This window comes from Nymphalis io, chromosome 29, assembly GCF_905147045.1.
Source record: "Nymphalis io chromosome 29, ilAglIoxx1.1, whole genome shotgun sequence".
In the NCBI taxonomy this organism is placed as follows: domain Eukaryota; kingdom Metazoa; phylum Arthropoda; class Insecta; order Lepidoptera; family Nymphalidae; genus Nymphalis; species Nymphalis io.
The window spans coordinates 2084602-2315322 of NC_065916.1; the positions used below are offsets into that span (position 1 = coordinate 2084602).

The window sequence follows — 230721 nt, forward strand, 5'->3', positions numbered from 1 at the left end:
AATATGGCGGGATGTTGTATCTATTTAATTTTACTCGAACTAACACGCAAAGGTCCACTTTTTTACGGCTTAACTTGGTTTTGTGTAGATAATATTTAAGATTTTTTATTCAGTCGTTTAGTTTATATATATAGTTTATTTTTTTTTGTATTAAAAACGTCAAGGAAAAATATGTTTCTACAAATTTAAATCTTTGATAGATACATAATGATATTATTTTACCTATTTATATATTTTATATATTTCTTTTTTTTTAAAGCAAAAGTTAAAACAGAGAACAACAATTTTTTAAATGTTAATTCGATTTTTATGTAAAAAAAAATTCTTTATATTATTTTATATATGGTTTTAATCGTGGACTGATCGGATCTGCATTTGAATATTTCTCATATTTAATGACTACCACTTGATGGTACCACATCAGGTGACTAAATGGTCCACCTCATCTCACTATATGCCTGTCCTTTCGATTTAAAAGACTACGTTTAGTAGCTATGTCTAAACAAACGTGAATACAGTAGACTCTTTGGTCATAGTCATGTAATAAAGTAAAGTAGCCTGTGAATGTCCCATTGCTGGGCTAAGGCCTCTTCTCCTTTTTTGAGGAGAAAGTTTGAAGCGAATTCCACCGCGCTGCTCCAATGCGGGTTGGTGGAATACACATGTGGCTGAATTTCAGTGAAATTAGACACATTCAGGTTTCCTCACGATGTTTTCCTTCGTCGTCAAGCACGAGATGAATTATAAACACAAATTAAGCACATGAAAATTCAGTGGTACTTGCCCGGGCTTGAACTCAAGACCATCGGTTAAGAATCACGCGTTCTAACTACTAGGCCATTTCGGCTCTAGTTAAGTAATACTGCAACTTAAAACTACATGTTTCTATTTCTATTAGAAAGCAAAGGTTCAAAAACATACAGCTCAGTGACGTTTATTTTTTTTAATTTAAAACGCTATCAAAGTATATTGGATGTCGTAGACATAAAAAATAGAAAGACATTCTTTTTATAATAAATGTGTACATGTGTTGAAGTCTTATCTAAACGAACGCACACAACCACGAGACAGCGATAAAAAATACATCATAAAGTTCCTTATGACTGACCTTTATAATTTTAGTATATCCATCCCCATTACTCACACATACAAATATCAACGAATATAAAATGAACCTTATATCTTTACGTTAGAGTTGATAATCGAACTTTTTATTAATTTTTATGATTTTGTACAAGTTCGAAATTCAAAACCGTCCACACACGCGCCGGGCAATCGATTTTTGAAACGGCGCTGGCCCTCTCCCCGCGCCTTTTTTTATCGTCCGCCCAGACGATCGTCTTCAACTTCGCTTCTTTTTTAGAACTACATATTGACTTTAATATTATCGGTATGAAATATTTGAAATAGGAACGCGTTCTATTTTATATTCCATAACCGTTTAAATTAATATTATTAGATTTTATAAGTTAGTTGGCAGACTGGCGCATAGGCCATCTGATGGTAAGTGGTTACCACCACCCATAGACATTGGTACTGTAAAAATTGTTAAGTAACCCTTACATCGCCAATACGCCACCAACCTTGGGCTCCAAGATGTTATGCCTTGTGCCTGTACACTCACCCTTCAAACCGGAACACAACTATACTAAGCATTACTGTTTGGTGGTAGAATATCTGACCTTCACGATGCCTTACGTTACCACCAATGGAGGCTGATCACAAAGTTCTACCACCAACGGGGACTGAGCACAATATAATTAGACCATAGTCAATCGGATATTTACTAATTGCTGACTCATTACAGAATTAAAATGAACCGTGTAATGCACAGATACAAAATTACTAAATGTGTGTTTGTGTGTGTGCGTGTCAGTGTGGATGTGTGTGTTGTTTGTTATTTAACAACAGATAAGGTCTCCGGTTCTTTAATAATTTGAACTAAGTAATCAGTTTTAAAATGGAGTCTTACGTTTCGCAGCCGTCGTCACATAAGTATTTGTATATTATATTATATACTTATACAAATAAATAATTAAAGTGTCTGACTGTCAAAATAACTGCCGTTTTTAAGTATAACAAACATTACTTTTATATTCGTAAGTTTTTTTTTGTCCAGGTCATTAAAACGGTTTTCATTAAAAATTATAGAATGTATTCCAAGGTACCGTTTAGACTTTATTTCACCAAAATCGGTTGAGTCTATCAAAAGATCTAACAACATGAAGCTTATAATACAAAACCGTGGATAAAACCGCGTATTATAGCTAGTATATAAATAATATATAACTCGTTTCATGTCTGTGTTTATACATAAATTGTTAGTGATATTTAGCGATTGACTCCAGGTTTCCTGTCGACACGAAGACGTCCATTTCTGGACGAAGGTCTTCCCACGGATTTTCAAAATGGCGCGGGCGCTAACATCCAGCCGAGTTCCACGGCTGAAGTTGAAGAATAAAAAGATATTTATCGGATGCGTATTTAGTAAGAAAAATATTTAAACAAATTAAAATATTAACTGTTGCTTCTCAATACTGGTGGTAGGGCTTTGTGCAAGCTCGTCTGGGTAGGTACCACCCACTCATCAGATATTCTACCGCTAAACAGCAATATTTAGTATTTTTGTGTTGCGGTTTAAAAGGTGAGTGAGTCCGTGTAATTACAGACACAAGGGCCACCAATCTTGGGAACTAAAATGTTATGTACATTTTAGTTCCCAAGATTGGTGGCGCATTGGTGATGTAAGCGATGGTTAACATTTCTTACAATGCTCATGTCTACAAGCGTTCGTGACCACTTACCATCAGGTGGCCTATATGCTCGTCCGCCTACCTATTCCATAAAAAAAAGACACATGATGTAATGTTATGTATGTACGGAAAAATATTAATGATTTTGTGAGAAAATGTGATACTCATAACATTACCAAGGAAGAAACACAAGATAACTACTCCCATTACTCGACTGCATAGAGCCAGTAAAACTTTAGTGGGGCAATGTATACGGTTCTACAACAGGATCCCAGAAAGCGTTCAAAATGTCTCCTTTGCTAAATTAAAAAAAAAAAAAATTTAAAGGAACGCCTGTGAGCAAACTGTTATGCAATTAGTGTGTTTATGGATTTAAGCGATCGCCTCCTGGTTATATATTTGTTTGTATTATTTAAATTTGTAAACAATTAAAATATTTGACGTAAAAAAGTCCGCTAAGTTTCTTTCGCCGGTTTTAAATAAGCAACGGAACCGGTGATAGTGTCTTATTTGACAATATGTAAGTGTAACGCTACAATATATATAATAAAGCATTATATATAATAGTTTTAATAATAATAATAATAATAATAATAGTAATAATGGTAGCAAGAATGAAGAAGATGCCGAAAAATTTTTTTTATATTTTACTTCTATATTGTTAAAGATTGGTGATTTCATTTGGTTAGAATTGGTTGAAAGCTTAAGCGAACACTATATAAAAATGTATAAAACGATGCTATTTACTTATGAAACATAACTTGAATAACTTCGCATAATCTTAATTTCTAGAGTACATCTTACGCGTCATCCCTCGGCCCGCAGACGGGTTCCCAGGGGGTGGAAAAGGGGGGACCTGTATATAAAAAATTTTATAACACCGCGACTGCGTGGAGGGAGTAATTTTTTGAATCAATATCGTTCTCGACTTTTTTATGTACGTACAGATATTATATAAGGTGTATGCTTAGGTATATAACGTCAAAGTAAATATGTACTTCATACAAGAAGACTCTTATAGGTAATAAATAAAAAAGTAAGGATTTATGGGACATAACATATTAGTTCCCAAGTTCGCAAGGTTGGTGGCGCATTGTCAAAGTTTTTTTTTTCAGCTTTTTGCCGTCCACTACTATGACGGGCCGGTTGGCGTGGTTGGTATTTACTTGCCTTTCATTTTCCTTTGCCCATAGACATTGGCATTGTAAGAATTGTTAACTATCGCTTACATCGTCAATGCGCCACCAACCTTGGGAACTAAGATGTTATATCCCTTGTGTCTGTAATTACACTGGCTCACTCACTCTTCAAACCGGAACACAACAATACCAAGTGCTGCTGTTTTGCGGTAGAATATCTGATGAGTGGGTGGTTCGCTTTCTTCGCATACAATAATAATTTACATAAAACGTATGTATAACTCTATTGGTCTACGCGGAGCCAGTTAAGCCCCAGTTGTCATGACTTATTCCGACATCTTCATAGTTCAGTGAATTTTTACAAAACCTCCAATTAATTATACACCTAAGCATTTCTCATTAATTACTCCGTCCATTAGTAAAAACCGTATGAATTTTGGTTAATTTTGTATATCTTAAAATGACTTTTCATAAGTACATATAATATCTTATTGAAATAAAGTATAATTTTTTGATCTTCATATCGATTCGTGATAAGATACACAGAATCCGTTGCTGCTGGACCCGAACCGCGTTAAATCCACTTAAAACATTGCTAGTCGTAAAAAAATAAACATTAATATAAAAATTTTATACAAAATTCACGACTTTTTCGAGATAAATATACGTTATCAGTTAGATAAGTGAAGTCGTAATTGAAATTTGTCCCTGATAATTTCTGGGTCCCTGGTCATTCAACTGTATATAAATATACTAGTTACCGCCCGCGGCTTGATTCGCGTGGTTGAACAGGAGGTGCCTATGTTCTTCCTTGAAATTCAACCATTTCATAATTTTTCATTTTCATTAAATTACTTTCAGTGGTTTAGCCGTGAAAGCATGAAATTTTAGGATAGATTTGTTATATCAAACGACAAATTATTCTTATCTGTCAAACTGTATATCAATTTGTTGAAAGATTTCACTCAGAGTAATAGTAACAGCCTGTGAATGTCCCAGTGCGGGGCTAAAGCCTCTTCCTTAATAAGGAGAAAGTATGGAGGTTATTCCACCACGCTGCTCCAATGCGGGTTGGTAGAATACACATGTGGCAGAATTTCAATGAAATTAGACACATGCAGGTTTCCTCACGATGTTTTCCTTCACATAGCACGAGATGAATTATAATCACATATTAAGCACATGAAATTCAGTGTTGCTTGCCTGGGTTTCAACCCACGATCATCGGTTAAGATTCACATTTTCTTATCACTGGGCCATCTCCTCGTTTCTATAGAATAACTAGTCGCCTCCCGTTGTTTCTCGCGCATGAGATGTTAAGTAATCTATGTTATTTCATAACGATCGGTTGCTTAATACATGAACGCGTAACAAACAAACAAACTTTCGCATTCATATTTTTGAAGTAACTATTGTAACATAACAAAGTTCTAAAATTTAAGTCAAGTTATAAATATACATAACAGATTAACTAAGAAGTTCTATAAAACAAATAAAGCCGGTTGGCGTTCTGGCGATTCCCACCCAGGACAGACATTTTATCTATATAAGTATGTACTTACAAAAGAAAAGTAGTATATGTAGTATATCAGTTGTCTGGTTTCCACAGTACGAGCTTTGCTTAGTTCGGGATCAAATGGCCGTGTGTGAATAATGTCCTAGGATATTATTGTTATGTTTCATTCATTTAACATTATATTAAACACTTGAGTATTTGTTCTGACTGCCTCGTTGGTCTAGTAGCTAGTAAGGCCGCAGACCTGGAGGTCCTGGGTTCAATTCCCAGGTCAAACCAATAAAACGTTATTGGGTTTTTCTGTCAGAAAATTCGTAGTAGCAGCCTGGAGTCTGGAAGTTGGAAGTGTGTACACTCCCGTGCCTCGGAAAGCACGTAGGTACTGCGCCTGAACTCTTTCCGGTCGTGTCGGATAGCCGTCCCTTCGGGTTATGAGACCTAGGGAATAGAGGGTGCACCTGTGCTTGCGCACACACTTGTGAACTATAATATCTCCTGCGCAGTTGGCTAATCTCTCTTGAGATTGGCCGCCGTGGCCGAAAACGGTCTGGAGGACATTATTTGTTGTCATTTAGTTTTGTATTTAACAGGGTTCAAACCAAAAAGTTTCTCATCCATTATAGTTTTAAAGCTTTCGTATATATATTGTTTTATTTTCATGATTGACTGCCTTGGTCTGGAAGGCTATAGATCCCGAGTTCAAAGCCCAGAGTGGAAGGATATAACAATATTGGGATTTTTAATTTTGGGATACTGTGTAACCCGGAGTCTGGAAGTTGGAAGTATATAGTCTGGTGCCTCAGTGAAGCTGTTGGTCCTTCTCTTCATAAAAAGGAAAGTAGACGTTAGTCCAGCAGTGGGACATTCACATGCTGTTGCTTACTTAGGTTAGTTCATTCTGAGTAACCTCAAACCCTTCTCAAAAATGAAAGCAGGCCTCAGTTTATGTAATATGCTCACAGGCCGTTATATTGTGCGCGAACATTTGTGCACAATATGTCCTGCGCAGTTAGTGTTTCTTAAGAAAAGCTATGGCCGTTAGTTCAAGCCGCGATCACCAACATATTAAATCTGTTATTTACCAAAAATATTTACGACAGAACATATAAATACGTATGTATGTGGTGGAAACATTTAAAAAAGTATTTTATTGTTATAACATGTTTGCCAACAGCCAAAACCTTTTAAGTTTCAATGTATTGCCATTAAACATATTTTTATTTAAGTTATATTTTTTATTTTATTTATTTTCGTTAAACGCCCGATAACAAATAACGTTACTTATTAATAATATCTACTTCATCATGTAAAATTAAAAAGAAATTTTAATATTAAAATATCTTGTACTTATTATATAGTGAATTACATATATATATATTATATATGTCACCACTGTTCATATACTTTGGTGCCATAAGAAATACCATACCTTACCTCACCAATGCGCCACCAACCTTGGGAACTAAGATGTTATGTCCCTTGTGCCACTCGCCCTTCCAACCGGAACACAACGATACTAAGATACAATATGAGTGGTTGGTACTTACAGACGGCCTTCAAAATATTTAATTAATAAAATATATTTATAAGACTTATAATGATGTCTTCTTTCAGTTTACCCCTTTCTTTCTTTTAGTTTACCCCTTTCTATATAGTCATGTTAAAAAGTATCTTAGCGACTATCAACATGGATTCATGACTAAGCTATCGACAAATACTAATTTAGCTCCCCACGTCTCAAAGCTTATAGATTTTGTTGACGCTGGTCATCAAGTTGACGCCATATATACAGATTTTTGCAAGGCCTTTGACAAAGTTAATCATTCTCTGCTCCTCAATAAATTATCAGTATACGGAATTACGGGTACCGTGCTTAAATGGTGCAGTTCATATCTTGAATGCAGACACTCTAAACTAGTTATAAATGGTTATGAGTCCAATAACTTCACAGCCTACTCTGGAGTCTCAGGGATCAAATTTGGGTCCATTATTCTTTAATATATACATAAATGATATTGTGCATATTTTCAAAAACTCCACTGTTAGCTTATTCGCAGATGATCTGAAACTGATCCGTACTATTAAGCAGATTTCCGATGTACAATTATTACAAGATGACATCGCTAGGCTGGTTGAATGATGTAGAATCAATAAAATGACATTAAATATCGATAAATGCTACCACATAAAATTCACTCGCAAAAATAAAGTAATTCCATCAAAATATTATATAAATGACATAGAATTGACTGAAGTAAATGAAGTACGTGACTTGGGTGTTACGCTTGACAGCAGGCTTAGTTTTATTTCACATACTAACAAAACCGTGGAACAGGCGAATAAATCTCTCGGATTTGTACTCAGGTGCTCCAAAGATTTTAAAAGACCTTCGACCGTAATAAAACTTTTTGACAGCTATGTTCGTTGTAGACTCGAATACTGTTGTATAATCTGGGCACCTTATTACAGCATACATGTTGACAGAATTGAGCGAGTCCAAAAACGGTTTCTGAAGCATATGTCATATCGATTTAAAATTAGCCAATATTCATATCGTGACAGGCTTAAACATTTTGAGAGAATAAGTCTTGAATCCCGAAGAACACTTTTATCTCTAACTTTCTTGTACAATATTTTTAATAATAATATTGATAGTCCCGAGATCTTGGCCTCGATGACATTTAATTTACCTCGTAGCAATTCCAGACGAATAGGTAATCTTTTACATACAGGACAAATTTAGGGAAAAAATCACTTATACCCCGCTTATCTGATTCATACAACAGCATTTCAAAACTAGTAGCTGATTTGGATGTTTTCCATAATAGCCTGTCTCAGTTCAAACGCAACATTTTAAATTACCTAAACACCTACCCTCGTTGAACTATCTCGCTAAGATCCAATTTGATTATTTACTGCTTATATAAGGATATTCTTCTCTAAAATTATATTTAAGTCAATATTCGTAAATTTAATAATCATTTCACAATCTTTTTAATAATTTTAATAATGTAATTTTAATTTTAATAATGTATTTGTATTTTATGGACTTGTTTTACTTAATTTAATTTAATGACTATTTATAATTTACAATTTATAATGTAATATTCAATTTAATTTTTTCAATTATTGACCCTATTTAATAACTATTTATAATGTGATGCTTTTATGAAAGATGTGATAACCTATAATTAGTGGAACATTTGTCAAAAACTGAAATTTCTATTGTTACTACTTTGTAAATCTGTAATGTATCTACTGTTGGTTGTCCAAAATAAATAAATAATAAATATAAAAACAAAATTATTTTTATAATTTTAAATTATTTGTATAAATTTAAAATATCTTAGACAATGATAAGAATATTTGCGGCTTTACTTAAAAACGTTGCTTAACAATTGTTTAGTTAAGCTGATTTATCTCTTTCTGTCATTATTGATTTTACATTTGGAAGAAGAAGACAGCATTGTTTAACTAATCATCTGCTAAACCTTATGGTCGTTAAGATAATATCAAAAAAAAGTGTCTATTAAAAGGAAAAATAAATAATTGGACGTTGCCATTATTACTAGCCAGCGGCTCCTTTTCTTTTCGTAAAAGTTAGTATAAATACTTTCTACACGAGTTTTTTTTTTTGTATATAATAGTCAATTTAATTATTATCAATTCATAATTCAGCAGCAAACATGACTAAACTAGAATAAAAATATTTATTAATTTTTTTTAATATTATGTAATAAAAAAAAACAAAAGTATTTTGCTAAGTTGCCTTGACATTTTCTCAAAATCTGCGGAATGCAGGTCAAAATGTTTAAAAATAAAATTTACTTTCGAAACAAATTTATTTTTGGAACGATTTTCAACATCTTTTTTTTTCTTATCTGTGACGCAATTTTTTGAATGATATAAGTTTCGTTTCTCTTTTTTTATAAGAAATATTGAAACGTTGACTTTACGTAGTAGGACTTGGTGCAAGCCGTCTGGGTAGTTACCCACTCATCAGATATTTATTCTACAGCCCAACAGCTACACTTACGTAGTTGTGTTCAGGTTTGAACGGCGAGTGAGGCGGTTGCATAACTATAGACACAGTCGTAACATCTTAGTTTCAAGGTTGGTCGCGCATTAGCGAGGCGGTAGATATCTACCTCCCGCCACGATTCTGGTGCGCCACTGGACACGGCGCAGCACACTTTGACGGAGTGTGCTGTGTGGCCCCAGAGGCATACCCCGGCGACGATAGTTGGCGGAGACCTCTCGCTGCCGAACGTTATTAACGCCATGCTTGGAAGCGAGAGGTGTTAGATGGTGATGGTCTCTTTTTGCGAGAGTGACATGTCGCAGAAGGAGGCCACGGAGCGGAGCGTGAGGCGAGTGCCGCCTCTGAATCGCTCCGCCGAAGAAGACCGGGGATGAGGCGTCGACGCTATGCGCACCTTCTTTCCCCACCGTAAGCGCCGCTGGAGTTAGGGGGGTACTCTGTACCCCGGGAACCCCCCTAGGGATGGAGGCCTACTTAAGCAGACCAACTCTGTGCGTCACTGTAAGATGCGCAAGCGATCCCGTGACGTCCCCCTCGAAAAGACGGAGTGGGTACCGCTGGTTTTTTAGTGGTTATTATAAAAAACGCCTTAATGCGTTATTCCAGCGAAAAAAAAAAAGATTTGTCGTGCATTGGCAATTGCACCCAGGAACTCCGGGTCTGCGGCGTTACATCTAGCCGCTAGACCAACGAGGCAGTCAGTTTTTTATAATTACTCTCATTACGAAGTAACAAACAACCCGTACAATAGAGACCACGGTCGGTGGAATCCCATCCAAATTTTATACCAAAGGAGATTTCCTCTTCACAAAGATATCTATAACGCAGAAACTGCCTTATAAACGTTGATAAGCGGATGACCTGTAATATTGTTTTCTTCTTTCGAATGTCGAATCAATAATAACAGAATGAGACAAAACATTATTTAACTAGACTATCGTTAAAGATATTAAGCAATGTTTATAAGTAAGGCCATAGATATTTGTCAAAGATAAAAAAATGTTGTTTAGCCTAAATTTATTAGCTATTTTTAGACGCTTAGAAATTTAATTCTAGTTTTTATTTTCGTAGAATTAATGATACGACTTTCAGTGTCATTTTCTAGATGATTTTGTAACTATTTTATTGGTTTTTATTGAGGTTTTTTTGATAAAAATTCCGTACAATATTATATTTATTTTATTGTACTTATGTCGCAGTATCACGCACTACGAACAGTTCTCGATTAATATATCTCTATTTATAACACAACACCATTACGCTTTACTACTTATATACACTTTAATTTCAATTCCGATACTAACTTATACAGAAGATAGCCAAACCGCCATTTTTAACGAATCCACAATGAATAAGATTAAATGATATCGTCGATTTAAGGTCGTTGTTTGTCCATTACTTCTAACATTGGAATCGCTTATACCTAGTCTTTGTGTAAATATATATTATATATATATATATATATATATATATATATATATATATATATATATATATATATATATATATATATATATATATGTATATATACAAATAAATAAATAAATATTATATATAAAAATAATATATATAAATAATAAAATTGAAGTGTCTGTCTGTGATTTCAAAATACCTCTTTTTAAGTTAACATGGCTGTTTTCGAGTTACCAAAACCAAAACATTTACTTTAGTTTAATGCTGCTATCTAATAATTTAAATATTTTGTATAATGTTTAACTGAAATTTGCTTGTATTTAATATAATCTTGTAAAATGATGATATAAAAATACCACAAGTGGTAGGTACCACCCGCATAGTTGTAGCTTGAAGGTCAAGGATGCTAGTGCAAAATGATGTCTTACGGTGCCAATGTCTATGGGTATTGACCTCTTACCAGGTCATTTACAAGTGTACCTACCTAATTAAAAAAAATGCTACGGATCCCTAAAATCTAATAGCTAGGCTCGAATTTTTTATTAGAAATTAAATCAAAAGCATATTAAAAATGAGTACGAATCACGAAGATTATAATATAAGCGATTAACGCTATTTTTACGAATTTGTGTAACTGTATTTGAAAATAGATTTAATTTATGTTAATTATTTAGTAATATGCGGATATATATTTTATCATTCTCTAACCATTCATGTGATTTAGACAATAATTTGCTAATTTTTTCTTGACACTTTGGGCTACGGAGATGATATTGTAGTTTGGGCATGTAAGCCCCACGTCGGGACCATGAGGGGTGTGTATTATCGTGTTCAAGAGGCGTGTATGAGGTATCTGTGCCTGATCATGGCGAGAAGATGAAGCTTCGGGTAGCATTTTGTCCAACTGGGCAACCAACCAACCTACAAAACGTGGTAGGCACAGAATCACATTGCCGGTGCTAAACGGCACCTGCCGGTGTAGGTTTTTTGTAACCCCTTTATTATGGTACCACCTATTCATCACATATTCTTCGGCCAAGAAGAAATACTCGGTATTAGTTTTTTCCTATTCGAATTATGAATGAGCCAATGTAACTACGAGTACAGGCATAAGGGACATACCAACATAATTTCCAATGTTGGCGCATTGGTGATGTAGGAAATGGTTAATATTTCTCACAATACCAAAAATTATACAAGTGGTGTATCAAATAACAAGAATAAATAAATGTAAACTTACCAGCCGTTCTAAAATTAGACGCTACCGAGAAGAACCTTAACATTTCATACGATGTCTATGGGCGTTGGTGATCCCTTACCATCTGGTGGCTCATAAGCTCGTCCGTATACTATAAAAAAACCAACTACAAACTTAATAGATTCATCATCATCGCCAATTAAATTACATCATCAAATATAAACAAGCTACTACATATCCTGAGTGAAATTCAATAGACAATAACGTCTTATATATTCATATATATAAGATAAGATAAAAAGACAACCGTACACAACAGAAATATCGGAGTAAATGGATATTGCAACAATTCACAATTAAAGAACAAAAAACAATATAAATTCTTAATTGTATTTGGTAGGGATTTGCGCAAGCTCGTCTGGGTACCCACTCGCCAGATATTCTACCAAAAAAACTTATTAATTTTATGTTCCGGTTTAAAGTGAAGTCTTACAGCGCCAATGTTTATGGGCGGTGGTGACCATTTACTATTTATGTTAGTCGTTAACGAGTCATCGTTTGCTGAACATAATTCTCCCAAGGTGCGCCAAAGCTCTCGATTCTCCGCCTGCATCTAGTCGGCTCACCTTTATCAGGTCATCAGTCCACCCGGCTGGAAGGCACCCTACGCTGCGTTTGTCAAACCACGATCTCCACTCAAGGAGTAATATTCTCCAACGGAGGAGACCCATCAAGGAGTAATCATTGCCACCTCAATCTGCTAATTTTGTAAGGTATACCGGTAACTCCAGTTCTTCTCCGGATAATCCCATTTCAAATTTTGTCTTTCATAGATGATGATCATGTACTTCTGACCGATTTAGGCCACGGCGGCCAATCTCAAGAGAGATTAGCTGCGCAGGACATATTATATTGCACCAGTGTGTGCTCAAACATAAATGCACTCTCTATCTCACACTCTTATAATTCGACGGGAAGACAATCCGACACAAACGGAAAGAGTTCAGGCGCAGGACCAACGGCTTTACGTGCTTTCTGAGGCACGGGAGTGTACACACTTCTAACTTCCAGACTCCGGGCTGCTACAAAGAATTTTCTGACAGAAAAACCCAAAAACATTTTATTGGCTTGACCTGGGAATTGAACCCAGGACCTCCCGGTTTGTGGCCTTACTAGCTACTAGACCAACAAGGCAGTCAGAACAAATACTTAAGTGTTTAATATAATGTTAAATGATTGAAACATAACAATAATATCCTAGGACATTATTCACACACGGCCATTTGATCCCAAACTAAGCAGAGCTTGTACTATGGAAGCCAAACCCCTGATATACTACATATACTACTTTAATAACACACGAAATAATCAAAAACTTAACGATATCAAACCAAATAAGGTATCTTTAAATTAGTATCATAATATTTGTTTTGAGGTTAAATCGCTGACATTAATAACAACTTCGCAGACATTTAATTATATATATATCGAATTTAGGATAATTAAAATGTGAAAAAAACAAATGTCCGCTTTAGTTTGTTTAATGAATTCGAATTCGTTCAAAAATTACTTGAATATGGGCGCTGTATTATAGCCCCCGGGGCGTTATGTTGTACTTTAAACATAACTGTCGCTTCGCACTAAAACAACGGGGGGCTAAACAAACAGAGGGCTTAGTAATTTAATTTTCGAACAATCAAAAACAAATTTAAAAAAAAACCAGCTCAGTTAATGCACGTGAATTATAAACGCAGATCGCTGGTTCAAACTCGAGCGAGTTTCCTTGTGTTTTTTAATTTATTTTTATAATTTCATCGTGATGATTCAAGTCTGATTTCACTGAAATTCTGCCACGTGAGTATCCAACACGCATTGGAGCAGCGTGGTGGAATAAACTCGAAATCTTCTCTGCAAAGGGAGAGGAGGCAGCCCAGCAGTGGACATCCCAAAAACTGGAATTGTATCCAAAGAAATAAAACATAAGGCAATCAATTAATGTTTAAAATCATAACAATTCAAAACTTCTTGTAACATGTAAAAAGCCGACGCGCATTTTTGGCGCACGGTATGCTCGCGCACACATGCAGCGCAATCTAGGGTCAAACAGGCGAATGTGCACCGCGCGTTGTTTCCGAGTCGCACACGCGCGTAGGAATGCGTATACGCGTCGCTTTTTGCGCCTCGAACCGCTTCGATGCTCATAAGTATCAATCGTAAATGTTAATTTATATCAGATTTTATTCATGTATAATTGTCGTTAAAAAGTCCGGTTCGATGCGCTTCAACAGGTGTGAGCCGAGCCTTATTATCAACGTTTTTTTTTGACCATTTGACCAGACAATGAACGAGTTTGATATTATTATTATTTTTACATCATAGAGGTGGACGGTTAAATAGGCCACCTGATGGTTAGTGGTAACTACCGCTTATACACATCTGTATACTGGTGAATTCACTCAATCGGACAATAGCACTACGTATTGCTGTTTGGTGGTACAATAAGTGGGTCCAGACCAGCAGGAAGCTACCACCAAGTAAATATTAATATTTGTAATATTAATAATCATGCTATGCCTTTAGGAGTTTACGTACAAACGTACATAATAATTATTTATATAAATATCAAGAATAAAAACACATTGATGTCTCATATTAAAAAACTAATTTAATTGTTTTAATGAAAATAAAAATAAATAAGAAAACCGAAGACTCGATATGCTTTAATTTAAAATGTCACCGAAAATCGCCTTTAAAAGGCAAGTTTCAAATATATTGATCCGTTTTGCGAACCAAAATCCTTAAATTGGACTTAATTTTGCATTACGAAAAACTACATTAATATATATATATTTTATATGAATTAACTTTAGTTAAAACGAGCATTCGTGCATAACGTTATTTAACTTTCATTGAGGTCCATAAAGTCTAATGAATTATTTTAGAGTTGTATTTTGATTTTATCAAAATCGGAGCAGTAAAAATACTTTGTAAAAATATGCATGGACGTAATTAGACATTCGACTTCCAGCCTGTTAATGTTGCACTGCTGGGCTAAGGCCTCCTCTCTCTTTTGAGGAGAAGTTTTGGAGCTTATTCCACCACAATACACATGTGGCAGAACTTTAGTGAAATCCGACACATGCAGGTTCCCTCACGATGTTTTCCAGGGCATACTACCCACCCTGTTCAGAATTAATCAAAGTTCTATAATCATGATCGTTGATTACACATTGTATTCGTTAATCTGATTACACGTTGCCCAAAAGTATTTAAGTATATACAATATAATTATATTGATTAATATTAACATTTGCAATAGAATGTAGTGTGCAAGAATTGTATCAATGGGCTTTGTAATGGGAAAATGGTTACGAGTACTACAAACAATTGAACGAACTCTGCTATATTCCGTAATCACATTTTGTCATTATTTTGTTTTTTTTTTGTTTTGATTTTACGTAAGCTCAAAATAGCTCGTGTTGCAAAAATGACTTCGACCCTGATCTGATAAAATTTTTAATATTTTCGAAAAGTGTGTGACAGTGTGACAACAATCAACAACTTGAAATTATTTTAATACCCGAGTAATTGTATTTTTTGTACAGGTCACACTTGATACTTGAAATTTATTTTAACGTGTGGTAACATTGAACAGAAATGTTGCAAGTTCTGGTGATGCCCTGCCTCATCGATTTTGGTTAAATTTTTTGACATAAATAATTTTTTATGGGCCCTATCTGGGAACTGAACCGAGGTCCTCCGGGTCAGCGGCCTTATGTCTAGCCACTAGCCCAACGAGGCAGTCAAACTTATGAACTTTGTGTTTGTTACACTTTCGCCAACCTCTAAACCGATTTAATTGAAATTATATCATAGGCTAATTTTTTATACCCAAAACCCCAAACACGCGGAGTAAGACGCAGGTGAATGCTAGTACATTATATTTGTGGATTATTTTATCGAACCACGTTGGTTCAGATAGCCATTCTTTTCTCGTGTAGTTTTGACAGACAACGTCTTCCTGTATTTGTCTAGTGTCGCTTTGAGTTAATGTTTAAGTTTTAAGAAGTTGATTATTCTTAATTATATTAATTTCTTATGTCTATATTATAATTATCGGTGTATTTTTTTATAGAATAGGAAGGCGGACGAGCTTATGGGCCACCTGATGGTAAGTGGTTACAAGCGCCCTTAGACATTGGCACTGTAAGAAATGTTAACCATCGCTTACATCACCAATGCGCCACCAACGTTGGGAACTAAGATGTTATGTCCCTTGTGCCTGTAATTACACTGACTTACTCACCCTTCAAACCGGAACGCAACAATACCAAGTACTGCTGTTTTGCGGTAGAATATCTGATGAGTGGGTGGTACCTACCCAGACGAGCTTGCACAAAGCCTTACCACCAGTGAAAGTATTTATACAAAACAAAAGGGAATGCATATATACATCCTCAAATCAAGCTTTGACAGTGTTTTCTTGTTTGTTTGTTCAGTCTAAATTATACAAAATATTTTTTATTAATTAGTTCTATGGGTAAGCTATTATAAAGTGGTGCATTAAAGTAGTGCGGTTTAATGGTGGGTGATTTAGTCATATTACAGTCTGATAGTGATGTCCCCCTGACATCCCCCCCGAGGAGACATGTCGAGCCACGAGCGTAGCCCGGCATGGGGCCTCGGACGCGTATGTCAAAATGTCCTTTTCACAGAATATAATTAAACGATACTAATAAAATTTTATCATTTTATATCACACATATGTTACCTCTGCCCAAAAGTCAAGATTGCGTTAAAAAAATTAAAATGTTGATAAGCTTAATCGTAAAATTTGTTTGTAAATTGAATTTCGAATTCCTTATAAAATAACGACAACAAATCCAACGGCTTCGTACGTCATACTTGTTAATCAATGCGATCTTAATAATAAATTCATCTCTTTCAAATTCAATAACTAAGAACGAGACAACAATACGAATTTCTCCAAACGAATCGTTAACAAAAAACGGTACGACTTTTTAATAAATACTAATTAAAATAAAGAAAACAGAATTAACATCCGAACATGGCGAACAAAAAAAGCCGTTATAAATCACAAAATAATTAATTAATGAAATTAACAAAGAATGCCAATCAAAATTAAGAGATGTAGGACATTGTTTTGTTTTAATAAAAACTGGAAACGTCTTAAGCTTCATCAATAATAAACGAGAATCGTTAACAAGCGATCGAGTCTTAATAATTTATTAAATATACGAATAAATATGACGGAATTATGTCCGAATTTCTAGGCAAATCTGAAGATTCTGTGTTGCTGCATAGAATTCAAAATGCCTGTAGATGAAAAGTTAACCTAAATTAAAGCAAAATTAAAGATACACACAATGGATCAGACGTCCGTGGAGATTTGATTATTTGACACAATAAAACATTCTTGAAGGTAATTGTTAGTAAATGAATACATAAATGAATGACTCACTAACATTTCAACGAACAGACCAAACTAGAATCATGAAGATTTGCACGGGTTCCTTTTACACAGTAGGGCAGCACTGAGGATTTTTGATAATTTAACCCCTAGTAACAGTAACAGCCTGTTAATGTCCCACTGCTGGGCTAAAGCCTCCTCTCCCTTTTTGAGGAGAAGGTTTGGAGCTTATTCTACCACGCTGCTCCAATGCGGGTTGGTAGAATGCATATGTGGCGGAATTTCAATGAATTTAAACACATGCAGGTTACCTCACGATGTTTTTCTTCACCTTCAAGCACGAGATGAATTATAATCACAATTTAGCACATGAAAATTCAGTGGTGCTTGTCCGGGTTTGAAAGCCGAGATGGCCTAGTGGTTGGAACGCGTGAATCTTAACCGATGATCGTGGGTTCAAACCCGGGTAAGCACCACTGAATTTTCATGTGCTTAATTTGTGATTAAAATTCATCTCGTGCTTGACGGTGAAGGAAAACATCGTGAGGAAACCTGCATGTGTCTAATTTCATTGAAATTATGTCACATGTGTATTCTACCAACCCGCATTGGAGCAGCGTGGTGAAATAAGCTCTAAAACCTTCTCCTCAAAAAGGGAGAGGAGGCCTTAGCCCAGCAGTGGGACATTAACAGGCTGTTACTGTGTCCGGGTTTGAACCCACGATCATCGGTCAAGATTCACGCGTTCTAACCATTTGGCCATCTCGGCTTAAGCCGAGAACCCCTAAGATAGAGATAATGGGTATGAAATTTTGGGTGAAAATCCATTATTTTTTAAGAAATATAGTAAAGCGTTGGCTTATAAGTAAAACTTAATTATATTATATATTATAAGCGTCGCCAAGATCAAAGTTTCATTGTCGTCCAAGCTTTCTAAATACTTACTAATATTATAAACGCTAAAGTCAGTTTATACGTTTGTGTCCTACACTTTCCGGTTCTCAACGCATCGGCTGGGTTTTATTATATAAGGACTGGTTAGCGCGTGTTATAAGGGGATGAGTTTAGGTGTAAAACGTAGCCTATATACTTTCTTAGGTTTAAGTTCTATGGCTTAGCATGCCGTGAAAGCATAACAGATAGATAGAATTTCCCACTTATGATAATGAACGGACCGATTTCGGCCAATCTCAAGAGATTAGCCAACTGCTCAAGACATATTAAAGTGCACAAGTGCATAAGTAATCTAATTTTCAAAAGAAAAACAAAACAACTTTTTTCTAGCGCGACCTGGAATTTGAATCCTGAACCTCGGGCCTGCAGCCGTATATCTACTAGATAAACGAGGCAGACATTTCTCATTATTATTTCAGTCATTTGTCTAGATATAGATGAATAATATTTGTTGTGTGTCGTCGTTCATTTTCAATAACGCATGTTATATAAATAGCTCAAAAACCTGTTTTCTATAAACGGCCCTGTTTTATCATATAACGGTTGCGATCCAAAATTTCTTATCTAAAACGAAGGCATCGCTACCAAAAATTACTTCATTCAATAAAAGCCATCTCGTTATTTTTTATGGGCTATTTACAATGCATCGGAGTGTGAAATTATATATATTATTTGTTTAAATCATGAGGTTGTACATACAATGTTTATTGGTAAAGCAAATTATGGTAATACAAGAAATGGTGTGTGTGTCAAGGTGCTCACGAGAATTGAAGTGTGAACGTGAGCACTGATGCACCGAACTAACGCATTAACATACTTAACAGTAACAGCCTGTAAATGTCCCACTGCTGGGCTAAGGCCTCCTCTCCCTTTTTGAGGAAACATTTTGGAGCTTTTTCCACCACGCTGCTGCGATGCGGGTTACGTTTACGTGTAGCGTTACCTCACGACGTTTTCCTTCATCGTCAAGCACGAGATGATTTATAAACGAATGAAGCAAGCATGAACCACAACGGAGGAAATAGGCAACTTTTTTATACCTAATCGTGGGAAATATCTAGTCTCATACCAATAATTGATCGTGTTTTTTTTTATTTTATTTTATTATGGACCATCAGCAGTCACAACGCTTACACATGTAATAATAAAAAAACATATTCAAACTTTACATAAAATGTGCGACTCTTCAAGACGGCCACAACATGCATTACAAGGAACAAATTAATTATTTTTTGTATTACTTATTAAAACATAAACAATATTTTTTATAATACTAAGAATTGCTAACCACATTTCTATAAAAAAAGATTTAAAAATAAATAAATAATAGTAATTAATAACAGTAGTAGTACAGTAACAGCCTGTAAATGTCCCACTGCTGGGCCAAGGCCTTTCTCCCTTTTTGAGGAGAAGGTTTGGAGCTTATTTCACCAAGCTGCTCCAATGCAGATTGGTGGAATACACATGAGACAGAATTTCAGTGAAATTAGACACATGCCGGTTTCCTCACGATATTTTCCTTCACCGTCAAACAAGAGATGAATTATAATCACAAATTAAGCACATGAAAATACAGTGTACAAAATACAGCTTGTCGGGGTTTGACCCCACGATCATCGGTTTAGATTCACGCGTTCTTACCACTGGGCCATCTCGGCTATATAATTATTAACATTGAAAATAAAGCTATTTATATTATAATATGTTTGCAAATAATAGCCTGCGATGTCATGTTTTTACTTGGTGGTAGGGCTATGTTAAAGCCCATCTGGGTAGGTACCTCCCACTCATTGCATATTCGACCGCCAAACAGCAATATTCAGTTTTATTGTGTTACGGTTTGAAGGATTAGTGAGACATACACAATCTTATTTTCCAAGGTTTCTGTACCTTGACGATGTAAGGGATAGTTAAGATTTCTTACAGAACCGTTATCTATATGCGGTGGTGACCACGTACCATCAGGTGGCCTATTACCAGTCCGCCTACCTATTTAAAATAAACAACGATTTCATATACATAAAATTTATATAAAATCCGGTACAAAAGCAACATACGAAATCAAAAAGCATACATATTGTCATTGTTAATTTCATAATATATCACTATGTATTTTATATAAACTTGTTTTTAATGGCTTAGATATATTTTTATAAAATAATAATGGTAGGGTTAAGGCTTATGAGACAAGCGAGCCGCCACACCTTCTCATTTTGTTTTGATGTTTAGAAATAAATCTTACGACGACATCTCGTGTTTTTCACAAAATTCCTAAAGATATGCTCGAAAAATAGCCGTGATGTGAGAACACGTAAACAAATGATTGCGCGTTCAAACCCGGAGAAACTCTCAATTTTCATGTCCTTAATTTGTGTCTATTATTCATATCATGCTGGGTGGTGAACGATAACACACGTCCATACCATGGGGATGGTTCTAGTAGACACCACGTGCTATAGCGGATACCGTAAGAGGTATACCCCTTTTTTCAACATCTCAACTCTTACTAAGTTCTCGTCAAACGGAATACTGATTTTCCCCAAATAAAAATAAAAAATATGTTTTCGAGCTGGATATATAGATTAGTATATAAGGTTGCCAGGCGTCCGGATAAAGGCGGACAGATTAGGTGTCCGGCTTGTATTTGGATTTCTACTTTTGACCATAGACAACGAATCGCTAACTGTCAAATTAAAAAGCCTAGATTTACATTAAAATAATTAAAGGTGCAAGGCCATTTTACCCAAATGTTCAGCTAAACGGTATGTATGTAATTTGATAAAAAACAATTACTTGTAATCATATCTTAACAATTATTTTAAGTATATTCCAAAGAATTAGTACCGTCAAATTTAATGTGTACAAGTGTGTGCGCAAACACAGGCGCACTCTCTATTCCCTTACTCTCATAAGGCCAAGAGTTCAGGCGAAGTACCAACGTCTTTGCGTGGACGACGCAAAGAGAGTGTACACACTTCCAACTTTCAGACTCCGGGCGAAAGAATCTGCGACAGTTCTAATAACTTTTTATTGGCTCGACCTGGGCATTGATGAGGCAGTTTGCAAAAGTTCTACTTGAAAATGCGTTTAAATTTTGATATCATTATATACAACATATATATATATATAAGTGAGTATATGATAAAAAGTCAGTGTATGTGGTCAGTTTTTTTTATTTTTTATATATAAGTTATAGATTAGATTTGTGAATTATTTGATATTATTTATATAAAAAACAAAAAGAAATCTATTAAGAAATAAGCGCGTGAATCTTAATCGATGATCGTGGGTTCAAACCCAGGCAAGCACCACTGATTTTTCATTTGCTTAATTTGTGAATATAATTCATCTCGTGCTTGACGGTGAAGGAAAACATCGTAAGGAAACCTGTATGTGTCTAATTTCACTGAAATTCTGCCACATGTGTATTCCACCGACCTGCATTGGAGCAGCGTGGTGGAATAAGTTCCAAAACCTCCTCAAAAAGGGAGAGGAGGCCATAGTCCAGCGGTAGCACAATCACAGGCTGTTACTATCACTTGTATTTGTATTCCGGGCTACAACAAAATAAGTTTTGTTGGTAAAAAAAAGGCAACGGTGTTGTCAATATTATTAATATTAATGTACGGTGCGTCAATTTTACATTTCCCACGATCATTTCAATTTGGCCAAGCAATCGTTGTCATGTATACTAATACCTTGAAAAAAACATTCAAGCAATTTCGCCTTTCATTTTCATATATATAAAGGCTAATATCGATCGTTGGGCATCTAAATAAGGTTCTGTTGATCACCGTATAACTTGTTTCGATTATAATGCTGTTTGCATTGAAATAAAAATACATTTTTGCATTTAAACGAAAGGAAATCACGTCATTACAATTTAGATTTATTTTAAATTATATATTATATAAAAGTATTCCATATTTCGACTCCTCCAAGGTTTCGGTGTTATGGCGGAACGTAAAATTAAAATTTTATTTATCGCGTCGTAAACATTTCTTTGATTAGGCAACGTTGACGCAGGTTAGTTTCCTGTCGTCAGAGCGTCACGGTAGCATGCGAAAGCGATCCCGTGGCGCTCCTCGTTAAGACGGAAAGGGTACCGCTGGTTTTTTAGTGGGTATTCCGATGTTCGGGGCGCACTCGGCGCCTTGGACACCGGCGAGCCCCACATACCTCCCACTGTTCCCGTGGGGAAACGCGTAATGCGTTTTTCCAGCGTTAAAAAAAATTTAGTTTCCTGTCTCTGTACCTTGAGAACTTTTTAATTATCGTTTTACAGAATAATATTGCACTCAAATCAAATCTAAATTCCTTTCGTGTAGGCTTTTACACTTTCGAAACGTAAATATATTAATGAATTTTTCATATTTATATATCTTGTAAATATGAACGAATAATAACTTCCAAGTTCTTCTTTATATTCGCCGGGAGGGCAAATGACTCTACTCCACCTGATGGTAAGTGGGAGTAGAGTCCAAACGCGACGACGGCCAGTACAGACGGGAAAAACGTTCTGCACTAGCCGCCTTCGCCTTGCCGGCCCGCAAGATGCCTCTTCACGCCTCGTTTGAAGGAACCCGGGTTGTAAGAGGAGGGGAACACGTGAGCTGGTAAGGAATTCCATTTTTTGGAAGTGCGACAAAGAAAGGAGTTGCCAAATTTCTTTGTTCGCGATGGAATTGATGTCACAGTTAGGCGGTGACATCGAGAACCAGCTCGCGTGGACTTAAGAAGGAAGGGGGAAGCAGGAATTAGAGAGAATAATTCCTCAGAGCACTCGCCGTGATACAGTCGATAGAAAGCGCTCAGTGCTGCTATCTCATGACGCAATTGTAAAGGTTCAAGGGTGTTTGTGACCTTTACGTCGCCAATAATGCGTACGGCACGTCGCTGCAACCGGTCCAAGGCCTCAAGTAGGTACTTAGCGGAGCCATCCCAAAGGTGCGAGCAATATTCCACGCAAGACCGTACCTGTGTTTTGTACAGCAGGCACAGTTGTTGTGGCGTGAAAAAGCGCCGCACCTTGTTCAGAACTCCGAGTTTCCGTGAAGCTGTTTTTGTAACAGCCTCGATGTAATCCCTTGGACTAAGGTCGCAGCGAACGTCAATCCCCAGCATGGCGATTTTGCTTTGCATCACCAGCGGAGTACCACAGAGGGAGGGAAGAGGGGAAAATGTTGACTTTTTCGCCGTGAGAGCGCATACCTGTGTTTTCTTGGCATTAAACTCAACAAGATTATCAGAGCCCCATTTGGCGATGAGCTCTAACGTCCTATCGAGTTCAATGACAAGATTCTTCCGCCTCTCCTCAATTTCCGCTCGCCCAGCCACTGCGCGGCCGTGGTATCCACCATGCACTGTACTATCATCTGCATAGCAATGTATGTTCCCAAGGGAGAGCATATCATTGATATGCAAAAGAAAGAGTGTGGGAGATAGCACAGATCCCTGGGGGACCCCAGCATTCACTACATAGAATTGTGAAGCGCAACCATCTACTAAAACACGAAGGCTACGCTTGTGTAGGAAGCTGGCAATCCAGGTGCATAGCTGAGCAGGCAGACCATATGCCGGAGCTTGGAGAGAAGACTTCTGTGCCAGACCCTGTCGAAAGCCTTGGAGATATCGAGGCTGACAGCCAACGATTCTCCATGCTTGTCGATAGCTTCACCCCAGAGGTGCGTTACGTACGCTAGAAGATCACCTGTGGACCGTTTTGGTCGAAACCCGTATTGACGATCATTAATTAAAGAGAGATCTTCTAGGTAATGGATCAGTTGGTTGTTTAAAATCCGTTCCATCACCTTACAAAGTACTGAGGTGATAGCTATTGGCCGATAATTTGCCGGGTCAGACCGATCCCCTTTTTTGGGAACCGCTTGCACATTAGCTCTTCTCCAAGCCTCCGGCACACTTCCCGAAGAGAGAGAAAGTTTATATTATCTTATACAGTATAAGAAGTCTTATTTTTTATCATTTTTTTATCATGAATAAACAAAGAAATGTAAAGTGTTTCTGGTCTACATACATCATTATATACATTTAATTAACTACTTATAACACGCGGACATTTTTTTATTTACTTGACGCATAATAAATTCAAAGAATATATTAAAATGTATTTAATAGACGAATCATTGTTTTTTTTTTCTTCTAATTTATTACCCGTGAGACTTTTGCGTCTGTGACATTTTTCGTTTTTTTTATTCTCATTCGTAATGGCGAGGCCAAGAGGTTAGAATGTGTGAATCTTGATCGCTGATTATAGGCATCAGACAAGCATATGTGTATTTTAATTTGCTTTATGGAGAAAGACAACGTCAGGAAACCAACTCATCAGATTTTCACCGCCAAACAGCAATAATTAGTTACAATAAGTTCCGGTTTGAAGGTTAAATGAGCTAGAGTAACTCAGGCACAATTTACATGATTATATGGCGGTAAGGTTCCTTCAAACGAGGCGTGAAGAGGCATCTTGCGGGCCGGCAAGGCGAAGGCGGCTAGTGGAGAACGTTTTTCCCGTCTGTACTGGCCGTCGTCGCGTTTGGACTCTACTACCACTTACCATCAGGTGGATTAGAGTCATTTGCCCTCCCGGCGAATATAAAAAAAAAAAAAGGAATGGTCAATATTTCTTACAACGCCAATGTCTATGGGCGGTGAAGACCACTTACCATAGATAACAAAAAAACCGGAGAAATTAATAAATAGTTTTCATTATATTGACATAAGTTTAGAATGTGTCAGTTTTTGTAATTAAATGGTATTGGCGAATGTACAGAATTTTTCTGAATATAACAGAATCCAGGTGTGGTACATGTCATCTATACTAAACATTACAAAGAGTTCGTCGGCTATTAGTAAGATAAAGTGTTACGTCACACCGCCTCAGCCAATGACAGCGTGCCATACAACCGCGGAGCCAAGTCAGCCGATCATAGCCAAGCCACCATTCCAAGTACCGGAAACCTCCGTTAGGGGGAATAAAGCATGTATCCTCGCCAGCTCATTTTTTTTTTATAGAATAGGAAGGTGGACGAGCATATGGACCACCTGATGGTAAGTGGTCACCAAACGCCCTTAGACATTGGCATTGTAAGAAATGTCAACCATCGCTTATAGCCAATGCGCCACCAATCTTGGGAACTAAGATTTTATGTCCCTTGTGCCTGTAATTACACTGGCTCACTCACCCTTTAAACCGGAACACAACAATATCAAGTATTGCTGTTTTGCGGTAGAATATCTGATGAGTGGGTGGTACCTACCCAGACGAGCTTGCACAAAGCCCTACCACCAATAGGTCAGGATTTGGAGTCAGTATCCTACTACAACCCGCATCGTAAGCCGAACCTCTGTCTGGTTGTGTGCAAAGTGATCAGTATGATTGAGAAAGAAAAAGCGAAATAATTGTGATTTTTAACAAATAATAAGTGTGATTATACCGTCCTACCTTTTCATTTATACCCACTATTTCAAAAGTCAAACTTCGGTTTATGTTTGTTTCAACATAACCTCGCGATGGACGAGATCCCGTCTATTTTTATAATTTTCTAAACAAAACACGACCACAATCTACATTTATACATCCGTTTAAAGGAAGCAGTCCGTTGAGGACCGGCATTTTAAAATTCTTATAATAAAACGCTTTAAGATATTCATGGAGAGAAGTGAAATGTCAATTAACGAGGTGATTAATAACAAAAATACGTATTTAACAACATTCTATCAAGATAGGAACAATTCAAATTAGCCAATTATGCGATAAAAATCATTTTCAGATAACATAAATATCTCAAACTGAGACTTTTTTTTCCTTTTCTGGCTGTGTATCTATGCTATTTGAGCGCAAAATATTTTGCCAATGACACGTATCTGACACATCCTAACCGCGCGTAAAAGAGTATCCAAAAAAAGTCCGTGGCAGCTAAGTTTGTCCACAGATAATAGCTAACAATATATTTTATTAAAGGGAGTTAACTTAGTATCCTGGTAATATATTCCAATAATTGAACTCAAATGATACTTTGTCTGCGTCACACATTCAAACAGTATTGTTGTTGTTTTTTATGTTACAGGCAGGCGGACGAGCAAATGGGCTAGCTGATAGTATGTGGTCACCACTGCCCATAGATATTGGCGAGGTAAGAAATACTAACCGTTCCCTACCTCACCAATGCGCCACCAACCTTGACAACTGAGATGTTATGTCCCTTGTGTCTGTAGTTGCACTGGCTTACTCCCCCTTCAAACCAAAACGCAACAATTCTAAGGACTGTTGCTTAGCGGCAGAATATCTGATGAGTGGGTGATACCCACTCAGACGAGCTTTCACAAAGCCCTTCTACCAGTAGCTACAGATAGGGTATAAAATCTTAGTTCCCATTAGTGGCGAATTGATGACGTAGTAGATGGTAATATTCCTTACATCACCAGTATCTATGTGTTGATTGCTTTCCAACACGAGTGACATTTGCCAGGCAATTTTAAATTTAAAAAATACAAACGCCTGACAACAAACTATTTTGATTTTGAATAGGACTTCGACGGCCACGATATAAAGATAAAAAAAACAGTTAAAATTATATTTTGTTTTTGATATAAATCTAGAATAATCGTAAAACGATCATATTACTGGTTTTGTTTTGACATTTATTTTGTTGTTAATCTATTGATTAACTTTGAGCGACTGGTTATAATAGTAACTGCCTAATATTTAAATAAAAACAATTTTATAAGATAATTGATACATTACGAGAAAAAAAATCATATATATCATGTTTTATTTTAAAAAAAAATTCAAAAATTCGTAAGCAAAATATGCCTCAAAAAAAGAAGATATCATATACTTACATTTTTTTTCACGCTGGAAAAACGCATTACGCGTTTCCCCCACGGGAACGATGGGAGGTATGTGAGGCTCGCCGATGTGCGAGGCGCCGAGTGCGCCCCGTGCATCGGAATACTCACTAAAAAACCAGCGGTACCGTTTCCGTCTTAACGAGGAGCGCCACGGGATCGCTTGCTCATGCTACCGCGAAATATCATTTACTTACATAAAGATAGTGAAATTTTGTATGAAGCAAGCTTAAAGTTCAAGGAAGAACCGATTTTTACCGAATATCTGAGCCTCTTTCTCCTCCTCTTTTAAGTTATTCTATGTTCTGGTCTAATTGATCAGTGAATATACATATAGACAGACAATAGGACGGCAATCCAACACGACCGGAAGGAGTTCAGGCGCAGGACCAACGGCTTTACGTGCTTCCCGAGGCACGGGAGTGTAAACACTTCCAACTTCCAGACTCCGGGCCACTACTGAGAATTTTCGACTGAAAATCTAAATAACATTTCATTGGCCCGACCTGGAATTTGAACCCAGGACCTCCAGGTCTGCGGCCTTACATGTAGCCACTAGATCAACGAGGCAGGTACACATAAGGACATAGTGATGAAAGTTTGTATGAAAGTAAAGCAGCGCCAAATCATGCAACAATTATTTTACACATTACGGTACACACTGTTTTGAATGAAGGCCCATTTGGTGGTAGGGCTTTGTGCAGGCTCTTCCGGGTGGGTACCACACATTCATCAGATATTCTGCCGCTAAGCTGCAATACTTAATATTGTTGCGTTCCGGTTTGAAGGGTGAGTGAGTCGTAACTACAGGCACTAGGGACGTAACATCTCAGTTCCCAAGGTTAGAGGCGCATTGGCGATGTAAGGAATGTTTAGTATTTCTTACATCGCCAATGTCTATGGGCGGTTGTGACCACTTACCAACAGGTGGCCAATTTGCTCGTCTATAAAATTAAAAAAAAAACCATTTAAATACATTAAAAAAATGCGTGGATTTACGAAATAATAGAAAAAATATGCAGATAAGAAATATGTTTTAAACACGTTTTACACATAAAATACATATTTAATAGACATATTTTTAAAGACGTCTGTCAAATATTTATTACGTGTATCGAATTTTCAATTAGTGCCATATATACACTATCACCACACATTATTATAAAATAAAAGCCCCCTGCCGCGTGTGTCTGGCTGTACGTGATAAATTCTCACGTAATTAAAAAATATCGAATGAATTTTCATACGGTTTTCGCCAATGGACAAATTGATTCACGAGGGATTTTAGGGAGGGGTTTTAGCTGTATAATTCGTTAAGGTTTCGTTTAGATTGATCGAAATATGAGGATTATTGTTGAATATATCAGAAAAGATCAGTTCGAAACTGTGCTCGTTGCTCGTTGCTCTCCTCAGGGGGCGAAGGTAATCTCACCCCTCCCGCAACGCTGCTAGTGGCGATAGGCCTCAGGGCCTTAAAATTCTCCCCCGTTGGCAGCACCAACTAGTCTGCATAACAAAGGATGCTGACACATTCAGAGAGGGAGAACGACGCGCAGGACTGTTGTACGCGAGCTTCCACTACAGATGCCTCAAAACTGACCCTCTGCTGGACAACATACCTCTCTCTGGGTTCTCGTACCGTCTTGTTTATGTAGATTTTATTCTATTCGTGCGAACCAGGATGGCTACCTAGTCCTAACTGACTGACTTAAATAATAAGAACATTATTAATTTATATATATATATATATATATATATATATATATATATATATATATATATAAAATTTTCATTAACTCCATCGCAATGTATATAAATACGATAACTTCGCTGTATCGGTGAATTAGTTCACCAAAGACAAGGCGGACTTTTGTAAGTTGCCATAAAAATAATCTATTAAAAATATCGAATATAAAAAAACATATTTATAATTTAAATAAACTAACGTTTTTATTGAAATTTGCAAATATATTTTAAATAATCGAAGGTCAAATTTTCTTAAAAATTAATTTGATAGTGGTCGGTCCAGTAATTGGATAAACGTTCGTTGATCATACGTCTTTGGGTCGACTTCCGGGTGGAATTACGCTCTCCAGAAAAGCTATTTTTAAGTGTCTGATTGCCATCCCATTGCTCTACGAGATTGTGTACTATTTCATTAGCTGGTTCTTGGATTGATCGTTATATCTATGCAGGATAAATGATAATCGATTTGTAATAGGCTATAAATTAACCCGAAAAATGAAAAGACTTTTTCGTAGTAGTGGGATTTGCAATGATTGAGTGATATTTCTATTAGACGGTTTTTATTCATTTACAAAACGTCAATCTATTTAAAAATAAATTGCTTTATGACCAAAGAAATTTTATTTAGATAAAATTCATTTTTACAGTTTGTTCTTTTGGTTGCACAGTTTAAGAGATAATTTAAAATATCAAACACGCGAGACAATTCTGTTAATGTTCGGCCAATCGATCACGAGTAAAAATGTTTACCGTCCAACGAAGTGAGCACGGGTCAGCTAGTTATTATATAAAAACAATAAAACTATATAAAATCTATGAAAACTTATCAAACGTCACCGTCATCTTTGATTTGACATTTCAACATAAGGCGACAAAACTTAATGGACCCACACGTCAATGTCACATCATTCAAAATTTTATTCTTTACAGAGTATATCAAATTCGCTGTGATTGCTTAAGTTATCCTCCCTTTAACTATACTTATTAAATGAGAATGTTCCATATTTTATTAAAGTAATATTGTTTTCACACCAGAAATCTCAATCTGAGTATTTTTTTTTTTTTTTTTGTAAAACACACTAAAGTCGTACGAGCAAGTCGTAAAAATCTATATGAATATATATTTTTGCAATAATTTAAGGTAATTAAATATGATTAAATAAATACCGATTATCTTAAACTAAATGACAGTTCAATGACATTATTTTATTAATTCAATTTGAGATTAGAATTTATGCGATTATAAAGCAGAGTCTGCACTGACGGAAAAGTGATAATCTGTGTTGGAAGTATTAGTGACAAAATAAACCTGTGTTTGTGTGTTTTAAAACAATGGTACAAAAAAAATTGCTTGTTAAAAATTACTTGAATACTTGTTGTAAGATATCCAATAATTAGACTACTTTAATTGTGGAATTTTAAATAAACAGTATTTTCTTGTTATAATCATTTAACTGGTAACGAAATGAGTTTGTCTAGGATAGTATAGGTTAGAAGGATGTGCCCTTGATACTAGAATTAATGATTATTTTACAAATATATATAATATAATACAGTTTTTTCTGTCAATAAAATTATAATTAATATAATGTTAAATCATAATTAAAATATGCATATATAGACGAAATTGAATACCTAAATTACGCAATTTTGCTAAATTATCAAACTATGTACTTCACTCAGTTGTAACTAAAATATGTCTCGTACAATTAACTTAGTTTTACAAAATAGATACTTGTTGTTATAATTATTTCAGAATCAGTGGGTACAGTACAATCGAGTAAAGATGCCTCGTGATCGGTGCGAGAGTAGACTGAGATCAACTGGGAGGCATCGCAGCATTGTGCTGGGACGTATTGCGAAACGCAGCCGATCTCGGACGAGCTTGACGACTTGCTCGAGGCTCAAGGCAACGTCATCGTTCACCGGCAGAGCTCCACGTCAAATGTCGTACCACCGAGCGTCGCAGATCAAGAAAATCACCTCCAAGGAAGTCCCAGGCAAGAAGTTGAAGCAGGTCAGTCGTAACATCTCCATTACAGCGTCGCATATTGCGTACGCCATCCTTAAACACGCAGTTACTAGAATCGATAGATAGACTAATAGATCATCATAGTAGTAGTAGGCAAAAGCGTCACAGATTAAAGACTCCTTGTAGAGAAAGAGTTAGTAGATCACGTAGTCCAGTACATGATGTTAATGCTGAATTACTTAAATGTATTAAAGAGTCCTTGAAATCTATTTCTGCTTTACAACCATAAAATAAATATGGTTTTCCTAATAACAATGTAGTTCCAGAATTTGATCCTAAATCAAAAAATCAAACTATTGATTTTTGGTTGCATAAACTAAGAGAAAGTCTGGGTAGGTACCACCCACTCATCAGATATTCTACCGCAAAACAGCAATACTTGATATTGTTGTGTTCCGGTTTGAAGGGTGAGTGAGTCAGTGTAATTACAGGCACAAGGGACATAAAATCTTAGTTCCCAAGGTTGGTGGCGCATTGGCTATAAGCGATGGTTGACATTTCTTACAATGCCAATATCTAAGGGCGTTTGGTGACCACTTACCATCAGGTGGCCCATATGCTCGTCCACCTTCCTATTCTATAAAAAAAAACCTGATAATTATCTAAATCATGACCTACTTATTGGACAAACTGCCACGGAGCAACCACACTTATGGGTATTTAAAACTTATAAAGAATTATTGATTACCGATAGGCGAGTGAGAGACGATACGCGACTGGTTTAAGATTTCTAAAGACTGTTACGGCTGAAGGCTGTATTTCTGTAATTTTAGTGGAATGGTTTTTGTTGAAAATGGTCGTCGCTTAAAATATGATATAGAGATGGTACTTACAATATCAAAAACGGTAGTGGTCATTTAACTATTCCGAACTATGAAAATAAATTAATTAAATTTAAAGAGGGTCAAATCATAGCTCGTGCCTGTATTATCAAAACAAATAATAACGTTAAAAGCATTAATAAAATACAAGATGTACAAGATCACATTAAAACTCCACTTACATTGGATTACCTTAACATTGATGAAAATCTCGATTATAGACAGCTTGCACAAAGCCCTACCACCAGTCAGCCCAGGATAGTGAATCGTCTACTAGCGAGAATACTGATGATTAATTTAAAATATTACAAATTAAGTTATTGTGGTCGATTATATTTAATTGAGGGTTATTCGTGTATTTATGAAGTATAGTGAACGATAGACAATAATACATTGTGTAAATGTGTATTGTAATTATTCATGTACAATAATGATTTGGTTAACTAAATAAGAAATGTAAAATAAATAATAGTAATTTTATTTGGACTTCTATTTTTGAGTTTGTATACTTTTTTTCACTATGTTAGAATTGTGTAATGAAATACACAATTTTTAAGCCTACGACGTGCCATGAGCATGAGAATAGATATATATTTGAACTACAATGTCGTGTATTAATGTTAATTTGAATATATTGACATAATTTTGAAGTGCAAGGTGCATATAATTTTCAATATGAAACGCTATGAGCGAACATAACGTTTTAAGCGATAGCGATCAATAAAACGCTATAAGCGAACACGATGTTTTTACGCGCGCATACCAATAATATGCTATGAGCGATTATTACGTTGAAGTGCAATGTGCACGGAGGTGTGTACTGCTAAGATGATACACTACTTGTGAACTGCAAAGTGCACAGTAACTATAAGAATAATTAATTTTAGAATAGAATTTAATTTATCAAATGTATCCTATGTTTGTGTAATTACCGTTATTATATTTATTATTAATAAATAAACGTGTTTGTAAGAACATACTAGAAGTTTTATGTACGTAATCGAATGTAAAAACCTTATAAATTTATATTCTTCGCGGGACGCGAAATTTATCAGGACGGACGAATTGTTAGCTTGATAAAATAATCATGTTTTAATTTCAAATAAGTGTTTAGCATTTTGTAAAGAATAGCCGTGTCTATTAAAATAAGTCTGCATTATGAAAATAATGTAATAAATTATAATTTATATTATTATTATATTTACTACAAAACATGTGAATTTTGCTTGTATTTTTATATTGTATATTTAAATATTTCGTATGTCTGTTAGTTGTAGCTCTATTTTGACAACCGGTTTCGGTGAATATTATATTATTATTAGTCACTTGATATAATTTCTCATATTTGTGTTTTAAAAGTAAGAACGGAAATCATCATTGAGCTGTGAAACAAGTTGGTTGTTAACACTGTTGATATCATATTGAGTTGTATTAAAATAATAAAATCGTTAAGACGGAGAAGAGTGTTTGAATTTTAATAAATGCAAAGTGAAATTTTTTTTACACATTAAACTGCACCCATGCGTGTTGGATTTGCACTCACATGTGTATACTTTTACTAAAACGTCATGTTCCTTGTGCCTGTAGTTATACTAGCTCACTCACCTCTTAAGCCGGCACGCAACAATGCTAAGCATTGCTGTTTGACAGTAGAATAAATCATGAGTCTGGTACCTACAAACATGGGCTTCCACAAATATTTTGATATGTAATTGAAAACATTTAAGTACCAATATATCAATGTTAACGTACCTTTAATATTTTGAAAGACTCATGTGCAAAAACAATGAAGTACATTTATACAAAATAAATAAAATTAATGTGTCTGTCTGTGATTTCAAAACAACTGCTTTCAAGTTAATACGGATATTTGATAAAACAAACCAAAAAAAAAACATTTATTATTGTCTTTTTTATATAAGGTTGGTAGATACTTGCCTTTCACGCCGAAGGTTCTGGGTTCGATTCCCACCCAGGACAGGCATTTGTGTGCATGAACATGTCTGTTTGTCCTGAGTCTGGGTGTAATTATCTATATAAGTATGTATTTATAAAAGAAAAGTAGTACATGTAGCATATCAGTTGTCTGGTTTCAATAGTACGAGCTGTGCTTAGCTTGGAATCAGATGGCCGTGTGTGAATAATGTCCCAGGATATTATTATTATACGCGACGACGACGCGGCGAAGGTGTCAAAAGTTATTTTCGTCTCATTGCAATCAGGTCACAACAATTAATGAAGTTACGTAAGGTTAAATAAATTTGGTAACTTACAAATAAACACGAATGTCATTTATTTATATTTTTGACAAACTAACATGAATGGATACAGTTATATTTTTAATTTTTGTAGAACGAGATGGTAAATAAACTGATAATATATATATATATATATATATATATATATATATATATATATATATATATATATATATATATATAAAACTGTTGGCCATCATGAAGGTTACATAATAAAATAATTTTGTATTTTCGGTTCCCACGGATTATAACTTTCTTACATATCGTGTAATAAGCCGAGATAGCCCAGTGGTAAGAACGCGTGAATCTTAACCGATGATTGTGGGTTCAAGCCCGGGCAAGTTATTCAGTCAAATTAATTTGTGATTATAATTCATCTCGTGCTTGAAGGTGAAGGAAAAAATAGTGAAGAAACCTTCATGTGTCTAATTTACTGAAATTCCTCCATATGTGTATTCCACCAACCCGCATTGGCTGCTCCAATGCGGGTTGGTGGAATTTGCTGCAAAACCTTCTCCTCAAAAATGGAAGAGGAGGCCTTAGCCCAGCAGTGGGACATTCACAGGCTACTACTGTATCGTGTAAACGTATGTACCTGGGGTTGGAACCCAAATCCTCGGGTTTGCGGCCAGATATCTAACCACTAAACTGATGAGGCAGTTAAACCGTATAGCTCATACTATAACAGGTGTCAGTTCGGAGCATACTGACCCAATTCGACCACGCCCAATTACGAATAACAAAAAACTTAATTTATCTGAATATTTTGGTTTTAATTAACTTGTTTTAAATGTTAATTATTTATTAATTTGATGCAACTTTTTTTTGTCATAATGATAATAATATCCTGGGACATTTTTCACACACGGCCATCTGATCCCAAATTAAGCTTGTGCTATGGAAACCAGACAACTGATATACTACTTTTCTTTTTGTAAATACTTACTTATATAGATAATTACACCCAGACTCAGGACAAAAAGACATCTTCATGCACACAAATGTCTGTCCTGGGTGGGAATCGAACCCACAACCTTCGGCATGAAAGGCAAATTTACAAAAGAAAAGTAGTATATGTAGTATATCTGTTGTCTGGTTTCCATAGCACAAGCTTTGTAAAGGCTTAATTTGGGATCAGATGGCCGTGTGTGAAAAATGTCCCAGGATATTATTATTAAAGCTAGTGGTCTCTTTATGTATAATTTTATTTCTATTGTTTTGTCGTTTGTAGGCTTTTTTTATAAAATAGAATAGGTCCCGATGTTCACCACAGCACATCGATTTTGGCACTGTAAGAATTTTTAACAATTCCTTGCATCGCCTTTGCGGTACAAACATTGGAATCAAAGATGTTACGTCTTTCGTACCTGTTGTTACACTGGCTCACTCACCATTAAAACCGGAACACAACAATACTAAGTACTGCTGTTTTCGATAATATCCGATAAGTGGGTGATAACTACCCAGCTGACTGTGTTACGCTATCACGTCTCAACTACTCAACCGATTAACATGAAATTTTAGCCAACTGCGCAGGACATATTATAGTGCACAAGTGTGTGCGCAAACACAGGTACACTCTCTATTCCGTAACTCTCATAATCCGATGGGACGGCAATCCAACACGACCGGAAAGAGTTCAGGCGCAGGACCAACGGCTTTACGTACGCATCGAGGCACGGGTGTTCACACTTCCAACTTCCAGACTCCGGGCTGCTACTGAGAAACTTCGACAGAAAAACTCACTAACTTTCTATCCGGTTTCAACTCAGGACTTCTGACCTATATCTAGCCACTAGACCAACGAGGCAGTCAACCTACCACAATATAATTCAAAGTAATAGTAAGGTTACATAAAAAAATAACTGCAAATGTCACAATAAATATCCATCGTTTTTAATTTTTAAATAACCAATTGAGTCTCGATAGACGTGACCGTGGTAAGTTGAAAAAAGGCCCGACTTTCAAATCTAAAGGATATTGCGTCATTAGTTCAAAGTTTTTGTTCGACCTTTTCGTCTGTTTTATCGGATCGCGATATTAATTTTGACATTTCATTGTCTAATAGATTATTTAAAAAAAAAAACAAATTCTTTTTTTTGTTTTTATCTATGTTGACGAAATTTATTCAAAATTCGTATTTTTTCTATTGGTAAATTCGTATTACTTGGATATTAAAATAACTCATTATATATACATACCTTTACCAATTACATTACAATTTTTTAAGTTTTCTAATACTTTGTGGAAGGTTCTCACTGAAAGAAAAATTAGCGTAGAAAATTGGAAAATTTTAACTTCGCGCGTTTGATGACTATTAATTTGATAAACGCCAGGACAGTCGTTAAGTGTTTGTAGCATGAATCTTCATCAAAATCCATGAAAATCCATGTTTTTCACAAGGCCAATTGTGTGTCACCGTTCTCATGTTCGAAAACCAACATTATATATTTCGCGCCAGAAAACAAAACGAAGTGTTGTGTATAAAAAACCTTTCAACACACTACGTTTGTGATTATTTTTTTATTTATATTTCATTTCAGTTCGAATTGAATAGTCATAGCTAAGACAGGACAGCGTCTGTCAAAGCGTCACGGTAGCATGCGAAAGCGATCCAGTGGCGCTCCTCGTTAAGACGGAAAGGGTACCGCTGGTTTTTTAGTGGGCTTCCGATGTTCGGGCACCACTCGGCGCCTTGGACACCGGCGAGCCCCACATACCACTGTTCCCGTGGAGAAATGCGTAACGCGTTTTCCAACGATAAAAAAAGGACAGCGTCTGTCAGGTCAACTTGTTTATTTAATAATTAATATAATTACGTCGATAATGTAACCGTTTTCTGACACGAACTGCCAAAAATACATAAATAAGAAGGTTTGCGCTCAAATAGCGTAGATACACGCCAGAAAAGGGAAAAAAATAAATAAATAAGGTAATAACTATTTTCACTTATTTATTCCTAGTACAATAAAAGGAGCTATTATGTATTTGATCCAGTTTTATTTGGTTTAATATTTAGGGGCCGTAGATGAGTTATGTCGCCGCGATCCCGCTGCCTCTCGGATCCCGACGACCATCGCAGTTAAAAACTAATTGGTAAGAATCTAACATGCAACAAAAAAAAAAAAGCCGAGATGGCCCTGTGGTAAGAATGCGTGAATCTTAACCGATGATCGTGGGTTCAAACCCGGGCAAGCACCACTGAATTTTCATGTGCTTAATTTGTGATTATAATTCATCTCGTGCTTTACGGTGAAGGAAAACATCGTGAGGAAACCTGCATGTGTCTAATTTCACTGAAATTCTGCCACATGTGAATTCTACCAACCCGCATTGGAGCAGCGTGGTGGAATAAGCTCCAAACCTTCTCCTCAAAAAAGAGGAGAGGAGGCCTTTAGCCCAGCAGTGGGACATTCACAGGCTGTTACGGTAAGAATCTAACATGATCCGTTTAAAAAGAGAACCAGGTACCTTACCTGGTGTCCGTTCGCACTGCTATCCGCTTATAGGATTTATTTATACGTTCAATGCAAATAGTTTGTCAATTAAAAATAGATGGATCTATATAATACAAATCTAATATTAATAAAATAAAAAGACGATTTTTGTAATGGCCAACTGAAATTACCAAACCAATATGTAATGTCCACATTTATAGCATAATATATCATAATACCTCGTTGGTCGATTGGCTAGAAATAAGGCCGCATATACTGAAATCCTGGATTAAAATCTCTGATCGGGCCTATAGAAAGTAATTGTGTTTTTCTGTCGAATTTTTTAGTAGCAGCCCTGGAGTTGGAGTCTGGAAATTGGAAAGCATGTAAAGGATTTGGACCCGCACTAGAACTCTTTCCAGTCTTGTCGGATTATGAAATTAAGCGAATAGTGTTGGTACTGCGCTGGTCGTGTCGGATTATGAGATTGAATAGAGAGTGCCTGTGTTTGCGCACTATAATATGACGTGCGCTGTTGACTAATCTCTTTTGAAATTGACCACCGTGGGCGAAATCGCTCCCCGCGGTTTTGATCCGCGTAAAACATAAAGAAATCACTAAGGGCAGACTTAAAATATTTCAGTATATATAACACTTTTAGTTTTAATTTTCGTAGGATATTCGTATTAATTGGTTTTCGGTAACGTACAATTAGCCATAGAAATCACTAAGGGCAGACTTAAAATATTTCAGTATATATAATACTTTTAGTTTTAATTTTCGTAGGATATTCGTATTAATTGGTTTTCGGTAACGTACAATTAGCCATGAGAAAAACAGCATTCTCTTAAAATATAGATGATATAAGAGTTTTAATCAAGTTTTTTTTTAATAAATTCCTTGTAGCGATGTTGTACTTGACCCCCCGAAAGTGGCAATTTTTGCGAGATGAGATTTCTGAACAAAATTATAAACATTTTAATTTATTTATTTGTTTTAATGAAAATTGAGATTTGTTTAAGTAAGACAAAAATCCTATAGATTAATCGACCTTACCAATAAACATCGTCTTTTTTTTCGTATATCAAATTAATAATGAAAGAGAGAATTCACGACCTTATTAACGTTTTTAAGAAGGTGGTTTGTTAACAATGCTGTCTTCTTTTTTAATGGCAAATCAATGATGTCAGAAAGAGAGAAAACGATGGTCAACTTAAGTCGCTAAACCACGTTAATAAGGCCGTTAAGGTTTAAAAATAGATATGTTTTTATTCTATTGATAAATAGTTTAGTATAAAGGCAAGACTTGTCTGTTTCAATATGTTGTTATTGAGATTTTGCTTTTTACCTTAGCGTTCGTTGTTGATGAAATGTGTTGATACGATCAACCATTTAATGTTGTCAATGTTATAAACAAAAAAAAACCATTTGTATGTATAACAGGTATACCAGGTCTGTCGTACCTTGGAAAGTTTTCCTTCTTTAGTTCTTCAACACTTTTAGAGCCAAGTTAATTGTCTAAAGCTACGCCGTATGTCGTACTCAACCAAATTACCCTTTTCGCGTACACACGTTTGACATGTAAAACCGTGTTCAATAATATACATATAAAACGTGTCCCTAGACTTTATATATATAGTTAACTACCTAGTGGCTATATATAAGACCGCAAACCCATAGGTCCTGGATTCAAATCGTGTCAGGTTGCCGTCCCATCGTGAGATCCCATTATGAGAGTGACAGAATGGAAAGTGTTTGCGCACACACTTGTACACTATAATATGTCCTGCGCAGGCTGCTAATCTCTCTTGAGACGGGCCGCCGTGGCCGAAATCGGCCTGGAGTACATTATAATATCTTTATTATAATTATATAGCTACTATTTCCATATACACGTATTCAGCGCTATATATACACTAGGCGCAATCGGGACTGGTGCTCAGGGCAGCAAAATTCAGAATGTGAGAAAAAGTCATTCTTAGTGTTTTCCCTTTCCGTTCTCAAGGAAGCGTCCGTGCGTTGTTATGACACCCACTTCACGTACCAATGATTCATACTCATTAAAAAATAGTAATATCGAAACTTCAACCATTATGCAAAATTTCGATAATGGAGCGCTAAAGTTGAATCCAGTAAGAAGTAGTTACAACAGGTTCCTCTATGTATGTATTATATGTATTGAATAACAAAGTTTGTCTATGACATCGTGTTGGAACAAATCTACATTGTATATATATCATAATCAATTTGAATGTATTTTCTAGACCCAAGCCATAGACATTTTATCATCTTATTTTTTTTTTTTATAGAATAGGAAGGTGGACGAGCATATGGGCCACCTGATGATAAGTGGTCACCAAACGCCCTTAGACATTGGCATTGTTAGAAATGTCAACCATCGCTTATAGCCAATGCGCCACCAACCTTGGGAACTAAGATTTTATGTCCCTTGTGCCTATAATTACACTGGCTCACTCATCCTTCAAACCGGAACACAACAATACCAAGTACTGCTGTTTTGCGGTAGAATATCTGATGAGTAGGTGGTACCTACCCAGACGAGCTTGCACAAAGTCCTACCACCAGTGAATCTATTTAAGGGTGCGTTCATAAATTGTTTAATTTTAATTATATTTAGTTTTATTCAAACGAAGATCATTTTTTGATTAATTTAGTGGAAACAATTTTTTTCTAAGCCCTGAAGTCTTTGTAATTTTATCTACTACAACTGTAAATGTCTATAGTTTTATTTGTCAAATAAAACCTAGCTTGTCTGAGGCTACCTCCGCTCATCGTATCACTAGTGGCGCTCCATTATTATTGTTTTAATCTTTATTACCTTCGCTTCGCCCCGGGTCACGTTATCATTATAGCACTCATGATGCACTAGGTATGCCTTACCTGGATTCCGATATTGATTAAAAAATAATAGATAAGTTTAAAGTTCGACTGGCCGGTTGGCAGACTTGCCTTTCACGCCGAAGATTGTGGGTGCGATTCCCACCCACGACAGACTGAGTCTGTATGTACCTATTTATTTAAGTATGTATTTACAAAAGAAAAGTAGTATATGTAGTATATCAGTTGTCCGGTTTCCATAGTACGAGCTCTGCTTAGTTTGGGATCAGATGGCCGTGCGTAAATAATGTCCCAGGATATAATATAATATATCGTTAATTTCAAAGGAAATTTCTTCATATAGCCTATCCCAACCACAGAAGAAAAGACAAATAAACACTTTGATCTTGGGGATATCTAAATAATCTATTCAATTAATTGTGAATTTAAAAAAACTTTAAGTAAAATTAATCATTTGCGCCACCAACTTTAGGAACTAAGATGTTATGTCCCTTGTGCCTGTAGTTACAGTCGCTTACCCTTCAAACCGGAACACAACTTTGCGGTTTGGCGGTAAAATATACGACGAGAGGGCGTTACCTACCCATATATAAAAGTTTTATATTTAAAAAAAATGCTTTAATTGCAGTCGACTAAGTTTTGTTTAATATTAAAACGGAAATGCGTAGTTGTAAACAGTGTCGTGTTATATATAGAGATATATTAATCGAGAACTGTTCGTGGTGTACAATACAGCTGAGCTGGTAGCGCTATTAGCACGCGCTAGCGATCCCGTGGCGCTCCTCTTTATGACGGAAAGGGTACCGCTGGTTTCTTAGTGGGTATTACGATATTCGGGGTGCACTCGGCGCCTCGGACATCGGCGAGCCCCGCATACACTACACTACAGTTCCCGTGGGGGAAACATGTAATGCGTGTTTCCAGCGTAAAAAAAAAAGAGTTATTAGTGAATCGCATGGAACATATAAATCTATGGTTTATTTTTGGTTTATCTATGGTTTGTTTATGTTCACTCCTTTTTCGATTGAAATCGAACATAGATATGCGTTTTTACTTCACATAAAACATTAATAACTTTAATAAACTATTATATACTTTCCTTGTTCAAGCAAATACAAACCTTATATATATATATATATATATATGTATATAAATACTGTACTGTATAGTACAGTAACAGCCTGTTAATGCTGCTGCTGTTCTAAGGCCTCCTCTCCCTTTTGGAGAGGGTTTGGAGCTTATTCCACCACGCTGCTCCAATGCGGGTTAGTAGAATACACATGTGACAGAATTTCAATGAAATTAGACACATGTAGGTTTCCTCACAATGTTTTCCTTCAACGTCAAGCACGAGATGAATTATAAAAACAAATTAAGCACATGAAAATTCAGTGGTGCTTGCCCGGGTACGAACCCCGCGATCATCGGTTAAGATTCACGCATTCTTACCACCGGGCCATAAATAAATAAATAAACAAATAAAATACGAAAGCTGTCGTCTCTTTTAATATAATCCAAACAAAAATGCACTGTAGGAAGAGATAATATGAACAACAAAAAAGAAAGATTTTTTTTAAACCATTTCGTTTTTTTTTATTATTTAATTAACTTAATATTTTATTGCATAAGCTCGTTTGCTGATCACACGGCGCCTCGTTTTTTTTTTTTAATAATCATCAATATCGTACAAATTGTCTATTTCCTCGTCGTCCAGCTGCATCGATTGGAAGTCCACTTTGTAGCGCAGCAGTCCTGTAACACCATATTATAACATTATATATATATACACACAAACACAAAATATATTTATATATAACTCTAGTTCTATCTCGATAATATTTGTTTGTATTAATTATCGTTTCGATGGAACCTAGCTTTATAGTAATGTTAAGGTTGGCTTAGACGAGACGATTATAGAAATCAACACGATCCCGCAGCCTCTCCGATCCGTGCCGAGGATGGCCATCGCAGTGGTTATAGCGGGTAAGAATCCCACATAACCCAGTTCCTCCCCCCACGGGAGGAGGTTTCCACTGCGTGAAGAAAAAAAAAGACGAGTGTAGAAATATGAATGATCGTATTCTGAATGAATTCCAGTTATGCTATTGATATTTTTATTAAAATACGATTGCAAAAAATGTGGCACCTTATACCGATTACGAAAGAAATATTAACAATCCTTTACATCACCAATGCGCCACCAACATCGGGAACTAAGAATACTAATGTCCCTTGTGTCTGCAGTTATAGTTCACCCACCCTTCATAACGGTACAAAACGATACTGAGTAACTAAGTTTCGCTGTTTGGCGGTAGAATATTTGATGAATGGGTGATACCTACCGAGACGGGCTTGCAAAAATTCAACAGACAAATAAAATTATTAAAATCTGTTTCAACATCGCCTAGTCTAAGCCCACCTTAAAATACCTGCCTGATAATAATTCCCTTAATAATTTCATAATTATACGAGTGCTCTCAAATTTCACCGAAACTCATACAATTAATTACACACATACAAAACGAATATCGGATCAGACAGATCACAAACAAAGATTATCAATAAGATAGCGAGTTGAATAAAAAAAAAATTGATACAAAATCAATAATCGAAACGAGATTTCCGATTATTATTTTAAGAAAAGTTAATTCGTACGTACGTCGCTACTAATTAAAGCTAATTAACATATAAAGAACAATATTTTCATTAATATGACGTGCAATCGTTCCCGCTGAAATCCTTGAACCGTTTCGACAATAATAAAAAAAAAAAAAAAATACGACATTAGGTAACGACCTAAAAAAAAAAAACAAACGCAATAAAAAAAAAATAGCACCGAGATATTCCGGACCGGTTGATATTATTATTATTATTAATATTATTTTTTAGCAACGAAATTAAATATCTCAATGATTATAATTAAACGAATAATCCTGTATGTTTGTTTATACGGTCAGATATAAATGGAATTACCATTTTTTTTTCTTTTTTTTTTATATCTGGTCTCTTTTTTAATGATCGTTAATTTTATATATATATATTTTTTTACTTTGTTTCAAGATACCTTTATCGGTTGCGACCGTATTCTTTTATCGTGTGCCTTTTTATTAAATTAAGGACATTGGCCGCTTTTTTTTTCTTTTCAAATTTCGCGTATATCAATCATTAAAAAAAAAAAAAAAAACGAAATAACGTATATTAACAATTCAAGGATATCGGCGTCCGTTTTTTTAAAAAAACGCAACATTTTATAGTTCGATTACAACGGCAACACTGCCATTAAGGATGATTCATACGGAATATATTTTAAATTTATACAAAAATATTATATGCCGTTAGAAAGTCCAATACAAGCGAATATAAAGAATTCTAATATTGTTTTTTATATTATATTTTTGTAATAGCGATAATTAGCAACGCGAGAACTTTGTCTATGGTCGAAGTTTACCGGGCACCATTAATTGCCTATTAAAACTAATACTATCACTGAAAAGTAAAAAATCTATCATTCCAAAAATGACATATTTTATATGAATAAATAATAATAAAAAAAACGTGTTTACACAAACTATTAAAAAACTAACATTTAGTATAAAATAAACGATCAAAGAAAATAGTAAAAAATTGAAAAAAAAAAAAAAAATTCAAAATCTCATAAAATACACGACCATGCTTAAAAAAGTTGTTTGATATTAAAAAAAAAACAACATGAATAAAACTAGTGCGCTAGACGGTGGTATATTGTAGTATAACAGTAAAAAGAGGGATGAATGATTGAAAAAAAACAACCTAAGCGACATAACTAGACATAGATGTGCCGATTTGAGTTTTGCCTAAGACATATTAAAAACAAAACTTATAAAAAAAAAAAAAATCGCAACTAAATACTGCAACACTATAATAATAATAATAATAATAATATTAATATCCTGGGACATTTTTCACACACGGCCATCTGATCCCAAATTAATCTTGTACAAAGCTTGTGCTATGGAAACCAGACAACTGATATACTACATATACTACTTTTCTTTTGTAAAAACATACTTATATAGATAATTACACCCAGACTCAGGACAAACAGATGTTCATGCACACAAATGCCTGTCCTGGGTGGGAATCGAACCCACAACCTTCGGCGTGAAAGGCAAGTGTTCTACCAACCACGCCAACCGGCTCGTCGAACCAACACTAGAATATTATAATTAAATACATATACATACTATATAAATAATAATTTGACATTGACGTTTATGAATTGAAATACATCTGTCACTTGATTTGACATTACCGAAAATGTTGCCATGCTGCCCGTTAACACATAAATCAAAATTAATATGACTAATAGGTGACGAGAATGCTAATAAATAGCATTTGAATGAATCGCAATCGAAAGATCAATATGACAATTTTTTTTTTTTTTAGATATTAAATTTTTTTATTTTTTTTTTGGAATACATCCAAGAAGAGGACACACAATGAAATTAGTAATTTTAATAATTAATCGGGTTAATCGGATATAAATAATTATATACTACATAATTATTATGTCCAGAGTTTACGAGATTGTCTGCGAGAGTGTTTTGAAATTGTTTTTAAACGTAACAAAATCTAGATATAAAATTACTTTAACTAGAAAAGTATATTTTCGGTCGAACCAGCGCGGTCTAACACAGGCCACGTTCACATGACGGCTAATTCGTATTCGCACGCGTAAAATGCTTCTTATATATTGTGTATAAAAAATATATTTGTATTATATAATAATAATAATAATATCCCGGGACATGTTTCACACACGGCCATCTGATCCCAAATTAAGCTTGTGTTATGGAAACCAGACAACTGATATACTACATACAATAATTTTCTTTTGTAAATACATACTTATATAAATAATTACACCCAGACTCGGGACAAACATACGCGTTCATGCACACAAATGTCCGTCCTGGGTGGTAATCGAAACCACACTTCGACGTGAAATATCTACCAACAACGCCAAACCGGCTCGCCATAAAATATACGTAAAACACACACATACACACACACACACACACAAAAAAACAAACAACAAATCTATCTACAAAAGTAACAAGAGCTTCAAATCTAAAAGGACCATGCACAAGGAATGTTAACAGTTACCTTATATCCCCAGATGCGCTTGGAAGAGATACCATCGCTAGACTTTTTAAAGATGTCAAGCCGTTTTACATGTTTACATATATGTATGACGTTATCTTTTTTTTCTTGTATGAAAATGAAGTTATTAATCTTATATATATTAATGGAAGGTAAGTGTTGATATAAAAAAAAAAAAAAAAAGATATTGAAATAACAAACTCCATTGATTTTTAAAATTGCTAACGTTTTCTTTATATATCGGAAAAGCATACAGTATCAATCCAAGTACATTTCTAATAATACCTAAAAACTATTAATCAACCAATGTTTCGTTTCAACTTACGGCTACAATTAAAAAATATTAAAATAAAAAAAAAAAATTTTTTTTTTTTCAATTTCACTCCACAACACAAACAGTGTTGTCAGCTTACTGTATAATAATTAATAAATATATATTACACATGACGCTATTTTGCTTCGCATTCATGAGATAATACGTTTCGTTTATAATAATATTTTAGGCAAGCGCGCTCCACCTTAGACTGTATCTCCATTTTCCATCAGGTGCGACAACAGTCGAGCGCTAGCCTATATATTTAAAAAAAAAAAAAAAAATAGTTATATTCTTAAATATGTCTGGAAATATGAATATATAGTAAACACGATATGAGAGACTGCGCAATTTATTTATATACAATAATATTGTTTACATTATATACACAGCACAGAGTCAAAACATCAATCTGTTTTTTAATTGGTTGGTGGTAAACGATGACGTAATAACTCCGACCAATGAGCGTCAAGTATTTATATGAACGTTTTATTCTATACAATTAATTCGACATTACGCTTCTAAAAACTTTCTTATAAGGAATCGCTTTGAAAGAAATATTCATAAACGGCGGATAGTACAGACAGCAAAAAAAATATTACATTTTATTTTTTCGAATTCTATATGCTCCAGTCCCTACTGGCTTTGACAGCATCACCAGGTGTGTAAGACTCGATGTCAAATGAATAATTACATGTAATTATTGCTAATTATCTCCATGGTGTAATAATATTACGCAATTATGTTTGCGCAGTTTCAAGCGAACCAGCCTGATCATGCACGCGTACACTCCCAATTGTCTTAACTTAAGGTATTGTATTATTAATTCAAAAATATTCATGTTTTTGCGCAGTCCATCATTGTCTATGTGGACCACGAACATAAGTCGCATTAAAAAAATAAAAAAACAAGAGCCATAGAGAACATGTACCACTCGATGTTGCCAATTTCATCTGTTTATAATTCAAAAAATTCTCTTTGAATCATCATGGTATCCGTGCTATACATTATATACGTAAATAAAAGCACAAATAATCACAGGAAATATATCAGGTACAATTATTTTACGATAAAAGTTAAAATATATAATATTTTTATTATTACTTTTTTTTTTAAAAAAAAATATTCATATTACGAATTACGATGATATGTCTGCGTTAAAAATACAAGATCCAAGGCGTTCTACGATTACAAGTAATTGTCAATAAATTTGTTTGAAACCGTTTTTGCGATAAATCACCAACAATTACACGATATAGTTATATATATCATGTCAATTACTCGCATATAAAATACTATTAATTAAGCGGCAGCTTTTGTCCACTTCTTTTTTTTTTATAGTTAACATATCAAACAACATATGATTTTGAAGTATCCAAAGATATATGACTTCTAAACATATTAACATACAAGTATGTCACAAGTGAGATGAGACAGTAGACTACATCTTAAAACTCAATGTCCCCCTTCAATGTCAATCTTGTCACTACATTTCCGAGTAGCGAAAGGCCATTGGTCGGTTGCATTCGGTGACGCAATGTGCGACCAATGAGCGCTCTGTGTTATTGTTCCGTTTAAATTTTCGAACCGTAATAGTTTTCCAAGTCAAATTTAAAAATATAGCTGAATTTTAAAATCCGCGAGTGTCCTTTCAAGTTGTCAGAGGTTAAAAGGACATAGGTTACCAAACACCAGCCCCTCCTACCTCCTCACACGCGGTCCAAGCCGCCGGCGGAAGCTAGTAGATGATATGTCAATCAGCTAGGGCATTACGAGTCACGCTTTGGTAACTAACCAAGGAATTATAATTAAAGAACGTAATTACTAATTTAATTACGATTTGATAATGCGACTCATGCTAGTGGTTTATATAATTATACAAGTATATAATCCTTATATAATAATAATATACACGTATTTTAGGTCATAGAACGTTTCATTAAGGCATATTGTTATTGCTTTATATAATAATAATAATATTTAATAATGTAATTAAATAAAATGATTCCGATATTTTATTATTATATTGTAAACAATTTCAATAAGTCACAAAATTAATTATTTTTTTATTTTTATGTTCAAACTATACATACGAGATACAATAAATAAATTAAAATCTAAGTTTAATAAATAGTATGAAAAATTTTTTTTATATGTTAAACTTAAAAGCTAAACATTTTTAATTTTAATAGAATTCATACAAAAATGACAAAAAAATGAAGCGTCTACTCGAGCATAATTTCGCGCGTAGTTGAGCAAACAAGTTTGCGCAACTAAGCGAGTGCGTAGTAAAATTATTTGAATTAAACTCTTCGTATTGCTTTATAATAAAATCAATCAATCGCAATCAAAATGGTAATCAAACTGACAATTACATTTCTAAACTAGTAGACAGAAACTTGAAAACATTTTTTTTTAAATATTAATAGTGAACGTCACACAATTGGACACATTTTCAACTCTAATGAAATGGTGATGCGTATAATTCATTTAAAAATGGTTTTAAAAAAAAAACATTCTAGAATATTCCAACTGACTTGAGGAAGAGTAAAGATAAAATAAACAACATTTGACATTGAATTAAAGCGATATCATTGGTCGGGATCTATGGTATTCACTATGGATTCGAGAATAATAATATAATAATAATAATATCCCGGGAAATTTTTCACACACGGCCATCTGATCCCAAATTAAGCTCGTACAGAGCTCGTACTATGGAAACCGGACAACTGATATACTACATATACTACTTTTCTTTTGTAAATACATACTTATATAGATAATTACATCCAGACTCAGGACAAACAGATGTCTGTTCACGTTCACGCACACAAATGTCTGTCCTGGGTGGGAATCGAACCCACAACCTTCAGCGTGAAATATCAACCAACCACGCCAACCGACTCGAGAAAGTGGCGTCTTGAATGTCGGCGAAGTTGTTATAGGAACCACGGAAATTAAATTAGTCAAGTGTAAGTGACGTATTTCAGTTTACAATACAGCAAGGAGCTGTTATCGAATCGCGTGAAATATTTTAAGTCAAAGTTTTGTTTACCTTTACTCCATCTATTACTTTATATAAAACGTATTCTATATTTATTTTTGTGCGAAACTATTTACTTTATACGAACATTACAGTTTATATTATTATTAATTGTAACTAATACGTTTTACACTTTGGTAAATATATCTTATTGAATCTAATTTGAGGGACTTTTTAATACGCAATTATCAAAAACATATTAGGGGGCTATTCAAGCATTACGTTAGCATCGAAAGGACCTTTGCTTTGCTCATTTTAACGACAAGGGAGAGGGGGAAACTATTCCGAGTGATTATTACATCAGCAATGTTTATATTTATACTTTATTTTTTGCAAAAATTTAGTAGATTCATATTTGAACATATATGGCAACCCAACTTGTCTATGGTCGAAAGCGAAAAACATGTTCAGGGATTTCCCGTAAATTGATTATTGCCGACTGACATACTTTACCGATGTAAAAATTTCTTCTAAAATTCTAATGCTTACGTAAGCATAGGAGTGGGTATACCAATGCTTACTAATAAAATAATAATTCCCCCTACACCTTCAGGTACAAGGAACTCTGCTTACGTAACAGTTGAACAGCTCCTTAATAAAGAATGAATCGTTTTCGATTTTAAGCCAAGTACAAATCGCTACTCACCTACGAATCTTTGACAGCAATATACGGAGGATTTAAGGCATGATATATATTTAGCATTCATCGTTAATTTTATATTCTTATGTATATTTCAGTCTATTACTTATTATTTACATATATGTTTCTAGATCAAGGCTATGTGATGCATTTGATATACGTAACCAGCAATGAAAAATTCGTGAACACGCGAACACGTGACTGGTCTGCGCAAAGTCAATAGTGAGCTTATCTAACTCAAATACATAAAACAATATCAGTATATTCAATGAGCATAGATATACTATTAATTTAGCAATACTGTATAGTTAGGTAGATTACTCGGACTCTACAACGGCATTGTAGAAAAAAAAACCGCCATTTTTTCGGTGGTCAGAAAGGTAAAAAATAATTAATTCATTATTGGCGCGATTTGTTGAATATAAACGAAATTGCGTTATTTGGCTTTTTAAGAGTTGATTGAGAGAGTAATTTACATGAATATAATCGAGGTTTTTATAAAATTAATTAACTCATTATGCTATAAGTTATTTAATTAATATTAATTGAACTATTCTCTTTTCTCTTTGTTTAAACATAATGACATACTCTTGTATATTACATATTTTTTGTAATTCATGTTTTAAATAAAGTTGGTACGCGATCACGAGGCTTTCAATGCAGGACGATATATTTACAAAACTTCAATACTCGAGATTCTAAGCTAAGCTAAGCTAAGTTAAGCTAAGCTAACCTACAACACCATCACGGCATCTGTGCATCAATCAATTAAATGTATATTTTAGTTCCGGCTACTGTTTTTTTTTTATAATATAAGTAGGCGGACAGGCTAAAAGATGCCAGTCTGCTTACTATAGCAAAAAAAAATATTTTTTTTTTCACACGGTACCATTTCGTTATTACGTCACCGACGCAGAGCTCACAGATACTGCGACCGGGTTGTACGTTCAGACGTAATAAAAATAGATTTATAATATTAATTCATTATACAATTATTATAGAACTTTAAGCATTTCCCATCGATCTAAACTGCAACTCGACGTAGTTATGCAAAATGGATGAAAGCACTGCTTATATTAATAATAATGTCCTCCAGATCAATTTCAGCTACGACGACCAATCTCAAGATATTACAGTGCACAAGTGTGTGCGCAAACACAGGTGCACTCTCTATTCCCTAACTCTCATAATCCGATGGGACGGCAATCCGACACGACCGGAAAGATTTCAGGCGCAGGGCCAACGGTTTTACGTGCTTTCCGAGCCGCAGGAGTACACACTTCCAACTTCCAGACTCCGGGCTGCTACTGAGAATTTTCTGTCAGAAAAACCCAATAACTCTTAATTGGCCCGACCGGGGAATTGAACCCAGGACGTCCGTGTCTGCAGCCTTACATCAAGCTACTAGACCAACGAGGTAGTCAAATTACACACTGATAACTTCAATAACTGTTCGCTTGACTTAAAAACTTCGTTTAGCGGGTGAATTGTTAAACGATGCTGCGTCCTCTTCTTTCGTATGTCAAAATCTCATTTCAGAAAGAGATATATACAAAAACAGCAAAATTATAATTACTATATGATTGGATCTGATGTTAGTTTATAAATCTGTTGGTATGTTTGTAACGCTTTAAAAAAAGCCGAGATGACCCAGTGGTAAGAACGCGTGAATCTTAACCGATGATCGTGGGTTCAAGCCCGGGCAAGCACCACTTAATTTAATGAAGGAAAACTTCGTGATGAAACGTGCACGTGTCGAATTTCACTGAAATTCTACCACATGTCCATTCCACCAACCCGAATTGGAGCAGCGTGATGGAACAAGCTCCAAACCTTCTCCTCAAAAACGAAGAGGCCTTAGCCCAGCAGTGGGACATTCACAGTTACCGTTGCAACGCTTTAACTGTACAACCGTATCGACGAGAAATATCGCACACACGTTTATCGGGCTTACGGAAAATTTCATAAAACCAAATAATACCAAACAATGAATCGGATAATTAATTTTGCATAACTTCGTCCATTACATTTCCGTTACAAATACGACCTTTAATCCGCAGTCAAATAATCAATCGTTTCCCTTTAAACATGTATATTATATGTATTAAACACGATGTCATATTGTTATTTACTTATTTTATATAGTAAATATTATTGGAGGCACTTTTTATGACCGTTGTTGTTTAATTTATACATTACAAAGCGAAATATATCTAAGTATTAATATAATAAAGTATTTATTTACTTTTAATTATAATATATATCCATATTTCCAGACATTTTATACATATATACGTACGTATATAATAATATTATTAGCAAAATCGATTCGTATTTCCGTTCATAATGATTAATAATGGAATGATGACTTACGTTATATACTTTAATATATAATAACAGCTAACTGTCCAGGCATGTATATAGTGATTTTATTTATCGAGTCATGAATCTTCGTTCTTACATAGAACGAATCAAATTTCATCACAATCGAAACAACGGTTTAGTAACTAATAGATGAAAAACATACGGACAAACAAATATTAATTTTCATTTATTAATATATTTTTTGTTGTTTATAATTAATCATCATCAAGCACGATGCTTGATTTACCAATCGGCATTGGAGCAGCGTGGTGAAATAAGCTCGAAACCTTCTCGTCAAAAGGGAGAGGAGGCCTTATCCCAGCAGTGGGACATTCACAGGCTGTTACTGAACTTACTTTTAAAAGAAAATTAAATGTTAGAACACCGACACAATACAACCCCTACAAAGAAATCAATTGTGTGTTGTCGCCCATTTAACTTTATTATAAATATAAAATTATGTACGCATGTAGCGTACTGTGGAAGGTAAGACCTCTGTCGAGTAGAAAATGAGCTGAGACCTTCAAACGCATCAAGATCAGTCCACTCGTTTGAGAGCTACGATGCCACAGTCATACACACAGGCACAAACGTTACATTTATAACCCCCCCCCCCCCCTTATACGTTGTTAGAGAATAATATATCTAAAGGAAACTATTATTATTAATGCGTTAGAATTTCGTATCTTTTGTGGTACCACCATTTATAATATCTGACTCGCTCTTACGTCTCGATTTATATCAATGTATATAAATACAACGATAAATATATAAGACGATTAAATAAGTTTTGTTTTATATAGAATAGGAAGGCGGACGAGCGTATGGGCCACCTGATGGGTAAGTGGTCACCGACGCCCTTAGACATTGGCATTGTAAGAAATGTCGACCATCACTTACATAGCCAATTCGCCACCAACCTTGGGAACTAAGATTTTATTTCCCTTGTGCCTGTAATTACACTGGCTCACTCACCCTTCAAACCGGAACACAACAATATCGAGTAATGCTGTTTTGCGGTAGAATATCTGATGAGTGGGTGGTACCTACTCGGACGAGCTTGCACAAAGCCCTACCACCAGTAACAACTACGCCAATATTATATAATATGTGTGCGAATGTACGTACATCATTCCATCATTAATTCGAAACACCAGCCCACTGATAATTTGATTACGTCTTTCGTTGCAACCGTGCGAACGAGACGGCAATAAATTCATACGCGAATGACGGAGACAAAACATGACGGCGTCAACGTCCGATATTCTACTTGCTTCGAGAACGAATCTAGCTTAATAATAACATACTGGGGGTCGAATTCTACTAATTTATACCGATTACGATACGTTTCCGATTCAATTCCGATCCAACTCTGAATCATCTGTATTTATTCGAATCGGAATCGAACCGATAACATATAAACATACAGCGTTTTGTCAAAATCAAACGTAGTTGTCAACTTTTATGGCAAAAGTCGATGATTAAATTAAATAATAGGAAAACGGTAAAACGGCAACGATCACGCTTCGACTCGATTGCGATAGTGACAATTTTTTAGTAGAATCCGCCCCCCCCTGTCAAGTCTCTGTTATACATACGTGGTGAATGGCCGTTAGAGGCATTGCTAAGGCAATATTCGTGGTATCGACGAGAAAATTAGATGGAACTACCGGGGGGAGGGGGGGGGGGCTTTTGTATATAGGTTAGACAGAGCACGAGTAGGGTTTATTTAAATCATTTTTAAAAAAGAAAAAGAAGATAGTATTTAAAAAAGGACAAAACATATTTTTTGGAGGGTTAAAAAAAAAATGTTGTCCAGTTTTTTTTTTTTTTAATATATTAAAACTAGCACTGTACCCACGTTTACGCTTGATAAGTCGGAGTTGCTAAAAACCAATTAACATATCTCCCTCTACCTTTAAAAATGTATGATTTACATTTAATCTTGCATCGCCTTTATAACACTATCTTGTGTAAAAAGGTTTAACCCTTTATGCAAATTTTCATATTCCCAGCCCCAGTAGTTTGGGTTGTACATTAATATGTCAGTCAATCAGTTTTTCTTTTATATTTATAGAATAGGAAGGCGGACGAGCATATGAGCCACCTGATGGTAATTGGTCACCAACGTCCATAGACATTGGCATTGTAGGAAATGTTAACCATCGCTTACATCACCAATGCACCACCAACCTTGGGAACTAAGATGTTATGTTCCTTGTGCCTGTAATTACACTGGCTCACTCACCCTTCAAACCGGAACGCAACAATACCAAGAAGTACTGCTGTTTTGCGGTAGAATATCTGATGAGTGGGTGGTACCCACCCAGACGAGCTTGCGCAAAGCTCTACCAGACTTATATTTATTATAGACGATAAAAGAGCTTACGAGTTAGTATTCGTTGATTCTCATACATATATTTATTTGTATATGTATGTTATATATATATATGTTGAAAAAGAGATAATTACCGAGTTATCTTCCATGCACTACCGACCTGTGGTTACTTTTAAACAAAATTAACATCTTTATAACCCATATTGATATATAATTATAAACAAACCCCCCGAACATCTAACAACCCCCCCCCCCCCGGAACAAAATTATAAATTATAACGTGCAAGAGTGAAACGATTTTTTGTAATTTAAAGAAGATGCTGTTAAGTATAGATTAAAAATAGAAATAAAAGATAGACTAGAAAGAGATAGATATGAAAAGATGTCTAGACGAAAGTTGGGGGGGTTCGTACGGGCGGGTGGAAAGACAATTTTTTTTTTAAATTCAATATCCACATATTGGGATAAGAACTAAGATGTATTTCGGTCATTAATTAAAAAAAAAATTAAACACACACACACGCAAAACAAAAACTAAAGTTAGTCACAATAAATAAAAAAAAACAAACAAAATCATAATGTTTTTTTGTAATTTTTTTTTCAAATTCATCATTTAAAAAAAAAAACCTCACATCCCACCCGCCCGTGGACCGTTCGAAACGAACCCCTCTTAAATTAATCGTGCAAGCATTCATCTTAAAACTAACGTGTATCCTGTTAAATCGTATGACTTTGTTTATATTATTATTAAAGCGCTTTAATAATCGTCGAGGTCAACATCGTCCAACGGTTCGTCAAGCTGAAGCGATTGAAAGTCCACCTTGTACCGCAATATACCTATCGATTCATATATATAAATATATATAACATATATCATGTAAATTAAATCCAGCGGCGTCCGAGCAGCGGGGAAACGGGAGAAATGTCATATATTAGTATTTTAGTACATTTTTTTTTTGTTATAAATTTAATTCAATGTGCTTTGGGATTTCATTGTTTATAATCTTCTGGTAGAACACTTGCCGATTTGTATATAATTCAATAGGATAGCCAATTCCAATCAAATTTAGTCAACAAACCTTTAGATAAAAAAAAAAAAAACTATAACCTTTATTAACTGATATTACGCCATTGATCACCATGTTATATACAATTTTATATAATAAAAAATATCTATGTATACATATATACTAATTATATTTAAAAAAAAAAAACGTAGAGACGTCGCTTACCATATGCACAATGAGTGCGAGCGGGACAGAATAAATAGTAATATTTATTATCTATGGCACGACGAAACAGTTCTTAAAGCGAGTATTATAGTGACGAAATGACATCTCATTTCATCATACGCGAACATTCGTTATTTAACAATCGATTTTCAACTGGCACGGGTTACAAATAAGTATTTTTTTTATAGAACGAGCATATGGGCCACCTGATGGTAAGTGGTCACCAACGCCCATAGACATTGGCATTCTAAGAAATGTCAACCATCGCTTACATCACCAATGCGCCACCAACCTTGGGAACTAAGATGTTATATCCCTTGTGCCTGTAATTACACTGGCTCACTCACCCTTCAAACCGGAACACAACAATATCAAGTATTGCTGTTTTGCGGTAGAATATCTGATGAGTGGGTGGTACCTACCTACTTGCAAAAAGCCCTACCACCATATATTTGTAATAACTATTTAATTGTCAAGTATCTATATGATACATTGCTTCTTATATAGGTTTACAGTTATGTAACGATAAACAAACAACTTTGAAAATTAATCAATATTATTGGTCGAGCTATGAATAATCTCGTTATGTACTTTGGAAGTAATAATAATAATAATAATATCCCGGGACATTTTTCACACACGGCCATCTGATCCCAAATTAAGCTCGTACAGAGCTCGTACTATGGAAACCGGACAACTGATATACTACATATACTATTTTTTTTTGTAAATACATACATACTTATATAGATAATTACACCGAGACTCGGAACAAACAGAACTGTTCACGCACACAAATTTCTGTCCTGGGTGGGAATCGAATCCACAACCACACCAAACAGCTCATCTAAAAAGTGAAATCAAAGTGTATATAAGTAATTGAGTGTAACAGTGTCGTGTTATATATAGAGATGTATTAATCGAGAACTGTTCGTGGTGTACAGTACAGCGGAGCTGTTAGCGAATCGCGTGGAATATGTAAATCTAAGGGTTGTTTATCTTTACTAACCTTGTAATTTATGTATACACCCTGTCCGTATTCACTATTTTAGTATATAATGTAATATTACGTATTTGTTACATAATCGATTATCTTAAAAAAAAAAAAAAAAAAGCCTAGATGGCCCAGTGGTAAGAACGCGTGAATCTTAACCGATGATCGTGAGTTCAAACCCGGGCAAGCACCACTGAATTTTCACGTGCTTAATGTTTGATTATAATTCATCTCGTGCTCGACGGTGAAAGAAAACATCGTGAGGGAACCAGCATGTGTCTAATTTCACTGAAATTCTGCCACGTGTGTATTCCAACAAACCGCATTGGAGCAGCGTGGTGGAATAAGCTCCAAACCTTCTCCTCAAAAAGGGAGAGGAGGCCTTAGCCCAGCAGTGGGACATTCACAGGCTGTTACTGATAAATCGATTATCACCTTACTCCACTCCTATCTCATAAACAGTTGTATCCGATTCCTTATTTACTTTTGTGATACATTATATACGATAATCTATTAAAAAAAATAGATTTAACATATATAATAAAATTTATTTAAATAGAGTATTTATGTATATATATATATATATATATATTTATAAAAAAAAAAAAGTTTTATTATGCAAGGTCCTTACGGGATATTAGGTCTCATTAGCGTTTTATATACGGTTGAAATTAGCATTTATTTACTGGCAAGTGTGTCCAAACACATACAAACAATATATATCCCAGAACACGTCTAGCTTTACATAAGAAGAACACCATAATTATTATATATTATACATTATATATAGTGTCAGTGGAAAGGAAAACAAGCTGTTGAGCCATTTTTTAACTTAAACAAATAAGGTTCAATTATACTATACAGGATTATATAAATCATAGAAGAGCTCGGTTAGTTATCCGTTGATTTAGTTAATTTTTTTTTTTTTTTTTTGTGTAGTGTAGATTGGAGGACGAGCATATGGGCCACCTGATGGTAAGTGGTCACCAACGCCAAGACATTGGCATTGTAAGAAATGTTAACCGTCGCTTACATCACCAATGCGCCACCAACCTTGGGAACTAAGATGTTATGTCCCTCGTGCTTGTAATTACACTGGCTCACTCACCCTTCAAACCGGAACACAACAATACCGAGTACTGCTGTTTTGCGGTAGAATATCTGACGAGTGGATGCTACCTGGCTAGACGGGCTTGAACAAGGCTCTACCACCAGTAAATACTAGTATATGATTATTACATTTAATTTTCTGATTTTTAATAGAGTAACGACAGAGTTTCTTGTCGGTTTACAGTAGAATCTACAATCCGAACCGATGATAGCTTTATATTAAAATTAATATTATACAGTAAAGATTCAAGCAAATTTTTTGGCTCTAACTTCAACTCAAACGAGATTTCTTTAGTTAATCTTAAAACACAAGTCGCTCGCTTTATAATTCAATATTCAAGATTTCCTCATAACCTAAAATCTTTTTGCTTAAACAACAATTACTTTACAAACTAACAGAGCTCAATATATACATATATATATATATATATATATATATATATATATATATATATATATATATGGAAATTACATTATAATGGCTTTAATTACAAACTGAATATTATTATAGGGCTTTACCATTTCCTGTCCACTGACGATATCATCAATGTTTGATTGAAATGACGTATAAATACATTAAAAATGTATATAAAGGAATCCATATACTATATAAAACAATATAAATAATAACGTACTATCGTTTTGTTCAAATATATTCTATCGCTTGATGCTAAAAGGATCTGATCTCCATGGCTATTCTGTAGGAAAAAACTCGAGACTCACGGCTGAAAACGGTCATAAAATGTCAGATATGACATTGACCATTATAATCATAGCATTTCAAGTATACACATCTCAAAATAGTATATCCCCATAAGTTGGTTGTCAACATTTCACGGGTGAGTAATAAAGTTTCTCACAGAAATCCACTATAGATGTTAATTGTATTATAAAAAAAATAGCCTTTTTGCTTACAAAAACGTACTTTAGACCTTTTAGCACCAGACAAAAGGAAGAAAAATTAAAAAAAAAAAAAACTTGGTCCGTTCCATAAAACATTGATGATATATCATTCAAACACACCACCATTCGTAGCTGTGTTTGAAAATTAGTTCAATAATTAATTATTAACATATATTACAGCCATAAGTTTGACCGATAAAATTATATTCAAAGTAATTTCATCCCCAATAAAACCTTCTAAGAGATGAATTTCCAAAAACACTGTAACAACTGTCTTTTACTCAATTACATCCCAATTTAACCCCCTTAGGGGATGATAGTATACCAATATCGGTGAAGACAGTGTTACCTACTTATACTTTAACCAAAGTCTAACCGTTCAACTAATGATCTATTGATCGATTAATTTATAATCAATGTCATTAGTCTAAAGTACTATACACAGTGTTGCCAGTTAAAAATAATTTTCATCAGTAAAGAGATCTGACTGCAACATATGTAAAGCATATATATACATTTATTAATTTCATTAGTTTTTATTTATATAACAAAGTCAAAATTAAAATTAAAATTTTGTAATACCATATTCAAAATTAATAATAAATTTTATTAATAAATATAAATCGAATAACAACCGTACAGGTTGAAACATTCCAATTACACGGTACGATAAAAAAAATTAATATCATATATTCGGGATATATAACATACTATAGTATGTATAAGGGTTGAAAATATTATATATACAAAACCGACTTACCGCCAATTCCACCGAATCCTCGTACAAACTGACTGCCCTCCTGACTCTTGTCGGTAATGATCTCCAATGTTGCACCAAACGACTTGTAGTTGTTCGCGAGCCACTCCAGCAACGGCTGGCACTCGACCAGCTCCAGCTCAACCCCCGTCTATTTCAGAGGATATACGTTTTAGTCAATATTACAACAATTAATAGGGCGATGGAGCGTGCTATGCTAGGCATCTCCCTCGTTGATCGTGTACCAAACGCAGAAATCCGACGAAAGACGAAAGTCGAAGATATTGGGAAGCGTATCACGAGGTTAAAGTGGAGATGGGCCGGACACTTGGCCAAACGAGAAGACGGAAGGTGGACTAAAGTCGTCACGGAGTGGTGGCCTAGAGAAGCAAAAAGGCCAGTGGGCAGACCACCCGCCCGATGGTCAGACGATTTTAGGAAAATGGCGGGTGCTCAATGGATGCGACTAGCACAGGACTGGGAGAACTGACGCGCCTGTGAGGAGGCCTATGTCCAGCAGTGGATTAATGTGGGCTGAATATGATGATGATGATGATGACAACAATTACATTACATTACAGTCAATTACAAGATTGAACATTGAATTGACTTGACCAAATCAAATCGATCGGTGGAATCAAATCATGTGGACGCTAATTGATAACAAGGTTTTGAAATATTACTTGTGATTTACTGTGACAATCATTTCAATAAATATGGCTGAGGAAACAGATATGCTTTTTTTATATAAAAACGTAGGCAGACTGGCAAACGGGCCACCTAACGAGTCTCTTCCGCCTATAGACATTGGCACTGTAAGAAATATTCGTTTTGATGTGTTCTGGAAGTAACGGAAGGTGTGAAGGATGAGTAAGCCAATGAACTACAGACACAAGAGACATAGCATCTTAGCTCCCAAAGTTAATGGCGCATTGACGATGTAAGTTCGCCGGTGGCAAGCACTTACCACCGGCGAACTCGCCAGCCTATACATTTAAAAAAAAAAAAAAAAGCGTAATCGAAAATATAAGACACCTACAACTTAATACAAAATACTTATTTACAATATATAAAATACGAAACGATGCCGATAGATTTTATTCATAATAATAATATCCTGGGACATTTTTCACACACGGCCATCTGATCCCAAATTAAGCTTGCACAGAGCTTGTGCTATGGAAACCAGACAACTGATATACTACTTTTCTTTTGTAAATACATACTTATATAGAAAATTACACCCAGACTCAGGACAAACAGACATGTTCATGCACACAAATGTCTGTCCTGGGTGGGAATCGAGCCCACAACCTTCGGCGTGAATAGGCAAGTATCTACCAACCACGCCAACCGGCTCGTCAAAGCTCGTCAGGCTTTATTAGCCAAAAAAAACGAGTGTAGTGAAGCATTGAAAAATATCAACTCACCTCTTTATCGGTGAAATGTGACTTATCCTTCTCCTGTTCGGGCGTCAGATGCAGAATGGTCTCTTGGTTGGTAGCGTGAGACTTCAAGACATATCTGAAATAGTACCGTTTAGAATATATAAGTTCCAATTATATTATTCACAATATTGGAGGCTTTTTTGGGGTCTCGCTAAGGCAACTGAGTTGATAAGCATATACGGCCTTATATAAGCATAATTTAGCCGGTTATTAATTGAGTAATGCTCTGTCTCCTTCCTTCGAGTGTCAAACCAATATTGAAAGAGCGAAATCAATGTTTAACTAAACAGCTATACAACAAAAATATACATACTATTGTTAATTGGCAGTAGAATATATGATGAGCTGGTTGTACCTAACCAGATGGGCTTGGACAAGGCTCCACTGAAAAGTAGTCTCTTCTCCCTCACTATCATAATTCTATACCAGGTTAAGCTATCAAGACCGGAAAGAGTTAAAATGAAAAACCCAATAGAATTTATTTTAAGTACGAGAAAACTACTAACTTCCAGATTCAAGCCAAAATCCTTTGTTTTATTTTCCGTATGTGTGCGTTCTCCTTCCATAATAACCTAAATTTATGAGTGAGTGAGCCAGTGTAATTACAGGCAGAAGGGACATAACATCATAGTTCCCAAGGTTGGTGGCGCATTGGTGACCACTTACCATCAGGTGGCCCATATGCTCGTCTGCCTTCCTATTCTATATTTTTTTTTTATTTTATTTTATTTATTTAAGATTCACCAGTGGTAAATACATCAACACGTACAAAGGTATACAATTTTAATACAACTTAAAACTAAATGCATTACCTATTAAGGTGAATACCACTTGCAAAGATAAAGTTGGAGATGACAAACTTATAAATAATTAATTGTTAGTAAATCAAGGTTAAAAATGACAAGAATTAACAATAATAGTAAAATAATAAAATACAAATATAAACAAAATAAATTAGTTAGCTGACAATTTTGACAATATTTTTTTGTGAAACTTGTTTGATGAGTCTCCAAAAGGGTCTAAAACAGCACTGTGCTCATTCAAAATTCCACATAAGCGAGATACAGGTGAATTGCTTCCTAAAACAGTTTTGCGGAAAGGTCTTACTAATGGTGTTATTGGTTTACGTAGATATCTAATGGGAACATTCAATTTAATTTTTGATATCAGAAACGAGTTATCATAGTTGTTGTTAAGTGTTTTATAAAGAAATTTTAAATCCAACAAATCCCTCCGATCACTTAGTGAAAGAATTTTGAAAAATTCCAATCTTTTTTTGTAAGAAGGAAGTATTTTCCCTTTACCTAACGAGAAAGTAAGATGATAAAGAAAACGTTTCTGTATCCTCTCAAGTCTTAGGCAGTGTGTTGCATAATGTGGCCTCCAAACAACGCTTCCGTATTCCAGTATACTCCTGACTAAGCTATTAAATAAAATAATTTTTGTTCTAGGATTTCGAAATAATCTTCCATTTCTGATTACAAAACCTAACATTTTCGAGGCACGGCTAATTACACCATCAATATGAGGTATGAAAGTTAGTTTTTTGTCGAAGATTACTCCTAGGTCTGAAATTCTGTCCACAGATTTAATAGGGGCACCAGCTATGTAATAATTCGTTTGAAATTCTTTTAAACTCCTGGTGAATGATATCCATGAACATTTTACTGAATTAAGTCTCATGCCTTTATCATTACACCAATGGTATAATCTTGTCAGATCATCTTGTAAAAGAATAGTGTCATTTGGTTCTTCAATCATTTTAAGAAGTTTGACATCGTCAGCATACAGAAATGGTGTAGAATATTTAAAACAATTAGGCAGATCGTTTATGAATATATTGAAGAGCAGCGGACCCAGGTGTGACCCTTGTGGGACTCCAGATTTTACATCGCATTCAACCGATTCATAACCGCCGGCAACAACATAAAAATGTCTTTCTGTAAGATATGATGCCAGAAATCTCAGTAAAGATCCGACAATACCATAATTGGACAACTTCAAGACTAGTACTGAACATGGAACCAGGTCAAATGCTTTACTTAAGTCTGTGTAGATAACATCCACTCTCTTGTTCCTATCAACAGATTCAAATAAGATTTCGGAGTAATTTACTAGATTTGTGCATGTAGATCTACCGGCTATGAAGCCATGCTGGTGGGTACTAAGAAAACATTTAACATGACTGTAAATATATGGATATATTAGAGACTCCAACACCTTACCAAAGATAGAAAGGATTGAAATAGGCCTATAGTTTTTTACATAATTTTTTTCTCCACTTTTGAAAATAGGGACTACTTTCGCAGTTTTCCACTTAGAAGGAAATATTCCGGTGACTAATGCTTTGTTAAAAATAATTGTTAGTGGTACAGCAAGACTTTGGGCACAGTTTATAATAAAATTAGGCGGAATATTGTCAGATCCAGAACCCCTATTTATATCTAAATTCTTTAATTTATTAATGACTTCGGATTCATCAAGCTGGATCAAAGGTAGGCTATTATTGCAACTGACTGTAGCATCCATGGTTCGCAGTATTTTGTCCATATCGTACTTGCTCTCGTTTTCTTCATACAGCGAAGAGAACTGTGACGCAAATAGGTTACAAATTGCTAAGCCATCAGACGCTACAGTTTCATCATTTTTCATTAATGTTGGATAGGTGTTAACATTTTTATCGCGTTTGCTTTTCATATATGACCAGAAAAATTTACTGTTGGATCTAATCTTTTCTTCTGCAAAGTTAAGATAAGAATTGTAACACTCAATAGATAGTCTATCGCATCGTTTTTCTAAGAGCGTAAGTGACAAACCATCCATAGCATTTTTGTATTTTTTAAATTTCAATCTTAGTTTTTCCTTTTCTCTTATTCTCTTTATTAGAGTTTTGTTGAACCAAGGTGGATATTTTAATGATTTTGTTCTTTTGAAATTCGGCGTGTAAAGTTCTATAGAATTATATATCTTCGTATATAGGTAATCAACCATTGTGTTAATATCACGAAGCTCTGCAAATTTTTCACTCCAGTCTATACTTTTAAGAAATTCATTTATAGCTACAAAATTGGCCTTAGCGAAATTATATATATAAAAACAAAACCACCCAACCAGCGCACCGTATGACCCAGGGCAGTGGCCCTAACCCAAACAGGTTTCTGCTCCAAAATAATACTTGCTTTATATGTTTGTCACTAAACAAACAAGCATATATAACACAAAGATAACACAGAGAGCTCATCAGTCACCTCTGTATATCGAGATTTTCCCAGCAAATGAGCGTCTCCACGGCACCCAACTCGAGCGCCCGCAGCGTGTCGTCCACACCGAAGCAGTACTTGCCCGTATCCTGAAACACATTACATTTTTATGTTAAAAAAAAGAATGATCATAGTCTTTGGGCTGATTGCAAATACACGAAGAGAAAAAAAAATACTAGCGAAAAAACCACCAGTACTGCTTTCTACTCGGTCTAAATTCTGAACCGGTGGTAACAAACAATGTTAATATTTAAAGAAAAAGAAACAGTGCATTTTATTATTACTAATGTTCCTATTAACCAATCTAATTAGGCGTACAGCTTGTGTTAGGAGTGGGAATAACAATAGCCCAAGCAATCAGGATCGAACCTTCGACTTTTACAATGCTATGCAGCTCATAATCCATTACGCTACACGCCTATACCACCAGCATCTTCAGTAATAAAGAAAAGACCAAATAGAGAAATATAGAGATAGAAATAAATCTTTACCTGTGAAATTTCATCAAAGTATCTTCCGATGAGTTTCTTTTCCTGAATGAACTTGACATTCTGCAGGGATTCAGCGGCTAACTCTATCGCTTGGTTGAAACCATTCTCACCACCATAGGACACATCGACCAGCTTGATGATTTTCGTTTGGAGACGCTGAAATTTTTTTTGAAGATAAGGTTTAATATAATGGAGCTTATTCCGAGTCTGATGAGTCGATATTCTGGAGTGCAGCGTGAATTCGGTGCGCCTACTCATGTCATGATATATTTAACAATCTAGTTCCGATAACAACTTCGCCGAAATTCAAAACGCCATATTTTCATGATACCAAAGATTCTATAGATCTCGACCAACGTCATGTGAAATTAACGACAAAGTTATTTATTTATCTTTACTCATCTACCATTGGTTAGACTACTATAGTAGTAATTAAATATCATATTGGTGGGACAGAAACTAAACCAATAGAGATCCTACTCCTAAACAGCAATGCTTAGTATTGCTGTTTTCCGGTTTGAAGAGTGAGTAAGCCTGTGTAACTACCGGCACAAGAGACACATCATAGTTTCCAAGATTGGTGGTGGTGCACTGGCGATTTAAGGAACGCTAATTATTTCTTACCAATGTCTACCAAAGTGATAGTGGCTACTTGCCATCAGGTGTCTCATATGCCAATAAAAAAATAATCATAATAAAACACTAACCGGATCGAACATATCCGACTGACTCAGTTCAGTCTTGAAGTCTGCCGAACCGGCCAGGATGAGTCCGGCGACGTTCGGCCTGTCAGCGCTGATGAACAGCTGAGTGGCGACCTCAGCTACCTTGCGGACGTAGTTGTGACGTTTCTCCATACGAAGACGGGCGAAACGAAGCGCAGACTGACCACCACGGCCGTGCTTCTTCGGCAGGTCCACGGTGAACTTATGGAGGACCTGGAATTTAGTTGCTTCAGTTAATATTCCGTTTTGGAAATTCATAATTTTTTTGTTAAGCTAGCAAATAGTCTAACTGATGTTAAGTTAGTGAAAGATATATATATATATATATTTCCGACCGATTTCGGTCACGGCGGCCAATCTCAAAAGAGATTAGCCTACGCAGGAGATATTATAGTGCACGTGTGTGCGCTCTCTATTCCCTAACTTTCATAATCCGATGGAACGGCAATCCGACACGACCGGAAAGAGTTCAGGTCAGTTCAACCCCGTCATAAATATGTGTTATCATTGTGACAATAATATTATACATACATATATCGCGGCCACTGAAATATATATATAACATAGCTTTGATGAAATATACGTAGACCAGGTGATTTAACCAACGCAGTCTCCAACGTAGGGGACGCCTTACAATGTACGATATTAATTAATGAAAATTGATGCGACATGTATGACGCAGGATCGCCATTATCAGGATATCCGTGAATCGGTACAGACTTCCTGGGAGGGGGGGGGGGGGAGTAACATGCTGTTGTGTTTTAGTAGATAGATGTTGTAAATGTATTATGCATTAAAATAGTTAATATCTTTAGTTTTGGTCTTAAAAGCCTTATAAATTTTTTGATGTCACCCAAAAAAAAATTAATAATACTCAAACTCACCTCTCTCGTATTACCCTGGAGTGTACCAAACAAGGCTCCATTACCATCCATGACAATGAAACCAAATTTGTTATCATCAGCCAGCAACGCAGTCAGGGCCTCCGTGTGGAACTTGTTATCACAGAGATAGAGTGAAGTGTTGATGGGTTTGAACGGTTCAAAGTCGATATTCACTTTCTTCTCTTTACCCTCCTCCGTGACGATGGTACCACAATAGATGACGAGGCCGTTCGGTGGTACTGCGAAAGGAAATTTAAGATTTATATTATATACACAAAGCCGAGATTGCCCAGTGGTAAGAAAGCGTGAATCTTAACCGATGATCGTGGGTTCAAACCCAGGCAAGCACCACTGAATTTTCATGTGTTTTTTAAATCATCTCGTGCAATACGATGAATGAAAACATCGCAAGGAAACCTGCATGTGTCGTCGTAGTCGAGCAACTAATGAGGTGTAAATAGTAGTTTTTAGTACATGATGTCCCCTGACTGATTTCTGTCACGGCAGCCATTCTCAAGGAAGAATAGGCTTCAGCAAGGGACCTGACCAAATAGCCAACTTTCAGATTCCAGGGGTTTGAACCAAGGACCTCGAGATGTATCGCCGCATATGCTAGACACTAGACTAAAGAGGCCGTAATATTTACATCGCATAGAGATCAATTAGCACAATTTTTTGTGTCGGTCCTTAGTCCATATAAATCTGAACGCGATAAACTAAAAAAAACAAACGAATTTTCATACGGTTTTCACCAATGGACGAAGTTATTCACGAGGCAGGTTTGGTTGTATAATTCATTATGGTTTTGTGAAAATTGGTTGAAATATTACGATGAATGTTGATGATGTCGGGAAAAACCCAACGCTCCCATTATTGAGGTGAGGCATTAGTTAGAAATGTCGTATCCAGCTAAAAGCACTGGCCGTTAACAACGTAGAAACGTCATAGTGACGTGCAGTCTAAATTTGAAAAAAATATAATAAAAGCATGCAACGCTCTAAAACGAACAAATGTCTAGGCACTGTACTGTGTATTGTAAAACTGAGTATTACATTTTTGTTCGTCGAATTAGTTATGTCTGTAGTATGTTGAAAAGCTTATTTCTCTCCAAGAGTTCCCTACTGTTGCCCACAATGGGTGACCGTGATGAAGACAACGATTCTCCGATATACATATATATCGTTCTATGTAGACACTTATCCTACTTGTAGCCGGGGGGGTGGGTAGCTAGTATAACATAATACCCCCATGTATACTTAATATTATAAATGTGTGAAATTTTGAAGCAAGCTTGAACCACGAAGAAGGACATAGCCTTCTTTTATATACCCACCACCAGCTTTAATGTTTGTTTTAGGGGGGGGGGGGAGGTACCCCCCTTAAACAACACGATCTAAATCCAGTCAATTACCTTTAGTGTATAATTTCAGTCGATGCTGTACCGACGTGATGGCCCCGAGCACGGAGAGACGGTTCACGCGAGATTTAATATTGGACGCTGTACCGAATTCATCAGCCAACATCTTCGATACTCGGGATATCTGATCCTTCGGTGGTATTATCAGCGATATCATCGACGTACCGTTCCTGTAATTAATAAAATAATAATAATAATATCCTGGGTCATTTTTCACACACGGCCATCTGATCCCAAATTAAGCTTGTACAAAGCTTGTGCTATGGAAACCAGACAACTGATATACTACTTTTCTTTTGTAAATACATACTTATATAGAAAATTACACCCAGACTCAGGACAAACAGACATGTTCATGCACACAAATATCTGTCCTGGGTGGGAATCGAACCCACAACCTTCGGCGTGTAAGGCAAGTATCTACCAACCACGCCAACCGGCTCGTCATAACACACTTATTTATAAGTCAACATTTATATATGTTATTTGTTTTAACGTGATAAATTGAAAAGCTACCACCCGATGGTAAAGTAGAGTAACGAGATAAACCGACACAATAAAAACGTATAGCTTGAGTCCTGAAGACATCACTGATTACTGGGTAATTAATACCACAATGTAAGTTTTAAATATATTCATGTATGTTTCATATATATCACTAATAGATGGCGTTAGTAGTGTTTTAAATCGCGCTATCGTTGTGCTTTCTTAATAATGTAAGGGATTTTAAAGGGATTAATAATATTCCAATTCACAACTCCATTAATTTGCTCTTGTGTTAGAAGTGACGTTTGATTTGAAATGAATTGAATTTGAAGTTAATTTTTTTATATATTTTTATTAGGAATTATTGTAATTCCTAATACACTACACTTTAGTAGAAAAGTCAGCTAAGACAATATACCTACATAAATCCCATAGATAAAACACTAACCGTCTTTATGCTAATAAAAAAAAATTGTTCGAAATAGACGACTATGACTACTTCATTTAATATATTTAATTTAACTACCATAAAATATTGATCATTATCTATATAAATAAGATTTCATGCAAATAAATAAATTGCTTTTTAACTAGAAACAAAACTTTCAGAAATATTCGAATAAACATATAAGAAAATGTACAGAGCGTGTTGTACGATGAAAAGAAAAATAATCGATGCAATGCAATTTTATAAATCACACTAAACTCTGGACAAAATTAATCACATTCTCATCTTTATACAACAAATATTTATTAAAAACTGGACAAGATTTCCTTTAATAAAAAAATCATTTGACAAACAATCGTTTTAATTTTTATTTATATATTAAATTTATTTCTTACATTACTATTATCCGCATTTGCAATTTGAATGTAAGTCATTGAAATGTTTGTATAAATGATCTTATAGAACTTTGCTGGTTGAAATAGTTATCACCTAAATAGTTTCTAAAACTGTGTATAAAATTTGAAGATGATAAATTATCAAAGTATCTTCATACGACGATTCACGTAAGACCTTCACTGTTTTATCTCGTTCATATATTTACAATGAACACATTAGTTACCTTCACAAAACAATCTGTCCGTTCATCAATCACATATCATACGGAACTATTCACAAAACCATACATAGACAATAGTTTAAGATTTGATTATAATTTACAGGAGAATATTATCATTATGTGTGGTCCAAATCCGTGAGCTAAGCATAAACTAGCACGATTTGAAAATGTACAAACATACATATTACGCTAAGTACTTCCGTATTTCTGTACAGACATCGTTCTGAGAACCCAGTGGTTGAAATGCATGCATATTAATCGATGATTGCAACTTTAAACCCAGGCAAGCATCACTGAATTATCGCGTGGCTAATTTGTGTTTATTATTCATCTCATGCTTGTCGTTGGAGAAAACTTGCATGTTAATTTTAATAAAATTCTGTCACATGTGTATCCGTGACCTGTTTTGGAGCAGCCTAATGAATATAAGCTCGAAACCTTCTCCTCAAAGGAAGAGGAAACCTTAACCCAGCTGTGGGACATTAACAGATTGTTACATTACTGTTTTTAATTGTTCTGTTTATTATGTTAAGTATATGGCATACAATAAAACCTATAAATTAATAGACAAAAACGAAACTGTTTCGTAGTTATAGTTTGAGAGTAATCATTAAAAAAAAAAGAAGGGTATTCGAAAAAAAAAAACGTTTAAAACAAATACATTCAAAAATGTTTTACTTAAATTTTCAGTTATGATTATATTTAGACCACCGAGCGAACAGTAATCTATATAAAATAAACACTATGTTTTGTTTCATTGAAATGTAAGACCTTCATTGAATTTCATTTGTCGTTTTATAATCTGTGGCTAGATTTTATTGATGTTTGAAAAACAACATCTATTTTAATACAAAATATACATAAGGAAACAAATATTTATTATCAGAGTATATACTAACTGATTTATAGTTCCTTAATGTAGAATATTGACAAGCTTATTAGAATTTGGTTATGTACAAAAAAATAACTGAGTTTATTTTCATACATTAAAATTTGTTATGCAATAGAACGAATTTATTTATAGTTATTTAACTTTATATTTAAGCAAGTCTTGAGCACATAGACATATTATTTTAAAATATAATTAAATAAAAAGCTTCCATTTTAAAAAATACAAAAATTTAAATAATCTTTTTTTGTTTTTATTTAGTGACTAATGTACAAATTGTAATGCCAAATAAAAAGTAATCAACAAATATCATAATGCCTTTTGTTCGAATGAACCAAACGTCAATAGAGTTCAAAATGGTTAGCGACATAGTTGTCTACCCTAAGCTGCATTATATGCTAATATAGTCTTAACGTGTATATACATTTAAATATCGAATACGAACAATGGATGTGAATTTCGAGAGTGCGCATATTTCTAGCCATTGCGTTCTTCTGAGGTTATTTAACGCGCATGTAACTTGCGCATGTGTCGATGCCTAATGACGCAGCCTTGTTGGCAATTTCGCCCAATCATGTGGCCAAAAACTTCGCGCCTTCCTAATACGAATTAATAATGATACGAAAGAATAAATTACACGACAATAACTCACCCCCTCGCCATTTCCAAGCTCTTGATCAACTTTTTGATCTTCCATATTTCGACATTGCGATCTGCTGACGACTCCTCAGACATTTTGGAACGGACTAACTTGACTTTTACAACGAAAAAAGTTTACAAATAACAGTTAATAAACTGTTTAATATCTATATTATACCACTAAACTTTCCTAATAAAAAAATTCAAGGGAAAGGAAACCCGGCTCTCGATTCAAACTGCTCAAATCCAGATCGAACCGGACGGACGAGACACCTCGCGACTTCGTTCACACACTTTCTAGTTCACATTTAACTTTACACCTCTAACTCGTACTTTTCTTCTTGTTCGGGGATTCTTGGATTTCTTCTTAATTCGGTTACCCCTAAGCATGTGTGATACAAAATTCAGACATTAGAAATTAAAAGAGATGACGTGAACGTTACTAAGGGATCGAACTAACGCCACCACTCGAAGTCGATCGTGGAAATGAAAGAAAAAAATGTCAGTATTGCCAGTAAAGATAATATAAATCAAGAGTTTATTGAAAATAAAAATCCAACTTATAATATTGTTGTAAAACGTGAAATGCAGGTAAAATATTTTTACAAATGTCATAATAATACCCCCAATTATTTTAAAAAGTATAATTTATATGTATTATATCATTGAAATCATTACAGACACTTCACATTCCAAATGAAATTATTAAAGAAATACACTTTAATGGATTTAAGCAATGGATTGTTCCATTGCTTAAATTGTGCTGTGCAATCACAAGATTAGCTGATGAGATTGTAATCACGCATTTATAAGAATAATATCAAATTAAATTTAGCTACATTAAACGTTAATATCGTAACACATACATCGGTTTACGCGGCGCATATGAGTATAGCCCCCAGTTGGAATGATTTTTTCTGGCATCTTCAACATCATCATCACCAAAAGAATCAACTAGAAATATTTTTATCATTATACATAGTGGTTCTTAGTTTTACCAATTATAAAATTTGGTCTTATTTACTTTACTAATTATAATGTCATTTAATATTTTTTTATAACAATAATATGTTACCAAGTACTAAACTGGGCGAGCGGAAATTGAGGAGAGGCGGAAGAATCTTGTCATTGAACTCGATAGGGCATTAGAGCTCATTGCCAAATGGGGCTCTTATAATCTTGTTGAGTTTAATGCCAAGAAAACAGGTATGCGCTCTCACAGCGAAAAATTCAGCATTTTCCCTCTGTGGTACTCCGCTGGTGATACAATGCAAAATCGCCATGCTGGGGATTGACGTTCACAATTAAAGGTCACAAACACACTTGAACCTTTACAATTGCCTCGTGAGATAGGAGCACTGAGCGCTTTCTATCGACTGTATCACGGCGAGTGCTCTGAGGAATTATTCTCTCTAATTCCTGCTTCCCCCTTCCTTCTTAAGTCCACGCGAGCTGGTTCTCGATGTCAAAAAATGGAATTCCTTACCAGCTCACGTGTTTCCCTCCTCTTACAACCCGGGTTCCTTCAAACGAGGCGTGAAGAGGCATCTTGCGGGCCGGCAAGGCGAAGGCGGCTAGTGCATAACGTTTTTCCCGTCGGTACTGGCCGTCGTTGCGTTTGGACTCTACTACCACTTACCATCAGGTGGAGTAGAGTCATTTGCCCTCCCGGCGAATATAAACAAAATAAAAAAAATATAATATGGTGCTAGAGTGTGTCCACAAACACAGATGCACTATAATCCCTAAACCTCTGATCCCTCAGTCTTATAATCCGATGAGACGGCAATCCTAATCGACTAAAGTGCAAAACCAACGTCAAAAATATATAATTATTTTTTTCTTACTATGTTAACAACAAGACTAATTTGGTAAAGATGTTATAAAAAAAGGTTAAATTATTTAAAGTGGCAACAAAATAAACAGCTGTCAGCAAATAGAATTGACACTTGACTTGACACTTCCACTCTAGAGGTTATATTTCGCAATCGTCCTTAACTCACGTATATGATTTTTTACGTAAATGAGAAACAAATATACTTGAACGTAGTATCTACGATGTAATACCAACGTCAAATATAGTTAGTTGACGAAACCGGTGTCTACATAAGCGAGCTAGTATGTCTACGACAAAATTTAGATTCATTTTAAGAGACTTGGGGATGATGAGACTGTGGAGTGCATGGACGCATAAATATATATTTAGTAGTGTTGTGAGAAGGTGTATACGTGATCGTGGGGTTCGAGAAGTGATACAACGCTTCAGACACACAATTTTACGTCCAAAACGAACGTTGTTATTATCTGCAACAGCGGCTTATAAAAGTCATGACGATTCGTTTAGCTGCGATCAAGGGATATCGGATGGTGAATTACAGGTATTAATGTTTTATTTTCTTCAAATCGTATTTTTATATCTCTAGTGCGTGTCACAAGGAAAAAAAAAACTTCAAGGTTGGGTAACTTTATAAAAAAAAAAAAACAAATATCCTATTATTATTGGGTTAATTTAGTGGAATTCAAAATCTGTAAGAAACAAAAACTGACTGCAAATATCTTTTGTTTTTTATAAACAGTATTAATCTTTAAATTATTATTTAATTATTATGTGTGCGTGATTAAAATATTAACATTGTGACAACCTCCAACTGTCTTCTTGTTAACTATTAATGCTGGATACAGTTTGAAATATTTTTGAATTATCATAAATCATGTATAAGCTTATATATGAAACACTTTGCTTACTCAGTATGTTTCTTTGGTGTTATATACATGTTTGTCTATCCGGAACCTATGAACTAAAATAATACAAAAGTTCCATATCAATTAAATCTGTAGTTTATTGTGAAAACGTACGAAACAATTTGCTTCCTCATTTCTGATATGCACCAAGATCTGGAATACCCTCCCGACCTCCGTTTTTCCCACCTCCTACAATATGGGGACCTTCAAGTCTAGAGTGAATACGCATCTTCTAGGCAAGCATGCTCCATCTTAGACTGTATCATCACTTTCCATCAGGTGTGATAGCAGTCAAGTGCTAGCTTATATATATAAAAAAAAGTGCTTTATAATATCAGTGTGATGGTACAATATCGATATAATCTTTCATAGAATATAATAAGTATTTTCAAACAAGGGATTTAAATATATATATTGGTAAAGTTCAATTCTGCTCTTTATGAGAAACAAACCTTAGATTTACAAATGAGATTTCTTAAACAGTGGATTGTAAACATCATCAAACATCGGTTTTCCTTTTTAATTGCATGTGTCATACAAATGTTTGCATCAATACACGAAGCTTTTCTTTTAATTTTTTTTTTTTTTTTTTTTTTTTTAGAATAGGAAGGCGGACGAGCATATGGGCCACCTGATGGTAAATGGTCACCAACGCTCTTAGACATTGGCATTGTAAGAAATGTCAACCATCGCTTACATATCCAATGCGCCACCAACCTTGGGAACTAAGATTTTATGTCCCTTGTGCCTGTAATTATAATTACACTGGCTCACTCACCCTTCAAACCGGAACACAACAATATCAAGTATTGCTGTTTTGCGGTAGAATATCTGATGAGTGGGTGGTACCTACCCAGACGAGCTTGCACAAAGCCCTACCACCATACTAATGTTAACAGTTTCAAAGTTGGTATACAACTGATATATATATAAATACATAGGCAACAGTACATAGGTAGATCTCAATTAGGATAATTTCTTAGAGACAATATAATCTAAGATAGATACACAAGTTCGCATGTTCGAGGCAAGTAACTAAGACAATATCAAGACGCTCTTCTTTAGCACGCTGTTTATCTGATAACATATATAATTATATGGCTATTGCAAAGAGCGTATTAGTGTGTATCGGTTTTAAGGTAATCCAAACGAACTGTGCTCATTTCTCCATTATAACGCTTGTCGTTATAAAGGTTACATAGTCATTATATACAGTTTATCTTTTTTTTTTTTTTGATAATATTAGTTCTGTAATTTTTTTTTAAATTTTTTTTTATGCATTTTTTTTTTAACAAGTAGAATGTTTTTGTTTTTTATTTTTTCTTCTCTACTACTAAATAAACCTGTGCAATAAGATTAGTATGTATTCAGTTTTATCCTGTGGGGTTGTCCATGTGAAGGAGTCTTGTATTCTTCTCTGTACTAGTAACTTGCATATGCAAAATTTAATGATCCGGTTGAGTAGTTATGACGTGAAAGCTTAACGAATAAACTCACATACTCATTTATAATAATAATAAGTTTTTCTTTTAACAGGATTTAGTATTGGAATTGGAGAATGCCCAGAATCTTGTCAAGATGACGATGTACTGCACGAGCTGTGGGAAGCGGCTCGTGATTGACAGGAAACAGTCTGACGTTATATATTGTGGGTAAGAATATTATTATAATAGTCATATCATAATAATTATAACCACCAACAGAATTGGAGTAATATGGTGAAATGGATCTTAGCCGAGCAGTGAGACTTTTATTGGATGTTACTAATCTTATAATAATATTTTTATTTATAAATGTATTAAGATAAACATGTTCATACCACTTACTATTGGAATAAGCTCCAAACCTTCTCCTCAAAAAATGAGAAGAGGCCTTAGCCCAGCAGTGGGACATTCACAGGCTGTTACCAAATATATTAAGACACGCCTGACGAGGATAGTCACTGGAATGACCTTGAGCTGCCACCTTTTCCCCTGAGCACAGCTCGAGACTGTCTCAGCACGGGAAGGACAATGGTATGACAAAACGATCCCCCATGCTTTCCTGGTCTGTGATATTCATTAAAAATGTTTTGCTTGAGTAGTAAAAAATATCACGAATTTTCTAGGGATTTTCAAAATCTTCCTCCATAAAACCAGTGACGAGCAAAAACTAAAAAACAATAATTAATAAACAAATCTCGATAGTGTCTAATGAAATGAATTTGCATGTTAATTGAATTTTTTTCTTCAGGTGTAAAGCGCCCACGTCACAAAGTGACTCCTCAGACGGGTGGGTTCCGTATATGGAGGCGAATGACGTCATCATATGGAGAAAGGAGTACAAACCTGGCAAAGGACTTTATGCATATAAAGGTATATTGTATTTATCTAATTCGAGGTATATAGGTAGGCGCTTTACCCGCGGCTTCGCTCCCGTCAGAATTCAGTATTGCTAAAAATTAAAAATAAAGCTGCCACCGGTTCGGAATATAAATTCCATACGTACGGACATTTTGTGATATGAAGTATGGTAGTCTAGTAAAAAATATATAGTGCGTAAACAAATATATGGGCCGAGATGGCCAAGTGGTAAGAACGCGTGAATCTTAACCGATAATCGCGGGTTCAAACCCGGGCAAGCACCACTGAATTTTCATCTGCTTAATTTGTGATTATTATTCGCCTCGTGGTTTACGGTGAAGGAAAACATCGTAAGGAAACCTGCACGTGTCTAATTTCACTGAAATTCTGCAACATGTGTATTCCACCAACCCGCACTGGAGCAGCGCGGTGGAATAAGCTCCCAACCTTCTCCTCAAAAAGGGAGAGGAGGCCTTTAGCCCAGCAGTGGGACATTCACAGGCTGTTACGAACATTCATCGTATTAACATTTTTACATCGATTTAATTTTTCTACTAGTTGTTTTGTAATTTTCTCCGTAAGTTTTTTTTTATAGAATAGGAAGGCGGACGAGCATATTGGCCAACTGATGGTAAGTGGTCACCAACGCCCATAGACATTGGCATTGTAAGAAATGTTAACCATCGCTTACATCACCAATGCGCCACCAACCTTGGGAACTAAGATGTTATGTCCCTTGTGCCTCACTCACCCTTCAAACCGGAACACAACAATACCAAGTACTGCTGTTTTGCGGTAGAATATCTGATGAGTGTTTGGTACCTACCCAGACGAGCTTGCACACAGCTCTGCCACTCAGTTAAAGTGATTTAAATGTAAATCTTTTGATAAAATAAAAATGTCTATAACCGTAAGAATCGCTATTAAACTCAGCAGTTCCTCCTTTCCATCAATTAAAATATGTTAATTAAACACTATAAATTAATTATTTATATTGCTTAAAAAATAACTAATAAAAAATCAATTTTATCATATTCATATTTTTTATTGAGCACTGAGTCCTTTATTATCAATGTTCTTTATTAATATTAAGATCAAATTTATTAATAACCTAACTTAAATATGTACCGTAAATTATAATAGATAAATATCCACTTTATTATGTAATTATATGACCTTGTCGCTTATCGTAGCCATTATTATGCCAGTGTGACATATCCTAATACGTACGTCATATGTTATCTGTGACATGTTATGTCAGAATGAAAAGCGCGGGAACTTGTTGTTCGTTTTTGTTTTTTTATCTACAATCGTATTATGAAATATGGTTATATGAATATCGACTTACGTTGATACGCTATTTTGATACGTTTTTAATTTAAATGTTATAACTATTGTATTCAATGTCGCATATCACGATTTTGTTTTGCGTTTAGTTATAATATTGTTCTTACTTGGTACTTTCAATTTTTTTTTTTATTTGGATGTTATGTATGGAGATGATCTCTTGCAGCCTAAATGAAATATATTGTTTCAAAACAATTTTGTTATTCTAATATTAAGGGTAAAAGGCATAAGTCTAATACATGCCACCCCCTTGTACGTGGCAATGCCGTGAGCAGAAACTAGTAGATTATAACGAAGTCTTTATCCGGCTCGAAGGACCAAATAACTGAGGAACTAAAAACTGTCGTGTTTATTTATCATAGTACAGTTTATTTTTGCATGTATTTATTTGTAGTATAAATATTCCTAAATTTTTTCAGTTTACGGCCGTTACCCGGAAGTGGTTGCCAGTGATTTCGCAGCCGTGCAAATAGATGGCGCTTATCGTCGCGCGTGGGACTCGGCGGTCGCGGCGCTGGCCGTGGTGCAACGTGACGCTCGTGGCGTTCCCGGACAGGCGGTGCTGCACTGGGAGGTGCTGTGGCCGGTGAGTGTCTCAATGGTATAAGCTTATGGCCGCATATCCCGAGATCCTGGGTTCAAATCCCAGCATAACGGGATCCCAGATAAAAAATATTGGGTTTTTGTATCGAATATTCTCAGTAGCAACGGAGTCGGACAGTTGGAAGTGTGTACATTTTCGTGCCTCGAAAGCACGTAAAGCACGCACGTTGATCCTGCATCTGAACTCTTTCCGGTCGTGTCGGGACCTCCCGAGTCCCGGGAGGGAGTGTACTTCTGTGTTTGAACACACACTTGTGCACTATAATATCTCCTGCGCAGTTGGCTAATCTCTCTTGATTGGCCGCCGTGGCCGAAATCAGTCAAGATGACATCACACAAGCTTTATTTATATTAGCAATATATAAAGGTCAGGCTCAAGCTGCTGCAACTTTCGCTTTGCTAACATTGAGCTGATACTGTCAGGTAGCGTCAACATCTTAATTTTATAACATACATATTTTTGTTCCGTTCTTAATGTAACTGTTTTGTCATCGTTTACAGTGAATTATATTATTATATTCCAGAGACTGTTCGCGAACCGAGATTACGTTTACATAAGGCGTCACAAAGAATTCGATATAACGATTAAAAATAAAACGAAAACACCGGAAACACCGTTGCAAACATTCGAAACGAGCGTGCACGCGAAAGCGAAAAGGAAATCCATAGAGAGCTACGCGATAGACAAGGACGGAGATATAAAGAATAAAGTGTATATAATTGTATCGAAGTCGTGCGAACATCCGGATGTGCCGGAAACGAAGCATGCGATACGTGTCGCGGAGTACTGGAGCCACATGGTCGTGAAGAGTTTGGAGGGGACCGATAAGGTAATCTCTATCAGCTTAGTTCAGGGAGGTGGTGGGGACTTGTGTGCCATCTTGGTGGGTACAGTATATATTAAAATGTTAAACGGCAATATCTTAGTGTTGTGTTCCGGTTTATTGGGCGAGGCAGTGTAATTACGGGCACATAAGATATTGGAAGGGATAATATTTCTTACAATGCCAATGTCTACGGGCGGTGAATGTCCCACTGCTGGGCTAAAGGCCTCCTCTCCGTTTTTGAGGAGAAGTTTTGGAGCTTATTCCACCACGTTGCTCCAGTGCGGGTTGGTGGAATATACATGTGGCAGTATTTCAGTGAAATTAGACACATGCAGGTTTCTTCACGATGTTTTCCTTCGTCAAACGAGATGAATTACAATCACAAATTAAGCACATGAAAATTCAGTGGTGCTTGCCCGGTTTTGAACCCACGATCATCGGTTAAGATTCACGCATTCCTACCACTGGGCCACCTCGGTTTTGACCATGAGGTGGCCCATTCGTAAACGCCTCGTCGTTCCCAGCCGGGCATGGAGTTCGTGCTGACGTACTACGACGAGCCGTGCGTGGGCGGCATGCCGGGCGGCGTGGCGGCGTGGGCATCCAGCCGCGCCGCGCCCGCCTACCTGCAGCGCATGCGCCGCGCCGCCTACGACTACCGCGGCTGGGCGGCGCACCGGCCCAAACAGGTACGCCCCCCATCTTCGATTGACTTGTGATGAACTTCTTTAATATTAGGAGATCAGCCAACTGCGCGGGACATATTAAAGCGCACTAGTGCGACAAATAAAAGATCACTCTATTCTCTCACTCTCATAATCCGATAGAGACTATACCCTTCCAATCGGAGTGGGAATAAAGGTAAACAAACCTTAGATTTGAAAATTGCACGCGATTTTCTAATTGTTCTGCTGTATTACGCACCATAAACAGTTCTTGATTCATTTACCTTTGATTATAATACAACACTGTTCCACTTAACCAGTTATAACCAGATTAATTTAACTTTCGAATTTCCGGTTACAACTTCGCGGACATTGGAAACGCCATTTATTCGCGAATCCATAGTGAATATCAATTGATACCGGTGTCGTTATTTATTTGGGTTCACTCCTCTTGTGGTTGGAATAGGCTATAGACAGAGTTCAGGTACAGGATCGACGGCTTTACTTGCTCTCCGAGACAGGGGCGTGTGATCACTGCTAACTTCCAGAAGTCCAGGACTTGGAGAGCTGTACTTATAACACTAACAACGAATCCGAGATGTATAATATTAATATATAACGGGGTGGGGTTGATCACGTGGGGCAATTCATTGTCGGTGCCGTTATCAGACATGTTGGAGGCGCAAAGTAAAAGTTCAGTCTCGTAGCACTGTTGTTTATTTGTTTGCTTACAATCGATAATCACAAAATAATAATAAACCGCGCCGATTAAAGTGGTTGGAAACGCAGCAAGTTCGATACAAGAAGACGACCGTTCGCCCCGGAGTCCCTTTCCCAAGTCCCCTGCACGAGAGCGTTCAGCAAACCTCATGTGTCCGATGTCAAATCATTACCAACTCATTCTTCATTAACTGTCAAGTGGGCACTCTGAATTCCTGTATCGACCTTACTCGAGCGTACTACTTGACGTTTCCGAGAACCGCTTATAGATGGCGTTGTACTCAAATTATGGCGTCTTTATTCGTATCTTTGATTCAGCGATATATTAGATAAAAAAATATTTCTCATCTGCTTTTCCAGGACCTACCAGATTTCGTACCGTTCGGGCCAGATCAAGTCAACAACGAGCTGGCCATCCAAATGAAAGAGCAAGATATGGAGGTGAGATTTTATAAACTACCAAAGAGGTTGGTAGACATAGAATGAGCCTAGACAAAATCTCATAGCATATGAAAGTCCAATATGACCAATATGTATGGAGATTAAAAAAAACCACCGCTGAATTTTCATGTGCTTAATTTGTGATTATAATTCATCTCGTGCTATAACATCGGTGACGGTGAAGGAAAACATCGTGAGGAAACCTGCACGTGTCTAATTGACATTCTACGACATGTGTATTCCACCAGCCCGCATTGAAAATACTCAAAAAAGAGGCCTTAGCCCAGCTGTGGGACATTCACAGGCTGGATTATGAACAATTTTTTTTTATTTCCAGTCGTCAAAACTAGGACCGGAAATGGAGAATGTGACAACACGAGAGCAAGGGTCGCAGACTGAAGAGTTCCTAATAAAAAACTATTGTATAAACAGCGATGAGATTGTCAAAAATGAGTTACAAGATAAGAAGAATGATGGGAAAGGTGATGAACAAAAGAATAGTGAAGTTACTATACAGACGAATGGAAAGAATACGTCTAAGAGTGATAAGGTATAACACGTACGATTTAAGTATGTCATTCCAAAGAGGTTTGTAATAATAATAATATCCTAGGAAATTTTTCACACACGGCCATCTGATCCCAAATTAAGCTTGTACAGAGCTTGTGCTATGGAAACCAGACAACTGATATACTACATATACTACTTTTCTTTTGTAAATACATACATATATAGATAATTACACCCAGACTCAGGACAAACAGACATGTTCATGCACACAAATGTCTGTCCTGGGTGGGAATCGAACCCACAACCTTCGGCGTGAAAAGGCAAGTATCTACCAACCACGCCAACCGGCTCGTCAAAGTTTGTAAAGAAATGCATGTGTCTAATTTCATTGAAATTATGCCACATGTGTATTCTACCAACCCGCATTGGAGCAGCGTGGTGGAATAAGCTCCAAACCTTCTCCTCAAAAGGGAGAGGAGGCCTTAGCCCAGCAGTGGGACATTCACAGGCTGTTACTGTACAGACTGGCCACCTATGGAGAACTAAGATGTTATGCTCATCAGCGCACTCACTTGAAACTGGAGCACAAAAATACTAACAATAAAAAGTGTTGGCGATTGATAAGTTGATGGTACCACTCAGACGGGCTTGTACAAAACCGTACCACCAAGTTTAAGTCATATCAACTTTTTTGTTCTCATAGAATACGAAGGCGGACGAGCATATGGGCCCCACCTGATGGTAAGTGGTCACCAAACGCCCTTAGACATTGGCAATGTAAGAAATGTCAACCTTCGCTTACATAGCCAATGCGCCACCAACCTTCGGAACTAAGATTTTATGTCCCTTGTGCCTGTAATTACACTAGCTCATTCACCCTTCAAACCGGAATACAACAATACCAAGTACTGCTGTTTTGCGGTAGAATATCTGATGAGTGGGTGGTACCTACCCAGACGAGCTTGCACAAAGCCCTACCACCAGTAAATCATCAATCATGGTGAAGCGTCGATAGAGATCGTCCGTCCAATATTAAACAAGCATTCCGCGAGCGAGATGGTATAATCGGACTTCTCGCTCTGATAATATATATTTTCGGAACTGTCGAACGTGATGACTTGAATATCTCCGATATATAATTATTAAAAAAAAACTTATTAAAACATTTCCATCTCACTCTTCCAGGATGCATCAGGCGTACAAGAGGGAGACAGCGAAAAAGCACCGGAGGAAGAGAACAATGGTGGATGGTGGCGATACCTATACCCGTTCTACTATTTCGTTTGATCCGAGGTCAATTAACCAGTGGCTCATAAAATGAGACGGTTTTAATGTATGGATCATGATGAGCCACCCGTTAAAATTAATTGTTTTAAGCGTAAGTTTAAATATAGCTTTAATTAACGATGAAAAAGTGTTATTCTTAAGAGATTTCTAAAAATATCGTAATAATTATATTGTTTAAAATAAATTGTAAGAACAAACTCACTCACTCGGCGCAGAAAACGGTCGTAAGATATCAGACAGTGTCATGCGACATTGACCTTAATAGTTATAACATTTTATGAATACATGCATCAAAATAGCGTGTCATAATAAATTTTACTTGGTAGAAATTGTTGGTAGGGCTTTGTGCAAACCCGCCTGGGTAGCAGCAACATCCTGTAAATGTCCCACTGCTGGGCTAAGGCCTCATCTCCTTTTTCGAGGACAAGGTTTGAGCTTATTCCACCACGCTGCTCCAATGCGGTTTGGTGGAATACACATGTTGTAGAATTTCAGTGAAATTAGACACATGCAGGTTTCCTCATGAGGTTTTCCTTCACCGTCAAGCACAAGATGAATTATAAACACAAATTAAGTACATGAAAATTCAGTGGTGCATTCCCGCGTTAGAAACCACGATCATCGGCTAAGATTCACGTGTTCTTAACACTGGGCCATCTCGGCTTAGATGATCATATAATATATTCTACTACCAAGCGATGCATAATATTGTTGTGTTCCGGCTTAAAGGATGAGTTAGTCAGTGTATATATTAGTTCCTAATGTTGTAAACATTTCTTATAATGCCAAAGCATACGGGCGGTGGTGACCACATCAGGTCCACTTGCAATTCCGCCTACCTAAAATAATAAAAATTTGGTTGTGAACATCTCACGAGTGAGTAATGAGTGAGTTCTTACGAAATAGTACAATAGATCGAATGTTTTTTTATAAACTGGCTTTGTACAATGTCTGTGTAAATGGTGTTTTTTTATTGATTTACTAACGACTGGGTTATAGACAAGAAATTTTTAATATAATTAAGGACATAATGACAGTTAAAAAATTAAAAAAAAAACATTTAAAATAACGAATGTCGTCTCTCTTTGCTAATATGTTCGATTGCGTTGACGATTAAACGATCTGTATGTAGTTTCGATTGTTGTCATTAGATGGCGCTGTATTCAGTTGAAAGTAAATAACTCGCAATAAGCAAATCAATCGCACTAGGGACACTGATAATGACGTAGTTTTAAAGATCATTTAGGTTTTATTAATAATGGCATTTTTTCATATGTTTATCAATTATTTAACCAAAAAACAGCACGTAGTTGGAAAGCGCACTGTCCCGCTTAAAACGGGACGCGTGGGCACATTAGTCATTTATTATATAAGAACCGTAGGGCTATTCCCTAAGAAAAAATTTGTGTTATTTCGTGAAATGTCAGAATTTGATATGCGATATTGGTTATTATAATTATTATATTTAAATGATACACGTGTCAAAATAGCTTGACAATGTAAGTCGATTTTATTTCACGAGCGAGATACTTAGACTTAAAGAATAGCACGGCTGATATGTATGATTAGGATATACATATTTAATAGTAGTTTTCGCCGCTTCGCCCGCGTGTGTGTGTGTGTGGTGGGGAGGGTGGTGTAGCGAGTTGTTTGTATGTCCTTTCTGCACTCCAAACGTGTATTCAAAATTTTATCATGAGTAACAAGCAAACTGACCTCCGCATTTATAATATTAGTAAGAACTCGCTACCCACGGTTAGAATAAGAGTCTACATGAAACATTGATATTGGAGGGACAAACATGCAGAGAACATTTTTTTTTTTGGTTCAGGGCCCTCGCTGACTATATATATAACACCTCGCCAAAGTTTCATCACAACCAGATCAATAATTTAGGAATTTATACAGGACGAACAGACACTCATCCATTTTTATTAATTAGAAGATAACATATATATTAAATGTATGTTGATTTCTATAATCTATATTACCATCGCCATTTTGCATTGATGACGTCATAAACTACATCGCTGGTCGCGTATGTACTAAATAATATCTAAATATGTCGTACCAATGAAGGCTTGATTTATAAATGGCGTATAGTGATTATATTCGAAAATAAAATTAACAAAAAAGAAAATATTCGAAAACAGTGAGATTGCCGACATTTATAAACATTCTCTTAATTGATACGTTATTATATATTAGATTATATCGTCTCGAATACATATGTATATAAGGACACAGTCTCGATAAAAACATAAGACTAAATATAATATAATTCTTATAATATTGAAACAATGCATATTAAATGTTAAAAATTAGCAGTTCTCAGACATTTTTGATTGAATATAATATTTACTTCAAGGAACTGCTTCTACTTCTGGAGTACAACGCCTCGATCCGTTATTGAACTTGGAGAACTGTTTATAAAAATAATTCTATAGTGGCAACACTAATTTGGGCTTCTTTGTATTTGCTCGGCCTTTTAACTTTGGATCTTTGCTTAGCTTGATTATATCGATGAGTTATTTAAAAATAATCCTGTGCCTGATGATGGATTGTTGTTGCTGTCGTTTTGATCATATTTGTGCACTATAACATGTGCTGTGCCATGTCTGGCCTTGCTCGCAAAATGGCAAGGACAGCATACAATTATATCATGTTTGTGAATCAGCCATTGTCCGCGCCAATTATGTTTCTTACAAGAACAAAGTAAATTTACATATATATTTATAAAATAATGTTTAATATAAGACTTCGCCAATGAAACAGGTTCCAATTACATTTATAACGAAATTTATAGTCTGTGGTAAAGATGTATAAAATAATAATGTGTTTTTTTTTTTAAATTGTCATATAAATTAAATAGGTGCTAGGATTCAAAAAAGCAATATGGACTAAAGTCGATTTCATTAGCAGCAAGAATAAAGATAAATAAATATTTGATTTTGAATTAAAATGACGTCATTCGTCAATATTAATAATCTGTGGTGTTTTAATGTGGGTTCGTTCGGAAATGGCATTTTGAATGTCGACGAAGTTGTTTTGGAAGTGAAATTTATGTGTATATAATTAGTTGAGTGCAATAGTGTTGTGTTATATATAGAGATATATTAATCGAGAACTGTTCGTAGTGCGTGATATAGCAGCTTAGCGAATCGTTTGAAATATGTAGGCTTAAAGTTTATTGATCTTTATTGCTTCTGCTATTGGAGTATACAATGATATAATTATGTAACTGGTGGTAGGGCTTTGTGCAAGCTCGTCTGGGTAGGTACTACACCCATCAGATATTGTACCGCAAAACAGCAGTACTTGGTATTGTTGTGTTCCGGTTTGAAGGGTGAGTGAGCCAGTGTAAATACATGCACAAAGGACATTACATCTTAGTTCCCAAGGTTGGTGGCGCATTGGCTATGTAAGCGATGATTAACATTTCTTACAATGCCAATCTATGGGCGTTTGTGACCACTTACCATCAGGTGGCCCATATGCTCGTCCGCCTACACTAAAAGGAGATCGATGGCAATAATTTGTTTTTAATAAGTTGATTGGGAGATTGTATTTAAAACCATAGACAAAATTATAACGTTGATAAATATAAGTGCAGCTATGGTACGTTTCAATAGATTTTCCAATTACTACGATCGAGTTTTTGTTACATTTAACATATACGGTCTTACTAATAAACGTAACAAGGGACAGAACATCTTAGTTCCCAAATTTGATTGCGTATTGGAGATGTCTGGAAGGTGTATTGTTATTTTTTCATATACATTTCCTTTTATATATAAATAATAGTATATATAATATACATGTGTTAAAATCAAGTTACGGTTTTTGGTTAAGCAGCATATTAATTTATAATAATTTTTTTATATCAAAACCGTCTGATGAAATTCAGTGTTCGGTTTGAAATAAATAAGTAATTTATAAAATGAAATTATAGTGGATTTGCGTGTTTATTAATATCTGTTATGTTATAAGTGAATATATAAAAAATAGTAATATATATATCAAAGGTTTGTTTACCTTTTTTTTTGGTCAAATCATTGAGATAACTTCAGACCGGCAAAGTTATATTGCGCGTACTTGTTAGGTCATTATGGCTGTCCAATATATGTCCATGGTAAAGTAGCGATGCGAACGAAATATTTTGTTATTATTACTTGTAAGTAGTTTGTATAAATAGAAATTATTGTTAATAATATGTGAATCGGTTATTGTTAATAAATAATTATTGTTTTATTGTTTTTGATTTTTTATTTCGTAAAATTCATTCATTGGGAATCCAGAGAAATATCGTCACATCAATTGCACCGCCAAATATCAATGGTGTGAATTACTGTGTACTGGTTAAAGGGTGAGTCAGTGTAGTATAAGTTCTAGAAATAACATCTTAAATGCTATAGTATGAGTATTGATGTGAAACAGTAACGGCCTGTTAATGTTCCACTGCTGGGCTAAGGCCTCCTCTCCCTTTTTTGAGGAGAAGGTTTTGGAGCTTATTCCATCACGCTGCTCCGATGCGGGTTGATAGAATACACATGTGGCATAATTTCAATGAAATTAGACACATGCAGGTTTCCTCACGACGTGTTCCTTCACCGTCAAGCACGAGATGGATTATAAACACAAATTTTAATTTAATTTGCACATGAAAATTCAGTAGTGCATGCCCGGGCTTGAACCCACGATCATCGGTTAAGATTCACGCGTTCTAACCACTAGGCCATCTCGGCTTGTTGTTGATGTGTATGGGTGAAGGTTACTCAAAATTCTTAGAAGGCTAATTGACCTACAGACCGTTTTCGGTCACGTCGACCATTATCATATTAGCCAACTGCGCAGGGTTTTATAGTGCACAAGTGTGTGCGCAAACACAGGTGCAATCTTTTCCCTCACTCTCATAATCCGATCTCCAAATTCAATACCGGAATATGAATTTTGATTCATGAACTGGAATCCCATGAAGTCATACACAAACAGGGCCGGACTAGAGGCCTGGAGGCCCCGGGGCAACAAGAGTATGGAGTTAATTATTTTCCAAATAAATTGAACAGATTTTTTCAGTCGAGTGTTATAGTTGGAATCGCTTATTGCGGACCAAATTAAATCCTTATAACAAATATATGTACATAATTTACTTTGAAGACGGAGAAATGTCAACTAAAATAAAGTATATAATCAGAAAATTACGAATTTAACGACATTTTGTCAATACACGAAGGGAACAATTCGAATTAGCTAATTATGTCATAAAAATCATTCACAGATGATATCGATCTCTTAACTGACATATAACAATTGTCAAGTTACCCGCGCGTAAAAGCCCGTGACAGCTGCGATGTATATGATGCCAGTATTGCTTACACAGACATTTGTTAACAATACAATATAATGAAAATATTTACTCTTCAGAGATGGTTTTGTTTAAGAAATCTATAAATGTGGTCCGGAGACTATTGCCTTGATTTCGGCCCTGAAGAGTAACGTGGGTTCGAATAATCTGACGATTCCCACCCAGGACAGATATTTGTGTGCATGAACATGTCTGTTTGTCCTGAGTCTGGGTGTAATTATCTATATAAGTATGTATAAAAGAAAAATAGTATATGTAGTATATCAGTTGTCTGGTTTCCATAGCACAAGCTTTGTACAAGCTTAATTTGGGATCAGAAGGCCGTGTGTGAGAAACTTTCCAGTCCGTCCCGCTGTCTGTTTGACTACTAAACCTAATAATCATAGACAATTTGAAAATTCACACTCATAGAGAAAATTAAGAAAGAAGCCTTTAAATTACGTATTGTAATGACGTATTATATATAATAATAATATTATCCTGGGACATTTTTCACACACGGCCATCTCATCCCAAACTGAGCAGAGCTCGTACTATGGAAACCAGACAACTGATATACTACATATACTACTTTTCTTCTGTATATACATACATACTTATATAGATAATTACATCCAGACTCAAGACAAAGAGACATGTTCATGCACAGAAATGTGTGGGTGGGAATCGAAACCACAACCTTCAGCATGAAAGGCAAGTATCTACCAACCACGCCAACCTGCTCCAAATGTACTAAGATTACACAATACAGCTTTAAACAACAAACACATTATCCAAAACCACAACTATATCATGTAGAATTTTCCTCATTTTAAACAAGTTTGAAAATATGTCTTATTGTAATTGAAATAAGGTACGAAATGCAATAAGGTTTTTTTCGATGGAAATTTTTAATTAATGTAATTATTGCTAAAAATATAAGGATATATGACTAATTTCCGCAGGCGGTTTCGCTCGCAATTGAGGATGTTGTTAGGTATTCTAAGGCGTTTTCTGTACCCTAGTTTATATCCGTCTTTTTCCTTGTTTATTCAACTATACACTTGTGTTAACTAATTACTGAGATAACAGACTGAAAGCGGGATGGCCCAGTGGTAAGAACGCGTGAATCTTAATCGATGATCGTGGATACAAACCCGGGCAAGCACCACTGAGTTTTCATGTGCTTAATTTGTGATCATAAATCTCGTGTTTAACGGTGAAGGAAAACATCGTGAGGAAACCTGTCTAATTCTGCTCCATGTGTATTGCACCGCACTGGAGCAGCGTGGTGGAACAAGCTCCAAGTGGGACATTCACAGGCTGTTACGGACGTATTTATAGTAAAATATATTGATATATCTTTTAAAAAAATATTACATAAGAGGGTTAAATAGGGGATGAACTTTTGTGTGGATGTTCGTCGCCCATGAGTAAGTTTAAAACAGTTTTAGGTACTGTTACTTATATATTTAACGTCTAAGTTGGTAATAAAAATTATAATTACTTTTAATTATAACTTTTGAATGTGAATAAAAACTTTTTATTTGAAATATTAACTTTTAGCGACAACGGTACCAACATTAGCTTTATATAACTATCTAACACAAATGTATTACAGCTCACCACAGACTTATTATTCAGTTGAGTGCCAATCTCTGTGTAGGTTGCACGTATTGTAGCTTGTTGTAATTTTTGTTTAATTAAAAAAAAACAATTAAGCCAATTATAGCTGTGGCAGTAAAATTGCGATATTGAAAATTAGTATTTTATCTGTGTTAATTTTAGCTCGGGAAAAGTGCTTGTCAAATGTGTTAATTAATAAAAGTTTGTTTTTTCTCATATATAAATAACAATAAAAATATAGAATATGCATTTTAAAGTGTTAATAAGTTTTATTTTCTTATTTCTTGTACAAATAAATGGACAATATGAAGGTACGTAATTTGTGTTTTTTAAACAATTTATGTAAGATTATATTCAATTGTATAGTTTTAACGAGCTGAGAAAAACCGAGATAGCCTAGTGGTTAGAACGCGTGAATCTTAACCGATGATCATGGGTTCAAACCCGGGCAAGCATCACTGAATTTTGATGTACTTAATTTGATTTTTTAATTCATCTCGTGTTTGACGGTGAAGGATAACATCGTGAGGAAACCTGCATGTGTCTAATTTCATTGAAATTATGCCACATGTGTATCCTACTAACCTGCATTGGAGCAGCGTGGTGGAATAAGTTCCAAAACCTTCTCCTCAAAAGGGAGAGGAGGCCTTAGCCCAGCAGTGGGACATTAACAGGCTGTTACGGTATAGTTTTAATGAACATATTTTGTGTACTTAGAAACAGCATTTAATTTTGAGATTTTTATAAGTGATTTTATCAAGCTTTTAACAAAGTATGTGAGTGAGTCAAAATTAATATTATGAGCATGTATTTTGAAGATGAGTAATTTTTACCTTCGTCAACTTGGATTAGTGCGAAAAAGAAAATTATTTGTTTCTGATGTTAATGAAATATTAAGCATTCTGTAAGCTTGTAATTAATTACCCATAATTAAAAGTGCAATTAATATATTTTACAGAGATAAATAACTAATGACTATCGCTATGCTTTGAATCTAAACATGCCGTGTCAAGCCAAGTTCAAGCTAACAGAACTGGCGAGCACCATGTGTAATATTACATGAACCATTTTGAGCCACTTTTGACCCCCTCATAATTCAAAAACTATTTCATATAAACATGTCAAATTTGTCATATATATTGAGACTTGCGGGATACATATGTGCTTCAAATTTCATAAACACATCTCAAGCGGTTATTTAGATATTAACGTCTAAAAATCGTCATTTTTATCACTGACTGACCTATAGATCAAAAGTCTAACCCAGTTCCAGATGACCTAGAAAGTTCAAATTCGGCATCCGGATAGGTAGGTGAATACAAAGGAATAAATCAGAAACTAATAATTTTTTATCATTTTATTATATTTTTTTAATTAATTGATTCCATTAGGAACACTTACTTATAGTGCCTGTAATGTAAGAATCAGCAATCAATATTGATGACAGCCGGTTTTTATGTGGATTTTAAGGTCTTCACGTGAATATATAACGAGTGGAATACCACACTTAATTTTTTTTTTAATTCAAACATATTACTTTTATTACTTATAACTAAGAATATGGTGGACTCTTGTATTTATTACGTTATTAACTGTCGAGGCCATTTGGGCCAACAGCAACAAGTCGGTTCGAAAAATAAAAAGAGGTTGCTATTAATCATGATGTTCAGTATTTTATTCATTTAAGCGCATTTAAATAATTATAAAAATAAATTTTGATCCATATATCGGATTTCGAATTGATTTTATTCATTAAATTTTGTATGACGTCATCAAAATCACCGTCATCAATTTTCATTTAAATGAAAAGAACTCGGAACAAAAAAAACATCACCCGCGTGATTTCACTAATAAATTTGCTGACGACAATAACCTTTCAAATTGTGTATGTATGTCGTGCAGTTCGACCCCTAAGCTAAGTGGCTTTTGCGCAAACATCTGGTCATCGAACCCACGTCACACTTAGTCATGCAGCGGGCAAACATATAAATTAGATAAATCGTCATATGCCTGTACAGGAAGCTGGCTCATCTGGGTAGATATTTTACAATATGTGTCATGGAAATATGTACATAAAGTTATTTGTAATGCATATTAGTGTATCGTTGGTCTAGTGGCTTGATGTAAGGCCGCAGACTCGGAGGTCCTGGGTTCAATTCCCAGGTCGGGTAAATTAAAGTTATTGGGTTTTTCTGTCAGAAAATTCTCAGTAGCAACCCGGAGTCTCGAAGTTGGAAGTGTGTACACTCCCGTGCCTCGGAAAGAACGTAAAGCCGTTGGCCCTGCGCCTGAACTCTTTCCGGTCGTGTCGGATTGCCGTCCCATCGGATTATGAGAGTGAGGGAATAGAGAGTGCACCTGTATTTGCGCACACACTTGTGCTCTATAATATCTCCTGCGCAATTGGCTAATCTCTCTTGAGATTGGCCGCCGTTGCCGAAATAGGTCTGGAAGACATATCAAGCCCAAATAAACAACTTTGACACCGACATCAATTGACGCGATAACATTGGATCTTGAATAATCTATGATATTCACTGTGGATTCGCGAACACATGGCGTTTTTAATGTCCACGAAGTTGTAATAAGAACTTGAAAAGTTAAATTAATGTGGTTATAACTGTTAAGTGAAATACTGTTTATTATAAATAACGGTAAATTAATCAAGAACTGTTTACATAAATACAGCAGAACAATTAGCAAATCGCATGCAATTTGAAATCTAAGGTTTGTTTACCATTATTCCTACTCCGATTGGAATAGGATATAAATATAATAAATGCAAAAGTGTGTCTCTCTAATACGCTATCTACGCCACTGAATTGAACTTGATGAAATTTGGCGTTAAGCATGCTTGAACCCTAAGGAAGAATATGGGGTACTATTTTATAACACCCAAACGCGAGCGGGATAAAATAAGTCATATATAAAACTTAATTTTAAAAGCTTAAAACACATGGCCGTTTTGTAAGTCTAGTCCGAATGATTTATGTATTTTAAATTAAATACCTTCCATCCCCCCTAAATCGTCGCCATAGATTTTTAATTCTTCAAATCGCCACAGACGTATTTCCTCTGCTTTTGCTTTTTATATCAGTAGACGGCAGCAATTTCTATTATAATTTTAAATGCCTGTGTGCTAGTTGTCTATAGTTATGAGTCTATGGTTGGATGGTTCCTAGTCTTATCCGTGTCCGTCTTCTTTATGCCTTAGTTAATTCTATCCCCACAGACGTGTTGCCTGTATATCTTAACTTTGATTTACATTAACGTTATTTTATTGTGTCTGCATGTTCATTACCAACATCACGATCTACGTATCAGGACTTAAAACTTCTGACGTCGTTGAGTCCAGATTACTTCATGACTAGGAAATGTGTACCAGATGTCTATAGTTATCATAATCCCTGAATCCTTTTTTATCTATAGCTGCCTGTCACGGTTTTATGCGGATGGACTACAGGTTTGTATAGAATATATATTGAAGGACAAACTTTTCCGAACATACGCAGAACAGCTGACAACATACTTATTTTCATCAGAATTTTTTTTTTTTTTTTTTATAGAATAGGAAGGCGGACGAGCATATGGGCCACCTGATGGTAAGTGGTCACCAACGCTCTTAGACATTAGCATTGTAAGAAATGTCAACCATCGCTTACATATCCAATGCGCCACCAACCTTGGGAACTAAGATTTTATGTCCCTTGTGCCTGTAATTACACTGGCTCACTCACCCTTCAAACCGGAACACAACAATACCAAGTATTGCTGTTTTGCGGTAGAATATCTGATGAGTGGGTGGTACCTACCCAGACGAGCTTGCACAAAGCCCTACCACCAGTGAAATTGGAATGATTTAAGAACACTTAAATACCATACATTATTTTTATACCATACGTAAAACATAAAATAATATATTCATGTAATTTTTCAGGGGATAAATGTACGAAGAACGACATGGAAGGTGTTTGTACGAACATAAGGAACTGCAAGTCAGCTGTAGACGACATTAAAAATCACAGAGGAGCGCCGAAAGTATGTACCTTAAATATGCATGCTGTAACATACGGATAAAAAGATATTGTTCTTCGATTCAGAACCCGAGTTTGCAAATGCCTTATCGTTAATACAATTTTCAAGTCATTATTAAAATATACACATAAAATGATTTATAACATGAGGTCTAAATAGATTATTAAATTTTTATACATATATGTTTATGTAAATATAATATAAAAAATATATTTTAAAAATATATAGCAACGAAGTATGTATATAGTATATGCGTAGCTCACACGCAAGGGTCACGGTAGGTGATGGTAGTTCGTCATGCTGTTTGCCGTCACTGTATACGAATAGGCCCTACTCCTAAAGTTTCTCAACAAAATTTTTAACTACTCTTCAGATCGAGCATCTACTTAACATCCTCGTTGGTCTGCTGCCGAGATATAAGTCCGCAGATCCCTAAGTCCTGGTTTAAAAACCCAGGTCGTGCTGATAAAAAGTTATTGAGATTTTCTGTCGAAAGATTCTCAATCGCAGCCTGGAGCCTGGAAGTGTGTACACTCCCGTGCTCCGGAATTATTACTATTTTTTTTTATAGTATAGGAAGGCGGAGCCTATGGGCCACCTGATGGTAAGTGGTCACCAAACGCCCTTAGACATTGGCATTATAAGAAATGTTAAGGCTTCGTTAGCGTCTAATTTTAGAACGGCTGGTAAGGTAAGGTTACATTTATTTATTCTTGTTATTTGATACACCGCTTGTATAATTTGGAATTGTGAGAAACATTAATCATTTCCAACATCACCAATTCGCCAACATTGGAAATTATGTTGGTATGTCCCTTATGCCTGTACTCGTAGTTACATTGGCTCATTCACAATTCGAACAGGAATAAACTAATACTGAGTATTTCTTCTTGGCCGAAAGAAATGTCAACCATCGCTTACATAGCCAATGCGCCACCAACCTTGGGAACTTAAGATTTTATGTCCCTTGTGCCTGTAATTACACTGGCTCACTCACCCTTCAAACCGGAACACAACAATATCAAGTATTGCTGTTTTGCGGTAGAATATCTGATGAGTGGGTGGTACCTACCCAGACGAGCTTGCATAAAGCCCTACCACCAGTATAGGAATGCACGTAAAGCCATTAGTCGTACGCCTGAATTCACTTCGGTCGTGTCGAACTATGAGAGTTAGGGAATAGAGAGTGCAGCTCTGACGGTTTTTGCGCACACACTCGTGCACTATAATATACTCCTTACTTGAAGGAGAAATTTTTATTTTTAGGGAATCCTGGAGAAGTACTTCGTTCTGTGAAAAGATGGATTTTAAGGGTGTCCGAACATAAGTCATCTTTTTATAATAATTCTTTTACAATTCAGGCTATTAAACTCTGGAACGACCTTCCTTCAAATATTCGAGAGGCCAAATCCATAGATATTTTTAAAAAACTTGGAAAAGACTTTTTTTGTCTCAAATGCCTTATCACCAATAATCTCTTTTATTTTAGTATTTTTTTTTGTTTTTTCTTTCTTGTTATGTTTGAGGACTTATCGTTTTATTCGTTGTTGCTGTATATAGTATGTACTTATATCATATACTTGTAATTTTGTATGTATTGATAATATAATTTATTTATTGATATATAATACGTGTTTTATATTTACATTTATTTATTAGTTTGTTTTAATTTTATTATTATAGTGCCACCTACCTGATATCCTATGAGTTATTACTTACTCCGTTGGTTGCCTGGAAGAGATCGCTATGTAGCGATAAGATCACAATTGTACTTTTATTTAGGCTGTATACATGTTTTGTATTTTTCTCTTTGTGATGTCCACAAGCTGTTACGGTACGGTACGGATGTACAATAAAGTATAAATATATATATAAAATATATATTGCGCAGTTGACTAATCTCTCTTTAGAACCGTGGTGGTCGAAATTGGAGATCCTCATTACACCAATTAATTGATATATCATTTACAGCCAGCGTACAGCCAGAGCCCGAGCGAGTATTGCCGCGATGGGTGTTGGTCCAATTGGAGACGGCTGTTGAACCAATGCCGGGGGAAACTGTATTGACCTGCCGGTCAGGGAGACCCGAAGAAACAGCTGTTCCGCTGGCCGCCCGTGGCATAGTACATGGGCCCGAGCGTGCCTAACCAGCTCGTGAGGCTGCCCCACCAGGCCACGCATAATCTCGGGGTGGACCGTCGTGCCGGTTGGTGACCGGTAGGTGGGGTCCCGGCGGCCACTTCCGGGGGGGTTCGGGGGCCCTTCCGTCCGGCGGATCAGTGTATTTTTCCTTTTGGCAACCACTTGGGGAAACACGCCTCCACACTTTGCCCATCCCTATCGTGGCAATACATCGCTCGCTTCACGTCTCTTTTCCATTTCATTTTTCCCAAATGGCGCAACAAAACAGAAATAACGGTCGTACAGCGGTGCACACCCCCACCATACCCTCGCTGTTTGAGGTCGAGTTCTCTAACATCCGAGGACTCCACACTAACCTCAACGCTGTCCACCACCATCTCGAGACAGCACGGCCAGCAGTGTTGTTTCTCACGGAGACATAAATACTCCGTCTTGCCGATATCAGCTACCTTAATTATCCCGGCTACACGCTTGAAGAATCCTTCAAAGCGAAAGCCGGAGTATGCTTGTTCGTCAGGACGGATGTTTGCTGTCACCGACTGCGCTGCTTGGAGGACCCCTCCTTCTGCATGTTGGTGGTACGTGTGGACCTGGTTCGTCAGAGCCGAGTCTACGTGTGCCTCTACAGATCCCACAATGGTGACTTGGAGACAAGCCGATTATTTGACCATCTTAGTCGGGTGGCAGATGCTGCGCAAGAGCAATTTCCTAACGCGGAATTGGTGTTTTTGGGGGATTTTAATGCTCACCACGAATCCTGGTTGAAATCCCTCAAAACTGACCATGCTGGAAGGACTGCTCATGCTTTTGCTCTCACACATGACTTGACCCAACTGGTTGATCAGCCCACCAGGATCCCAGACATTGATGGGCAAGCACCTTCTCTACTGGACCTTCTGCTGACTTCTCACCCGGTGGAATATCAGGTTGTGGTTCAGGCTCCTCTTGGCTCTTCGGATCACAGCCTTATTTCTACCTAAGCTGCCGCCACTAGCGGTATGCAAACGTCGCGTTTGGCACTATAAGTCGGCGGATTGGGACGGTATGCGCGATTACTATGCGTCGGTCCCTTGGAAGGAACGTTGCTTCAGTGGGAATGACCCGACAGCTAGTGCCGCTGCTGTTACTGGCGAGATCATGCTGGGAATGGAATACTACATTCCTAGCTCAGATCTCGTCAGTAGGAGTACGCGTAACCGTTGGTTCACTCGTGAATGTGCCGATGCTGTATCATCTAAGCAGGCGGCATATCGCAAGTGGATCAACGGCTGCATTTGCGGGGCATCTAACATTGACTCACTGAAAGCAAACTATAATAAAAATTCCAAGTCCTGTAGAAAGGCATACACGAGAGCGGATGCACAGCGCATTGTACAGATTGGTCATGACCTTGTTTCGCATCCTAGGGGCTCCCGTAGCTTCTGGCGCCTGACCAAGTCTATGCAAAACAATTTCTGCCAACCTTCGCTGCCACCGCTCAGAAATCCGGACGGATCGCTAGCTCACAGTCCGCAAGAGCAAGCTGATCTCGAAAACTCTTAAACTAAACTCTTTGCCGACAATTCCGTCATCGATGATTGTAGTGCACTGCCACCTACAATACCTGCATGTGGCCATACGATGCCTGACATTAAAATCAGGCAACGTGATGTGCGTGTGGAGCTGCAATCACTTGATGTACGGAAAGCTAGCGGTCCCGATGGAATACCAGCCATAGTGCTGAAGAAGTGCGCAGCGGAGCTGTCTCCTGTGTTAACGCGCCTGTTCCAACTTTCTCTCTCTTCGGGAAGTGTGCCGGAGGCTTGGAGAAGAGCTAATGTGCAAGCGGTTCCCAAAAAAGGGGATTGGTCTGACCCGGCAAATTATCGGCCAATAGCTATCACCTCAGTACTTTGTAAGGTGATGGAACGGATTTTAAACAACCAACTGATCCATTACCTAGAAGATCACTCTTTAATTAATGATCGCCAGTACGGGTTTCGACCAAAACGGTCCACAGGTGATCTTCTAGCGTACGTAACACACCTCTGGGGTGAAGCTATCGACAAGCATGGAGAATCGTTGGCTGTCAGCCTCGATATCTCCAAGGCTTTCGACAGGGTCTGGCACAGAAGTCTTCTCTCCAAGCTACCGGCATATGGTCTGCCTGCTCAGCTATGCACCTGGATTGTCAGCTTCCTACACAAGCGTAGCCTTCGTGTTTTAGTAGATGGTTGCGCTTCATGTTCAATTCTATGTAGTGAATGCTGGGGTCCCCCAGGGATGTGTGCTATCTCCCACACTCTTTCTTTTGCATATCAATGATATGCTCTCCCTTGGGAACATACATTGCTATGCAGATGATAGTACAGTGCATGGTGGATACCACGGACGCGCAGTGGCTGGGCGGGCGGAAACTGAGGAGAGGCGGGAGAATCTTGTCATTGAACTCGATTGGACGTTAGACCTCATCGCCAAATGGGGCTCTGATAATTTTGTTGAGTTTAATGCCAAGAAAACACAGGTATGCGCTCTCACGGCGAAAAAGTCAACATTTTCCCCTCTTCCCTCCCTCTGTGGTACTCCGCTGGTGATGCAAAGCAAAATCGCCATGCTGGGGATTGACGTTCGCTGCGACCTTAGTCCAAGGGATTACATCGAGGCTGTTATAAAAACAGCTTCACGGAAACTCGGAGTTCTGAACAAGGTGCGGCGCTTTTTCACGCCACAACAACTGTGCCTGCTGTACAAAACACAGGTACGGTCTTGCGTGGAATATTGCTCGCACCTTTGGGATGGCTCCGCTAAGTACCTACTTGAGGCCTTGGACCGGTTGCAGCGACGTGCCGTACGCATTATTGGCGACGTAAAGGTCACAAACACCCTTGAACCTTTACAATTGCGTCGTGAGATAGCAGCACTGAGCGCTTTCTATCGACTGTATCACGGCGAGTGCTCTGAGGAATTATTCTCTCTAATTCCTGCTTTCCCCTTCCTTCTTAAGTCCACGCGAGCTGGTTCTCGATGTCACCGCCTAACTGTGACATCAATTCCATCGCGAACAAAGAAATTTGGCAACTCCTTTCTTTGTCGCACTTCCAAAAAATGGAATTCCTTACCAGCTCACGTGTTCCCCTCCTCTTACAACCCGGGTTCCTTCAAACGAGGCGTGAAGAGGCATCTTGCGGGCCGGCAAGGCGAAGGCGGCTAGTGCAGAACGTTTTCCCCGTCTATACTGGCCGTCGTCGCGTTTGGACTCTACTACCACTTACCATCAGGTGGAGTAGAGTCATTTGCCCTCCCGGCGAATATAAAAAAATAATTCGATTCTAATCACTTAATTAATTAATTGATTTTTATGTCATTAATTTTTTTCTTTTTTTTAATAGTATAGGTAGGCGGACGAGCATATGGGCCACCTGATGGTAAGTCACCAACGCTCATAGAAATTGGCATAGTAAGAAATGTTAACCATCGCTTACATCGCCAAGGCGCCACCAACCTTGGGAACTCAGATGTTATGTCCCTTGTGCATGTAGATATACTGGCTCACTCGCCCTTCAAACCAGAACGCAACAATACTAAGTATTGCTGTTTAACGGCAGAATATCTGAGTGGGTGGTACCTATCCAGACGGTCGAAATTTTGCTTACATATTGTCATGGGTACAAGGTTACATACCTGCCGTCCCCCTATTTGCGGGCTAAGTTGAAACTTTGCAAGTTATATTTAAGAGAATTATTTTAATAAATTTCCTCTTAAAGTTTTATGGGAATTTCACATATATACTAGTTTTGCAAACTTGAACGGCAACTGTCCCGTTAAAAACCGGTCCCATTATGGTAATGACGTGATTAACTAAGGAAGTATATTTGTAGAGACAAAGTTATAAGGCAAAATGGTCTAACTTATAGAATTAAAAAACATATTTTTTTTGTATATCGTTATCAAAAATTGTCACGTCACTTTATTACTCACCTCACGGGTGAGTAATAAAGTAATGTAAGACAAATGTTGACGACCGATTAATGGTGATATTTTTTTTTTTTTATAGAATAGGAAGGTGGACGAGCATATGGGCCACCTGATGGTAAGTGGTCACCAAACGCCCTTAGACATTGGTATTCTAAGAAATGTCAACTATCGCTTATAGCCAATGCGCCACCAACCTTGGGAACTAAGATTTTATGTCCCTTGTGCCTGTAATTACACTGGCTCACTCACCCTTCAAACCGGAACACAACAATATCAAGTATTGCTGTTTTGCGGTAGAATATCTGATGATTGGGTGGTACCTACCCAGACGAGCTTGCACAAAGCCCTACCACCAGTAATGTGATATACTATAGTGATATACTATGATGATGATGCGTGTATTCTTGAAATGTTATAGTTATTACGGTCAAAATATAAAAAGCTAAGATGGCCTAGTGGTTAGAACGCGTGATTCTTAACCGATGATCGTGGTAAAAATCGGGCACCACTGAATTTTCATTTGTTTATTTTGTGTTTATGATTCATCTCGTGCTTGACGGTGAAGGAAAACATCGTGAGGAAACCTGCATGTGTCTAATTTCACTGAAATTCTGCCACATATGTATTCCAACAACCCGCATTGGAGCGTGAGGAAAAAACGTAAATAAACAACGTGATCTTTACTTGACATTTCAATTTCAGTATTAGGATCATTAAATGAGTTGCATATCTAGTGATGATTGATAGTTTTTTTTAAATCTTTTTAGATGGGCTTAAGCATATGCTTAATTTATTAACGTGAAGTAAGTGTTATATAAAAACGTTTTAAAAACTATTTATTTATTATACGCACAACATATAACAGATGACATAAGAGTAATAGAAAACAATGAATCGAACACCAAATGGTGCGCGAAGGTCATTCATTTATCTCTCACAAACAACCTTCAAAGAAGTTATATAAAAGTATATAATAAATATTATATAAGAACAATTATATTAAAGTATAACAATAAACTACACATATCTACATCCCGATAACACACCGTTTAGGTGACAAACATTGCATTCTACATACTTAGTTTTATAGATCATAAGTTGATAAGCTGAGTGTTTATTCACAGATTATGCACTAACCTAATCTTACCTTTTTTTAACATTGGAAAAACGCGTTACACGTTTCCCCACGGGAACAGTGGGGGGGTATGTGGGGCTCGTGTCCGCGGCGCTGAGTGCGCCCCGAACATCGGAATGACCACTAAAAAATCAGCGATATTTTTTTTTTTTTTTTATAGAATAGGAAGGCGGACGAGCATATGGGCCACCTGATGGTAAGTGGTCACCAACGCTCTTAGACATTAGCATTGTAAGAAATGTCAACCATCGCTTACATATCCAATGCGCCACCAACCTTGGGAACTAAGATTTTATGTCCCTTGTGCCTGTAATTACACTGGCTCACTCACCCTTCAAACATATTTATATATATATACCTTTATATGATACCCTTTCCGTCTTAACGAGGAGCGCCACGGGATCGCTTTCGCATGCTACCGTGAATCTAAGCTAACCTTACCTGACCAATATGATTATTTAATCGATTGAATTACCTATGCTTGACCACGATGCATTCTTAGCCAATTAAACCCATGGGAATTCAATGGTGCTAGCTCAAGCTTCAGCTTGAGCCCAGATTGCGGATGTCGATCCGCAATCTGAGCTCAATGTTAATATAATATTTTACTAATATTATAACCGCTGAAGTTTTTGAGGTGGACGGATCTTTGTTAGACTTTCATGCAAAAACTACTGAATGGACTTGGATGAGATTTGGAATGGAGATAGATTATACGCTTACTTGACATATAGGATACACCCCGCCAAAAGGCGTGCGCAGCTGCAGGCGGTAACTAGCTCAGTCCATTCAATAGTTTTTGCGTGAAAGCGTTGTAAATAATATTCATAAAGTTTATTTCACTAGCTAATATCTAAGAAGAAAACGGTCGTGTATTGTTAGAAAGTTATGCGACATTGACCCTAATAATCATAACATTTCAAGAATACACGCATCAAAATAGTTACGTTTCACGAGCGAGTAATGAAGTGAGTTCATACACTAACGCACAGCTGCTAAGAATCCTTATTTTGAAAAAACTCGGTGTGACTGTTTGCTTTGTGCAAGTGAGTCAGAGTAACGTTGTGGGTTTTACCAATGACATTTCAGCATAATGCATAATTATTATTTATACAAATATATATATTGAAAATTTAATAAATAGTTTTCAAATTAGTCATTTAGTTTTTGCTTATCACCACATACTAAAAAACAAAGTCCCATGGCGCTTCTGACTGTCTAACTAAAAAAACTATTAAACTCTCATAACAATGGACGGAGTGATGCATGAAGATTTAAGACTATAATTAATTAAGGCTACGTGAAGTTGTTCTCGCAATACTCGTAGTAGCTTAGTTTTTTACGTAATAATAATATCCTGGGACATTATTCACACACGGCCATCTGATCCCAAATTAAGCTTGTACAAAGCTTGTGCTATGGAAACCAGATAACTGATATAATACATATACTACTTTTTTTTTGTAAATACATACTTATATAGATAATTACACCCAGACTCAGGACAAACATTCATGTTCATGCACACAAATGTCTGTCCTGGGTGGGAATCGAACCCACAACCTTCGGCGTGAAAGGCAAGTGTTCTACCAACCAAGCCGACCGGCTCAATCTATATCAAAATATATAAAAATATCATCTTAGTTCCCAAGGTTGGTGGCGCATTGGCGATGTACGAGATGGTAAATATTTCTAACATCGTCAATCTCTAAGAGCAGCGGAGACTACTTCCCATCAGGTGGTTATGATGCTGCTGTTTAGCGGAACAATATCTGATAAGCGGTACCTACCCAGACGAGCTTGCACAAAGCCCTACCACCAGTAGACTTACCGTCAGGTGGAGTACAGTCATTTGCCCTCCCGGCGAATATAAAAAAAAAACATCACGAAATCTCCTAAATTATTCACCCGATTGACTTGAAATTTGTCATAATCCTTACTACATAGACGCTCACTAAGAACGGATTTTAGGCAAATGTTTTCCAAAATATATTTTTCTTCTTACCTACACATCGTACCGTATATGTCACAGCAGACACTATATATATATATATATATATATATATATATATATATATTTATATAGCTAAAATTAATTACATGAACAAAGACGTTCGGGTATTAAGTCAAGGTAAATACGTATATTTTCCTCAATTAACAGCATTTTAATAACTGGTTAGAACAACGTAAATGCATTCAACATAACTTCCATCGTCAATATCTGCTATCTCATTTGCACTTAAACAAATGTATCGTTGTCTCTTTCAGTACAGCCAGGACAAGTGGGAATCATGACCTTGAATATTAACTTGACTTTTCTAAGAACAATTTTTAAGCGGAAGTGATAACGGTTCTTTTTTTTAAGTCGATATTTATTTTATTTTTTTACAAGTAATTGAAATTCATTCGTGACGTCAGTTGTCAAAATGATAGCCCCGAATTAAGGGCTACAAGGCACCGGCATATCAGCCCCCAACCCAGCCGAAAGTAATATAATTTTACTCTGACCGCTTCGGAATGGAGGATTCTAAGTCCAGGCCTGCTAATGAATGATTCATTTGGTGAATATGCAAGCAAATTAGCTTGGAGACGTTTTTGCGTGTATAGTAGTGTACCGTCAGCAGATAAATAAATAAACAAATTATATGTTTTTATTTTTATTTGTAAATCGGCGTATCAATATAGACATGGGTTATTCTATCTTATATTATAATTTAAACAGTACTATTGTTGTGTTCCGGTTTGAAGGGTGAGTGAGCCAGTGTAATTACATGCACAAGGGACATAACATCTTAGTTCCCAAGGTTAATGACGCATTTTTGATGTAAACGATGGTTAACATTTCTTACAATGCTAAGGTCTATTGGCGTTAGTGACCACTTACCATCAGGTGGCCCATATGCTCAGCCTCCTTCCTATTCTACAAAAAAAAAATTAAAATGTCGATTCAAAAGTACTTATATACTTCATATATCATTTCTAATATAAATATTGTTTTAAAACATTCGTTGATAAAACGTACAATACAATGGTACAATATACATACGTACGTAATATTATGGTATATAACCGGTTGTTTTAATAGTAAACACGATTCGAGTATGAAGTTTGTTACTTTATAGTAATTTAATGCAAATTTTTTTTCTTCTCAAAATGAAGTAAATCGGAGCATAAAGGTGCTCACAATGTGTACTAGGGCGAGCTCATACGAGACGCATCTTTCATCCTAGGGTATACAAACCACGGTCAAATATAAAACTGCAGTTTTATTACGGGTGACATAATTGCATCGAAGCTGCTGACCGATTCCGTAGTCAGATCAAAGTCGAATTGTAAAGCAGATCGCTCTGAACTGGTGAAAACGGTAAAGGAGCGTCAGACATTCGCAAAATTACCGAATATCCTTATTCTTTTTTGTTTATTGTTTGTTTATGTTATAGATAGGTGGGTGCAAATGGCCCACCTGATGTAAGTGGCCAGTACCGCCCATAGACATTTGTGCTGTGAGAAATATTAACTACATTTAATACATCGCCAATGCACCACCACCCTTGTGGGTAATGGTTATAATGCCGTCAGATTAAGAGGGTGCACAAACGTGCACTATAATATATTTTTAAAGATTATCAGGGCTTCTAAAAGGAGCCTATCTCCTTGTGGTTAAAGCTTGCTTCATACCATCGGTTCAATGGTTTAGCCATAAAAGCGCAAAACACAGAGATACTTTCGCATTTATAATCTTAGTTATCAGACTAAGCATCATATCTTATGGAAATATTTCCATTAGTATTCACGAGAATTTTACCAATTATATGTTTGTTTCTGTTACAGTTATGTTCGTTCTCAAGCACCGACCCCATTGTGTGTTGTCTGGATAACGCAAAGCCTACAACGTACCAGCCACCTGTCGCCACCACGAGTACTAGGAGGTGAGTAGACCTGTGAAGAACTGTGACGATAGCTCCCAGTGGTTGGCTAGGTTATACTTACAATCCTTTGTGGCTTTACTTTTTTTTTTATTCTAGACCAAATCCATCAACGGAATATGTACCACCGGTCTATGATTATGTAATGAACAACAATGATCCGAATTCACAAGATGAATGTGAGGCTATTTCCGCAAACATGACAGCAAAAAAGACTGGCCAGAAAGCGTGGGATAGTGAGTACATTTCAATTACAATAACACAAAGAATAATCATATGACAGGGTTTCTGCGAGACCTCGATGCACTAGTTTCTTCTATATATAATTCTAGCTAGGCAAATATGCCATAGACATTGGTGCTGTGAGAAATATCAACAGTTACAATAATACTCCATCGACCTTGGGAACATCTTAGTTCCATCACCGTTAGTCCCTGGGGATGGGAGACTCGTTCCTAGACAAGTTGGTTTCATGTAAGGTGCGGCTCCAAGTTCAAACGGGCTCTCCATGATGAGCACGGCCATGTCGAACTACAACGATGCTGTTGATTTGGAAAAAAAATACACCGAAATATACTTAGCCATAAGGTTTGCTACTTCCATACATCGCCTATGTTCGACCAACCTTGCAAACTAAGATGTTATGCCCCTTGTGCCTGGAGTTAGCTCACCCTTCATATTTATTACATATTCATACATAGACGGGCTTGGACAACCACCGCCAAGTAAAAATCATGTCCAACTTCGAGGCCAACTGTATTACATACCCCAGCAATAATCTTTGTCGACAAAAATATATTTTTCTTTGATACACATTGTACTCCTATAATAATCATTGCCATCATTCAAGTCACTCTTGAATGATAATTCTTGGGATTGATTCAATGACAAGTCGACAACTTATAGCACATAACCTTTCTGGTTAACTTATTACTTAAAAATGATCGTCTAAGTGTAAAGGTAAAGTAATTCGGCGGCTGCTCCTAAAGGGAAGGGTTTGAGTTCATTTCACCAAGGTGACCCAGAATTATACAAAAGTGGCAGCATTTCACCGACCTGTGTCCTTCCTCTCGACATTTTCCTTTATCATCGAGCACAGGAATGTTTATCCTTATTAGTTATATATGTATATCGTGAAAGTTCTAAGTAAAATGATTTATCTTTACAGAATGTATAGAATACCAGCATAAGTTAGTCTATCCTTGCGAGAAGGGGGTGGCGCTTAGTGGTAAACTCGGGAGGGGTAATAAATGTAAGCACAACGCTATCGACCTCATTATTGGTGGTGTTCCTGCTCAATTTGGTGAATTTCCTCACATGGTACGTATGAGGAAAAAAATGAGACATTTCATTGGTTAAGTAGCTAGTTCAATAACTTGTAAATGATCTACTGTTGGGCTAAGGGCTCATCTCCGTTTGAGCAGATGTATTCCATAACGCTGCTTAAAGCGAGCAATGAAGGTCTTTGGTTCAAATACTGGATTAAGTCATTTAAAAGTTGTTTGTATTTCTGTAAAAAAGTTCACAATAGCAACCAGGAGTTTGGAAGTTGGCAATGAAAGCTCTATAGCTTTTATTCATCCACCTGAACTCTAGTCAGTAGAACTTCTTTTGGATCATGTAAAACTAATTCGTCTGCACTGAGAGGGCAGGGGGTAGGCTATGTCCTTTTCTGTGCATCAGACAACGTGTAACGAAAATTTAATGATGTTCGGTTGAGTAGATAAAACGTAAAAGCGTGAATCACATTTTCCTAAAATATAATAAAATCACATTTATTTACATTAAGCTCTAAATAAATACAAATAAAAATTGAAATGTTCTGTACAAATCATGACCGCGTGCAAGAATGCCAGCAGTATTTTCCCTTTGAATCGCAATTCCGATTTTATATATAGCGAAATACCACTCACCACGAGATCTCCTAAGCTATCCGCCCGATTGACTTAAAATCTTCTCCGACTGAAACGCTCACTAAGAACAGTTTTTTTCTAGGCAAGCGTGCTGCCCTAGACCGTGTTGATGCTTAACATCAAGCAAGTCAACGGTCAAACGCTGGCCTATTAAATGTAAAATAATAATAATTACGCAAATCCTGTCCAAAGTATATTTTTATTCTTATCTACCCTTGCGAAGCCGGGAAGATTACCTAGTAATAGTATATATAGTAATAGTCCATATTGTTGAGAGTCCACCTGTGTTTGAGCACATATTCGTGCACTTTAATATCTTCCAAGCATCTGACTAAGTCGCCATTTACAAATGCCAGATAGAGTTCGATCGCTTAATATTCTGCTAATGTCTGGGATTAATGCGTTAAATTTTTTTTTTATATTCGCCGGGAGGGCAAATGACTCTACTCCACCTGATGGTAAGTGGTAGTAGAGTCCAAACGCGACGACGGCCAGTACAGACGGGAAAAACGTTCCGCACTAGCCGCCTTCGCCTTGCCGGTCCGCAAGATGCCTCTTCACGCCTATTTAAATATTTTATTATAAAATTCCTCATTTAAGGTGCTATTGGGCTATGAAAAGAAAGACTCAATGGTTTGGCTCTGTGGAGGAACGTTGCTGAGCGAGCGGTTCATACTGACAGCGGGACATTGCACTTCCAGCAGAGAATTGTAAGTGGTTTGTTAAATTAGAGATAACCAGTTTGTTTTCTTCCTTCTCCAGAAGTAAAGCCGCAAATAGATGGATTGGAGAGATTTAGTGGACCAGGTTATGATGGCAGGATGATGATGACTTTGTTTTGTTAATAAGTTGGTAGGTGAACTGGCGACATGGGATGACAAACACTTTTTTTTTATAGAATAAGAAGGTGGACGAGCATATGGGCCGCCTGATGGTAAGTGGTCACCAAACGCCCTTAGACATTGGCATTGTAAGAAATGTCAACCATCGCTTATAGCCAATGCGCCACCAACCTTGGGAACTAAGATTTTATATCCCTTGTGCCTGTAATTACACTGGCTCACTCACCCTTCAAACTGGAACACAACAATATCAAGTATTGCTGTTTTGCGGTAGAATATCTGATGAGTGGGTGGTACCTACCCAGACGAGCTTGCTAAAGCCCTACCAACAGTGAAAATGACTGACTGTTTATGTAAATTGGAACCTTACAAGGTCACCCATGGGTTCTAAGATGTTATATCCCTTGTGCCTGTGACACTGGTTCACTCACCCTTCAAATCGGAACAGAACAATATGAAGTATTGTTATTTAGCGGCAGAGTATGTCATGAATTGGTGGTACCCAGACCGACGCTAGGAGCTTTTTTTATAAATAATATATATAGCCTATTTTCTTAGAAATAACTAATATTCATATTTAACACTCCAATTAACGTGAAACTTGCGTTAAAAGTGGGGATGACAATAGCCCAAGGGATCAAACCGAATCTACCAATTGATAGTTGATCAATTTTCGTACATTATGATAATAATACCGTAATAGCCTGTGAATTTTCCACTGCTGGGCTAAAGGCCTCCTCTCCTCTTTTAGAGGAGAAGGTTTTTGGAGCTTATTCCACCACGCTGCTGCAATGCGGGTTGGTGGAATACACATGAGGTAGAATTTCAGTGAAATTAGACACATGCAGGTTTCCTCACGATGTTTTCCTTCACCATAAAGCACGAGATGAATTATAATCACAAATTAAGCACATGAAAATTCAGTGGTGCTTGCCCGGGTTTTAACCCACGATCATCGGTTAAGATTCACGCGTTTTTACCACTGAGCCATCTCGGCTCTTAATAATAATCATTGTTTATTTTTATTTTAGCGGTAAAGTGAAATACGCCAGAACCGCTGTACTAAGACGCACCGATCCCTTGGACCCGAGCCGCTTCTACAAGATCAGGAACGTGTTCAAACACCCCGAATACTTTCCACCCTCGAAGTACAACGACATCGCCTTACTGGAGACGGATAGAGAGTGAGTAGCACGAGAGAGTCTCTCGATATAAATCATGAGTATATAAGGCCAGGCAAACGCGACCAAAGCGCCATAGGTACACAGTGGAAATTCCCCGCCTACGTACGAAGCGCTTTGAATCCACATTCATCATTCGCACTGCGAAACTATGGAATACTTTGCCTGAGTTCATATTTCCCGATAGGTACAATGTTGGTGTCTTCAAATCCAGAGTGAACAGCTTGCTTGCTTAACATCAGGCAAGTCAACGGTGAAACGCTGGCCTATTAATAGTAAAAAAAAGTGTCCGCTGTAACGTGGTCCGTGTGTCAGCATGCAGCTGGACGAGCTGGCGGTGCCGGCGTGCCTGGACGTGGGCGCGCCCGCCGCGCACGAGCGCGCACAGGCGGCGGGCTGGGGCGCCACCGCCAACCGCGGCGCCGTCGCCGACCAGCTGCAGAAGGTACCGCCACCACCCACTAGCACACACCACATGCTACTCTATACCAGCAGCCTCTGTAGTATTGTTGCTATTACTCTCTGCTCATTCATTCATTCAACTATACACCATTTTCGTATTAATCTTCACTGAGTTAATTGCCATGGAACTTACTCACACGTGGCCTTGTATTTTATCGATAGACAATCGTTTGTCGATAGTTAAATAAAAAATAATAATAAATAAATAATATCCTGGGACATTTTTCACACACGGCCATCTGATCCCAAATTAAGCTTGAACAGAGCTCGTGCTATGGAAACCAGACAACTGATATACTACATATAATACTTTTCTTTTGTAAATACATACTTATATAGAAAATTACACCAAGACTCAGGACAAACAGACATGTTCACGCACACAAATGTCTGTCCTGGGTGGGAATCGAACCCACAACCTTCGGCGTGAAAAGGCAAGTATCTACCAACCACGCCAACCGGCTCGTCGTTTATATAATAGTTAGTGTAAGCAATTGTATCGATAGTGTATCGATATTATAGTCAAGTGTGAATAATATAATATTTTACTGGTGGTAGGGCTTTGTGCAAGCTCGTCTGGGTAGGTACCACCCACTCATCAGATATTCTACCGCAAAACAGCAATACTTGATATTGTTGTGTTCCAGTTTGAAGGGTGAGTGAGCCAGTGTAATTACAGGCACAAGGGATATAAAATCTTAGTTCCCAAGGTTGGTGGCGCATTGGCTATAAGCGATGGTTGACATTTCTTACAATGCCAATGTCTAAGGGCGTTTGGTGACCACTTACCATCAGGCGGCCCATATGCTCGTCCACCTTCCTATTCTATAAAAAAAATATATATCGGTATTATCGATAAATACTTTTGATAACAGCCTTACTATATATGTATGAGATAATCTACTAAGAAGTAGGCGTTATGAGCGGGCATCAAACCCCCGACCATCTGGCTCATAAACTTCTCGGGAGTGCGGCCGAAGGATCCTCTCTCGCATTGGTCTCTCCAGTCATGAACGCAAGTATCTTCGCGATGCTGCTTAAATCAAAAGATGCAGTGGCCTATTTATATGAGATCATAGACAATTTGGTACTTTTTAAAGATTTGACATATTCCTTGGTCTGTATCTGTGAACAATTAGAAAGTACTTAATTTTTTTGTTCAATAAAAAAATTACTCTTTGCCTGCCTAGATTACTTTTCTTCAATAAAAAGGACGAAACACTATTTTTTTCCATTGGACAATCTCGTCTCTCGTTCTATCTCAAGTTCTACCTTTCAGGTCGTTCTAGAGAAGTTCTCGACAGCGGAATGCGCGGAATTGTTTCCCTCGGAGCGCAACCTGCTCAACGGGTTCGACGAGAACACGCAAATATGTTACGGCGACAAGAATATGTCCAAGGATACTTGCCAGGTTTGTTTTTTCCGGGAAAATCTAATTGAAAAAATAGTTAAAATCATTTATTTTATGTTATTAGTAGGCTGGCGAGTAAACAAACCGCCAGATGTTAAGTGGTCACCACCGTTTCACCGACAATGTCTACGCGTAGCGATGTAAGAAATATTAACCGTTGAACGCCAATATGCCATTACTAAAATTTATTCAACATTACATCGAAATATAAATATTATATCTAAGATAAAATATTTTACACAGTAACAGTACAGTTACAGCCTGTGAATGTCCCACTGCTGGGCTAAGGCCTCCTCTCCCTTTTGAGGAGAAGGTTTTGGAGCTTATTCCACCACGCTGCTCCAATGCGGGTTGGTGGAATACACATGTGGCAGAATTTCAGTGAAATTAGGCACATGCAGGTTTCCTCACGATGTTTTCCTTCACCGTCAAGCACGAGATGAATTATAACCACAAATTAAGCACATGAAAATCAGTGGTGCTTGCCCGGGTTTGAACCAACGATCATCGGTTAAGATTCACGCGATCTTACCACTGGGCCATCTCGGCTTACTATAAAATATTTTACACGTACACAGAAATATAATAATGACAATTTTTTTTTAATTGTCTTTAACTGCATGTACAGTATTTTCAAAGCCCAAGAGTTGAGTGTAACAGTGTCGTGTTATACATAGAGATATATTAATCGAGAACTGTTCGTGGTGTACAATACAGCTGAGATTTTACTCCTTATATAACAATATGGTAAAGACTTGACTGTCTTTATGTACAGTATTGCATATACATGATACTACAGTATATATATATCTCGAATTATAATTAATGGAATATATAATTGAAATTATATTATTCTTGTATTAATGAATCGTCAGGGGGACAGCGGGGGTCCGCTCCAGCTGAAGCACAGACAGATCCATTGCATGTACACGGTGGTGGGCGTGACGTCATACGGTCGCGCGTGCGGGTACGTGGGCGAGCCGGGGATATACTCGCGCGTGCAGCCCTACGTGCCCTGGATAGAGAGCGTCGTGTGGCCTTAAGTGTCACGTACTTAATCAATTAAAACGAATATTATTTTTAATGCTCTCTTTTTTTAAACTTGCAGTTTGTTTGTGTGTTAATTTGTTTTGGTCTTGTAACTGAATTTGAAATTTTGGGGACACGTTCACTTTGAATGTCACTGTCACGTGACGTCATTGTGAATCCAATATGGCGGACTTGTGAAGATGGTGGACCAGTTATGTTAAGTATTTCCAATTGTTTCACGGTACTTAAATTATATATGAATAAAAAAAATGTCTAGCATCCGCTCACTTGCTTTAGGAAATAAATAAAAAAATATTATTTTCGATTTATTAATAAAAAAATAATAATTCATGACCAATTATACAATACGCAGATGTTTATTAAATATTCATATTTTAATAACAATAATAAATTAATAATAAAATTTCACAACCAAAATAATATTGTATTACTTTAATTTAAAAAAAAAGTTTAATAAAAAATGATACATTAACCAAAATAATAAAAATAAATCTAAATAGCTTAAGTTATTTAATTATAAAACTTTAATTAAAAAAAATTATTAGGCCCCAGCCTTAGGTTTATATCTAGGCAACAAGGCACCGGCCCAGGGGCCAGCCAGCCAAAAATACTATAATTTCACTCTAATTGCTTCGGAATGAGGACCTCAAATGCTAAAGCGCCAAGTGGCCTTGGATCACTAAGTCCGACCCTGAAAACATCATAAATAAATAAATTTCCAGCCCACCAGTGGACACCCATAGACTGTTAGTTTACATATAACAATAGCAAGCTGAGCGGATAAAGTAAAAGCTTATAAAAAGGTTGTTATACATAGATAAGTAAATAGATATAAAAAAGCGTTATTGCTTAAAATAGGCTTTATATATATTTTTTAATAAAATCATAATAAATATATAAGTTGTTTTATTTATCTATATATTAAGAAATAGTGGGAGTACCAAGGTCACGAGTATTGTTGTGTGAACATGTGAGCTGGTGTGTCGGGTCTCTTGAGCTGAAGTCATCTCTCGTTCGAAATGTTACAGTAACAGCCTATTAATGTGCCACTGGGCTAAGGCCTTCTCTCCCTTTTTGAGGAGAAGGTTTAGAGCTTATTCCATCATGCTGCTGCAATGCGGGTTGGTAGAATACACGTGACATAATTTAAATGAAATTAGACATGCAGGTTTCCTCACGATGTTTTCTTTGATCGTAAAGCATGAGATGAATTATAATCACAAATTAAGCGCATGAAATTTCAGTGGTGCTTGCCCGGGGTTTGAACCCACGATCATCGGTTAAGATTCACGCGTTCTAACCACTAGGCAATCTTACGCTGACGTGATTTAACGCTCGAAGTCTATCATGGTAGTGGCATTAGACATTGACAACAAACCGGGGTCTATCTTATAACCATCGTGCCAGAAATAGCACGTACTTTAGCCACCGCAGACAAGGGAACTATCGCATATAATTGTTTCGTTGGTCTAGTGGAAAAAAAAAAGAAAAAGAAAAACAAAAGCTCAAGAAAGTCATGCTATATAGACATAAATGCGGACCTCAATATGATGCATACAAGGGCAGTCTTATCACTTCGGTAGTGATCTCTTCCAGACAACCCTGCATTAAGATACTTGCAGGACACAACGGGCGAGTGCATTATACATACATATCAAAAGTCAAAGATCTTTATTCAATATAGAAGCGTTACACTTACTTATTAATTGTCATAAATCTACCACCGGTTCGGAAATAAGCACCTCAGACCTGAGAAGAACCGGCGAAAGAAACTCAGCGGGTTTTTTTTATATCTCATTTCTTTACAAGACGTGCAATACATATGCAATACATATACACTAGCCAAATTATATATACCTTTTTTTAAATTTGAGATAACCTGGAGGCGATCGTTTCATTCCCAGGGTGTGCAATCATTTAATAAGTTATCGGATGTATAATATCCTTTAGCACACAAGCGTATACATATACTTATATATATATAGCATTGCTGTGAAGAAGCAGTCGTATACTTACTTTAATCTGTGGTCGATTGCTACCTTAGACAACTTAGTTCACCTGAATAACACTAGGTGGCGCTAGTTTACCAGCAAGTGCGCGGGAACCGTAGCCATATTCTTTCATAGTCTTCACCAGGAAGTACTTTCTGCAATGCTGTATGCTTTCCTCTCGGCACATAATACCGGTTTTATTTTTATGTAAAACCGTAATATTGATGTGCCTTCCGGAAAACATACAGCATTGCTGTGAAGACGTGTTTGTTATCTGCTGGTGAAATATGAATTTATTTTAAGCACAATGCTATGGTGAAATTAATGAGTAATGAAATGAATAAATTATAAATAATTGAAATGTAGCAATCATTTTAATGTCTTTAAATTTTTGATATAACATTGTTCTTATTTACTATCATGGCTTAAGCATTTCGCAAGATTATAGCGTTGACATTTAATAATTAATATTTAATAAAATTAATATTAAATTGATATATAAAACCGTATATTACTTTCCTTCATTTATTTTTTTTATATATATGTATATATAAATACATACATATATAAAAAACGATAATGATATAACGATATATTTTAATAGAAAATCAATTTGGTGTAAATGTTTTAAAAAAGGAGTTATAATCATTTTTGGGATTTTCTATTATGCGAAAGTAATGATTGAAGAATGTGCTGGATGATTTCCAATTTCCACGCGACAATATCTCATCAATCGGTTGATTATCTAACCACCCCAGGGAAGCTACCGCTGACCTACAGCTTCCCGGAGGAGCTCTATTGCCACTGTCCTGAAGAACTGTACGCACCCAATGCCCGATTACAGTTCGAGATGCTGCCTTAATATTACCGTTTACAGTGATAAAAAGGTTATGCAAACTGCTATTGCTAGTTGACCTCCTAATACGTGTTCTTTTAATGAGTGCTCTAATTAATGTGACTGGGCATATGTTTTGATCGTCATGCTTATAGAATTTCCAAGCAGATTGGCGATAGTTGTGAGTGTCCGTTTTAGATCCAAAGGCTGGTATCAAGAGGATGCTATCTCCATTATCCTGGAAACTCTCTGTAGAAATTTTTAAGAGGGTCAGATCGTGGATTCTCCGTCCCGAGGATAGCAATAGAACTGTTGCCGTCCTTCGTGACAAGTCGAATAAAGTGTCTTTAGGGGGGTTAGTTGATAGCCAATTTAGGACAAGTCTAGGGTCCCATGTAAGTGAGCTTTTTATAGTTTTAGGCTTAGCTGTTCCAATCGCTTTAAGGACATGTTGATATGAAATCAGAGAATGTTTGTTGTTTTATGTGGGGCCCATAAAATGTCATAACTGCTGATTTGTGCAGTATGCTAAAATTTCTTTTAGAAAAAGGTGTATTAGGAATCTAGCTATATCGGTGGGCTGAGGAATTTTTGGGTTCACCTGTGAGCTGGAGCACCAAGCTAGCCATCTCCTTATAGCAGGAAAGTAGGTAGTGAGGATTGATTGTCGCCAACTCTTTCTTAATACTTCTTTTTCCTCTATTGACCAGTCTTTTATTTGTTCGCCCCACCCCCAATTTTCCAGACTTTCAGTGCTAATGTCTGCACTTGTGGAGGGGGTTGCGATGTTGTCACATCTATAAGAACTTCCGAGAGATTCTGAAACTCGTGCGGTTGCTTCAGTGTCCTCGATTTCAGGTCTTGTAGCCAGAATACTTGAGGCCACTCTGGCGCTTCTACTAGATAAGTTCCCATAGCGTTGTGTACTTTCGCCAAAGGTGGTCGAAATAATTCTAAAGTAATTCAGTGCAAATAACATTTTTATCTATCTAATGAAGTTTTGTGAAAAATTAATTAACACATTGAGTTTACTTTCTATTTGAAATTATGGATCGCGCCCCGAATAAAAACGGCGAAGTTAGTGATTCACATGTGCCTATTTCGGATGGTGTGTATACCGATAATAATCAGTGCCGCGAAGATGAGGATACCTCGAATTCAAGCAGTTCGAGCAACGAAGGCGAAAATGAGGGTACCCCCAGAAAAAAACGTTGACTGGACTCCCAGGTAACGGTCGATCCGAGAATCGACGCGTTATATGACCAGGTCAGTTTTTTTACAAATTTTATAATGCATCAACATTGTGGGACTGATAGCCACAAATCGAGTAGTCACGTAAACTCGGACCAAGTAAATAATGTTAGCTCCTTTTTATCCAACCCCTCGGTGTCAACAAAAACTCTAGATATAGGTACATACAAGATAGAGTTTGACGAGAAAAAACACATGAAACCCGCCGATGGGAATAGGTTAAAACAACTAATGGAGTTACACCATTTTAACACAGCCTTGTGTGCGGCACACACACGTGCGCTACAATAAAGCATTAGCTGAAGTCACTGCATCTCCGGGATTTTGAAACCTTAAAATCAATGACGGATTATGCTGCCTCAATAAAGGCAAAGACTTTTTGGCCCTACTGAACTATTTGTTGCGGGACTAATAAATTCTTTGCTGTACCAAAAGGAGTTGTTACAATCAGGCTTACAAAAAATACTAGATTGAGGTGGTAAAAACCTAAGCGAGCTAAATAGTGACAATCTATTTAATAAAATGAGCGCTACGTTTGGTGAATCTTTCGCTTCCTACAAAAATCAGAACGCACACTACAGATCGTCTGTGGCAAGAGAGCGGAATGTGTGGAGATTAGACGTTCATGATTCATATCAGAAATACATTTTTTTTTTTATAGAATAGGAAGGTGGACGAGCATATGGGCCACCTGATGGTAAGTGGTCACCAAACGCCCTTAGACATTGGCATTGTAAGAAATGTCAACCATCGCTTATAGCCAATGCGCCACCAACCTTGGGAACTAAGATTTTATGTCCCTTGTGCCTGTAATTACACTGGCTCACTCACCCTTCAAACCGGAACACAACAATATCAAGTATTGCTGTTTTGCGGTAGAATATCTGATGAGTGGGTGGTACCTACCCAGACGAGCTTGCACAAAGCCCTACCACCAGTAAACATACAAAAAGTAAAATACAGTGGTACATACAAAAGTATACAAACTGCTTTTCAAAATATTCCATCCAGCGAAGAATTTCTTTTTGACAAAGCAAAGCTACTGTCGCTTATTCAGTCCCTCGGAGGGCCACAAAACTGGTTGGCACAAACTCAAACATTCAAACCAAAAGACAGATCTAGTCTGAAAAGGAAAATTAATGAACCCTCAACATCTAGAAGTTATAATCCCACGAGACCCAATTATCAAAGCTCAGATAAGAAACCACAAAATAAATAAAAAATATGATTTTATGTGTGTTTTGCTTTTGTTAATTTAAGTGATTATGTAATAACAACTGTTATTGGGGAAAACTAGGCTGATATATGTATTATTCTATATGAATATGCTATAAGTGTCATCATATTGAATGTTTCCCTTTGAAAAAATAATAATTAATTAATAATAAACCTACTACAATGGTAAGTAAGTGGTCTACTTATGAAATTTTAATCAAAAGTGTTATATAACTGCTTTTGTATATATTATATACTTTTTTTTTATTATATAAGCTCTTAAACAGCTTATAGAAAAATGTGTGTCAACTTTAACGGACATTTGTTTTTAATCACCTTTTTTTTTGTTTCAATAAAACATACAAATTTTTTGGATTTGTTTTTTATTTAAATGTTACATCATTTGTTTGAATAAGATAGGACAATAAATTGAGTAGCAATAATATTCAAACTTAAAATTTGAATAAATTATGGTCGAATTTCGACCACTGGGCGACCGTATTATGACAACACACACACCCACGCACAAGAATCAACATCAATGTTGCTATTATCGATAATTGGTAGGCGGAGTAAATGAATCACTTGACAGTAAGTGATCACCACCATCTATAGACATTGGCACTGTAAGGAACATTAACCATCCCTTACATCGTCAATGCGCCACCAACCCTGGGAACTAAGCTGTTATGTCCCTTGTGTCTATTACTACACTGGTTACTCTTACTCTTCAAACCGGAAAACAACAATGCTATATTGCTGTCTGTTGATAGAATATATGATGAGTGGACCTAATTAGACTCCTTAATTATTATTAATAAGCAAATGTATATAAAATGTGTGTTAGAAATACTTATTTATGTACTTCACTTAATATATTTAATAATTACATATTTCTATATTGTATTTGATTTAATAAAAATATAATCGATTTCAGAACGTCATTGGTATTGTTTGTTAAAAAAAAAAGTTAAAAAAATATTTTTCCCGCGCTTTTATAAAAAAAAAAGAGAACAGAACGACTGTCATCGAATTAACGATATATGATATTTTGTTTTAATTTAATTTAAAATGTCTCATAATTTTATTATATTAAATATATTAAAATTAACAAATAATAAAATTTATTACCTCTACTGGTGTATTTATTATGTCACACATGATCCTAGTGATCATGTGTGACATAATAAATATAATAAATAATAATACATATAAATATAATAATTTAATTTGATTTTATTTATGAGAATATTTTTACTATTCTTTTTTTAAATTCGAGTTTAAATTTTAAATTTAAAACCAAGCCGAGATGGCCTAGTGGTTAGAACGCGTGAATCTTAAGCGATGATCGTGGGTGCAAGCCCGGGCAAGCACCGCTGAATTTTCATGTGCTTAATTTGTGATTATAATTCATCTCGTGCTTTACGGTGAAGGAAAACATCGCGAGGAAACCTGCATGTGTCTAATTTCATTGAAATTATGCCACATGTGTATTCTACCAACCCGCATTGGAGCAGTGTGGTGGAATAAGCTCCAAACCTTCTCAAAAGTGAGAGCAGGCCTTAGCCCAGCTGTGGGACATTAACAGGCTGTTACTGTTACTGTTTTTAAATTCTGATTTACCAGAAAAATTTCTGGAAAATAAACAACATTAAAATCAATATATTCTATTGATTTCGTACATCCAGAAGTGAAACAGATTTTTATAAAACCATCGAATTGCTCTTATATGGAAATTAATGTAAATTATTCTCTCAATTACTCAAAAATCCAAACAAAATATTTAAACACATTTCAAAAATCATAAGTCGCGCCAATAATTTATTACTTTATCTTTCTGTGCATTAACAAAATGGCGGCTTATAAATTAGCGCGCGTTTTTTTACAACGCTGAGCTGTGGTATGTAAAAAGAAATCCTAATAATATATAAAAGTACTGAGTTTCTTGCCGGTTCTTTTCGTTAGAATCTAAATACCCAATGGTGGTAACTTAATGTTAAAATTTAAATTGTAAAATGACTCCGATAGCATTTGAAAATTGCTTGTATAATATATATTAATATTAATAATAATGTTCTCCAGACCGATTTCGGCCACGGCAGCCAATCTCAAAAGATATTAGCCAACTGTGCAGGAGATATTATAGTGCACAAGTGTGTGCGCAAACACAGGTGCACTCTCTATTCCCTAACTCTCATAATTCGATGGGACGGCAATCCGACACGACCGGAAAGATTTCAGGCGCAGGACCAACGGCTTTACGTGCTTTCTGAAACACGGGAGTGTCCACACTTCCAAAATCCGGGCTGCTACTGAGAATTTTCTGACAGAAAAACCCAATAACTTTTTATTGGCCCGACCTGGGAATTGAATCCAGGACTGCGGCCTTACATCAAGCCACTAGACCAACGAGGTAGTCAAATATAGACTACACAAAGAAGATAGTAATTTAAATATCTCTCAAACAGAAACAAAATGGCGGAATGTCGGTCATCCATTGAACCAAGTCACATCGCTTTACAATATATTCTAAATGTGTTTTCATTATGTAAACAGAAAATAGTTACTTCGAAAACATCCTCTATCTCTTGGTAATATTTATTTATATATCGTTTTTCCATTTGTCTATAATGTGAAGTGTTATGGGGTTAGAGTGCTTTTAAAATTACTATACTGCCATACCCCTGGCTTGTCTGTTTATATTTTTTATATTATATGTTAAAAAGTTTCTCGTTATTACGTAAAGAAACGAAGATAGATCCAAATATATAAAAACAATAAAAAAAAATAATTAAAGTAACAGTAGCAGCGTGTGAATGTCACACTGCTAGGCTAAGGCCTCCTCTCCCTTTTTGAGGAGAAGGTTTTGGAGCATATTCCACCACACTGATCCAATGCGGTTTGGTGGAATACACATGTGGCAGAATTGCAGTGAAATTAGACACATGCAGGTTTCCTCACGATGTTTACCTTTACTGTCAAACATGTGATGAATTATAATCACAAATTAAGCACATGAAAATTCAGTGGTTGCCTGTGTTTGAACCCATAAACGTCACATTCTTACCACGGGCCATCTCGGCTCGGCGGCTTAATTGATAGAAAAAATTATAATAATATATTTCTTTTGTTATTTAATAATAAATTTGTATTGTAATGCTTTATAATATTTAGTTAATTTTAGTTAAAACATTTGATTGTCATAAATATAGTGACCAAGTATGTTTTAAGCAATTATATTGATTTAAGCAATTACATAGTGTGTATGTATATATATGTATGTAGGTTGGTATATTACATATTTGTATTGAGCTCAATAAATTTAAGGTAAATTTAAATAAGTTGTTCGCTTACTATGCCCGATTAGTGATTCTGGCTAAATGACACATAAACATTTCTCTTTACAGAGGTTGCCTGGAAGAAATCACTTTAAAGTGATAAGGCCACCTTTGCATACTATATGTCCTACTTGCTATTATATGTCACTAAATGTTTGTGCCGTGGAGTACCGGCTTAGAATAGTACTCCCCCAATCTCATCCCGTGGGTGTCGTAAGAGGCGACTGAGGGACGGGGAAAAGGGGGGATGGGCAGCAGCGTCCCCCCTCCCATAAACATCTTACCCCCTACTGCGCTCGCCAACACGCCTGCCCAGCGCGGCGAGTATGGGCAAACCCCTCCCTTAATGGCAGATGCGCCCAAAAAAAGGCCCCCAGTTACCGGCAAGCCCGCTAGGCCCGACCAAGGTAGCGGTCGCGGTATCGGCAGGGCAGGGGGTGCTAAGAATCACCGGTTCACGGCAGGCTACCGTATAAAACGACTGAAAATGGCAACGTATAATGGACGCTCGATGAGGCTGGACCATCACCTCGCCGAATTAGAAGTAGAGTTAAGTCATATAAACTGGCATATACTGGGGTTATCTGAAGTCCGAAGACAGGGGGAGGACACGATAACTCTAGAGTCCGGTAACTTACTCTACTTCCGCGAAGGTGATAACCTCTCCCAGGGTGGTGTCGGTTTTCTAGTCAAAAAGGATCTCATTAGCAGCATTGTGGAAATCAGTAGTGTGTCGAACCGGGTAGCGTACCTTGTCCTAAAACTTTCCGACAGGTACTCCCTGAAGGTTGTACAGGTGTATGCGCCAACTTCGACATACTCTGATGATGTGGTCGAAGCGATGTACGAGGACATCGCAAAGGCCCTCAACGACACCTCGAGGGCCCACTACAATGTTGTTATGGGAGACTTTAATGCTAAAGTGGGAGTACAAGATAGCGGTGAATCGAAAGTCGGACCTTATGGCTTGGGCTGCAGAAATCACAGGGGGCAAATGCTGGTAAACTTTCTCGAAGCGCAGGGGCTTTTTTTGATGAATTCTTTCTTTCAAAAAAAGCCTCAGAGGAGGTGGACCTGGCGAAGCCCCGATAACGTGACAAGGAACGAGATAGACTTTATCATTTCGAATAAAAGGCACATATTTAGAGATGTTTCAGTGATCAACAAGTTTAATACCGGAAGTGATCACCGCTTGGTTCGAGGCACTCTAAATATCAACTTAAAAGCCGAAAGATCGAGAATGATGAGGTCTACTCTCCGACCTACCATGCTCCAAGCTGCTCAAGGCTCCGAAAAGTTCCAAATGGAACTTCAAAATCAATTCACCGCGTTGGAAACCATAAGCAGCATTGATGAGAGAACCGACACGCTGGTCAAAATACTGCAAATCACATCCCGCAAGTGTTTTCCGCCACAGAGAAGAGACAACGCACCAAAACTCTCTGCTGAGACACTCGAGCTCATGAGAAAACGACGAGAACTACCATCGTTTTTGTCAGATAAGGCCTTAAACCGAACAATAAAAACGCTGACGCGACGCGATCTCCGACGCTCCAATACCCGTGCCATCAAGGCTGCGATTGAGCAAAATCGGGGATCGAAAGTGTTCGCTCGCAAGTTTGGGAGGCCGCGTCTGACAAAACTTAAAACTGAAAATGGTGGGGTCGTTACCTCTAGGCCTGAGATTATCGGAGAAGTTGAGAGGTTTTATGGGCAGTTGTTCTCTTCAAGATCGGATAAATCCGTGGGAATCAGTATTGATGACCAGCGCGCCCCTCTTATGCGCCATTACTCCGAGGAGCTCCCGGTCGTTGACCAAGGAGAGATTAGGGCGGCTCTAGAACAGCTTAAAAACAACAAAGCTCCGGGAGATGACGGAATCACAACAGAGTTGCTTAAGGCAGGCGGGACTCCGGTCCTGAAAGAGCTAGCAAGCCTCTTTAATTCCGTCATCCAACATGGCAAGACCCCGGAAACGTGGAGCGGGAGTGAGGTGGTACTGTTTTTCAAGAAAGGTGATAAAACCCTCTTGAAAAACTACAGACCAATCTCCCTCCTGAGTCACGTGTATAAGCTGTTCTCAAGAGTCGTCACGAACCGTCTCGCCAGACGACTTGACGAGTTCCAGCCCCCAGAGCAAGCCGGCTTTCGATCAGGCTACAGCACCGTGGACCACATCCATACTGTTCGGCAGATTGTGCAGAAGACCGAAGAGTACAATCAGCCGCTGTGTATGGCATTTGTGGACTACGAGAAAGCCTTCGACTCCATCGAAACCTGGGCAGTGCTCGACTCATTGCAGAGATGTCATATCGATTGGAGATATATCGAGGTACTGAGATGTCTGTACAACGCCGCTACAATGACTGTCCACATCCAGGACTGTAAGACGAAGGCGATCCAACTGCGCAGAGGGGTGAGACAGGGGGATGTAATATCCCCGAAACTGTTCACCAACGCGTTGGAAGACGTTTTCAAAACGCTGGATTGGACTAGGTATGGAGTCAATGTAAACGGCGAGTACATCTCACACCTTCGATTTGCCGACGATATCGTCATCATAGCAGAGTCGCTGGAACAACTCACCGAAATGCTGCGTAGCCTAGGCGAGTCTTCCCGGTGTGTCGGTCTCGGTATGAACTTGGACAAGACCAAGGTCATGTTCAATAGGCATGTCGTGCCGGGACCGATATACGTCGAGGGGAAACCTCTCGAAGTTGTTAGTGAATATACCTACCTAGGACAGATAATACAAGTCGGTAGGAACAACTTCGAGAAGGAAGCCGATCGAAGAATTCGCTTGGGATGGGCAGCATTTGGCAACCTTCGTCAAGTCCTCAAGTCGTCTATACCGCAATGTTTGAAGACGAAAGTCTTCAACCAATGCGTCTTACCTGCCATGACATACGGTGCCGAAACGTGGACACTAACTGCGGGACTAGTCCATAAATTCAAAGTCGCTCAGCGTGCTATGGAGCGAGCTATGCTCGGAGTATCTTTGAAGGATAAGATCAGAAATGAGATTATCCGGAAAAGAACCGGAGTCACCGACATAGCTTGCAAAATTAGCAGGCTGAAGTGGCAGTGGGCTGGTCACGTATGTCGTAGGACCGATGGCCGTTGGAGCAGACGAGTCCTAGAGTGGAGACCGCGAATCGGCAAGCGCAGCGTAGGGCGCCCTCCAGCCAGGTGGACCGACGACCTTAAGAAGGTGGCGGGCACCAACTGGATGCGGAAGGCGGAGGACAGGGAGCTTTGGCGCACCTTGGGAGAGGCCTATGTTCAGCAGTGGACAACGATTGGCTGTTGATTGATTGATTGAAATGTTTGTAAAGTGTGTGCAATAAATGATTAATAAATAAATAAAAATAAATATATTGAATTGAAATCAACTTACCACTTGACTGGGCCTGTCTACGATTGAAAGTGGTCACCACCGCCTATAGACTAAGAAATACTTAACAATTCTTACATCATGGTTGTTGTTACATTGGCTCACTTAACACCGGAACACAACAATAGCTATCGCTGGTTGGTGGTAGTATATATGATGAGTGAGTGGTCAAATGTTCCGGGGCTTTACTAGATACTAAGTTTTTTAAGGTTTGGGGTATGCCCTGTAGTCCGGATTTGTTACAAAAGTCTAGTCTATCTAGGTGTGAAAAGAAATGATCGATTTTTGTATATTTTGGGTGGTACCTTTGTGAAAGCCCGTCTGGGTGGGTACTACCTATTCATCATAGTGTAACTACAAGCACAAGGGACATAACATCTCAGTTCCCAAGGTGGATGGCGCATCGGCGATGTAAGAAATGGTTAATACTTCTCAAGTCACCAATGTCCATTTGCCTGTCCGCCTATGTGTAACATATATAGTTTTATATATATATATTTAAAATTTAAATATTTACATAATATTTTTTTTAAAGAATATACAATGACAATAAAACATAAAATAACCTAAACAGATAATACAAATTATAGAAAATACACGCCGTCCAAAATATCTGTGGCATTGTGCTTAGGACGCTGGGACTATCCCTGAAGCGCCATATATATAAATCTAATACATTATATAATTGTACCTGGACGACCGGTTCTAATGATCTAACCGTTTATTCAGGAAACACATCTGTATAAATAAACTTAGAAAGCAAAACTTTATTTATTTACAAAGCTTAAGCCAAATATAGCCATTACTATTATTCTTTATAAAAACAATTAATTTTTAAATTATAAAATAACCATTAATAAAATAACTTTTAATTGATAAAGGGAAATTAACTAAAATTATATGTTTAAAGGATTAGCTTAGCTGTCGTCTGATTATCAAATGTTGGATGAACGTTTGGAGAATGGTGACGGTGACAGTGACGGCCACGGCGACCATTCTCAACGGAACTAACTATTCATTAGATATTATAGTACACAAGTGTGCGCAAACATACATTCATTCCTAAACTGACAATCCGATGACACCCTAACCCTGGACTGAGATTGTCTTGTCAGAAAAACTGAGCCCTACTAATACTATATATGTGGAAGTTAGTATGTTTGTTAATAAATCACGCAATTTAGATAAAATCTTTTCTTTTTTTTAATATATAGACTAGCGCTTGACTGTTATCACACCTGATGGAAAGCGAAGATACAGTCTAAGGTGGAGCGCGCTTGCCTAGCTATACATTAATCTAACAAAATCTCTCTTTTACATGCGGGAAAAGCTGATGGAATCTGGTGAATTTTGGCTGGACTGAATTCGAAGCTGTGACTTCGAGATCCACCTTTGAGGATTGCTTGAATACCAATTATTTAAAAATAGCGTAATAGCAAGTTATATAAAGTAATTATATAGTCAATACATGCCTCCGGTTCCATCACATTTTAACATATTTATCGAAAAACTTTGAAAGTACTTGATTATAACTCTTTACTTTATAATATTAGCGGATTCAATTTGTATATTTTATCCGTAAGCCTTGTTAGTAAATGTGATTCTGTCTGTGTGTGCTTAATCTTTTTATTTTTTTTATAGTGTAAATAGGCGGACGAGCATATGGGCCACCTGATGGTAAGTGGTCACCAACGCCCATAGACATTGGCATTGTAAGAAATGTGAACCATTGTTTACATCGCCAATGCGCCGCCAACCTTGCGAACTAAGATGTTATGTCCTTTGTGCCTGTAATTATTCTGGCTCGTTCATCCTTCAAAGCGGAACACAACAATAGCAAGTACTGCTGTTTTGCGGTAGAATTTCTGATGAGTGGGTGATACCTACCTTGCACCAAGTCCTACCACCAGTAAATCAGTAATCATTTTAATTAGTGTTATATATCATTTGAAACAGAAGGTGGGCCAGGATAGCGAAAGAAGTGTTGTATGGTTATAAGCAATATTTATTTAAACAGGCAGAGTAACCACCCTGCTCAAGTTCAAAAATAATTATAATCGTTCATTGAAATACATCGCTATTTATACCAAAGTCTAATCATTTTTTAATGTTGGTAGTTGTAAAAAAAATAATATCACGAAATTAAATAACACTGAAACAAATTTGTAATCAACTCAAATAAATATTAGGTTATTCTAAATTATATACGCGTTGATCCTAGCGTTGAGTTTAACACATTATAATGATGATTATTCGGATAATTAAGAAATTAATAGACATCCCGTTGAAATTTCTTGTTTAATTTTTGTTAATATTCATCTCGTGCTCGGCCATATGTGTATCCTATTCACATTGGAGCATGTGGTAGAAGAGCTCAGCAGTGGGACACTAACAGGCTGTTACTTAAACTAAACAATTAACGCCTTTCCATAATATTTTAGAAGCTAATTTTAAATTGGAATATATTATAGTGCACGAGTGCATTCACTGGTGGTAGGGCTTTGTGAAAGCTCGTCTGGGTAGGTACCACCCACTCATCAGATATTCTACCGCAAATATATAATAGCAATACTTGATATTGTTGTGTTCCGGTTTGAAGGGTGAGTGAGCCAGTGTAATTACAGGCACAAGGGACATAAAATCTTAGTTCCCAAGGTTGGTGGCGCATTGGCTATAAGCGATGGTTGACATTTCTTACAATGCCAATGTCTAAGGGCGTATGGTGACCACTTACCATCAGGTGGCCCATATGCTCGTCCACCTTCCTATTCTATAAAAAAAAATTCATAAGATATGACTCCTATACGAACGGAGTTCAGGCGCAGTATCAACGGTTTTACGTGCTTTCCGAGTCACGCCTGTACACATTTTCAACTTCATATTATCTACTAAAAATCTGTAACAAAAAAAACAACTTTTTTATCAGTTGCAGGGGCCAGCCACTTAGGATCTGCAGCCTTGTATCTAGCCACTAGACCCATGAGACAGTTATCAATATAGACTGATTATTTAAAAAAGTTTCATTCCTATAAGGGCGAAATAACATCGTAGAATAAATATTTAAAACGCGTTTTCCCTCCTACGCGGTAAGCAAACTTTGATCCCTTATAAAAAGGGGTTTCTTCGTCCAACAGTCACTTCGTCTTTGGCTGTGAAGCGGCCATCTTGTGACGCGTTTCGTTATTGCTTCGATCATGTTGAAGATAATCGCTATCGTTTCTATAATGCTACTTGGTAAGAAATACTTTTATTAATAATAATAAATCATTAAGATTAATTTCTTTAAAATTTAAATATTTACATAATATTTTTTTAAAGAATATACAATGACAATAAAAAATAAAATAACCTAAACAGATAATACCAATTATAGAAAAAACACGCCATCCAAAATATCTGTGGCATTGTGCTTAAGACGATGGGGCTATCCCTGAAGCGCCAGCTTGGTCACCAGAAATGATTGACCAGTCCAGATATGTCTTTTCTTACTTGTGTTTTTAAATATAAAATGGTGGCCCATTTGAAATATTTATGTTAATTATTTTGTGCCAGCGACATGGTCGCAGGCTGAATCTAGGCGCTATAAAAGAGAAGCAGCCTCGTCCAGAGACTCCGACTCAGGTATCCGAAGGACGAATGTTCTAGAATCTAGAAATGCATGATTATGTTAGCGCGCATATAATTGATGGATTTAAGGAGGTGTCTTATGTATGTGTCTATGTGTTATGTTTATAATAAATGGTGAAATTTAATTTATTAGCATATTTGCGATGTAGTTCTCCGTGAAAATTATGAAAATAAGGCAGTTTTGGTATAGTTATCTATGTATTAAGTTTTAAGTGTCTTGTACCTGGCATTGGTTAACTTATTTTTTTTAAATAGCATCAAAGTAAAGCGAAGATTTATTTGCTGGAAGAAAAACCATTGAATAGATCCAAGCTGTTCTAGAATCTTCACGATTTTGTTGTTGGAGGATGACTAGAAATTTTATGAGTGGGTTAAGTAAAATAATTCATTACCAACACAAGCAATGGGAGACCAGGGGATGGAAGAGCCTGGTAATGATATTAATGGTGTCCTTTGGTTATTACCAATGGGATATTAATCCAACGTCACAAAAAATAATCCAGGTAAAATGAGTGAGTTAGTGGACATAAAACAGTCATCCGTCCCGACTTCGTACTGATCAAAATAACAAATCTACCCCTTTCGTTCCTTCAAATGTCAGCTTTTTAGACTCCGTAGTTTTGGTCGTGCGGTAGTCAGTCAGAAAAAGACTGTATATAGACAATGTTTGTAAATAGTGTGCCATAAAGACTTATAAATAAATAAGCCAAGCTCTAAAATAAAGAAACATATTTGTCTATCTATCTATTATATGGTAGCTATATTTAATGTTATCCATTATCATCATAACATGACCACTCAAAAGGGTTACGAACAAGAATATATTAGTGGTGATTGTATGGTACAGGTAGTTCCTTATGGGCTGCGAGCATATCTTGTGACTCCTGTGGTAGTGAATGCGCGTCTGCGTGCGGGACACGCCATTTCCGGTCCTGCTGCTTCAACTACTTGAGGAAGAAACGAGGACCTGACTCCCTTAAGGTGAACTATAACTAATCTGGGCTATTGTCTACGTAATGATTAATGTTTTGGGCAATTAAAGATTCATTTTGATGTATCTTTATTGCTTTGATAAAAACAATTTATTTTGATACTAAGTCTTTTATATTTATTTATTTGATTGCATTTAAAAGTCAATCACGCTGCCATAAAGGGGTCGACTTTCCTTGATTATTATGTTATATCGTACTAGAAACGTACAAGAGTTGAGATAAAACGCTGAATGCTTAAAACCTGTCATGGAATGTTTTAATGTGTTTATAATTCATCCCGTGTTTGGTTATGAAGGTAACATCTTGAGGAAACCGACTTAGAGTTCTGACACTTGTGTATCCATATAGGTGTGGGAGCAAAGTGGAGGGTTAAACGTCAACCGTTCTGTCAAACCGAAACACTTGACATAACTTTGTAACAGCGCTTTTTTTTAGAGGTTTGATTTTAGAATAAAGCGATGGATAGTTGGTATAATGGTATAATTGAGCGTCATGTTGTTCACTATCACAATATACAGCTTGTTACCCCCACTAATATTATTCATTAAAAACATTTTTTTACATCTTTTACAGTTCCATAACTTCCACGACTGGACTGATAACCTGAAGCCAAGGTCTTATTACATTGATGATATTCCTGATACCTGGAGCATGATGGCAGCGGATTATAAGCCTTACCCTTTCGAAGATACCTTCGAAAATAGACTGCAAGCATATGAACCATAAATGAACCTGAAAGGCTGCAATATCGTGTACAATGTGTATATAGTGTCACTATATAATAAAATATATAATACTTTGTAGTAAATTGTAAGACAAATTATACATTTATATCTTTGTTGTTTCTTTTAAAAGACTTTGTATCCTAAATGGCTGGTGGGATATAAAACCTTAAATATATAAAAGCATTATGTACAATAACGGTTGTAGTTATTTATTTATATTTAGAATAAATAAAGTTTCCTGAGAAAACGATAATTTTATTTTCATCTTATATAATATCCTGGGACATTATTCACACACGGACGTCTGATCCTAAACTATGCAGAGCTCGTTCTATGGAAACCAGACAACTGATATACTACATTCTTTTGTAAATACATACTTATATAGATAATTACACCCAGACTCAGGACAAATGGACATGTTCATGCACACAAATGTCTGTCCTGGGTGGGAATCGAACCCACAACCTTCGGCGTGAAAGGCAAGTATCTACCAACCACGCCAACCGGCTCGACCATTATATTTTTTGTACATTAGAAATAATCAAAGTTGCACCTTGTTAGCTGCGGAAGATAAACTTAAAAACTATCGAACAGATTATGATACGGTTTTCACTAATGTATAGAAAATGATTCATGAGAAAGGTTTTGGTGTAAAATTCATTATGGTTCATTTTGGTTTTGTGTAAATTGGCTGAAATATGACGATGATGATTGAAGATGTTGGAAAATATCATGATGACTTGGGGTTTTACGGTGTGCTAAGTTTAAACCATTAGTTTTATCATTACAGCACCACCTACCTCATATCCTATGACTTATTTCTTACTCCATTGGTTGCCTGGAAGAGATCGCTATGCGATAAGGTCGCCAAAATTGTATGCTACTCTTATTTGGGCTGTATCCATTCATACACTGGTGGTAGAGCTTTAAGTATAAACCACCCACTCATCACATACTCTACCGCAAAACAGCAGTATTCGGTCTTGTTGTGTTCCAGTTTGAAGGGTGAGTGAGTCCTCGTAATTACAGGCACAAGGGCAAAACATCTTAGTTCCAAAGGTTAGTGGCGCATTGGTGATGTAAGCGATGGTTAACATTTCTTACAATGCAAATGTCTATGGGCGCTGGTGACCACTTACCATCAGGTAACCATACATATACTAAAAAATATAAATTACATACATATAACATATATAAATTATTAAGAAGTAGCGTTAAGCTAAAACAAAAAAAAATGTTTCGTTTTTATATAGCCATATATAAAATATATATAAAATAAATAACATATATAAAAGGAGGCAGTTATTTTGAAATCAGAGACAGACGCGTCAATTTTATTCTTTTCTATATATAAGTTGAAAATAGTGGGAAAAAAATGACTGAATTTTTGATACTTCTCAATAGAATCTAGATTGCAAACCGGAAATTTTAAAGTATTTGTAAGACCATACTTGAGTGAAGCATATTTTTAAAATTCTTTCCAACAAAACTGTTGGCTGTACTGAGGTGGAACTGTTTGTTTGGGGACGTTTGACGGTCATAATCTATCTTTACTCCCTATTTATTTATGAATCAAATATTTAAATTAAGGCCATAGGTATATATACTGTATACTGAAATACATATAATAAAATTAAGAAATTTTACAATCAACGTTATAATATGGTAGGACAAAGTTGCATACAATAAAAATAATTTGATAGAATTTTTTAACAAATTTATAAGACCTTTAAGTTAAAATGTACTCGAAAATTTATTTTAGACGCCGAAAAATTCAACCAGCAGGGCTATTCTGTAAGAAAAAACTCACACTCGCTTCAGAAAACGGACGTGAAATGTCAGAAAGTGATATGCGACATTGATTAATAATTATAACATTTCAAGGATATAAGGATCAAAATAGTATATCATCATAAGTCAATTGTCAATATTTCAAGAGGGATTATGTAGTGAGTAAATACAGAGTATCACCGCTGGCCCGGAAACATCATTCCTTTTTTTGGTCAATGTTTTAGATTTTGCTACAGATAATATATATTTTGATTCAGAAAACGCTTTTACTTCCGATAACTTAGAGGATAATTGGTCTTTATCAAGATGGTGTATGTGGTATGGTGCAGTGAAGAAGTGGATATAAAGGAGTGTTGTTATGAATACACTTCTTCTTGGGAGATCTCTCTTGGCACATACTTGAAGAACACAAGAGTATTGTTACACTAGCTGACTTTAAAACACGGTGCTCACAATATACACACGTCGCCGGTCCTCACGAGGAGACGAGTACGTCATATGTCAAAATCAAATCATGGATGAAAAATACTTCCAATCCACGCATTTACCTGAATACACTTGTAGTAGCAGCATGTGAATGTCCCACGAATGGGTTAAGGAATCCTTTCCTTTTTTGAGGGGAAGGTTTGGAGCTTATTCCACCATTCTGCTCCAATGCGGGTCGGTGGAATACACATGTGGCAGAATTTCAATGAAATCAGAAAAATGCAAGTTTCGTCACGATGTTTTCCTACACCGTCAAGCACAAGATGAATTATAAACATAAATAAAGTACATGAAAATTCAGTGGTGGTTAGAACACATGATCATCGTCAAGATTCACGCGTTCTAACCACAATACCATTCATCACGATCTCCTAAACTATCCGCCCGATTGACTTGTAATTTGTCACAGTTACTCCCCCGACGTAGACGCACACTGAGAACGGATGTAAGGATATCTTATCCAATTTTTTTTTCTTATATACCCGTGCGAAGCCGGGACGATTAGCTTGTATGTATATATAAAACAAGTTATATAATGTAGCCAAGTTATGGTTTAAGACATTTGTTTCTCAAAAAAGAATACTCTTCTTCCTGCCCTTATCCCACTACGTGAGACAACTTGTTTTTTCCTTCCACTTCTCTCTCTCACTCGCCATCTCAGCACATACCCCTTTCATCATCATCATACACATATCCTTTCTTACGCAATCCATCCACATTTTCTTCACCCCCCCCCCCGTCCCCTCTATCCATCAACATTCATACTCATCACCCTTTTGGTAACATGCCTTTCTTCAACCCTCATCACATGCTCACACCATGCTAGACTATAACTCTTCAAATTTTCAACTATTGGTGCTACTCTCAGAATTCCTCTGATATACTCGTTTCTTATCTTAACCTTTCTAGCTACAGCTTTTTTTTTGTCTCAAAAACGAATACAATTCATTTAATATGAGAAATACACGTTAATCATATAAGTAAAAACAAAAATTATGGAACAAGTGGGTATTAGTAATTTTTTTAAACAAGTTTTTTATAATTTAACATTGTTATGGGTAAAAGGACATCAGAGCGTCACGGTAGCCTGCGAAAGCGATCCCGTGACGTTCCTCGTTAAGACGGAAAGTGTACCGCTGGTTTTTTAGTAGGTATTCTGATGTTCAGGGCGTACTCGACGCCTTGGACCCCGGCGTCCCCCACATACCCCCCCACTGTTCCCTTGGGGCAAATGCGTAAAGCGTTTATCCAGCGTTAAAAAAAAGGTGGGTAAAAGGGAAAATGTAAGGTTACTATTACGTATCGTTTACATGGCAAGTTTACGGCTATTACATATTTATTTTTATTTATTTATATTGTAAATAATACAAAATAATTTCACAGTGTATATATATACAATGTATATATATATATACAATAATACACACACACACACATATAGATACATACACGTTTTATTCCTAAATAATTATTTAATTCATTAATTTAAATCTTAGAGAATTTTATTTCTGGATTTGGATTTCTTTAATATCGTTAGGTAATTTGTTATATAGTTCTGCTCCTTCGTATAATATATTTTTTCTTCCGTAGTTAGTTCGGGGCGGTCTTAAGCATATAATGTTCTTACGTCTAGTTATATGATATTGTGTTTGTCCTTTTCTTGTAAGTGTTAATTTGGATTGAATATTTTTATTTTATAATTTATGTATTAATACGCATGTTTTATATTTATATATTTGTGAGAGTGTCATTAATTTAGTTTCCTAGTAGATCTTGTCCGTCGGAGTTAAATAGTGGTAATGGAATAGTCGTTTGACTATTTTGTTTTGACCCAAGTTATAAAAATAATCTTAATGACTGTAATGTTGTAGAAAATATTTCTTTTTAATTTTCACCGACTTGCTTGTTAGTTGCATTCGTTTTCAAATTTAATTTTCTTTTTACGACACATTTTTGTTTTAATTTTTTTTATCTATATCGTTTACTGAAATATGAAAGATGAAAGATGACTAAAGCCGAGATGGCCCTATGGTAAGAACGCGTGAATATTAACCGATGATTGTGGGTTCAAACCCGGGCAAGCACCACTGAATTTTCAAGTGCTTAGTTTGTGATTATAATGCATCTCGTGCTTTACGGTGAAGGAAAACATCGTGAGAAAATCTGGATGACTAATTTCACTGAAATTCTGCCACATGTGTATTCCACGAACCCGCATTGGAGCAGTGTGGTGGAATGAGTTCCAAACTGGTTTACTGGTGGTAGGGCTTTGTGCAAGCTCGTCTGGGTAGGTACCACCCACTCATCAGATATTCTACCGCAAAACAGCAATACTTGATATTGTTGTGTTCCGGTTTAAAGGGTGAGTGAGCCAGTGTAATTACAGAAACAAGAGACATAAAATCTTAGTTCCCAAGGTTGGTGGCGCATTGGCTATAAGCGATGGTTGACATTTCTTACAATGCCAATGTCTAAGGGCGTTTGGTGACCACTTACCATCAGGTGGCCCATATGCTCGTCCACCTTCCTATTCTATAAAAAAAAAAACCTTCTCCTCAAAAAGACGGCAGGAGCCCTTTTGCCCAGCAGTGGGACATTCACAGGCTGTTACGGTTACTGAAAACACGCAATGCTTCACACAAAAAATGTTAATAAATTTAAAAGCCGAGCGAAGCTCGATCTTTGTAATACATATATTCATAATATCATGAACATTTTTTTTTAAATTTATTTATAGTTTATAGTTTTTCTATAAATTATATTTTACTTGGTTAAATAATATCTTAGAAGAACTTATATATTTTGAAAAAGAAACGCACACGACGATTTTAAACACCATTTTTCTTTAGTGACACTTAGATATGTGAAATAAAACCTCTAAATAAACATTTTAGTCTCGATTCCTACTTAAAGTAAACATAGCTTGAATATAAAAATGGAACGCTTCGTGTAAACTTCACTGTGTGAACGAGCGTCGGGCTACTATCTTGTATTGCGTTTTGTTAGTGCTTTATCATGTTAAAATTTGCAACAGTTTTAGTAATTATGTTGATTGGTAAGTTTATCGTGGTCACCGTTTATTTCGCTTTCAAGGTGAGCTCTGAGAAATGGTCACCACCATGACATAGGCTCTGTAAGAATTGCATCATCTCCATTTAAGGAGTGTATTCAAAAACGCTGAACAATTCGGGTTTTTGAATGATTATTAACCGACTGCTTCGTTGGTATAGTGGCTAAATATAATGCCGCTGCCTCAGAGGTCCTGGGTTAGATTCCCAGGTCGGATCAGTAAAAATATATTGGGTTTTTCTGGCAGAAAATTCTCAGTAGCCACCCGGGATCTGGAAGTTGGAAATGTGTACACTCCTGTGCCTCGGAAAGCATGTATAGCCGTTGGTTCTGCGCCGGAACTCTTTTCGGTCGTGTCGGACTGCCATCCCATCAGATTATAAGAGGGAATAGTGAGTACACCTGTGTTTGCGCACACACTTCTGCACTATAATATCTCCTGCGCAGTTGGCTAATCTCTTGGGATTGGCTGGCGTGGCCGAAATCGGTCTGGAGAACGTTATTATTATATTAACCGACACATGCGGGTCTCCTCGCGATGTTTTCCTTCACCGTCAAGCACGAGATGAATTACAAACACAAATTAAGATCATGAAAACAACTGAACGAGACAGCTCATTACGGGACGACATATAATAGTAAGCCGATGGCCCAGTGGTAAGAACGCATAAATCTTAACCGATGATCGTGGGTTCAAGTCCGGGAAGCACCACTGAATTTCCATTTGTTTATTTTATGTTTATAATTCGTCTCGTTCTTGTGAAGTACTTCGTACGGTGAAGGAAAACATCGTGAGGAAACCTGCATGTGTCTAATTTCACTGAAATTCTGCCACATGTGTATTCCACAAACCCGCATTGGACCAGCGTGGTGGAATAAGCTCCAAACCTTCTCCTCAAAAAGAGGAGAGGAGACCTTTAGCCCAGCAGTGGGACATTCACAGGCTGTTACGGCATATAATAGTTAGCTAGAGTTACCTAAATTTTATAATATAATTATTATATTTTATCTGTTACTGTTCATACTGAAATTAAAATTAAAATGAAGTTTCTAGATTTCATTAATTTTAGAAAGAAATATTAATATTTTGTTTCCAGGAAGCTTGCTAGCTGCTGGTCTGTCATGCAACTCCTGTGGGCGGGAGTGTGCACCCGCGTGTGGTACTAGGTACTTCCGGTCTTGCTGCTTCAACTATCTGAGGAGGAAAAGAGGTCCAGAGACTCAACAGGTATTTTTTTAAGTTAAATTACAATATTTCCAGGGTCATTCTCTGCTTTGGGATGTATCAGACGAGATCAAGCCTGTGAAGTTTTGGTGATGGGCACCGAAAAGTGATCCAAGTGCGAGTTAGATTCACTTGAGATCGATACATTGCATTTCTACAAAGGAGAAGTTATGTTTGGTTTCTTATTTTGTATTTTTTTTTTTTTTTTTTATATTCGCCGGGAGGGCAAATGACTCTACTCCACCTGTTGGTAAGTGGTAGTAGAGTCCAAACGCGACGACGGCCAGTACAGACGGGAAAAACGTTCTGCACTAGCCGCCTTCGCCTTGCCGGCCCGCAAGATGCCTCTTCACGCCTCGTTTGAAGGAACCCGGGTTGTAAGAGGAGGGGAACACGTGAGCTGGTAAGGAATTCCATTTTTTGGAAGTGCGACAAAGAAAGGAGTTGCCAAATTTCTTTGTTCGCGATGGAATTGATGTCACAGTTAGGCGGTGACATCGAGAACCAGCTCGCGTGGACTTAAGAAGGAAGGGGGAAGCAGGAATTAGAGATAATAATTCCTCAGAGCACTCGCCGTGATACAGTCGATAGAAAGCGCTCAGTGCTGCTATCTCACGACGCAATTGTAAAGGTTCAAGAGTGTTTGTGACCTTTACGTCGCCAATAATGCGTACGGCACGTCGCTGCAACCGGTCCAAGGCCTCAAGTAGGCACTTAGCGGAGCCATCCCAAAGGTGCGAGCAATATTCCACGCAAGACCGTACCTGTGTTTTGTACAGCAGGCACAGTTGTTGTGGCGTGAAAAAGCGCCGCACCTTGTTCAGAACTCCGAGTTTCCGTGAAGCTGTTTTTATAACAGCCTCGATGTAATCCCTTGGACTAAGGTCGCAGCGAACGTCAATCCCCAGCATGGCGATTTTGCTTTGCATCACCAGCGGAGTACCACAGAGGGAGGGAAGAGGGGAAAATGTTGACTTTTTCGCCGTGAGAACGCATACCTGTGTTTTCTTGGCATTAAACTCAACAAGATTATAAGAGCCCCATTTGGCGATGAGCTCTAACGTCCTATCGAGTTCAATGACAAGATTCTTCCGCCTCTCCTCAATTTCCGCTCGCCCAGCCACTGCGCGTCCGTGGTATCCACCATGCACTGTACTATCGTCTGCATAGCAATGTATGTTCCCAAGAGAGAGCATATCATTGATATGCAAAATCACATCAACATCAACATCACGTTGCCTGATTTTAATGTCAGGCATCGTATGGCCACATGCAGGTATTGTAGGTGGCAGTGCACTACAATCATCGATGACGGAATTGTCGGCAAAGAGTTTAGCCAGGAGATCAGCTTGCTCTTGCGGACTGTGAGCTAGCGATCCGTCCGGATTTCTGAGCGGTGGCAGCGAAGGTTGGCAGAAATTGTTTTGCACAGACTTGGTCAGACGCCAGAAGCTACGGGAGCCCCTAGGATGCGAAACAAGGTCATGACCAATCTGTACAATGCGCTTTGCATCCGCTCTCGTGTATGCCTTTCTACAGGACTTGGAATTTTTATTATAGTTTGCTTTCAGTGAGTCAATGTTAGATGCCCCGCTAATGCAGCCGTTGATCCACTTGCGATATGCCGCCTGCTTAGCTGATACAGCATCGGCACATTCACGAGTGAACCAACGGTTACGCGTACTCCTACTGACGAGATCTGAACTAGGAATGTAGTATTCCATTCCCAGCATGATCTCGCCAGCAACAGCAGCGGCACTAGCTGTCGGGTCATTCCCACTGAAGCAACGTTCCTTCCAAGGGACCGACGCATAGTAATCGCGCATACCGTCCCAATCCGCCGACTTATAGTGCCAAACGCGACGTTTGCATACCGCTAGTGGCGGCAGCTTGGCCTGTGGCACTCTGGTAGAAATAAGGCTGTGATCCGAAGAGCCAAGAGGAGCCTGAACCACAACCTGATATTCCACCGGGTGAGAAGTCAGCAGAAGGTCCAGTAGAGAAGGTGCTTGCCCATCAATGTCTGGGATCCTGGTGGGCTGATCAACCAGTTGGGTCAAGTCATGTGTGAGAGCAAAAGCATGAGCAGTCCTTCCAGCATGGTCAGTTTTGAGGGATTTCAACCAGGATTCGTGGTGAGCATTAAAATCCCCCAAAAACACCAATTCAGCGTTAGGAAATTGCTCTTGCGCAGCATCTGCCACCCGACTAAGATGGTCAAATAATCGGCTTGTCTCCAAGTCACCATTGTGGGATCTGTAGAGGCACACGTAGACTCGGCTCTGACGAACCAGGTCCACACGTACCACCAACATGGAGAAGGAGGGGTCCTCCAAGCAGCGCAGTCGGTGACAGCAAACATCCGTCCTGACGAACAAGCATACTCCGGCTTTCGCTTTGAAGGATTCTTCAAGCGTGTAGCCGGGATAATTAAGGTAGCTGGTATCGGCAGGACGGAGTATTTGTGTCTCCGTGAGAAACAACATTGCTGGCCGTGCTGTCTCAAGATGGTGGTGAACAGCGTTGAGGTTAGTGTGGAGTCCTCGGATGTTAGAGAACTCGACCTCAAACAGCGAGGGTATGGTGGGGGTGTGCACCGCTGTACGACCGTTATTTCTGTTTTGTTGCGCCATTTGGGAAAAATAGAATGGAAAAGAGACGTGAAGCGAGCGATGTATTGCCACGATAGGGATGGGCAAAGCGTGGAGGCGTGTTTCCCCAAGTGGTTGCCAAAAGGAAAAATACACTGACCCGCCGGACGGAAGGGCCCCCGAACCCCCCCGGAAGTGGCCGCCGGGACCCCACCTACCGGTCACCAACCGGCACGACGGTCCACCCCGAGATTATGCGTGGCCTGGTGGGGCAGCCTCACGAGCTGGTTAGGCACGCTCGGGCCCCTGTACTATGCCACGGGCGGCCAGCGGAACAGCCGTTTATTCGGGTCTCCCTGTCCGGCAGGTCAATACAGTTTCCCCCGGCATTGGTTCAACAGCCGTCTCCAATTGGACCAACACCCATCGCGGCAATACTCGCTCGGGCTCTGGCTGTACGCTGGCTGACCTCGAAACGCGGCTGCAAGCCACTTCACGAGTTTTTCACCATGCGTACGGTGGTAACAAGCCAGGCGGATGTTAGCATCCTACCACCAGATGAGCAGATGGTCGCTCAGATATCCCTTGTATAAAATGTTAGCTACGATATTAAAATTACAAAAATTAAATAATTATTATATCGGTAACTTTAAACATATAATGTTTTTTTCTATTACAGTTCCTGACCAAAAACCTTCAATATTTGAAACCAGGAACCAAACAACTTATCGAAGATGAGTGGTCGGAAGCTATGCCAAGCGAGTTTGAACATTATAATCAAGCACATAGGGTTGACAGTTCATTACGTAGGGTTTATTTGTAAATAAGACAATGACAACCGTTTTAATTTATATGAAAGTTGGCTTTTTTTGTGTGACGGAATGTTAAAAGCAAATGTCTTACACATACAGCCATTCTAAATGTTTTAAAGATGGCGTCAATTTATTTCTAATGTTAATTTAAATGATAGATGTGTGAATAAAATATAATTTATGAGAGATTGGTTTATTTCCTCGATCCAAACATCAATATTTCTTAAAATAACAACAATTATTAACAAATATAGCTCTTAAACTATGGGAGTAAAAACTTAATGCATTAAAAATTTTCGGCCTTACTTCTTAACGTTGCTTAGCGGCTGTTCAATTAAACACTGATTTATCTCTTTCTGTCATTATTAATTTGAAATTCGAATGAAAAAGACACAGCGTTGTTAAACTTATTTTCCTCTAAACAACACTTATAAGGAAGGAGGTTAAATAATAATCAAAGTTAGAAATAGCAAATACACTATTGTTTTCGAAATTAATTAATTAGGTAACCAAATTTTATTAATTAAAAATATATACAAGAATTAATTATGTCACCTCCTAGGCTAAAAATATAATATATTTATAATATTAAATGAGATAGCGCATATTTTTCCTTAAACATTTTCGCGCTGAAAATATTTCAAAATGGCGCCTTAAAATGTCATTAAACGCTAAGGTAATTAACATAGTTTGCTCGATTATTATATGCCTTAATATACAAAATATAAGTCAGTATGGCTTATCCGTACAGATTTCCTTTTCATTAAACACACTCATCGTTTTTTTTTAATTCGGCCATTTCGTTGTTTTTGATGTTTTAATTGAATAGTTCCTTTTGTTTCCGCCTCGCGATTTCGGCGCTGGCTTCTTGAATTGCTTCGAACAGCCTCGCCTCGTTTAATATTTGGTGGGATATTTCGTCGATGGCATTCGCGTCGGAGTCCATGACAGGTGCGTTAGTCTCTTCGTCCCTGAACTAGAAATTGATAAAAAAAAATAAAAAATCAAAATTACATACAAAGCAACGAAGATGATCAAATATTGTGTGGATCTTAGCTCCAACTTGTATCTGTAGTGTATATATTGTTGTATAATTTCACAGGATGTTATTACAAAATAAAATGCATGAATTCCAAAAAATATATATATTTTTTATTATTTCTTCTAAATTTAATAATCCGTCTTACCTGGCGTTGTCTGTACAGCTCCTGGAATGGCATTCCGGGGATGGTCTGAGAGCGCTTGCGTCCACAGCCTGGAAACATAAATGAATACTTAAAAATGTGATAAAATTATGATAATGCTTAATTACTAGCTTAATTTTGCCCGTTGTCTATTATCATTTGAAATCAATGTCATCACCGCTTCCTGCGGAGGACTGTAAGGGCCGCAGATGCGTTATATCAACACGATCCCACGGCCTCTCCGATCCGTGACGAAGACAGCAAGCGCAGTGGTTTTAGTAGGTAATAATTCCACTTAACCCGGTTATATCCCCCCAGGGTTATAGGAGCAGGGTACCTTTCTGAAGGTTTCCACTGCCGTGCAGTGCCCCAGATAGCTGATGATAGTGTTATACTATCAATTAAATAGTTCCGTTTTTACCAGTGAAAGCGTTGCAAAAGGGTCTCTTCTTCGCTGTCAGGATAACATCATCGCTGAGACGAGGGTCGTAAGACCTGGGGATCTGAAAACAGAAAACCAATACTTCATTAGTAGTATTCCAAGTGTTATATTAATTTTCATCATGATTTGATATCATATTGCAACTTTTTTCTGTTTTTTTGGTATCTATGATATATTTTAGTATTGGTAAAGATTCAGATATTTATTAATTTATTGATACAAGAAAAATATTGGCATATTCACAAAATTAATAATAGAAAATTATGATAATGTATTCTAGTACAGTTTGATACACACTTATAAATGAAACAATCCAATTATAATACACACATAAATGAAACAATCCAATTATAATACTTACATTACACTTAACTTAAATTAATTAAGATGAAAAGAAATAACAATTATATATATGTCACGGATTCAAATGGATTGCCATTTAAATGGCCGCCATTGTCGTCCAACATGTTGATTTTATTAAATCAGTCAGTGCGCACGTCCGGGGCTGGCGCTGTCTTGAAAGCAAGAGACCAAGAGGCCAAGTATGTCACTCGATAAACGATCACACGCACTATTGACGGATAGACCATTATATTTTTATATTTCCATCATTCGGTTGTATAATGGTACCTGTCTTATATTTTCAGAACTTGACTTCACACAATCGATAACCCATAAGACATACATCCATCATGTTTTTGTGGTGTATATATGCATATATATTCTATATTGTTATGTCATAATATGTATACATACTGTGGCTGAAAGACAGCAATCCAATGCGCATAATGCGATTAAGAGCATTAACGAAACGCGGCAGACAGACGACATGGCGGATAAAGTTGACAGCTTGAACAACAAAATGACGTATCTGAAATTAAAAAAGTATATATATTAACTCTAACGTGTAATTAAAGACAACTCCATTTGTGAATGCGGCTTAAATGAAAGTTCAATTGATCACATATTTTTTAATCTAAGCTCCAAGATTCTCTTCGCGAACTTCACACAGTAAATAATATCGGTCCTATTCTTAGTCGTTTAGAAGTAATGAGTTATTTTTAATTGGTGCTAATTACGTTTCATGTTCACATCTAAAATATTTCTAGATCGGCACGTAATTTCTTTTTATATTATAGGTAGGTGGTGCTCGCCCGGGTTTGAACCTACGATTATCGGTTAAGATTCACGCGCTCTTACCACTGGGCCATCTAGGCTTTATATCAGTATCAGTAACAAGCATAACTAATTACGAAAGTTATCCGTCTTATTATCAGTAATTTTTTTTTGTACAATGTGTACGCTTTTACAATAAGCCGTTCTACTTATCTATAATGATTACGATGCGTTCCCGATTCAATTCCAATCCAACTTTGTTTATTATTCGGATTGGCACCGAACCGATATGATGTTACCATATACCGTTAGGTCAAAAACTAACTTAATTGTTAACTTTTATGCCAATAGTGAATAATTAAATTAAAGAATAGGAAAACGGATAAAAAGCAACGAATATGCTTCGATTCGTTTGCGATAAAATGAGAATTTGTCAGTATAATTGACTACAAGATTCCAGAAAACGGTGAAAATTAGTCAATTGTAAAATCGTAATATTATAAACCTAATTACTTATTAGATAGAACACACTGCTGGTAGAGCTTTGTGTAAGATCGCTGGCTCACTCACTCAAACCGGAACACAACAATATCAAGTATTGCTGTTTTGCGGTAGAATATCTGATGAGTGGGTGGTACCTACACAGACGAGCTTGCACAAAGCCAGAGTGGTTTCTAATTCCGGCTACTAATAATTGAATTACTATTTATTTATTCTTAACTAAAACCAGAGGATGCACCTTATAATAAATTGTCGTCTACTTTAAAACGTGTGAGCGAATTTAATGTATTTAAAACTAATCGGAACATATTATTCAAAACTACCCACAGATTAGATACATTAGATTAGCGAACTGCGCAGGAATATCGAGCATAGTGCACAAGTGTGTGCGCAAACACAGGTGCCCTTTCTATTCCCTAACTCTCATAATCCGATGGGTCGGCAATATGACACGATCTGAAAGAGTTCACGTGCAGGACCAACGGCTTTAAGTGTTTCCGAGGCACGGGAGTGTATACACTTCCAACTTCCAGACACCGGGCTGCTACTGCGAATTTTCTGACAGAAAAACCCAATAACTTTTTATTGGCGCGACCTGGGAAGTGAACCCAGGACCACCATATATCTAGCCACAAGACCAACGCGGCAGTCAAAATTATATAACTATTATATAATAAATTGTTATATCTTGCGATCGACATTTGGCTTTACTTCATTGTTAGTAAGTGACGTTGTGTCTTTTATAGGAATAAAGACCTTTAAGATTATTTACAAAAATCCTCAGTAATTAATCAGAAACCTACAAGTTATAAATGTAACACTCTTAGTACATAATATGTCACTTAGATCTGTAGTTTTAAAATGTTAAGCGTTGGCGCTCTGCGGGATAGCGTGACTATGAAATGCATTTTACACACACAGACATATATACCCATATTAGCATTTTACACGCGGCTTCGCTTGCGTCATTCAACATCCATTAGAAACCAATTTCTTTAGCTCTGTAATACACACATCACTGGTGGGCTTTGTGCAAACTCGTCTGCGTAGGTACCACCCACCATCAGATATTCTCAAACAAAACAGCAGTACCTGGTTTTGTTGGACGAGCATATGCCACCTGATGGTATCTCCAACGCCCATAGTCATTGACATTGTAAGAGATGTGAACCATAGCTTACATCACCAATGCGTCACTAACTTGGGAAGTCGGATGTTGTGTCTCGTATGCCTGTAGTTACACCGGCTCGTATTTTAAACCCGAATACAACAATACTAATTATTGCTGTTTGGTGGTAGAAAAAAATAGAATAGAATGGGTTGTACCTATCTAGGCTTGTACAAAGCCAAATATTAATTTAATTTAATTAAGTAAAATAACAATTTAATTGTTTAGTCAAAAGCTAAAATATACTTTATTCAATTATACAAGCAATATAAAAGCCGAGATGGCCGAGTGTTAAGAACGCGTGAATCTTCATTTTCATGTGCTTAATTTGTAAATATAATTCATCTCGTGAATTACGGTGAAGGAAAACGTCGTGAAGAAACCTGCATGTGTCTAATTTCATTTAAATTATGCCACATGTGTATTCTACCAACCTGCATTGGAGTAGAGTGTTGGAAAAAGCTCCAAACCTTCTCCTCAAAGAGGGAGAGAAGTCCTTAGTCCAGCAGTGGGACATTCACAGGCAGTTACGAAAAAAAAATACAAGCAATTCTGAATCGTCATTTAACAATAACGGTTCTTTTTTTTATATAATACACGCCCTTTTTCATTAAAAGCCCATAGACATTGGCATTGTTAGAAATGTTAACCATCCCCTACATTGCCAATGCGCCACCAACCTTGTGAACTAAGATGATATGTCCCTCGTACCTGTAATTAAACTGGCTCTCTCACCCTTCAAACCGGAAAACATCAATACCAAGTACTGCTGTTTTGCGGTAGAATATCTAATGAGAGGGTGGTACCTACCCAGACGAACTTGAACAAAGCCCTGCTACAAGTAAGTTCGATATATTGTATCGAAAACCAGCAAGTTACTTAACGAATGTACTTAATATCACTTAAAGTTTTGTATATTAACTTTTATCTTTTGAACGGCCAACGTTAAATATATTTAAACATTTAACAATTACCGAATACAAATATCAACTTGTTAGGAAACCTTTTCAAGAACGAACTTGTTCGTACTTAATTTATAATTAAATTATAGTTCGGCTTTGTGTATTTGTCTTCTTGTCCTGAGACATCTTAATTTTGCGCGGGACACCCTGGCTTTCGTCCCGGATTTAATTCTGCGTTTTAATACCGATAGTGACGTGTCGAGTTTCATTTATCGGAATTTATAGCAGCTATTTAGCTCATGGGTGCCGATTCCTATGTTAAAATCCAAAAAGGGATATTAAGCTTTTAATAAAGTAGCTGAAAACGCTATTTTTGAAGTGAAAACTTCTTTAGGCGTTGCGCTGGTTTATCGTAGATAGATTCGTGGCTTCGCGTCACCTCGCTAATTTTAATATAATGAAATCGTTGAAAGTACAAATAATTTGAGTATTGTAGAAATTTATGAGAAAAATAATGATTGAAATTTTTGTAAATACAAACAGTATATACAAATAATATAAGTGTATTTTAACTATTATTTATTTAAATTAAGCCGTATTAATATTTTGTACCGATTTTGCGACTGTGTATTTTGATGAATAAAAAGCTATATGATAAAAAGGGATAGAATTTTTACTTGGAGTGCCAATAGATGTCGGATTTGAACAAATATATTTAACAGTTTCAAGTTTTCGCTTCTATCCGCAGTCCCTATGCCTGTTTTTAAAGCGTAATATTTTTTCGGGTAAACAAACGCTTGTGTTGTATGGTCAGTATAGATTTATAATTGTAAAGTGGTTGACGCTTTAGAGTGAGATGAGCCGAGATGTCACAGTGGTTAGAACACGTCAATCATAACCGAAGCTGCGGGTTCAAATACGTCAAACACCGATAAATTTTCATATTGAAATTTCTATAAATATTATTAATAACCATGACTTATAGAGGAATATTACTAGAAAACAATCCCAAGCTTAGCCCAGCTGTGGGGTTAAAGCAACTATGATGTTAATTAATAAAACATTTCCAAATTGACACGCCCGTGAATACATTTTATGCGTCATTTATATCGAAACACATACGTAGTTAGTGTGATTACACCGAAGTACTCGCCTCTCCCCCAAATTATCGTTTAGTGTACGATATTGTCTTTACGACGTCTCATTGCGTATTATTACACGATAATTCAATTATTGTAATGGCGTAAGAGCTTAAGTCAAATTCGTTTGCGAGAAATTTGGTTCATTACGTACGTCTTTATGATTACAGATTATTTATACTAATACAAAGTCGAGATGGCCCAGTGGTTAGAACGCGTGAATCTTAACCGATAATCGTGGGTTCAAACCCAAGCAAGCACCACTGAATTTTCATGTGCTTAATTTTTGATTGTAATTCATTTCCTGCTCGACGGTGAAGGAAAACATCGTGAGGAAACCTGCATGTAAAATCACTGAAATTCTGCCACACGTGTATTCCACCAACCCATATTGGTTTTTTTTTTAAATATATAAGCTAGCACTTGACTGTTATCACACCTGATGGAAAGTGAAGATACAGTCTAAGGTGGAACGCGCTTGCCTAGAAGAGGCCTATTCACTCTTGACTTGAAGGTACCCATATTGCGGTGGTGGGGAAAACGGAGGTCGGGTGGGTATTCCAGATCTTAGCGGTGCGTATCAGAAACGAGGAAACAAATCGTTTCGTACGTGTCTTTGATACGTCAACTACATACGGGTGCAGATCTTTATGATTGGAGTTGGAATGGTGGAATAAGCTTCAAACATTCTTCTCTAAAGAGGAAAAAAGGCCTTAGCCCAGCAGTGGGACATTCACAGCCTGCTAGATGATAGAGATAGAGATAGAGATGTGTATTGTGGTTAGGTTACATCGGTTTTCACTGAAGACATCGGGTTCGAATACATAAGTATCACTCAACTATAATGAGTTTAATTTTCATTTCTTGCAAATATATTAATAAATTTTAAAATATTCTTAAATAAATATATATACATATATATAATTGTGTGTTCCGGTTTAAAGGGTGAGTATGTTAGTGTAACTAAACTGAAATTCAGTTCCGGTTTGAACGCACGATGGATTAAGATTCATGCGCTCTTATCACTGGGCCATATCGGCTTAAGATACATGATATATGTGATTAAAATATAAGCAATTATAAATTTCAAGCCTGTCGTTATTATACGCGATATTTGTTCAAAGCGAATATCTGACAACAGACGGACGAATCAAAAATGACTTTTACAAGGGTTGCTTTTAGCTACGAGGCAGATTACAGTGTAAATTGTACATTACTTTGATGACATTGCAAATGTCAGAGAATTGTCAACCATAGCGTTTTAGATATAAATTTTAAGCGTTATTTTAATTAATATAATCATTTCTGTCTGTTATTCTGTTACAGAATATATTTGACAAAAAGACTTTTACTTTGTGGTAGGGTATTTTGTTCGTCAGGATATGTACTATCCATGTCTATTGTTGCGTTTCGGTTTGAAGGGTGAGTGAGCCATAGCTACAGGCGCAAGGTTAACTAAGATGTTATGTACATCTTAGTTAACGCGGTCGGTGGTACATTGAAGTTTTTTAAAGGTGCTTAGGGCGGACGAGCATATGGGCCACCTGATGGTAAGTGGTCACCAACGCCCATTGACTTTGGCATTGTAAGAAATGTTTACTATTGCTTACATCGCCAATGCGCCACCAACCTTGGAGACTTAGATGTTGTATCCTTTGTGCCTGTAACACTGAGCCAATCACCCTTCAAACCGGAACACAACAATACCAAGTACTGCTGTTTCGCGGTAGAATATCTGATGAGTGGGTGGTACCTACCCAGACGAGCTTGCACAAAGCCCTACCAGTAACTGGTTTAAGAATCTACCTAATCAACATCACACACACAACTTTAAACCTCATTATTAGTTACCTACCTACTCTTGATTACTCCAATAATTAAGAATATAATACATTTAATTTATGAACGGACGTGTTTTTGTACCCGGTGCGTCAAATCTTAAGATATCTATGGGTTGTAATAACAATAATAATATCCTGGGACATTTTTCACACATGGGCATCTGATCCCAAACTAAGCAGATCTTGTACTGTGGAAACCAGACAACTGATATACTACATATACTACTTTTCTTTTGTTAATTCATACTTATATAGACTCAGGACAAACAGACATGTTCATGCACAGAAATGTGTTGTGTTTGTCTCGATATGTACCATTCCTCTATATTGTTGCGTTTCTGGGTGGGAATTGAACCCACAACCTGCGACGTGTAGGGCTGTGGCCAATCAAGTGGCCGAATAGGCGGTCTGTCTACCCATTTTAAGAAGAAATCCATTAAGGATGAAATTGTCAAGCGAGTCACGTGATCCGAATAATGTATTCAACATTAGAAAACAATTAAACGCGGTAATTACAATGAACATCAAGTCATTTTATATTCTAGAAAAGCTGCGATATCAATTGAAACGGGTAATTTCTTGCTACATAATGATAAGATTTCACCCCTTTTTGGGGGCATCAACAATATGTATGCAAAATTTCATGGTAATCGTTTGAGTAACATAACACAACATAACACCTGCACAGACGGGTGAAATCACGGAAGGGAAAGTTATCTATTTCCTGCAAATATACCTCATCCATTAATATGAGCTTATTATATACATTTTATTATATACTTTATATATTTTTTTGTTTTATGTATTAGCTAAGAGTAATATCCAGGTTTACTGTTTTTTTTATTATATGAGTAACAGCTGGGCTAAGGCCTCCTCTTCCTTTTGAGGAAAAGGTTTGGAGCTTATTCAATCACGCTGCTCCAATGCGGGTTGGTAGAATACACATGTGGCATAATTACAATGAAATTAGACACATGCAGGTTTCCTCATGATGTTTTCCTTCACCGTCAAGCACGAGATGAATTATAATCACAAATTTAGCACACGAGAATTCAGTGGTAATTGCCCGGGTTTGAAGCTACGATCGTCGGTTAAGATTCAGGCGTTCTAACTACTAGGCCATCTCGGCTCGGCTTATTATATAAAATTTAAATAATTATTATATTTTGGTTTCTCAATATGTCTGTATCTATAAAAGAATAACTGACATATCAAGCGCAAACGACTGGATAGCATCATGGAAATTTGCATACACCCGTATGCACGCACATATGTATCCTTTTACACAGAAGGTTAGCACTAAGAAAGGATTTTTAAAAATTTAACCCCTAAGGGAGTGATAAAGCGGATGAAAGTTTGTATGAAACTTGGGATCAATTCCAAATTATTATGCGAGTGAAATCGGGGTAAAGTGCTACTTACTCAATAAAACTAAAGCACTAATTGACTAACTCAGACCCTAAATCTTTGTGTCTAGAATATCTTAGGCTTGAAATGCACAGGAATGAACGGTTTCATAAGGAAACATAAAGGAGAACTATGACGTTTGAGAAAATGGGTATTATAAAAAAAATGTTCATTGCCTTGCAAGGTAAGACAAATCTATTTAGCTTTGTTATTATGCAAATAACAGTTTTTTTAATTAGTTCTTTTTATATAGTATAGGAAGGTGGACGAGCATATGGGCCACCTGATGGTAAGTCACCAACGCTCATACATATTGGCATTGTAAGAAATGTTAACCATCGCTGACTTCACGAATGCGCCGACAACCTTGGGAACTAAGATGTTATGTCTCTTGTACCTGTAATTACACTGGCTCACTCACCCTTCAAACCGGAACACAACAATACCAAGTACTGCTGTTTTGCGGTAGAATATCTGATGAGTGGGTGGTACCTACCCAGACGAGCTTGCACAAAGCTCTACCACCAGTGACCTTATAAGCTTATCTTCTATATGTATAATATATAAAAATGCATGAAATTGCAGTTTCTGTCTGTTATATCAAAATAGCTGCCCCTTTTTAAGTTAATACGGCCGTTTGCGAGTTACCGAAACGAGGAACAATCGTTTTTATTTCAACTACCATTACTACCTAATAATTTAAATATGTATAACTTAAATAGTCATTATAAGGTACATAAAAATGGCTGATATTGAAGGATTTTGTCATATATAGGAATTCCTCGCTGGTGAAGCAAAGTGGCCTAGTGGTTAGCGTGAATCTTAACCGATGAACGTGAGTTCAAACCCGGGCAAGCCGCCGCTGAATTTTCATGTGCTTAATTTGTTCTTATAATTCATCTCGTGCTTGAAGGTGAAGGAAAACATCGTGAGGAAACCTGCGTGTGTCTAATTTCATTGAAATTATGTCACATGTGTATTCTACCAACACGCATTGGAGCAGCCTGGTGGAATAAGCTCTAAACCTTCTTCTCAAAAAGGGACTTCTGAAAAATTTCTTGTTAGAACCAATAACTTATTGGAGCGAACTCAATACTAATATTATAAATACGAGACTCTCTGTCTCTTACACATTCACGGTTAGCTACTGAACTGGTTTTGATGAAATTTGGTACGAAGCAAGCATGAAGCGCATGACTTTTTTTAGCCAATACCTAATCCCCTTAACATAACACGCGGAACGAAATCTAGTAGTCTATAGAAGCTGGCTAAATCGTGTGATCAAACTTTTGCAAACGAAAGTTATTCTTTTAAATTTTGCAACGCAGCTTGAACGCTATTTGGGATCATGTTATGAAACCATATATATACATATAAACATACATACATACAGACTACGCAGTCGAGTAACAGCAGTAATTAATTTGTGTTTGTTCCTTTGTTTTTGTCCACTGTTTTTGTCTACCAATGTTTTTGCTGATATAAAATATTAACTAACGGAAATTTTTTATAAAGGCACCTATCAATTAGGTGGAAAACCAATTCTAGGTGGTAGGACCTTGCCCGTCTGGGTAGCTACCACCCACCCATCAAATATTTTACCGCAAAACACCAATAAGTATTGTGTTTCGGTTTGAAGGGTGAACAAGTGTAACTACAGGGACAAGGGACATAGCATCTTCGTTTACAAGGTGGGGCATTGGCTATGTAAGGATAAATATTTCATCATCAATGTCTATGGTGGCGTCCACATACCATCAGACGACGTATTTGCTCGTCAGACTTCCTATATTATGAAAAATCACAACTAAAAGAGATCTGGTTGAAAAGCCTGTAATTTTTTTTTTTAAGTTTACGAAATGTAGTTAATTTTTTATATATAAAGAACGAAGGTAACGGTCGCATAACTGGACAAAGGTCTCATTTCCTTTTAAGGTTTATTTATTAATGATAGGTTGATGGGCCAATTGGCTACCTGACAAGTGGTCACCACCGCCATAGACATTTGCTGTAAGAAATATTAATAATTCTTTACATGGCTAACGTCCTACCAGTCTTGGAAACAAAGAAGTGGCGCTTACCTAACAGAGTTTAAACCTGTAATCTTCAGGTAACGTTCACTCGTTGAAACCACTGGGCCATAACGGCTTATTATAATTTGTTTAAATGATATATTTACTTGCTAAACATAAGGGATATTTTTAAAGACTTTTTAAAAAACAAAAATTTGTATAAAGTTAGAATATCGACTTACCTCGTCCGGGAGTCGAACACTGTATGCAGCGGGAGTGCTGCGTCGCGGTATTTAAACGGCTCTGGGCGGGCGGACAATGGCGAACTGGGACATGCGTGGAGTAGACCTTTGATACTAAAAGACTTTCATAATATTATAATTTATATAAAATTCTAATTATATTGTATATATTATAAAATGTATTAAGCTTTAAAAAATATATAGCAATGCATTTTAGTTCTATGTATTGATATGTACTAATATTATAAATGCGAAACTGTCTGACATTGACATTAGACATTGGCACTGAACCGATTTTGATGAAATTTAGTATAACGCAACCCCGAAGAACAAAATGATTTTGATTTGAAATGAATTGAATGAATAATTAATCGAATTCGAAAGGAAAAATGTTAAATGTATTTTTTAAGGATTGTTTAAGAGACTCCGCGTCTCCGTGCGGAGTCCTGCTGTTTCTGTACACGATGTGCGTTTAATACAAGCCGTTGCGTGTGGTTTTTCCTTCATGTCCAAAGCTAAGGATGATGAAAATTACATTAAATATATTTATTTCATACACAGCATTTAATAAGCTTCGATTATAAACATTTAATAAGCTTCGATTATAAACATTTAATAAGCTTCGATTATAAGCATTTAATAAGCTTCGATTATAAACATTTAATAAGCTTCGATTATAACGTCAATAGCACAATGGTTAAGTCTAGCGATGTAAAAGTCGCGGATTCGATTCCTTTTGTGATATTGTTGTATCCACTTCTAAACCAAGCTGTACGCTTAACTGGAGGGGTAAATTGGTACATTAGTAATTCCTTAAATAAATGTATTGCTATTATACTTAATATATATTGTAAATGCGAAAGTAACCCGGTCTATCTGTTACGCTTTCACGGCTAAACCACTGGATGGATTTTGATGAAATTTGGTCTGAAGCAAACTTAAGCCCCAAGGAAGGAAATGGGCTACTTTTTTATACCCAATACCTGCCCCCCCTTTTTATCAGGTGAGCGGAATTTTAACTTCTATATTTGAATACGCGAAGATAAAACTTAGTCTTTTTATAAGGATATTGCGTACACAGAAAAATGTGAGACTTGACATAGTTAGGGTTTATATATCTACATAAGAAGAGCAGAAAGATAATATATATATTTATAACAAATTAATAATATAAAACGTTCGTACATAATAGTTTACGTTCGTAGTCTTATGACAAACTTTAGGCCACCTGGTGGTAAGTGGTCAACGCCCATAGACATTGACGCTATAAGAAATATTAACCACTTCTTATATTATCAATGCGCTACCAACCTTGGGAACTAAGACGTTATGTCCGATCTTTAATTTGGCTTAATCACCCTTCAAACTGGAATGCAACAATACTAAATATTACTGTTTGGCGGTAGAATATATGATGATGCCACCTACCCAGATGGGCTTGCGCAGAGCCCTATTACCTTGTATAGTGAATGGGCCACCAGATGGTAAGTGGTCACCAACGCCCTTAGACATTGGCATTGTAAGAAACGTTAACCATCGCTTACATCACCAATGCGCCACCAACCTTGGGAACTCAGATGTTATGTCCCTTGTGCCGATAATTACACTGGCCGACTCACCCTTCAAACCGGAACACAACAGTACCAAGTACTGCTGTTTTTCGGTAGAATATCTGATGAGTGAGTGGTACCCAGACGAGCTTGCATAGAGCCCTACCACCAAGTACTACAATATTACCAATAACGTTAGCGTTTTTTTATTATATATTTCCTTGGATTGTTGTGATATTTACATGGTTTATAAGTAGGTATCAAGTTTGTTCTGCTATCGAATTTTGTACCTTACGCAATAATTAGAGTCAAATTAAAAATTTAAATTTTTTTTTTTTTTTATAGAATAGGAAGGCGGACGAGCATATGGGCCACCTGATGGTAAGTGGTCACCAACGCTCTTAGACATTAGCATTGTAAGAAATGTCAACCATCGCTTACATATCCAATGCGCCACCAACCTTGGGAACTAAGATTTTATGTCCCTTGTGCCTGTAATTACACTGGCTCACTCACCCTTCAAACCGGAACACAACAATATCAAGTATTGCTGTTTTGCGGTAGAATATCTGATGAGTGGGTGGTACCTACCCAGACGAGCTTGCACAAAGCCCTACCACCAGTATAGTAGTAGCAGTAGGAGGGACTCTTACATATATATATATATGTAGGAGGGACTCCTATATATATATATATGTAGGTCAGGTCTTTGATCACTATCGTCGAACATCATGTGGGCATACAGTATGTTATCGTGAAATGATCAACACTAAGTAAATATGATAAAACTTTATATACGGTATATATATATATATATATATATATATATGTATTGTACGGTATATATATATATATATATATATATATATATATACCGTACCGTAACAGCCTGTGAATGTCCCACTGCTGGGCTAAAGGCCTCCTCTCCTCTTTTTGAGGAGAAGGTTTGGAGCTTATTCCACCACGCTGCTCCAATGCGGGTTGGCAGAATTCACATGTGGCAGAACTTCAGTGAAATTAGACACATGCAGGTTTCCTCACGATGTTTTCCTTTACCGTAAAGCACGAGATGAATTATAATCACAAATTAAGCACATGAAAATTCAGTGGTGCTTGCCCGGGTTTTAACCCACGATCATCGGTTAAGATTCACGCGTTCTTACCACAGGGCCATCTCGGCTTATATATATATATACAATATATATCTTATGGTGTAGGTAGGCGGACGGGCAAATAGTCCATCTGACAGTAAGTGGTCACCACTGCCAATCAATATCGCCAATGCGCTACCAACCTTGGAAGCGAAGATGTTATATCCCTTGTACAGTTACAGTCACTCACCGTTCAATCCGGAACGCAACAATTTACTATGTATTTCTGTTCTGCGGTAAAATGTCCGATGAGTGGGTGGTACCTACTCAGACAGGCTTGCACAAAGCCCTACCACCAAGATAATAATTATTTAATTATATTTAATTAACATATCTATTTACTATTGCTTCTTGCCGGTGATTTCGGTAGCATCTAGATCGTACCGGTGCTTAACATTTAATACGAATGCATACGTATTACAATATATTTTATTTGTAACATACAGATCGTATATTTATTGTGTATATATATATTGCTCATAATGGTGATGGGGACGAAAGTTTCCTACGAAATATACCATTTGGTTTCTCGTTATCGCCATAATATAATCATTTAACCATGACATCATGAGAATATTTTTGATGTGAAAACATCAAAGCGCTCGGTACACGGTAGGGGCAAACTGGGACTTCGAGTGTCATACGAGTAAGCGTAAGATTTCGAGCGTAACATGACGTCAGCGTAAGATTTCGAGCGTCCGATGACGTCATACGGTGCCACCCAAACCTCTTTCTAATTAAAAGAATTTAATACGTTAATACGAGTCGTACGGTCTTAGTTCGGACTTCGTATGGTGAAAATAAAAAAAAAAACATAGCTGTCATGTCATATTGAAATAACTATATAAAATATAGCGCCTGACGCGTCTGTCTGTGTGTACGGGATAAGTGTACCTCCTAAACACTAACAATGACTATTTTTATCTATTAGTAAAAAACGATAGGTTATTTGCGAAGCCATTTTCTAAAATCCATTAATTATTAATCCTTATTCAAATAAATATTATATCCTAAATTGATTCTATAAAGTGTGTACCAATTTTGGATCTATGTTTCAAAGTAAAATTTAAACTAAAACCATTTTTGTTATTATTTATATTTATATGTTGTTTTTAATAAATAGTGACACTTATGTACACTAAATAATAAATACAAGTTATTAAATATATATACCCACATAACATTTTTTTTTGCTAACCATACTTCACATTTTATTTGTTAGTAAACTATGCAGTTTACTAACATGCGATGCCATGCCATGCGAAGCAGATGCTAGTATATAAGTAATATATCATGCCTGTAAACAAACAACAATTATAATTAAATAAATTTTATTTGTATATATTAATTAATTCATACTCAATATACACAATGCATCCAAATAATACAATTTTAATAATGATAAAAAAATATCTTTATTTTTTTGCTGTCCGTACAATTAAGTGCTTTTCGCCATTTGCAAATCGTTTCTTAATTGATACGCATTAAGCGCAAAAGAAACATTAATATACATATAATATACGGTTTAGGTATTCGCTTAAAGAAAGGTAATACAAATAACGAGCTAGGAATATCCCACTGCTGGACAAAGGCTTTCCCCTTATGGACAACACCGGGTTTTCTTTACAAAGCAATATACTTATAAACAAACACAAAAAAGACATGAAATTTGAAACCAAATCATTATCTTCGCTTAACAGTATCTCCCTTAGAGTACACATATACACACACACATACGAATATATATACATATGTATATATAGATATTTTTTTTTATTGTATAGGAAGGCGGACGAGCATATGGTAAGTGGTCACCAACGCCCATAGATATTGGCATTGTAAGAAATGTTAACCATCGCTTACATTACCAATGCGCCACCAACCTTGGGAACTAAGATGTTATATCCCTTGTGTCTGTAATTACACCGGCTCACTCACCCTTCAAACCGGAACACAACAATACCAAGTACTGCTGTTTTGCGGTAGAATATTTGAGAATAGAGTGCGTTTAAGAACTATTTTGTAAGAACAAACTCTCACTCACCGCGGAAAACTATCGTGACATGACAAATAGTAATATGCGATATTGAGCGTAATGATTATAACACTACAAGAATATACGGATCAAAATAGTATATCACCATAAGTGGTATGTCAACATTTGACGGGTGAGTAATGAATTGAATTGGTCACAATCAGACACGAACGGAAAGAGTTAAAGCGCAGGGCCAACGGTTACGTGCTTTCCGAGGCAAGGGATTACTCATACTTCTATTATACTCTGGGTTGTTACTGAGATCCTTTGACAGAAAATCCCAATATTTTTTATTGGCCTGACCTGGGGCTTGAATCCGGGACACCGGGTTCTGCCTTCAATCAATCAGGGAGATCAAGGATTAAGGATGCGTTGATAAATAACGAGTCATATATAATATTATATCATTGTGCTAAAACAATTTTACCCCTCATTACCCATTTATTGAAATTCGGTAATATTTTGTCTCCTTCGAAAATTGTGGAGCGAATGAATTTGACAAATCACTAGCATTGTTGTTCTAATATCTACTAATATTATAAATTCGGAAGTAGCTCTTTCTATCCCGCTTTCACGGCTAAACCACTGAAACGATTTTGATAAAATTTGGTACGAAGCAAGCTTGAATTCCGAAGAAGGTCATAGGGTGCTTATTATGTCTAGTATCTGACTCCTCAATCCCCAACAAGCGGGCCAATCCTCGAGCAAAAAGTAACATTATAAATACGACAATGAGTTCGTTTGTTGCGTTATCACGTTTTAACTACTGCATCGATTATCATGAAATTTCGCATACAAATTGTCAAGGACACAAAAAATGACATAGAATACTTAAAACCTTCCCCCCACACACACTCATAGGTGTAAAGCAACGAGCGGAAACTAGTATGTAATAATAATAATATAAAGTTTGTATGCTGGATGTTTGGTACTCAATCAGGCAAAAATGGCTGGACGGATTTTGGTGAAACTTGGCACACAGATAGTTTATAACTTTTTTTTTAACGCTGGAAAAACGCATAACGCGTTTCCCCATGGGAACAGTGTGGGGGGGGTATGTGGGGCTCGCCGGTGTCCAAGGCGCCGAGTGCGCCCCGAACATCGGAATACCTACTAAAAAACCAGCGGTACCCTTTCCGTCTTAACGAGGAGCGCCACGGGATCGCTTGCGCATGCTACCGCGGGATAGTTTATAACCTGGATTAACTATATTCTATAACATTTTACACTGTACTATACCATAAGTATTTATTTATTAGGTAATCCCGTGGATGTTGCAAATCATTTTTTCAAGCATCTAGACCTGTGTTTTCCAACCTTATTATTATACAAAATTTTAACAATTGTTTAGTTCCCTTAAGAAATATAAATGATAAGTTTTAGAAAGAAATCACTATGAAATTTTGGTGAATCCCCGACGACTATTTGACTATTTGACGACTCTAAATACCCAGTTGATATTTTGGTAACATCATCATCACCCTTTTCGCGTCCACTGTTGAACATAGATCTCTCCAATGGCACGCCACTGAGCTCGATTTTCAGCTCTCGATCTCCAACCGCTGCCAGCCACCTTGCGTATATCGTCACTCCACCTAGCTGGAGGGCATCCTACGCTACGTTTGTCAAGGCGTGGTCTCCACTCCAGAACACGTCTACTCCAACGGTCGTCGGTTCTGCGACATATGTGTCCAGCCCACTGCCACTTCAGCTTACTAATCCTTTAAGCTCAGCGAGCTATTTTGGTAACGTCAAACGAAATTATACCTGGTAATTATTTACAGCATTTTTTAAGAATTTGCCTTTTTTGTTAAATTTGTCACCGATATTTTAATTGCATTCCATTTAAATAACCCAAAAGAGTTTAGTCATGTCGAGTCCATTTTTAAATTGCCCCCCTTTACTATCAAATTGCCCCCTGTGGGAATATCTGTAATTGTGTTGTTTCAGATGTATATATACAAAAAAATAAATAAATTAATAACTTTTGTATGAATGATTAAATTTAATTTTAATCTAGTAGGTAGGTAGTAGGAACAAGCTATACTGGTAATACACTTTACTTACGTTACTATAATAAACCGTACTATACATATATATATATATATATAAATAAGCCAGCTAAAAAAATACATTCAGAAAAACAAAAAGAAATATTATACTAACGTAATTCAATAATGAAAACATATAAACTGTACAAACTCTCGGTGTACGTTACGTCTTATTTTTTTAATAATTCGTTTTTTTCTTGATTTAGGTACTTGCGTGGGATTTATTTCGATTTAAGATTATTAATATCACAGTAACGGTGATGGTTTTTTTAATATTATAAAATAAGGACCTTATTTCCGACCGATTTCGGCCACGGCGGCCAATCTCAAGAGAGATTAGCCAACTACGCAGGAGATATTATAGTGCACAAGTGTGTATGCAAACACAGGTGCACTCTCTATTCCCTCATAATCCGATGGGATGGCAATATGACATGACCGTTAAGCGTTCAGGCGCAGGACTAACGGCTTTACGTGCTTTCCGAGGCACGGGAGTGTACACACTAGACTCCGGGCTGCGAATTTTCAATAGAAAAACTCAATAACTTTATTTTTGCCCCACCTGGGAACCCGGAGGTCCTGGGTTTGAGCCTAGGACCTACGGCCTTACAGTCATTACTATTATGTCTAGGATGAAGAGCCACATGATGGAACGTGGTAAATAAACATTGGTGCCATAAATATTAACCATTCCTAACATCTCCAATGCGCTAACCTAAATGAAATATTTGTATTCACTAATCTGAATTGCAGTAGCGTGGTGAAATGAGCTCCAAACCTTCTCGAAGGGAGAGAAGACCTTAACCCAGCTGTGGGAAATTTAATATTTCAAACGCCTTTACGTCAATAGTCTAAGTATATAATCATTATTATACAAAAACCGTCGCCGAAATGCGATACATCTTCTGATATAGTTTTATGTGTATCGTTATTATTGTTCTTTATATATGTATATATGCAAATGTAAATAGATGTTAATACAATTTGCAAATTATGAAATTTTTATTTTGTATTTTGCCCTTACTTATAAATATTTTGCATGTGATTGGTTAAACCATGCTGTCTTCTTCTTTCGAATGTCAAATCAATAATGACAGAAAGAGATAAATCGGTGTTTCACATTCCCTACTTCGTACAACTCTGTGATACTGCCGAACCGGCTTTCGGCGGCATCTTTTTGGGACCGATATGACAGAACCCTTCAAGAAATAGCCTACTCATTTCCTAAAGGACGTCAACGCACTTGCAGGTCTCCATGGGTGGTGGTTACTTTCCATCAGGTAATAGCTTTTCGTTTGCACCCTCTTACATATTAAAAAAATAAGCAATCGGTAAGCTACGTTTATAATTACGACCACATTTAATAGTTTTAGATTATCTAATCTGTCATCTGTCAAATGACAGTTTTATTTTTTTATTTTCAACAGGCAAAGGCACCACGGTAAGTTCAGTTGATATAATCTATCTGGACTAAATGATAGATAAAAAGAAAAACGATTTAGAGAAATCCACGCAGCGTTTCTCAAGTCGTAAACCCTTGTTCAGTTAACAGTTTTGTTTGTTTTGAACTTTTATTATTTAGCTTCGAAATCGAGTCGAACGTGATTAGAGATAACACTGAAATGGCTGTTATTTACTTCAACATATGTATAATGGTATATAAAAATACATTAAATTCAAGCGTCTGTCTGTGATAAAGAAGCCATTTTTCTATATAACCGTTGCTTCATGATAATTTATATGTATAATTCAGGTAGACTTTATGTACGTTAAAATGACATTAATGAAGGAACTTCGAAATTTACTGGTGGTAGAGCCTTGTGCAAGCTCGTCTGGAAAGGTACCACCCACTCATCAGATATTCTACCGCAAAACAGCAGTACTTGGTATTGTTGTGTTCCGGTTTGAAGGATGAGTGAGCCAGTGTAATTATCGGCAGAAGGGACATAACATCTTAGTTCCCAAGGTTGGTGGCGCATTGATGATGTAAGCGATGGTTAAAATTTCTTACAATGCCAATGTCTATGGGCGTTGGTGACCATTTACCATCAGGAGGCCATATGCTCGTCCGCCTTCCTATTCTATAAAAAATGGGTTTTGCTACTTTATATATAAGATAAGTATATAAGTGGAATATTTAAATTATGTTTTGTGGTATTCAACAGATTAAAAAGAGATTGAAAAATATTTCATTTAACGGATGTCTTGAGCACTTACCACAACACTGTTAAATGAATAATATTTATATTCTCTTTACCGGTTGGCGTGGTTGGTGGATGCTTGCCTTTCATACCGAAGGCTGTGGGTTCGATTCCCACCCAGGACAGATATTTGTGTGCATGAACATGTCTGTTTGTCTTGAGTCTGGGTGTGACTGCTTCGAGAGTCGAAGCGTGATGTTGCATGGACCACCAGTTCTTGCTCGCAAGCATTTTAGAAAGGGCTAGGTTTTAGAATATAAGTAAAGCCTATGTCATTTATTGGAGTTCTTTTTTTTTTTTATATGTCCGGGATGGCAAATGACTCTACTCCACCTGGTGGTAAGTGGTAGTAGAGTCCAAACGCGACGACGGCCAGTACAGTCGGGAAGAATGTTCTGTACTAGCCGTCACCGCCTTGCCGGCCCGCAAGATGCCTCTTTACGCCTCGTTTGAAGGAACCCGGGTTGTAAGAGGAGGGGAACACGTGAGCTGGTAAGGAATTCCATTTTTTGGGGGTGCGACAAAGAAAGGAGTTGCCAAATTTCTTTGTGCGCGATGGAATTGATGTCACAATTAGGCGGTGACATCGAGAACCAGTTCGCGTGAACTTAAGAAGGAAGGGGGAAGCAGGAATTAGAGAGAATAATTCCTCAGAGCACTCGCCGTGATACAGTCGATAGAAAGCGCTCAGTGCTGCTATCTCGCGACGCAATTGTAAAGGTTCGAGGGTGTTAGTGATCTTTACGTCGCCAATAATGCGTACTGCACGTCGCTGCAACCGGTCCAAGGCCTCCAGTAGGTACTTAGCGGAGCCATCCCAAAGGTGCGAGCAATATTCAACGCAAGACCGTACCTGTGTTTTGTATAACAGACACAGTTGTTGTGGCGTGAAAAAACGCCGCACCTTGTTCAGAACTCCGAGTTTCCGTGAAGCTGTTTTTCTAATAGCCTCGATGTAATCCCTTGGACTAAGGTCGCAGCGAACGTCCATCCCCAGCATGGCGATTTTGCTTTGTATCATCAGCGGTGTGCATATCACAGAGGGAGGGATGAGGGTAAAATGGTGACTTTTTTGCTGTGAGAGCGCATACCTGTGTTTTCTTGGCATTAAACTCAACAAGATTATCAGAACCCCATTTGGCGATGAGCTCTAACGTCCTATCGAGTTCAATGACAACATTCTCCCGCCTCTCCTCAGTTTCCGCCCGCCCAGCCACTGCGCGTCCGTGGTATCCACCATGCACTGTACTATCATCTGCATAGCAATGTATGTTCCCAAGGGAGAGCATATCATTGATATGCAAAAGAAAGAGTGTGGGAGATAGCACAGATCCCCAGCATTCACTACATAGAATTGAGAAGCGCAACCATCTACTAAAACATGAAGGCTACGCTTGTGTAGGAAGCTGGCAATTCAGGTGCATAGCTGAGCAGGCAGACCATATGCCGGTAGCTTGGAGAGAAGACTTCTGTGCCAGACCCTGTCAAAAGCCTTAGAGATATCGAGGCTGACAGCCAACGATTCTCCATGCTTGTCGATAGCTTCACCCCAGAGGTGTGTTACGTACGCTAGAAGATCACCTGTGGACCGTTTTGGTCGAAACCCGTACTGACGATCATTAATTAGACAGTGATCTTCTAGGTAATGGATCAGTTGGTTGTTTAGAATCCGTTCCATCACCTTACAAAGTACTGAGGTGATAGCTATTGGCTGATAATTTACCGGGTCAGACCGATCCCCTTTTTTGGGAACCGCTTGCACATTAGCTCTTCTCCAAGCCCCCGGCACACATCCCGAAGAAAGAGAAAGTTGGAACAGGCGCGTTAACACAGGAGACAGCTCCGCCGCGCACTTCTTCAGCACAATGGCTGGTATTCCATCAGGACCGCTAGCTTTCCGTATATCAAGTGATTGCAGCTCCGCACGCACATCACGTTGCCTGATTCAAGCACGTTCAAGCTTGCTTCATATAAAATTTTATCAAAAACTGTTCATTGGCTTAGCCGTACAAGCTTAACGGAGTTATTTTCGCATTTATCGCAGAATATAAGTATTGATAGTTTCTACCCGCGGCTTCGCTTGTGATTGTTATTTGCTAGTTAAAAGCCTATAACCGTCTTTAGGGTCCAAGCTTGCGGAGTACCTTTAATCAAAATCGGTTCAGTGTTAATCGAAAGCATAACAGGCAGACCGAGTGACTATTAAAATATATAATATTAGTAATATTTCTCAAGAAACGATATTAACGCGTCCAAAAATATTAAATCTTTATATATAATGTAAGTTTATTTACATTGTTTTCATTTAATTATCTTTTGTAAATTATTTATGTATTAATGAGCGTTATATTCATGTAGCGTTTGATTTTAAAATATATGAAAACTGTGAGTGAACTAAAATTGTGTGCGTATTTAAAGAATTTTGTGACAAGTGTATTTTGTGTTATTTATGTTAATTTTTTTATACAACTTAGTATTCGCCTCCGTGTTAATGTCAGGTGTTATGTATAAAAAAGGCAGCCTATCCTTCCTTGAGTTGCAGGCTTCACAGACAAACGCACAGAAATACAGACTCGCATTTATTATATTAATGTAGAATTATATATCAGTGACCTTTCGAAACGATCGCATGGCTATTTCCTTATCATCTTGAATAATAAATAAATTATGATTATGGATTCGTGAAAAAATGACGTTTCGTATGACAACAGCATTTCCAGTAGAAATTTGGAAGTAAAACTAAAGTGTATATAAGTAGTTAAGTGTAATTGTGTTGTGTTGTATATAGAGATATATTAATCGAGAACTGTTCGTGGTGTACAATACAGCAGAGCTGTAGCGAATCGTATGGAATATGTCAATCTAAGGTTTGTTTATCTTTACTCCGTCGATTAGAATAGGGTACAGCTTAGCTTATGACATTTGTCATTCGCTGCTATTGGTTTAATTTCGTGTCATTTGACAGAGTCGACTACACATAAACATTAATAGGTTGTATTTATAAAATAATAATGAACGACAAAGAAATGCGCAATGAGTCGATTAGAAGTAGACAGTAGTACAGTAACAGCCTGTTAATGTCCCACTGCTGGGCTAAGGCCTCCTCTCCTTTTTGAGGAGAAGGTTTGGAGCTTATTCCACCACGCTGCTCCAATGCGGGTTCGTAGAATACACATGTGGCAGAATTTCAATGCAATTACGACGAATTACGAATTAGACGAATTATAAACACAAAATAAGCACATGAAAATTCAGTGGTGCTTGCCCGGGTTTGAACCCACGATCATCGGTTAAGATTCACGCGTTCTAACCACTAAGCCGTCTCTAGGATTAGAAGTGATAAGTTTTCAATTCTTGCTTATGAATTTTTTTCGCTTTCACGTCATAATTATTAAAGTAATCATCATGATTTTTTGCATACGCGCTATCAGGGGCACACAAAATGGCTTCCCGTATCTAACAGCTCAAAGCAACTATTACAAAAAGACGAAGCCGCGGGCGAAAATCAGTAATCAATAAAAAAGCTTTTACGTTTTGTTGTGAATAATAAAGTAAATTAAAAACAATTATAATTGATTAATTTAATTTTAGAATTAAAAAGGTTTAAGTATTTTAATGAATAACATATTTTTATCAATTCTTATTTTTATAATTTAATTTGTGATCAAAATTAAAACACATTAAAGATAATATACACATAATGTACGGACAACACGTGGAGATACAAATATAAAAGAATCTTTATTTTTGCTGACCCTACTTTAATTTTCACGCTGTCCGAACTATATATAAATTTAAAAAAAAAATATTTATATGCATACAACATTGGGTTACAGATGATACAAAATATTAAGTGCAATGTTTTACCAATTTCAGGGCGTGCAATTAAATAATACAACAATATAAAAGAAAAAACATTGAATTATAAACATATGGCCTTTATTTAATAACTATGATACTTAAGATAAATATTAAATGTCAAATATTGATTAACTACACCATAAAAGAGTTAACGTTATCTTATATTAAAGCCGAGATGGCCTAGTGGTAAGAACGCGTGAATCTTAACCGATGATCGTGGGTTCAAGCCCACTGAATTTTCATGAGCTTAATATGTGATTATAATTCATCTCATGCTTTACGGTGAATGAAAACATCGTGAGGATACAGGTTGTATGTGTCTAATTTCACTGAAATGATGTCACCGACCCGCATTGAAGCAGCGTGGTGGAATATAGCTTCTCATCAAAAAGGGAGACGAGGCTTCATCCCAGCAGTAAGACATTCACAGGCTGTTAACAATAAATTACCGAAATATTGAATTCAAGCGAAGCCATGTCGTGTAAATAGTATGTATATAAAAGCATACATAAATGTTAATCACTCGAAGTTTTATGAAACATTTTACTTAGGTGAAATAAACCACTTAACCCCCACTCCCGTTATGATGACGTTTTCCTAAACACCGAAGTTGCATTAAGAGACGATTCCGAGAGCCCTGATGAGTAATTCGATATTATTTTATAGTGAACACAAATAATAACGAGCCGATATGGCCCAGTGGTTAGAACGCGATCGTAAATGATGATTGCGGGTTCAAATACCAATGAATTTTAATATATTTAATTTCTGTTTATAATAATAATAATATCCTAAGGCATTATTCACACACGGACATCTGATCCCAAATTAAGCAGAGCTCGTACGGAACCAGAGGCCTGCTTGTGTCTGAATTTCACTGAAACCTGCATAGAGGAAGCCTGCATGTGTCTGAATTTCACTGAAATTCTGCCACATGTGTATTCCATCAACCCGCATTAGAGCAGCGTGATGGAATACGCTCCAAATCTTCTCCTCAAAAAGAGAGAGGAGGCCTTAGCCCAGCAGTGGGACATTAACAGGCTATTACTGTACTTAACCAATAGCAGTAGCATAGATAAACAAACCTGATTCATATATTCCGTATGTCAAAGTGCTTTCATTATTATAAGCAAAAATGAGAGAGAGTTTGTTCCTCCCGACTGGCCTTGGCCAGGCTGGGTACGGGCCTCGGGGTTGCCCCCTTTACCCGAGTTATTCCTCACCGACAGACCAGACCTTTCGTTCCTTTAATTTTTGGCCCGAAGGGCCAGGGTTTCAATGACCCAGTGGCTGTTGTCATAGTTGGTATATAGTTTGTCTTCTCGTGATTGTCGTCCTTACATTCGTGGTCCTGATCGTCGCTGCCATCGATGCCTGCGCAAGGGCAAGGGCTTGACAGGCGATAGCAGGAGTTCCCGAGGTAGAGGACGCCCCTCAGGTGGTCGAGCATGCAGTGGTGCAATGCCGTGGAAGTGCCCGCACAAACTTTGTCCGCTCTTCCGAACATTGTGTGCCCGAGATGGTGTCCTGGTGTCTGGATGTTTGACGTCGTTTCTGACGTACCTCGGGGCTTCTACTATCATTCGCAGGCTTTCAACTAGCAATAATTGCAGCTCGGATTAACCTCATTGGTTACGATATAGCCTCTGCGCAAAGTTAAATAAAAATATTATTATACACAGATAGTTTTTGTTAATTGATAATAGATGGCGTTGGTAGTAAGCTAAATCGTGTTATAATTTGTTATATTGAATTACAAAGAATAAAGATTATTATTCCAATATTCTACAAGCTGCCTCGTTGGTCTAGTGGCTTGATGTAAGGCCGCAGACCCGGAGGTCCTAGGTTCAATTCCCAATAAAAAGTTATTGGGTTTTTCTGTCAGAAAATTCTCAGTAGCAGCCCGGAGTCTGGAAGTCAGAAGTGTATATACTCCCGTGCCTCGGAAAGCACGTAAAGCCGTTGGTCCTGCGCCTAAACTCTTTCCGGTTTATTGCCGTTCCATCGGATTATGAGAATTAGGGAATAGAGAGTGCACCTGTGTTTGCGCACACACTTGTGCACTATAATATCTCCTGCGTAGTTGGCTAATCGCTCATGAGATTGGCTGCCGTGGCCGAAATCGGTCTGGAGGACATTATGAGGTGGAGACAGCAGTTCTTGATTATAGAGACTCACGTACCCGTTGACTAAGCTAAAAGTGTTTTATGGTTCTCCTTAAAATTAAATCTAAAACATCTGCATTACACTTATGTAATTTATGAATTTCTTTTACGATAACATTATTGACACTAACTAAATAAATCATCTGTGATAAAAATTACAGTTCAAAAGTGAATAATAAAAGTGTTTTGAACAAAAAACAGAATAACAATTAAAAAAATTCAAGGAATCGTTGTTTAAAAATCTAATTTAACAGTACATGTGGTTATAACGCATCAGCAACGCGAAATTTTACTGGTGGTAGAGCTTTGTGCAAGCTCGTCTGGGTAGGTACCACCCACTCATCATCATATTCTACCGCAAAACAGCAGTACTTGTTATTGTTGTGTTCCGGTTTGAAGGATGAGTGAGCCAGTGTAATTACAGGCACAAGGGACATAAAATCTTAGTTCCCAAGGTTGGTGGCGCATTGGCTATGTAAGCGATGGTTGACATTTCTTACAATGCCAATGTCTAAGGGCGTTTGGTGACCACTTACCATCAGGTGGCCCATATGCTCGTCCGCCTTCCAAATTATTCTATAAAAAAAAAAGAAATACAAGGAGCTTAAAACCTTTTTGCCGCGACGTTGCTTCCGACGCATCGCTTCACTTGTCTAGCGGTAGTACCGCTTTCCCCAGCGCTCATCGTCCAACATAAGTACTTATATTACTTTTTCTGTTAGCACCTAATAGTACCTATTAAAATCAATAACGGCTATTTACAAGCTTAAAACGATGTCCACAAGAAGTTGCGCTGGCTGCTTGAACATTATTAAGATTAACGATTGCTTAGAATGTTATAAAAGTCACAAAAATTATGATCTACTTTGTGCCAATGTAACCGAAAGGCGCCTAAGAGCTCTGAGTGCGGAGCAGAGAAGCACTTGGAAATATCCAGACTGCATTAACAAACTTCCCAAATGCATTAATTCTAACACACCCTTGCGCCCTCTCTTTGAAAGCACGTCATCACAACGTTCACCCTTACCAAGCAGTCTAAATGTTACAGTACGTAACAAGTGTGGTTCTCTGAGTCAATCTCAAGAAGCATAAATGAATGAGGCTTGTATAAACCTTTTCAGAAGCGATATCACTGAATTAATAAGACATTAAATTAAAAACGCCGTTAAGGAGGCTATTTCAGATCAATTAGTAAAAATGAACGATCTTATTTCTAGCTTCCAGCAATCAATGACTTTTATAAGTGAACAGTTTGAAACCATAAAAGAATCGTTAGAAGAAAAAACCATAAAAATACAAAAACTGGAAAAAAATAATAGTAATTTGCAGGCGTCGCTCACAGATCACTTCAATTCTATTACCAAAACGTGCGTGGTCTGCGAACGAAAACTCGTAATTTCCTTCATAATATATGTACATTTAATTACGATGTTATTGTGCTCTCGGAAACTTGGCTCAGCAGTGATGTTTACGACTCTGAACTCTTCGATAACAGGTACGACGTATTTCGACGTGACCGCGAAACTAGTTACTATAATACACAAAAAAGAGGTGGCGGTGTCCTTATCGCGGTTTTAAAACACTTAAAGTGCAAAAGGTTGCCACAATATGAAAGTTCTTGTGGAGACCTGTGTAAGAAACACAAATGGTGCTGTTGAACGATTAAATATTTGCGTCGTTTATATACCACTACCATTTAAAACTGACATATTTGAGCCGTTTTCCACAAAAGCCCAACAGGCTATGGAGTCAAGCAATCACACACGCATAATAGGTGACTTTAACCTAAGTAACATTACTTGGTCCATGGATGCATACGCCCCCGCTGAATCAAACCAGTCTGAAGTTCAGTTTTGTGCGATTTTATCTCTCTAGCATAATAACATAATCAATAGTAAGGGTAAAATTCTAGACTTAATACTAAGTAATATGTCAATAAATAAACCAGTTCGGTGCTTATCGCCATTGATATTAGAGGACTCCTTACATCCCTCTCATCATCCCTCAATTATTAAAAGAAATAATAACGACAAGTATACCAATAAAAAAGAATTATAACACAAAATATCCTCCCTGGTACTCCAAAAACCTTATACAGCTTCTTAAGGAAAAATATAAATTTCACCAAAAAAATATAAAAAATTCAACAATCCTTTGGACTGCCTGCATTTCGAAAAACTACGCGACGATTGCCACAAACTATCGATAGATATTTCCATCACTCAGCTACATAATAAAATAGGCACCCGTCTTATATTTTTCACACTTGACGTCTGACAACCGACCAACCCACATGACATACATCACGTTGTGTGGTGTTGCTATTCTAATAAGTGACGTCGTATACCCGCTTAAATTTATTATCTCTGACATATATATATATATGTCAGAGATAAGCTAATATAATAATATAATTAATATTATATTAGCTTATCTCTGATTATATTATTATATAATAATATAATTAAATATATATATATATATATATATATATATATATATATATTTAATGGTAAAGTTTCCAAAATAAATTTTATGTATTATGTAGAGTAATTGTTTTACATAAAACAGGTAGGCGGGTTTGCAAATGGGTCTCCTGATCACCACTAGCTAGAGAATGGGTTTTTGGCAACTGGTGTGGTATAACTTATCCTGTTTAGTATTCGTTGATCGCCGTGGTTGAAATATATTAGAAGTTTGAAATGAAGTATATATAGCAAATAATTAGAGTTTTTTTGCAATCGATAGTTTACTAAGAACATCGATCGTAAAATTTATAAGTACGCTCCAGCATATAACCGCGGTGCATTAACACATAACATATTTTAAAGTGTAAAAAAATTGAATGCCACCAATATATAAAAGGCAAATAGCATTAATTTGATATATTTCCTTATATATATATCTAAAGCAAGTTTTAATGTTTCATGTAATATTTAAAGCTGTGTGTGTGCTCGTGTAGCTTGAAGCTCAATTATTCTGATCGACTGCGCGACTGTCGGACATCGAATGGTATGTTGGTTTGTTTATTAGTACCACCAGGTTTCTGACTCTGGGAAGTCAATTTCGCTTTGGAACGAGGTAATTCTATAGCAACTAAGATTCTTGCCGGTTCTGTGGCAGCTTTCAAATTCAATATCTTATATATCGACAAAACAAAAGTACTTAAAGGAGCTCATTTGAATATACATATAAATATTATTCAAAATAAAATATATTGAAAGTAAATACATATTACTTAATAATATATTATATACGTATATAATAAATGGTGACGAGTTAGATTTGATAATAATAATATTGAAGCGGGTCGTAGCTTAACCACCAATTAAAAACTCCGGCAGACTTTAAGAGTTATTTATTGTGACAAGTCAACAATGTTTACATTAGAGCGTACAGTAAAAATAGTTGAAATAATTAATTTATTAAAAATAAACAACAACAACAGCGCTTATATAGGCATTCCCCTCTCACGATGACCACCACGCGTGCTTGCCACTTTTGGGACCTCGTCCTAGGCGAAAACAAAAGCGATGCATGCGGCCATCTTGCTGGGGGTGTTGTCAAGCGTGTGACGACATACATCAGACCACTGCATCAGGTGATGTTTGTGCTGCGTTTAGACGCATTGTGCACTCGCCACAATATATAATAATATACATGTTGATATTCTACATACTAATATTATGGGAATGTTACTCTATCTATTTGTTATGTTTTCACGACAACTGAACCGATTTTGATAAGATTTTTTACGACGTCCATCAGCTTTAACCCCAAATAGACATAGGATGCTTTGCATACCTAATACCTCCCTCCATTAACAGAAACAGTGCAAGATAAATAATAATAAGATTTTATTTATTTAACATACTTATGTAATTAAATTAGAATAAATAAGTAATAACTGAGTTTCTTGTTGTTCCATGTATAATCTACATTCCGTTTCGATTTACATTTTTAATATCGTGATACGATGATTCAAACAAAGGAATATTTTTTCTTCTAAATTATTGAATATATTTTAGATAGGCAGACTAGCAAGGTACCTGATGGTAAGTCACCACCAATGGATATTGCGCTACCAACCTTGGGAATTTAGGTGTAATCCGTTTGCCTGTTACAATGACTGACTCACCCTTCAAATCGTAATACTAACTATAGTTATAAATGACATAAAAAAAACAACATGCCAAGCTTTTTCACAAATATGACTATTATATCCTATTAAGTACATTAAATGCAATAACATATAATTATATATGTATTAAATCAAAATATTTTAATTTGCCGTGATGTCTTAGTGACAAGGCGCGATTCATCAATCATGAGATTGCGGGTTCGAAGTTAAGCACGATTTGTAATGTTTTGAAAATATGTTTGATCTTAATTTATTATATACTGACTCGTTGATCTAGTGGCTAGATGTAAGGCCGCAGACCCGGAGGTCCTGGGTTCAAAAATCGGGCCAATAAAAAGTTATTGGGTGTTTTTCCGTCGAAAATATTAATAAAAAATCGATTAACAATTAGCTTTAACAAACTTTTACAGGAAGGATCGTTTCCAGACTCACTCAAAATAGCTAAAGTTACACCTATTTACAAATCGGGAACAAGAACAGACCCCGGAGATTATAGGCCAACAATGTGTTATTAATTAATGAGCATAAAACAATTTTATAATTACAGCACCTGCACTTTCATACGTAAAATAATAAACATGTCCATACCGAACTACAATTTAATAGCAGCAATAAATATGGGCGCCCCCGCACTCGACGCGCGAGTCTCATTGTTTTGTCTAAAACTCGTACCAAGTTCGGTCAAACCGCAATAACATATGACGGTGCGCGTCTTTATAACAAGATACCCTCAGACATTAAAAATATTGACTCGTTCGATATATTCAAAAAGCGACCGTCTCATTATATTATTACAAAAATACCTGTTTGAGTATGTAGAATGGAATAAGACTGGTTTAAAAATCGTGGTGATTTTTTGTGTGTTATTTCAAATTGTGTTTGATGATTTGTGTGTTATTTTCTCCATTGAAAAATGTAAGTACGACAACGAATGTCTGTTAATTGCTTGTATTTTTTCTTAAATTGTGTTCTCATGTAAGTGATGTAATTGTCTTTATTGGAATTAATAATCTTTAAACCTAAATTCTCAATAGCAGCCCGGAGTCTTGAAGTTGGTAGCGCGTATACTCACGTGGTCAAAACATACGAATAGAAAAGTCGTAGACAAGTTGACAATCATTCAAAGTGATAGAATGGAATGTAATCGTTTTTACAATGTTGATCGCTAACTCCATATAAATGCTAGCCAAGTTACAGTATTGACAAGCGCTGACGAAACGTTGTCGAAGTTTTTGAACGATAACTAAGCGATCTCGGAGACTCAAAGAGTTTACGCTAAAAAATGGCGTCTTATATGACGACCGAGAAGTGTTTTGTTTATTAAAAATAATTTTGGATTAATATTATCTTTTAAAATGCATACTTTAAATATATTGTGGTGCGCTCATAACGAAGAAGTGTGAGACATTAATCGTCAGTGCATGGAGACAATAAGCGAAATGCAACTTAGACAAATTAACTTTTGAAGCCCTTTGCATGAACACAAGACTTTGTTAAAAGGAACAAAAGAGATTCCCCTAAAAGTTAAGGTAAGTGCTAAATAATATGATTGATAATTTATTTATTTATTAAGTACCACCAGTACCACTTACACATGTAATAATAAAAACACATTCAGACTTAACACAAAGTGCGCGACTCTTCAAGACGGCCACAACATGTTTTTTAACAACATACAATATACATATCTATATATTATAACAAAACAATTATTTTACACCACTAAAATACTAAAAACTGCTGAATACATTTCTATAATATAGTATTAGCTATTTTTTTGTTTCTTACCGTAACAGCCTGTGAATGTCCCACTGCTGGGCTAAAGGCCTCCTCTCCTCTTTTTGAGGAGAAGGTTTGGAGCTTATTCCACCACGCTGCTCCAATGCGGGTTGGTAGAATTCACATGTGGCATAACTTCAGTGAAATTAGACACATGCAGGTTTCCTCACGATGTTTTCCTTCACCGTAAAGCACGAGATGAATTATAATCACAAATTAAGCACATGAAAATTCAGTGGTGCTTGCCCGGGTTTGAACCCACGATCATCGGTTAAGATTCACGCGTTCTTACCACTGGGCCATCTCGGCTTTTTTGTTTCTTATCTATCATAAATTTCATTTTCTAAATGTTTGTGGTTTTGTAGGTTTGTGATAGTAATCCTTTAATTTTAAATGTAAACGCATTAATGATTCACATATATGGTTTTCTAGTAGAGTTGAATTATATATGCGTGAAATTCATCAAAATAATGAGCAAGTATGGCTATTAGGTAGGTATTTATAATAGTAAAAATATCTAATCTAAGGAGTTTACTTGTGACTAACTACATTTTAAACTAATTTTTCAGTTGACTCTGGATATCTGCAACGCCCTTGGCTTCTGACACCTATCCTCAATGCAGTTCAAGGTTCTAGGGAAGACCGATACACTCAAATGCATATGCAAGCCCGTAACTGTATTAAGCGCTGTTTTGGATTACTAAGCACGGTGGAGATGTTTGCTTAGAGACAGGGTTCTGCACTATCATCCTCATGTAGCTAGCAACATTACAATGACATGTTGTGTGTTACATAATATAGCTTTGCAAGCTGGCTTGCCACCACCACAACCACTTCCTGCTGAACATGATAATGGGGATGATATAATCAAGCAAGATCCCAAAATTACTGTTTCTGTAGGTAGCCAAAGTGAAGTAATCCAAGGAAGAGCCATGCTGAGTTGTTTATTGAATAGGATATAGTAAAATTATTTTAAGCTTTAATAAGATTTTATTTGACATTACCTAATTATAAATTGAACTTTTTATGTACTCTATATTTAATTTATCTTATGTAAATAATAATAATAAGATATTGATTGTATTTTGAACAGGTCCAATTAATTGTATTTTGAATGTAATATTAAATAAATAATAAAACAGATTTATTATTGCAACCAAATTTATTATTATTTTTATTAAAACACTAACATTTATAATTTGGTACCACCAAGAACCACCGTAGGTAAGAACGAAGATAAAAAAATGACGAAGGTGAAATAGTGTACATTAAACATATTGTACACTGGTTCTTATATTAGATAGGCGGACTGTTACATTATATATGAAGCTAACTGTACATAAATATTGCTTTTAGTTCTTACATTTAAAGTCTAAATTAAAATAGGGTTTGTTTAATACTACAACAAAAAGATCAATTATACTAATTAAAAGAAATGAAATGATAAAGTAAAAAAATAAATAAAAAAAAGTGATATTGTAGGCAATTTGAAATGTTCATAGCCCACAGCTGAGACCGCTATTACTGCATTAAACATTTTATGGAATAATATCTGTTGAAGGTGGTGATGATGGTCACGACTATGGTAAAATTTCTATCAATTTGTCAACAGTATTAGCTAAACGACTTAAAATTTGATTATGGTTTTCTTTTATTTCAATTCTTTCTTGATTCCAAGCGTAGCCTTTCCAGGTCCCTCTGATGGTTATTTCTTTCCCGGTCTACCTCTAATTGCAGCCGGCGATTCTCAACAGCCACAAACTCGCTTGTAGCTCGTTTGAAGGGTGTTTGAACCCGGCGTGTGCGTGCTCGAAGCAGCCCGCGACGCCGCGGCGGGGATTTGGTGGGCGACGCCGCAGGCGACGGGCTTGCCCGATGTCACCGCCGTAGCGGAGCCCTCCGTTACGTGGTCGCGGTAGTAGACGGCATCGGCGCGGGGTGTAGTGCCGGGCGGTGGCGTTAGCACTGGTGGTGGAGGATGTGGCAGTGAAGAAGAGGCTATAAATGCTGATGTTGTTGCTGAAAATAAATAATTATATGTTAAATTGTTCCCAAATTAATTTGCTTAAGCAACACATTGTATCTTTAAAATAAAAAAGGTACCTTGTATAGAATAAGAAGGAATAAAATCCAACATAATTTCATCTGTAGCAGATATTTGGGACGGACAGACGGTACGTTCAGAATCTCTGGTCGGGGATGGTAGATAGTTTATCTCTGATGGTGGAGCCTGAAAAATATGAAGAAGATTAATGCACTTGTTTATAGAAGAAAATACACTAATTAGCAAAGATCACAAGCAAAAAAATAAACTAGCATAAAAGCCTCTCTCTTTAATTCCAGCTTGACCAATAACAGCAGTCATACCCATTATGCCCAACACCCTCTCTTCTGAAGCAGTGAGAGATTGTCTGCTGCTTGGACCACCACCAGTACCAGAAGCCTCACCACGTATTGCCAAAGCTTTTTTTCTTAGTCTTAGTTTTCCAGTCTGCCTACACCTGGATATTATTTGTTAATTTTTGTCATGAAAATAAGCTTGATAATAATAAAATGAATGAATGATAATAATAGAAAACCATAAAATTATATTTTTACAGTGATTTTTGTTAGAATCTTACTTTTTTCCATTTGTCTCTTGGCTTTACTACTCCTCCACCTGGAGTTTAACAATTTTTCTAATTCCCGCCACAGTCGGTCAGCTTTAATTCGCCCTTGACGCCCTTGCTGGAGCCTCGGTATATCGCTATAACTAGAACAAGTTAAAACTATTTCAGAGAAACAAAGGGTCTATTGATTAAGTAAAGAATCCAACACAATCATTGTATTGCTTTTTTCGTAAGTAGTAATATTAGTTCATGTCGCGTATCACGTCATTGTTTATGTTTCAAACTTTCAAGTGCCAGAATATGATAAATTTTCAAATAAAAAAAGAAGATATTTACGAAATAACTAATAATTTACGTACCTTTCCATGAATTCCAATAAGGCTACAAGCTGTTCTGGGCTTGCTCGAGATTTTATTCCTTTCTATAAAAGTTATCACATCATTTAAGGCATCTTTCATCCTTAATTAGGATAATAACATAAAATTTCCAGTCCCAGTAATGTTTAAATTTACATTCCGCACTGTGATATTGTTATAAACCAATTACAAGAAGAACATATACCCACCCTATTTCATTTACTTACTTTTTTAACACTTAAAACAAATATTCTTCTAACTTCAATTCAAACAACTCGCGCACAAAATACACAACTGCGACTTTGACGTTAGTTTGACGTTTGTAAGAACGCTCACCATAGACTAAAGTGGAGGTTTTTTCTAAGTACATTGTAGAATGAGCGATCGACTCAATCGTGTCAAACTGGCTACCAACTTACCGTTTTCTAAAATCGCTTACGCCGAGGCGTTAACAATTGTAGAAAGAGATTCGATATGAAACGAAAGTAACTTGGCTAGGGCCTCTGAACTTTATCCGGTCATGTCGAATTATTGTCCCATCGGATTATGAGAGTTAGGGAATTGAGAGATCACCTGTGTTGTGCACACACTTAAGCACTATAATATGTCCCGTGCAGTTGGCTAATCTCTCTTGAGATTGGCCGACGCGGCCGAAATCGGTCTGGAGGACTTTAGTATTATATACTGGCCCGTTGGTCTAGTAGCTGGATATAGACCTGACCCTAGATCCCGAAGTCCTGGGTTCAACGCCCAGGTCAGACCGATAAGAACTTATTGGCTTTTTCTGACGAAGGTTTTTAGTAGTATGTATTGCTATATATCACTTACTTATTGCGGGGTGGGGCAGTGGAGCAGTGTTCTCTTAAATCATACATGAGTAGCGCATTTGTACAAATTAGTAAATAATCTTACAGTAACAGCCAGTGGGACATTCACATTCATTCTGGGCTAAGATCTCCGTTTCTCCCTTTTTTGAGGAGAAGGTTTAGAGCTTATTGCACCACGCTGCTCCAGTGCGGGTCGGTGGAATAAACATGTGGCAGAATTTCAGTGAAATTAGACACATGCAGGTTTTCTCACGATGTTTTCCTTCACCGTAAAGCACGAGATGAATTATAATCACAAATTAAGCACATGAAAATTCAGTGGTGCTTGCCCGGGTTTGAACCCGCGATCATCGGGTAAGATTCACGCGTTCTTACCACTGGGCCATCTGCGGTTATTTCTTTTTAAATATTTACATTAGTAAATAATCTTCTCCTTTAGTAATCTGTACGGTATAATGTCAGATGTTTTAAGCTTTGTAAATAATGTATATATTTTTTTCTTAATAAATATTATAGCTATAAGGATTTTGTGTCGCTTATTACCTATTTTTTATTTACTTTGCGGTAGGGCTTCGTGCAAGTTGCTCTGGGTCCATCATTCATCACAAAAAATAAAACATGTGTTGGAAATGAAACGTGTCCAAAAGGGCACTTATTCCAAAAAGGGATCTCTTTAAGCTATCCCAAAAATCTCTAATACCTTCAGCAGAAGCCAAGCTTATATGCAAAATACGCTTTTTTATTTAACGCAGTAACATTCCTTGGTGGTACGGCTTTGAGCAGGTTCGTCTGGGTAAGTAGAACCAACAGCAATACCTAGTTACCAGAGCTCGTATTATGGAAACCAGACAACTGATATACTACATATACTACTTTTCTTTTGTAAATACATACTTATATAGATAATTACACCCACACTCAGGACAAACAGACATGTTTATACACCTAAATGTCTGTCCTGGGTGGGAATCGAACCCACGACCTGCGGTGTGAAAGGCAAACCTATATCTACCAACCACGCCAACCGGCTCGTCAAACTTCCACGATGTATTCTACCAAGAAAACGTTAAAATTTAATGTTTTTTTTAATTGGCTTGTTATATCTATATAATATAATCTCAGTATAAACTATGGCACTTTTTTCTCTTTCATTCTACTTAATAATATTTTTCTTCTCCCTCATCCAAATAAACCAAAGCAAAATTTCTTAAACGTAATATTACTCTCTATTCTCGTCCATGTATCGATTATCAAACCGCCTATCAAATATCATTTTAACTAAACACATGCCCCGGATACACACGTGTATCCGGGGCATGTGTTATTTTTATGCTTTTGACATGCCGCTTAACGTTGTACGTCACACGAAACAGCGCCACCTATCAAACCCAAGTGGAACTGCAAGCATCGTATCAATATATTTCACGAACACAACCGCAATAAGATTGTTTATATTATACGCTCAAATTAAATATACATATATATTGCATAAACGACATATCAAAACTATCGTTTATTTTTCAATCCGTGTTATAAAATTAATTATCTCGTGGCGTTGAGCCGTCAAGATCGTCCAGACCTCAGGGTCAGTATGAAAGCACACACTGTAGCTCGTGGTTGCGTTTTATCAGCGTTAAAGGTCAAAATTAGCATATTTTTAAAACCATCGTGATTTAATAAAATATTTCGAACAAGGAAAATGTTTTCTTAATAAAGTGTCTGTTTTGTATCAATTAATGACCGTTGTGTGATATCAAAGGTAAGTATTATATTATATATTTTCCTCGTCACATATATAATGCTATGTTAAGTGTAAATATATAAATATTTTATTATCTATCAAAGTAGCTTACGTGTTCATCTTTTATAGCTTTAAATGATAATTCAACACACACATAAAACTTTCTTAAATAAAATATTTTTTGTAATTTATATGTTAACTAGTTATGTTTTCGCCCGCGGATCTTCTCGTGCGATAGGGGAAAAGCAGGTATTAGGTAAAAAAGTCGCCTTTGTCCTTTGTTGTTGGTTCAATGATTGCTCTTTACCAAATTTCATCTAAATATGTCCAGTGGCACAGCCGTGATAGCGTAACAAAGTTAGTTTCGCATTTATAATATTAGTATTAATATCCTGTTGCTTCCAGCGCGGCCATTCATCTAAGACTAGCCAACACTGGACATGGTATACTGTAGTACACAAGCGTGTGCGCCAACAGAGGAACACTACTTCACTCTCATAATCAGGCAAATCCACGATCGGAAAGAATTCTGACGACTGTGTTTTTATCGGCCAGCCCGGGGCTTGAAAGCAAGAACTTGGTAACTACGGTATAAGCTAGACATTAGAGTGACTAAACCAAAAGCATTGGGGAGAAACCTCCCCACATGTTTGAAATAAGGGTCGGTAGCGTCTAGTATACTATTATTTTAAAAGCGAAAGTAACTCTGTCTGTTACGCTTTCACGGCTAAACCACTGAACCGATTTTGATGAAATTTGGTGTGAAGCTTGAATTCCAATGAAGGAAATAAGCTTTTTTTATACCTAACATCGACGTGTTAGGACACGTGAGCAAATTTATAGAGTATTATAGTTTAAGAATATTACATTTTAAGTTTCCGTAAATACAGGTCCCTATTTCTGTACCCTCATAATCCGATGGGTCAGCAATCCGACACGGCCGGAAAGAGTTCAGGCTCAGGAACAACGGCTTCACGTACTTTCCGAGGCACTGGAGTAAGAAACTTTCAGATTCCGGGCTGCTACTGCGAATCTTCGACAGAAAAACTCAATAACTTTTAATCGGCCCAGGAACTCGAGATCTGCAGTCGCGCAAGGAATATAACATCAGAAATACCGTTGATGTTGCATTCTTTACTCATAAATGTTATTTAGGGGCCATTTTTTAAATGTTGTCCTAATCTTGCAAACGTCAAATCAGTAATAACAGAATGAAATTAATGAATATATGTTTTTTTATAGTATAGGTAGGCGGACAAGCATATGGGCCGTGATGGAAACTGGTCACCAACGCAAATAGACATTGGCATTGGAAGAAATGTTAACCACCGCCAATGTGCTACCAACCTTGGGTATTAATATGTTATGTTCATTGTTCCTGCAATTACAGTGGCTCACTCACCCTTCCAACCGGAACACAACAATAACTTATAAGACTTTTAAGACCACAAATTCCGGTGTCGTGGGTTCAAATTATTTGTCATTAAGTTATTGGGGATTTTTTTGACAATTTTTTCTGCAGCTGCTAGGAGGAAAATAAATACTGCTTACATAATGTCATTGTTATAAATCCGATGATTATGTGCTTGAACCTTTTCGTAAAAAATTTGTTGTCCCATCGGATTATATTGCATAGAGAGTCTGTCAGGACATCATTACCATGTATTTGGCTATAAATATGTGGTATATACAATAATAATACGTATACAAAAAATAAGGAAAAAACTTATGATAAATATTATTGATTAGCAAGCTTAGGTTGGTCTTATGCAGTGATAATATATATACAGTTCCGTATATTGTGATTACAGACAAGTCTATTGCAAGAAATGTCAGTCATTTAATAAAAATCTATATTCATACGTGAAGATAAAGCTTTATTAGTTGGCGCTACGGCTTTTTGCAAGTCCGTCTGGGTAGCCACTTATTCATCAGCATTTACAGTAAAACAGCAATATTTAGTATTGTTGTTTTACAGTTGAAAGGGTGAGAGTTATGCAAGGTACAACATCTACAGTTCACAAGGTTGGTTGCGCATTGGCGATGTAAGGAATGCTTGATATAAATAATAATAAAGTATCCATTCTCTCCGAAAACTTTAATATAGGATCGATTTATTTTCATTCATTAATTTGCTGATTAAAGCTTTAAGCCCAGGCGAGCACCGCTGTGCTTAAAAGTCATTAGAATCGTGATATCATCATAAATGACATTTGCTATAAATCAATTCATTAATACTATTTAGCAGTGTGTTTTAAAGTTTGTAATATATAGTATTTTATGAAAATTAATTTATATTTCCAGGTACACACATTCGTACACATCGTTAAAAATACATCAATATGTTAAGGTATGTTTTTTAATTTAAATACCAGTTGACGGCCGCGTGTGTGTGAAACGCCCTTTTCTGTATCCCTGAAAACATATATGCAAAAAATCATAATGATCGGTTGAGTAGTTACGAAGTTACGATTTATGTATATTAGAGGTCACGTATTGCCTTCAATAGAATACCGTAGTCTAAAAAAGGTCTTTAGCGCAACGGCTTACGGATGCCTAGCCTATGTGGTATATGGCCTAGCGTTGTCAAAGACGCAGGCTCGATCCTGATCCCCTGGGCTTTTGTCGTCCCCACTCCTAAAACAAGAGTATTATTAATAACTTAAAAACAGGCATTGATAGTATTATTTAGTAGTCCGCAGTGCCTCACGCCCGGCAGAAATGATACAATTATAATAGTAAGTAAAAATGCTGCTAGCATGTGAATGTCCCACTGCTGGGCTACGGTCTACTATTTAAAAGAGAAAGAGAGAAATAATTATGTTATTAGTGAAGGCTGAAACTGCTTATAATTATTTAAAAAATAATAATAAAACAATGATTAAACATTCGTTTCAATTGTCACTTGTAGAACACTTCTGGTAACACGCTTCCCGTTTTAATTTGTGTTTTTTTTTTTCAGAATATTTGCTCTTTTATTTTTATTCTCTACCGCGTCTGCTCTTGAAGGAGATGAAGCGTTACAAGACGTCTTCGAACAAGTTCTTGGTGGGTATTTCGTAAATGTATAACAATAATTGCATATAATTTTGGCTATAATGTACATTAGCAAATACTACAAGTTATATACTGCTAGACATGGGTTTCCCCTTAGGTGCACCAAAGATCTCAGTTCATTGTCTTCCACGTCCAATCGGTCACCTTATTCAGGCCATCGTTCCACTTGGCTAGGCAATACGCTAGGACTCGTCTGCTGCAACGCTCATTAAGCCTATATACTTTTTGAGGGGTTTTTGTATTAACAAACGTAAACAAATTAATAAAAAATATTATACGAGTAAACTAAAATTAAACTAAAACAAAATATACATTACAAATTTATAGAAAAAACACGCCGTCCAAGACGCTGTCACTGTTCCCTCTTTACACCGCCCTATTGGGCTAAGTAAGCACCGGCTCTTGGGTCACCAGAAGTGTGAGTGAAAAATAAAATGTAGTTCTTTAAATTGTTAATTTATTTTTCTTGTTATAGAGAATAATAACCCGGCCCAAATGAATTGTTCCAATATCGAAGGGACTGGGAAAGGATGCTACGAGTGCTACGTGTGTTCTGATGCGGAAGTAGAACGACAGAGGAGTAGAGGAAAAATTAAAACTGAATTTCGGTTAGTAATTTTTTGTATCAAATCAAAATATTTCTATTCAAAATTTTCAAGTACTTATCAATCGTCAAGCGCTACCACCGGAATGTGAATTATACCAAGAAGAACCGGCAAGAATATCAGTAGGTACCCCTAAAGTAAATTTATTTATTTATTAAGAAGGCAACGTTATATATTAATAAATACATTTTTTTGATGAGTATATAGAAATCTTGTTTCAAAATATATATCAATTATAGGTTAACTGAACATTAAAATAAAAGTTGGTGCTCTAATGGACGAAAATCCAAAAAAAAACTTTTAAATATAACTAATAAATACGAAGATTACATAGACGAAGCAGGATGTTTCGAAAAGAAATTCAAAAACAATTACTTTCAGACTAACACTTTGAATATTGTATCATTTAATACGCGATATCCAAAAAAATTGTATATAACCACCACCATGTAAAACAGCTCTAAGACGGCGAAGGCGGACGAGCATATGTCCTTCTCCTATTCTATAAAAAAATACGGGTGGTTCATACATATGTATGTGACAGAAGATCATTTAGTATGAGCAGGTTTCCTCACGGTAATTACCATCACCACAAATTAAGCACAAGGGAATTCAGTTGTGCTTGCCTTGATTTGAACTTTGAGCCCAATGAATATATGTTTCATCAATTAGTAAATACATTTAGTTTTTTTTTTCAGGTTACACGACAACAAATGCTCGAAGACCGACATATGTTGTTTTTCGCAATCACAGAACACTTTCAGGTGATTTAAAAATAAACTCTTTTATAGAAAAGCTACTATGTGGTACTTACCCAGACGAACTTGCATAAAGCCCTACCACCTTCTGATGGGGGTCAGTTCTACCCTTAAACAGTGACTCGTTGGCTAGCTCGATTGCAGACCCGATAGGTTTTCTTTTAAGGAATACTTAGGACCAACTAAGTGTTTGTAATTTGTCAGTGCAACACACTCGATCCTCGGAAAGCCCATAAAGCATTTGGTTCTGTGCCTTTTACATCTCCGGTAAGAAGCATCGGGGACTCTGAGAGTGAAAAAAAAGATTTTGGGATTTTGGGCTATCTCTTGCGTAGAAGCCTTTTTTATTAAATAGATGGCAGTGGACCACATGATTTCAATCATAATGGACATATCTACAAATAAATGTGCTATATTGTTGTGTTTCAAAGGTCAGGAGGTGCCAACTGCGGTAATAGCAACCCTGAAGGTTACCCTCGGGCGGTGAGGAGCGCTTTGAAATCAGTTCTCCCTGGGGAGTACCCATGGAGAGCTTGGATTCACAGGTTACAATTAAACCTTTTAACTTTTCACAATAAATTTCCCTGATTTGAATTTTATTTATTAACTAGCTTTCACCTGCGACATAGCTGCGTGATGGGGTTCAGGTGTTAGATATATAAAATGTTTTATATATTAATTATATAAGTTTTAACAATGAACATACCGAGTTGATGACTATTGTATTAATTGACAGTAAAACAGAACCCAATGTACCTCTGTGTGCTGCTGTCTTCATCAGCGAAGAGTCACGTGCCCTTGTGACGTCAGCGTACTGCATCGAGCAATATCCCGCAGAGTCCTTGATCGTTCGCTTCTCAAAAGACCATTACATACCTTACGATGTCAAAAGGGTATATATCCACGAATACTTTGACAGCGGTGAGTATAAGTCGTGTTGCCTTGAATTACTTTGATATCCCACGAAGTTGGAATGGAAACTCAGATACGTCACTTCTATTCTATACATTGGAGTGGTCCTCTTTCCTCTATTTCAGTTCCGATATTCAACTCAATCATACTACCATCCTCTTTAAGGCATATCTTCTTTTCCGGTACTTTAGTTGTACCGGAAAAGAAGATACCAATCCCACAATGGTGGGATAATATTAAATTATGATTTATGTGTTAACAGAAACCCGATACAATGACATAGCAGTTCTTGGTTTGACGTATTTCAATTCACTACCCGTGTGGGTTAAGCCAGTTTGCCGGTCAGAAACGAAAGGTCTTTTCGCAACATCCTGTGTTGCTGTTTCCGGTGAAGATTATTACGTATGTATATTTATTTTTATTACTGTTATTGCGAGTCAGTAAGTGGAACGTTTAGTAGCTAAGTGGGGCGATGATATTGGTAGCCTGACCTGGGGTTTGCAACCCAGATCTACGGACTAGACCAACAAGCCAGTCAATAGATACCTTTTCACCTCCTTACGAATTAAATAGCTTAACTCTATGTAACCTAATTGGGTAGATATCACTAAATTATTTAACTACTAAACACATATCCTGTCAAGCTGTGTTCTGGTTTGAAGAGTGAGGTATAACATCTGAGATGCTATGGTTAGCAGTGTATTGACAGGATGAGGAGTATAAACTTTTCTCTTCTCATCACACTATAGACGAAGCTATAAAAGGCTACCTTCACCAGTCGCGTCAAATAGGATCAGGTTCAGATGATATGATACCCAATAACAGAGCCCATTTTTCAGGTCAATACAGTTATACCGCAACAGAGCAAGTGTGTGGAGGGCAGCATCCCCTTAGATGACTCTTTCATATGTACAATAGCAGCACGGAACGATTACGAACCGGAAGTGGGGGGAGGTTTGATCTGTCCTGAAGAGGTAAGGGAATAATAATAAATAATAGTAATAAACAATAACTTTAACAGCGGGATTTTGAACAGAGAGGTACCGCTCATGATTGTGTGTGTGGCATGTGTTGAACATATTAACAGTCACAAATAAAAAATATAATTATAAGTTCATCTTTAAAATTATTAATCTGTTGGTCAAATTGTTATTTTTTTCAACGTCACATTAAATTCTTTTCTTTTTTTTTTACAAGTTATAGGTCAACGTTTGACCGTTCACTTGCCTGATGTTAAGCATCGATACGGTCTAGGATGTAGCACGCTTGCCTATTAGAAACCTGCTTACTCAGGATTTGAAGACACCAACATTGCACCTATCAGGAAAACTTTCGAACTTTCATTAATGTATTCTAATTTGATTCCCAGGCTGTGAAAACCATGTACTACACAGCATACGGAATCACCCTGTATCGCAGCGGAAACACGTCTATTATGATACATACAAATGTCACACACTTCCACGGTTGGATTCAAGATCAAATTGATAAATTACTTGAATGATTTAAATAAAAAAATGGTTAAAAAAAACAACTTTTTTTTCTAACATTACTGTGTTCCATATATATACGAGTATACGGGTCAGCCAGCGTTGGCTTTCTTTTATTACATGTACATATCAAGGGCTTTTTGCCAGCCCGTGGGGTAGCCATAGCCTGAGTGAGCAAGTGTAATAACACGCTCTAGGACATAACATCTTAGTTCCGAAGTTTGGTGGTGCATTGGCGATGTAAGGAAAGGCTTATTCTCATAGCGCTATGGCGTCTATAACCGTTGGTCATCATTTTGGTGGTATTTTAATCTAAAGGTTGGTGTTACAATATTCTGTAATGAGCATCGTTTACTATTTGCGTTTTGTATATATTTATCTTTATAAACATACTTGCAATTTCTATAATATTTGGTCCTCCACTTCTAAAGGTCATTAATAGCAAAACTGTGATTGTTGTACAGTCTTAAAAGTTTTACTATTTTTTACTCCAGGGTCCTTTATCGACCTTGAACTTTATTCTACTTAGGTAACTAGATCGGGAGTTACACGTAGATCGTTACTTACTTTTCTTTAAGACGGAACACAAGCCAATTTTGATAAAAGTCATTTTTAAACTAGCATTTAAAAATGGCAACTTGACGAGAATTGAAAGAGATGTTTATTTATCAGTCTGTTCGTCCATCTTTCTGTCTATTTGTTTATTTATTTGGATCCCCAACAGTGGTACATAAAATACAACACAATGCTTGCTTTATTCACCTAAACTAAATATGTACAACCAATTATATGAGAATACATCATATCCACAAACATTATTAGATATAAAATAAAACTATTAAAATATATAAAATCTATTTATTTCGATTCATTTCTTGAAAAGCCCGCCATTCATCCGGCCATACGTTTTCAACGATCCAATCTAAATAATACTCGACACGAGTGTACACACCTACGCTTTGTCCACACCGCGGTCCATACGAGACCACGCCCTCTATCGAGTACGAGCAGTTTAGGTTTTTGAATTGTGCCATTAACGGACCTCCACTATCACCCTGAAAAAAATTAACAAATTTTCAAAATAACGTGAAGGCAGACATTTAACAACGAAGAAGAAATATTAAAGGTAGGTGGACTGTCAAATAGGCAACCAGATAAGTGATTACTAGCGCTTACAGATATTGGCGATGTCAGAAATATTAGTGATCTCTTAAACCTTAAGTGTATAATTGATGTCTCTCTCGCTTCCCAAAGGTAATCTTGGCGCTCTACCTTCTACAAAAATTCTATACGCTTCTAAAATTGAATTAAAAAAAAAACTCTTTACCCTGCAAGCGTCACTTGTCCCAAAGTCCCCTGCAGCGCAAATCATAGTCAGCGGTGTGAAGGTGCTGCTGTCGAATTTTCGCTCGCAAATATGTTTAACTTCAGAAACAGTTGCCTAGAAAAATAATATAAATAATTGAAATTGTGCTCCTCCGACGCGCGACTCGAGTTTACTCCTTATTGGGGTATTAGGTGTGCTCTTTATTCAATTATAATTTCCTCCAGACTAAATTCCGCTACGGCGGTCAATATCAGGAGACATTAGCCAACTGCGCAGAACATATAGTGCACAAGTATGTGCGCAAATACAGGTGCACCCTCTATTCCCTAACTCTCTCCCTAACTCTCTCCCTAACTCTCTCCCTAACTCTAATATTGAAATGTATAGTATATTAATAAAAATATAGTACGTAAATAGGTATCAATTGGTATTAATTAAATTTTTTTATTTTTTTATCTTACAGTGAGCAGGATTTGAGAGCCTTTCCCTCCCCTTTCATCAGTTTCCCCCCATCCGGCTATGCTCCTCTCAATTTCCAGTTCCCGTCCAGGTACAGGCAAGCAAGCTGGCCGGATAAACTCGTTGAACCTCACCCTGACAAAACAAAACTAATCTTAGACCAATTACAAACAAATAAAGCTGAATTGAAACATTGAGTTTTATATCTGTCTGTGATTTCAAAATAATTGGGGGGCACTAACTTTTCCTAGCTTGAACATGGGTGAAACTGAGCGGAACAGCCATGAGCTCCAAGGTAGACAGTGTTTCTTATCAGACTATATATATCGTTGCTATTCTTTTCATCATGGACATAAAAAAATTAGATTCATTTTGAATGATTTTTATATATATATTTTTCATTCAATTGTATATAGTTGACCACGTAACATAATTGGCGGAAACCAGTAACTTGGCATTGGCATTGACTTGATTAAGTTGGCATTTCTTCTCCGTATAACCTTCATCCGGTAATGGATTTACATAAGATGTCTTCTTATTAAATGACGATCGGAAAGTTAATTTTGATATATTGCGTTTAACTTACAAACTCTCTCACTTATTTATATTACTAGCTACCGATCTCGATTACGCTCCGGTGTAAGGGTACAAAATAAATATAATAAATAAACTTCCAATCGGTTCGATTTTTTCCGAAATCTTCAACAATCATCGTTATATTTCAGCCATTTTACACAAAACACTAACGAATTATACACCAAAACCTTCCACATGAATCAACCCACCTATTAGTACCACCACATTCAGACAGACGGATATTGTTTTATATTATGTGATGACAGTACCAGAACCTTTGATAAACCCTTACCGTTCATTGAGTTCCAATAAAGCTATATCATGTAACTTAGACCCTTTCTGATAAGATTTGTGATTTAATGTCCTTATGACATTATATAGAATCCCCGATTTCGTGTCATTCTTATACAGCGTCCCCATCATTGCGTAACGAATTCGACCGCTGGAATCATAATTGAAAATATTTTTATACAATATAAATAATATATATATTTGCTCGTCCGCCTTCCTATTCTATAAAAAAAAAAAAAAAACTAAGATGTTATGTCCCTTGTGCCTGTAATTACACTGGCTCACTCACCCTTCGACCGTTTTGGTGACCGAAGTTTTGGTGACCACTTCCCATCAGGGAAGTGGTCACAAAACGCCGTGCTCCATGGAAAATGTCGAATCCACCAAAAGTAACTTCAAAAGCTCCCTTAATAACATACCATGGAATTAATTGGTGGTAGAGGTTTGTACAAGAATTTCTGATAATCGGTTAACTACCTTGCACGAATCTCTACTGTATTAAAAATTTTACATGACGGTGGTGGAATTGAAAGCCTGACTTGGTACTCACTGTAAATTTTCCACCAAAACGTGTGCAGCAGTTAATATATACTTCTCACTGATCAGGGAACCCCCTCCTACCCAGATGACGTCGACATCATCAGTGAATACAGAGTTGTGACAGCCGACCACCGCCTAAAAAAGTAATATGAATACAAGAAATATATGGAAGGCAAGACGTATATAAGTAGTCGAGTATTATAAATAGAGATATATTAATCGAGGAGCTCCAAAGCTTGTCATCAAAAGGGAGAGGAGGCCTTAGCCCAGCAGTGGGACATTAACAGGCTGTTACTTTACTAATCGAGAACTGTTCGTACTGCGTAATACAGCAGAGCTGTTAGCGAATCGCGTGGAATATGTCAATCTAAGGTTTGTTTATCTTTACTCCTTCGATTTGATTAGGGTTTAAAATTATTAAAATGGCTCACGTTCAGGCAAATCTACTTTTTAGTTTAAAAACAGTCAAATTTTTGAATTACGTTTTAATTTTTACTTGATTATATTTATTTACTTTTAAGCCACATGTAAGAAGATACTAATATGTAATATAATAATAATAATAAATAAATATCCTGGGACATGATTCACACACGGCCATCTGATCCCAACCTAAGCAGAGCTATGGAAACCAGACAACTGATATACTACATATACTATTTTTCTTTTGTAAATACATACTTATATAAATAATTACACCCAGACTCAGGACAAACAGACAACATATAAGAAAATATAATATAAAACATATTGTTTTATAAATTATATTAATTGGGTATTTTAATTGCAAATTATTATCAAATACATATGTTTGAACTACTCAGTTTCTTACCGGTTCTTCGCGGATGAATCTACATTCCGAACCGGTGGTTTACATAAAATTTTACCTTTGAAAATGACGACTTTTTTTTGTACCAGCTAATTGAAAAAATTACTAAAACAATAAACATAAAACTCATACCAGAAGATACAGCGCATTTCAGAGACGGTTTCAGTATATAATATTATATTTATTCAGGCGAAAGTGTGTGGAGATTGGTGAATCTTTGTTACTCTTTCCAACAAAACTAACTGAATGGACTTGGATGAAATTCTAAATAGAAATAATATACTAGTGGTAGGGCTTTGTGAAAGCTCATCTCGGTAGGTACCACCCACTCATCAGGCATTCTAGCACAAAACAGTAGTACTTGGTATTGTTGTGTTCCAGTCTGAAGTGTGAGTGAGCCAGTGTAATTACAGGCACAAGGGACATAACATCTTATTTCCCAAGTTTGGTGACACATTAGCGATTTAAGCGATTGTTACCATTTCTTTCAATGCCAATGTCTATGGTAGATGGTGACCACTTACCATCAGGTGGTCCGTTTGCTCGTCCGCCTATCTATCATATAAAAAAACCCTGACGTAAAAAACCTGCCCCAGTTAACACGCGAAAGGTAGCTATCATATAAATAGATGTACTTCGCAGTTAATAAACTATTGATGTGACTAGCTTAAAAGTGTTTTGTAAAGTATATTTTGAGTAAAGGTCTCTCACCATGTGTGGGAATTGTCTGGGAGAAGCTTTGCTGCCCCCAAATATTCTGAACACTGTAACGTTACTCGGTATACCGCAAGTGTTATTTCTTTGGAAACTATTAGGATGCTCGTCAATCGAGATGCATTTGTTGAAATATCGTTGGTAGTCAACGCATTCTGAAATTTAAGGTAGAGGATATTATAAAGCACAACCTCGATATATAACAAAATTATTCTCTAAGGACAAACTCGATACATCGCAGATAATCGTCGTGAAATGTCAGGTAGTAATCATAAAATTTCTAGGATACACGCGTCAAAATAGAATATCCCAATAAGTTGGTTGTGAACATTCCATGGGTGAGTAATGACGTCACTATACGTCACTTTAATACGCGACATTGGCTATAATAACTATAATTTTTAAATGACACACGCGTCAAAACTGCGTGTCACCGTAAGTCGATTTTCTCACACGAGTGAGACACACTTAGTTTTTGGAGAATAGCACTGCTGTTCTGCTATGTACTACTACACATTTTACTGGTGGTAGAGCTTTGTGCAAGGTCGTCTGGGTAGGTACCACCCACTCATTCTACCGCAAAACAGCAGTACTTGGTACAGTACAGTGTTGTGTTCCGGTTTGAAGGGTGAGTGAACCAGTGTAATTACAGGCACAAGGGACATAACATCTTAGTTCCCAAGATTCGTGGCGCATTGGTGATGTAAGCGATGGTTAACATTTCTTACAATGCCAATGTCTATGGGCGTTGGTGACCACTTACCATCAAGTGGCCCATATGCTCGTCCGCCTTCCTATTCTATAAAAAATACCATATCTTTCACGAAAATATATATAAAAATAATGATAATGATGAAAAACAGTTTAATTTTATAAGCCACCAAATGAACCTCCAAGCTACATTTGTTTGGTGGTAGGGCTCCGAGAAAGCCAATCTAGGAATAGATCACATATTCTACCCCAAACAGTAATGCTTCTAATATTCTTGTGTATTTTTATTTGGCACAAGGGACATAACATCTTATAATAATAATAATAATAACATCCTGGGATATTATTCACACACGACCATCTAATCCCAAACTAAGCAGAGCTTGTGCTATGGAAACCAGTCAACTGATATCTTACATATACTACTTTTATTTTGTAAAGACGTACTTATCTAGATAATTACACCCAGACTTTGGACAAACATACATGTTCATGCACTCAAATGTCTGTCCTGGGTGAGAATCGGACCCACAACCTTCGGAGTGAAGGCAAATATCTACCAACCACGCCAACCGGCCATGTTGGTAGTGATTTGCCGATGTTAATGGCCGGTGGATAGAACTTACGTCAACCGTTAGCCCGTCTTACTACTAGCAGTTTTTAATAAATACAAATTACTTTGCCAGGTGAAATGTTGGATTTTCGTTTTCAATTTTGGCTGCGGCAGTGGAGGACATTGCTTCGGTTCTGGTGGATCCGGTATGTCAGGTTTGTTCTGACAACAGAGGATAGGCTGCTTGCCTTCGTAACGGCAGGTCTGGAATGTACAAATAGTCCTAAAAAACATTATCAACAAAAACTTAAAGCTGGTCAGAAACACATTTTATCCGTGCAGTGACGGAGAAAGAATACATTTCACTGCCCCTCTCTTTCCCATGGGTGTCGTAAGAGGCGACTAAGGGATATCTGAGCGACCATCTGCTCATCTGGTGGTAGGATGCTAACATCCGCCTGGCTTGTTACCACCGTACGCATGGTGAAAAACTCGTGAAGTGGCTTGCAGCCGCGTTTCGAGGTCAGCCAGCGTACAGCCAGAGCCCGAGCGAGTATTGCCGCGATGGGTGTTGGTCCAGTTGGAGACGGCTGTTGAACCAATGCCGGGGGAAACTGTATTGACGTGCCGGTCAGGGAGACCCGAAGAAACGGCTGTTCCGCTGGCCGCCCGTGGCATAGTACAGGGGCCCGAGCGTGCCTAACCAGCTCGTGAGGCTGCCCCACCAGGCCACGCATAATCTCGGGGTGGACCGTCGTGCCGGTTGGTGACCGGTAGGTGGGGTCCCGGCGGCCACTTCCGGGGGGGTTCGGGGGCCCTTCCGTCCGGCGGGTCAGTGTATTTTCCCTTTTGGCAACCACTTGGGGAAACACGCCTCCACGCTTTGCCCATCCCTATCGTGGCAATACATTGCTCGCTTCACGTCTCTTTTCCATTCTATTTTTCCCAAATGGCGCAACAAAACAGAAATAACGGTCGTACAGCGGTGCACACCCCCACCATACCCTCGCTGTTTGAGGTCGAGTTCTCTAACATCCGAGGACTCCACACTAACCTCAACGCTGTCCACCACCATCTCGAGACAGCACGGCCAGCAATGTTGTTTCTCACGGAGACACAAATACTCCGTCCTGCCGATACCAGCTACCTTAATTATCCCGGCTACACGCTTGAAGAATCCTTCAAAGCGAAAGCCGGAGTATGCTTGTTCGTCAGGACGGATGTTTGCTGTCACCGACTGCGCTGCTTGGAGGACCCCTCCTTCTCCATGTTGGTGGTACGTGTGGACCTGGTTCGTCAGAGCCGAGTCTACGTGTGCCTCTACAGATCCCACAATGGTGACTTGGAGACAAGCCGATTATTTGACCATCTTAGTCGGGTGGCAGATGCTGCGCAAGAGCAATTTCCTAACGCGGAATTGGTGTTTTTGGGGGATTTTAATGCTCACCACGAATCCTGGTTGAAATCCCTCAAAACTGACCATGCTGAAAGGACTGCTCATGCTTTTGCTCTCACACATGACTTGACCCAACTGGTTGATCAGCCCACCAGGATCCCAGACATTGATGGGCAAGCACCTTCTCTACTGGACCTTCTGCTGACTTCTCACCCGGTGGAATATCAGGTTGTGGTTCAGGCTCCTCTTGGCTCTTCGGATCACAGCCTTATTTCTACCAGAGTGCCACAGGCCAAGCTGCCGCCACTAGCGGTATGCAAACGTCGCGTTTGGCACTATAAGTCGGCGGATTGGGACGGTATGCGCGATTACTATGCGTTGGTCCCTTGGAAGGAACGTTGCTTCAGTGGGAATGACCCGACAGCTAGTGCCGCTGCTGTTGCTGGCGAGATCATGCTGGGAATGGAATACTACATTCCTAGCTCAGATCTCGTCAGTGGGAGTACGCGTAACCGTTGGTTCACTCGTGAATGTGCCGATGCTGTATCAGCTAAGCAGGCGGCATATCGCAAGTGGATCAACGGCTGCATTAGCGGGGCATCTAACATTGACTCACTGAAAGCAAACTATAATAAAAATTCCAAGTCCTGTAGAAAGGCATACACGAGAGCGGATGCACAGCGCATTGTACAGATTGGTCATGACCTTGTTTCGCATCCTAGGGGCTCCCGTTGCTTCTGGCGTCTGACCAAGTCTGTGCAAAACAATTTCTGCCAACCTTCGCTGCCACCGCTCAGAAATCCGGACGGATCGCTAGCTCACAGTCCGCAAGAGCAAGCTGATCTCCTGGCTAAACTCTTTGCCGACAATTCCGTCATCGATGATTGTAGTGCACTGCCACCTTCAATACCTGCATGTGGCCATACGATGCCTGACATTAAAATCAGGCAACGTGATGTGCGTGCGGAGCTGCAATCACTTGATGTACGGAAAGCTAGCGGTCCCGATGGAATACCAGCCATAGTGCTGAAGAAGTGCGCAGCGGAGCTGTCTCCTGTGTTAACGCGCCTGTTCCAACTTTCTCTCTCTTCGGGAAGTGTGCCGGAGGCTTGGAGAAGAGCTAATGTGCAAGCGGTTCCCAAAAAAGGGGATCGGTCTGACCCGGCAAATTATCGGCCAATAGCTATCACCTCAGTACTTTGTAAGGTGATGGAACGGATTTTAAACAACCAACTGATCCATTACCTAGAAGATCACTCTTTAATTAATGATCGTCAATACGGGTTTCGACCAAAGCGGTCCACAGGTGATCTTCTAGCGTATATAACGCACCTCTGGGGTGAAGCTATCGACAAGCATGGAGAATCGTTGGTTGTCAGCCTCGATATCTCCAAGGCTTTCGACAGGGTCTGGCACAGAAGTCTTCTCTCCAAGCTGCCGGCATATGGTCTGCCTGCTCAGCTATGCACCTGGATTGCCAGCTTCCTACACAAGCGTAGCCTTCGTGTTTTAGTTGATGGTTGCGCTTCACAATTCTATGTAGTAAATGCTGGGGTCCCCCAGGGATCTGTGCTATCACCCACACTCTTTCTTTTGCATATCAATGATATGCTCTCTCTTGGGAACATACATTGCTATGCAGACGATAGTACAGTGCATGGTGGATACCACGGACGCGCAGTGGCTGGGCGAGCGGAAATTGAGGAGAGGCGGAAGAATCTTGTCATTGAACTCGATAGGACGTTAGAGCTCATCGCCAAATGGGGCTCTGATAATCTTGTTGAGTTTAATGCCAAGAAAACACAGGTATGCGCTCTCACGGCGAAAAAGTCAACATTTTCCCCTCTTCCCTCCCTCTGTGGTACTCCGCAGGTGATGCAAAGCAAAATCGCCATGCTGGGGATTGACGTTCGCTGCGACCTTAGTCCAAGGGATTACATCGAGGCTGTTATAAAAACAGCTTCACGGAAACTCGGAGTTCTGAACAAGGTGCGGCGCTTTTTCACGCCACAACAACTGTGCCTGCTGTACAAAACACAGGTACGGTCTTGCGTGGAATATTGCTCGCACCTTTGGGATGGCTCCGCTAAGTACCTACTTGAGGCCTTGGACCGGTTGCATTATTGGCGACGTAAAGGTCACAAACCCTTGAACCTTTACAATTGCGTCGTGAGATAGCAGCACTGAGCGCTTTCTATCGACTGTATCACGGCGAGTGCTCTGAGGAATTATTATCTCTAATTCCTGCTTCCCCCTTCCTTCTTAAGTCCACGCGAGCTGGTTCTCGATGTCACCGCCTAACTGTGACATCAATTCCATCGCGAACAAAGAAATTTGGCAACTCCTTTCTTTGTCGCACTTCCAAAAAATGGAATTCCTTACCAGCTCACGTGTTCCCCTCCTCTTACAACCCGGGTTCCTTCAAACGAGGCGTGAAGAGGCATCTTGCGGGCCGGCAAGGCGAAGGCGGCTAGTGCAGAACGTTTTTCCCGTCTGTACTGGCCGTCGTCGCGTTTGGACTCTACTACCACTTACCAACAGGTGGAGTAGAGTCATTTGCCCTCCCGGCGAATATAAAAAAAAAAAAAAAAAACATGGCTGTGGAACTCTTAAAATTATACACAAATAAATTTAATATAAATTTAGATTGATACAAAACATCTGAAGATAAAATATAACTAAAAGTGCTAGGACGAAATTGTCATTAGCAGTACGGTGATAGAAAGTAGCGCTTACGCTCTTGTGTTCTTCTGTTTTCTTCTTCTCGAGAAGAATGCTAAAGGCATAGCAATGGAACACTTACTGACTGACACTTCACTCCCGTAGGAAAGCACGAAAAACTTTGCTGACTTCCTTCTCTGACCGCTTAGGTATGCCGTGCCATCGGATTAATTCGGAATTTGAAAACAGTGCCGAGCTTGTTTTTTGCCGACCGAGGACATTTGTAATTTGCATATTATAATGTCTTCTGGGCAGTTCAGGATGTTAATCCCCCAAAAAATACCTTATCATCAGATAGCTAATACAAACAAAAAATATCAATTAAAATAAATATATACGTAATTACCATGTCTTTTGATCTTATAACACCATCGTTTGACCCCTTGAAATATTCCTTGAAAACACCGGTCCGATAGAGGAGATTTTGCGAGGGACAGCATACAATTCTGACGTCACCATCGTACTGGCATGTCTGAAATATTACGAATATACTTAAAAAAACAATAACAAACAGAGATAAATAATACAAAAGTATTTATAAATAGTATATCGTCCATAAATTATTTCGTTATCATAAAAGTCTATGACGGACAAACAACCGACATATAAAAAGAAGAAATACGTGTGTAAATATGTGTGTACTCTGCGTTAAAATATCCTGTAAATGTCCCAATGCTGAGCTAGAACCTCCTCTACTCAGGATTAGTTGGAGCTTTATTCACACTGTTTTAATTTGGATTGGATACACGTTTCGGATAAATCAACCTTCATAGTATCGTTCTAAATCGCCGGCCACAAGATGAAATATAAGTAAAGGTGAGAACATGAAAACCCCATTTTGCTTGGGTTTTACCTGCAAATTTCGGTTATGATTCACGTAATCAGTGCAATTGAATACTTTCCTTAGGTGAATAATTTCCTGATCTTTATGTACCAGGAAAATAATAATTCATTTGTTACAGTTATGAAAGGTAAATTCGGCTTTTAGCGTTTTAATTTAACCTCTGTTTTGTCTCAGGCTGCATCTATTCATCCAAGGGTATAGTTAACACCACGGCTATCCTATGGATTATCTGCTTTATTTAGTCAACACGTCCTAAGGATATGTGATTAAACTAAAACTAAAGTTTGGAGTCATAAGGAAAACTGAATCAGGTCTGTCAAATTGTGACCGGTCCGGTAAGAATTATTAACCACCAATTAAATCGCCAATGTGCCACCAACCTTGGAAACTAAGATGTTACGCTCCTTGTGCCACTACCTCAAGCACCTTTCGAACCGAAATAACAATACTAAGGAGTTATTTGGCATTAGATTATTTAGTGGTTGGTACCCAGAAGGCTTGACAAAGCTACCACCAAGTAACTTACAGGAGGTTTCTTCTGTTCTCCATCAACTATGTTAATAGCATAAGGGCACTGATAGATCCGCTTGCAAACTCCAGTCAAATCATCCTCACTACATGGAGTTCCTGTAAAGGAATATAGAACTCAATGAAAATCTCGGTAGCAGTTTGGAGTTTGTAATATGGAAGTGTTAACACTTCCATGCCTCCTGATCCTGCGCCTGCAGTCACTCCATTCGGATTGCCGTACTATCGTATTGTTAGAGGGGGAACAGAGTGCACCTGTAGTAGCCCACCATCATTCACTATTATAATATTATCTCCAGCACAGTCAGCTCTCCGTTGAGAATGAGCAAACGTGAATGTGAAAGTCAAAATCACGCAATAACGGCTACTACTGATGGGAGAGCTTTGGGCAAGCTCATTTGTGTATGTACTCATCAGATATTCTACCGCAAAACAGTAGTACTTGATATTGTTGTATTCCGGTTTGAAGTGTGAGTGAGCCAGTGTAATTACAGGCACAAGGGACATAACATCTTAGTTCCAAATGTTAGTGGCGCATTGGTGATGTAAGCGATGGTTAATACTTCTTACAATGCCATTGTTTATGGGAGTTGGTGACCATTTACCATCAGGTGGCCCATATGCTCGTCCACCTTCCTATTCTATATAAAAAAGACGAAGCCGTGATCGGAAGCTTGTATGACAATTAATTAATATTTATAGCTTGTTTGTTATTTTATTCTCTTTATAGCAATTCTTATCACGTCATATCATTTGAGTCACTTGGCGACGACCCGTAGGATCGACTATAAGGTTGCCAGTTTTTGAGCTACAAAGTCGTACTTAGACATTACGCTGGACATTTTGCCGCATAATTTGGACATTTATTAAATCCACCGTATTTATTAAAGTAGGACAAGCATTTGCAAGGTTGGACTGGGCGTTGCTTTGGTCATATTCTTCGACAACGCATTGTTTACTCTGGGCAACTGTAACGTCCCACAGCTGGGCTATAGCCTTTAGAGGTAAAGGTTTGGAGATTATTCCACCGTGCTGCTACATCCAACACATGCACACTCACGATGTTTTCCATAACCGCAAATCATCATTATAAACACAAATTAATAATGAAAATAAAGTGTTGCTTGCCCGGATTTGAACCGACTGCTTAGTACACTGCACCAAAGTTGGATAGATACTACTTGACAGACTTGAAAGTTTAAAAACCTGTCGCCTAAACAACACACGACACACGCTTTATTATTAGTTTTTGGATAGTGAAATGCATACACGCATACGACACCCTCTTCCTTATGTAATAAATGATAAAAAAGTATTTAAATACAAAACAAACAAATCGTCCAGAAGAAATACATCACAAGCGTTATAAGCTTTAATAAAATATTCTAAATTTAAACATAAATATTGATTATTATTAGATAGGCAATTATAAAAAATTTAAATTTAAATTTGGTTGGTAGATATTTGTCTTTCACGTCGAAGGTTGTGGGTCCGATTCCCACTCAGGACAGACATTTGCGTGCATGAACATGTATGTTAAATAAGTATATATGATTCTTTGTATATATCTATATAGATTCTTCATATATACTAGCTAATTACCTTCAAATGAGAACACCACAACTATAAATTGCTGTTTAGTGCTAGTATATGTAATGTAGTGTAAAATATTTACCAATCTAGACGAGCTTGCACAAAGCCCTACCACCAAGTAAATATAGATTTTATTTATTTTATGAGTTTATTTATTTAGATGTGACAAGTAAACATTAGATTTTTAAATAAATAATTGGCTGTGCTTAATTCGTTTATTTAAGTACTTTGTATAAAAATAAATGATATATTATTTATTTTTATTAGAGTAAGTACAACCCCATCATCAGAAATTTTACCGCTAAACAGCACTAGGTACATGGTATTGTTGTATTCCGGTTTGAAGGTTGAGTTTGAAGGTTGAGGGACATAACATCTTAGATCCCAAGTTTGGTGGCCCATTGGTGATGTAAGCGATGGTTAACATTTCTTACAATGCCAATGTCTATGGGCGTTGGTGACTTACAATCAGGTGGCCCATATGCTCGTCCGCCTACCTATACTATAAAAATAAAAAAAGATAATAATATTTACACTACATTTTTTTAATTATGCTAACGAAAGAAGCACACAGAAAGTTCATTATTTGTTTTAAATGAATACTAATACACTAAGCCGATAAAATTGTTTTTGTTTTTGCTAACCTTTAGCTTATGACGTATAAGCTAAAGGTTAGCAAAAACAAAAACAGGAAATCGAACAAAACGCTTTTCCTTATATATACAAAGAATCATATATATTGCAATCAAAATATACTTTATCAAAACGCCTCATTTGAATCATGTCACATGATTCAATTTTAACCATTTAATTTGTCATTTCTTCTTATTTTTACTCATGTGGTGTGATCCAAATAAAGACTTTATCTATCTATCTATCTATCTATCTATCTATCTAATATGTAGATTCTACAAGAAACTGAAATATACTATTTAATTATATAATATTTCAATGAAATACACACTTAATATATATGGTTTTACCTACGTACAATTATTATATATCCTGTATGACGATCAACGCATTGTATTTTCTATATATAAATGAGTAGACGGTTTTTTTTAATACCTATGTGAAAAAACTAACAAAACATTATACATAAAACTTATACAAGAACCTTACTGTATATAATATTATTATATAACATGCACAAAAGAGTTTCATCTTTAAATGTAGTCTATTAACGTGATAAGCATTAATATTATATATAAGAATAATCTTACCAGTTCTATTTTTACACAATATACACTCAAATAATATAAATAACACAGTTATGTATTTAAAAACACCCATTTTATATATTTACACCCACATGGGCAATTTTTTTTTAATAATACTTTTATATACGACCTTCATTCGCCACGGACGGAACTCGTGTGTTGTAAGTTTTAAAATATAAAATAATAAACAAGTTTCTTAGCAATTACATGTACGATGTTTTATCGGACCGGCTATGCGTTTTCCTGCTACGTTGTTTTTTTTTCATATTAATTTTGTATTCGATTCAGTTTAATGTATAAATTAAAAAAGACAAAGTTTTTTTTTACACCTTCAAACGGACAAAACTCAAGTTCAAGTTTAAAGAGCCCTAAGGTATAAAATAGTTAAGCTTTTAAGCCTATAAAAATCATCGTTTTGTTATTAATGACCTTTTAACTCTTGATATTAAAAATATCATAGAAAATGCAAATATGTTTGACCGAGCTCTATCTTCGCAGATTACAGATTAGCTATTTTAGCAACAAAGCATCTGACCTCGGTTATTTACATAATGATAATGTCCTCCAGACCGAATGCGGCCACGGCAGCCAATCTCAAGAGAGATTAGCCTACTGCGCAGGAGATATTATAGTGCACAAATGTGTGCGCAAACACAGGTGCACTCTCTATTCCCTAACTCTCATAATCCGATGGGACGGCTATCCGACACGACCGGAAAGAGTTCAGGCGCAGGACCAACGGCTTTACGTTCTTTCGGAGGCACGGGAGTGTATACACTTCCAACTTTCAGACTTCGGGCTGCTACCGGGATTTTCTGTCAGAAAAACCCAATATCTTTTTATTGGCCCGACCTGGAAATTGAACCCAGGACCTCCGGGTCTGCGGCCTTACATCAAGCCACTAGACCGACGAGGCAGTCAAACACACAATACATGAGACATACTTCAGAGTTCATACTTAACCAATCTCTTAATTAAAAATACATTCTTCAACTTATTTTGTGATGTCGATAGAAGTCTATATGAACTTATTTTCATAAATACCCAAATAATCTTTGTTATTAAATTTGTTAAAAATTATAACGTTGTTAAAAATTATGGCGTGGTTGGTAGATACTTGCCTTTCACGTCGAAGGTTGTTGGTTCGATTTCCACCCAGAACAGACATTTGTGTGCATGAACATGTCTGTTTGTCCTGAGTCTGGGTGTAGTTTTCTATATAAGTATGTGTTTACAAAAGAAAAGTAGTATATATAGTATACCAGTTGTCTGGTTTCTATAGTACAAGCTCTGCTTAGTTTGGGATTAGATGGCCGTGTGTAAATAATGTCTTAGGATATAATTATAACTGCATATTTACTGGTTAATTTTCAAGCAGGCTATATTTATATGAATTTAATTGTGTTTGGCTTAAAATCAAATCAAATCAAAATATACTCTATTATAATATATAAATAGGTTCGTAAGGTATTTAATCTTCATATTACAGTATTGAGTTGAATGTAAGGTACCGGTTCGGAATGTCGATTCTACCGGAGAAAAACCGACTTTTAATAGTTACGTCAAACAAGTACAATTAAATTTATACATATAATGTTTGAAAATCAACAAACACTAATTCCACGTTTTTTCCTCATGTATATTAAAAAAAAAACACTATTTTTTCCATCATTTTAAATGTGTAGTGAGCCAGTCTAACTACAAACACAAGGAAAATAAGATTTCATAACATCTCAGTTATGGTAAATCACACTTATTTTTAATCACAGATAAGACAAATTATTTTTATTTGTATAATGTAATAAAATAAAAAAAATTATTTATTTGTATAGGTATAAGATTATTTAGATAGATATTAGATGGACGAAGTTATCGGAACTTTGGAGGTACAATTAAAGTGTATAAAAGTAGTTAAGTGTAACAGTGTCGTGTTATATATAGAGATATATTAATCGAGAACTGTTTGTAGGGCATAATATAGCAGAGCTATCAAAATCGCATGGAATATGCAGTGGCGGAACATAGACCACCTAGCATTAGGAGCGAGTCACAAATTTTACGCCCTTATTTTTGAGATGAATTATAATAAAGTGGGATTACAAACAATTTTAATATACCTGATATTAAATAACACTAATCTTACAAGTAAATATGACATTGACATACGATCAAAATATATGTAAAAAAACGAGTTTTTTTTTTTTTTATAGAATAGGAAGGTGGACGAGCATATGGGCCACCTGATGGTAAGTGGTCACCAAACGCCCTTAGACATTGGCATTGTAAGAAATGTCAACCATTGCTTATAGCCAATGCGCCACCAACCTTGGGAACTAAGATTTTATGTCCCTTGTGCCTGTAATTACACTGGCTCACTCACCCTTCAAACCGGAACACAACAATATCAAGTATTGCTGTTTTGCGGTAGAATATCTGATGAGTGGGTGGTACCTACCCAGACGAGCTTGCACAAAGCCCTACCACCAGTAATGTAAAAGTAAAAGTAAAAGATCATCGATAATAATGCGTATTATTAGTAAACAAGTTATCATTGCCACCTTTGAAATGCTGCCCCCCTCAAAGTGACGCCCGGTGCAGGGCTTTCCCACCGCACCCCTTGCTACGCCACTGGGAATATGTAAATCAAAGGTTCGTTTATCTTAACTCCTTCGATTGGAATAATCTATGCGAAAACTTTCTTGTATAACTTTTAAAAGACTCAACCTATTTTGATGAAATTAATATTAAACGGCACCTCGAACATACATATTCCATATTAAGTAATCTAATTATTTATATTTGTAATTTTTTTATCGACCATTAAATTATTATGGACAAACCGGCAAAAAAATGGTGAAATTAAACATATTAACTTAAAAAAGGCATTTGAAATCAAAGACAGACACTTAAATTTTATTTATTTATACAGATAATAAATAAATATAATAATAACCGAGCCGGTTGGCGTGGTTGGTAGAACACTTGCCTTTCACGCCGAAGGTTGTGGGTTCGATTCCCACCCAGGACAGACGTTTGTGTGCATGAACATGAATGTTTGTCCTGAGTCTGGGTGTAATTATCTATATAAGTATGTATTTACAAAAAAAAAGTAGTATATGTAGTATATCAGTTGTCTGGTTTCCATAGCACAAGCTTTGTACAAGCTTAATTTGGGATCAGATGGCCGTGTGTGAAAAATGTCCCAGGATATTATTATGTCCCAAGATAATAACTCGACAATACAGCGCCATTTATCGGTACCAAATTTTTACTTTTTGAAATTAAAAATGTTTATTTCGATTTTTGGACGTTTCGTGTATTGTTAATACGCGTCCATTTATATAAAATAAAATAAAAGATCGGGAACAGACATACCAATGATTATATTTATTTAAGACAATTTGCACATGTGAAAACCACGTGCCGAAAAAATCCGAAGATAAACGAACAGACAGCTGACAAGTGGATGACAGTTTAATTGACACTTTCCCTCCAAAACTAAACAATATGCATAAAATGTAGGCATTGGGAAATATCTTCTTCAAGGAGTATTCAATATATGTATTGGTTATCAATATATGATGTCGTATATATATTCTTAATAAAAAAAAAGTTGCTTGATGGACAGACCTGGAAGCCTGCGTTCAATTCCCAGGTCGGGTCAATAAAAAGTTATTGGGGTTTTTTTGTCAGAAAATTCTCAGTAGCAGCCCGGAGTCTGTAAGTTGGAAGTGTGTACACTCCCGTGCCTCGTTCCGGTCGTGTCGGATGGCCATCGTATTATGAGAGGTAGGAAATGGAGAGTGCACCTGTATTTGCGCACACACTCGTGCACTATATTATCATGGACAAACCGCCAAAAAAATGGTGAAATTAAACATATTAACTTAAAAAAAGGAATTTGAAATCAAAGACAGACACTTAATTTTTTTTTATTTATACAGATAATAAATAAATATAATAATAACTCGACAATACAGCGCCATCTATCGGTACCAAGCAGCAGTAGTTGGCTAATCTCTTTGGAAATTGGTCGCCGTGCCCGAAATCGGTCCGGAGGACCTTACTCTGAAAATAAATCCGGTACTAGATGATATCAGTTTTTTTTTTCTGGCGTGTATCGATACTTATTTTACTGTTTTTGACGTTCGGTTTTATCCAGTATAAAAAAAATATATTTTAATATGTTTGTTAATAAAGACTTTTATTTTAAGCTTTGTTTTTATTTATGGAGAAGGTTAAATCGATTTCTTACAGTTACAAATATTTAAATATCGATTCATAAATACGATTCGCGTTTAGGACTTGATATTTTTAAAAACATCAATATCCGAGTTTGATATTTCCACAAAAAAATATCGATATACACCTTTGTTAAAAAAATCGTATATCAGCTCAATAACAACGCACAAAGTTTTAATATTGTTTATTTATTTTTTAATCCTATTCGCGTTCCCGCGTACTTCGTTTGACAATTGACATTTGCAACGATATCGAACATTCAATATATACCAATATCTGCGGATATTCGAATATATATGTGGTCTCCGATACATAGATATCAAATTTAATACCAATATATAAATATTGTATTTATATATGATTTGTATCGCACATGCGTAACGTTAAATGTCCTCCTGATTTCATAAGACACAACAATTTGTTTTGCACATTCGAAAACGACGTTCCGATAACGGCCGACGATTTCCGAAAAAATCCGAATTTATAATTTGACAGCTCCAATGACACTTGTTTCCCGCCAAAATTAAATATGACCCAAGAAGTCGTGTTTCTTTTTCTTCTCTTTGTCATGTTTCTTCGAATGCAACATCATTTTGCTTCTCGTCAAGAATCTTTTGCTGCAAACTTCGCACTTGTGGGGTTTATCACCGATGTGCATTTTGAAATGCATCACCAAATTGTTTTTCTGTGTGAAACTTTTTGAACATATTTCGCACTGGAATGGTTTCTCGCCCGTGTGGATCTTTTCGTGTCTGTCCAAGTCTGCTTTTCTGTAAAAAGACGACCCGCATTCGTTGCAATTAAAATTTTTAATACCTGAAAACAAAGATATATATAAAATTGAACATATGCATTTTATTTTTATTTTAAGAAGGCAGATAAGCAAAAACTCCAAAAGTCTCCCCTGTTGGTAAGTGGCAGTACACAGGGGGGTATGTGGGACTCGCCGGTGTCCAAGGCGCCGAGCGCACCCCAAACATCACTAAACAACCCAATAATACCCACTAAAAAACCAGCGCTACCCTTTCCGTCTTAACGAGGAGCGCCACGGGATCGCTTGCGCATGCTACCGTGACACTCAAAAGAATGAGTGGTTCATTCTTGTGTTAAGGGGTGATATATAGAATAACGCCCTGAAGAACTGCACAGGATTTAATATAGTGCACAAATTTGTGTAACACAGCTCTCTTTCTTTGTAATAATCTCATGGAACAAACAAATCCGACAAAACTGGACAGTGGAGATGCAGCATCACACAGGTTTTATTTGACTATTGACGCATATGAATATTTTGCACTGGCAACTTTTAAATTCTGAGCTGGTACTGAAAATTTCTGACAACAACGTTTTTTTGACCCGACACGGGATAACCCAGTTGAGGTACGATACTTTTTTTTTTTAATAGAATAGGAAGACGAGCTTACGAGGAGCAACCTGATGGTAAGTAGTCACCAATGCCTATAGACATTGGCACTGTAAGAAATGTTAACCATCGCTTACATAGCCAATGCGCCACCTATCTTGGGAACTAAGATGTTATGTCCCTTGTGCCTGTAATTACACTGACTCACTCACCCTTCACATCAGAAAACAACAATACAAAGTACTGCTGTTTTGCGGTAGAATATCTGATGAGTGGGTGGTACCTACCCAGACGAGCTTGCACAAAGCCCTACCACCAGTAATACACTGAACAAATATAATAAATAATTAAAAATATTTTATACCTTTATGTGATAAACTATGGATACTTAGATGTCCGAGCTGTGTGTATGTTTTCCCACAAGTCGTACACATGTATGGACGTTCGCCTGTGTGTGTTCGTTTATGTTTCTTAAGCTCATAGCCAGTTTGGAAAGTTTTACCACAAATATCACAGGGCTGCGGTTCCTTCGGAGTGATTCGTTTACGACGTTTCCTGAATAACGAAACAAACATTTCCTTACAAATAAATAATTATATAGAATCTAAATTTGTCTTATAATTAATAATTATAAATCAAATATATTTTACTAAAATATATACATTTTTAACTGTCATATTACAGAAATAAGTTTAACGTACAGCTACCACAAATTTCTACACAGTAAATTCCAATAACTTTCATTGGCTGTTAAGCAAATGTACTATATGCTGTTATGCAATTTACATTAGACATATGATCTCTTAGTTCACCAGCATAGATTAACAAGAAACATGAGGACTTTTATTTATTCTAAAAATCTTTTAAAATATAGTTAAACTGTTTAATATAATTATTGAAATTCAACATTTACCGACAAATCTGTGAATAAAATCATATCAATGCGTAATTAATCTTAAGAACTAAGATGCTATGTCCATTGTGTCTGTAGTTACATTGGCTCACTCACCCTTTTAACCGGAATACAATACTATGTATTGTTGTTGTTTAGTAGTTATAATATATGATGAGTGGGTGGTACCTACCCAGATGGGTTGCACAAAGCCCTACCCTACCACCATATGATATGTAATTTCAAAAATTTAACTGTTCCGTTACCATTTAGACGACAAGAGTTAAATATCACTAAGCATTTTTAAAGTAAATTATAGAATTTAGCGATACGGTAAGTAATGTCAAAATTTGAACATACTTTTTCGGTTCTTGTGTATCTACATCCTCATCAGATATTTCAATAACTTCGCACTTTATAACAATTTCTTCCACTGGGTGTACTGCTATTTCTTCCATTATAAAATATTCTGAAATATTTAAAATTCAGTATTAAATTAAATGTTTTATCTTTGATAAATATGGAAGGGAAAACACAAGATTATATATAAATAAGCATTGAGTTAGTATTTATTGATTACCAAGCAGGATATAGCCGAGATGGCCCAGTAGTAACGCGTAAATCTTAACAGATAATCATGGATTCAAACCCGGGCAAGCACCACTAAATTTTTATGTGCTTAATTTGTAATTATAATTCATCTCGTGCTTTATGGTGAAGGAAAACATTGTGAGGAAACCTGCATGTCTAATATCACTGAAATTCTGCCACATGTGTATTCCACCAAGCTTGGAGCATGGTGGAATGAGCTTCAAACCTCCTCCTCAAAAAGGGAGAGGAGGCCTTAGCCCAGCAGTGGGACATTCACAGGCTGTAAAGTACGTAAGCAGGATATATATAAATTTAATTGAACTTGATCAACTCTGTAATTTAAAAATATGAAAAACTGTAACTGTGTAACTATGAAACTTCTTGTCGGTGTTTCTCAGTAGATTCTACATTCCAAACCGCTTTAGCTTTACACTTAACTCAATACTGTAATATGAAAATTCAAAAGAGAGTACTTGAATAAAGAATATTTGCAGGTATATTTGAATATGATTAACTTTTATTAATATAAATGAAAAATCATTGATTTTTAATGTAAATATATGTTAAGTATATCTTATTTTTATGATAAATGTACAACTTTCTTGATTTTTCGTATTAAATATAAATATCTGTATTATTTTGTTTTCATAAAATAATTCCTACTCATTTTAACATAACGTAAACTTTTCCTAAATTAACATATTTTCAAAATTCAAACAATTTTAATGCATTGAAAATAATCAAATACCTCTAAACAATTATTAAAATAATTGAAACATAACAGAATATTTCACTCACGTAACTTGTTTGACCAGTTTTTTGTTATTAACTTGCATTAAATTACTGCAATTACACCCTCCGAATTTCGTTATTGTAAAAATAAATATATTTATAATATATTATGTTTCACTTATCGTTAATACATAAATAATAATAATTAAATTGTATTTAAACTATTGTTTACACGAAGTAAAAAAATTCAATAATTACGAACTGTCAAAGTGACTGCAGCTTCTTGGGTTACCTTATCTTAAATTGTAAGTTTGTACTATTTACAGTTTACCTAGTATCTACCTCTGACTATGTATATATATATATATACATAGAGAGATCATATATATATAAATTATATATAATAATAATAATATAATAATATCCTGGGACATTTTTCACACACGGCCATCTGATCCCAAATTAAGTTTGTACAAAGCCTGTGCCATGGAAACCAGACAACTGATATACTACATATACTACTTTTCTTTTGTAAATACATACTTATATAGATAATTACACCCAGACTCAGGACAAACAGACATGTTCAAGCACACAAATGTCTGTCCTGGGTGGGAATCGAACCCACAACCTTTGGCGTGAAAGGCAAGTGTTCTACCAACCACGCCAACCGGCTCGTCAATATAAATATTATATATATAAAATTTACACTGTTCTATTGGCTCCACTGCATGGCAGGACTGCATATATTTTTCGTCAAGAGTATAAGAATCGTTACCGGAGAAAGGTTACTAGCATTCTTACCATCATTCCACACACTCATAATTTGTACAGTAGCTATTTTTTATTTCTATATGCCTAATTTAATATTCAAATTAAATATTTCTTATGTAACTAAATAAAATTTGAAAAGACATTACATTACTTACATATGCGTTTATATATAAGATATAACAATACACAAGTGATTTTTTTTGATAAATAAGCGATGACACTGATGAATGCATTATAAGTAAAGTATATATCATATGGACATTGTTATTCCATAAAAACTTTTTTTTTATGTTTGAACTGCTCGCTCTTAATAAACAAATAGAAAAATAAATCCGTAGAAATTAGTATTAAGTACCTAAAACTTTGACTAATCAAGAATCAAAATCGACTCTTCGATTAAAAAAAATAAAACAAATTTATTGAGTAATAGAATTATTTTTTAATCTGGCATCCCAAATACTCGTGAAATTATATTAATGAAATATAAAAACCTATGCCTACGTATAAAAATACTTTTAATACGAATGTTCAATGTTTTTAATAAAAATATCCTTTTATCTTTCTATTCTAATAAATTATACCTTACTACTTATCTAAGTAATAAGGTACTTAAAAGGTTTTCAAAAGATTGAGTACCCTTATATTTTTTTATGTTATTACTTAATAAAAAAAACACTTATACTTATCGTTCAATTTGTGAATTCCGCAAAACTAATATTTTAATTTGAAAGCTATCATTTTTTATATTAGATATAGAAAATATTGAATACACTTTAAAATTAAAAACTACATGAACGATGTAGGTAAATCAATAAAAAAATACCTACCTAAAGTTACGTCTGCGTTCCGCGACCTTATAAAATAACCCGACCAAATTGAAATGTAGCTTCTGCGTTGCGTTTTCGTACAATGTTTATATTTCCACAACATGTCCGGGTTTTTGATAATCGGGTCGACATGATGTCATAGCTGCTTATTTTAAATGTGACGTATCTATTTCCACATTGGATACCGAACGCGAAAGTACGGTCTAAAAAGAGTTTTGTTTTAATTGTTTAATTGAGAGAAAAGTGCTAAAATGTCATATTATTCACAAAGGAGAGCAGGTATGTAATTTATTTTATATTGGATTGGCATAATTTTTCAATATCTTTGCATTTAATTTTTTTTTAATTGATAGTATTTTCTTGGTTACTAAATGATATAATTATAATAGATAATTAATTCATTTAATACATAAATGATAAAATAGTCTAAAAGTTGCATATATATCCGAATATAGGTGGTTTTATTAAATTTTTAGTGGTGACGCATTATTTCTCATTTTAACGTAAATTTAAGTTATATATATTTATTAATTTATTTATTATAATAGAATTAACAAGTGTAAATAGAAAACAGCTGTTGATGATGTCATGTGTGCAACGTTTCGTTAATGCATCTGCGTTGGAAGTTATCTTACTATCAGTAAAAATATATTATAATAATTATAAGAATTTATTAATATCTATGTAAACAACTAAAATTGTCTAACATATTTATTGTGTTTATAATATAAAAAATGAAATGTAAATAAATTTCGTTACAAATTGAATCTCGACTACAAGCGATCGCAAAGTTTAGATAAAAGATACGTGACCTATTTCTAAATAATACTGAAATACCACAAAGTTATCTCGTTCTAAATGATTTCTTTTAAAAAATTAGCAGGAATGAATATCTATATATAGATCCCTTTTTCATACCATTTTTTTTTGGTTTTTATAAAAAAAAATAACCTATCTTTTTAAACATAAATATAATTAACGAAAATGAAATTTATTTAAAATAAATTTTCATTAATTTTACAACAAGAAATATTATGTACGTAAAGTCATACTTTTCGTGAGTCATGCTATTTGCATGTATAAAAAAAACAGGTCCGGACGTCCGAGAATTACAAAAACGTTTAATCATTTATTTATAATATAAATAAAAGCAAATCTAAGACGTCTTAGCTGTTGCTGTTGTTTGAAGCTCAAATTTATTATTTAGGTACTAGTTTCCGCGGTTAAACCCACACGTGTGGAGGGGGGTCCACCTGCGGTACCGTATGTCCTTTTCCGACTTCCGTACCCCTAGCAACGGATATGCAAATTTCATAAAAATCGATTGTTAAGTTAACGACTTGAAAACACAAACAAACTTAATTTTGCGTTTATAATATTTGTTTGGAGGTTTTATGATCGGAAACAACATTGGTGTATTTATAAAATAAACAAAAATAAATCACGACGTTAATTAAATATGTTTACAATTATAGTGCAATTCATAATTCTCACAATCGGCTTTAATTAATGAAGGTAGAAATAAATAACAAAAAATATGATAAATTAATACAGTAACAGCCTGTTAATGTCTCACAGCTGGGCTAAGGCCTCCTCTCCCTTTTGAGGAGAAGGTTGATAAATTAATAATTAAATAATAAAATAGAGAATTTCATTAAATGTTTCTTATTTTTTTTTATTCGTATTTGTTTTATACGCTTACTTGGTGTTAGGGTTAAGAGTTAGCACCACCCACACGTTATATATTCTACCGCTTAGTAGCATATTTATTCTTGTGTTTCGGCTTAGAGGGTGCGCCAGTGTAACTCCAGTCACAAGGAACATAACATCTTAGTTCCCAAGTGTGGTGCTTCTTGACGTTAAAAAAATTCGCACATCTAGGACATATTTCAGTGCACAAGTGTGTGCGCAAACACAGGTACACTCTTTTTTCCCTAGCTCTGTCTCATCATCCGATGAGACAATCCGACACGACCGGAAAGAGGTTAGGTGCGCGCCGAAGCAGGAATGTACAGATTTCCAAACTTTCAGACTCCGGGTTGCTACTGAGAATCTTGGACAGATCTTTTATAGTCCCCACGTAGGGTGTGAACCCAGGACTTCGGGGTCTGCGGCCCTGTATCTAGCCACTAGCTCAACGAGGTTATTTCTTATACACTTTTTATAAAACGAACCAACAAATAGTATTAATATTAGTAATTATGAAGAAATTAAAGTTTAATTACGTCACAATTATTTGTATTTTGATAAAAATTTGTGTTATAAAATAACAATGTACGATAAGAGAAAGTTCAATTTTATCAGTTAAAGATTTTTTTTTATTACAATAAAACATGCCTTTCATGGTAGGTTGATTCCGTTTGCGAAAGTAACGAAGAAGTTTTAATTAACAGGTAAAAGTAAAAACGTTCATTTAACAATCGGATGTAATGAATGCTGTATTGTACAACTGAAATTCTCTTTTTTTTTTTAGAATAGGAAGGCGGACGAGCATATGGGCCATGATGGTAAGTGGTCACCAAACGCCCTTAGACATTGGCATTGTAAGAAATGTCAACCATCGCTTACATATCCAATGCGCCACCAACCTTGGGAACTAATATTTTATGTCCCTTGTGCCTGTAATTACACTGGCCTTCAAACCGGAACACAACAATAACAAGTACTGCTGTTTTGCGGTAGAATATCTGATGAGTGGGTGGTACCTACCCAGACGAGCTTACACAAAGCATTACCATCAGTACATTCACACCTCAAGTAACAATATACAATATATACTTGTATTATATGAAGTCATTCTGAATGTCTGTTAAGTCTTTCTAAACGCCCGAAGAGATTTTGAGAAATTTTCATAAAGAGCTTAAACCTCAAGAAAGGACTTTTGTTTCACTTAACACCTGTCAAATACCCTCCCCCCACAACAAGCTTCTCACATAATAAGTGCATATTAGTCCTTTATATAAATACTTAAATGTATATAACAAGTTATGTTTTGATCGAGGGCCATGCTAGTAAAGAATTTCGTTATAAACGTAATCCATTGGTCCGCCATTAATACAATACAAAATGATGTTAATTGTGCACGTTTCGTGGAATTTATGAATACAGTGATTGCAGGATTAAGTGAAAATATATTAAACAGAAAAGTACCGGGAAATAAAAAAAAATGGGTACTAAGGTATTCATGAGAATTTATGTGTAAATAATCTTACGCTGCCGTCATCTGACGCTCGAAATCTTAAGCGTACTTGTTTGACGCTCGAAGTCTCAGTTACCGTGTACCGAGAACTAAGATTTTACTGGTGGTAGGGCTTTGCTTTTACTGGTGTGTAGTAAATAGGTCTGGTGTATATAAATAGGTATGTGTGTGCACACTCTGTGTGAAGGTTGGTATGTGCTTATATTAGTTAATATAAAAATTATAAAACTTACCAACTTCGTACAGGTGAAATATATTTTATACTGTGAAATATATTAAACAGATTGATAAACATATACAAGAAAATATTTAGGTGTTCGGAGGGTAATAGAATCAAGCGTTTTGTTAGTGCTTTTGAATCGTAATCTTTCAGAATCATATAATATTACTCCCAAATCAGACTAAGTAGATATACCATATCCGTAACAGCCTCTGAATGTCCCACTGCTGGGTCAAAGGCCTCTCAATTTTTTGAGGAGAAGGTTTGGATTTTATTCCACCAAGCTGCTTCAGTGCGGGTTGGTGGAATACACACGTGGCAGAATGGGCCATCTCGGCTTAGTAGATATGCATTATAAAATAATATAAGAGTAACATTAATAAAGTTCATTTCTTCCTGAGTGATTTCAGACACCGCTGTGCGTCGTCGAAACTGATTGCTAAATTAAATATTTAACAAAAAAATCCTAAATAGATTTCAGAATTGAAATAAATATAAATTTAATTATTAATTTCCTGTTAAAATATCTAGTTGTTTAATTATTTGCTTAATTATAAGACATTTTTAGTGGAGTTATTGGATTGGTTGTTCGCTTGCTGGAGGAAATTGTTTAAATGTAATTTGTTAAATATTCTCCTATTCTTACAAACCAGAAGCGAAAATGACTTTTTAAAATGATACATAAATAAGTATTGACTTTATAATAAGAAATACACAAATAACAAACAACACAATCATTAATTACTTTAAATGTTAACAAAACCAACTAAAAATGACAATTCAAGTAATTGTATGTTCGAAGCACCCAAACTTCGCGCCAAAAGTTATTTTCTTCTTCTATCATCTATGACAGGCGATGACGCACTTTTCTTTTTTTTTTAATATATTCCGGCACAAGGAGTGGATACATTCGGTCAAAGATATACATATTTTATTAATTTTTTAAATTATAACGTGTGCCCTTGTATCATACTTGTAATTAATTATTTAATAATAGTTTTCGCTTGCGGCTTCGCTCGTTTTTAAGGAAAGGGAGCAGGTTTTAGGTATAAAAAAGTATGTTTCGAGCATATTGTATATAGCCCTTCAAGCTGGCTTTTGACGTTTAGCCGTGAAAGCGTAACATGCAGGCAGAGTAAAATTTCGAATATATTGGAAACTTTGTTAGTCTGTGTATTTCTTATTATAATGTAATTAATAATAATATAATATATAATGTGATATGTATGTGATATGCGTTCATGAATTGTTGCTTAGTAATTCTCGCACGCGGTTACCTTGACCTGGATTCTAGGTAATTATTGCGTTCCTAAACGCAGCAGCACGTAGCTTCAACATCTGCTTATATTTAGGTCTTCCAGATATATCTGACGTTCCGATTTCCGGCTCCATTAACTTTTAGATCTTTCCTGGGGCAATGTATTCCTATAATAGGATTCCGCAGATATACTTATTAATAAATTTGAATAGTTTTTTAAATAACCTTAGTAAATAACGCATATTACATAAGATTAAATATATGATAAAAAATGTCTGTATTTTTGATTACCAGGCAGGATATATCTTAATTTTTTTTTTCTGTACGTGTTTTTGTCATAATACATATATCAGATAGTTGTCTTTTAATTGTTTTGAATTTACAAATGTTTAATAAATATATAATGTAGATGTGCCTTTTTAAATAAATAAATAATAATTTGATTTAATGTAAGTAGATCAAGTTTTATATTAAAAAAACAAGCACACGTAGACACCAAATATCATGGTGATTAGTTGAATGGCATATAATTTAATGGCTTGCAGCGCCATCTTGTGACGAGGTACAACAAAGTGTATATAACTAGCTACCCTTTTTAACGCTGAAAAAACACATTACGTGGGAACAGTGGGGCGGTATGTAGGGCTTGCAAGTGTCCAAGGCGCCGAGTGCGTCCCGTACATCTAAATACCAACTAAAAAACCAGCGGTAACCCTTTCCGTCTTAACGCGGAGCGCCACCGGATCGATTGTGCATGCTACAGTGACATATATAACTTGCGACCAACTTCGTCATAAAATGGATTATGTTACTCGCTAATAATGTAACTTCCAATAAGGGAAAGAATTTTTAAAATCGGTTTAGTAGTTTTTACGTTTATCCATTACAAACAAACATACAAAAATCAAATAATTCTTTATATAACGATTAAACAGCATCATCATCAAGTCTTAAACAGATACGAACATATATTTTGACGAGCCGGTTGGCGTGGTTGGTGGATGTGGCCTTTCACGCCGAAGGCTGGGGGTTCAATTCCCACCCAGGACAGATATTTGTGTGCATAAACATGTCTGTTTGTCCTGAGTCTGGGTGTAATTATCTATATAAGTATGTATTTACAAAAGAAAAATAGTATATGTAGTATATCAGTTGTCTGGTTTCCATAGTACGAGCTCTGTATAAGCTTAATTTGGGATCAGATGGCCGTGTGTTAAAATATCCCAGGATATTATATTATGTATTGTCATGACGAATTTCTCTTTGTAATGACGTCATAACTCTTTCTTTCAGGAGCCGTTTCACCACCGCGACTCACAGACAAGCTCAGGCTATACCACGTGGACATGAACCCATACGGTCACCGAGTTTTATTAATATTGGAAGCTAAAAAAGCGAAATATGAAGTATACCGACTGGACCCCCTCCATTTACCCGAGTGGTTCAAAGCCAAAAATCCTAGACGTGAGTTTGTGTTTTTTTAATTTAATTGGGTCGTCTATTAGCCGAGATGGCTTAATGAGTAGAACGCGTGAATCTTAATTTGCTGGTTCATATCTAGATCTGCATCGGACAATTTGTATGCCACGTAGGTCTAGCTATACATAAGGCCGATGATACTGGATTCAAACACCAGATCGGGTCGATAAAAAGTGATTGAATTTCTGTCGAAAATTCTTTGTAGCAGCCCGGAGTCGGGACGTTGATAGTGAGTGCATTCTCTCCAGTCCTACGTCTGAACACTTTCCGGTTTTGTCTGATTGTCGTCCTATCGGATTATGAGAGTTAGGGAATGGGGAATGCACCTGTGTATGTGCACACACTTGTGCACTATATGTTCTGGGCAGTTGGCTAATCTCGGTCGAAATGGGTCAGGAGGATATCATCATCATATTATTTTTGGTATTTTAATATGATTGTTAATAAAGACTATTATTTTAAGCTTTGTTTTTATTTATGGAGAAGGTTAAATCGATTTCTTACTGGTACAAATATTTAAATATCGATTCATAAATACGATTCGCGTTTAGGACTGTTGATAATTTTAAAAACATCGGATGTTGATATGTCTATAGATATTTATAAGACTGCCTCGTTGGTCTAGTGGCTTGATGTAAGGCCGCAGAAGTTGGAAGTGTGTTCACTCCCGTGCCTCGGAATGCACGTAAAGCCGTTGGTCCTGCGTCTGAACTCTTTCCGGTCGTGTTGGATTGACGTTACTTCGGATTATTAGAGTTAGGGAATAGAGAGTCCACCTGTATTTGCGCACACACTTGTGCACTTTAATATGTTCTGGGCAGTTGGCTAAACTCTCTTGAGATTGACCGCTGTGGCCGAAATCGGTCTGGAGGATTTCATCATCATTGTACTTGATGATACATTCAGATACTGAAAGCTTATATATATATATATATATATATATATATATATATATATATATATATATAGTTATATGTGATAACAAAGTTTAAGACTTAAGATTAAATATTTTGGTAACAGCCAGGCCAAGAATTAATATTACTGCAAAAAAATCATGTCTAAAACAGTATTTTTGTTTCAGTAAAAATTCCCGTTCTTGAGATACCGACGGAACAAGGAGACAAGTGCTTGTTCGAAAGTGTTGTCATATGCGATTACTTGGATGAGAAATACACGCGGAACCCGTTACATTCCAGAGATCCGTACGTGAAGGCACAGGATAGGCTGCTTATAGAGAGGTTTAATGAGGTGAGTCAATCGTACATCATTACTGGTGGTAGGGCTTTGTGCGAGCTTATCTGGGTAGGTACCACCCACTCATCAGATATTCTACCGCAAAACAGCAGTACTTGGTATTGTTGTGTTCCGGTTTGAAGGGTAAGTGAGTCAGTGTAATTACAGGCACAAGGGACTTAACATGTTAGTTCCCAAGGTTGGTGGCGCATTGGTGATGTAAGCGATGGTTAACATTTCTAACAATGCCAATGTCTATGGGCGTTGGTGACCACTTACCGTCAGGTGGCCCATATGCTCATCCGTCTACACCTATACCTATACGATATAAACACAAAAAATACCTGCACTGCTTTGTATGAACTCATGAGTATAAGTGAGTTCACCTGTGGAACGTTGGCTGACTTACGCTGGTGTATTCATGAAATGTTATAATTATAATGGTCAAAGTCGCATATCACTTTCTGACATTTCACGACCGTTTCTGCGGTGATTCTCGAGTTTGTTCTTACAGAAAAGCCCTAATGGCCGTAATTTTCACCAATAATTCAACCACTTTAAATGCGAGTTCATGTGATGTATTACAAAATCCTCTCAAATTATTAACTAATGCTATGTGCTATCGAAATAATTATTGGCATTAAAAGCGCCGTCAAAGCCATGACATGTGTGGATGCGCCATTATAATTCAATCACTGTTTTCTCTTTTTTAACAGTCTGTGGTAATAATTTAAAGGGATTATAGTTTAGTTTTTTATATATACACTCTCGATAATAGAGTACCATTTTACTTGGTGGTAAGACTTTGTGCAAGGGGACAGGAGAGACAGGGAGTAAGGACTGTCTGAGTAGGTACCAGCCACTCATCATATATTCAGGCATTCAGGCAATGCTTAGTATTGTTGTATTCCGGTTTGAAGGATGAGAGGGTCAGTGTAACTACAGGAAAAGTGGGGCACATGATGTTAAGTGGCCACCACCGCTCATAGACATTGCCATATAACAAATGCGAAAATCACTCTGTTTGTCTGTTACGCTTTCACGGCTAAACCACAGAACAAATTTTGATAAAATTTGGTATGAGGCAAACTTGAATCCCAAGTCTTTACTTTTGTACACCCGCCCATTCCCGAACACAAGCGAATCGACGAGCGAATACTAATAATTAATATCATAGGATGTATTCTATGTAATTACTGGTAACTTCCGAAATTCGAAACAGCCTATGAATGTCCCACTGCTGGGCTAAAGGCCTCCTCTCCTCATTTTGAGGAGAAGGTTTGGAGCTTATTCCACCACGCTGCTCCAATGCGGGTTGGTACTGGTAACTTATATAATGTATTTCTTTATTTTCAGTTAATAAAAGGAAGTCTAGAGTGTTTCGACACAAACTTCGCATTCGGCAGCGAACAAATAATCCAAACGATGGAGATATTTGAGAAGGAGCTAGCTTTGAGAGGTGAGTCCATTCATTCATTCATTCATTCATTCATTCTGTAAACAGAAAAGATAAGCTTATTATATAGGTACACAAACAGAATACAATCAGGAAATAGATTAAATTTACGAACTTACACAGCGATAAACTAGATTACATCCCTAAACATGTGTACACGGTGTGCCATAATTATAAAAATATAAATTTAAGGTACAAATTACTTTGGAGGAAACAAACCGGGTATGCTAGACTACATGATATGGCCGTGGGTGGAAAGGCTGTACCTATTACGATGCATAAATGAGAAAAAGTTTGACGAGAAGAAATCGAGGTTCCCTAATTTTGTAAGTACTTGAGTTACGTAGTTATAAGCTTATAGGAAGTCAGACAAATGGACAAAGATATTGGACGTTGATTTATAAGCCACCATTACCGCACGCGGGTTCAACTCCGTTTGAGTGGAGGGGGGGGTTTGTGTTAGTACTTAAAATATAAAACGACAAACCAGACGGGACAAGCCCGTCTGCCTAGGTACCACCCACTCATCAGATATTCTACCGCAAAACAGCAGTACTTGGTATTGTTGTGTTCCGGTTTGAAGGGTGAGTTAGCCAGTGTAATTACAGGCACAAGGGACATAAAATCTTAGTTCCCAAGGTTTGTGGCGCATTGCCGATGTAAGGAATGGATAAATACTTCTTACATCGCCAATGCCTATAGGCTTTGATGACCACTTAACATCAGGTGGCCCATTTGCGTCCGTCTACCTATAAACTAAATTATAATATATAAAATGTAATAAATATTCTTTATTTTCAGGCTGATTGGGGCGATCAAATGCAGCTGGATGAAGTTGTTAAAAAACACGCGAATTCACCTTCAGAATATTTTGATTACTACGAAAACGCAAGGACACATGCAATGGGATATTATCTGTAATTTATTATACATAAACATAAATCCACTGGTTGTGTAGCGCGATCTCGTGCGATATTTTTTTATAATTATATGAATATTAGCAATATTTCACTGTAAACTCCCGTGCTTCGGAAACACGTAAAGACGTCGGTCCTGCGCCCGAACTCTTTCCGGTCGTGTCGGATTGCCGTCCCATCGGATTATGAGAGTAAGGGAATAGAGAGTGCACCTGCGTAGTTGGCTAATCTCTCTTGAGATTGACCGCCGTGGCCGCAATCGGTCTGGAGGACCTTATATAGAGCCTAATATAGTACGATATAGCGTTATTGAACCAGTTTAATAAATCCATTTTGATAAAAGATTAATATTTAAGACAAACACTTGTGCGTATGAGAAATGTATTTTGAGGTCAGTTTTCTTTTGTTCTGAAGTATTTGTGTCTGTAGCTTTACGCTATACAATTTTCTTAATCGCAAAGGTCTGACTATAGCCTAATATGTATGTAACACCACCTTGAAATATTGTTTAGTGGGCGTTTAGTTAAACATATCTGTCTCATTCTGTCATCATTGATTTGATATTCGAAAAAAAAGACGTCATTCACCTCACCCTTTGGTACCGTTAATAACTAACCTAGTCTTAAAAGTATTTACAGTTAGTTTTCACAAAAATATCTTTAGTATAAATTTAGACAGCGCATTTACACTGTAATGAAATATATTATCAGAGTACAGATAAACATAATAAAACGCGTATTGCTTCATAATACTTATAAACGTTGCTTAGCCGCTGTTTAGTTAAACACCAGTCTCTTTCTGACATTGTTAGTTTGAAATTTGAAAGAAGTAGACAGCATAATTCAACTAATTACCTACTAAACTTAAGTAAGGCATTTAGTGTGTAAACACTGAATGTCTAGATATTCGCTTACAATTTATTTCAAATATTCTGTAATTAAATAAAAGTTACAATTTACCTCTTGTGGTGACTCAGCTTTAGATTCAGGTAATTGTATTTATGTAACCTTATATTATAATATATTTTATTATATATTTGTTATATATAATCTGCAAATATCTTAAGAAATAATTTAATTATTATATTATAAACAATCTGTGACAGCATGGAGGCGATAGTACAGACAATTATGCGGTTTTTATTATAAAACACTGTTACAATTTGTTTTGGCAGCAGATTAAATATGGAATAAAACTCCTTTTTATAAACATTCTAATAAAAAAAAAACTGTTGTGGCTGTTTAGTTAAACACTCGTGCTCACTTGCTGTCATTATTTGACATTTGAAAGAACAAGACAGCATTGTTTAACTAAATCGACTACACATCGTTTATAAGTACAGCCGTTTGAGTTTACGTAAGTAGATTGGTATTAGGAAGTTTATTATATGATAATAGTGTTATGTATTAGCTAAGTAATGATATATAATGTCTTTGTGTTCACATAAGTCATACATATATATACAGAATGTCACCAAGATTTTTAATATTTTTTATTGCATTTTATATTCAAGTATTTTGTAAAATATATTTTTTTGTATGAAATTAGATTAAAAGTGCCTTTTTTGAACGTGTGATGATAAAAATATGGTTTCTAATATGAAAATAACCACTTGAAACAAAGTCTAAATATCAATATCAAATGCGAGTGAAATAAGAAACATGAATGCGAAAGTGTGGAAGTATCATTAAGAAATAATACATATAAAGGATTATTGTCAATTTCGTTATATTATAATTTCACTGGCAACATTACAATTGCATGGTATTTCTTTTATCGTTTCGTATTTATACATGCTAACATTATTTACATTATAATTTCATTAGCACAACAGGATTCTTCACTTCGCTTTTCGAATCTTAAACCAAACGGTCTTTGTCAAAAAAATAACACTTAAAAAAAAATTAAATTGTTTGTTTTTTTACGCAAGCAAATCTTATTTATTTATTTACCGCATCACGTTGCGTTATATTATGAGGGAATAACAGTGATATGATTATTTTGTACACAATGTTTGATATAGACTTCTCGCAATCAGTAGATAAAACTATTTTTGTATAATGAATCAAAGTTAAAACAAAACCTTTATTGAAGCAATTATTATTATTTGTAACATATGTTGCAACGAACCCTTTTTTTTAAATTATGTTTCATTTGTTTTTCACGGTCATTTGCGTTCGTCACTTTTTGAGTTACCTTTTTTTAATTTCATATTATTATATGACAAAATTTTTACAATTTTTTAATTACTACGTCTTTGTAATACATGTGTAATTCAACGCCAACGTTGTTACCGTTCTTGAATATCGATTTCAATCGACATTTCACAATTCTAAATAGTTTTATTAGTGTTTTCCTTGTCATCTCTTTTATACGTGACATTGGCAGAATATTTTGCGGTCAACTAGCGTAGATACATGCCAAAAAAGAAAAAAAATATCCACTACACGTGTGGTGATAAAAAGAATACAAAATATTTTAGATCTGTCAAATTTGTTTAAATATTGTAATGTTTAAACGAATTTGATCACACAAATGTGACAAATGTAATCAGGTGCTGATTACATTTGTATATGTATTGTATAATGCGTTATGTATGTACGTTGTCTACATAGAATTTATATACTCTTATACATAGATTTTACTGAATGACATTTACTTTGTATTTGTTTTATTTAAAAATTGTATTCCATCTGGTTTTCAAACATTATTTAAAAAAAACTGTTTTGTTTTTTAAATTTAAACGCTTTTTAAAAAGACACTAGGGAAATGGATGATCTTTTCTATAATATATAGATTAAATACAAAATCGTACGATCACTAGTTGTCTTTGCCTTTTTTTATAGTTTTTATTTTATATGACTGGTATGGCCACAGTTGTTTTGTTGTTAAGGGGAGCAAAATTGCTTAATGTTGGAAGGTAATCGTTTGATCTGTTGCCTATGATAAAATCTGTATGATTTATATGAAGGTTTTTTAATTTTTTGAACTTATTTTAAATAACGAAATCATTCTTTATAGTGTTTGTATTTTTTTATTTTGGTTTTTTTATTTGTTTTTTTTTTTATGGAACTCGTTGTCTTCGCAAAGCTAAAGCTTAAGTATTTACTTTCATAGAATCATTTCTTTCTTTGTTTTAATTTAAGTTTAGTTTAAGTCAAAGTTATTAATTAACAAAATATTTTTTTATATTTACAAATGTATTTAAATATAAAAAGGGCTTAAGTTATTTTATTTGTACTTAATTATGTAATTTTATTTTATTAAGACCAACATAGTAAAAGAAAAATAAAAAATAAGAAAAATTCTTTAATTTTATATATTGTCTAGTAAATAAAGCCTTAAATAAATGGACTCACACACACACACACACTCTTTTGTAGTTCTTGTCGTTGAGAGAATATCACCCTTACGTCTTTTGCTAAGCGGCTGTTAAACACTGTTATTTCTCTTTTTGTCATTATTAATTTGTCATTCGAAAGAAGAAGACAGCATTGTTCTACTATTGCCATTTTTTTTAATGTTGATCTACATGACGTAGGAGACTAGTTGCATTTTGTTTAAGTTTTAATTGTTCGTTTAAGAAGAGTGCAACACTAGAGTTGATTGCTATTGAAAACAATATTCTAAATATTATAGTTCTAACTAAGCTTAAACTCAACAGTACGATTCTCTAAGACCGCTTCGTTAATCACCCGAGAAATGTTGACAACCGACTTATGGTGATATACTATTTTGAGCCTTATATCCTTGAAATGTAAGCATTATTAATCAATTTCGCATATCACGTCCTGATACTTTACGACCGTTTTCCATGATGAGTTGCGAGTTTTGTTCTTACAGTATAGCCCATCAGTACATCGATTTGTATTAACTTATTGCGAAATTAATTAATAAGCCGAAATTAGTAAGCCGAGATGGCCTAGTGGTAAGAACGCGTGAATCTTAACCGATGATCGTGGGTTCAAACCGGGCAAGCACCACTGAATTTTCATGTGCTTAATTTGTGTTTATAATTCATCTCGTGCTTAACGGTGAAGGAAAACATCGTGAGGAAACCTGCATGTGTCTAATTTCATTGAAATTCTGCCACATGTGTATTCTACCAACCCGCATTGGAGCAGCGTGGCGGAATAAGCTCCAAACATTCTCCTCAAAAGGGAGAGGAGGCCTTAGCCCAGCAGTGGGACATTAACAGGCTGTTACTGTTACTGTAATTAATGAAAATTATTTAACGCTTTATTGCAACATTTGAGTAACAGATTAATCAAACAATAGAAGATGCGCGAAGGCGGTATATCGCTTATAGCGAATTCTCAAGGACAACCGGTTTTACTGGTGGTAGGGCTTTGTGCAAGCTCGTCTGGGTAGCTTATCAGATATTCTGCCTCTAAGCAGAAATACTTGGTATTGCGTTCCGGTTTGTAGGGTAAGTGAGGCAGTATAACTACAAGCACAAGGGACATAACATCTCAGTTCCCAAGGTTGGTGGCGCATTGGGGAAGTAAGGAATGGTTAGTATTTCTCACCTCGCCAATTACCATCAGGTGGCCCAGTTGCTCGTCCTGCTCGCCTACCTATAACATAAAAAAACCCATTGTTTGGTGAAAGGTGTTTTATAAGAGAACACACGAACACGAGAACTAATTCAATATGAGAGCAGAGATAATAACAATTGCATAAACACATTTATATTAAAGTATTACAATAAGCTTCACACAACACATATCTCTACTCTGCATCCGGGCTTAAAGAATTTATTTTCTTATAAGAACTTAGTACATAGTTCGCTTAAAATAATAATAATAATATCTTGAGACATTTTTCACACACGGCCATCTGATCCCAAATAAAGCTTGTACAGAGCTTGTGCTATGGAAACCAGACAACTGATATACTACATATAATTCTTTTCTTTTTACAAATACATACTTATATAGATAATTACACACAGACTCAGGACAAACAGACATGTTCTTGCACACAAATATCTGTCCTGGGTGGGAATCGAAACCACAACCTTCGGCGTGAAAAGGCAAATATCTACCAACCACGCCAACCAGCTCGTCAATAAAGAAATAAAATACAGTTTTTAAAAAGATACACAGGCAATAAATTTTTGCTTCTAAAGAAAAATTTGTGTAATTATACATTGTAAGGACATGTTTTTTTACGGACATCCCAATAATATACACATAATTATATTTGATTGACAAATAATTAGCAATAATAATGCTTCATTGTTATCCATTACAACTTACATATATATTATAAAAAAGTAACCCTGACTCCTGAACTGTTGTTACCCGTGCGTCAGAAGTCAGTTCCTTCCCTAACATTATTACAAAATATTACTAATTATTTTAAGTTGATCCATACCGTGTGTGCGTGGGTGTGTAAAAGTGGTCGCATGTGTGTAAAGTGTGTGTGCTATATTTGAGTATGATGTGGATGATCATTTATCAGGTATTTAATAGTTTATCAACGTTTTCATAATAAAGTTGTTTTAACTATGTTTTAGTTTTGCCTTTTAATTGGTAGTTTTTAATGTCCTTTATTCCTGAAAATTGATTTATTTTATGATAAAAACTTGGTGCAAGATTGTTAAATTGTTGCTGTGCAACAATGCGACTCCGTCTAACCATCTAAAATTTTCGTCTTTTCTTAACTTAACTTATCGAATGATATTTAAAAATGCTCAAAGTTTTCGACTGCCGAATGGTAAGTGTACTTAAAAATAAAATGATTTCCTAATAAGTATTTTTTTTTATTGTAATCAATAAGACTCCCAAGCATACATTTGTCTAATTGTTCTCACCAGATTGGATTGCATATTATATAAATAAAACCAATATCATTTTTATGTTAGTATAACGTTAAAAACGGCTTGTTTTAATATATAATAAATTGGGTCATACCAACGTTTGAAAATTTGCGTTTAAATTATATTATAATTCGTTTTTTTTTAATCTTTTAAATGTACACAAACGTAATTTACATATAATTATAGTTTTTAAACTTATCATAGTCATAGCCGCCAAGTTTTTCTGTGTTCAGTTCAAATGCTAATCTCAAATCTTTTCTAGTATATTACAAAATGCCGTAAACTAACCTGATAAAACTTTTTAATAATAATTTATTTTAATGGCAATAAAACGCAAAAACGATCATTGGTAGATTGTTGATAGTATTGTCAAATATTTGCAATCATATGACATATAACCAGTGTTACTAGATTGTAGATTCGGCTTTTATTAAGACAGTAGTCTGTTTAATTATAATTTTATCAGGGATTATAGAAATAACATCAATAATTTCAAATCAATAATCATTTTAATTTTAAATGTATAAAATATCTTATTATTAAATGTTGAACATATTATTTAAATAATATTTGGTTGGTTGGATGGTTTAATATTTAAGTAGGTATTTTAAATTATAGCATCAATTTTAAATTTCTGTTTGATTACTCAATAATTATTTTTAGTATATAATTATATTTTAAGACAATGTTATGTTTTAAGAATACAAAGATAAGAGGATCGTATACTGAACGGATTGAAATTTTATTTAAAAGTAAAGTATCAAAATATAGTGTTCTTCAAATTAAACATCAGTTATCAAAAGTTAGGCTTAAATATTATTATAAACATAGTTTTCAAAGAATAATATACTTAAAAAATTGATAGTAATTGCTTCGGCATTATCTTTCAAACTGAAGACTTAATTATTTTTTTACTTATACTGAAGTTTTTGAATTTATTAATATTATTAAAATAATTCTACCGGTCTCTATTTTATCGGGGATTTTGACAGATTTTACTGGCAATACCGTAATAAAAGTCAAATGCTCACCACAAAAGTACAGACAATGTTTTGACAAAATATTACAACAATAGAGATAAATTATTACATATTAAATTAAATTGTATTTTTTTTAAAATGCCACTTTTACGTTCAGCCAGCTATAATTTATTCATAGAAATTCTCCTTCGTATTCTTTTGTTCTCCGCTTTTTGGTGAGTTGGCTACCATATGTTATAATTAAATTTTTCGATAACATTTTTATGAATGAAACATTCTACAAATATGTATCGAATGTATAAAAATTACATTGTTGTTTATTTATATTATTATAAAACTTAATATAATTCGGATAAAACTGATTTCATATAAAATAAAATATACTCGAATTAATCGGTAAAATTTACTGCTAATGTGAATTATCAGTAGCGTTATTTGTGCAATAAAGGTAGAACTAACAATAAAAAAAATAATGTTTCTTTGTTTATATTCTAAATGCTCCTAAACTATTTATCCGATTGAATTAAAGCTACTTATAGTTGTTTACAACACGTACAAGAGGGTTTTCGACACACTATCAATATATCGTCTATCGTTACCATTTTGGATAAATTTTATCAACTTTAAAGGAATACGACACCAGGATTTATCTTTTTTCAATTAAGTTTTAGTAAATGTAATAAAAAATTGGTGTAATAATATTATATATAGTTTATATATAAGCATTTAAAATTATAATAAGCTATTTGACATCAAAAATAAAATCTCATTTTTCATTTTATTTTTCAGTTATATGGAATCATTGAATCCTTTCATCAGAGTAATACCACATTCCGAGCTGGAAAATAACTGTAAATATCCAAGGCATGAGTCCTACGTTCCCAGCGGTACACTCTGGTCCATTGTGTTATCAGTACCATGTGTTCTGTCGTTGATAGCGTGGGCAGTGTGTAATGATTGTAATGATGCTTTGGAGGTAAGGCTCTAAACGGACTATTGACTAACCATCGCCATCTTAGGCCTATGTAATATTGCCTCCTGCAAAGTACGAAAAATGGAATGATTCATAAGAATTAAATTAAAGCAATTTATTTTGCGTATAATTATTAGCTCCAAAAAATATATCACTAAGATTAGCTATTCCTTAATTTTTTTACCCCCTATTTGGGCCCATTTGTCCTATTCGGATATCCAATACGGTTGGTATGACTTGTCATCAAGTACGTTGTTAAATTTGTCTTATGTAAAAACGTTAAAGGCTTATGTATATATAACAACAAACACCTAATAAATTTAATTATATAATATATACGTATTTATATTTCCAGTTTCTTTTGTCCTGGTCGCTCGCTCTAGGTATAACTGGGATGTTAACTGATACGGTTAAATTAATTGTTGGTAAGTCATTTATTTATGTATGATTTAATGGCTTGGTTCACAGCTTATAATGCCACAAATGCCATGGTTCAAACCCTGGGCTTGGGCCATCGCGGTAGCAGCCCAGATGCTGAAAGTTAAATTTCTTGATTTTTGATTTTAAAGATTAAGAAAGAGTAACAAACAAATAAAGGGACATTCGTATATATAATATTAGTTAGGATTACGATATTGTAGTTTATATATTTATAACATAGGCATACATTTCTCCCAAAAGGCAGAGGCTAGCGGTGCAGAGAGGCAATAGTGCCTGGGTCTTGTGTACAATGCCACAGGACAATCTTTTAGACAGCGTGTTTTTGCTTTAAATTTGTAATGTGTATTTTGTTTTTATTTTATTTTAATTTTATATATTATAAAAATACATATTTATAACTTCCAAATTACATTCAATTTTTTTTTTCTAAAGGCATTTTATACTATTAACTTTCCCTATAGGCGCATAATCATAGAGGGGAATCCCCTATTTGAAAATCAACACTATATCATGTGATTATTTATGTTTTCAATTGTATTTTTGTAGGTCGTCCGCGCCCCGATTTCTTCTATCGTTGCTTCCCTGATGGGATTGAAACCCCAGAGCTTCAATGCACGGGTGACATTTCTGATATAATGGAGGGGAGGAAATCTTTTCCCAGCGGCCATAGTAGTTGTAAGTATGACGCGTAAAACATTATTTGACTATATTTTTTCCTATTCTATACTAATATTATAAAGATTTGTTTGATTTTTTGTATGTTTTTTTTTTTTTTTTTATAAAATAGGAAGGCGGACGAGCATATGGGCCACCTGATGGTAAGTGGTCACCAACGCCCTTAGACATTGGCATTGTAAGAAATGTCAACCATCGCTTACATATCCAATGCGCCACCAACCTTGGGAACTAAGATTTTATGTCTCTTGTGCCTGTAATTACACTGGCTCACTCACCCTTCAAACCGGAACACAACAATACCAAGTACTGCTGTTTTGCGGTAGAATATCTGATGAGTGGGTGGTACCTACCCAGACGAGCTTGCACAAAGCCCTACCACCAGTAAATAAGTAAGTTTGTTTGTAATTAATAAACTCAAAAAATACTGAAACGATTCTAAAAATTCTTTCACCTACAGAAAGCTTTATATCAGCGAGTAACATAGGCTGTTTTTATTTTCTATGAAATTCCTATGAAATTTATTTTCTTTTATATGAAAATTGCAATAATGTGATCTAAGGAATCAAAATTTTTCCTGTGAAATATATAGTTTGCCTCTTATTCAACATCAAAATGTTTACAATTCAAATGTTTCTTAGTCGTGTTAGTATATTTTAACTTAATAATCTAGTGTTGATGTCGTTAGTTATTTTCTTGTAATGTGGATCCCGATTGGGTGGCCTGGTGGAAGGCCTCCTCTTTTTCCTTCTCTTCAGAATTTGAGAAATTCTTCAGAATGCTCTATCTCTGGCGAGAGTCATCCAATTTTGCCCTGCTTCCTTAACAATATCATCAGCCCTCTCATTTATGTCGCAGTGTCATTCTGTTCTTTGGGAATCGCATCGGCTTGGATCTGTGGAAGACTGGGCACGATATCCAGGAAGCGTGGCTCAGGGGCCAGGGTCCTGACGACGATCATGCCCCTCGTGATGGCTGGATGTATCGCACTGTCCAGGACCTGTGACTACCACCATCACTGGCAAGGTAATAATTTTGGTTATAATTTAACTTCAACCTAAGTTGGATTCTATTTTTGATAGAGATTCATATTTTAAGGTAAGGTAAACTTGCGTTAATTTGTATTTACTTGGTGACAGGTTCTTGTCCATCGTGGTAGATACCATCCACTCATTACATAGTCTACCACTACAAAGTGGTTTCACAAGACTATTTTAAGTATTTTTTTTATTTTTGGTATATGTATATAATATTGTATGGGTTCACTGATACTTCATTACATTTGAGTCAGTAAATCTTTTGTGGGGCAATGTATACTGTTCTAAAACAGGATCTCAGAAAGTGATCAAAATGCCTCAGTTGCTAAATTAAAAAAAAAAATTGTAAAGCACAGCTTGGGAATGATACGATCGCCGCATGGTTATTTCTCTTTTTTTTTTGTAACTGAATCATGATACATGTAAAAAAAAGGCCCGCTGAGTTTCTTTCGCCGGTTCTTCTCAGGGCTGGGTGTTTTCTTTCCAACCCGGTGGTAGTTTCTGGTTTGACTATCAATAAGCAATTTTAATGCTTCAATGTTGAATAATATAATAATCATTTGCCCTCCCGGCGTATATAAAAAAAGAACATTTTGTATTCGATTATGTTTTAAAATTGTCAGAAAAATGTAGATTGCTTATAAAAATAGTTGATACTAATAATTTTAACGTTTAAAAACGAAATGAAGATCACCTAAACATTACCCAAGCTAACAAATAAGAAGTCGTCCACTTATCATATATTCTACCATCAAATAGCAATACTACTATTGCTGTGTATACAGGATGAGTGAGCCAGTGTAATTACAGGCACAAGGGACATAACATCTTAGTTCCCAAGGAGAGGCATTGATAATTTAAGGGGTTGTTAATATTTCTTACAGTGCCAATGTCTATGGGAGATGATGCATTTAGTAACTACCGATCCTAAATGTTGGATAAACCCCCAACTTCCGCGTAAAGAAATGATTCTTTTCAGATGTCCTAGTGGGATCGATCTTGGGTTTTACAGTATCAGTGTTGTGCTATCGCCAATACTACAACCCTCTCACGTCAGACCTGGCAGGTGTTCCGTACATAGTGTCCAAGACAAAATCCGCTAAATACTTCAACGGAAAACCGGATATAAGTCCAATTAAAGAATGCAAAGAAGAATCGACACCGTTGCTGAACGGTAAGAAAGAGGACAAATGGATTTAATGTTTTTTTTTTTTTATTGATAAAAAAAAGACATCTGTGTTGCCATGTTTGTGCAGTGGTTGGCGATGAAAAATTATTTAATTAATTTCATGAACGTCATGGATTTTTTTTTGAAGAGTTGGAAAACAGTTATGGGATATTGAAAACTAAGATAGAAATTCTTAACGTGTATAATATTTGACATAGCGATTTGATTATTTATGTAATTATGTCATTATTTAACTTAAATGCTTAACTGCCTTGGTAAACAATGGTAATAAACAAAATAATGGTAACAGTGTGGACACTCGTGCCTCGGAAAGCACTTAAAGCCGTTCAGGTGTGCCCGGTCATCTCTAGTTGTATCGGTTTATGAGAGTGAGGGAATAGAGTGTATGTACAGTTATATTAAAAGGCCAGCATTATTGTCATTAGTTATCTGCGAGATTGACGGATGGCTTGGTGTTGCCATATATAAAAAAAAAAATTAATTCAATTAATATTTATTTCAGATTAGTACATACTAAAATTAATTATTTATTTACAAACATGTGAAGGACAAAAATGTATAGTGGAAGATAATAATAAGAAAATGTTTACATAAAATATATAAAGGTGCGTTAAGATAAGAGAACGCGTAGCTAAAAGTGTAACGCGATAGGATCCTGCTATTGATTTGAACATACAAACATACATGGACACAATCTGCTAATCGTATTTCCCCTTTAAGTCGAATTATTATTATTCTGAACTTCTTTGCTAACGCTACTTAAAAATCCATTGGATATCTATAGTGCTAGTGGGGGAACAGGATGCTCTCTGATCTCTACGCACCTTAAAATATATTTATACTGATAATATATTTGGAGATATACATAAACACGGCTTCACATATAAATGTTGTTTAGGGGTGATTAGAGAGCCTCCCCCCCCCCTCTCTAATTGAGAAACATATGAGTTTAACTGAAATTCCGCTAAACAACATTTATAATATATATTTATAAGTTAGTTTAAAATATACAGGTTGGATAATTTAGATTTGCCAGTGGAATTAGCTATTATCCTTCTTACAGAAAAAGATTAAAAACTAATTTATTTAAATTATTATACACCCAGTGTATATTTAATTATACAAATATATACTTAATTATTATTATGTTATATGATAACATTCTAGTTTATTGTGATATTTTTGTTACCAGATTTATTTCGAAACGAATTTATTATTTATAATTATATTATAATATATTTTTTTATATTTTAAAGTTACTTTTTTTATATAAATTTTGTTTAATTAAATTTTTTTTTTTTTTATAGAATAGGAAGGTGGACGACCATATGGGCAACCTGATGGTAAGTGGTCACCAAACGCCCTTAGATATTGGCATTCTAAGAAATGTCAACCATCGCTTATAGCCAATGCGCCACCAACCTTGGGAACTAAGATTTTATGTCCCTTGTGCCTGTAATTACACTGGCTCACTCACCCTTCAAACCGGAACACAACAATATCAAGTATTGCTGTTTTGCGGTAGAATATCTGATGAGTGGGTGGTACCTACCCAGACGAGCTTGCACAAAGCCCTACCACCAGTGGGTTTAAGTTTAATTTAAGTTTGTAATGATTTAGAGTATGAAATATGACAGTGGAAGGTTAAAGGTTAGGTACCGTTTACCTTCGTATACTTTGTGTAAAAATGGCGGTCACGAACGGGATGGTGAAAAAACGAAATTAATATTTATTGTATGATTTTATGATTAAATAAACCTACTAATAATTAGATATGAAGTAAATTGTATACTAATATATTTTCGTTAATAAAATAAATATATATTTTGTTTTGAGGTGTAAACATTTTAGCGCTCGGTACACGGTACTAACAGAGACTTCGAACGTCAGATGACGTCAGCGTAAGATTCGTTATTGTGTGTCAATGTGTGCGTGAGATCGGTACGCTCACATGTTTACGCATCATGATAGTAAATCGTGAGTACTTTGATATAAATAATTATAGCTATGTATTATAATAATTTTATAATAATTATAATAATTTTATTATTATAATATATAGCAACGATGTATATAGGATACGCGCCACGAACACAAGGGATTATTCCCTATTATATAATTTTTAACTTATAATATAAAACTTCACATTATATATCACAAAACAATATTTGTATTTAAAAATCACTTATTAATTTCACAAAATAAGAATTGAAACTTTGATACTCATTTCTTTAAAAATTATAAATTTGTAATATCACCTTGAACGGCTGAGATGGCTCAAGTAATTATGCGTTAATCTTAACCGATGATCGTGGGTTCAAACACGGGCAAGCACCACTGAGTTTTCATGTGCTTAATTTGTGATTATATTTCATCTTGTGCTTTACGGTGAAGGAAAACATCGTGAGGAAACCTGCA

General features: G+C 36.4%; 11 protein-coding genes and 1 pseudogene across 18 annotated transcripts; 7 read left to right on the plus strand and 5 right to left on the minus strand.

Moving 5' to 3' along the window:
- Window positions 1-41947: 41947 nt before the first annotated feature.
- Window positions 41948-71087, minus strand: LOC126779550 (eukaryotic peptide chain release factor subunit 1). Its single transcript, XM_050503647.1, has 9 exons — window positions 70620-71087; window positions 67523-67698; window positions 66112-66350; window positions 65210-65440; window positions 64503-64658; window positions 64000-64100; window positions 60734-60827; window positions 59307-59454; window positions 41948-42216 (listed from the first exon to the last, which is right to left on the minus strand). Exons 1-9 carry the CDS (start codon window positions 70700-70702, stop codon window positions 42131-42133), a joined length of 1314 nt encoding a protein of 437 aa, XP_050359604.1. The 5' UTR covers window positions 70703-71087; the 3' UTR covers window positions 41948-42130.
- Window positions 71088-72573: 1486 nt separating this feature from the next.
- LOC126779524 (uncharacterized) lies at window positions 72574-147778 on the plus strand. 3 transcript variants are annotated; one of them, XR_007670364.1, is made up of 10 exons: window positions 72574-72984; window positions 74885-75000; window positions 75581-75702; window positions 77457-77623; window positions 78165-78470; window positions 78992-79156; window positions 80213-80293; window positions 80631-80843; window positions 81989-82604; window positions 147730-147778. XR_007670364.1 is itself a non-coding variant. In XM_050503583.1 (9 exons), the coding sequence occupies exons 1-9, from the start codon at window positions 72727-72729 to the stop codon at window positions 82088-82090; spliced, it is 1530 nt and encodes a 509-aa protein (XP_050359540.1). In that variant the 5' UTR covers window positions 72574-72726; the 3' UTR covers window positions 82091-86346. The 3 variants fall into 3 exon arrangements, 2 of the variants coding, with proteins under 2 accessions (XP_050359540.1, XP_050359541.1); XM_050503583.1 differs by lacking the exon at window positions 147730-147778 and having other exon boundaries at window positions 81989-86346; XM_050503584.1 differs by lacking the exons at window positions 80213-80293; window positions 147730-147778 and having other exon boundaries at window positions 81989-86346.
- On the plus strand, window positions 89079-111119 carry LOC126779562 (serine protease snake-like). The gene is made up of 10 exons (XM_050503667.1): window positions 89079-89371; window positions 92998-93098; window positions 104158-104255; window positions 104352-104488; window positions 105421-105572; window positions 106766-106875; window positions 108039-108191; window positions 108504-108633; window positions 109930-110061; window positions 110937-111119. Exons 1-10 carry the CDS (start codon window positions 89305-89307, stop codon window positions 111102-111104), a joined length of 1248 nt encoding a protein of 415 aa, XP_050359624.1. The 5' UTR covers window positions 89079-89304; the 3' UTR covers window positions 111105-111119.
- On the plus strand, window positions 126291-128597 carry LOC126779682 (uncharacterized). 2 transcript variants are annotated; one of them, XM_050503842.1, is made up of 4 exons: window positions 126295-126369; window positions 126688-126756; window positions 127610-127743; window positions 128328-128597. In XM_050503842.1, exons 1-4 carry the CDS (start codon window positions 126330-126332, stop codon window positions 128478-128480), a joined length of 396 nt encoding a protein of 131 aa, XP_050359799.1. In that variant the 5' UTR covers window positions 126295-126329; the 3' UTR covers window positions 128481-128597. The 2 variants fall into 2 exon arrangements, with proteins under 2 accessions (XP_050359800.1, XP_050359799.1); XM_050503843.1 differs by lacking the exon at window positions 126688-126756 and having other exon boundaries at window positions 126291-126369.
- LOC126779786 (uncharacterized) lies at window positions 133759-138467 on the plus strand. The gene is made up of 3 exons (XM_050503922.1): window positions 133759-133814; window positions 134926-135056; window positions 138324-138467. Exons 1-3 carry the CDS (start codon window positions 133775-133777, stop codon window positions 138465-138467), a joined length of 315 nt encoding a protein of 104 aa, XP_050359879.1. The 5' UTR covers window positions 133759-133774.
- Window positions 138644-150520, minus strand: LOC126779684 (cardioactive peptide). The gene is made up of 5 exons (XM_050503845.1): window positions 150411-150520; window positions 140839-140953; window positions 140062-140143; window positions 139644-139711; window positions 138644-139432 (listed from the first exon to the last, which is right to left on the minus strand). Exons 2-5 carry the CDS (start codon window positions 140911-140913, stop codon window positions 139274-139276), a joined length of 384 nt encoding a protein of 127 aa, XP_050359802.1. The 5' UTR covers window positions 140914-140953; window positions 150411-150520; the 3' UTR covers window positions 138644-139273.
- Window positions 150521-164846: 14326 nt separating this feature from the next.
- Window positions 164847-164917, minus strand: LOC126779800 (U4 spliceosomal RNA; annotated as a pseudogene).
- Window positions 164918-176599: 11682 nt separating this feature from the next.
- On the plus strand, window positions 176600-183734 carry LOC126779606 (uncharacterized). Of its 4 annotated transcripts, XM_050503748.1 has the most exons (11): window positions 176728-176895; window positions 177283-177457; window positions 179182-179227; window positions 179840-179925; window positions 180410-180542; window positions 181238-181303; window positions 181729-181842; window positions 182034-182218; window positions 182472-182611; window positions 183049-183183; window positions 183579-183734. In XM_050503748.1, the coding sequence occupies exons 3-11, from the start codon at window positions 179220-179222 to the stop codon at window positions 183711-183713; spliced, it is 1002 nt and encodes a 333-aa protein (XP_050359705.1). In that variant the 5' UTR covers window positions 176728-176895; window positions 177283-177457; window positions 179182-179219; the 3' UTR covers window positions 183714-183734. The 4 variants fall into 4 exon arrangements, with proteins under 4 accessions (XP_050359706.1, XP_050359705.1, XP_050359704.1 ...); XM_050503749.1 differs by lacking the exons at window positions 176728-176895; window positions 177283-177457 and adding an exon at window positions 176600-176721; XM_050503747.1 differs by lacking the exon at window positions 177283-177457.
- Window positions 183735-184543: 809 nt separating this feature from the next.
- On the minus strand, window positions 184544-198172 carry LOC126779549 (venom protease-like). Its single transcript, XM_050503646.1, has 10 exons — window positions 198005-198172; window positions 195187-195287; window positions 194163-194288; window positions 189825-189963; window positions 188433-188590; window positions 186903-187027; window positions 186354-186503; window positions 185488-185620; window positions 185027-185140; window positions 184544-184754 (listed from the first exon to the last, which is right to left on the minus strand). The coding sequence occupies exons 1-10, from the start codon at window positions 198072-198074 to the stop codon at window positions 184554-184556; spliced, it is 1317 nt and encodes a 438-aa protein (XP_050359603.1). The 5' UTR covers window positions 198075-198172; the 3' UTR covers window positions 184544-184553.
- A 3745-nt stretch (window positions 198173-201917) lies between these two features.
- Window positions 201918-206178, minus strand: LOC126779652 (gastrula zinc finger protein XlCGF49.1-like). Its single transcript, XM_050503804.1, has 4 exons — window positions 205888-206178; window positions 204859-204967; window positions 203971-204161; window positions 201918-203059 (listed from the first exon to the last, which is right to left on the minus strand). Exons 2-4 carry the CDS (start codon window positions 204954-204956, stop codon window positions 202767-202769), a joined length of 582 nt encoding a protein of 193 aa, XP_050359761.1. The 5' UTR covers window positions 204957-204967; window positions 205888-206178; the 3' UTR covers window positions 201918-202766.
- Window positions 206179-207562: 1384 nt separating this feature from the next.
- Window positions 207563-220419, plus strand: LOC126779641 (pyrimidodiazepine synthase-like). Its single transcript, XM_050503791.1, has 6 exons — window positions 207563-207701; window positions 213393-213563; window positions 214660-214826; window positions 216168-216270; window positions 216460-216593; window positions 217069-220419. The coding sequence occupies exons 1-6, from the start codon at window positions 207674-207676 to the stop codon at window positions 217186-217188; spliced, it is 723 nt and encodes a 240-aa protein (XP_050359748.1). The 5' UTR covers window positions 207563-207673; the 3' UTR covers window positions 217189-220419.
- Window positions 220420-224028: 3609 nt separating this feature from the next.
- LOC126779622 (phospholipid phosphatase 5) lies at window positions 224029-229373 on the plus strand. Of its 2 annotated transcripts, XM_050503772.1 has the most exons (7): window positions 224029-224203; window positions 224778-224964; window positions 225317-225386; window positions 225949-226077; window positions 226936-227103; window positions 228094-228288; window positions 228806-229373. In XM_050503772.1, exons 1-7 carry the CDS (start codon window positions 224127-224129, stop codon window positions 228808-228810), a joined length of 831 nt encoding a protein of 276 aa, XP_050359729.1. In that variant the 5' UTR covers window positions 224029-224126; the 3' UTR covers window positions 228811-229373. The 2 variants fall into 2 exon arrangements, with proteins under 2 accessions (XP_050359729.1, XP_050359728.1); XM_050503771.1 differs by having other exon boundaries at window positions 228094-229373.
- Window positions 229374-230721: the final 1348 nt, after the last annotated feature.

What these genes read in the sequence shown, in the direction of transcription:
- LOC126779550 (XM_050503647.1), bottom strand. Translation starts at nt 70,702, where the DNA reads ATGTCTGAGGAGTCGTCAGCAGATCGCAATGTCGAAATATGGAAGATC. An exon ending in GAAAATCTCGATATACAGAG is followed by an intron (nt 60,828 to 63,999) that starts GTGACTGATGAG and finishes GTACTATTTCAG; the next exon opens with ATATGTCTTGAAGTCTCACG. An exon ending in CACATTTCACCGATAAAGAG is followed by an intron (nt 59,455 to 60,733) that starts GTGAGTTGATAT and finishes CCTCTGAAATAG; the next exon opens with ACGGGGGTTGAGCTGGAGCT.
- LOC126779622 (XM_050503771.1), top strand. Translation starts at nt 224,127, where the DNA reads ATGCCACTTTTACGTTCAGCCAGCTATAATTTATTCATAGAAATTCTC. An exon ending in CTTTTGTTCTCCGCTTTTTG is followed by an intron (nt 224,204 to 224,777) that starts GTGAGTTGGCTA and finishes TTTATTTTTCAG; the next exon opens with TTATATGGAATCATTGAATC. An exon ending in ATTGTAATGATGCTTTGGAG is followed by an intron (nt 224,965 to 225,316) that starts GTAAGGCTCTAA and finishes TTATATTTCCAG; the next exon opens with TTTCTTTTGTCCTGGTCGCT.
- LOC126779549 (XM_050503646.1), bottom strand. Translation starts at nt 198,074, where the DNA reads ATGGGTGTTTTTAAATACATAACTGTGTTATTTATATTATTTGAGTGT. An exon ending in CCAGACAATTCCCACACATG is followed by an intron (nt 187,028 to 188,432) that starts GTGAGAGACCTT and finishes TTACTTTTTTAG; the next exon opens with GCGGTGGTCGGCTGTCACAA. An exon ending in TTATTGGAACTCAATGAACG is followed by an intron (nt 185,621 to 186,353) that starts GTAAGGGTTTAT and finishes TTGTTTTGTCAG; the next exon opens with GGTGAGGTTCAACGAGTTTA.
- LOC126779652 (XM_050503804.1), bottom strand. Translation starts at nt 204,956, where the DNA reads ATGGAAGAAATAGCAGTACACCCAGTGGAAGAAATTGTTATAAAGTGC. An exon ending in GATACACAAGAACCGAAAAA is followed by an intron (nt 204,162 to 204,858) that starts GTATGTTCAAAT and finishes TTCGTTATTCAG; the next exon opens with GAAACGTCGTAAACGAATCA. An exon ending in CCATAGTTTATCACATAAAG is followed by an intron (nt 203,060 to 203,970) that starts GTATAAAATATT and finishes CTTTGTTTTCAG; the next exon opens with GTATTAAAAATTTTAATTGC.
- LOC126779562 (XM_050503667.1), top strand. Translation starts at nt 89,305, where the DNA reads ATGCATTTTAAAGTGTTAATAAGTTTTATTTTCTTATTTCTTGTACAA. An exon ending in ATCACAGAGGAGCGCCGAAA is followed by an intron (nt 93,099 to 104,157) that starts GTATGTACCTTA and finishes TTTCTGTTACAG; the next exon opens with TTATGTTCGTTCTCAAGCAC. An exon ending in GCCACCACGAGTACTAGGAG is followed by an intron (nt 104,256 to 104,351) that starts GTGAGTAGACCT and finishes TTTTTATTCTAG; the next exon opens with ACCAAATCCATCAACGGAAT.
- LOC126779682 (XM_050503842.1), top strand. Translation starts at nt 126,330, where the DNA reads ATGTTGAAGATAATCGCTATCGTTTCTATAATGCTACTTG. An exon ending in CGTTTCTATAATGCTACTTG is followed by an intron (nt 126,370 to 126,687) that starts GTAAGAAATACT and finishes ATTTTGTGCCAG; the next exon opens with CGACATGGTCGCAGGCTGAA. An exon ending in GAGGACCTGACTCCCTTAAG is followed by an intron (nt 127,744 to 128,327) that starts GTGAACTATAAC and finishes CATCTTTTACAG; the next exon opens with TTCCATAACTTCCACGACTG.
- LOC126779786 (XM_050503922.1), top strand. Translation starts at nt 133,775, where the DNA reads ATGTTAAAATTTGCAACAGTTTTAGTAATTATGTTGATTG. An exon ending in TTTAGTAATTATGTTGATTG is followed by an intron (nt 133,815 to 134,925) that starts GTAAGTTTATCG and finishes TTTTGTTTCCAG; the next exon opens with GAAGCTTGCTAGCTGCTGGT. An exon ending in GAGGTCCAGAGACTCAACAG is followed by an intron (nt 135,057 to 138,323) that starts GTATTTTTTTAA and finishes TTTCTATTACAG; the next exon opens with TTCCTGACCAAAAACCTTCA.
- LOC126779524 (XM_050503583.1), top strand. Translation starts at nt 72,727, where the DNA reads ATGTCTACGACAAAATTTAGATTCATTTTAAGAGACTTGGGGATGATG. An exon ending in ACTGGGAGGTGCTGTGGCCG is followed by an intron (nt 77,624 to 78,164) that starts GTGAGTGTCTCA and finishes ATTATATTCCAG; the next exon opens with AGACTGTTCGCGAACCGAGA. An exon ending in ATACGTCTAAGAGTGATAAG is followed by an intron (nt 80,844 to 81,988) that starts GTATAACACGTA and finishes TCACTCTTCCAG; the next exon opens with GATGCATCAGGCGTACAAGA.
- LOC126779684 (XM_050503845.1), bottom strand. Translation starts at nt 140,913, where the DNA reads ATGTCGTCTGTCTGCCGCGTTTCGTTAATGCTCTTAATCGCATTATGC. An exon ending in CTTTTGCAACGCTTTCACTG is followed by an intron (nt 139,712 to 140,061) that starts GTAAAAACGGAA and finishes TTATGTTTCCAG; the next exon opens with GCTGTGGACGCAAGCGCTCT. An exon ending in AGCTGTACAGACAACGCCAG is followed by an intron (nt 139,433 to 139,643) that starts GTAAGACGGATT and finishes ATCAATTTCTAG; the next exon opens with TTCAGGGACGAAGAGACTAA.
- LOC126779641 (XM_050503791.1), top strand. Translation starts at nt 207,674, where the DNA reads ATGTCATATTATTCACAAAGGAGAGCAG. An exon ending in GAAGGAGCTAGCTTTGAGAG is followed by an intron (nt 216,271 to 216,459) that starts GTGAGTCCATTC and finishes TATAAATTTAAG; the next exon opens with GTACAAATTACTTTGGAGGA. An exon ending in AATCGAGGTTCCCTAATTTT is followed by an intron (nt 216,594 to 217,068) that starts GTAAGTACTTGA and finishes CTTTATTTTCAG; the next exon opens with GCTGATTGGGGCGATCAAAT.
- LOC126779606 (XM_050503749.1), top strand. An exon ending in CGTCTTCGAACAAGTTCTTG is followed by an intron (nt 179,926 to 180,409) that starts GTGGGTATTTCG and finishes TTCTTGTTATAG; the next exon opens with AGAATAATAACCCGGCCCAA. An exon ending in GTTTGATCTGTCCTGAAGAG is followed by an intron (nt 183,184 to 183,578) that starts GTAAGGGAATAA and finishes TTTGATTCCCAG; the next exon opens with GCTGTGAAAACCATGTACTA.